This window comes from Pseudopodoces humilis, chromosome 30 (genome assembly GCF_049639895.1).
Source record: "Pseudopodoces humilis isolate 2021_Gansu_Grassland_sample_001 chromosome 30, ASM4963989v1, whole genome shotgun sequence".
In the NCBI taxonomy this organism is placed as follows: domain Eukaryota; kingdom Metazoa; phylum Chordata; class Aves; order Passeriformes; family Paridae; genus Pseudopodoces; species Pseudopodoces humilis.
Window position 1 is genome coordinate 957,335 of NC_142229.1, and position 286,880 is coordinate 1,244,214.

Below are 286,880 nucleotides of genomic sequence, written 5' to 3' on the forward strand. Positions count from 1 at the left end.
TGTCAGCGAGATGCAGTACTTTGCACAGAGTATATTTTCCAGCTCTGCATTATATTTTTATTTCAATTTATTTTAGCCAGAACATCCAGCATACATCTAAATAATACCTATGGTGGTTCAAATGAGTGGATTATGAATGTAATTAGGGGGGATATAAAGTGGGTTCACCCCCAGGATTGGTGGATTTTACTTCCCTGCTCCAGTCCCAGATACTTTCAAGTAAGTCCTGCAAGGATAACTCATGTTTCAGTTTTAATGTTGCCCATAAAACCCTATTGCAACGCAGGAGGGGAAAATGAATTTATTGCCATTTTTATGGTTTTACTCTAATTTTTAGGCTTTTTCTAGATCTTTCCCCCAAGTGTGTTATTGCACTGCATTTTATTTTTCCCCCCCTAAGAATACAGAAACTCCATATTAGCCCAGACCACTGATCTGCCCAGCCAGAGAATCTTCCCAAGCAGGAATGGAAAGGCCTGAGATAGAATATGGACTTATTTCTCTATAAAAGGGTTCTTGACCAGCACATAAAAATGCTCTGCAAGTCCTATTCCCTATAAAACACAGCTGCATTCTCAGCATGGTTCAGATATTTCCTGCATTTTTGTGTTTCTGAGACGTCAGACCACGTTTCCAACAGGAATTCCTTTTCATTGGTGGAAACTCTGATTTCCCAGAAGTGTGGGAGGGAGGAGCACAAGTTAAAAACAAAATAAATTTCTCTTCAGTAGTTTGAAGTTTTCTATGTTACAAATAATGTTCATCTTAGAACATTTTTGTGCTGTTTCCACTGTTAACACTGAACACCAACATCTGTAACATGAGTTTAATGTTTCTCCAAGAAAATAAAGTGGGACCAGGCATGTCTGAGCACAGCTCCTCATCTCTATAACTTGTTATCCTCATCCTGCTTAATTAATATGAATAATACATTTTAAAATAATACCTCTACTAATGGAGCGTGGGGGGAGCAGAGGAGCACTTCTCTAATTAGGGCTTGTGCATGACATTGGGAAAGGCTCTGGGTTCAATCACCTCCCCTTGCCGAGGGGTGAATTAGCATAGATTTAATGCCAGTGATAATTTCATGCCATGGGGAGATCAGCAGTTTAATGCATCTGGCAGCCAGACAGGGATTTTCTCCCTGTGCCAGCCCAGAATAAAGCCCTGTAATCCTTTTCCTTCAGCTCTCCCACCTATCCAGGCTCCGGCTTAAGGAAAGGCCAAGGCAGGCAGGATGTGCTGAGCCCCTCTGGCTCAGACTGAGGCGCTGCCCTGGCACATTTTGTGCTTCAATTCATTCAAAAGATGAATAAAAGCTGTCCTGGAGGGCCAAGTTTGCATTTCCACCACCTGAGAGCTGCAGGAGGCTCCAACACAGCGCAGGGTATTTCTCCATTTATTTCTCTAACCACCTTCTACAGCAAAAATCGAGGTGAAAAAAGAGAAACTGGGCCGGTTGTGATTGTGGGGTTTTACTTTGATGGTTTTGGGAGCACCACATTAGAGCTGGACCCTGGCCTGGCAGCTCCCACACAGAGATTGCCGAATTTTTAGGTGTCTTGGGTGTCTTGGGTGGCAATGCAAGATGTAACCAAAAGGATGTTTCTATTGCCAGCTGTTAAACCAGCTGTGGCAGTGCTCTTCATCTCCTCCAGACCCATCCTCCCTCCAGGGGAGCTCTTCTGGCAATGGCCCATTGAGCCTCACTGCAGGACTGAGAAAATTCCATCACCCCACCGGGAATGCTCCGCCCAGGGGAGGAGCCAAGCATTCCCAGCTGGATATAATCAGACAATCAGAATGATAGTAAAAGGTTCTAAAATCTTAGAAAATTCGGAGACTTAGAAAGAAAGTTAGGTTTGGAAAGCCCTGGGAAAAGTAGGCCCTGGGAAATGTTAGGCCTTGTGCTTGCTAAAGATCAGGTCAAACTGCACCTGTGTAATCAATATATGATAAATGATACAATTGTTAGATGTGATTAGATATAATTATTGTTTAAAGAACATGAGGAACTGTGTTAAGGGGCTGGGGGGGATCATGAGAAATTCATGCTTGGGTAAAAACAATGCTTACAATAGAATAATGTAAGTTTAATAATTAATATGTAAGTTGCATAACAATAGAGTATAAAACATGTTCAACTCAAAACCAAATGGGATCAGATTTGGCTATGTGTACCCCTGACACCCAGAGCTCTTCAATAAAGCACCTTTATATAATCATTCCATGATTATGTGTGTTCCTGAATGCTAACAAGAACACCACAGGCAGTTTTATCCAGAGGAGCCTTATCCAGAATTCCCAGAGGAGAGACCAGACCCATCTACACCACTGAAGATTTCCACACCCTTCTACAGGATCAGTGTTTCAACAGAACCACGTCACTCAATGCAGCCACCATTTAATGGGACTGCCAACAACACCCTGACCAACAGGCTGTATTTTGTATTCTGACTGTCAGTGGGTTGGGGTTTTTTTGGTTTGGTGTTTTGTTCGTTTTTTTGTGAGGTTTTGTTTTGGGTTTTTTGGTTGGTTTTTTTTTTTGGTACTACTGCATTTTTCTTTTAATTTCCTTAGTAAAGAGCTGTTATTCCTATTCCCATATCTTTGCCCGAGAGCACCTTGATTTCAAGATTATAATAACTCGGAAGGGAGAGGGGGTGGTTTATGTTTCTTTCCATTTCATGGGAGGTTTCTGCCTTCCTTAGCAGGTGCCTGTCCTTTAAAACCAAGGCACAAGGAGAGTTTAAAGCCAGCCTTTGGGGGAAAGGCATTTCCAGGGCAGTCCCAGGTTTTAGGGAGCACGGCTGCACTGGCAGGCTCAGTGTGAGCTCTTCTCTGCCATAAATCCACAGCAGAGCCTGGCAGGGTCACCCTGTCCCTGTCACCCAAGTGTGGGAATCTCCCAGTGCTGCTGGGCCAGCTCAGCACCCAGATTATGACACTGGAGGCCAATCTTCTGGCTCAGGTTTAAATTAAGCTCTGATCCTAATGAGTGTTGGACCAGATTTAAGCCAAGGGATGAACAAGGACTCTCAGTTCAGTTCTCTGTGTTCAGTGCTCTGGGTGGGGCTTTGTCCTAAACCAGTGATCCCAGTTCTGCCAGCATTCCCAAAAATCCAGCAATGCCTCCTTTTGCAAAGCTGAGCAGGGACACCTGGCCACATTTCCACTTGGATTTTCCTGAAATGAGAATTCCAACCTGAATTGGTTGGTTGGACCCAACTGCTGCTTGTGCTCAGGGTTCATCAGGAGCCTTGGGTTGTCCTGTCTATAAAAAAAACACTGTGTTATCTAAATAATCATTTCAGGAAATAAAGCATTCTGAGATGAAGCAGTGTCGGAGTTTTTTGATTTCTGTGACTGAGAAGAATGTGATAAGGAATGAAATTGCTGTAATTCTTTTCATGGGAGTTTGCAATTTTGTTGAAACAGTTGAAGTCATTAATTTGTGAGTCACTCAGAGCTGCCAACAGGATTTACCTGTGTTTGACAATCCCCACCTGAACTCCCAAAGGTAATGGTCCTGTGGGTTGTTTGTCTTGGAAAGACTTTTTTTTTTTTTGGTTGTAATTTTTACTATGTACACGTTTTTCCAGGAAATGTCTGGAAAACTCCCAGCAGCACTCCCCAGCCAGGCAGGAGCTGTGTGGGACTTGGATTTTATACTCCCCTGAGGAAGATTTGCTCCGCAGGTCCAGTCTCAGCTGAGTTATTAAACTAACGAAAAGCCACCTCTAAATGCCATTTTCACACAATTGTCCAATATTTCCCCCTGAGAATTGTCACTGCTAATTGGATCCATTTCTTTTCTGACCTTAAATCCTCATCCTCAGAAGAGTCTCCTGACAGCAGGTTTTCTGGTTTATGGGAATAGATTACTTTTTATCTGAAAAGTTTAATAGAGATTTAATCTCACCCCATCATCTCCCAGCTTGAACAGGGAGTTTTTCCACCAAATTTAGCACTCAAATAACGCCAAAACTCCACATTTGTTAAGAGCTTTGGTTCTTTAAGAGTAGTGTGTGTGGGGGGGAGGGGTTTTAGTCTCTTCAGAACTGTCCTTGTGTTTCTAGAGAGTGTTTTATACATTTAACATCTGAGATTTTATGTTGGGACTTCCCATATTTTACTTAACCTTGTTCAAAGCTACTGTCTTGACCTCAAATGTTAATTAATGTAATTTCTCTCAGCTTCTCATAACTTATAACCTCATGATAATGCTGACCAAGCTCAGAAGAAAGGGTGTGAGAATGGTTTGGGTTTACTGAAGTCAGTTCTAGGATTGGTTCTTGTTAATAAATAGTGAATTTGCATCACCCAAATACAAAGTGCAGCAGGATTAAGACCTGCAAAGACAATAAGCACCTAAGTCCATGAGATCAGAGCACCAAAATCCCAATTTTTGGGGAGTGGAGGCTCAGTTTGTTGGTGCTAATGTGTGAAGTAACAGTTAAACCTCAGCAGATTTACCTGACTCCAGCTCTTCTCATAGGAGTAAAAAGCAGGTGGAGGAAGGGGAGCTCTCCAAAACTCACAGGCAAGTTGTGAATGAATTCCTTGATAGAGAGAGGTGGATAGGGACATCTGCAGGCACAATAAAGCCTGATCCCCCCCCAGGTTTTAATAAAAATACTGTCTTTTAATAAAGCATTGAAGAATAAAGGCCTGTGGGGAGGTGCCTGGGAGCTGCTGTGAGCTCCCAGCACAGGAGCCACGCTTTGATTAAAACATCAGATGTTCCTCCGTGCTTGTTCAGCCTCATTCCTAAGTATCAAAAGAGCCTGTTCACACAAGGATTTGTTTGTTTACAAGGATAATTCTTGTTAACTGACAGTTTAAAGAGAATTACTGAGGCCTCCAACATTGATAGGCTGGTATTAAGGAGGGTGTTAAATCCTGGCCTTGGATTCAGTTAAAGTGTTCTTTTTCCCCTCCCTCCTATCCAGAAAATTTAATAATCCAGAGCTGATAATCATTACACAATCAGATGAGTGATGGAAATAAAATTCCCACTGAACAGGAGTGGCTGAAGGGGTGGCTGTAGAGGTCCCAGGGTGATTTCCTACAGGTGTTCCCAGCGCAGCAGCGCTGGCACAAATCTCTGGACTTCATATCCAGCACCCAAAATCATTTACAGAAGCTCTTCCACTCACCTTTAAAAAAATAAAAGTGGAATAAGGGACAACTTCAGCTGGAACGATCTTTAATGCCCCTGGAACCCTGGGAGTGTTCCAGGCCAGGCTGGATGGGGCTTGGAGCAGCCAGGGACAGTGGGAGGGGTCCCTGCCATGGCAGGGGTGGCACTAGGTGGGCTTTGAGGTCCCCTCCAACCCAAACCACTCCAGGATTCCATGAGTCTGCGTTTTTATGATTTAAAATAGTCCTGGCATTAAAAAAAACACCTGTGAAAGGAGGAGAAAGAGCTTTATTAACAACATGACTGAGGTCAGAGCAGAACAGAAACCAGCACAATGAGATGGGAAAGTGGGAGAAAATTCCCTAAGAGTAAGGAAAACAAAAGGAAAAACCCTAACCTCCAGCAGTAATGTAAAAAAAGTTAAAAATGGACTGTATCTGGTGAGTATTTTTGGTTTCTTTTTTGATGGAGCAGTTTTTAAGGGGAGATTTTTGCTACTGAATTACCCAGATCATGTTAATGCCATTTTTTCAACCTGAAAGCTACAGAAATTCAAACCCTCCCATTTCAACTCTGATCCATGTTTTAATACAGCAGAATTTATCAATATAAACATCTCCAGAGAATTGTTTGTTTTGAGTTCTGAACAACTTCCTTTTTTTGGTTTTTTTTTTTTTTGCCCAGCATTATTTTCAACTTCCAGCTTTTGGTCCTTCGACGAGGACGAAAATCCCTTTTGACACGCCTGGAAATGGAAATCGTATCTGACCATTCCTGCCAAGGATCTGGCTGTGGCACCTCCCTGCTGCCATCCAGCTGCTTGAAAAGGTCACTTTGGAGACTTCATCTGTGATGGAACAACATGCGAAGGAGAATTCCTCAGGGGAGCCCGTGACATTCATGGGAGATCGGAAACGCTGCATTAATAGGCTGGAGTTGGCTCTTCCTTGGCTTTATTTTAGGTATAAAGGACAGCAAAGTGCCCCTTAAAGCCACTGCTTCAGTAAGTTTGGGTTTAGCCTACAAAAAACCAGAGGGGGGAAAACGTTTGCTGAGGATTGATGGGAAGTTTTCATGATTTGGATTAAAGGTGAGTAAGAGACGTTTGCAGATCAGGGAGTACATTTGGAAATATCAAATTTTGCTCTGTGTTCCCCTTGGCTACCCAGGGCTATCACAAATTCCAATATTTTCAGTTCAGACAGGCCCTGCCTATGCATTTTTTGCTATTTGAGGAACATTTTTAGGAAATTCCAGATCTCAGTTTTATTTCCATGTAGTAAGAGGCCTCCTCCCCCTACACAACCAGTCCAAAACCTTGGATTTTTCAAGACAAACAATTTACAACATATTTTTTTTTCCTATTTCTTTAATTTTATTTCCTATTTCAATAACTTCTTTTCCTATCTCTATTGGTTTTTTTCCCTATTTCTATAATTAATTTATTTTTTTTCCTATTTACCTCCTTGTTTCCATTGCAGCATCGCTGCAGCCAGCTGGGATTAGCAGGCTCTGGAATAGCTCTGAGCTGGACTGTGATGTTGAATCCCATCTTTTAAAAGCTATTAAGATGTTAAAAAATTAATAATGGCCTCTCTTCCCACTGGCATCCCTTGAACTTTGTCTCTGCCTGTCAATCTTGGCTGGACTGTCTGTCAAAGGGATGGAAGGTATTAATTAGTCAACCAAAATCCCACTTTATCTGGGATTTTTCCTGGCTAATATGGAAAGAAAACCTCTGAATATTCTCATTCCTTTAAAAATGATGGCTGATATTCTCTGGCTGAGCAGAGCAAATAAAGGTTAAAAAGTTGTTTATTAGGTAAAATAATTGGGATTTTTAGAATCCAGGGAATACTGGCTAAAAACCCATGGATAAAGTTTGACAGCAGAAATCAAATCCATCTTGTTTTTCCCCCATTTTAAAGAGGTTTTTTTAATCATTGTATTTAAATTTTCCCTGGGACAGATTTTTTTCAAATAAAAAGCAAATTTTTTCATTACTTATAAATTTGCAAATGAAAGGTTTCAGCAATTTCAAACACTTATTTTTTTTGGCTGGCAATACTTGCCTAAATTTCTCATCTGACAAGAATGAGAGATTTCAAATTAGTGAAATGCAGTTTGTGCTTATTTTTTTAAAAAAATAATCCCTCTAAATGATAATTTTCAAATTGATAAGAGAGTTAATGGTGATCCATGAACTAGTTGCTGATGGATTCTTTTGTCAAGACCCTGAATATTGTGAATTAATTTCTCTGACTTTTCATTCTTGCCATGAATTTGAAGCAAAGCTCTCCCTTTGCAGTGTTGGGCTGCTATAAAGCACTTACCATTCCCTCAGTGCTGCTGCTGTAGGAAAATCCCCCTTTTTTTCCTGTTTCTCTAATTTTATTTCCTATTTCAATAATTTATCTTCCTATCTGTATTATTTATTTCCTATTTCTATATTTTTTTCCCTATTTATCTCCTTGGACAGAGCAAATAGCTACAGGCTGAAGGGGTGAGCGCTCATTTTGGCTGCTGAAGCACCAAACAAGACCTGATACTGATTATTTAAAATATTCCCAGCCCTCAGCAGTGGGAGGCTGCAGCCCAGGAGAAGCAGATGTGCCCTGAGGCACCTGGCAGAGGAATTGCTCCTGGTGGGATTTGCTTTCAAATGGCACCTGCTGAGAATCCAGCAGGCCTGGATTCCCCTCTGGAATTGTGTTTTGTTGGAAGCTGTGTCCCGAGAGCTGTGGGAGAAGCAGAGCTCTCCACAAAGCAGAAAACGTTCTCATCACCCCCTCTCCATCTTTGCCGCTCTGATGTGCTGAGGTTTTAATACAAGGAAAATCAAAACCCACCTCACTTGAACCAAAGGAAAGGTCAAACCTCCACACCTGAATCCAGGGAAAGGCCAAACCTCAAGGAAAGGCCAAATCCCACCACACCTGAACTCAAGGAAAATAAAAATCCCATCACACCTGAACTCAAGGAAAATAAAAATCCCATCACAGCTGAACTCAAGGAAAATAAAAATCCCATCACAGCTGAACTCAAGACCAAAACCCGGTACAGTTGAACTTGAGGAAAGGCCAAACCTCCACACCTGAAGCCAAGGAAAGGCCAAGCCTCCACACCTGAAGCCAAGGAAAGACCAAACCTCCACACCTGAACCCAGAGAAAGGCCAAACCTCCACACCTGAACCCAGGGAAAGGCCAAACCTCCACACCTGAAGCCAAGGAAAGGCCAAACCTCCACACCTGAAGCCAAGGAAAGGCCAAACCTCCACACCTGAAGCCAAGGAAAGGCCAAACCTCCACACCTGAAGCCAAGGAAAGGCCAAACCTCCACACCTGAAGCCAAAGTGTGCCAAGCCCCAGCACCCCTGAGCCTGTGCCTTCTGCTGCTCTCAGAATTTCTGCAGTTTAGCCACATTTGGAGTTTTCCCTGCTCCCACTGCCCTGAACTGCGCTTTGTGCGTGGCCTCTGTGACCTCACGGGGCAGCTCCACCTTGGGCAGGGTTTAATTGAGGTTTCTGTGCAATCCTGAGCTGTTAACAGTGAGGAATACTTGAAATTGCTGCCTGTTGAAGGCCTGGAGTTCATCCTTGTCCGAGCTCAGCCTGGCAGCTGATTTGGGCACAATCACACAGCAAAATCACCCATTTGGACCTTTCCCAGCATTTTGGGGCCAGTTTATCCACGATTTCCCTGTGCTCCTCAAAGGTAAGGCTGGAGGAGTAGATCCCCTCCCGGGGCCTGCGTGGTTTAAATCATCCAGGAGTCATCGCTCTGTGTGTGCTTTAATTTGTAGCTTTGCCTAAATTATGTGGAGTCCTTCAAAAGGGAAAAAAAAAAAATCAATTTGACTTTGGCAGCTGTCTCCACAATGGCTGCCAATCACCAGAGGATCTTGGCTATTTTTAAGTCTCCTGAAATCAGTCTGCATTAAGGCAATAGCTGGGCTTGGATTTAAGCCCAGGACTCTATCAATATAAAATGATTTGTTGTAAGTTTAAAGATGCTTCATCCCTATTCTCTCTCTTTTCATTTGCATTTTAAGCTTTCATCAAAACGTGGATCAACAATCCTAATGGAGCCTTTTTGTTCTCCATCCTACTTTTTCTCCAAAGAACACTGCGTGTTTTTAACCTCAGCCTGACATGAGGGGGTTTTTCCTTCTGTTCGAACAACAAGGCCCAGTTTGTTCACTGGAGGAGCCCAAACTGAGCCTTTCCTTGTGGCACTGGAATGTTTTCCAGTAAAGTTCTGAGGGACAGAAGGTGTGTGATTGAGGGAAGGAAGGGGTTGGAAGAAAAAGGGAGATGATCCTTCATCTAGCAGTGGGTGGAAACAATCATTAAATAAGAGATTTCATTTTCCCAGATTCAGAAGTGGTGAATGTGTATTAGACCAACCCTTCCTGGTCCTTTTCACCAGGGATAGAGTGACAGGACAATGGGGAATGACCTTCAAATGAAAGAGGAAAGGTTTGGGTGGGATATTGGGAAGGAATTCCTCCCTGTGAGGGTCCAGAGGGGCCAGGATGGAATTCCCAGGGAAGCTGTGGCTGTCCCTGGATCCCTGGAAGTGCCCAAGGCCAGGCTGGAGCAGCCTGGGATAATGGGAGCTGTCCCTGCCATGGCAGGGGTGGCACTGGGTGGGATTTAATGTCCTTCCAACCCAAACCATTCCAGAATTCCGTTGCCAGACCAACCCTGGATGGGTTCAGGACACTCCCCCGCAGCTGGGATGACATTTATTCATTCATTCATTTATTCATTTATTCATTTATTCATTCCACTGTTCTCCGTAGTCTGTTTGGAATCGTGCTCACAAGGGGAATAGTTGGGATTTTTTTTCCAACCATCAAGTTTCTCCTCCCTGATTTTGCCATTCACTTCTGTCATTCCAAACTTGCACAGGATGCTGGTGTCCGTGGCTTTGCTCGGAGAGGTTCCCCCAAAGGAAAACAGGAGAACCGCAGCCAGTTCTGAGCTGAAATCACTTTGTGATCGAGTAGAACCGTGCTAGATCCACGCTTCTTTTAATAACAATTTCAAAAATCAAGATAATGTTCATCACATCAGCTTCTCATTAACAGGAGCATCATTTCCCTGTGTGTTTTTTCCCAAATTTGCAAGGATTTCTACAGCAGCCCTCATTTTACAAGAGAAAGAATTTTACATTTACATTCTGGTCCTCAATTTTTTAATTTTTCTGAATATTTTCATGACATATGATTCTAAAAAACTTACAAAAAATAAATTTCAATTCTAAAAGAAATTTCAACTTGTTGCTTGGTCTGTGCTGAAAAGGCTGAACTGTTTCTTTGCAGCTTTGCTGTAAATATTTGTTAAAAATAGCATAAAAATAGCATCACTTGATGAGTTTGAGCTGACTCTGGTTCCTTACACGAAATTAAAGCAGAGCTGTTTGATGTTCTCTGTGGCTGAGGGAGTGGCTGATAAAGAAATATCAATTTTCTTGCCTGTCCTGCTTCTAAATATGCATCAGATGTTCTACAAATGAAACTGGTTGGTTGTTTTTCAGCTCCTTTGTGGGCATTTTGCAGCAGCATTAACACCTCGGGATAAAAAAAGGAAAGTTCATTTTCATTCCTTATTTAATTCCCTAAAATTTCATAATTTGTCTAATTTCTGTGCTTTTGGCATGAGAAGCTCCCTGGCTCTGTCACTATTTCCACTCGTGGCTCAGCATTTGGACCTCTTTGGTTTATCAGCAATGTAAGGAAAATCTTCCTGGAGGTTTTCCATCAAACCCATTTGGTGATGAAGGAGGGAACATCTTTTCCAGTGCTTTAAAACAGGAGCCATAAATTCTGGACTGAACTTCCAATGCCCTTATTAATAGAGAAGGGATTTTTTCAGCACGCCCCTGACCTGGGGAGGGAAAAGGGCTGGGAAGGGGAATGTTCTGAGTGCGGAGCTGGACGTGATTTAGAGGAGGAGTTTTTTGCTCCTTGATGCCAAGTGCCTTCATCCAGAGGTGTAATCCCAGTTCCTGTCACTCTCTGGGGCTGAGGGAAGGGAGTTAAACTTTGGCTTCACCAGGATGGTTCACTCGGGAATAAACTCCATAAAATCTGTTTTAGGGGGAAAATGATGGCAGTTTTCAAAGCTCCCTGTGAGTGTCCACTGTGCAAACGCTGCTCTTTGTCCCATCCTTACATAACCTTAGAAAAGTATCTTGGAATTAATAAAATGCAAATCAAAGGGGGAGGAAAAACAGGTCCCAAACAATCATTGTGGTAAAAATAGCCCCAAAAATCAGGGTGTTCATAAAACTGTCCAGTCTTGGTGCTGTGCAGAACCAATAAAATCAGTATAAACAGAACGTAACCTTGAGAGGAAATAAATCCATTCCAACGTCCTGAAGGAGAAATAATCCCTTGGGCTTGGTGCCAGGCAATGCAATGTTGGCTTCTAATTGCCTGGAGAGAATAAAGGAGCCAAATGTCCAAATCCAGCTGTTCCTGCAAGCCCAGGATGTTCCTGCTGACAGCCAGGGGCTGCCATCCCATTTATCAGGGAGTTACTCACCAACAACTGAGGTTGTCACATGTCTGGGCTTTATAGCTGAGGAAATCAGGAAAAAAAGACATTTGGGGATCAAGGACTTTTTCCTTTGCCAGCTGATTCGCCCCCTGGAATTCCAAGGGAGATTTTCTACTAGACCAGGTAGCTCAGATGAAGTTTTATCTGTAATCAAACGCTTCTTGCAGGGGATTGCTGGGTTCTTAGAGATGCTCCAGGGGTCCCTGAGTGACTCTGAGATCAGATATTTTGTGGCAAGGTCTCAAAGCCTTTGTGTCACCTGCTTAGAAAAGAAACCATCTGCTGCAAGGAAATTTAACTTCTAAAGATTACCTCAGTACTTCATTTTTCTATAAATACAAATCTCAACAGCCCACTTTACTCATCCACCCTGAGCAATGTAATTCCCATGAATTTGAAATACATTGATAAAGCATGAAATAGAAACTTTTCCTCCCCTCAAGGTGCTCAGAGTTGGGGTTTTTTGCTTTATTTCCCCAAATATGGGAAATTAACACCAAGGAAAGGATGAAGATTACAGCAGAGAGTGACTGAGTTTTATTTTCAAGCATTATTAGGGCATAAATACATTTAGATGGGTTAATACATTTTGTTATTCAGCTGAATCTCAGACAGGGGAATTACCAGGGAAAGACAAGATAGGAAGAGTTGGACTGGGGCACTGCACTGAAAATAGCTGGAAAGCAGCAGAGAATTCCCTGTATTGATTTTGGGATCATTTGAATTTCATCTCTGTAATGGGATTGACGATGTGAATGGGAAGGACAGGAGAAAGGGATCCAGAGGATGAGAATATTTAAATGCAGAGCAAGAACATCTTAGAGAGCAATTGAATCTTAATATGTGGCATTGCTTTTTGTTTGAGAGCCGAGCCTGTGCCTCACCTAAGAGCAACTCCTACTGAAACTCAAATCCTTGGAACCCATTTCTGCTCCTGTCCAGCTTTGCCAGCGCTGAGCAGGAAGATTAGGAATTCCTCAGGACAGCGAGGAGCTTGGATTAAATGAAATAGGGAGCAAGGGAGATTAAATGAAACAAGTCTGCAGATTTCCAAGGCAGTGATCTTTCTGTTCTGGCCTGGGGGATGAACTGCCCCTGACTGCAGGAGCCAGGAGCCCTCGGAATCAGCCCTTCCCTGAGTGCAGGACTTGCAGGAGTCGTCTCCGGATGTATTTTTCTGCCTATCCCATTATTTCCCGATGCTTTTGGGCTGGAGCAGCTCCCAGGATGAACAGGGAGGTTCCCCAGGGGCTTTTGTGTGGACCTGCAGGTCTGGGACCTCCCCGGAGCTTTGTCTTTATTAGTGCTGGGTTAAAGAGCTTTTCCTCATTCCAGCAGCGCTTTTTGTCTTACCACATTACAACACGATCATTACCTGGCCAATTAAGGGCTGTTCCAGGTTTTTATGGGAGTTCCCAGTAGTTCCCACTGCAGAGCTTTGCTCTGATTTAAGCCCTGGGCTGCAGGTGACACAAACATTTAACAGCAGGGCTAAAAGGACAGGGCAAAGGTGAGCAGGGAGGGAGATGCTCTGGAAGAATTGGAGTAGGAGGTCAGGGAGGAGACCAAAGGGTTGAAGCTCTCAATTTAAAATACTCTTTCAGGCTTTAAAAGCCTAATGGAGGTGAGGTTGCCTGCCAGGGTCACCAAAGGGTGTTTATTGCTAATTAAACACCAAACTGTGCAGGGCAGCTCGGGTTTGGATGTACCTGAAACTCAATTTTTTCCTTTTCCAGTGCTGTGTATAAAATTCCCCCAGTGTGATCTGCTGGAGCTGAGTCTCTGTTGTTGTTTCCAGTCTCTGTTGATGTTTCCAGTCTCTTTTTATGTTTCCAGTGGCAGGAGGAGACATTTTTCCCTTTGAAGGCAGCACCAGGTTGCAGCTCCAGCCCTGCTTGTTTACAGATCCATGAAAACCAGAGGGGATCACCGGGACCTGGAGATGCTTTTTAGGAATCAAATGTCCTCACACCAGGAATAACTCACTGCAGGAAAAATATCTGGAATTTGGAAAGCTTCTTTGAATATTTCCCCCTGCTCCTTCACTGTGGTTTTGTTCAGCTGTGCCTGGAGTTAATCTTTCTCTTCAGTAAATTATTCCCAAAAATACAGTTTTAGGGGCAGGGAAACATTCATCACCTGCAGGAATGTTCATTAAAAGCTCTCAAACCAAACTGAATGGCACTGTCCAGTCAGGCCTGGATTTGGTGACCTTGGATGTCATTTCCAGCCTCAGCAATTCCAGAATTCTGTGCACTTTGGTGGTTGGAATATGTATTTTTAAAAACAGGGAACAAATGGAATGGGAGCCTAGGAATTTCCAGATAAAAAAAACAAAACCAGTATTGCTTTCCCCTCACATTTCCCATTCTGATTTTGTTTTCCAAACAGGAGGGGTTTTTTGCAAGGAAAATTTTTTAAGAACATTTTAAAATTTTCCTTGTTTTTTCAGAGTTTGGCCATTCATGACCACTCCTGGTTTTGTTGTGTGTGTTTCTCACTGACACTGGAAGCCCTTTGGGGTGATCTGATCTTGTGGTGCATCCATTGCCTGCTGCAGTTTGGCTCTTTAGAGCTTCCAAACCCTTTAGACCTCCTCAAAAGCAAGATTTAAATGAAATTATTCAAGTAACGAGCCCAAGAGTATCAAAAATCAATTCTAGAGTCAGGAAAAACATGGCAAATTCTAGTGTTGGTGTCACAGCCTTAAAATATCCACATTTTTTAGCGTTTAGAATTCTTCTTTTAGGGACCATCCAACCTCACCTGGGAAAAAACAAAATAAATCTTGGTAAGTGCTTAAAAATAAATTTATAACATAATACTTGAGTTTAGGATTTGATTTGAGTCATTTTCTGAGGGATACTGGTGCTTAAACAAGAGCAAAGATCCTTTTTCAGAGCTCCCTCCAGGCTCCCAGGGCCGCGAGGCCACCGGGGTGCTCCTGCTCCCATTCTGCCACTCTGGAGTGTCGGCCCCAGGAGGATTTAAATCACAAGTATTTGGCCTTAAATAAGCTTTATTTCTGATTAATGTAATGCCATGGTTTTATGTCTTTTTTAGAGTCTTTAGCTTAAAGTAGGTGAGATTATGATAAATACTGGGGGTGTGGGGGAAGTGGATGAAATTAGAAATGGGCAGAGGGGAACAGGAGGGAAAGTGCCCAGATGAGCAAATTCAGGGGTTTGCAGCTCTGCTCTCACTCTTTGTTCATGGATTCAGTCTGCTTTGGGAAAAAAAATAGAAATATTCAAAGATTTCTTTTTTTTTTTTTTTGTAACTGAGGATTAGCAGGGAGAAAATAAAGAGTTTTTCACTGCTGGAAGAAGTGAGTGCTCTGTGAGCAATTCCCCATCTCTTCTAATATAATAATTTTTTTAATGTTAATTAGAGGGGGAAAAAAAGGTTGAGGAGAAATATTAAACTCAAAATTCCTCCCCATGACCCCCCAAAGAATAAAAAATCAAATTAAAACCCCCAAACCCAAATGCCTTTAAGACCCTTTCTTAATAAGATTATTTAAAACCTATTTTAGCAATGGGTGAGGTGAAACAATGATCAATTACTTTGCTTTAAACACTTCAACTTTGCCCAAAATGGGTTTTGGAGGTTCAGAATGGATTTGGTTGCCCATCTGCTTCCCAATCCCCAGGTTTCCTGAGAGTACTGAAAGCAGGAAATCCAAATACCTGCTTAGAGCAAACCTCCTCTCCAAAAATTTTGTAAAATGTCTGATTTGTGGCCACATTTCAGGAGTAAAAATGACCTTGAGGGAGGGCAGGATGTAGAACTCTCTGCCCAAAGAACGTGAACCTGGAAACTCCACTAAATGTGTCACCTGGAGGGGTAGGAAATGATCATCCAAGCAGATTTACAATAAACAAGTGCCCAGCAATTAAATATTATGGTTGTGCATTATTCCATTTATTGGCTCTAAATAACCAGGTGGGGGTTTTGGGGAAGAGGGCAGATGTTAGATCATCATCTAATTATTTGTATCTGAGACACTCTGGGACAAATTCTGTTCTCCTCTATCAAATAAATCCAGAAATGCTCTCTAAATATAGCAGATCCAATCAATCTGGGGAATTTGAACCAGCCCTGGCCTTTGCCTGTCCCTGAGCTGAATGGTTTGCCTGGGAACGCCTTTCCTGGGAGAAAAGGATTCTGTCTTTCAATTGTCCCTCTGTGATGCAGCTCCACAAACCAGGCCTAGTGCCCACTCTCATCACCCTGAAATACCTGGGTTTGCTGTCAGCTGCTCCCCTGGACTGAAATAAACTGAATTTAATTGAAATAAACTGAATTTAACTGAAATAAACTGAATTTAACTGAAATAAGATTAATTAAACCATAATAAACTGAAATAAACTGAATTTAATTGGTATAAATGGAATTTAACCGAAATAAACGGAATTTAACTGAAATAAGATTAATTAAACCGTAATAAACTGAAATAAACTGAATTTAACTGAAATAAGCTGAATTTAACTGAAATAAGCTGAATTTAGCCAAAATAAGCTGAATTAAACCATAATAAACTGAAATAAACTGAATTTAACTGAAATAAGCTGAATTAAACCATAATAAACTGAAATAAACTGAATTTAACTGAAATAAGCTGAATTTAACTGAAATAAGCTGAATTTAGCCAAAATAAGCTGAATTAAACCATAATAAACTGAAATAACCCCATCATCCTGTGAGATCTACAGGACAGGGACTGATGATTACAGAAATAGCTTTGTTCTCTCTGCTGGACCAATATTGACACGAATTTCAGCTTTCCAGAGGCTTCATTTGGATCTTAAGCCAGTCTTAAATCTAATCTCAACCGAGTGAGTCAGGTTTATAATAAGTGAGGGTCTGTTCTTGCACTGATTTGCAAGAGTTCTGGGAGTAAATGAGACAAAAGGGAATATTTTGAGGGGACACCTGGGAGATGGGAGGGGAATCAGGGCAGGGAAAGGCTCTTCCCAGCAGGTCTGGTCCTCCAGGAGGAGCAGAGGAATTCCTGGGCAGGTGGTTCCAAACAAGCTGTGCTGCCAGGAAGTGAATTAAAGGGAAGAGAAGGATTTTTTTGGGGAAGAAAAATTCATCAGATGCTCTTCAGCCCAAATATATAAAAATTAATTGTGCTGGGAAAGGCTTTTCCTGTGGAATTCTCAGCATCTCCCTTCGCTAGTCCTTGCTAAAGGCAGGAGAAAGTGTCACCTGTGGGATTCAGGGATCTGAGTTCGGTGGGGAGTGTAAAACACCTGAGAGACCCTAAAATGCTCATGGGAATGGTTCAGAAATTCCCAAAGTTTGCACAGTTTGAAGGCAGTTTCATAAATAAATAAAAATTAATGCAAATAAATAAAAATAAAGTGCTGGAGTGTCATAGATCCTCTCAAGAGACCTCAAATTCCACATGGAAAAGAGAAAAAGGGAAAAACAGAGAGGGGAAAAGAGAAAGTGAAGGGGAAAAGAAAAGGAAATTCTTGCACATGAAGCTCATGACAGTGGGAGGAGTTCTGGAGTCAGAAATTTATTGATATTCCTGAAGTCAGAGATTTATTTTAATACCTGGTGTTAGACATTTATTTATATTCTTGGAGTTAGATATTTATTTATATACCTGGAGTTAGATATTTATTTCTATTTCTGGAGTTAGATATTTATTTATATACCTGGAGTTAGATATTTATTTCTATTTCTGGAGTTAGATATTTATTTATATACCTGGAGTTAGACATTTATTTCTATTTCTGGAGTTATTTCTTTATATCACTGGAGTCAGATATTTATTTAAAAGACTAGAGAGGTCAGAATCAGTTCTGGAATGATTTGCATCCGTCGCCCCCTAATGAAAACAAATGCCTGGTGTTCGATGCAGGTGTGCATGAAACCCTTGATACATCAAACCTCACCCAGAGCAGGCGTGGGGAGGAGGAAAAATGGGAATTATTGATCAGACAATGGCTCCTGTGTGGCTGGCTCTGCAGCAGGGATGGAAACCCATCCATCCCGGGCTGTGCTCGGGGTTTTGGCTCCCAGGGAGCTCTGCCTGGGCTCCCTTTGTCAGCAGGAGCAGGGCAGGAGCTTTCACAAAGATTTTAAAATATATAAAAATATATATTTATATATTATTTTACATAAATTTATATAAAAATATTTAAAAAGGACTTTTCGCAGGTATTACAACAAATGTTACATGTATAATATTGGGAAGTTTTGCTTCCGAAAGTAATATTTCAAAATTAATTCTAAAATTAATATTAAATTAATTTAATATTAATATTTCAAAATTAATATTGTTTCTTTTATTTCTGTTATTGAGAAAACTAAGAAATAGTGGTGTAATACATTTATACATATACATATATATGTAATATATATATAATATATACATGATATAATATATATATTTTATATTTTATAATGTATATATATTATATACATTATATATATTTTATATCTTATCTGTTCTCTATATTCTATATATTCTATATATTCTATATATTCTATATATTCTATATATATATATTTATATTTTTTTTAGGCTGTAGCATGGTATTAAAATAAAGACTGCTTTTGTTCATATAACCCAGAGAATAAAAAAATAATCAGAAACTCCCCCTGCATTCGTAGATTATCTTATCCAGATGAAGACAGTGATGACCAGAGCTCTAAGGGGGGAATTTATTGAACCTCTGTTATTGGGGAGACTCAACAGTGCCAAGATTGATCTGTTGGGGAGGGGGGAGTTGAAGCCAAACAAAGGAAAATTTAAATTTAAAATCTAAATTTAAGAAGAATATTTGAATCATGCATAAGAATTTATGAATATGCAAAAGATTTGTGTTTTAAGGGACATCCATTGTTGCTCTTGGCTGAATGTTGAGGCACCCGGCCTCAGTATTTGTTCATTTTGCTTTATCTCTGTCTCTTAATTGTCTTTCTATTCGACTTTTTAAATTTTATATAAAAATAATGTGAACCTCATTTTTCACATCAATATTTACCGAGTCATGCATATCAATATTTACTGAGTCACACATATCAATATTTACTGATTCCTGCTAATCCAAGGGCCAGATGTGTGCTCTGCTGCCCTCTCCAGTCAGGGTGGTACTCACAGCTGCTGGTTATAATTCCAATTTTATTCAGAGGAGCTCCCCCAGCCAGCCCTTGAGCAGGGTGGGACAATCCAGATTGAGTTTAAATGACTTTTTATATAGGAGAAACCTCCTCAGCTGCTCCAGCTGCAGAGGAATCACCAGGACAGGATTTAGAATTCTTGCACCCCTGCGTGTTTACACCCCGGTGTTCCCACTGGTATTGGGTGCAGGAAGAGAGATTTGGATCCAATCGCTGCAAATCCGAGGATTTTTACACATCCCAAGGGTCAGGGAGGGCTGTCAGGACAGCTTTGGGCAGAATTGAGCCCATTTTTAATGTGGGAGTTCAGAAATCTCCAGATTTACCCAGACACCCACTGCAATAATATTCAGAGTTAAATTCTATGGAGAAAGCATCTTTTCCCCTTGGAAAATTGCATATAAACAATCAAAGTCTGCAACCGGGAATCATAAAAGGCTGTTTTTAATACTGGAAAAACAACAGGAAAAAACTAAGTTTGAGCTGTTTGCTCATCAGCTAATTGTGATTTAAAACTTTTGTTTTAATGCCTGCTTACACTAAAATCCCAGGAGGAGAAAGACTTCCTTAAATACAGGTTGCTATGGAATTTTTGTGTGAGGAACGAGCAAATTGAAGTGATGAAGGAGGCAGAAAATCCGTGTGAGACACGGGAGCAAACAGGCAACAAACAGAGACAGGAATAAAAATAGTCTGAGCTGCTCTTTGCACCAAACCTATCCCCAGGCCAACAAAATATCCCAGCTCTGGGAGGGAGAAAGTGCCTCTTCCTGCTGTCTGGAGCAAATTCATTGTGGCTGAATTAGAAAAACCAAGAGCTGACAGGAATAGGGGTGGGAAAAGAACATTTCCCAGAGGTTTTGCTCCCAAATCAAGGAATTGAATCACTTGGGAAGAGGTTGGCACACGGGTTGGTTGACATCAGTCAGAAAATAATTTGGGGTTTGTTCTGGAGTGCTCCCATGGAATAAGTTTGGGGTTTTATCCACAGGAATTACTCAGCTGCTTGATCCCAGACTCTTCAGACACAAGCGGTGCTTCAGAGGTTGTTGTATTTAATTAGTTTATAAATCTGCAATAGCTGGGGATGAACATTTCTTATCCAGCCTTGCAAGGACAGGCTGCTTTTCCCTCTGTTATGAGACAATATTCCAGAATAAACCAGAGATGGGAGCAGTAAGGATTAAAACCCTTCCAAAACAGATGTTCTAGAGCTCCTTCCACAGCCACAACCAGACTGTGGCACTGGGAGGGACACCCAGGCGCTGAATAAAGACCTTGATGAACTTTTCTGTAAGTTGTATTGATAACTAAAAATTAATTATTATCACCCCCAGCCCCATCCCTTAACCTGGAATAAAAACGTGCATTTACTGTTGCTTTTTTCCCCCACCATCCAGCTGCAAAATTACTCATTTCGGATATTTGTAATAGTGTGGAAGCGGAGACTCTTATTTGTTTGTTTTTGAGCTGGGTTTGAAAACTTGAGGCTGGAATTATTTTTTTTCCCCAGAAATGCTTCAGTTGGGAGAACTACCCATGGGCAGGCTGGCTCCTGAGTGACTTTTATTTAATTCTTTTGTGCTTGTTTATTAAACTGAACACATAAATACAATAATTCTTGCTGTTCCTCCCAAGGGAAGCTCATCTTATGTCTGGGAGGCCAGGCCAGGCCTATAAATAGAATAAAATCCTGTTCCTGCAGCTCTGAGCAGCACAAGCAGCGCATCCCACAGGTGATGGCAGCTCCACAGGGATCCTGGGCAGGGAATTCCCTGCTAGCCAAGGTGCCCGGGGTTAACTCAGCCTGGGGGGCGGCCAGGATTGATCATGAGCTGCTGTAAATTGGCTCAGGCAGCTTGAAAGGACTCAGCCTTACCTCCACCACGGGAGGATTAATCCTCTCTGTGCTCAGACCTGGATATCCTCAATTAACACGGACAAGTTCTTTATCAAAGGAGGGATATCAATTATTCACTAACGGGGTGTGTTTCCAAGAGGAGATGCTCACTAGTTTGAAATTGGGAGCTGGAGCAGCACAGACCCTTGACAGGTTTCATTTTTGCCCTCGCTGCCCCTCGGCCTGTCCCTATTTCCGTGCCCCATGGATTCAGAACGTGTCACAACGGAGGTGACACCTCTGATTGTGATGAGAAATAATCGCTGCTTCTCCTCAGGAAAAACGTTTCTCCCCCACGCTGAATCAAAGTTAAATCCACTCCAGTCCTGCCGTAAACAAAGGGAAGCGTTTATTTCAGGAAAGCTGAGACCAGAAGGTTCCCAGGATTCCCAGCCCATTCCTCAAGCCCAAAATTGGGCAAATAATGTGAAAAACAGACAGGAGCAGAGCTTGGTTTCTCTACAGAGGAAATTGTCTGAAAAGTATCACAGAATTCCAGCTTGGTTGGGGTTGGAGAGGACCTTAAATCCCAGCCAGTGCCACCCCTGCCATAGGCAGACCCAGCTCCCACTGGCCCAGGTTTCTCAACCCCCATCCAGCCTGGCCTTGGGCACTTCCAGGGATGTGGAATCCACAATTCTCCACACAAGGACTTGTTGTTACAAACTTTCCCTCTCACATTTCGCCCAGAATTTGTCAGGTGCGAACAAATTTTTGTGACAAGTGTTCCTTGAAGTGGAGACATCCCCGTGAAAAGCTGCAGCTCCAAAAATCAATATATTTTCAACAACAACAACAAAAAAAGACCGGAAAATTCAGAGTTAGTGCTGCTCCTGGGTCTTGTTCCTGACGGAGATACTCCCCTGTGGGATCGTGGGTTTGCCTGGCAGCAAAATGAACACAGAGCTCCAAAATTTTAAGGGTTTTTTTGTTTGGTTTGGTTTTTTGTTTTTGTTTTTGTTTTTGTTTTCAGGAACAGAGCAGTTTCTTGGTTTGCCTTGTTCCTCAGGCTCGGTGTATCCTTCTCTGCCCATCAGCTTTGTGGAGTTAAACTTCCATGAGTTCCACCTAAAACCTGTTTGCCTCCAAACCTCCTCCAGGCTGCTGAATTTAGGGGTTTTGTGCCTCTCAAGGCAGAGATTTTTGTTGCACATAAACAAACAGGAATATCCACGAATATACCAATAACTATTTATCTGAGGCTATTTTTGCCAATTGTTTCTTAAATCTTCCCAGGATTTTTATTTTTCCCAAAGGTACTTTTGGTGAAACTTGCTTCTCACGGCCAAATAATTCCTTTTAGTTTCAAGCAAATGCTTTATTTTCCAGGCAGGATCTGCTGAGGGATTCAGACTATTGATTCCTTTCAAACAGCCTCAGTCTGGAGCAGCTTTATCCTTTTTGTTCATTTTTTATGGGTAATGAAAAACACTTTAATATCATTATGCTCATCAGATAAGGCTTAAAAACTCACCGAGGTTCAAAAGAAAGTCCTAAATAGGTTGGGAGGCTCAGCTCTGGATGCTGTCTCGGGGGAGCCGTGGATTTTCCAGGCTCCTGCATCCTGACACATCCAGTGTTTATTTAATAATGCCAGGGAATGCTCCTGGGCTGTGTTTTGTGGTGCCAGGGGGAATTGGGTTGGAGGAGGAACATTCTGGTGTGAGTTACCCTGGGCTGGTTTCTGCTCCCGCCCATTCTGATCCCACCAAATAATACAGGAATTATTGAGTTCTTCTGATTTTCCTCTGCTTCCAGCGTGATGCCTTTTTGGGGCTCCCTAAAACCAGAGGCCAAACAAAATTCAGGGAATAAAAAGCAGTTCTGTTTATGGAAGGGCCTGCAGGTGCATTTCAGGCAGCCAAAACCCACCCAAAATGGACAGATAGTCACGGGTTTCCCACTTTTATAAGTTTGGTCCATTGGCACATTGGGGTTAATCTCCCAATTCCAGCTGCAGGGAATGAAGGGATTTCCCCCAAGTTTGCTGCCCCCAGCTCCCTTTTGTTTGCATCTCTGGGGCCTGAGGCAGTGAGGTGTCCTTGGCTGCCAGGCCTGGAGAGGAATTGCTGTGTCTGCCCAAAGTGGGGAAGCAGCAGCTGCCGCTGGGTGTGGAGTTTGGAGTTCCACACTGAAGAGCTGCAGGGTCACAAATACCTGGGAAATGGAAAAGCTGAAACCCTCAGGCATCAAGGAATGTTTTGTGTGTCTGTGGAGGTGCAAGTGCAGGTGGCATTCCAGGAGAATTCCTGGTTGGAGCAGGGAGAATGGACCCTGGGGAAATGCCATATTCCTTTCTAGGGGCATTAAATCCTCTGGTTTTTCCAGCCCCTGGCTCATCCACCTGGGTTAACCCATCAATCCAGCTGGGTTAACAAACTTCAGGCATTTGACAAACACTTTTATCAATTTTTTTTTCCATTGATGGGTACAAAAATGGGGAGAAATGCAAAAAAAGGAGATGCTTATTTTCAAATTGCCAGAAAATGCCCTAAAATAATGAACAATTTTAAATGTAAGATAGTTTAAAGCAATAAATTTTGATCTATAAGCTATTTATGTTGTGATCTGTTTTTTTCTATTGCTCATAAACAAAGTAATTTCTATAAAAAGAAAAGGAACATAAATTCATGTTTCTGCCTGGTCTGGGGGAAGTTTCCAATCACTAAAAATTGTATTTTTCCAGCTTTGGAACCTGACGGAAGCCACTGGATTTTCTTGCCCATAAACCCCTCTGCAGGAGCTCAGAAAGGCTCTTGGCTCTTTCTGTGTCACATTTATTGAGTGTGTGATGGGCAGGTGTGTTCTGCTGGAAAAGAGCATTCCCAATTGATCAATTGATCACATTGCCTTGTTAATAATTTATTTTGGGGAATTCAGTCGAGTTCTTGGCAGCGTTTGTTAGTACAGATGGGAAGTTCCTCACAGTCAGATGAAAGAAGTTAGGTGAAATATTGTGCTCAGATAACTGGAATAAATCCAGGATTGTCTGTAGGTTTTAATATTTAAAATTAGTTGTATCCATACCACAGGCAGGTTGGCACTTCCCAAAAAGTGTCAGCGCTTCCGTGACCCTTGGTGGTTCAATATTTAGGGAACAAAGAGTGCAGAGATCCCAAACGTGCCCCCAGTGCCTCTCCATTGGCATTTTCTCCATGTGTGACTTGCCTGGCAGTTCAGCACCATTCCATGGTCATGGAGCTGGGAAATCCAGGATTGGCTTCCCTTTCTCAGGTTATTGATGAAGCTTAGGAAAGGCTCCAAGGGCAGCAGGAACCAAAATCTTCTCTCCACAAAATCCTTCCTTGAGCTGCTCCCTTCCCTGCTTGTGGTGGCCACCCACCTACCTCACTCCAAGGGGAATTTCCCATGGAAAGCATCCCCTGGAGTTCCTCTGGAGGGAAATTGTGCAGATCCTGCTGTGTAATCATGGAGAGCAGAGGTGCTGGGATGTGGGAAATGGCTCAGCTACACCCTGCTCCTGAGGCCAGCCGTGTCCATGTGCCACTCCTGACATTTCTCACGGATGTGTGTGCTCATTGTCTCCCCAGAATTTCATCCAAGGGTTATTTCAGTGCCAGTGTCAGAGCAATTAAAAGTTTTTTCCCAGTGCCTCATTTACATCTCCATTAATTCAATATAAACTTGTGCTCGAGAATAAATTCTTTCTCCTTGCAGAAATCTTTTTCATATTTAAAGGTGATTATCATGTCTTGCTTCAGTCATTTTCCCTCTAAATTAATCAGCACCAATAATCTCAACGCTGCCTCGTGGTCAGGGTTCACGGTTCTCCTCTGCATTCCTTTGGTGCTGATAATGGAATTCTTTATTTCATATCACTTAATGAGATGGGCTTTTAGAGCTCTGATCTGGGCACATGCAAATTTGTGAGGATTTTCTGGGACACACCAGGCTCGGCACGCAAGGAAGGAGACAAAACTGCGAATTTTATTTTTTTAGGAAAACATCTGAAGTGGCTGCTGCCACTGGGGTGCCTCGCTCAGGAGAGGAAAGAGAATTTTGCACATCCCAGGTTTGTGCAAAGCTAAAAAGCTCCTGCTCTTGTTTTGATCATGGATTTCATCCTGGATTTTTTTAAGGCTGCCCCGACCCTTTATGGAGATGGAGTTGCCCCATTCTCAGTTATGAATGAGGAATTTTACCTCGAGGCTGAGTGAATTGTCAGCAGTGAACTATTGTTTGGGGCAGTGTTCTGCAGGAGATGAGGGAGTGAAAATGATCCCAGTGGTTCCAATATCGTGAATAATCTCATGGAATCATGGGATGGTTCAGTGGGAAGGGATATTAAAGATCATTTCTTTCCACCCCTGCCATGGCAGGGACAGCTCCTGCTGTCCCAGGCTGCTCCATCCTGGCCTTGGGCACTTCCAGGGATCCACAGCTGCTCTGGGAATTCCATCCCAGCCCCTCACCCCCTCCCAGGGAGGAATTCCTTCCCAAAATCCCACCCAACCCTTCCCTCTGGCAGTGGGAATCCATTCCCCTTGTCCTGGCACTGTATAAATTACTGATCTGGACATTCATTTATTCTCTGCTTGGGTTTCCTGGTGTGCCCACCCCAGGCCTTGTTTATGCCACAATTTCCAGCAAGATCGCAGATAACCGAGTGAAATTGAGATTTAATGGCAGCTGAGTGCCCAAATCCCCTGGGCACTATTAAAGCTGCCAGTTTGGATTTCTGATGATTTGTAATGACTCAACCCCACAGACCTGGAGAAGAGATGAGCTCCAGGACTCCACTGAGCTTGGGGAAAGGCCTTGAATTTGCAATTCCTGGAGTTTTTAAAGCAATGTGTGAACCCAGGTTTAACTGGGAACAGTTTTTGGTGCTGCTGGACACACTGGAGTCACTATAAAATCCATCCAGCTAAATGTAAATATTCCCTAGTCCGGCACACACAAGTGTAGGTGGCAGGGTTGGGGTTTTCCCTGTTTTGGTGGGACTTTTGTTTCTTTTTCTATATTTTTGATTAGTTAAGTTGCTCTCAGGAGCAACTGTATGTGGGAGCTGAGATGCAGCATTTTCCATTCCAGTGATAAATCTTAGGAGCCATCTGGGATTTATTTTTTTTCTTTTTTTGATTAAACAGTACTTGAGCAGCAGAAGTTGATTGATGAAAATCAAGGAGGGTGTGAATCAAAAACGATTCTCCCTTTTTTTCTTTTTTTTTTTTTTCCCATGAAGATTGAAATTCATTTTTGGAGAGTTCAATGGAGAATAATACGTGAGTTAGGCCGAAAAAAGAGAGTTTTTCCAGAAGTGAGCACACTTTGGGAGAGAGGAATGAAAAGAGGTGCCTGAAGCTGAAGATCCCTGTGTGCTCTGCCATTCAGAGAGAGGAACTGCAGGAATGGCCCTGGGAGAGGCGGCTGGAAATGGGAAAGAGAACAGCTTCATCTTGCTGTTGGACAGCGCTCTCCTCCACTGACACTTGGCAGAAAAAAGGCCTCAGATTTCAGTGCTCTGCTGCCAGGCAGCTGAGTCAGAGGAATCCGAGAGCTGGATGCTGAATCATGGCTTGGGATGGGAATTTCAGCTCAGAGGGAGCCATGAGGCAAAGCTTTCCCCGCCAGCAGGCTCTGAATTTCTCACATCCCCTTAATTCCTGATCTCGGTCTCTATCAGTCCCCACCACTCCTTAACCTCTGAGGGGTGGAGCTGGATGGGATTTAAGGCCCAAACCATTCCAGGATTCTCCAGTCCACCAGCAACACCAAAACTATTGCCCCAGCAGAGCTGTGAGCCTGTGAGGATGTGAAGCAAACGCAGCTGAGGCCAGGATGTGAGCATCCCTGGCTGCTCTTGTGCGCCCTGTCCTGATCCCTCTCCCAAAGATCTGCTGCACCAGGGAGCAGCTGGAGACCCCTCAGGAATTTTACCCGAATTTGAATGAAAAGAATGACATTTAATGTCATTAAATTGACCAGAGGATCAGAAAGCTGATTCCAGTTTTGAGTGGATGTTCTGAGGAAGGTTTAGATCAAAACCAGGACAGGGAAACTTTCACCTTCCTGCTCCACAGCGGCTGCTCCGTGTCTCAGACACGAGGAACAACTTGTTTGCAATAGAGGCACAGTTAAGAAAATCACCCTCATAAGGTTCAGGCAAAGCAGCTCGCTGATTTCTGAGGGGCTGGGATGAATGGCAGAGGAAAAACTTTATTTTTAGCTCTGCTATTTCTGGCTGCAGGTTATTGAGACAGTGTAAATGCAGCTCTTTGATTTGAGTATGACACCTCACTCAGGGTATGGGAGCTTTAGCAGATCAACACTTGGAGGACGGGGCAATTCCACCTGTGTTCTTGGAGCCCTGCAGCTGCAAGGCAGCACACGAAGAATTCTGCTGGATACAAATTGATTTAAATTCCCCAGGAGAACGAAAAAAATAAATTATAGGGGCTGGTCCCATCTGAGATAGGAGGAGTGTGAAAATGGAGTTGAGTGTCTCTCAGTCTCATCCCTACCAATTCCATTCATCTCAGCCAGGAGTGTCAGTAACCTTGGCAACTCCGTGTTTGTGTTTTGTTTTCTTCTCTGCTCCTGTGACAACTAAAATTCCCTTTTTTTATTATTGTATTTTGTGGTGATGTAAAGCCAGAGCCCAAATCACATCATGTAAAAAGAGGCAGAGGGAGGAAAAGGCTCGGGATGTTTTTTAATGCAAATTTTATGCATCTATAAGCTTAGGGGTAGCTGAGACAGCTGAGATGTCAACAAATCAAACTGTTTATTTTGTCAATAGATCTTGCTGTGTGGGGCTATTTAATTCCATCTAAATGCCACTGAAATAAAAATAAAGGGACAGAGATCTGGGGGAAGTTGCTGCCATCAAAAGCCGTCCTGGAGGAGAAGTGACCGGTGAGGGAGGTGAAGTTGAGGCCTTTAATGTGGAGGTTCCTCAGCTGAAAGCACTTCTCTCCCACCTGGGCTGCAAAGCTTTCCCCAGGCACGCGTCCAGTGGAAAGTTCAGGTGTCAGCTTTGTTCTTCAAACAACAGCAGAAGGTTCCAGGCCTCAGAAGTCGCCTCAGAAATGGAAAATTTGCTGAGAATGTCTCAGAGGTGAGTTCTGCGCAGTTTCTGTGGTGGGGAAGGAGTTTTTCCTGCTCTACCCACACATATCCTGAGGGTCTGGAGTGGCAGCTCCCTGCTGGCTGCACATCACAGACCCTTCTCTCTCCTTGGCTACTCCAGGCTGAGAGAAAAGTGCTGTGAACCTGCAGAGACCCCAGAAAATCACCCCCATAAAGTTCTGTGAACCTGCAGACCCCCCAAAAATCACCCCCATAAGGTTCTGTGAACCTGCAGATCTCCCAGAAATCACCCCCATAAGGTTCTGTGAACCTGTAGACCCCCCAAAAATCACCCCCATAAGGTTCTGTGAACCTGCAGATCTCCCAGAAATCACCCCCATAAAGTTCTGTGAACCTGCAGACCCCCCAAAAATCACCCCCATAAGGTTCTGTGAACCTGCAGATCTCCCAAAAATCACCCCCATAAGGTTCTGTGACCTTGCAGATCTCCCAAAAATCACCCCCATGAGGTTCTGTGAACTTGCAGACCCCCCAGAAAATCACCCTCATAAGGTTCAGGCACAGAAAACTACTGATTTCTGAGGGGTTGGGATGAGTGGCAGAGGAAAAATCTTATTTTTAGCTCTGCTATTTCTGTCTGCAGAAGTGTAAATGAACCTCTTTGATTTAAGTGTGAGGGGGTTTGTAGGACCAGCTCAATACAAGCCCTAAAACCAGCTCAATACCTGCACCAAGCACTTGTTCCATGGGCAATTAACTCCATTAAGGCCACATTTTAACTTTGGCTTCAGCCATCAGATAAATATTTTTCCTTTTTGAGAGCTGCAGATTCCAAGGGGGAATCACATCCATGAATTTTTAGCTGACTGGCAAAGATGGGGATTTCTTCTGGACACCCCAGAGTTTTGCAGTCTCACACAAAGACTGAAGAAACACGAGGAATTCTGTATGTACCCATTAATTTTCCAGGATTTTGGTGTTCCACAGCACGTGCCATGCTCAGCTTTTCCTCTGGCTGCTCCAGCTGCATTAGAAGCACTTGATCTGTGTTTTTTTAACCAAGTTGCTGCACTTGGAAGCTGCAGATCCTCTGCTGTGCTGTCCTATCACTGATCTATGATTTAACTTCCAAAGTTCTGCACTGCCAAAGGACTTTGATAGAAGGTCAAGCTTGTTGATTATGAAAAAGTAATTGAAATTTGTTTTATTGGGGCAGGGGAAGGAAGGGAAGATGATTTGTATGTATCTGATAATAGAAAACATTATGGTCATTTATTTCAGTTTCTGTAATTGAATTTCAAACCTTTCAAGTTGTGTGCACTGTGGATACATCCAGCCCAGAAACTTCCTGTCATTCCCTCATCCACTTTTGATCAATTTTAGTGATTGTATGGATTTGTCTTTGCAGAAGTTGATTCCCGGCCCGTAGTTAAGGAGCAGCAGCCGAAGGAGTCGCTTATTGACAAACATCTGAAGTGGGTCAGACTCTAATTGCTGCTGCCAGAGCCTACAGAGCTGCCTGAGGCATGGGGAAGTCATTCCCTGCCCCTGGAATGGGCTGGGCAGGGAAACTGGGGCTCCTGGAATTCCCAGTGCATCCTTCCCCCTGTAATAGGTGGGAGAAATCACTGTGTGTTCACTGGGGCTCAGCACACTTCCATCAGCAGGGCTTTGAAACATGGAAATGGTTCTGTTTGGGATCCAGGGGGATCTACAGGGCTGGCTTTGAAACATGGAAATGGCTCTGGGGTTTGGGATCCAGAGGGATCTGCAGGGCTGGCTCTGAAACATGGAAATGGCTCTGGGGTTTGGGATCCAGAGGGATCTGCAGGGCTGGCTCTGAAACGTGGAAATGGCTCTGGGGTTTGGGATCCAGAGGGATCTGCAGGGCTGGCTCTGAAACATGGAAATGGCTCTGTTTGGGGTTTGGGATCCAGAGGGATCTGCAGGGCTGGCTCTGAAACATGGAAATGGCTCTGTTTGGGGTTTGGGATCCAGAGGGATCTGCAGGGCTGGCTTTATTTTGCATTTCCCACTCCTCAGGGGAGGCAGGCAAAGCAGCACAGCAGGGCAGGAGGAGCTCACCTGGGGCCTGGTCAGGCAAAGATTTACTTGAGTGTGCTCTAAAACTTTGTGCATGTCCCAGACAGAGGAAGGGTGGGGCGAGGAAGGCAGGACATTGATGAGGGAACTCCTTGCTTTTCCAAAGATCCAGATGATCCCAGAGCTGACAGAGGCCACCTGCCTGCAGGGAAATTCAGGGCACCTCTCCCAAAGGCCCTTGGCTTTGGCAGAGCCACTGCCCTGCTCATCTCCGAGCAGCTCGAAATGTTGGAGTTGGCAATGTCTGACTGGTTTTCCCTCCCTTAAAACAAACCAATTATCCAGGCCTGACAAGAATAGAAACAGAAGGTGGTAATTTCTTGCACTCTTTAATTGCCTCCCAAAGAGGATAAAGCAGTTACTTAAAAAGACTCAGTCTTCATCTGCACTGTTGAAATAAAGCCTTCTGAGGATAACTTGAAAGGACAGATGAAGAGCCTTGGTTTGTTAAGGGGAGCCAGGCCTAAATGAGCTGCTGCCTTCAACAAACCTTGCCTATCATTAGGAATTCTCTCTGTCCTAGGAAACAGTGCAAATAGCATGGGAATTGACACAGGGCCTCCAAAAAGGAACAAGATTTGGGTAGCTGGGGGTTCAGAAGCCATTAAGAGTTCTTGCAGTAGCCAACAGTTCAATGGGTAGGGAGCAGGTGTGAGGTGTGGATTATCCTGCAGTTTTCTGTGGATTTCAGGTTGGGAATTTTGGGTGTCCAGGAATTCAGCCCTCGGATCTGTCCGTGTGAAATGGTGCCATTACCCAGGATTTACACTGGGAGCTGATTTCTTTGTATCATCTCCTTGCTCAGGAATATCCCTGTGCCCTGGGCAGGTTCATCCTGCACTGCACTGACATTACAGATCTCAGGGCATGTTCCAGTTGGGGGGACATCCATTGAGATGGAAAATCCATCCATTTGAGCCAGCAGGTTGTGTTTTGCTCTTGGTTTAGCCTTGTATGGCAGATTCCAGAGTAACTGGGAGTTTTTTACTGCTGGAAATACCACAAAAATCATTAAACAGTTCTTCAGTGCAAGGGCTGAGATGCCAGGTTCTGTCCTAGGGAACAGAGGGAATATCCTGCAAATATCTACGGTATGTGGCCAGGGGCAGGACAGGAGGGGGAGCTCCCAGTGCAGCGAGGAGCGGATCCCTCAGTGCTCTGAGGTTAGGAGGGAAATCAGTTTCCAACCTGTGCCTGTGATTGCCTAAAGCCACCCTTGGCCTGGATTTGAACCAAACCCCAGAAGGGAGGAAGGCTCCATTTGAACTGAACCCCAGAAGGGAGGAAGGCTCCATTTGAACTGAACCCCAGAAGGGAGGAAGGCTCCATTTGAACTGAACCCCAGAAGGGAGGAAGGCTCCATTTGAACTGAACCCCAGAAGGGAGGAAGGCTCCATTTGAACCGACCCCAGCAGGGTTAAGGCTCCATTTGAACTGAACCCCAGAAGGGAGGAAGGCTCCATTTGAACTGAACCCCAGAAGGGAGGAAGGCTCCATTTGAACTGAACCCCAGAAGGGAGGAAGGCTCCATTTGAACTGAACCCCAGAAGGGAGGAAGGCTCCATTTGAACTGAACCCCAGAAGGGAGGAAGGCTCCATTTGAACTGAACCCCAGAAGGGAGGAAGGCTCCATTTGAACCGACCCCAGCAGGGTTAAGGCTCCATTTGAACTGAACCCCAGAAGGGAGGAAGGCTCCATTTGAACTGAACCCCAGAAGGGAGGAAGGCTCCATTTGAACTGACCCCAGCAGGGTGGAAGGCTCTGTCTCTCCCTGCCAATCCCCAGAGGATGCAGCTGCTCCCAGCAAGGATTTGTAACAAATCCAGCCCCGAGGGCAGCAGCCTTTGCTTTCCTTCCTCTGATCATCGATGGCAATTTAGAGATTTCCCTTTCTTTCCACTCCTGCCATGCCCATTGCACCCTTTTCTGCCTTCTGCCATCTAAATCCAACTAAATCTTCTGAAAGGAGATTAAGAACTGGTAGATTTTAAACAGTGTAAGCCAAGGTGGATGCTCACATTCCAAGGGTTTCCCCCCCCCCCCCCCCCCGCAGTTCCTTGATTGACAAAGAAGTCCTGAGCTTAATCTGCTTCTTCAAAGGAAGACTGAAAACGCATCAAAAATGCAAATACCCTTGAGCAGGGCATTTTCTTGTTGATTCTAACCCTGACCAAATTCTGCTGTTGGATCACCACTCCCTGCTCTGCTCTTCCTGCCATTCCCTGCTTCACCTTCCTTTTCCTTGTTGCAAAATCCTGATTGACTTCGGGGGGATTTGTATCAGAGCAGCATGAACTGAGGTTTTTCCACCCTTTGGTGGAGTTCTGTTGGATCAATCTGTGCCCACTCCGTACGCCGGGAGTGAAGCAGCTCCGGGATGTCCCTCTGGAATTCCCGCGGGGCTGTGGGACGTTTGCAGCAGGGATGTGCTCTTTGCTCAGGCCTTTTGTGGAGAACATGAAGAACAAGGACAGAACGTGGCTGTGGTGCTGTTCAGCTCTGCTGTGTCCCTCTGTTCGCTGGCACTTTCTGAGGTGTTTAAAAGATAGAGACAATTCGATCCCCAGCTGATTGTTAATTAATGCAAATGCACGTGTCTGCCTTCAGTTCATCCTCCAGGATCCCTCCAGTTCCTTGTGTAACTTTCCTCTTGTATGTTTTCCAAACTTTATGACCTCCTAAGAGCCAGTGTTCTTTAAAAAGGGATTTAAATCACAATATTACCCTTGTGTTTCATTCTCTAAATGTTATTGTAAAAGAACCAGCAAAAATTGCAGTGGTATTAGGCAACTCCCAGGATTTCTTCTGGAGTGTTCAGACAAAGGGGATGTCACAGTGTGTGCAAAGACTCTCTGTCATTGTCCTATTGATTTGAGGTCCCCTGCCACGCTCAGTGCAGCTCAGGAGTGGGGGGTGACACTTCCAGAAGGGGCTGCTGATCTCAGGGCTTTATTTTGGGTTTGGCAGCCCAGCCTGGAATAATTTACAGGAGTGAGGTTTGAACTTGGAGCCGTCCTCACTTTGCTGTCCACGGTGTTTATTTGTGGGTGGCTGAAGCCAGGTAAGGTCAAAGCTTGATCTCTCCCCAAGATCCCTGTAGATAATTTAGACATTAATCAAGCTCTGTGCTCTCTTCTTCCCTTCCTGAGCATTCCTGACCTGGGAGCAGCATGAGGAAGCAAGTAAGGAAAAGTGGGAATGTCTTCAACAGCCCCACATTCCCACACTGCCAAGCTGGTTTATCCCTCTCCTGCCCCATCCCTCTGCTGAAAATTCACTCCTGGAGACAACAGAAAATTTCTTCTCTGATTTAAAAAATACAAAAATCCTTTCTGGAGATGTCTCAGGTTCCCTCACACATTTCTTGGGAGATTTTCCTTCAAAGTTTTGTCTGAGCAGGGCAAGAACATCTTCCCTTGTTCTCCCCTGTCTCAGATCAATATAACGACCTTCAGCAAAGCTGTAATTGCATTGGGCAGGGATGCATCAAACCTCAGAATATTTGATTTGTCCTCAACCTGAGGTGAGGACTCTGAGTGTATTTTTTTCTCCCCGGACCTCTGCAAGTGTAATTCTGTTTAAATCTGCGGGGATGGCTCTGAGATGGCTCTCATCAAGGAGGTGGGTTAATATCCCTCCTGTCCTTGGCTTTGCTGCAGACAGTGGCAACGAGGGGCCTAATTAGTGTGATTGGGTTGCTGCTTATGGAGGTTGCTCCAAGAGAAACTGGACTGACACCATGAAACTCATTAAACTCAGCTCTTCCAACAGCCTGGCTTTATGTGGGAGAGAAAAGAAATCCAGCAAGAGGGAAGTCAAAGTAGAATCCTCATCAGAGTAATTAGTGCAAGTCATTATTTCCTAGAAGCCTCAAAGGGGCGCATTTATTCTGAGGAGATGCTGAGGGTATGGCTGGATGGAGCTGCCTGGGGAGGGGAGGAAGGAGAGGGGGTTTTCCCCACATTCCCTGGAGGTGATGGGTGATCCTATTAACTCAGCACAGCTAATCCCCTTTCACGCTGCTCATTCCCTGCCATTATCTTTATCTGGCTGCTGATTTCCCTCATGGAATTCTTCTGCCATTCCAATGTTCAGTGAGTAGGGATTGAGAAAGTGAAAAATCCTGCCTGGACTGTGGCAGCGTTCCTGGAAGGAAAAGGAGCTGCTGGTAGGTCTGAGAAAGTGTCTCCAATAAAACCTGCTGCTGCTGGTGGCATCTCCTCGGAGTATCCGTGTTCCCGTCCCTGGAACCCATCGTGTTCTTTCCTGCTGGAGCTGGAATGTATCACCTCAGTCAATATTAGCAAACAGCTTTGCCAGCAAACTTCCTACACTTGGAATGATTGAAGGAGAAAAGGAGATCATGGCATAGAGTAGGGAAGTGATTTGCCAAAGTCCTGGAATGCATTCCTGGGCCCCCAATTGCAATTCCAGTGTTGGGGGCATGTGGGGGTCACCCCTTGGGTCACGTCTGACCTTTCAAATTGTGGGCACACCCTTCAGAACCTCCTGCTCTGGCCTCTGGCCAGAATTCCTCACGGATGGGCCTTTCATGAGCCAAATTTTCAACTGCCCAGAGCAGCTGTGGATGCCCCTGGACCCCTGGAATTGTCCAACACCAGGCTGGACGGGGTTTGGAGCACCCTGGCATTGTGGATGATGTCCCTGCCCATGGCAGGGGGTGGAATTACATGAACTTTTAGGTCCCTTGCCACCCAAACCATTCCATGATATTTGATTTCCATGATACCACTGGAAACCAGTTGGGAGTTGAGTTTTTGGGGAGGGAGGGGTTGGTTTGGGGTTTTGGCTGTGGTACATCTCGGGGGTTTTTAGTAGTAAAAGATAATTATTGTATCACTCTATATTACCCTGATTTGTCAACACAACAGAGGGCTCCGGTTTCATTGTGAAAAGATGATTATTTTTATTTCCGGATTTATTTTCCTTTGGACCATCCCCAGCAATGCAGTGCAAGCAACTGATGCCAAAGTGAGAGACACAAACAACTCAGTGATGCCCCGGGGATAACGCCTGGTTTAAAGCTCATTTGTCAGGCACTGTTTGTCTCTTCGAACCTCCCTTTGTTATGGAGAGCAGAGATCCAGCAAATTCGACGTGATTGCAGCTGGAAAAGATGGAAAGGTGTGTTCTGACCTGCAGACAGAATGTGTCAAACGAGACCTTTCAGCGCTGAGAGGCTCCGAGCCTTTAATGAAACCTGTCAGGTACAGATGAACAGTTAACCTGCCTTTCATTCTCCCAGCTTATTAAAATCATTAAAAGCCAGCAATAATTATGATCCTTTCTGACTGCTGTATTTATGTCAGCCCCGGGGGTCTCGTGCCTGCAGGAGGGTTCTGCTGGGATGGGAATCATTGCAAAAGGTCGCTGCTGCTCCTTCCCAACATCGCCAAACTGGAGGTTCCTCCTCTTTGCTGTCCTTTCCAAGTGCAGGATCTGACCTCTACAACACAAACAGGTGATTCCTGCTGATTTTTTTTATTTTTTTTTTTATTTTTCATTTATCAATTAGGAATTGAAAATGAAATCAGCTTGTATTCCAAAGCGAGCAGTTCCCGCTTCTCTGCCATGTGAGACGAGCCATGGATCTGCACAGGACTAAGGGAAGATGATGGGCTGCAGTATTAGGGAAGACCTAATCTTTTAAACCAATGCACCCTCACAGTGACATTCTGTTATTCATTCTCTGGTTTTTGGCCTGTGTGTATCTCCTCATGACTTTTCTCCACATTTTTTTAACAAGCGACATCCCTGAGAATTCCTGGCGTTGCTCTCCCTGTTCACACAGGTTGGGTGTGTTCACACGGAAGTTTCTGGAAGTCTTGGTGTCAGTGCTGTGGCTGTGAATTTTTGGGGCTTCACTGAGTTCCATTGATTATTGCCAACAGTGCTGCACTTTGGTGATCTATTCCAGAGGCCTCAGGTTTAATGTCTGAGCCAGGTTTGTACTGAAGGACATTTCTACAGTGGCAAAAGGATTTTTTTTAATACTTAGCACTTGAAACATTTTTCTACTCATGTCACTCATAGAACTGAGCGTGATGGATCTAATTTCTCAAAGCTGAAAAGACAGACTGTCATGGAAATCCATAGAAAGAAATCCATAGAAAGACTCCTGCTTGTTTTATATCAAATCCAGAAATCTCTTTTATTCCTGAGTTGCTGTTTGAGCTCCTCCTTGCCAGCCAGGGAGTCTGGAGTCAAAGAATTTAATATCAGATCTGGGGGTCTGACAGATTTTGGAGGGGAAGAGGGGAGCTGATTGTGTCTGGTTCCATATCAGGCATTGACAAAGCAATCAGTGGAATTCTTCTTCAGCACAGATTATGCTGTAAAAGCAAAAAAAAAAACCCAGCATTGATTTGGGTTTGTAATAAGATGACAAGTCTGTAATGATCAGCGGCTTCAGAGATTACAGAAATGTACTTTTCATTTCTCTGACATGATGTCAATACCTTTTCCAGCTGTTCTGAACACCCTGAGAGGTTTTATCTTAAAATCTGGGTTTGAGAAAGATAAGCGAGAGAAAAGGTTGATCTGCCATTGAAATGGTGTCACTCCTAAATTCTTTCGTGTTTGATAAAATATATTTTATGAAGTGCGATAAAGTACAAATGGGGTCAGGGAAGCACCTTTTGCTCCACTTTGGGCTGACCTAAGCCCTGTGTTTGGGCAATTTTCAGAACACAACACTCATGAGGTTTTGGGCTGGGAGGTGAGTTTTTCTCATCTTGTGCCTCGCCAGAATTTTTTGCCATCTTTTTGAGAAAAAATCACGGGTTATAATGGTCTTTCCTGACTTAAACAAATCCATGGTGAGGCTGATGTGACCTGGTCACAGCCAAATCCATCCCATGTGGGTAAAACAGGCTGAGGAGAGGCAGTGGGGCCTTTATATTCCTTTGATTACATCAATTATTGATAAGGCTTTTAGCAATGATCATCTGTAAGTGGTGTGTTACACCCCAGCATGTGTCAGGGGGATCTGTAGTAACCCAGCTGGAATTTTTAAACAGAGTAAGCACGTAAATGCTGGTGACACTTGCAGAATTAGATAATCTTTTGCCCTTTTTTTGGGGCTAGAATTGGGATTTGCATGATTTGTTCCCGTCTCCATTGTGCCGCTCACTAACGCAGACTGGCCCGTTTGTTCCCCTGGGTCTGCTGCTGGTTGGACTCTCTCAATTCCCCTGGCAATGGATTTACTCTGGATACACATCTCTGGAAGTGAACTCTGGGCTGGATTCCCCACCAGGATTCCCGCTGCAAACACTGGATCTGCTCTTTCGGCTCCTTTCTCCTGCCTGTGGGGCACACAAATCCTTCCTGTCCCTCTCTCTACATTCTGCTCCCAGGCCCAGTGAATTTGGGGAATTTAGCTGAAATTCATTTGTTTTGTGTTCATGTCACACGTTGTTTCTGCCACAGTTGCTCTCCTTCCCCCCTCAGCGAGCGGCACACGGAATAAAAGGAGCTTGTGTGAGATTTGGCTCAGCCGCCTCAGCTCTGCCTCTGTGCCAAACCCCTTAAAGCTGCAGCAGCCTGGCCTTGGCAGGGCTTTTCCTCTTCTTCTTCTTCTTCTTCTTCTCTTTTAGCTGCTCCTGGTCCTCTGGCAGGGGAGGAAATGAGGAGGCTCCGGGCAGGGTCACCCAGTGCTCCCAGTATGGGACCAGCACTGGGGAGGCCCTGGGGCAGGCAGGGGACAGCGTGGTGGAATTCCTCAAAGGGAAAATGAAAGAGGGGAAATTCAGGTGGGATATTGGGAGTGAATCCTTCCCTGTGAGGGTGAGAAGGGTCTGGGATGGAATTCTGAGAGGAGCTGTGGCTGTCCCTGGATCCCTGGGAGTGCCCAAGGGCAGCCAGAGCTCCTCTGGGAATCCCATCCCACCCTCACAATGCATTTACTGCACTTTGCCTTGTCTGTAGCTCAGTGGAAGCAGTGACTTCAGTGTTATCACCTGGGGTTGGAGATTAAATATTTTCATTAAGTCTGGAGCCTTTTCCACTCCTAAAAGCATTTCTGTAGCACTGTTTCCTGAGCACAATAATTTGGCTGTTGATGTTTATATAAAAATAAAGAAAATATCTCCCTTTTCTAGTGCTGTGAACTCTCATTGCCTTTTCCTTCCTGCAATGACAACAGGAGAATTGCCCTTAATTAAAATAATGCAAAGCAGTGAGAATTTTGGGGAAAAAAATATTCATGGTGGGGGAGGAGAAGCAGTAGGAGATGGAACTGAGTTTTTTGCATGAGCTGTAATGAAATACTTGGGACCAGGCCTGTTGACAGCACCCTTCCCTTCCCTTCCCTTCCCTTCCCTTCCCTTCCCTTCCCTTCCCTTCCCTTCCCTTCCCTTCCCTTCCCTTCCCTTCCCTTCCCTTCCCTTCCCTTCCCTTCCCTTCCCTTCCCTTCCCTTCCTTCCCCTTCCCTTCCCTTCCCGCACCTTCCCGCACCTTCCCTTCGCACCTTCCCTTCCCTTCCCTTCCTTCCTTCCCTTCCCTTCCCTTCCCTTCCCTTCCCTTCCCTTCCCTTCCCTTCCCTTCCCTTCCCTTCCCTTCCCTTCCCTTCCCTTCCCTTCCCTTCCCTTCCCTTCCCTTCCCTTCCCTTCCCTTCCCTTCCCTTCCCTTCCCTTCCCTTCCCTTCCCTTCCCTTCCCTTCCCTTCCCTTCCCTTCCCTTCCCTTCCCTTCCCTTCCCGCACCTTCCCGCACCTTCCCGCACCTTCCCGCACCTTCCCGCACCTTCCCGCACCTTCCCGCACCTTCCCGCACCTTCCCGCACCTTCCCGCACCTTCCCGCACCTTCCCGCACCTTCCCGCACCTTCCCTTCCCGCACCTTCCCGCACCTTCCCGCACCTTCCCGCACCTTCCCTTCCCGCACCTTCCCTTCCCGCACCTTCCCGCACCTTCCCGCACCTTCCCGCACCTTCCCGCACCTTCCCGCACCTTCCCGCACCTTCCCTTCCCTTCCCTTCCCTTCCCTTCCCTTCCCTTCCCTTCCCTTCCCTTCCCTTCCCTTCCCTTCCCTTCCCTTCCCTTCCCTTCCCTTCCCTTCCCTTCCCTTCCCTTCCCTTCCCTTCCCGCACCTTCCCTTCCCGCACCTTCCCTTCCCGCACCTTCCCTTCCCGCACCTTCCCTTCCCGCACCTTCCCTTCCCGCACCTTCCCTTCCCGCACCTTCCCGCACCTTCCCTTCCCTTCCCTTCCCGCACCTTCCCTTCCCGCACCTTCCCGCACCTTCCCGCAGCTTCCCACACCTTCCCACACCTTCCCACATCTTCCCTTCCCTGTTTCAGAAAATCCCAGAATAGTTTGGTTTGGAAGGGACCCTGAAGATCCCCCAGTTCGATCCCCTCATCCATATCCATCCCCCATATTCCCATTTTTTGTTGAGCTATAAGCACAGAATATAAAATCCTTGGGAAAATGCACGCCCAGTTTGGTGGATTTTTTTTTCCTTAAAAAGTCCATAGCATCGAGCTCCCTTTAATTAATTTTACAAGATGATAAATTGACAGCATTACAACATCAGAAAGCCCATCCAGCGGAACTTTTATGGGAATAATTTGTAAATCTGCTGCTCGTAAAATATTAAAGGAAAGCTGAGGTTAAATTTGGGTTTGCTGCGTATTGACAAGGAAAGTGAGTCTGGTGGAACCTGGGTTTGGGGACTCCGGAGGCACAAAGAGGGAGCTGAAGGGTGCAGGGAAATAGAAAGATTTTTATGGATTTCATGGATTTCATGGATTTCATGGAATCATGGAATGGTTTGCGTTGGGAGGGACCTCAAAGCCCACCCAGGGTCACCCCTGCCATGGGCACCTCCCAGGCTGCTCCAGCTTGGCCTTGGGCACTTCCAGGGATCCAGGGGCAGCCACAGCTGCTCTGGGAATTCCATCCCAGCCCTTCCCCAGCCTCCCAGCCAGGAATTCCTTCCCAAAATCCCATCCATCCCTGCCCTCTGACCATGGGAAGCCATTCCCCCTCTACTTTGCTTTTGGGTTGTGCCTTCTTGGGATTCTTCTTACTCCAACGTGTATTATAATAAATGATATTTTTACTCCTTTTTTCCTTACAGAGCATGCAAACATCCTGAAATTCTTAATTTATATATATATTTTAATTATTATTTTTAAATAGCACTGTGCATAAACTTTTCATTTGGTTCATTTGGGGAAAAATATGGCTGACCTAAATAGCAAAACTACCTTTGATCTTGCAGAGATTGAACTGTTAGCAGAAATTAATGACTGAAAAATGAACACGAGTGGCATCCCTCCAGAGAATAAAACACAGCTCTGAATCAAAGAATCCCAGTGCAGAAGAAGCCAACTCCTCACGAAGCTCATGCTTTTAAACAAAATTATCGGAATTTTAAAGAGGGCTCCACAGGAGGGGAATGACCAGGCTGTGCCAGAGTTTTACAAATGAAAATTCTCATTTTTGAGTTCCTCAGTTTAGGTTGTGGGTGAATTTGAAGTGGGTCAGCCCTTGGTGGCTCCATCTGAGCAGCTCCAGAGTGTTGGAAATTCTGGAATTTCTGAAATGAGAGGCATTTCATGCATCTTTGGAGGATGAGTCTGAGGCAGGAGAGGTGGGGAATCCAAACCTTCCCCACAGGCATTTGGAGGATGGGGTTTGGGTGAGGAAAATGGAAATGGAAAAATAAAAGCTTCCACAGGAAGACTGGAATGCACGGCCTCGTCTTCCAGGACTGACAAACCCTTGGTGTTGATGGAATTTGGTGTTTGCTCAGCACATTCGGAATTCTGAATTGTTACAATCCTCAGTGCTGAGTTACAAACTCAAATTTCTGCTTTTTGTGTGAAAATTTATGGTTTTTTTCTCAGAATCCTGGCATCTTTTCCCCTCTAGGACAAGTGGAAATGGCCTCAGGTTGTACCAAGGCAAGTTCAGGTTGGATTTTAGGGACAATTTCTTCACTGGAAGGGGCTGCCAAGGGCAGAGGTGGAGTCCCAGATCCTGGAGATGTTCAAAAATGAGTGAATGTGGCACTTGGTGATGGTTTAGTTTAGGTGGGATCTGGGCAAAGGTTGGACTTGATGCTCTTGGAGGTCTTTTCCAACCCTGTTGATTCCATGATTTTATAACACCAGTTCTCCATCTCTAGAAAAGGGCAATATTGGGGAGGGGAGTTCTCTTTTCTTTCTCTTTATTTGCATTCAAATTCCAGGTTCTTCAAGGTCTGTGCCCTGTGCCCTGGCCTTGGATTTCAGAGAGGTCCTCTAGGAGGTTCTTTAATGTAATTAGCAACGGTCAATCTGACTGAAGTCGTAGAATGTGTGTAATACTCTGCCCATGGAAGGCTTAATTAATTAAAATTCATTGAATGTGTCACAGAGCTTGCTCACTGAGGAGCATGCTGGAAACACCAAATATTATTTATTACTTCTGTTGTGAAAATGGGGATAATAACTTGAGTTTGTGATTCCAATTTACAGGATTTGTCTGTGAAAACTCAAAATCCCTGTGAGATAACTTGACCTCAATTTCCACTTATTGACAGCGTGTCTGGCTGCCTCACCCTCCTCAGGCACTGTGGTGTGAAATGGGAGATTCAATTAAAGAACCAAAATTAATGTTTCTTTCTGCACCCTCTTCCCGGCTGATGGCAGAACTGGAAGGATATTTTTTATCAGAATGTGGATTATCCAAAGGAAATTCCTCTTCCAGCTCTATGCTCCTTCCTTGTAGTGGTTTTAGTGGCACACAAAGTTCAGCTTTTATTTCTCCTAAATTTCTAACTGGAGTTTTCCAGCTGGAACTCCAGGATCTAAAGCCTGGCACTGCTGGGCTTTGCTGCCTTGTATTCCCCACGGGAAGGCAGTTCCAGCATCACCTGGACACTTGGGGATATATTTGTGATGGACTGGTGTTGGGGATGGAGTACAAAGCTGGTGTAGGGACTGAAGCCATTCCAGACTCCCTGAACAGGGAATTTGGCCCATGGGTTCATGTTCTGGTGTGGACGAGGAGAGATGGAGCCTGACCTTCGTGGTGGGACACTTGTGGGGCTCAGGGACACCTCCCTGTGCCAGGGGCCAGCAGGGCCAGCATTTTTGATGCCACAAAAGCTGAGGCAAAGCTCTCGGTACCTCTGCAGCCGCTCTGGAATCAACTCCTGCTTTGGCCCTGCCATGTTTCCTGATTAAAGCCCCGTGTCAGCACTGTGCAGCCAGCCAGCACAGACAGCTGGGTGTCAGCTAATTAAACGGTGATTAAATCAATAGCAGAGAAGTGGAGGGATGTAGGGGGAGGGATGTAGGGGGAGGGCTGGGCAGGTCTCCACTCGCGTGGCTCTGCAGGAGGCGAAGACTTCTCCCAAACTCATGATTTCCATCCTTTGTGACTGTGGCTTCCTGGAAACGTATTTGGGAGCTCTGCTGGTGGACACATCCTCCTGGAACAGGAGGGTTTTAGGGCGCAGGGTGCCAAAGGTGCTGTAGTTAAACCTGCCCTAATGGAAATGTGCCTGTCGGCAGGCTTCAGCCGCCTGCAGAGGTATCATTATCTCCAGCATGACAGGCCAAAAATACCTTAACAATACGCTTCCTTTCTCAAAAAAACAGCATTTCTTATGGAACATGTCAGTCTTGTGCTCCTGCCATTGCCATGTGACACTGCCTGCAGCTGCTTTGTCCCACGCTGTCCTGCCTGCTGGAAATGCGCCGGGAGCATTTGGGCTCTGGGAAGGGCGAGCTGCTGCAGGTGACTGCAGACATCCATTTACCTGCTCGGCACGGCACAGGAACGGCTCCGCACAGCTCTGGGCCCGGGAGAGAGGCACCAGGAATTGTTTGCATCTGTTCTTGCTGCTAATCCTATTACTAGCAACAGGATTAGTTCACAAACAAAGAGCTCTGCTCGTCTGCTCCCTGTGCCCTGCTCTGAAAATCAAACGGGGTTTGTTCTACGTGCGGCACCTCTCACACTCAGCACCTCCTCCAGCTCTTCCAACTGCTGGAATGCCCTGCACTGATACACAGATTTGTATGATTTCTGGGAGGGGGAAAATACGGATAGGAACGTAGCAATCTATCTTGGTTTTGAGGGTTTAAGTATTATTAAATAGATTTCAAAATAGAATTATTCCAATAGACTTGCGGGATGGGAAGAGGCAATAACTTGGGGTATTTTTAATGAGGGGACTGTCCCATGTGTCCTGCCTTGCTCTGAGGACAATGGTGTTGGGAGGAACCGGATTTCCTCATCAAGTTACTCACCTGGAAAGGGTTTCAGTGAGGCTCAGCTACTGCTGGAGACTGGGAGGTGCCCGAGGTTCTCTCTCTTCTCTGTAATCCCTGGGCACCTCTGCTAAATCCCATTTGCACCCAGTAATGGGATGGAAACACCGAACTTCCCTCAGCTCTTCCTCATCCTCTTGCCTCGCTGCAGGGCTGTGTTCGGAGGTGCTGGGGAAAGGAGCAGGGAGAACACGTGAGCTCTCCCCGGCAGGGGCTGGAGGCTAGCAGAGCCTCGTCTTTGCTTTTGTAATTATTTCTGCAAAGCCGTGCTGGCAGCTCCTCCCTGTAGAACCTCAGCATATGCCAGCAAAAGTTTCTGTGCTGGCGCTGCTCCCCGAGCTGCTCGGATGATGTGAGCTGTGTTGACAAAAGCAGTATTTTGTCAGTGCTGCTACATCTCCTGGATTCAATATTTCAGGACCAGACAGTGCCGTTCTTTTCCCTCCCTCACCTCCTTCCTTGCTGCTCTTCCTCTTTCCCTGGTGTCTCTCCTCATCGCTTTCTCCACTCAACAGAGGAAACGGAACCAAACCCAAATCCTCTGTGCACCAAGGCTGGCAGCGTCACCCAAATCACCACAGACCCTCAATTTCAGCTGCAGGGAAATATTTAATGAATTTATTCAGCCTGCCTGAGCCACACCTGTTACAGGCATTTCCCAGCTGGGGATCTTCGCTTCCCAAGACGGACTCAGCTGGCCCAGAGACAGCAGCTGATGCCACTTGACCTTTGCGGTGCAGCCGGCCCAGGCTGGGAGGGGGACACGAGGAGCAGAGGGATTTGTGGCAGGAGCTGGGTGGCAGATGGTGCCTGCAGACGGCTCCTGCCGTGCCCTCGGTGGCTGTGGCTTTCCCCTTTCAGCAGTGAAAGGCTTTGGATGTGTTTGGGCATTGCAGAGATGGGCTGGCACGGGGCTGCCTCAGCAGCAGCACAAACTCTGATGTTTAGTCTGAGGGTTTAAGAGTCCTTCTTTACTCCTGGTAAAGTAGAAACCTTTCCAGACCACATGATCAAATCTGTAAATTCTTGAATCGCCCCTTCTCCAACATCTTCATCTTCAGTGTGTGAGATTTATTTCATCTGATACTGCTGCGTGAATTCATCTGGTATTTTTCGTCTGGGCTCAGAATAAACCCAGAGCCTTCTGGCCGTGCCTCTATACAACTGGAAACAAATCTCTAAGCTTTTCTAAATGTCCATTAGTTCCATCATTTTTTGAAAAGGTTTTTGGGACAGGCTTAACCAAAACCCAAATCATTCTTAGCCTTAAGCCTCTGAGCAGGCTTAGAGGGCCCAGCTTGCACCTCTCTTCCTCTGAGAGAACCCAGGGGAGGGCTGACAGAGATTGGCATGTCCAGGTTGGTTTGTTCTCTTCAGTGCACCCACCTCAGCAATTCCCAGCTTTTCCCTACACCTGGAGCTCGAGCTGCCCCAGCCCTCCCCTCCCAGGAGCTGCAAATCTTTGTCTGAAATCTCTCTCCAGTGATTTATACTCACCTGACTTAGCATTTGTAGACCTGCCCGGTGACATCCTCAGTCCCAGACTAAACCCTGGCTTTGCCAAATTGTTCTTTACTGGGCTGCTCTCAATCTCCCCTTTCTACATCTCCTGAATTTTTCATGGCCTGTAAAGAAGGATTGTCTTCTGGAGTCAAAGGAGAAAGATGAATTAAAAATGAGGAGTGAGTGGAGTTGGGTTATAATAGGTCAAGTTGCTGCTTGGGGGATTTTATTTGTGTAGAAATGTGAAATACAGCAAAGAAATTTGGCTGAGACAGCCTGGAGGAGCCTGAATGTAAAGATCTCTAAACCCAAGTGCTGCACAGAGAGGAGGAGATCCCTCCCTGTGCGAAACATCAGGGGTAAATGTGGTTTTATCTGAAAATCAGGGCAGAATATGGCTCAGGATGAAATTTTCATTCCCAAACCAATCCAAAAAGAGGTTAAATGTTTATATTTTCCCTCCTGGCAGCTCTCAGTTACTGTCAATATGTGGCACCATCCATAGTGTGACACCCTGTGCCACAGGGATGCTCCTCCTGTTGCAAGATGGGTTTTTTTTCCTAATGTCAAAACATTCTTAGTTTGAGAAATCCCAATAGATGAAGGGGTTGGAAGATCCATATGTTTGGAGGACGTGGTGTGAAATGTAGTGGAAAGCTTTGTGTGCTTGGTATCCTCTCAAAGCAGATGGGGGCGAGCAAAGAGTTAACTTTGAGGCAAAAATTATTAAATGCTGCAGTTCCAATGTTCCTGAAATCTGAATGGTGTTAAATCCCACTGCCTTTGATGTCACACACCAGTGGAATTGGGAATTGAGGCCACTGGAGTTGCATGAAAAATCAGTGGCCAAGGCAGAGCTGTGGAGAGAGGGTGGGAACACCCAGACCTGTATTCTGCTGGCTCTGGTGTCCAGGTGATTTTGGGGCACTCAGGTCACTGAATCCCAGGGACAATCAGCTGGAGGCAGGAAGGTCCCTCTGTGATTCGCAGCCTCTGGGGAAGGAGTGAGTTTTGGGTCACCCCTGGAGCACCTCCTGTGGATTTTGGCTCCTCATCTCTCTAAAGTTCAGGCCTGTGACTCCCCGTCCACTGCGGATGCTCCTGGTTTTGTAGTTGGATGATGGAAATAATGATGCTGGACTTGTTTGTGAAGAGAGCTGAGATTCACAGTCTGAAATATTTCTCTGAACGAGACATAATTAATTTCTTTCTGTCATTACATGCAAAATTCTGCAACAGATGGACCAGTATCATTTGGCAAATAATTCACCTGACATTTCCCTCATCAATCATTAAACAATTGGTCCAGTTCTTCATTGTGGAACCAGCTTTAAATCCTGTTTTGTTCCATGTTTCCCAGCATGCCGATGGGATTGGGCTGGATCTTTGGGAATCAGGGTGGGACTGACTCGGGGGTCTGTGAGCAGATCACTCCCCTCCTGTCTGTCTCCACAGAATTCCAGATTGGATTGGGTTGGAAGGGACTGTAAAGCCCCTCTTCCATCCTCCCCCTGTCCCAGGCTGCTCCAGCCTGGCCTTGGGCACTCCCAGGGATCCAGGGGCTGCCCCAACTGCTCTGGCAATTCCATCCCAGCCTCTCCCCACCCTCACAGGGAGGAATTCCTCCACAATATCTCATCCATTCCTGCCTTCTTGTAGTTTGAAGCCATTCCCTGTGTCCTGTCACTCCAGACCCTTGTCCAAAGTCTCTTTCCACCTTTCCGGTCACCTTGGAGCTTTTCTTCTTCAGGCTGAACTGATGCCTTTTGGGAACTACCTAAAAACAGAGGCCAGACAAAATTCAGGGAATAAAAAGCAGTTCTGTTTATGGAAGGGCCTCCAGGTGCATTTCAGGCAGACAAAACCCACCCAAAAATGGACAGATAGTCACGGGTTTCCCACTTTTATAAGTTTGGTCCGTTGGCACATTGGGGTTAATCTCCCAATTCCAGCTGCAGGGAATGAAGGGATTTCCCCCAAGTTTGCTGCCCCCAGCTCCCTTTTGTTTGCATCTCTGGGGCCTGAGGCAGTGAGGTGTCCTTGGCTGCCAGGCCTGGAGAGGAATTGCTGTGTCTGCCCAAAGTGGGGAAGCAGCAGCTGCTGCTGGGTGTGGAGTTTGGAGTTCCACACTGAAGAGCTGCAGGGTCACAAATACCTGGGGAATGGAAAAGCTGAAACCCTCAGGCATCAGAACATTCCCAGCTCTGCCAGCCTGTCCTCCCAGCAGAGCTGCTCCATCCCTGTGACATCCTGGAGCCTCCTCTGGATCTCTCCAGCAGCTCCAGGTGCTCCCTGTGCTGGGGCAGCTCTGCAGGTGAGGCCTCACCTGAGCACAGAGGCTCAATCCCCTCCCTGACTTTGTGGAGAAGTTTCCCGATATTCCATCACTTTGTGGATATCCGAACTCCCTGCTGTCATTAGAGCCCTGCCCCAGGGCAGTGATTTGGTTCTGTGTGGCTGCAGGACAAAGGTTTGTCACGGCTGCCCTGGGTGAATCCTGTGCCTCATTAAACAGCAGAGGCCAATAAATCCTTTTTTTAATAGTCTCTTGAATTTTTAAATCTTGGATCTGCTAATGCCCAGGCTGGGGATGTATGGAAATGGATATTTCAAAACTGGGCCCTAACTTTAAGCAGGGTGATTTGGATAAATGATTTCACTTTTCTTCCACCTTTTAATTAAAAGCACCGTGGCGTGGGCTGTGTGCTCCAACACCTTCCTTTAATAAATGGCATTAGGTGCCATTAACTTCCAGGGGATTACTCCAGATTAACTCTCTCCTTCCTGGGATTTCCTCAGCTCCTTGCCATGTGAAAGCAGCAGCTTTTTTTTGCCTTTTCCCCCCTCTCTCTGTTGCATCAGTATGCGCTGCAAGCCCGGGGGCTTCTCCATCCTAAGCGGAGATAATGAGCCCAATATTAATTCCACTCCAGCTGCTCCAGGCATGTAAATGAAGCTTTCATGTGTCCAGCCAAGCAGCTTCGAGCCTCACCCGAGCAGAAGGAGCAGGCAGGGAGGTGAGGGGGAAAGGAGAGGCGAGGCTGGAATTCCGCTGTCCGGAATTACAATTTCCTACCTGAATCAATGCTGCTGTTACCTGCAGAATTAATTATTGTGGGGCCACTTCTCTTTCCCCACCCGCTGGGGTTGGCCACCATTGACCTTTTAACACCAAGACAGACTTGAGAAGTCCCTCCCAAATTTTTTTACCGTGTTGGCTTCAGTCTCCTGAAGCTGTGTCCACATCGTGCATGGATTATTAGTTCTGTCTGTGAGCAAAGCTAATTAATGCCGACCCTCTCCTGAGCTGGTGTGACCCTGTGAGTCCTGGCAGGAGCTGGCTCCTGCCTGATGTGACCCAACATCTCTTGCTGGTGTTTTTACAGCCATGCCCTAAGAAATCTCGTGCTCTGGGAGCTGTGTGGGATGGGAGGGAAATATTGACTCTGTGTATGGCCTCTTGTAATCCATTTCTGTTTCCCCAGCATGCAGGGGCTTCACGGGGCTCTAGAAAGGAAATAATTGGGTTTTGGATCAGGTTTTGTCTGCGTGATGGTGCAGTAAGGAGTTGTCTGTGGTTATAGCAGCAGAGGATGGGTGTGGTAGTTTGGCATTTAGGAAAAAAAGTGGGAAATACCCACTTTTTTTTTTTTTTTTTTTTTTTTTGGAATGTGTACCTCAGAGAGATCTGATTGTTGGGTGGGTGGAGGGGAAATGGATTCTGGAGGTTTTATTCTGGTTTACTATTCTTGTAGTTCTGTTAATAAAATTTCTTTATTCCTTTTAAGTTTTAAGCCTGTTTTGCCTTTCTCCCAATCCACATCACACAGCAAGAGATGAAAGTACTCTGGTGATTTTAGCTAGAGCTAAAAACCACCACAATGGGCAGCTCTGCACTGCTGAGGGCAGCAAACGCCATTCCCCACACCCTGCCATTCCCACTGCTCCCACACCCAGCGGTGGGAATGGCTCAGGATGGCTCCTCTTCAACCAGAGGGTGAAGAAGGAAGGCAGAGTTTCATTTGCTGTGTGGGGGAAATGGAAACAAGGTGCAGGACCCGCTGACAAACACCCGATCTCTGTGAGCTCAAGGGGTCCCCGATTCCAGGTTTGGGATCTCCAGGAGGGAAAAGGAGCCTGAGCTGCTTCTTTGGCTCTGTGAGAGGCTCAGAGATGGAGGATAGCACCTGAATCAAGGTCTGTGCTGGTGCAGCCCCAAGGAGCTGAACATCAGCAGGGTTTTATCAGGATCCTCTCAAATAAAAGCAAGCTTGAAGTCCATAAATCCCTGTTCCATAGAGTTAGGGCAGAAATAAGCAAGAAATCCAGAGGAGCTGTGGCTGCCCCTGGATGCCTGGAAGTGCCCAAGGCCAGGCTGGAGCAGCCTGGGACAGCGGGAGCTGTCCCTGCCATGGCAGGGGTGGCACTGGCTGGGATTTAAGGTCCCTTCCCACCCAAACCATTCCAGGATTCCCTGATTTTTCCTAATCTTTGCTGATGCTGGAACCCAGGTGCCCATTTTCTCCAGATCTCTCTTACTCAGTTATCAGGGTGATGGAGGGTTAGAGTTTGGGTAAGGGGTAGGGTTGGGGTTGGGGTTAGGGTTTGGGTTAGGGTTGGGGTCAGGATTAGGGTTTGGGTTAGGGTTGGGGTTGGGGTTAGGGTTTGGGTTAGGGTTGGGATCAGGATTAGGGTTTGGGTTAGGGTTGGGGTTGGGGTTAGGGTTTGGGTTAGGGTTTGGGTTAGGGTTTGGGTTACGGTTTGGGTTAGGGTTTGGCTTAGGGTTTGGCTTAGGGTTTGGCTTAGGGTTTGGGTGAAGCCCTCAGCACAAGCTGGGAATTGGGAATTGTGTATCCTGGCAATGGGGAATGTTTAGGTTGTGTGGAAAAGGGATTGTTTTGGGCTTTCAGAGCCCTGCTGAAGTTGTTGCGACCCCTCAGAGTCAGTGCCTCCTGTTAGCAAAGATGATGGTCACTGTGTTTACCTGAAAGGCATAATTAATCTGAAGTTAATTGAGTAATTCTGTATTTAATCTGTTATAACAGAGAACTCTATTGACTTCCTGAACCAATCAATTTTTCTCTCTCTCTCAGATTGTTTTGGGGTTTTGCTGGTGGTTTTTAAGCGCTGTCCAAACCCAGCTTGGCTTCACCTGCAGCAGATCCAGCAGCTCCCTGTATTCCCCTGGGAGAGGAGGGATGTACAATTCCTAAGGGATTTGTCAACCAGGATTAAAAAAACACATTGGAAAGGTCCTGTGGAACACCTTTTCACCCCCATTAAACACGCCGGGTACCCAAACAATTGCAATGGATTTTGTGTGCTCTGGCAAACATGAGCATCCCGCAATCATCCCAGCTCCCGGGCCCTGCCTTGGCTTTCCAAGTGGGAAAACTGACATTGTCACACCAACAAGAGAAGCTGGAGGCTAAGGAGAGGTGGGGTTCTCCCTGCTTGGCAGGAAGTGCAGCCTCTTCAATTAATTGTTGCCCTTAGAGCTTATTTAGCACCCTGCAAGCTCAAAATTAAATAAATTACTTTTATTTTTGCTTTTGCATGTGGTTTCTGCTAAATGGCTGCTTCAGGGGTCAGCAGTGCCGAGCCCTCAGAGTGTGGCATTGTTTGATTTTACCCAAAACAGGCACACACAGCAAAATCCTGAAAGGACAGGAATTCTTGGCTCAAATTTCTGTACAAGCCAGGCTGGGTACGGGCTGAGTCCTGGAGATGTGATTATCCAGCCAATTATCCAGTTTGGGATAACAGGGATTTCCTCCATGGAGGGGACAGGGATGGGCATCACTGGGACTCCCTTTTCTGGATAAAGCGGTTTATTTTTTAAATTAGTTTATCCCCATTTTCCTGTTCTCTTATATTTTTGTATGGCTTGGATTTCCTTTTTTTAGTGATTTAACAGCTGCTTTGGGTAATTTCCCTTTCTTTCCTTTTTTGTCCTACAATGTCTCTCTCCGCAGACCCTTTCTATATTTAATCCTGAAAGAGTGATACGAAATGTAACAGCCTGGAACCGCATTGTCCAAGCTATTTATCCTACCAGAAACACAAGGCTCCTTCCTGGAAGGGGGATGAACCCCCACTTGTCTTGGAGAGGGATCAGGAAGAGGATCTGGAGTGAAAATCTCAATCCCAGGGTGTTTCACCTGGGTCCTGAGCTGAAGAGGAGCTGCTCTGAGCATCTCCCCCCATCCAACAAGTGTTCCATTGTTATTTTCAAGTGCAATCTTTCTCCTACAAGAGGCTCCTTGGGTAACTCTGAGGAAGCAAAGCCTGATTTGGTGAGAAGCTGAGTGCCCTTGATGTCGATGGGTGTGAAGGATGCTCAGCCTCTGGAATGGGAGCTTTAACCTGTCAGGGAAGAGCTGGGATAATGAGAAGTGTCAGGGCAGGATTTCCTGGTGGTTCTCTTGGTGTTTCCTTCATGTGTCAGGTCTGTGCAAAACTTCTCAGCTCTTTTCACGTGGAGCTGGTGGTCAGTCCAGGGGTTTGCAGGAGGTCTCTGCCCTCTTGGCCATCGGGGTCCTGAATTGAGGGAAACTGGAAGATTCCTGTGAGCAGCAGCAGAAGGGGCAGGGTGACAAGGGGGGGAAATTTAAGAAAGCCTTTCTGAGTTCCTGAACAAATGGAAACCACAGGAAAGATTCACATGTGTGGCATTCCAGGCTGTGCAGAGAAAATCATTCCATCACACAGGGCTCTTCACTCGATTTTTCACAGAATTACAGTCAAAGGCCTGAGAAATTCATTGGTTCAATGTTCATTGGTCCCAAGTTACACAGATCTTAGTATTTGGTTTCCTATTGGTTATTGATCCCTCTGCCTTCTTTTGGTCCTCACTCTTGGTTCTTTTATTGATCCTTTCCCAGACCAGGTGTCCCTGACCCAGCAGGAAGGATGTTGGGACATTGATGTCTGTGAATGGTCGCTTATCCCTTGTGCTTCCTCGGGCAGCTCCCAGTCCGCTGAGATGTGACGCTCCTCAGGCCCAGGGAACAGAGCGTCTTGAAAAAAACCTTCCAATCCCTTCCCCCGGGTGAAGAAGGACAAAACACCTGGTAAAGTTTGTTAAAAAATTCAGAAGTTGTCTCGTTTCTGAAGCTGGGCTACAAGAGAGGTGAGCCATGGAGGGAATGTGAAGAGGCACCAGCCCAGCGCAGCAGATTTGTTGTGACACTCTGGGCACATCAATGCCTTGAAGGGCTGTCACATGGGACATTCCCCTTGCCTCTGCATGCCTTTAGCTCCCAAAGTCTCTGTGTCTCTGACAGGCAGAGGAACCTGCTGATGGTGTCCTGCATCCAGAGCAAAACACTGACAGGGCATGAACACAGCACATCCTGCATCCAGAACAAACCCAGCACAATCTGCATCCAGAACAAACCCAACACGTCCTGCATCCAGAACAAACCCAGCACATCCTGCATCCAGAACAAACCCAGCACAATCTGCATCCAGAACAAACCCAACACGTCCTGCATCCAGAACAAAACACTGACAGGGCACAAACACAGCGCATCCAGAACAAACCCAGCACATCCTGCATCCAGAACAAACCCAGCACATCCTGCATCCAGAACAAAACACTGACAGGGCATGAACACAGCACATCCTGCATCCAGAACAAACCCAGCACAATCTGCATCCAGAGCAAAACACTGACAGGGCATGAACACAACACATCCTGCATCCAGAACAAACCCAGCACATCCTGCATCCAGAACAAAACACTGACAGGGCACAAACACAGCACATCCCGCATCCAGAACAAACCCAGCACATCCCGCATCCAGAACAAACCCAGCACAATCTGCATCCAGAACAAACCCAACATGTCCTGCATCCAGAACAAAACACTGTCTTAGGTTTCAAGACGTAACCAAAAGGATGTTTCTGTTGCCAGCTGTTAAACCAGCTGTGGCAGTGCTCTTCATCTCCTCCAGACCCATCCTCCCTCCAGGGGAGCTCTTCTGGCAATGGCCCATTGAGCCTCACTGCAGGACTGAGAAAATTCCATCACCCCACCCGGAATGTTCTGCCCAGGGGAGGAGCCAAGCATTCCCAGCTGGATATAATCAGACAATCAGGCAGCTTTATCCAGGGGAGCCTTATCCAGAATTCCCAGAGGAGAGACCAGACCCATCTACACCACTGGAGATTTCCACACCCTTCTACAGGATCAGTGCTTCAACAGAACCACGTCTGCCACTCCAGGACTGCAACCACCATTTAATGGGACTGCCACCAACACCCTGACCAACAGGCTGGCAGGTTGTATTCTGACTCTGTCAGTGTTTCTGTATTGTTGCATTCATGTTAATTTTCCTAGTAAATTGTAGTTCTGACTTGGGATCTCCTACTGGTTTGCTTTCAAGCTAGTACACACCACAGGGCACAAACCCCCCCAGGAATCCAGAGGGGTTTGCTGCACTCGGGTTTTCATGCACCAGCCGAAGGCAGTGGTCATGAATTGTTGACAATTAAACACTTAGCACATGAAGAGCTGGAGATAAGAACTTGGACTCGAGCACTTTCATCAATAATTCACAGGACATTAGAGCCTCAATGTCAGAAGTTGTACCAGGCACACCCTGACAGGGTATTAATGAAGCTGCTCCAGCCATTACACGCAAATTGCTAATTTATTCATCATTTACCAGCCGTGGGGAGAGGGGGGAAAGGAAAACCCAAGATGTGAGTTCTGCAGCCCTTGGAACAAAGCTGCACAGGGGCTGTTCTGTCAGCGGCCGATTCCTGAGCTGTGGATCTGTTTCATCCTTGGAGAATGAGGCCAAATTAAAAGGGAAGTGAACGCAGCCCGGATAAATTGACTCCAAGCAGGCCTTATCACCAAACCATCCACTGGAGCTGAATGCTAACAGAGTGCGGCGCTCCCGCGGTCAGGAGGATGGGGAAAAACATATTCTCACTGCCCTAAAACCCCTCCCTGAGCTGGGGGTGGTTAATCCTGGGGTTTAGGTTCATGTGCCTCATACCACTGATCCCACTGAGAGGGAAGATGTGGGCTGGTGTCCTCACAAACAATTTGATGGGTGTAAACATCTCCTGATGTCCCTGTTAAATTTGAGCAGCAGGTTCCTCAGCGGGCCCAGCCTGGGTGTGAAACAGGCGGGGTCTGCACGAGCCTGAACTTCTCAGCTTTGGGGTAAAACCAGCAGCTTCAGGGGGAATGGGATTCGGGAAGGCTGCAGCTCCCTGGCACCGGTGGGGAAAGGAAGAGCCCAACGTGGGGTGGGATTTGGGATAAAAGGGAGGCTGCACCCTCCAAAACCCCGAGAGACAGAAAATCCCCCGGGCGTGAGCCCTGTGAACTCTCTCCCTTTATTCGAGTCAAGCTGAAGGACTCCTCTGTCTCCTTTGTGGAATAAACCCCTGGCGATGGTGGATTTTCCTGACACCTAAAAAAACATTCATGAGGAGTTAAAAAGCATTGATGAGGCACAGGTATTCCCAAACATATAGAACATAATATATAAAAATATGTAAAAATAGGTAAAATATGTAAAAATAGGTAAAATATGTAAAAATAGGTAAAAATAGAAATATATAAAAATAGAAATATATAAAAATAGAAATATATAAAAATAGAAATATATAAAAATATAAATATATAAGATACATAGACTATAAAAATGCATAGAATATATACATAATATTTGTGGATATATATAAAAAATAAAAATTATTAGATAATGTACATAAATAAATAAGCACATTCATATATAAAATAATGACAACTCAAAATCAGCCCTGTGCAGACCCATTTTCCTGGAAGAGAACCCACAGACCCCACGGCCCTTCCCAGGATGGATAATTTCTGTAGGTAACCCTTGTTGGGGTGGGAGGGAGCTCTGCCAGCTGGAGCAGGCTCAGCTGAGCACTCAGAACATTCCCGGTCTCTCCGGACAGGGATCTTCACCCCTCTCCCTGCTCCAAGGAAATGGAACCAAACCACAAAAAGCCTTTGAAACCTCCTCCTTTCCATGTGTTTTTTAGCTCAGAGTCCCTTATTAAGGCTGATTAAAGCTTCCCCGTCTCTTCTCCTTTGGCAAATGTTCAAGTGGGTTTGTTTTCTATTTCATCAGAAAATGAAAAAGAAAAAAGGAGGGGGTGGCGTTTGTGCTTTGGAGTGAAAGCTCCCCTGGTTCAGCTCAGCTCCTCAAGTTTTCTGCCTTGGAATTCATGAAATTTTCCATTAGAGCATCACGGGATTTTTAAGGCAGCAAAATCATGTCCACCTTTTGGAAGGAATGTGGAATTTTGAGGCTCGGTCCATGGTAGGAGGAGAGCTCATGGCTGTGCTGCTTCAGCTCTTGTAGGATCCAAGGATTTGGGAAAAGACATCCCTGGAAATGGGATCCTGTGGACGTTGCTCTGCTCACTCACAGAGCTGACAGAGCTTCAAATGGACCCATCCTGGAGAATCATCAATCCAAGATGGAATAAATAACTGCACACTTCAGCTTTTACATTTATTGGGAATAATAAATGGGAATTCCTGCTCCAGTTCTTCTGGCTGTGATGCAGATGGGGTTAACTGAGATATGGGAAAGGTATTTTCAACATCACTTATGATAATTAAGTTCTGAATCTTGTTTGAGGGAGTTGTGTGTGCTGCTGTCCAACCCAGAATAAAAATAGTGATTAATGATGATATTTTTCATATGCAAATGAATAGCTGATCTATAGGTAGCGACAAATTGTCATAACAGAACAAACCAAGCAAGGGTTTTTGTTCAGAAGTGAATATTTATGCAGTGTGGGTGCAGATGCAGTCTGGATGCAGATATAGGGGAGGACAGGTTGGTTTCTATGGATTGTTTTGGGATTATTATTTATTTTTTGGAATGGAGTTGAACTCTTGGCCCATCCCATGTCCCTGTCCCAGCTGGCCAGGGGTAACTCCATCTGGGATGGATTGCAGGGGCAAGCAGTGAGCCAGGAATGAGGAATTAGGATGGAAGGGGCTGGAATCTGACCTTGAGATTTTTGCAGGTTTCCTTTTTGGTACAAAACCCCAAACCTCTTTTTGGTACACAGTGGGGTCATCAGTGGCCCACAGACACCCCCAGGCTGGGGAATGCTGAGCAGGGAGGACTGGGCCACAGTGGGAAATATTTCAAATATTTGAAAATTAAATACCACCTGATGGTGGGCTCATGAGTTACTTTATAAAGCACTGCCACCATTTTGGCAACTGGAGTGGGATTTGGGCAGGGAGTTGTTCCCCAAATAACTGATGGGGGTGTTTAGTACGGGTGAGGGGGATGGAAATGGCACAAATATCCAAGTTTTAGGAGCTGTTAAAGCTGTTCAGAACAGTCCAGTGCTGCCCTCTGAGCAACCCAAGTGTGCCTGAGCCAGAAATGGTCCCTGTGGGATCCTGGAACTGCCCTGAGCCTTCCAATCCTCACAGCTCCTGGGTAAAGAGGCTCCCAGAACCAGCTCAGGGAGCTGCCCCTGTTCCACATCCCTCTGATCCCAGCCCTGCTGCGCTGGGAATGATCCCAGCCCTGCTGCGCTGGGAATGATCCCAGCCCTGCTGCGCTGGGAATGATCCCAGCCCTGCTGCGCTGGGAATGATCCCAGCCCTGCTGCGCTGGGAATGATCCCAGCCCTGGGCACTGGGAATGATCCCAGCCCTGGGCACTGGGAATGATCCCAGCCCTGGGCACTGGGAATGATCCCAGCCCTGGGCACTGGGAATGATCCCGGCCCTGCTGCACTGGGAATGATCCCAGCCCTGCTGCACTGGGAATGATCCCAGCCCTGGGCACTGGGAATGATCCCAGCCCTGGGCACTGGGAATGATCCCAGCCCTGCTGCACTGGGAATGATCCCAGCCCTGCTGCACTGGGAATGATCCCAGCCCTGCTGCACTGGGAATGATCCCGGCACTGGGAATGATCCCAGCCCTGGGCACTGGGAATGATCCCAGCCCTGCTGCGCTGGGAATGATCCCAGCCCTGGGCACTGGGAATGATCCCAGCCCTGCTGCACTGGGAATGATCCCAGCCCTGCTGCACTGGGAATGATCCCAGCCCTGCTGCACTGGGAATGATCCCAGCCCTGGGCACTGGGAATGATCCCAGCCCTGCTGCACTGGGAATGATCCCAGCCCTGGGTACTGGGAATGATCCCAGCCCTGCTGCACTGGGAATGATCCCAGCCCTGGGCACTGGGAATGATCCCAGCCCTGGACACCTGGCCGGACACAGGTGGAGATGACACACCTTGGTCCCAGCCTGGCTCTGCAGGATCCCCACGGGAGAGCAGCTCAGGAGGAAAAAAGGTGTTACTGACTCTGCAGCTTCACTTCTGCCTTGTTTATCAAAGTCAGTGTTTTTCTGACTAAAAGGCACTTAGATTTAAAAAGAAAAAAATTACATGCTACGAGGCAGGGGATTAACCCTGTTCCAGCCGCAGCAGGAGTGTTTACGTTTGGAGTTGCTGCCTGCACTCAAAACAAATACCTTTTGTGGGGATGATCGGTGTGATCACAGCCTCGACCCCGTACCAAGATTCTCACTTTTAACCTGCAAACATTCCTTTTCCTGCCCCCTCCTCCCCCGGGAATACAGGTAAAAAAAAAAAAAAAAAAAAAAGAAAAAAAAAAGAAGAACAGTTTAGAATTTGCCCAAGCCAAATACACAGGTCAGGTGGATTAGAGCAAGCTCAGGCTGGCAAATCCCAAAGGGAGCAGGTGTTTTGTTTAGCGCCTGTGTCCGAAAATCCCACACCATAAACATTCCACAGTCCGGGGGAGGCGGAGGGGTCTGGCAGGGGAGCACGGTGGGCAAGGCAATGCTGTGTCTTTAATTTTCTTTTCCGAGGGAAGCAAAGTCTGCAGAGCCATGACAGCCTCACTTGTTCAGCCTTTAATGCGCGTTGGGTTTTCTCCAGTGGAGGGCAGTCGGTGTTCCACAAACTCCAGCCTCGGCACCAGCCAGCTCCGGAGCATCATCGCTCTCTGGAAAGCCTCGGAATTAGACGAGAGCTGTCTCTCAGCACAGCTACAAAACACTTTAAACCCGAGCAGCTAAATGGATAAACCGAGCCTGCGGGGCTGCTGAAGCGGGCTCTGCCTTGGCACGGGAGGCCCTGTCTGCTCCGGGAGCCGGAGGAGGATGGATCGCTGTGCCCGGCGATGGCAAAAGGCAGCAGCATGAGGGATGCGAGGCTCCGGCAGAGCTTTGGTCCTTCCTCCCAGAGAAGTTGGTTCGCCTCCATCGCCCTCTCCGGCTTTTCTCGCCGATTGCCACTTAACGCCGCCGGTTCTCTGATGACTTCCACAATGGCTCTCAGAGCTTAGAGTCCCTCCCTACCCCCCACACTCCCCCCATCCTTCGTCCTGTCTTCCCCACCCCCAACCCCTTCCCTTATCCTTTCCCTTCCTCATCCCCAAAATTCTCGCTGGTCCTCTCCGGGGAACTTTGTGGGGCTCCCGGCAGGCACGCTGGATGGCGGCGGGGCGAGTGGCAGCCGGGCTGTGACATGAGGATGCTGATGGTTTAAAGCAAAGGAACCGGGCTCGAAAAAGAGAGAGAGGCGAGGGGAAAGGGATAAAAAAAAAAAAAAAAAAAAAAAAAAAAAAAAAAAAAAAAAAAAAAAAGAAGGAAGAGAGAGGAGAAAACAGCTGGAGGAAGGCGAAGGAGGACGTTATTGATGACAAAAGGATGGGTGAGTGAACTTTTGTGGTTTGTTTGCTGGCACAGCTGCAGCTGTGGGGTGGATTTTGCAGCTGGATTATTCGCCGGTGGTGGGGGGGGCACGGGAGGCAGCGGCGTTCCGCTGCCAGGTGACTCACTGCCTGCACTCGCCGCTGTATTTTTAGCCTTCGTCCCCCCCTCCAGGCGCACACACACACACCTTTCCTCCCGCAGTGGAGCCCTGGGGTGAATTCCTGCCCCGAGCCAGGGGCACAGCCGCTCCTGTGTGAGCCGCACCTGCGCGGGCTCCGGGAGCTGCGGCGGTGCCCGAATTCACCCCAAAATCCTGCCGCCTTCACCCCAAAGTCCTGCCGCCTTCACCCCAAAATCCTGCTGCCCTCACCCCAAAATCCTGCCTCCTTCACCCCAAATTCCTGCCGCCCTCACCTCCCGAGTCCCCGGCAGCAGCCGGGCTGCCAGGGAGGGTGGCGGTGGCACTTTGCAGGATGTGAGAGGCAGAGGGGAGGGAGGGGGGAGTTGTTTCTTGTATAGGTGGTTTTGAAGAGGCCCCTGGTACCTCTGCTACATTTCCAGCAGTCATTTGCCAGTCGGGGTTTTTTTCCGAGTGTGACAGGTTTATTCCCCTCCTTCCTTCCCCCCCTCCCCAGCCCCCGAGTCTGTAACAGGCAGAACATATTTCTAGCTGTCTGCTGCTGGCAAAGAGAACGGAGCAAAAAAATGAGGATTTAAATTACAAATCTACCCATTAAAGTGGAAGGCAGGGGCATTCTAGATCAGGAATTATTTTTGCAAATTGCCCCCCCGGTTTAAAATTGGATTAAAGTCCTGCAGCACTGGCTTGGTTTTGTGTGTGTGTGTGGCAAATAATAAAGTGATTATTTATCAAGGAGATATGAGCCCTTGAAATATTTCCTGTTGGAAGAATGCATTTTCATTCTCAGCAAGGCTGCAACTCTGGACAGAGGCAGCAGCCCTAAAATTATTCCAGGCGTGCAGATGGGTGTTGGGGGTTCTGACACCCCCTCCACGCCCTCTCATAATTATTCAGGATTCTATATATCCAATTATTACATATGTCCTCACACCCAGCACTGCTGCTGCATGACAAACATGACATCTTAAAGGCAAACCCTTAAAATCAATCAAGAGAGGGGAATTGAAAGAGAAATATCCCCCTTTAAACTTTCTGGGTTTGCTGCTATCTGGAAGTGTTGGGGTGGGTATTTTCACCATCTACTGGGTTAATTCAAATTAATAACTGTTTAGGTATTGACAGCCATATGTGGATAAGTTTAAATGAGCATGGGTTTAGGCAGTGACTCATTTGAAAGGACAACATCTCCTACCTTTCCCTGGCATGGGGGTCCCATGCCAGCATTCCTGGTACACTCCTCTGTATGGACAAACTTAGTTCCTCTGCATCTACTTCTGTATTTTAGGTACATAAACCCCCATGAGTTTTACTTAAAGCTACTCTTAAACCCGAATCACTCAGTGAAAAAAGTAAAACCTTTACTTAATGCCTCATTTTACATAAATACACATTACAGAGATGGATCAAACTCTGGGAGAAGTGGATTTCACTCTGTCTGGGGTAATCTGGGCAGGGGGGACTGGACTTGCGGTTGCTTTCCTTGAGGAGCACGTTGAGCAGCACGTAGGAGCAGAAGCTCTGGCTCATTTCCTCTCCAGCACTATGGAGCATCCAGCACAGTGACTTGACAAATATGTTTATTGTTCAAACCTCAGCACGGAGCGCTGAGGACACCCCAGCTCCCCGGAGAGCCAGGGGACAGGAGCACAGCCGGCAGGGAACAGGCTCCTGCTGGTCCTGGGGGACCACAAGCCCCACCGAGGGGCTCTGGTGGCAGTGGGGGCAGGAGAGATGGCCAGGCAGGCACTCCAAGGACGGCGATTTGCACCACAAAGAGCCGAGGCAGGAGGCGAACAGGTTGTCTCCCAAAGCCCCACTGGGCTCAGGCTGTCCCCGAGCCCCCGGTGTTGTGGTAATTTATCTGCGAGGTTTTCCAATGGCCCTTTTTCCTTTCGGATCTTGCAGGTTTCCATGTAATCAAGCAGCGGGGAGGCTCCAGGGTGCTGCTGGGGCTGCTTCCTCTGGCGCTGCTGGCGGGGCTGGCAGGTGCTCAGCGAGCCTGCCCCAAGAACTGCCGCTGCGATGGCAAGATCGTGTACTGCGAGTCGCACGCCTTCCGAGACATCCCCCACAACATCTCCGGCGGCTCCCAGGGCTTGTCCCTGCGCTACAACAGCATCCAGAAGCTGAAATCCCACCAGTTCGCGGGCCTCAATCAGCTGATATGGCTGTACCTCGACCACAATTACATCAGCTCCGTGGATGAGGACGCCTTCCAGGGGATCCGCCGGCTGAAGGAGCTGATCCTGAGCTCCAACAAAATCACCCACCTGCACAACAAGACCTTCCACCCCGTGCCCAACCTCCGCAACCTGGACCTGTCCTACAACAAGCTGCAGGTGCTGCAGGCGGAGCAGTTCAAGGGCCTCCGCAAGCTCCTGATCCTGCACCTGAGGTCCAACTCGCTGAAAACGGTGCCCATCCGCGTTTTCCAGGACTGCCGCAACCTCGACTTCCTGGATTTGGGCTACAACCGCCTGCGGAGCTTGTCCCGCAACGCCTTCGCCGGCCTTTTGAAGCTGACGGAGCTCCACTTGGAGCACAACCAGTTTTCTAAGATCAATTTTGCGCACTTCCCGCGGCTCTTCAACCTCCGCTCCATTTACTTGCAGTGGAATAGGATCCGCTCCATCAGCCAGGGGTTGACGTGGACATGGAGTTCCTTGCACAACTTGGATTTATCGGGCAATGACATCGCAGGGGTAGAGCCCGGCACCTTCCAGTGCCTGCCCAACCTGCAAAAGCTGAACCTGGATTCCAACAAACTCACCAACATCTCCCAGGAGACCATCAACACGTGGATCTCGCTCATCTCCATCACTCTGTCCGGGAATATGTGGGAATGTACTCGAAGCATTTGCCCCCTGTTTAATTGGCTTAAGAATTTCAAGGGAAATAAGGAGAGCACCATGATCTGTGCAGGCCCCAAACACATCCAGGGCGAGAAGGTGAGCGACGCTGTGGAAACCTATAATATCTGTGCCGAAATCCAGGTGGTGGCTACCGAAAGGTCCTACCAGGCCCCCCAAACCCCCCAGAGACCCCTGTTCATCCCCAAACCCACCGTTTCCAAACTGGAAAGCCACCAGCCAACATCCGCGATGCCAAGCCCTTCCGCAGACATCCCAACGCCCGCGGTGGAGCCGGAATACGAGCATGTGTCCTTCCACAAGATCATCGCGGGGAGCGTGGCCCTCTTCCTCTCCGTGGCCATGATCCTGCTGGTCATCTACGTGTCCTGGAAGCGTTATCCTGCCAGCATGAAGCAGCTCCAGCAGCACACGCTCATGAAGAGGCGCAGGAAAAAGGCCCGGGAGTCGGAGAGGCAAATGAACTCCCCTTTGCAGGAATATTACGTGGACTACAAGCCAACAAACTCTGAGACCATGGATGTATCCGTTAATGGATCTGGACCCTGCACCTACACCATCTCTGGCTCCAGGGAATGCGAGGTATGAACCATGATCCTCCTAAAACCATTTCAGCTGCTGGGAAGGAGAGGTAAATGTTTGAAGCTCTTGAGGTATCTCTAAATATTAGAAAGATTAATGAGATTTTGTTCTTTTTTTGGTTGTTTTTTTTCCTGCTTTGGGGTTTGCTCTGTAGAAGGTTCTCTCGCGTTAAATGACAACAGGCAGGGAAGGGATGGTGATTATTTTGAATAATTAAGACTTATTAAAAAAGCGATTAAGTTGGAGTCAACAACTGTGATAAAGGCATCTGGAGTGTTGTTCTCCTCCTGTTTGCACCCATTTGATGAGCTGTGGCTACAAGAGAATCCTATTTTTAATGGATTGGTAGATGCAGAGGAGCTTAAGAGCCTTTTCTGGTTTAAAACTAAATATGGAAACCTCTTTTCTCCAGACCTCACATCAAATCTTGAGGGGTTTATGGCCTATTTCATGTTATTGCCAAAGATTCCCTGCATTTTTGATCTGGTTCAGGAGCAAACCAGGGGACAACAGGACTGCAGCAGGATCTTGGAGTTGTTTTCCTGGAGCAGCAGGAGCACAGAGGCTCCTCTGGACTTGAGCCTTTGTCAAACAGCACATTTGCAAATGTCTGGGTTGGGAAAAGGGGATTCTTGGAGGGTTTAATTTCATTTCAGTGATCAGTGGAGGCTTAGACAGCCCTGCTGGAGTTGATTTCCACAATCTTCAGGCCGTGTCAGGATTTGACTCAGCAACATGGGAAACACAATCAGGAAAAGCTCTCAGCGCTTCTCTTCTGCTGTCCAGCTTTGCAAGGAAATTCCAAATTGTTTTGTTGCTCTCCTGCCAATGACTCCACTGCTGTGGATGCAGGGGATGGGTTTGCCTGGAATGCTGCTGCTTATTTAGAGCTGGCAAAGGAGGATTTGCACAATTCCACTGCAGTCCTGGTCACTTAATCCGGCTTATGATGTGGCACCAGGTGGACTTTGCTTCCTTGGTTGTGGATGTTCTACTGAGAGTGTTTCATGTGCCTCTTGGAGCTTATTCCCACCCCTTGGTGCAGGTTGGGATTGGCTGTGGGAATTCTGAGCCCAGGTGCTGTGGGAGGTGTGGTGAAGATGAGCAGAGTGGGATCTGCAGTTCTTGGATCTGGATTGTTCAAAACCCAACGTTTTCACTCTCTGACAATGGGGCGCCTTTTGAGAGGTTTCATATTTGCCACCTGAACTCCCCAGATGGTTTTGGACTGTGGAGCTAAGGGGAAGGAAGAAAAATGCAGTGGTTTGGGATTGCTTTCTTTGGAGCAGTGTTGTCTTCAGAACAGAACAGAAAACCTGCCATATCCTTGTCATTGCTCCAGGAAATGCAGAATGAAGGTGTGCGATTTGGTTTATTCACTGTTACCAGCATAAATAGAAAATGAGTGATGGTCAAATCATTTTGAATTTCCTCTGGCTGTCACAAAGAGCATTCATGTGTCCTCTTCATGCTCAGGTTTGACACCACTGAGGTTTCATTAGCCTGACTAAAATGTGGTTTCATTTGCTCCGTGGTGGTAAGCAGACAGATGAATGTGCTCGTGATAACCGAGTTTACCATCCAGGTAACGACACCATCCTCCCTAATGCGTTTTGGATCACACAAGACAGGGACGATGTTTGGGAGACTGGAATTGGGATAATTGGGATTACAGCAGGTAATTGCAAGGCTCAGGAGTCCTCCCAGGTGCAGCAACACGAGGTCAGTGTGGCGTAATTCCCCAGGTGGCCGTGGTTGTTACACCCAGCACTAAACACCAGGGGACCCCAGCTCACCTGGCTTCCAGGTGCTGTGGCTGCACCAGAACGGTTTCATTTGGCTTAAATTAAACTGATGACAACCTTGCAGGACTGAGGGGGGCGGTTTGTGGTGCCCCTGGGTGTAAATCAGACTGTGCAGGACGCCCCAGAGCTGTGTCTGACAGGTCACTCCGTGTTTGTGTCCTTATTGAGCAGCCAGTGGCTCTTTGCACACTGTTACAGACTAATAAATAATAGAGAATAATAAAGACTTCAGGAGATGGAAAGCAGATCATTGAAGGCACATGTAGCAACCCAAAGCCCCCACTGAAATCCTGTCTTCAGCTTGGATTTGACATTCTGCGTCTCCATAGCTACAAGGTTCCACTTGTAAAAGGAGAGATATTCACTGTACAGCACTTAAAAATGGTAAAAAAAACCCCTTGTAGAGTCTTCAGCAGTGGAAAGGGTTTGTGTTTGGTGAAAAAAATAGGAAATGGAACCCCTCTTTATTTCCTAATTTATCTGTACTTGTGGAAAACTATTATTTTGTGCAGGTGTGATGCAGCTCAGGCCCATCCTCCCCCGGGGCTGCCTGGCTCATTCCCTGTGCTCAACCTGAGGTTTCTCCCAAAAAAAGAAGCTGTCAGAGGGGAGAGGAGTGCCTGGATACCTGCGTGAGGGAGGCAGGCTCCAGGACTCTTTGCTGAACAGTTGATTGCTTTTACTTCTTTTAGCAACGTTTCCCAAAGCATTTTCTGCTTTCATGTGTTCACCCCCCGTGCCTGGGGGTGGCTGAAGGCCCAAAAAGGGGGTGGTTTTGGGAAAGGGTGATGGATCGGTTCCATTTGAACTGGGAAAGGAGAGGGCTGCCTGCTCAGATGCTGTTGTGGGTGGTGGGGTGGTTTTTGAGGTCAGATGAGCAGAGCTGGTACCTGCACAGGGATCATTTTGGGCGTGGAAGCATCCAGCTCATCCCATCCATAAACCACTCATTTTCCACCGCAGAATCTGCCTGGGAATAACATGCTGAGGTATCTCCACAGGTTCTTCTCTCCACAGCAGCTCCAGGGATGGTGTTGTTTTAATATTCCATGAGGTTTTGAGCATTCAGCAGAGTCCCACAGGTGAGAGCTGCCCTGGAGCAGGGCAGGTGCAGCTGTGCTTTGTAGGGCTGCTTTTCCCAGTCCCTGCTTCAGGAATTATTCCTTGTGCTGGGGAGAGAGAGCCAAAGGCAGGCTGGCTGCAAACGGGAGCGACTTTGGCAGCAGTGGGATTATAATCACTGACACCTGGCCTGTGCTCGTCTATTTAGTCTCTTGGCAAGGCTTGCTAAAATAACTGGATGCTCCTGATTTTGGCTCTGGCCATCCAGTTAGCAGAGTGCTGCTCCCTCAGCCTGGGATTCGCTTTGTGCCTCTCCCTCCCTCTCACTTTCCCATTTATTTGTACATTTGCTGGAGATCTGGAAGCTGTAAAAAGGGATTTCATAACGCCAGATATGGTATTCTGTATTTCATGCACATCACATTCACAGAATATCTGAGAATGGCTGGCTGGTGTGGGGAGAAGGAAAATGTTTCTGTCTCCTGGAAGGTCATTGCTGTCCCCTTTCCCAGGCTGGCAGGGACAAAACAAACAACAGGCAGGCAGGTGAACAGCTTTTCTGTGTGAACTGAGCGCTGTGAGGTCGCTTTTTACACCTTTCCTTCTCCATGTCTGGCCATACCCCGTGGATAAACAGCCACCTGTTCACACACAGGGACAGCTCTGCTGTCTTCTCCACAGGACTGGAAACGGGGCTGGTTGTCACTTGTGTTCACACATTTGAAATCAGACACACAGAATCACCTTCGGTCAAAATTCTGCTCCTTCCCCTCTTTCCGTTGGGAGGAAGTACACTGCTAAAGGAACTAAACCTTGGTGGGCTGCTGCAGACCTTCTTCTGAGCCTAATTTCAAGGGAAATGTTGCCATGCTGTGTTTATTATTTACTGAACATCATGGTGCTGCTTGGAACCAGAAGCAGAGAGGATAAACCAGAATAGTTTCCATCTCCAGAGAGGGTTCAGGGTGAGGTTCCAGTTCTGTAATGCAGCATTAAAAGAGGTGCCCTGGGGGCTCAGCCTGAGCTCAGAGTTGTGGCCCCATGGGAGAAATCCCTCGAGGACTGCCTGAATTTTGCATTTTTAAGAGCAGTGGTTGCATTTCCTTTGGTCATCAGCCTGAGGGGTTTGTGAGGAATGCTGAGCAAGGACCAGTGGCTGAGGAGTTCATCAGTGCTTGGGGAAATGGGAGTGATCCCACAGGTGGGACATCCCAAAGAGATGGGATCCTGGGAGGCAGGAGGGAGGAGAGTGGGAGCAGGAACTCTTCATCAGCCCTCTGAGCTCCCTGCAGGGCCAAAGCACCGGGGGTTTCTTTCCAGTGAATCTGGGACATGGGAGGATGAGCGCTGTTAACTGAGATCTTCTGCTTCCTTCTGTGCTGAGGCTCCTTCTCTCCTCTCCCACCCCTCTGTAGAACCTGAGTTTGTGCTGGGCTGTAAACTGAGGGTGAACCAGCCCCAGGAGAGTGTTCCAAGCCCTGGGGGTGTGGGGAGAGTCAGGAAAGGGGAGGGTGACCGTGCTGCTCCTCAGAGCTCTGCCCTTGGGAGCAGCAGCTCAGAGAAGGCACATTTTAGCAATCAGTGAATCATAAAACAGCTTGGAAGGAAGGGTTTAAGATCACCCAGTGCTACCCTCTGCCATGGGTGGGGACACCTTCCACGGCCCTGGGTTGTGCCAAGCCCTGTCCAACCTGGCCTTGGACATTGCAGGGATCCAGGGACAGTTTTTACCACTTGGAGCCTTTATTTGCCCTTGGCATTGCAAATATAACCCCGGCCTGAGGGGAGCTGTGCTGGAGAGGCACCAATGATGTACCAAGAAATGCACAGGGGCAAAATTTCCCTGAGCTCAGCACTTGTAAAGTGTGAGAGTTCCCAAAGATGTTCCCAAAATTGACTGGCCATGTTTCCGGCGGAGCTGAGCCAGCTGTGCCTCCTGCAGCAATTGAGGGCTGCAAATTTGGAAAGGAAATGCAGGAGGATGTGGAACACTTCTGACACTCTTACTCGGTGCTTCCTCTGGTGCCTGGCTGAGAGAGGAGCTCATCAGGAATTTGGGCTGGGGATACAGGTGCTGCTGAGACCTTGGAAGTGGATTGCCCTGGGAAAATGCAGAGCTCGGAGGCAAAGGGAGGAGCTGAAATCATCAAATTCTCCTGAGCTTGGGAATTTCCCTGAGCAGATTCCAGGCATTGCATTAGGTCTGTCCTGAGGCTGACAGCTCATTACCAGAGCTCTGTGACTGCACTGTGGATTCCCAGCCTTAGGCACAATGTCCAGCAGGGACCATCTTCCCTCTGCTTCCTCCTCACCTTTTTTCCTACTTCCCCAAACGTTGTCACTTTCCAGACCCCTCGTGGTTTAAGTTGTGCATGGTGAGGGTGCTGAGATGGAGAGGCTGCTGCACTGGAGAGCTTTGTGCAAGAGAGGACACTTGTTCTTCCCCTGGTATTCCTTGTGAGGGATTCCTGCACTCCTGGAATTGTGACAAGACACCCTTTTTCCTCTCCATCTCCCTTTTCCCTGCTCTCCCCCCTTCCCCTGCCTTTGCTTGCACCCTGAGATGTGCTGCCAGTGTTTTAAGGAGGAGAAAGGAATGGAATGTAGTGGAGTTCATGCCAGCAGGGACAGCACTCATGGAACTGGGGAAGGAATTGTTCAGTTGTGTTTCAATTTTAAACACGTGCAAAGTATGAGACATATGCTGGGAGGGGAAAACAATTTTATTAGGAAATGTCCTGCTGCTGGAAATATTCCTGACACTGTCCTGGATAGCAGGGCTGACCTGAGCCTGGATGTTGGGAATTTTCTCTGAAATCCAGTGGCTGCAGTGGCAGGGAGCAGGCTGGGAATAACCAGGGCTGTGTTCATGGTTTGCTCTGCTCCTGGACATTCCTTTGGACTATCATCTGTCCCCGGCAGAAGACACAGCTTTCAAATCCCTTGGGATTGTGGTTCAGGCCCCAGCTTTCCCTGGTATCATTGGAATTCCCAGGGATGTGTGCATCCCTCCATCCTGTTATCCATGGTGTAAATGCTGGGACATGAGAAATTCCACATGATCCGTGTTTACAGAGCCCCAGGAGTGCCATTGCCAGGCAGGTGTTCCAGCCCTGAACACGGATGGGCTGCGGCCACAAACATCTGACACAGCTCAGCTTTTATCACCTCTGTCCCCTGCACAGCCAAGTGAGCTCAGATCACCCCTGGATCTTCCCAGCTCCACCCAAAGATGAGTGGATCGATGCTGAGGGGTTTCCAGGGAGTTGTCAGCTCTGTCCTGCTGCAGAGCTCTGCTTTGTTGAAGCTGTGGTACACAGGGAAGGGATGACATGAGAGGCTGCTTGGCCTGGAGGATTTGTTTTTTAATTTACAAGGAAATAGGAATCTCCTCCAGGCACATGGATCACTTGTGGTGTTGTCATGGGCAGTGGACTGGGAATTCCTCCGGGGCCCCAGGCCAAGGAAGGGCCTGTTTGGCACTGAGTACAAGCTCCAAGGTGTCCAGGGAAAGCTCAGGCTCACTTTCCGTTGTCTTGCACTCTCATCCACCCAAACCCCATTTTTCCAGGCTTTTCCAATGCACCAAGAGTGTCTTTGATGGAGAGACTTGAGTTGCGTGGTTTTGCTGGTTTTCAGTCTGTCCTCATTAAAAATCAGCTTCTCCTCCCGTGAGAGCCTCTGAAATCCCCGCTGGTTCCTCACCGCTGCCAGCCTTCACCGCCACAGCCACTGGGGTTATCTTTGGGCCAGGATGGATGCTCCAGAAGGAACCAGCAAGGCCATCAAATTCCTGTCCCGGTTCAACCAGCATTTGTTAATGTTCTAAATCATCTTGGGCCTGAAATGTGCTGCTCCTTAAATTTAGAACGATGTGATTGCCTAAAGCCTCTCCATGTGTTAATTAAATCATCATAATTGTGGTTTCTGGAGACTGACAGGTTATAAATAGTTTTTCTTCTCCCCCTCCTGCAATAATTGGTGGGAATGACGGGCAAACCAGCCATTGTTTAACTGTGCCTGTGACACCGCTCTTCCCATTCCAACCCCTTTTCTCTGCCGACTTGATTGTCCTGAAATAATCAGCAGTGTCATCCTCAAAGGCTGCTTAATTGCCAGGCACTTCTCACATTACGGGACACGGAGAGAAGTGCTTTTCATCATTATCCCTTTAATTTAGCGGGATGGGAGGTCAGGAGCTCCGGAGGCCAGGGCAGAAGTTCTGTGTACACACTTGTGACAGGACGCCCTGAGTAAACACTGACGTATTTTAGTCGTCATTTTACCTCCATCCATCCTGCCTCCTCCCAGATTTTGTGGAAATAGAAGCCTTGGTGGTCTGGACACCGTTTTCCTCTGTTGCTGCCATGGAATCATGGAATGGGTTGGGTTGGGAGGGAGCTTAAATCCCATCCCATTAAATCGCATGGGCAGGGACAGCTCCCTCTGTCCCAGGTGCTCCAGCCTGGCTTTGGAAACTTCCAGGGATCCAGGGGCAGCCACAGCTGCTCTGGGAATTCCATCCCAGCCCCTCCCCACCCTCCCAGGGAGGAATTTCTCCCAACCCTTCAGTTCAAAGCCATTAGAGGCAGTTTAAATCACTCGGGCAGGCCCAGCTTTGCTGTGCAGTCACTAGAAAAAGGCAGAACAACCTGGTGGGATCACACCTGGCCTGGAAACAAATTCCAGTTACAGCTCAGAGGATGGGAAAGCAAATGGTCCAAACACTGAAGCTGACCAAGACTTTGTACCCATCTCTCTGCTCCCCTTCTGACCTTCCCCAGCTTCAGAGCAGCTCTGTCTGGAGTGTGGGGATGAGGCAGGAAAGATGGGAATGGGAACACCTCGGGCTGGCATCATGCACCATCCCACTTAGGCTCTGCTCCCCTTTAATGTGGGTCTGTTTACGGCTCTAATTTGCAGGAGAACCTCAGGCCAGAGCTTGGGCTGCTACTCTGGATCCTCCTCTTCCAATTATCCAAGGAAACCACACAGTTCCTTGAGCTCTGGAGTGCTGGCATGTGTCCTGCTGGTTGGCACAATCCAGGGCTCTGCAAGGTTCAAGGATTTACACTATTGTGGAATCAAAAAAGGTTGGAAATTGAAATGGAATTGCTTAGGTTGGAAAAACTCTATAAAAATCATCGATTCTGCTGCTGAGGCCACCACGGATCACGTCCTCAAGTGCAACATCCACACGGATTTTAAATCCCACTGGGAATGCAGACTCCACCACTGCACTTGTTCAATGCCTGAAGACCCTTTTGGGGAAGAAACTTCCCCCGATATCCAACCTCACCCTCCCTTGGTGCAACCTGAGGCCGTTTCCTTGAGTTGGAGGAAGTTTCTCCACAGGAAACTCAGCCCTTCTTTCCAGTACTGGAGGATGTCCCTCCTTGCTGGGAATTTGGCAAGCAGGAGGATCCAGGATGAGGCAGCAGCATCTGGGAGCTGTTGTGAACCCTCGCTGCAGTTTATTGTGAGCAGGCAAAGATCGCTTCATTGCAAACTGTTGCGCTTCAAAAGAAGAAAGCAAAGCAAAGTCACGTTGACTTTCACTAGAACCCGAGTATTGAAACCAGTCCTTGAACCTTTGAAAATCCCTCCTGGCTCGCTGTTCCTGCCCTCCCCTCCACTTACTGGGGTGCCCTGCCTTTCTCTGCTGCCTCTGTGGGGGCTCTGGAGCGGGGCTGGGGTTTGGCTGCTGCTGCAGCATGAAAGGGAAAAGCATCGTCTGGAGCCTCCAGGGCCTCCAGCCGCGCCTGTTTTGTTCCTGCCGTAAAAGCCACTCTGAAGAGCTCTGCTTTGTCTTGGGGAGGCATTAGCACAAGGCTGTTTAGTGCTTTTAAAACTCTATCCTATATTCAGATGCAACAGAGACTGACTTACAGCCACTCAGGTGCTGCCTCGTCCCCGGAGTGAAATCCAACGATTTCAATGGAAATTTCGCAGCCATTTCTTCCCCCAGAGTTATAATTTTCTTTCTCAGAGCTTCTAAATCACACGTTAGGCTGCTGGTTCTAAAAGCCACATCAATGTCACTTGTGAAGGCAAATGAAGGCAGAGCGTGGTTTCTCTGCAGTGGGAACACAAATTGTACAAATCAGGAAAGGAAGGAGCCCACTGGCGATTTTGAATTATGAGAAATTTTTATTTGAAAACAAAATCTATGGGTATTTCCTTCGGTGCTATTGCTTTGTTGAATATATTAAGGGTCCCAGTGTGTATAAATTCCTCAGCAATCTGAGGAATTGATTAACATCTCTCTATTTATGATTAGCTCCCAAATTTATTCTATTAATTTTTGAGAGTGAGGTCTGGATGCTGTTGTTTTGCTGTTAAAGGTGAGGGACTGGAATTAACGTTGCCTCAATGAGTTTTCCATGGAGGCGATAAGGAAAAGCAGGGAAAAAATGTCATATTTCCCCAATATTTTGCCCTGAGTCTCACAAATGTATGGGTGTAGTGAAGGTGACGTGGCAAGGCAGTGGCACTGGATGGGCTTTAAAGTCCTTCCCAACCCACACCATTCCAGGATTTTCTGATTTTACAAAAAAAAATTAAAAATTGAAGAGCGGCAGAGGCATTTACCCACCTGCTTTGCCACCTTGTCTATCAAGGGCCACCCAACCTGAGAAATTTCAGTTTCCAGCACCAGTAATTTCTCTGCACTAAAAGGTGCCTCCAGAGAGTCACTTGAGGACTCACAGAGCAAACTCCACTTCCCCGATAATTTGTTCCAAAGGTTAATAACCTCCACAGCACGAAATAACTCGTCCAGCTGCTAAAATCACTCCTTTCTCCAGCGTGGCATTAAGCTGGAGAAGTGGGATAAGTGGGTGGAGGATGAACCTGGGGTTTAGTGCGTGGCTCAGGAGAGCTGTGTGTGCTCCCCGGCCCTGTGGCCACAAACCCCTGTGGAGATTTTCACATGAAAACGGCCCCGTTCCTGCCCCTCAAAAAAATCCCATTTTAATGGAATCATCCCAGGAAAGCTGAGATTTATCCCAACTGCTGATAAGAAGTTCTCCTGCTCCTTTCATCCTGTTTTGTCTCAGTCCGTGACTCAGTCCTGCCCTGCTCCGTGTGGGAGCCATTCCCAGGTTTTCCCTTCATGGACTTGCTCTTCCAGCTCTCTCAGACCAAAAGAAGGAGCCTGTGGCATCTCCACATTTCTCTCCACGGAGCACTGGCCATAATCTTGTTGGCATAGCATTAAAAGTATGGATGTTTTTCCATGCTATGAAATTTAAGGCTAAATACCATTTAAATGCCATTTAAAGTGGTGTAATCCATGTTCCCATTAAGCTGGAAGTCACCAAAAGCCTCGTGCATGCAAAAATCACTATAAACTGAGTTCAAGATCATGTCACTACATTCTCAGATTGGTGGGAATTCTGGTGGCCAGGTAAGACAGGGTAGGGGCTGGCCTCAATTCGAACTTACAGCAGCAATTAATTAGTGGCTGTGTGTACATTTTGTAAGTGGTTTAAGAAGTACTGGTTAAACATTGATGAATTTTAAAGCAGGATAAGCACATAAATAAGAGGTCACATGTGATTTCTGATCATTTCTTGCAGCGTGTATCAATTTTTTATTAATTCTGGAGAGCTGTTTACAAACTGCCTGGCACCAGCTGCAGTCAGAAAGCAAATAAAGCCCTCAGAAAAGGAGGGAGAACCCAACAGAAATGCTTCCCTCCTCCAGGGGCATCAGAATGAGCCATTCAGGGAACAAAACTCGGCGTGGGGCTGTTCCCAGTGGATGCTGAGACAAAGTGGGGATTGTGGGACCTCTGGGCCAGTCCCAGCCCGGAAGCTGGAAGTTCAGAAAGGTCTCATTTGGGATGTTTTATGTTATTCCAGACATTTTAGACACAGGAGTGGCGTGGTTTGAGTTACCTTGAGGTCAGAACAGGCGTAAGGGGATGCCCATACACAAACACAGCCTTGCCTTGCTCTGAGCTGTAAAGTCACTCTTTGGAGCACCTTCAAACCGAGGAGATTTCCTTGATCCTGGAGACGAGAGGTGGGAGTGACAGCTTGGGCTGGCAGAGCCTCAGGCTGGTGCAAACCACACTGAAATCCGTGGATATATCATTATTCTTTGCACAAAACTGTGGCAGAGTTCACAAATCTGCGTGGGGGAGGCAAGTGTAGGAGCCAGGATTTCCGTGGGGGAAGAACTGGGGATGGGAGAACCTGGAGCCACTGCAAACCCATCAGTCCCAGGTGAAACAAACCCTCTGGGGCATTTCCTTCAGCAGCAGAAACAATGCAGGTGAAGGAGTTATCCCAAAATTCTCAGCTGAGAGTGGCTGAGCTCCAGAGGAGCTCCGGGGGCTGTGTCAGGAAGGATGTGCTGCTCCCAGATAACATCCACCGCTTGTCCTGTGAATTCCAGAGTCTTTATAAGCCTTTCAAAAAGAAGAATAGGAAAAAAAATCCTCTTTTCTCTCTGTTTCACTTCCCTGGATCAGTGTTGGTACACTGGGATCCTCCTGGGAGTCCTGCTCATGGCAAGGTGTCCCTGGGCATCAGCTCTGCCTTTGTTTCCAAGCTCTGCAATATTTCCCTTCTTCCAGGTGGGCATTTTCTCTTCCCTCTGCTTGTGCTGATTGCTGATTATGTGGATGTAAGGATTGCTTTGTTTCCTTTGGAAAGCCTTTGCTTGGGACCGTTTCATCCTCAGCTTGGAAGCAGAGAGCAGCAGGAACATCAAACAGAGCTCTCTGTGCCACCTGTCTCCCTGCCAATAGCCAATTCTCATCTTTCTATTTAATGTATTTCCATCCCTTCATCCATTTGATGCTTTATCTGAAGCTTTTCTATCCTCCCTCCCCGACTCTTTTATTGCCAGGTGTTTTTTCCCCTCCTCCGAGCCTCAGCTGATTTCTTCAGGGAAGGTCCTCATCAGGTTTCTCTGCAGGAAGGATCCTTATAAAGGTTCCTGCTCTGGTGCTGTCCATTTGTATCTCTTTGTGTCACCTCTTTGAAGTGATATTCCCCCCTTTGTGTTTCACGAGGCGATCTTAAATTTTTGAGAAAAATATCGCTTTATTCATAAAAGGTCTGATCATCGTTTCCCTCCCACTTTCTCTCCATGCCAGCTGTTTGGATTTATTGGAGGGTGGTGCACAGAGGCTCTGCTGAGTCTGAGCCCCTCTTCCAGAGGCTGTTTCAAGCTTTGGAATGTCCCTGCTCCAGTGACCTGGGCATCAGCAGAGCGTGGCTTTGTGTCACCGTGTCCTGGGCTCAGGATCCACCTCTGGCCTTGGAAAGTCCTCAAAGCGCATTCAGTGCGACACAATCCATGGCAGGGACAGCTCCACTGTCCTAGGCTGCTCCAGCCTGGCCTTGGGCACTTCCAGGGATCCAGGGGCAGCCACAGCTGCTCTGGGAATTCCATCCCAGCCCCTCCCCACCCTCACAGCCAGGAATTCCTTCCCAAAATCCCATCTAAATCTCCCCTTTCCCAGTGGGAGCCATTCCCTGTGTCCTGTCCCTCCATCCCTTGTTCCCAGCCCCTCTCCAGCTCTCCTGGAGCCCCTTCAGGCCCTGCAAGGGGCTCTGAGCTCTCCCATCTACAGAATCTCTCCTTTCCTTTCAAAGTCACCAGCCTGGAAGATTTCTCGGTCTTTCCACAACTTTTTCCATTTGTGCCATTAACCAGACAACCTCTGGCCTGTAAATTTGAGTTTTATAATCTTCTTTCTCACACAGAGAATCCCCTTGGAGCCAATAAACTTTGTAATGGCCTCAAACCACACATCAGCATCAGGATTTACCCAGTTTAAACTGTTTTTTCCTTAAGCCAAGCAGATAACCAGTACCTCCAGTCTGATTTCCATTTTGGAACTCTGTACAAAATTCACCAGAAAACTTGGTCCTCTGGAATATAATCTCATCCAGGAAATCTGGGAATGAGGAATTTGGGAGGGACACACTCTCCCCCTTCACTGGAGCTGCTTTAGAGCAGGCTCACCACTAAATTCTAGATTTTTGTACACGTGCAAGGGCAGAAATGGGACACGCACAATATTTATGGAAACGAAGCCTAGAAATGAAAATGGGGGTGGGCCATCTTCCATTCCAAAAGTGCAGGGAGACCTTGAAAAGCTCTTTCTGATGCTGGCAGGGAGGGTGTGACCCAGTTCTCCAGGCCTGTGGTGCTGAGCTGTGCGATGCCCTCGCGGAGCAGCTCCAGAACGTTCCCAAGCAGGGTGGGGAACCAGCCAGGAATGGGTTTAGTTTGGTGCTGCTGAGCTCCTGCAAGGTGCAAAACCAGGCCCAGGGTGGGATTGTCCTGGTGCCTGTGCAGGACTCAAAGATCCAGCTGGGTCCTTTCCAGCTCGGGCTGTTCCATGGTTCCCTGAGCTCCTGCTGGAAAAGGCTCGTCCCCTGTCCTGACTGGAGCCTGCCACTGAGGATGTGAATGCACAAAACCATTTATCAACAGAAATGGGGAGCCATTATCAATGGAAATGGAGCATCTCCAGCCCCCCAAAACCCTGCACAACCCAGGACACTCGGCTGGGGGAACATCTGAGTGCCAGGAGCCTCTGGAGCCTGGGCCAGATCTTGGCTCTGGTGTTGCTTTAAATCCACCTGCCCCATGCTCTGCAGTGTCCTGGCCTAGGTGAAAACACTTTAAAATGCTCAGGTCATTTCTTAAAGGATGGAAAAGGATAGATTTCCCATGTTTGTGTTGTACCCAGAGCACTCAGCTCCTCATCAATGGAATCCCCACAAAAATAAATAATCCCTGCAGGATTAACCCCTTCCCTTCCCTTCCCTTCCCTTCCCTTCCCTTCCCTTCCCTTCCCTTCCCTTCCCTTCCCTTCCCTTCCCTTCCCTTCCCTTCCCTTCCCTTCCCTTCCCTTCCCTTCCCTTCCCTTCCCTTCCCTTCCCTTCCCTTCCCTTCCCTTCCCTTCCTTCCCTTCCCTTCCCTTCCCTTCCCTTCCCTTCCCTTCCCTTCCCTTCCCTTCCCTTCCCTTCCCTTCCCTTCCCTTCCCTTCCCTTCCCTTCCCTTCCCTTCCCTTCCCTTCCCTTCCCGCACCTTCCCTTCCCGCACCTTCCCGCACCTTCCCTTCCCTTCCCGCACCTTCCCTTCCCGCACCTTCCCTTCCCGCACCTTCCCGCACCTTCCCTTCCCGCACCTTCCCTTCCCTTCCCGCACCTTCCCTTCCCTTCCCTTCCCGCACCTTCCCGCACCTTCCCGCACCTTCCCGCACCTTCCCGCACCTTCCCGCACCTTCCCTTCCCGCACCTTCCCTTCCCGCACCTTCCCTTCCCGCACCTTCCCGCACCTTCCCTTCCCTTCCCTTCCCTTCCCTTCCCTTCCCTTCCCTTCCCTTCCCTTCCCTTCCCTTCCCTTCCCTTCCCTTCCCTTCCCTTCCCTTCCCTTCCCTTCCCTTCCCTTCCCTTCCCTTCCCTTCCCTTCCCTTCCCTTCCCGCACCTTCCCGCACCTTCCCGCACCTTCCCGCACCTTCCCGCACCTTCCCGCACCTTCCCGCACCTTCCCTTCCCTTCCCGCACCTTCCCGCACCTTCCCGCACCTTCCCTTCCCTTCCCTTCCCGCACCTTCCCGCACCTTCCCGCACCTTCCCGCACCTTCCCGCACCTTCCCTTCCCTTCCCGCACCTTCCCGCACCTTCCCTTCCCTTCCCTTCCCGCACCTTCCCTTCCCGCACCTTCCCGCACCTTCCCTTCCCTTCCCGCACCTTCCCTTCCCTTCCCGCACCTTCCCTTCCCGCACCTTCCCTTCCCGCACCTTCCCGCACCTTCCCGCACCTTCCCGCACCTTCCCGCACCTTCCCGCACCTTCCCTTCCCTTCCCTTCCCGCACCTTCCCTTCCCGCACCTTCCCGCACCTTCCCTTCCCTTCCCGCACCTTCCCTTCCCGCACCTTCCCTTCCCGCACCTTCCCGCACCTTCCCGCACCTTCCCTTTATAATTTAATTGACCAAATCTCATTTTCTCATTAGTGCTTCATAAAAAGATTTCAAGACAATCTCAAAATAAAGCCAATGTTTATATGAATTATTTTTTAAAAAGATATTAACATGTTCCCATGAGTGTTTCAGTAGGAAGTTGAATTTGGTTTTTAGGATGCTTTAAGATTTGCTTGAAAACTGGGAATTTACAGGGCTTGGGGTAAGGGTTTGGGTTTTGGTAAGGTTGGATTATGGAATCCCGGAGTGATTTGGCTTTGAGGATAATCCCATTCCACCCTCCTGGGCTGTCTCTCCCTCCTGGATGTGCTGTGTGAGGAAAACCAGCAAAAACTCCGAGTGCCACCTGAACTTCAGCTTCCCTGAGGAGTTTATTCCCCTGGAAACACGTAAATAAACAATCACATTTCTCCTCTGGCTGGGCCAGCTGGCGGTGGGGGGGAACACGAGCGCGGAATTCTCCGCATGGAATTCTGGCCAGCCTCATCTCTAAACTCTCCCCTGCCTGGTGTTACTGGTGGATCTCTCGTTGCACAAGGGGAATTAAGCAAAGAGCGTTTTTTTGGTCAGTAGAGAAAACTCCTTCTGTTTATTCTGCCTGTTGTTATTTTCCTGTTGTAAAACGCCGAAGCAGATTGCAGCTGGAATAAACCATCTGCTGCCTGTCACAGCTCCTGGATATCCCACACGTGGGGGAAATTGCTTATCGATCCAGCCAAGTGTGAACAAGTAAGGGAGCCATGGAAATATTTGTGTGTCCAATGGACACTCTCAGGGCTGCACGCGAGTCCTGCCCGGAGGCCATCAACTTCTAGGAGAAAAAAAATCAGTTTAAAAAAAAAAATAATTTATTTCTATAGGAAATATATAGTTTTAGTGAAAAAATTATTGGAGAAAGACAGACAATGCGCTTAAAAACAGGAATATGGGCATTTTGGTGACTTTCTGTGCTCTGTGTGGTGGCTCCTGCACAGACTGGAAGTTATTTCCATCAGCTGAATCACCCAGAGAGCCTCGGTGATGTTCCATGTACATTTATTTAACCAGTCATTTGCACACCCTGCATTTCATTTTAACACCTGAAACCTGCTGGGATGGGGTCCAGGACAGCCTGGAAATTGTTTTCCTGCAGGGATCCCAACACCTCAGTCTGGAAATGCTCCTGTGGGACTGAAATCTGGAGAATTCCAGGACTTTTGGGGAGGAGAGTTGGAGCACTGGGCGGACTGGAGGAGATGGATTGGTTGGGTGAGCATTGCAAGCTCTCAAGAGAATAAAAAAAGAGAATAAAAAAGGTGTAGAGTTGTAAAAGTCACAGGTAGCAGAGAACCTGTGGATGGCTGCCTGGAATTCCTGAGGGAATCTTGTTCTGGGCTGGGCAGGTGGAGCTCTGCTTTTAGCTGTGGCTGAGCTGCTCTCACAGAGATTTATGCTGCGTTCTCCAATATTTGTTATTTTAGAAACTCTCTCCTCTCCATGTCATCATCCTGCCATTCCCTGAAAGGGACAGGGAAGAAGTTCTCCCTTCCACACACGCAGCAATGGAATTTTGTCCTGGATTTCAAATGCTGTGAATCACTGCTGCTGGAATTGCTCATATATCAATATATTTCTACATTTGAACCAAGTTTGCAAATTTAAAAAATGCCAAACAAGGATCAGGATCGTAATTTGTTTGGCTGAGGCACAGAACTCACTGCAGCAAGGAGGGATTGCCCAAGTGTCTTCCTGCATTTTCCATCAGCATTTCTGGAAGAGCAGAATCTTTATTTTCCCCTTATCGACGAGCTTATTTTGCATGGTTCCCTTTCTCCTCCAGAATCTCCTTCTCACTGCCTAGGGGATGTTTTCCTGGTTGAATTGGGTCCAGGGGGAAGTTCCAGTGGGAGGAACCTCCTTGGAGGTGCTCTGGGTTTGTCCTGTTTAATTCTGGGAGCAGCTGTGGCTCGGGGGTGTGGGCAGAGCCAGCTCCGGTACAGTGAAATAAATCCGCGTGGTTGTGCGGGACTCTGCAGTCATTTCACTCCTAAAATGATAAGTAATTAAACAGCTAATTAATTTGGTGTTATAGTCTCTGCTAGGGATTACTGAGCCTTGCTGGATGTGTGTGGAGAAGGAGGGGAAGCAAGTTTTTAGTGGAATAGTTCAGGATTTTTGGGGTGGGCTCGGTTCGGGTCTCCGCTCTCCCTGTGCTATCCCTGCCCTCGTGTCCCCGTTCCCAGCTGGGGTGGGAGCTCTGGTTTTCCTCCAAATTTTGGGCTTTTTTGAGGGCTAAGAGGGAGTGCAAGGCCGTGTGCTGCACCTCCCCAAAATGGGGCACCATGACGAGAGGGGTTACAGGAATAAATGGATTTATAAATGAATTTCTGTGTCATTCTCCCCAGATCCCTGATTTTTACAGCTGGGATCTGCTCACAAATGGACCTGAGTGATCAAAGCAATTGGCCAATGTAAAGGAGCGGTTTTGACTCTGAACTTCACCCTGGTGGCTGTGACCTGCTGCTTCAAATGAACTGAATAGAAATCACTTTATAAATGAATTATTTAATAAATCGATTTATTCCTGCATGGGATGGCCTGGATTGCAGAGGACTTCAGAGGCAATCCAGCTCCAGCCCAGGCAGGGGCAGGGACAGCTCCCAGCAGAGCAGGGGGCTCAGAACCCCAACCTGAGCCCACCCTGGGTGGGTTTGGGGCTGTTCCCTCGTGGGACAGAGCCCAGCCACTCTCACACACACTGAAAAAACCCACCCTGGGAGACCTTTGTGGAGTCCCAGAAGACTCCAGACACAGGAGATTACCAGCACTGACTCAACACAGCGTGAAATATTTGATTTTCATTTCCACGCTGCACTGGATGTGGGGATGGACACAAATAAAGCATCAGGAACTGCAGCTGTGGCATCAATCTGATTCTGGCTTCAGAAACACAGGCCACGAGCCCCAAAAACCACGCTGGGTGCTTCTAACAAACCCTGAAAAATAAAATGCATATAATATATTTTATAGATAATACAAACATATATATATATCTATATATTATAATATATGCATCTATATATTATAATAGAAACATACATGTATATATAATATAAACATATACATATCTATATATTACAATAGAAATATACATGTATCTAGATATTATATGTATCTATATATTATAAATATTTGTGTATCTATATATTATAATATAAACATATATGTATCTATGTATTATAATATTAATATTTATGTATCTATATATTATAATATGTACTTATATTATAATATATTGATACATGTATATTTCTATTATAATAGAAACATATGTATCTATATATTATAATATAAATATACATGTAGCTATATATTATAATATATGTATTTATATATTATTATATGAATATATACATATCTATATATTATAAATATACATGTATCAATATATTATAATATATGCGTTTATATATTATAATATAAACATATATATTATAATATGAATATATACATATATTATAATATAAATATTTATGCATCTATATATTATAAATATACATGTAGCTATATATTATAATATATATATACATGGATACATATAATACATATAATTTATGTCTATATAATGTGTAAAATACATTTAATGTGCCCTTATTAAACATTTCCCTGGTGCACAGAGAGCTCCTCACGTGTGGCAAAGGCTCCTGTGAGATGCAGACCCCTGGATGCTCCTGGAGATCTTCCAGAGGCAGGAGCTCCCCAGGTTTGCCCTTTGCAGAGGAGCCTCACAAGGATTTTTGGGGCATTTTGCAGAAAAAGGACGTGCTCAACATCCTCTTTCATGGATCATTTACCTGCAGCCCAGAACTATTAAAAAATGCAAATGTTGGAAGTTTTAAATGCAAGCCAGGATTGTGATGAATCTCCTCATGAAAAACCATCCTCCTTTCTTTTAGCATAAAAATGCAGCTGGGTTTGGGGCATTGATGTCCTCTGGGCTGCCTGACAGCTCCAAGGCCCAGCGCTCTGCCTTCCCCAGAATCACAGAGCTGGGTTGGAAGAGACCTTTAAAATCATCGAGTCCAACCCAAAAGGAAGAAAAGATGGTCAGGAGGTAGATGTCAACAGAACTGCACAAGTGCTAAAGCTGGCTCACAGTACAACTCAAGTGAGTTAGAAAACACTGGAAAATGTGCTTTAAAACCCCAGTGCTCTGTTTTCTATCCTCTGCTTTCCTTTAAAATAACCTCTGCCGCAGATAGGGCACACTCAGGATTGATTGCTTTGTTTTTGTCCCCACTGAGGGTGGGTGTCACAGGACTGTCACAGTACAGCTGTGACAAAAAACTGACTGGACAAGGTAAATCTGACCATAACACAAATCCAGTTCAGCTGGGCTTGCTCATGTCTGAACACATCCCTGGATAAGTTCTGGGGGAGCCAGCCCCATCCCAGCTGAGAGGAAAGCACAGGAACGGCCGGGACATCGGGCAGGGAGAGAGATCTCAGCCAGTGGTGTCCAGCCTGGGAGGTCTGAATTGGGGATTTAAGTGAGTTCTGGATAATAAACGAGGCTGTTTGTCTCATGAGCACCTGGAGCATGAGTTGGGGGCTTTGTCTCCCCACCCACGGCTGGCACGTTACAGGTGGGCTGCTCTGGGAGGGAGAATCCTCAGGAGGATCCCATCCTGCCCTCCTGGCTGGGGAACTGTGGACATCATTTTCTGAACCTGAGAGAGGTCCAGGCTCTCAGGGGCTGAGCTGTTCCCAAGGGAAAGTCTTTTGGGAACTTTTTCTCCCTCGAGGACTGCTGTGTAAATAAGGTTTTGGTTCCTCAAAACAATGGCACATGTTCTGAGAGTGTTTTTCTCTTGTCCCTCAAAACAATGGCACATGTTCTGAGAGTGTTTTTCTCTTGTCCCACCAAAGGGATAAGGGAGGTGTTGTTCCTTACACCAATCAGGCCAACCTGTGTTGGAACACCTTATAAAAAGGACTGAAAACCCCAAAATAAAGGCTTTTGCCTCCTGAAATAAACCTTGGATGCTGTGTGGGATTGAACCCTCGCTCTCTACTTGGTGTCCCCTAGTGACAGGGGACAGCCAGCGGCAGGGCTCAGCTCTGGCCTCCACACACCCCTGTGGATGGGATTCCTCACATCAAACCACTCCATTAAAAGCCCTTCTAACAGTTCTCAGAATGCTTGCTTTCTGAGCCTCAGAAGCAGATAGCAAAGCTTTGAAGATCAATGTTTTGGGGGGGTTTTGGGTTTTTTTCCCTCCTTTCTGCAGTAGTGAAGCACTAAGCTGATCAGGTTTGGGCAAGCATAGCTGGACCCAGTGGCTTTTGGCTCTTCTGGCCTAATTAATATTGATATAAAGTACCTACACGGCTTCAGGAGTTTCTTATCTGGTGTTCAGAGGTGCTGAGCAACACTCTGAAGCCCACTGAAGCTTCTGATTTTCTGTCAAACCAAGAACCTGACCGATCTCACCTGGTAAACTTCAGCTGCTGCCACCCGTGTGTGTCCGTCCTGCCTCGGTTTCAAAGCAGGCTCTTCTAAACCGTCAATAAATCCTCTCCTTTTAATCTGCCCAGCAGCGAGGAGCTCTCGGTGCTTCCTCCCAGGCCCTAATTTGTGCATTTTCCTCCCTGACGAGATCAGTGGGTATCACAATTCCGCTGATCTGAAAGGGTGTGGGTGATCCTGCTCCGCGTTATGCTAAAAAGAATTTAAACCTGAATGCTCTGCTTAGTTAATGATAATGCCTGAGCACATTACATCTTCCAGGAGCTGTACAAACATTAACTAATTAGTACCCCCACTAATACATAATAGGCCGGCACGGGCTGTAATTATGCATTGCTATCAGAGCTGGAGGAATTATTCATTGAGAAGAATTTATCCGAGACATTTTGCTTTTTCTTTTTTTCTTTTCCCCCCTCTTTCCTGTCATGAATCTGTTTGCAAAATATTCCCAGGTGTGGTTGTAGCTGCTCCCACCCCAGCCCCAGCGGGAGGAAAAGGTGTCCTCGGGATTCTGTGCCATCAGTTCCTCCTTTTGTTTGATCCCAGAATCCCTGAGTGGGTTGGGAGGGACCTTCAAGCTCATCCAGTTCCAAACCCCAGCGTTTAGGGGCTGTTTATTTTGGGATTATTATTTATTTGGGACTATTATTTATTTGGGACTATTACTTATTTTGGGACTATTATTCATTTGTGACTATTATTTATTTTGGGACTATTATTCATTTGTGACTATTATTTATTTTGGGACTATTATTTATTTTGGACTATTACTTATTCAGGGACTTATTATCTCCAGGCTCAGGTGAGCCAGGCCCCCAGAGCATCCCCTCCACATCCCCTCTGCCCTGAGTGTGAATTTATGGCTGAATGCTCTTGGAGGGCTTTTCCAACCTCAATAATCCTGTGAAATTGTTATCAAGGGAAGGGATAAAGTGGTGGGAAGGGGAATGGATGCAGGAAAAAGGAATTAAAAAATCCCATGATCGAGTAAATCCATTCTGAGTGGTTGTATTGGAATTTAATTTAATGAAAACTTGTATATATCTCTCCAGATAATACATATATACATGCATCTATATATAGAGAAAGCTATAAATGTATTTATATCAGGAGGGAAGTGCACTCTGTCACTGTTTCTTCTGCAAATGTCTCTGTATTCAGATTTGCTGTTTAATTGTTGCTGCTTTCCCAGCACTTTTGGGAGCATGAGGGAGATTGGAAGTGTTTAATCTTGGAAAAGAGATGACTGAGATGAGGCGTGATTAAAGAATTCTCAATAATGGCTGATTTCAACAAGAGTTATTTGGAGCTTCTCTGTCTCGCTGCTCAGAAATTAGGAGATAGTGAAACTGAAAGATGGGAGGCAAAAAAAAAAAAAAAATCAGGCAGAAATACTTTTCTTCATTAGAAAAATAAATCTGGGGGAGTCGCAGTCATGAGATGTCCACGGGCTGAGATTTCCTGGCTTTAAAGAGAAATGGGCAGGAACAACTAAAAATGGATCAGGTGGTGCTTTCAAGATATGTACAGATATTTTAGAAAACATGTAGAGATATTTTATGGGATATGTGCAGATATTTTATGAAATGTCTGTGTATTTTAAGAACTCTTCCCAGATTGCAGTGGACCATGGCAGGGGTTGGAAGAAGAAAGTTCCTTCCAACCCAAATCACTCCATGAAGCGATGATTTATGATATAAAATTTCATTCTTTGAGTTTAAGCCAGCCTCAGATCATGAGGAAAAAGATGATTTTCTCATCTGGTAAATTATTTTTACTCTTCTTGCTCCTTTTAGTCTCTTTTGGTTGCTCTGCCCACACTGGTCAGAGGGAGCTGAAAGTCCCCGGATCCGGAACATTCCTTTGGGTGAAACGAGGCTCTCCCTTTACAGAAAACACCCCTAGAAGTACATCCCTTATGGAACTCCTCTCCTGTCTGCCATATTCACACTTTTTGTTAACAGTTGCTCGGATTTTGGTCTGCTGCTCAAAGCCACACTCTAAAAATTCCCCCCGTCGTCTCCTGGGGCGGCCGCAGATGGAGCAGAAGGCTGAGGGGAAGAGCTACAGGGAAGTCTCTCGTTGCCTCCCCTGGCATTTTTTGATCCTCTCTCTCAAAGAAGAGGAGGTGAAAATACAAATATGGGCTAAAAGCAGCCTGTTAGTCTGGGAAAGCTCTGGGATCACTGTGGTGGGCACAGCATCCTTCAGGTAACCACAGCAACCGGGGGGGGGGTCGTGTTCTTCACAGGGACGACTCAGAAAATGCCATTTTTTTGTCAAAAGCGGGGGATTTATAAATACCTGCCGGGAATGTGCTCCCCAGGATCGGTCCTTGTCGTGGTTTTAATGGTGTTCCAGTGAAAAAAGGGCTGTTAATAGCTTTTACTGAGGAAATAAAAGGAGGAGAACTCATGTCTCAGGTGAGAATTTGTCTGATCCGACCGCAGGATCTGTGTTTGGCCTGTCCAGGTGTGCTTGGCTGGAGGACCTTCAAAGAATTTATAAGAAAAAAAGGCATTAATTAGTCCTGAAGGTGGCTTTTGTGCATGAAGTAAAAGGGTCTGGAGAGTGATGCTGGGACAGAAATCCAGTGCCCTTCCCCAAGCCCAAGGAACCACATCTGGAATCCCCCTGCCCATGGCAGGGCTGGAACTGGATGAGCTTTAAGGCTCCTTCCAAGCCAAACCATTCTGTGATTTCATGATTTTATGATTTTTTGATGTTATGATTCTTTGATTCCAATCCCAACATTCAGAGCCAGGGCATCTTTTGGTCAATTTCTTTGGGGGTTGGGGGTAGAAAATTTGTTGTTCAGCTGCCCAAAGAGTGAGATTTGACTACAAAACCAAGCACTGAGACAGAGAAATCAGCCCATGGGGCTTTGGGGACACGAGGTGATGCCAGGGGAGCTGTGGTGGGAATGGAGGGTCCTGGGGTGAGGGGAGTGGGGTTCACTGAGGGACATTCCCTGGAGGTTCTGGGTGGGCCAGGGTTGGTCCTGCCTTGGGGCTGGGGCTGCTCTTGATGCCTGAGGGTTTCAGCTTTTCCATTCCCCAGGTATTTGTGACCCTGCAACTCTTCAGTGTGGAACTCCAAACTCCACACCCAGCGGCAGCTGCTGCTTCCCCACTTTGGGCAGACACAGCAATTCCTCTCCAGGCCTGGCAGCCAAGGACACCTCACTGCCTCAGGCCCCAGAGATGCAAACAAAAGGGAGCTGGGGGCAGCAAACTTGGGGGAAATCCCTTCATTCCCTGCAGCTGGAATTGGGAGATTAACCCCAATGTGCCAATGGACCAAACTTATAAAAGTGGGAAACCCGTGACTATCTGTCCATTTTGGGTGGGTTTTGTCTGCCTGAAATGCACCTGCAGGCCCTTCCATAAACAGAACTGCTTTTTATTCCCTGAATTTTGTCTGGCCTCTGTTTTTAGGTAGTTCCAAAAAAGGCATCACTCTCCTGCATCCCAGCCCCAGCTGCTCTGGCTCCGTGTCCCTGGAGATGATGTTCCTAAATGCCTGTTTCCCTGACAACCAAAGCCTAACAAATGATTGGTCAATTGATAAATATTTTTAGGATGGAGCACAGTTTATAACCTGCTGCCAGATTTCCCGGGGAATGGGATATGGGAGATCTGAGCCCCAGCTTTGGCACAGACTCTCCAGGCCTGGCTAAACCTAAATTCTCTTTGTGGTGATTTCGTGCTCCTTGGAGCCATCAAACCCAAGTGGCCACTAATTAATCACAAATAAAACCCAGCCCAATTCTGATGTACACAGGGATGCACAGGCATGCCTGGCTCCTTTCCCCCACTTGCAGGAGCAGCCCCAAAATGATCCCAGGGATGTCACAAAGGGCTGCTCCTGACAAAGCTAAATTAAAGGAATGGATGCTGTTTCATTTTCCCTGGCAGGGAGATGAGAGGGATCGTGCTCATTCCTCTTTGTAGATATGGAAATTCCCCGTTATACACATCTGGCATGGGCACTAATGAGAGCTCCTCAAAAAGCTGGGCTTTTGAAGAAAATTCATGGCAGTGCCCTGAATTATGGGGGAAAAAAGGAGAACATCATATCCAGGCATCTTTTTTCCTACCCTGTCCTACTGAAATATTAAGTTAATGTCTCTAAATAGCTGGAATTTGGGATGTCTGTAATTCCTGGGTTTGGGGATTCATTTGAGTCTGGTTCTCTTCAAATTGTTTAACCCTTGCATTAAAAACATCAAGTGAACAGTAACAAAATTCATTTTTCTCTCCTTATTTCCTTCCCCTAGCTGGTTTTGATTACTGAGCTTGTAAATTACTTGGGAGCAGAGAAATTTTCTTTTGTGGGAGCGGCACAAAGGGGGTGATCTTGCTCAGTGATTCACAGCTGCTTAGATAAACTTGTTTTGGAGTAATCTTTACCTATTTCATGCTTTTTTGAGTGGATTTTTTTATTTGTTGGCTTGTTTGTGAGACTCTGATGAACTGAAGTACAGAAAAATAAGCGATGAATCAGAGTGGTGGCTCAGGAACAGGTCCTGGTTGCTTTTGATGGGATGAGAGCCAGAAAAATGAGATTTGTTGGCCCAAAATTGCAGCAGTTTTAGGGTAGAACAGGGAATTGAGGTCGGGGATTGTTCCCAAACAAGTGGGACTTTTTGTCAGGCACCTGGGCAAGAAAGAATCTCCAAAAACTTGGCACACAAGGGGAAGGAATGGGCAGGAGGAAGAGCTGTGATTCCACATTCCTTTGGACAGGTACTTCCATCATTCCAACAGACACCAGGAAAGGTGGAATCCTCTCCCCTGAGAGCCTGGGGCTGCTGGGGTTATCCTGGCATTCCCAGGTTTGGGTTTTACCCCTGGGATAGAATCCAGCAGAGGTGAGAGAACGCTCTCACCTGATGTCCAGGAACTCCCACTGTGCTGGAAAAGGAGACACAGCTTCCCTTATTTTGAGAGTCTGGTGATGTAAAAGCTGCTTTTTTTGTGTTTTCTCAGCACTTTGGGGCCTGTGGGTCACACCTGCGTTTGTGTTTGGCTGATTCACACTTGGACTTGGTGACCTGGGAGGTCTTTTCCAGTACTGATGATTTTATGGGTAGTTTTGCCTGTACATTTGAGGCAGAGATTTCCATGGATTGATGTCTCCAATAATCCCAACATCAGCAGCAAGTTGAACTGACACCAAGGCTGGATCCCTGCTGTCTCTCCTCAGGCTGCAGCTCAGATTTCACTTTCCAGCGCTCCTGGAGGAGGTTGTTTACCTTCCTCACCCACCTGGCTCCCCCCTTTCATGCCAGGATTGTGCGGAGCAGCTCCTTTCCCTTCGAAAGCTTCACCTGGGTGCGTTTCCCAGGGATGAATGGAAATCAGGCACCCAGGAAGTTTTACTGTTGGTTTGCCAGGAACCAAGATTCCATTTGAAGTGAGCAGAGGAACAGTAATAGAGCAGCAGGGAATTCCGTGAAGGGAATTTATGTGGAAGGAAATCGATTTCCTGCCTGTCCTCGACTCAGAGAGAATTCGTGCTGGTTTTGAAGCAGCAGCCAATACTTGTGGGGTGAGTTCAGCTGTATTTACCTCTTTTAGGTGAAGAGACACAAAAGTTTCCTTTATTTCCCTGAAATCTGCTCTGAAAGTGGCGCTGGAGCAGCCCATGGCTGGGGACATAAATCATCATTTGCATGGAGAGTCCCAGAGTGCCAAGGCCAAAACTCTGGAGCTGCTCTGGTGATAAACGAGGTACATTTGGGGAGCTGGAGGAGCAAGTGAACATGTCCACCTCCCAAAATGTGTCCTGGATACAATTCCTCATTGCTGACTGGAGCTATTGGCTGGAGCATCATTTCTGCATGTTCCTGTGCCTGTTGGAGCTCACATTCCATTGATTTCATTGCAGATTCTGTTTTATTCTGTCGTTCTGCTATCAGGCAAATATCACTAAAAAGATGAACATTTACAAACTCAGAGCACAAACCAGCACAAAAGCATCTGTCTTAAGTGGGAGAGAGTCGAATAATGTGCGTGACAACAACAAAAGAGATTGTCTGGCTGAGAGTGGGGCTGACTCTCATTTGCTGTGTGGGAAATTATGGCAGATATTGTATTAACATTGCAGGGCTCTGCCTCAGATCGAATCATGGAACACAAAAATAACCCTGGGGTTGTTACCAGCCGCAGAACTTGGGCGACTTGAGCACACAGAGCAGGGCAGGGGGAATGGCTTCAACCTGAAAGAGAGTGGATGGAATATCGGGAAGGAATTCTCTTGCAGGGGTGGTGGGATGGAATTCCCAGAGAAGCTATGGCCCCTGGATCCCTGGAAGTGTCCAAGGGCAGGTTGGACAGGGGTTGGAGAAGCCTGGGCAAGTGGGAGGTGTCCAGGGGTTGGAACTGGTCCTCTCCAACCCAAACCATTCCATGATTCTCAGGCACCTCGAGTGCTGTGTCCAGTCCTGGAGCCCCAATTTAGGAAGGACATGGAGGGGCTGGAGCGTGTCCAGAGAAGGGCAGTGAGGCTGGGGAGGGGTCTGGAGCACAAGTCCTGTGAGGGGCAGCTGAGGGAGCTGGGGATGTTCATCCTGGGGGAGGCTCAGGGGACACCTCATCACTCCACAACACCTGGAAGTGTTTGTAGCCAGGTAGGGGTTGGTGTTTTCTCCCAGCTGACCAGTGACAAGAGGACACAGCCTTAAGTGGCACAAGGGGAAGTCTAGGTTGGACATCAGGAAAAAATTCTTCCCAGAAAGAGCAATTGGGCACTGGAATCTGCTGCCCAGGGAGGTGGTGGAGTCACCATCCCTGGAGAGCTTAACAAAGCACTCAGTGCCATGGTTTTGTTATGGAGGAGGTGTTGGGTCATAGGTTGGACTTGATGTCCTCAAAGGGCTTTTCCAGCCTGGTTCATTCTGTGATTCTGTGATTTTGGAAGTTGGAGTGGGAGTTGGGGGAACCGCTCCTCAAATGTGGGAGTGGCCATGGGCAGGAGGGAGATGAGGGGTTCCCCCTGCACAGCCATTAATTATTTATGTTCCAGTGCTTGTCATTAACTGTCGCTCTTGACTCAGGTTTCTCTTTAATCCAGATCAAAAACCCAAGCTCAGAACCTGCTCTGAGGGAATTTATTTAGACTTAAAAAGAACGTGAAGCTACACAACAATTTTTTAGCAGTAACTTCGTGCTTTTCCCTTCTCCTGTCTTTTCCTTCACCAGAATTTGTGGTCCCTCTCACAGCTCTGGGTTCAAGACTTGACCCGAGGGCCCTGTCATTGCTCTGTCCCTAAAGACCACCCTGAAGCCACTCAAACCCCTCTGGCAGAGGACACATTCCTTGTTTTCCTTGCTCTGTGTGCAGTCCTCTAGACGGGACAAAAAGAGCCGTGAAATTCACGTTCTGTCAGGAAGATAATGATGAACATCTTGTTTCCCCAGCTCAGAGCTCTACAGGGCAATGGATAAGATGAATAAAATAAATAAATAAGATATTATCTGAGCCGCTGCTCCTCTGTGGCAGCAGGGACTGCAGCCAAAGCTTCACCTCAGTCAAGTGCAGAGGCCAAAATCCTTGAGGATTTGGGGAGAGAGGCTGCAGGATTCAGGCCTCAGATATTTTAATTCTCTCAGTTGCTAATTAAACAATCCGGAGCGCAGATTTGGTGGGTAAGGGTGGCTGTGAGGGATTAAATCCCTTTATGTCCTTTGTGGTCCCATTTCTTTTCCATCTTGGGGTCCTGCACATGGTAGTTTTTGATATCAGTTTGGTTCTAAGCTTGAACCAAATTACCTTATATTAATTACATCAGCCACCTCTAAAAAAACAAACAAGCCAAGGGAAAAAAAAGAACCCAAAGCACCCCAAACCTACCGGAGAATTTGGAGATGTCCCAGAGACAGAAACAGAGCCAGTTACATCTTTATCTCAACCCTCCTAATCCTTGGGAACCTGCACAGGCACCACCCTGTCCCTCAGAGCTCCGGGCTTAAAACAGACAAATCACTCCACAAGGTTTAACCTGGAGAAGAGGTTAAAATATAAAATATTAATATATAAATAAATATAAATATAAATATACATATACATATACATATAAACATAAACATAAACATAAACATAAACGTAAACGTAAATATAAATATAAATATAAATATAAATATAAATATAAATATAAATATAAATATAAATATAAATGTGGGTATAAATAAATATAAATATATAGATAGATATATACATAATAATCTAATAATATTATAAATATAAACATATATATAGATAAATATATAGATAATATAATAATATAATAATAAAATAATATATAATAATATAATAATACAATAATATAATATAAAATATAAAATATAAAATATAAAATATAAAATATAAAATATAAAACAAAAATATAATTTGTTATAAATGAATCATTTATTATAGGCACCATTGACATAGTTATTATTTTATGTTTTGGTTTATCAGCATTGCAGGGCTCTCGGTGGACACCACAGCAGTCCAGGGTCTTTGCAAGCAGGAAGGTGGAGTGGAATTCCACGAGGGAAAAGGCAGAAGGTGTTGGGAAGATCGTTTTCTGCCAGTGCAGGCTCTGGATTTAGTTCCCTCTCCCAGCCTGGGGGAGGAGAGCTGTTAAAAGAACATGAATTGTAAATTCCTGCCGAGAACAGAATTCCTTTTCTCTTTAAGAAACAGGAGCAGGAAAAACCCGAAAAGGCCCCTCTGTAAATCTGAGCTAATGGGGAAGCTGCATCCCAGGAGCTGCAGATGTGCAGCTCCAGCCTGGGGATGGCGTTGGGAACACCATCACCGTCATTCCTGCCAGAGCTTTCCCTGCTCACAGCTCTGCTCTGATGGAGATGGGGAAAAGAAACCTCAGACAGGTTTGGGAGAAATCTGTTTAGTGCCATCCTCCAGCTCCATGGGCTGAGCTTTCCATATGTTCTGACTCAGGCAGGCTCTGGAAATGGGAAGAGGCTGTGAGAGAGGATTTATCACAGTTAATTGGGAATATCCAAGATCACAAAACCCTGGAAATTTTGGGGGTTTGCTCTTGGATGTTCTTTAGGTCCAATATAATTTGGTTTTTTTTCACCAAACTGCCTCTTTTGTGTCGCTGAGTGTTCAGGAGGAGGTATCGCTGCCCTGAAAGTGATTTATTTAATGCCATTTAACGGATTGCAAAGGAATTATTTTTTTTCCACGCGGTCTTGAGGTCCTTTTGAAGCCTGAAGTGAATTAAATCAGCTCTCAGAAATACCTTTCCCTCTTCACCCCCAGAGAAACCCATCTGAGCAGCGGCAGAGCAGGTTTCTATTCCGGCTTCTGCCTCCCAGGAAGAAAAAGATCTGATGTTCAGCCGTGCTCCCTGGAAAGATCTGCAGAGCGGGTGTCCCGTGGTGCCAGTGTGCTGCAGGATCAAAAGAATTTTCCACATGGATCAAAGCATGAGGAAGTCTTGACCGCACGGTGCAGATTTAGGCTTTCAGCCCTCCTTAATTAATGATGGAGATAAAAGATGGGATGGGAGATCCAGTTAAGCGAGAGGAAGTAATTAGTCAGAGAAATCAGGGAGTGTCCTGACCAGGAAGGGACCCACAGGGATCATCGAGGCCAGGTCCTGGCTCCAGTTAAACCGAAGGCACTGACAAAAAGGTGTTGCCACAGCTGGAATTCTGGTTTAGGAAGGAGACTTCTCTTCCCAGAGCAGCTGAAAAAGAAGTTAGGAAATTTTGGAATTCTGATGGCACTCAGAATGAAATGTGGTGACTCAGGGAATGTCTTCCAGCACTTGGAGATATCCAGTGGGAGAGGAAAAGTGAGTGTATTTTGGGACTTACCATCCCATCTCCTCCCCTCTCCTTTGGAATAAGAGCCTCTAATTCCAGTAACTGGAATTCCCATCCACATTTCTGGAGTCAGGGCAACACCACAGGTCATGGAATCATCATCAGATCCCAGGTTTGGGTTGGAAAAGGACCTTAAATCTCACCCAGTGCCACCCCTGCCATGGCAGGGACACCTGCCCTTATCTCAGGCTGCTCTAGCCTGGCCTTGGGCACTTCCAGGGGTCCAGGGGCAGCCACAACTCCTCTGGGAATTCCATCCCAGCTCCTCACACCACTCTTCCAGCCAGGAATTCCTCCCCAGTATCCCATCCATCCCTGCCCTCAGGCAGTGGGAGCCATTCCCTGGGTCCTGTCCCTCCATCCCTTGTCCCCAGCCCCTCTCCAGCTCTCCTGGAGCCCCTTCAGGCCCTGCAAGGGGCTCCGAGCTCTCCCTGGATCCTTCCCTTCTCCAGCCTGCACCACCCAACCTTTGGAAGCCGCAGGGATGGGCACAGAGCACGCAGCCCTGGGCTTTTGGACTTGTGGAAAACCTGAACCCATCCCAGGATTGCTCTGCAGTCCCGTTCAGAGCTGGGAAATCAGGACAGGGAGTGCAGAAGGCAAAGCTGCCATTTCCTGTAGGCCTTTGAGCGCGACATCCGCGATGCCTCGTGAAGGAAGAGCGATCCCAACTGTTGTGATTAATTTGTTCTGTTTCGTAACTGCTCGTGCTTCCAGTAAAACCCAATTGCCAGCAGAGCCGAGCAGAGGGAGCAGGAGGAGGAGAGGAGGCAAAGCAGCTCCGAGGAGCTGGAATTTGCATAATCAGGAGAAGCGGAATAAAACGCTTTGCAGTGACTCGTTTGCATGCTGCCAGCCCAGGGAGGTGGTGCTGGGGAGGGATGGGGAGGATCCCCAAAAATCTGCCCCCAAAATCAGTTGGGATCCTGTTCCCAGCAGGATCCATCAGCCAGGGGGAAAAACTGGAAGTGTCCTAAAGATGGGTTTGTTTTTACCACTTTACAGCTGAGGAGGGAGGGAAGAGCAGCTCTGAAAGACAGTAACTCTCAAATAATAAAATTATTTGGGACTTTTGCAACTCTTACTGATGAGAAGCTCTGTCACTGAGCAGAAATGTGGGAGATGCTCCCATCCCTGGCTTTTTTAAGGAAAGAGGCATTTTTCCAGCTGGCTCATTAGTGGTTAATGACTTACCCACACCCAGTGGCATCAAAATTCCAGCTGGAGTGATGTAGCCCTTGGCAAAACAACAATTTGAAGGAGATCCCATTTAAGCATCTCAGAGTTTGAAGGGCTGCAGAGGGAAGCAGAACCAAGTGCATTTCAAATTTGTCTCTGGACACGGAAGAGGATCGAGGTTTCACAAGGAGCTGTCCTGGAATTCACTAACAGGGATATCCAGAGGGAAAATGCCCCGGGAGATTCCTGGCCTGGTTCCATTTATAGGACAGGAGGCAGTGGAGCAAATACTTGCATTTAGCCAATATATTTATATATAAAATACAGGGGAAAAAATTACAAAAAAAGATACATTTATATATTTATATATTCATATATAAATATATATCTATATAAACATAATATCTATAAATATTAAATAATATTTTTGTATAAATACAATATATATAAATATATAAATATATATACATGTTAAAATATATTTATATAGAAATACAATATATGATATATAAATATATATGAAATTATATTTCTATATAAATACAATATATAATATTAATATATATATACACATATGAAATTATATTTATGCCACCTAGATTTGAAATGATATTGATTACAGCATGTATCCTACATATTAAATTGCATACTCTATGTTTAATATGCAGAATTTCAGGGGCAGGATTGCTGTGGGAGCTGTGGAAAGTGCAGGTTATGGATAAACCATCTCTTCCAGTGGACAAATGGAAGTTGTTAAACTGGAAATTCCCTCCAGGACAGCTTCCCTGGCATTCCACAGGTGCTGGACGGGATTTTGTGCCACTCTGGTGTGGCTCAGGCTCTTGGGAATTGCTGCTGATTCCTCAGAGGCACAGAAAGAAGCTGAGGAGATAATTCCCTGTGAATGATCAGGGAATGGGATTGCAGGTATCTTTTTGACTTCTTCCAAACCTTTCATCAAAGAGGATTTTTCTTTTTTTTTTTTCTTCCTCTCGTTAAGTTATTTAAATAAATTACCTGGAGCTTTTTAGGCAGGGCTTGAAGTTGTGTCTGGCTTCAGAGAGAGGCAGTGCCTGGAGGGAAATAATCTGATTATTGAAGTTAATTCTTTCCACTCCATTGCCCCAGTTTGTTCCCAGTTCCACCAGAGCTGGAGCCAGTTGTCCCCTGGGGAGGGCTGGGAATGATCCCTTTTGATCCCCCTGCAGCAGGAGGGGGAATGTCTGTGGGTAAAACCAGCCGTGGCTTCCCCAAAGAATAAAAATAAAATAAATAAAAATGAAAAAAAGGGGAGCTGTGGAGTTGTTCTGTGTGACTGGAGCTCAGGCATGGATTTAGAATGAGGGAATTTGCTCGTTTCCAGTCCAGCACACAAAGCCATTCCTAGTCAGCAATAAATTAAATATGAGGCTTTGCTGTACCTTGGTCTGTCACCGAGGCTCAGTGCTGGGAACAGCTCCCGCTCCTGGCCTAGGGAATATTTAACAAATTCCATATGGTAATTGTGTTCAATCTTTTATATAACAACACGGACGGGGTATAAAGTCCAGACAGCTCCATAAAGGCTTTGAATGCTCTGATTTGCTTCAAAAATGAGAATGTGTCGGGTCCTTCTCACGATCTGGTGACTCCCAGGCAAACTGAAACCGTTCCCTCTCAGTTTTTGCATAGTTCTCCCATTGCTCCTGGAGGAAAAATTCCAGAATCCCTCTCCACCCTCAGCAGCATTGAACTTTCTAGAACAGACTGTGCCAAAGGGCTGGTGGGCAAGCCAGAGACTGGGAAAAAAAACTGCATTTGGCTTGGTCTGGGCACAATCTTCCTCTTCTCTGCCAGTAAATCAAAGAGCTTTTGTCAATAATTGTGCAGCATAGTGGAATAAAACAAGTGCATTTTTGCAGTTTTAGTTGTTTATGAGAATGCTGGGGTAAAGAAAAGGCTTAATTTGGGTCCCAGATCCAAAATGGGAGAAGTGAACCCGTTGTTTTCACTGCGGGTTGCAGAACAAGAATGAGCAGCTTTGGATTGGAAGAGTGTCCAGCTGGGATTGTGGCTTCCCTCTGGTCTGTGCTCCCCTCCCTCGCTCCTGCAGCCCACTTGGACAAGGGACAGGGTGGGAGGAAACACCCTCGAGCTGTGCCAGGCGAGCTCGCGCTCGGATTTTAGAGCAAGAAAGGATTGGAAAGCGTTGGAAGTGGTGTGCTATAATTTCTATTGTCCCCTGTCTCTCTGTTACCACCCAGCAGCAGCCAGGGAGACAGGGGAGATAGTTCAGCTTATCAAAGAAGAACCTAAAAACTAGGCTCCTTCCTTAGCTGAGATGGCAGTTATAGCTTTATTTCTTGGGATCCTACAGAGTGAGGTATCAGGAGGGAAAGAGGAAGAGGTAATAAATAAAATAATATAAAAATAAATAAAATATTATAATATATATAGATAAGATATGTAATATCTATATATGTGTATAATATTATATATATATTTTATATATCTTATCTATATATATCTTATATATAGATATATCTACATATCTACGTATCTATATCTAGATATAACAAATAAGATATAGATATAATAGATAAGATATTATATTATAAAGGTAAGATAAGATATTAGATAAGATATAAGGTAAGATATAAGATAAGATATAAGATAAGGTAAGATATTATAATATATTATAATATACATAATAAATAAGCCTCTCTTTTTGAAGGCAGGGGAAAGGGTGGGTTACACTTACACAACCAATAAGGAGAACTGGGGAAAAAGAGATAAGGGAAAGAAACTTACAATTCTACATTTTCGGGGGTACATTTTTTTGGGTCATACCATTTTTCCTAACTGCATCACAACAGTGGTGGAGTGCCCATCCCTGGAATTGCTTGGAAAGCTCCTGGACGTGGCACTTGGGGACATGTATGGATGCTAACCATGAAGCAGGGAGCACAGTGCCTGTGGAAAGCAGGCCGCATAACTGTCTCAGTCTCACCTGAGAAAGTGGCCTGGGAAATCATAAAGAGGAATTAAAACAATCCTCAGAGATAGAAGACAGCCTTGCAGGTGCTGTTTGTCAGTTTCTTGTTTTCTTGCAAGAGAAGGTCGAGGAGTGTTGTACCCCACTGACCAATGATGGTGATGTGTTAGTTCACTGACCAATAAGAGTTTTACTTTTCTGGACTTTTGTGTATCAGTCTATAAAAGAAGATCTGAGGTAATAAACCATAAGAAAAGAGAGGAAGAACTCTCCTGTTCAACTCACAAGAGAGTCTGTGTCGTTCTTCTCGCCGTTCCCAATAGAGCGACAACGTGGTTTAGCGGTGACCGTGCAGGATGTGATGATCTCAGAGGATTTTCTAATTTGAGTTCCGTGATTGTGTGCTGGGATCACCGCTCCTCAGTGAGCTCTGGGGCAGCTGGAGCCGGGATTCCATCGAGTCCCACCCCGGCACCTCAATTTTTATCTCATTCTGTTCCCAGTCGTGCCATGGAGCCTGAAACCCCCAGCACCGCAATCCCGGGGCTGCCGAAGCTCTGGCACACAGCTCACGAGTGCTGCACCTGCAGAGCCACTGATGGAAATAATTATGGAAATAGTTATTAATAAATAAATAAAAACTGCTGGGGGGAGGCCCAGAGCGCTCTGCAGGGAGGGCCTTGATTGTTTTCTTTCCTTATGAAGAAGAGTCCAAGACACAGCCAGGAAACGGCCCAAATTCCACTGCTGTCCACTTACAACCAGAAACACTCCCAGAATTTTTAAAGAGTTGGCTTCAGCTCCTTGCACTTAAGGAAATGACTGGATCTGTCTGGGACAAACCCTGAGCAGTTTCCTGAATGGCCAATCCATTATCCAGCAAAGGGCTTAATTTTGTACTGTGGGGTTTGGCTGTTCAGGTCAATCCCACCCTTGGGACAAGGTGTGAAGACAAAGCATGAAAACAACAAATGTATTATTAATACTAATATTATTATTAATACTACTATTATTATTAATAATAATTATTTTATAATTATATTAATAATTATATTAATATTTATATTAATAATTAAATAATAATAATTACACAACAGTAACACAACAAATATAATACTTATTAAATTTTATTTTATACTTATTACTTATTTAATTATTAATTACTTAGTCTTAATACTTATTAAATTTTATTACTATTAACAAATGTATAATATAATATAATATAACATAACATAACATAATAAAATATAATGATATAGAAATAATTTATAAATAAATATAACAAAATTAAATTAATTAATTAATGAAATAAAATGTAATAATATACAATAATGATAACAGGAATCTGGATTTCCATGGCTGGGTTTGTCCCCTTGTCCCTTTGTACATCTGTAGCATCACAAATTCTTCAGGAGCATCAGCAGCAACGTGCCTGGTGTGGAAGGAGAAGGAGAATTGCCAGCTTCAGCCCAAAGAACTGGGGGAAATTGCTGTATTTTGAAAGTGTATTGGAAAATTCATTGTGGATTCTCAGAAAGTCAGGGAGGAGATACAGATGTCCAACAGCAGTTGGAAATGCTGAGCAGCATTGGAGTTACCTCCGTTATTAAGGATACCTGTGCTTTGGGATTCACACCTGCCCTGCTCCAGAGTTCTGTGCTCCTCTCTGGTGTTCAGAGCTCATTTTCTCAGCTCAGATCCAGCCCTTGAAGTCACCATCCAAGAGCTCAGAGCCAGTCCTCTCCTGGATTTTCTGGGCAAGGGTTCACTCCAGGGCATGCCAGGCAGTTTATGTCCCAGCAAATGACACTGCCAGAAGAGGAACCCACACATCCCCTGGAAACACAGATTTTTATCAGTCAGTCAGCTGGGGATGAAAAGCCTGGAGTTCCTCCTGATGAGTGTGCCGGGAGTTCTTCTAAATGTACAGCTGGACTGGTGTGGAGTGGAACCACAGAATTCCAGAGTGGTTGGGTTGGGGGGATCTGAAATCCCATCCAGTCCCACCCCACCTCCTGCTGGAGAACCTTCCAGTGCACCCAGACTCCAGGGGCGTTGATTTTATTTGTTAAATAAATGTTTGCAGGGCTCTGAGTCAGGACTCCTTGATGGATATGGGATAATACAACAATAATTTGTACTCACCGTGGCACTGGCAACAAAAATAAAATAAAACACCTGAACAAAGCCAAGCCCCAAAGGAATAAATGGTTCTGGGCTCTCAAAAATAACATCCCAACATAGTCTGAGGACAAGCACTGAACTGCTCACTTATTATAGAGCATTAGTCACTCCAGCACACCTCCAACCTCGCTTTTTGTTCTTTTCATTTCTTCTGCACAGGCTTATTTTTAGAGGGCTGCACTCAGATTCATGCGCAGCAACACAGCCTAAAATATCAGCCTTTAAATTAATTTTATTTCCCCCCAGCCCCCCTTCTCCAGCAAAACAACTAAAATTACACTGCCTGGCGGATCCCAAGCTCTGCCTCTCCCCACCCTCTGCTTTTCAGGGAGGAGAAGTCTCTGCAGTCCATGTGCAGCAGCTCAGCCGAGCCAATTCCACCTCATGGCGCTCGAAGAGTCTCTGTGGCTCTCATTTCTACTGAGCTCCCAGATTTGGGAATAATCCCTCTGGATGAATGGCTGGAAACTTGAGGAGGATTGGAAGGGGTTCAGTCCCAGAGTTTAAGGCTGGCTGAGATCTCTTCTGGTGGCCCCAACAGGGAATTCTGGGCATCTTTTCCAATATCCACCAGATTCTGGAGATCTCTGGGCCTTCTCTGCTGGTGCAGCTCTTTGAAAACTCTCCTGAGCTCCCTGCAGTTGAAATATGTAATGAAATGTGATATTTATCAGTTGCCCATCATGCTAATTTAAATTCTAACCTGGGAAAAGGCAGGAAAAGGCTCAGGACAAGACCAGCAGCTCGCTGTCAGAAATGGGCACTGATCGCTCTCCTAATATCAATTCAGACTGCAGCACTCTGAGTTCCCAGCAGAAGATCCATTCTCTTGAGCTCTGGGCAGATAAGGAGGCACAATCCTGTTCTTCCTCAATTTGTGTGCTGGAAGCACTTCATGTTCCCAACCAGACAGCAAACCCAAGAGTTTAACCCCAAATTTCTGCAAGAACCTGTTTAGGAGAGACTCTGTTTGTCCTGGGAATGTTTCTCTGTGTCAGCTCACTCTGCACTTCAATATAAAACTGTAAAATCGTTTTTCAGGCTGTGGCTGCAACACAAACCTGTCCTGGGGCAGAGCCAGGGGATTTGGGGTGTGGAAGAGCACCCAGAGAGTCACCAAAGGGTTAATGGGTCCCTGGGATATCACTGAAACTCCTGCAGTCTCTGTTTGGATGCAATAACAGGTCAAAAACAGTTTCCTGCTCACTTTTAGACATTGTCTGGGGAAAGTTATGGCCTGATCCAAGGGAATTCTTTGTTCTTCTCCCCTGTTCTAATGCAGGATTATTTATCCTGGATCATATCCCACTATCCCATATACCTTTCCCTCCCACCATCATTCCTCGTCTCAGCTTCAATGATTGATGATTTAGTACCAATTAATCATTGATGATTTAATATCTTGCTTGGCTAATTGGCATTATCCTGGTGTTCCATCCTTCACCAACAATTGATTTGACTGACCCTGAGGAGCATTTCAGGCAGGTGAAAGTGAGCAGGCAGGTGACAGGAAGGGACCTGCACTGGAAGGTTTGCTGGGCACTCGGAGCCATGTGGGAGTGTTGGGATGAGATCCCTGGGGCATTCCAGGCTCTGATCCCATGGACAGCTCTGATCAGAGCCTCAGGCCAGGAAGAAGTCACCTCCTGATGTTCATTTCGAGAAGGAACCAGCCCCTGCAGCTGCCCACACATCTCCTGTCCAAGCCAGCACCTCCTGCCCTGGCCCGTTTCCCTCGGGTTCAGTGGCCAGGTGACAATCCTTATGAGCTTCCCTCTGCCATTCCCTGCTCCGTGCCATGACTTCCATCCCCTCGATTAAACCCAGCGCTGATGGCTTTCTGTGCACCCACTCTCAAGGAATAAATCTCTTAAAAAAATCCCTAAAAAATTGAAGTTAACTCCTTCCCTTTCCCAGCCTGGTTCACTGCTGAGACCGAGGGGTCAAGGCAGAATTCCCTACTTTAATTTTTCCCATTGTGGAGCTAAGAGTAGATCTCTGTATTATCTCTATACCTGATCTATCTCCAGCAAATTCTCTGTGTCAGGATGTTTTTAGGTTTTCCTCCAGAATAACTCTGGTGTTATGTAGCATCACTCTATGAGTTTACTTGAAAGAAGTTGATTTATATCCTTTGTTTATCAATTTATCCTCCCTTTCTGGCTCCATCATAATTTTCCACGGTACTGAGAGTGCAGCCCAGCACCTCTGAGCACTGGAGATGCTCTGGAGGGGCTGGGAGTTGCTTTAATTCCTTCCCGAGGTGTCTGGGTGCTGTGGGGCTGGCTGTGAACGTGGGAGGCTGTGCCAGACTCGGCCCCATTTGCAATAATTAACTAGGTCACTGTCGGAGAAGGCAGAGAGAATTTGAAAAGTTTTTTGGGTGTTGAAAGGATGTAAAGGGAAGGAGGTGGAACCAGCTGTCCGCTCTCCTCTCTGGCACAACCGAGGCAGGATCCAGGCGGCTCCCGAGCTCCATCCCAGCCCTGATTGCCAGGAAATTGCATGGAAAGGGATTTTGGCTGCTGTGGTCCCAGACAGAGCAGAGGCCCCGGGCTGTCAGGGGAGGGAGCGCTGCTCCAGCATCCCTGCATCCCGCACATTCCACCCTCTCCCCACTCCCAGGGGCTCCGGTTCTCCAGGGAAGCTGGAGACAGGGTTATTGTCAGCTCTGACAGTGTTCCCTGGAATCAGGGTGGGATGCAGCCAGCAGAGTGTTCCGAGTGCCATCCCTCCTCCTCGGCATGAACGGGTGATGGAATTCAGGGATCTGGCGGGTCTGAGCCCCTCACCTGCTGTGGGTGATTATATTCCTTCAGAAATCCTGCTCCTCAGGGATCTGGGGTGTCTGAGCCCCTCACCTGCCATGGGTGATTATATTCCTTCAGGGATCCCTTCTCCTCAGGGATCTGGAGTGTCTGAGCCCCTCACCTGCCATGGGTGATTATATTCCTTCAGGGATCCCTTCTCCTCAGGGATCTGGAGTGTCTGAGCCCCTCACCTGCCATGGGTGATTATATTCCTTCAGGGATCCCTTCTCCTCAGGGATCTGGAGTGTCTGAGCCCCTCACCTGCCATGGGTGATTATATTCCTTCAGGGATCCCTTCTCCTCAGGGATCTGGAGTGTCTGAGCCCCTCACCTGCCATGGGTGATTATATTCCTTCAGGGATCCCTTCTCCTCAGGGATCTGGAGTGTCTGAGCCCCTCACCTGCCGTAGGTGATTATATTCCTTCAGGGATCCCTTCTCCTCAGGGATCTGGAGTGTCTGAGCCCCTCACCTGCCATGGGTGATTATATTCCTTCAGGGATCCCTTCTCCTCAGGGATCTGGAGTGTCTGGGCCCCTCACCTCATGTGGGTGATTATATTCCTTCAGCGATCCAGTTCCTTGGGGATCTGGAGTGTCTGAGCCTCTCACCTGCCGTGGATGATTATATTCCTTCAGGGATCCCTTCTCCTCAGGGATCTGGAGTGTCTGAGCCCCTCACCTGCAGTGGGTGATTATATTCCTTCAGAAATCCTCCTGAAGTGGGGATAATAACGATGATTTTGGCCATGAAGTGCTGTGACAGTGACACTGATGGGCCGTCCTTGTGCCTTGGAGCAGGGAGAGAACTCGCACCCCTCTCTGGTGAAGGCACAGATGGGCAGCTGAACTTCGGGAGGAGACATTTCCTCACCCTAGGCTCAGCTGGTGGAAGGTGCAGGTGTTGGATGTGCCAGGGACTGGAATGGGACAGCACCAAGGATACGGTGATTCAGGATCATGGTGCAGAGGGAAAAGAGCCCCCAATTAAAGAGAATCCTCCAATTAAAGCCCAGCCTGGGATGTGAAACCCTGTTCATGCTCCCCAGGAATATCAGATGCCACTGGGCTCCAGCATGTGTTTCTTTTTTTTTATTTATTTTTTAAATTTTTTTCCCTGGCTTTTTTTCCCCTCTCCCAAAGCCTGCTGCCTGGTAACGGCAGTATTTTTGGGACTGATTCTTTTGCTAATTGCTCACCAGAAATAGCACCTAAGTTTGGCAGAGCTTTCAGGAGAAGAATGAAGGCTTTTCGGGGTGGGGGAGAAAACTCAGATATGCATAAAACTTGCACAAAACCCTGGTTTATTCATCTTGCTGAAAATTCCCTGCTCAGACAGGGAATGTACAGTCTGATGCTGACAAGTGAGAAAGGGCCCGGAAAAGCCGGGATGCTCTAGGGAGGTTAAAGTCCCAGCAAACCTCTTTCCAGCCTTAAAAAGGAACTGGAATCCAGAGGAGTTCGTGGTGGGTGTGTCCCACCTGGGAAGCTCCCAGGGATGTTGGTGCTCCTGCCGGGATGTTGAGGGATAGAAGGGAGGCAGCAAAAAGGGATGGGAGGTTTGGAATCTCCCCCCTGTTTAAAAAACCCCCTGCTGTGCAGGGGTGAGCGGGCCCAAGGAGAGCCTGGCCTGGGCAGTGGGGCTTGCTTTATCCAGCAGGGACTCAGGACAAGGGAAATGTGGGATTCCTGTGCTCTCTGGACATTCTGCAGGTCCACCAGCTCCTGCTGGAACTGGGGATGTTCCTCACATCCTCATCCTGGCTGACAGCATGTCCTGGCTTGGGAGGAGACACTGGTGCTGCAGAGCTCCTGTGGGGAAGGGTCCCTTTTTTTGTGGAAGGAATTCCTGCCTGGGAGTGTGGGGAGGGCTGGGATGGAATTCCCAGAGAAGCTGTTGCTGCCCCTGGATCCCTGGAAGTGCCCCAGGCCAGGCTGGAGCACCCTATGGGAGCTGTCCCTGCCATGGCAGGGGTGGCACTGCCTGGGATTTAAGTCCATTCCAACCCAAACCATTCCAGGATCCCATAATTCTATAAATTATTAACCTGTTTCTTTCTGGTTTGTGTGAAAAACAAAAGCAATCATCATTCAGGGATCAAATTCCAGAGTTTTTTCCTGGTGCTGGGGAGCAGCTTTTCCTGCTTTTCCTCACCGACTGCTGTAGTTCAACGAGCTGCATCATGAAGATGTTGGTGCTTTCAGCCCTCCCAGTCCTTCCAGGCCATGGGAAGCAAAGGCAGTGCTGGAACCCCTGGAACGCTAGAGGTGGACACAGCAGCACCTGTTGTTGGGAAGCTCCTGGAAATAAATGGGATTAAACCTCCAGGCTTTTGTGTGAGCCCATCACTCAGCAGGGGATGCTATAATTATTTTGTACTGGAGGCTGATATAAAATATCGCCATTTTTATTTTTTCTGACTCACATATTTTTTATGGCAACTGCAGAAAAAAGAAAGCAGATAATGCCCAGAGAGGGGAAGCTGGAAATGAACCAGCTCAAAGCTGGAGCAGCTGAAAATGAACATTTAAAGTACAAATCAGGAAGAAAAGGAATAACTGGAGTTCTTTTTGTGTCATGTTGTGCCTGAGAACAAACCAAATACCACAGAACTTGTCCAAGGGTCCCCTAATTAATGTGGCACAATTCAGTCCTGAAGCCTTTTCTCATGTTAATTTTTTTCTCCTTAAAGTATTTTTTTCATCTCTGGGTGGTTTTTTCCAAGGAAACTGGGATTATCCCAAGTGCCTCTCTTAGCATGGCATGTTCCTGTTGGCAGCTGTTGGATGGTGCTAATCCACCTCAGCGGCTGCTTTATTATTTCAGGCTGCTTTGAGGGTTAAATTTCCTCATTCATCTGCTTTTGTTGTTATTTGTTCGACAGTTAGAGCCTCCAGAGAACAAGAACTCCTGGAATTATATCCTGGACACAACTGGAGAGTCCCTGTTCGGGCCTTGAGATCAGGCCATAAAAACAAACATTCCCAGGGAATTTCACCCTCTTTGCCCAACAATCTCCTGTCTCTCCAACAAAGCCCCTGTCCCTGAGGAGGCTCATGCAGAGCCCCCATGGCCTTTGCAGGAGGTTTGCAACACCTGCCCAAGATCCAGGTAATTATCCCAAAATCCCTGTGTGTCAGGACACTGAGGGAAAGCCTAAATCGACTCCGCAGAGCTGTCAAGCGTTGGAATCTGTCTCTTTATGATACTGGTATCCCCAGCCTCCTGGTTTATGTTATATATTAAGTTCTGCATCTTTAAGATTGGCTCTGAGAGTGAAGAAGAAGAAGAAGAAGCCACAGTTTGTGTTGAAAGAAAACATCACTCCCCCACATCCCACTCCTGGACTGTGATGCCTGCAGAACGGACAGACAGTAGGACAGAGCTTCTATCTGGCTTTTAGTTAGTTTTAGCTGAGGCAGAAGAGTTCCCTAGCCCTTTTTTCCCTTTTTTCTTGGGGGAAACCTGCTCTGGACTGAAAAACACCCAGCCAAACCCTGGGAGCTCATGCCTGTGTCCCACTGGGGCCTGGGCCTCGGCACTATCCAGAACCAGAGGGACTGATAAGAACCTGAGCAGGCCGAGCTACACCACATGAAAAGGACTTTTCTTCCTGGATTTGCCATCCCATCCAACAGTGAGAGGCTCTCTCCCAAATTTGCCCTAAACTAAGACAGAATCTTTGTGGCATTCCCGGCCATCTGGGCCTCTGTAAATCTCCCACACAGCGCAATTCTCCATTGGGAAACTCTGATTACTGCTCGGCCCTCCCTGATGAGACACCAGCAAACAGCTCTGAGCAACCCCTGGGGAAGGTTAAGTGCAGGATCCTTGGGAACATAAACAGAACAAAGCCACTTCCCCCAGTGATAATTTAATCTCCCTTGATTGCTGATTGATTGCATGGACACCCTAAAAATGTGGCACCTTCACAGCCCCTCCCAGCCCTCACTTTAATTTGCACTCTCCCAAATTTCAAACACGTTCTCAAGGTGACTCCATGGAATCTTTATTTTTTTTTTTTTTTTTCCCTTTCCCTCTTCACACATGAGAAGCAGAGGAGTGATGGGAGGCCTGAAATGCAGCAAGTGCTAAACAGATTGGGATTTCTTTTTTGAAGCCATAATAGGGAAATGTTATTAGTGGGAAAATGAATTGCTTGACGTTGGCACTTTCTGGCAGCACAGAGGAGCTTTGGGGGGGAAGATTCTTTGCAAGGTATTAATGTCACCTAATCAGCTTCTGCAAGGAGACAGGGATGGCGTAAATCCTCCCAGCACCTTCCAGCTGGGGAGTTCAGAGTGCTTTTCACACAGAAAAGTTTCGGGAAGTCTTTTGAAAAGCCAAGATTTCTTAGGGGAATCCTGAGGTTTTAGGGAGCAGCTGGAGGATGTTGTTCCTCTTCAAGGCAGGATTTGGGGTTATGTTGGATTTTCGGGCTGTTCTGAGGTCCTGAGCGAGCCCAGTGGGTTTGGGGTGATGAAACCGAGCAAGGTGTGATGGGATTTTCATGGAAATGAGTCAGGGAATCCTGTCCTGGGGGTTATCCTGAGAAATGGGGGGAAATGGATGTTGTGACCCATGGAAAGTGGCTGCCTGGGGAGGCTGGCATGCCCTGATCTCTATTATTCAGAGATAATAGAGAAACAACGTTCATAAAAATGGTAAAAATACTAATTTCAGACTGATAGTTGATTATAGCAAATACTAATTTAATACAAAAAATAGGAATTCGGGGAGCAAAATGAAGCAAATTAAGGACAATGAGCAAAATTAATTTGGGGAGCTGTGTCTTGGGTGAGGATGCTGAATAAAAGAAATAAACAGCCCTTGAACAGGGTTTTAGTGCAAGTCAAGGCAGTTTTAGGCCACAACAGAAAACCCCAATTTCCTGAGGCCACCCTGTGATCCTGTCACAGACCTGGGACAGGGGCGGTGTCCTTGGAGGGGCCAGAAAAGGAGGGAGGGTTTTGCACTTGTAGGACTCTCATATCCTCAGGCAACTCCTTTTTGCTCCTGCCTGGAATTGTTGGAGCCCAGGGAGTCTGGGGAGTCGTTTCCATGATCTCCTGAGCGATGTTTCCATGGGAGACAGATCCTGCACAGGTGAGGGAGCGGGGGAAATCGCAGCCAGATGGGATTGGGATGGAATGCAAATATCTCCATAACATCAAAAATTGGAGTGTTTGAGCACCTGGGAGATGATGGGAAAATAATAACCCATTTTCCAGGGAAAACAACTTGATTTGCTCGGAGGCTGTATCTGACTGGAACAGGAATTGGAAAACTCAGCCTTGGAAAACTCAGTTCTATCTCCAGCCCATCAATGCTGCTCAGCTCATTGCAGTTCCCATTTTCCAGTTCAGAAATGGTGCTGCAGCCCTCAGGTTCCTTCATGTGGCACCTGAAGTGTAAAATTGTCATAATTTCTGTTTATTTTTGGAGTCACAGGTCACAGCCTGCCCCTTCTCCCTGAAAAACCTCATGGAAAGATGTTAAAATTCCAACTCCAACGAAATTCTTGCTGTAAATATCAGTAGGTCTGAAGGATTTTGCTCTCCTTCCTATAAGAGCAAGATAAATACAAATTTTGACTTAGAAAAGGGAACATTTTCTTCCCTGTCTCAGGAGGTTTGATGTGAGCATTATGCTGCAGAGAGAGGATTTCCCATGGAATGCTGGCCCAGAGCATTCCTGGGTCACCAGGTGCTTCTGGTGGCTGACAGATTCCTTTTCCCTTTTCCCTTTTCCCTTTTCCCTTTTCCCTTTTCCCTTTTCCCTTTTCCCTTTTCCCTTTTCCCTTTTCCCTTTTCCCTTTTCCCTTTTCCCTCTTCCCTTTTCCCTTTTCCCTCTTCCCTTTTCCCTTTTCCCTCTTCCCTCTTCCCTTTTCCCTTTTCCCTTTTCCCTTTTCCCTTTTCCCTTTTCCCTTTTCTGAGCTGCTGAGGCTCTGAGCTGGTACTGATGGAAAACCAGCAGGTGGAGCTTGGAATAGCAGAGCTGGGAGGAGCTCCTCAACTCAGAGACCTCCTGAAGCACTGTTCAGGGAGGAAAAGAATAATAGAATAAGTATAAATATTATTAATTATAATATTATAAATTAAGAGGATATTATTTGTCTGAGCAGCATCTTCATTTGTTTGATTCCATCTCATTTTGAGAAGCAGCTCAGGAATTCCATGCAGTTGTGCTGGTGGGAATATCCCAAACTTTAATGCCTGTCTCGAGGTGGGAAAATGGGAATTGCTGGGCTCTGCCAGGAGCCGCTCACACAGATTTTAAGGGATTTGCAGGGAGCATTCCCAGAGGTACTTTGGAAAACTTGCCTTGGAAATGAGCAGTTGGAATTATGGAAGCAGCAAACCCCAGGACTCATTTTATCCAAGCCTTCAGACACGGAAAGGGGAACCCACTGCCTGTAAAACAGAGCTATAATTTTGTTTTTGGCCTTTGCTATCGAGCACCAGATCAGAGGGAAGCTGACACAGAGTTCCTCCCCAGAATCCTCCTGCTGATAGCATCGGCTTGATAAACCCAAGCTGTTGTTTCCATACAATAAATACAATTTTAGACAAAGACCTGGCCTGGGAGCTTGGATTATTTCAGCATTATCTCCTGTCCAGCATCTCCAGCAGTGACCTCTGCTTTGCTCTGATTTTATGATTTTAAGGCTTAAAATGTCACTCCCTGACATTGCCCTGACTGTCCTTCACATTCCCTGGGGAAATCCCACAGGCTGCCAGCCCGCTCCCAGGGGAAGCACTTGGAAGATTATGCAGATTCTCTCCATTTCTTAGTTCCATTTAATATTTCCTCCAGCCTAAATCCAACAAATCCAGGTATTTTCTGGCTTCTGGGAAGTGGTGAGAGCTGTGGATCCTGCAGAGTTTCAAACCAAAGCAAAGCAGCTCCAAGCTCCAGGACCTCAAAACCCAAGTCCTTCCCTCCTTTTCCCGTGGTTTGATCCTCTCCCCATCCTCTGGGAGCCACGAAGGTGCTCCCCCATTTCTCTCCTTATTTAATCACTTTTTGGTCCAGTGGCCAGTGAATTCTGCTGGGTTTAGCAGAATTTAACACAATTTAACACAATTCCTTCACAGAGAGGAATTGTGTGATCCAGAGTGATTTTCTGGATTAAATTCCCCCAGTGAGTTTTCTGGGATGGGATTTGACCCCTGTGGCTGCTGTGAAGGACCCCACTCCTTTCCTGGGTCTCCCTTCCAAGGGGGTTCATTTATTTACTCATTACAAGTGGATGTTAATGAGGTACCTCTGGATTTTCAGGCTGTAGTCCAAAATTTTCAGCTCAAGCCATGGCAGAAATTCCCAGTGGGAATTTGTCTTGTTTCTGTTTCTTTTGGCCCTAATTCAGGAGGTTCATGCTCAGCTCCCGTGGTTGAATGTGGGCTGTGGAGATTCATCCAAGGGATGAAAGAATGAGCTGTTCCTTTCAGGAATAATGAGAAAATCTGGGAAATACCAGCTCCTTTTTATGGCTGCAAAATTCCATCTATGTTCTGATGTAGGAACTGAAAAATTCAAGGGAGAATAATCCAAAATAGATGGAATTTTTCAGGGAGCAGGCAGAAGGATTGAAAGAGCTGAGCATTAAAGAGCCAAACAGCAGCAAGGGGAGATAATTTTGAGTCATTATGCACCGGATTTTCCAAAGAGAAAAGTATCTGCTGGATAACAACCACTGAAAGCAAAGGGGACTTGTGTATTTTAAATCTTATAATTCCACCCTGGATTTTCAAAGGAGTTTAGCATGTGGAATGCTGATGACAGCCTAGCAGAAAATGAAACGAGGTGGGGGAAAATTATTTTTCCTCTGCTGAAAGTTTTGATGAGAATGAAAAGCATTTTGAATTCAAATTTCGATTTGCTTAAAGTTAGGGAAACATGGCAAGGAGCAGGGGTTTCTAGGAAGAGGAATAATTCTGTAGAAAAAGGTTTGGAAGAGCAAAGTCGATCAGATCAGGAGCCAACTTTTCCCTCAGGAGCTCAGGTACCTCGAGGGTGTGTTTGTCTGGCTCTGGAGCAAAAGGACATTTCCAGGCAGGAGTCTTCAGTTAGAAAATCCCTGGAACAGGTCACACCTGGAATTTCTAGGTCTGGGATCAAGTTTCCTATATTGTGTGATATCTGTGGCTTGGTTTTTCTTCAGGAGTCTGGATAAAGTGAGAGTCAGGCTTTAAAACTTAGATTATGTCTTATTTTAGCACCTTGAGGTTCTGTGGCGTCTCCCACAGAACAGACAGGGAATGGGCAGCTCAGGGCTGTGGGACAGAACTTCCATGGGCTGCACAATTCCCAGACCCAGGGAGAGGGACTGGGACAAGGGATGGAGGGACAGGACACAGGGAATGGCTCCCACTGCCAGAGGGCAGGGATGGATGGGATATTGGGAAGGAATGAGGGAGGGGAGGGGCTGGGATGGAATTCCCAGAGAAGCTGTGGCTGCCCCTGGATCCCTGTAAGTGCTGGGCCAGACTGGGATAATCAGGGATAGTGGGAGGTGTCCCTGCCATGGCAGGGGTGTCCCTGGCTAATTTTTACCAACCCTTCCAAACCTTTCTGTGCTTCCAAGAATTCCCCAGACTGGGAAACCTGTGTGTCCCTGACCCCCCTGACCCCCTGGTCCCCCTGGCTGTGGCGTGTGACCCTTTGCTCTCTGCTTCCGTCTCCCTTCCCACCCCAGAGGAGCGAGAGGAAATCCAGCTTGTCCTCTTTGCCCTCTGTTCTGTGCCGTGCCTGCAGCTCCAGAGCCACGGAGCAGAACGTTCAGCCAGTAAACACCAGTGAAAAGGATCCTTTTCATTTGCAGTTCTATTAGTGGAAGGCACGGTTAACAATTCCAATCCAGGGAGAAGGATAATTGCAGGAGCTGATTGCCAGCCATCCTCCGATGTTGACTCACAGGGCAAAACGAGGGAGAGTGAGAAAGAGAAGCTAAAATTATAGCCAAGTCCCTGAGGAATATTAATGTAATAGTTATAACATGATCCCTCTCACATTTTAGCAAGGAATGTTAATAACAAGGAGGGCAAAGCTCTGATAATTTTTGCAGTATTCCTCTTTCCTTGGAATAATTGGGACGCAACGCTCGCTTTGCAAACTTAGGTGGGAACATTTTTACAATGTTTTTGTTATTCAGGTGTAGGTTGAACTCTTCTGGGCTGAGGATGTGAATTGTGGGATGTTAATCTTGTTTGCTGAAATATTGACGTGCCGAGCCCTGCAGACACTGCACAGCAAGGGATCCCTCCCTGTGGGAACACTCTGTTATGGAATCCCTGGGATGGAGTGGAGCAGCTCATTAGCCATGCAAAACGGGGCTGTTTGTGCATTCCTGCAAATGAGATCTAAAACAGGTCCCCATTTCCCTGGGGTGATTGCCACGTTCACCCCACCAGGCTGCAGGGGACAGAGATCCACTGAAAGTTTTAAAAAACCTGCTGGGTTAGAAAAAACTGCTTGAAGGGGGTGGTGTCAGCTTTCCCTCACCAATTAATTAATTCATTAATTTCATAATTAAGCCATTCAGGCTGACTGGGGCACCCAGAAAACAAAGGTGCCTCCCCTTCCATCAGCACAGAAAACCTTCCCTGCATAAATAACTGAATTAACGCTGACTCCTCCTTTTTGCCACTCTGGGATTTCATGCCTGGCTGCTGCTCCTTTGGATATTTTAAACTTTTTTTAAATTTGGATTTGAAAACTCTCTTTGGTACTATTTGCTTCCTCAGGAGTTATGTACACAGGATAAGCTGCTCACTCTTTTGCGGTGGCATAAATAGACTGAGGATTTAAAATCTCGTGCTGAAGGAGGTTTTTTTTCAAGCCTACCACTCACTTCTGGCCGTATTGCCGTATTCATCCCAATTTTCCAAACCCCTCTGGAGATTGCTGCACAAAGCTGGACATCTCAACCGTGTAATTCTGGGTCTCCAAACAGGTGTAAGGGTTGAGGAGGAACTCAGGATTTATATTTCACACCCCTCTTTCTCCTCAGATAAACCCATTGCCTGTTTCTGCCTGTGCCACTTCAATTTCTCCCTGTTTTTTTCAGGAAGCTGCTGTGTAAAATCCTGACAAAATAACCCAATATTGGCTTTTCTTGTCCAGTGCTTTCACCATTCTGAAGGAAAATCCCTCTGCGGGACCTTGCAGGGTCTCGGGGATTTGTTTTATTTATGGGAGCAATTTGTCTCTAACGAGAGTTCTGCCTTGCAGTTCGGGAAGGAGCCAAATGAGCCCAAGGACCTGGATATCTGCAGTGAGTCAAGAATTGATTTCAAATATTCTTTCAACATCCAAGAACGTTTATTTTTGCAGGAGGATGAGTCAATATCAGCGGATGTGCAGGGAAGGGGAAGAGAAAGGGGAAAAAAAAGAGTGGGCCCAAATGGCTGAATGGATAATGGACTTTCTGCCTGAGTGATAATGACTTTGAGCCTGCCCTGATCCCAGTGGCCAGAACTGATTCCCAGCAGCAGCCAGCACAAGGACTGGCTTTTAGGGAAGTTCAGCAATATTCACCCCAAATTCTAGCTCTGTCAGCAGCACACAAGCCCAGTTTTGGGCTTTAACCTCACCTCTTCCACACCTGCAGACCCAACAAACCCTCCAAACCTGCCCTTCCCTCCTCTCTTCTGCTCCTTGGTGAAATTCAGCCGCCCCGCTGAAGTCTGAAGGATTTAATTTGGAATGGAGAATTGTGGTGTGGGCAGAGCGCTGGTCACTGAGTGAGTTCCTCACCATGCACAAACATCCCCCAGGGCTCAGTTTGAAGTTTATGCTTAAATACCTGGCAGAGTGAGGCAGCCAGGTCAAGCAGATGCTGGAATCAGGCGCCTTTTGGGACTCCTGGTGCTCATCCAGGCGAAAGGAAACGTTTTGCAGGGCAAGCGGTGAAACCCCGAGAGTCCTGTCAGGGTTCAGGAGGTTCATCTGCCTTGTTCTCTCTGTTAGAAAAGGGCATTGCTCCATTGTGCATTCCTCTAATTCACGCCTTTCCAGCCAGAGGAATGGGAATGGGGCTTGGGTGGAGCTGGGGAGATGGACAGAGGTGATCTGCTGTCCATAGGGCCAGAGGTTCAAGGGAAAAGTCGGGAAAGGTCCTGCTTGGTGCTGTCAGAATTCAGGAGTTGCCAATCCTCTCTATCAGATATTACTGGTCAAACACAGCACCTGCTCCTGCCTGATCCCTGGTGGATTCTCCTCCTTCCATCTTGCCACGGAAACAGTGGAATCAGGGACACTCAGCACCATTTTGGAGTGTTGCAGCACTTTCACCTTTGCAAGGTGGGATGCTTTTAAAACACACCCTCCTTATGGCATAAAAATGCCATTTTTGTCCAGTCCTGGACAGAAACCAAGAGAGACAAAAACCTCCTCAGGTGATCTCAGAGTTTTGGAGCCTGGATTTCAGCTCAGCCTCCTTTTGTCCTGACATCCAGGTGAGGGCGTGGAACTCTCAGTACTGAGCTGGCACTTTGAGTGCCTGAATTAATTTCAGACACCTCCTAATTCCAAAGAAGCGATCATTTTGCAGAGAATTTCAATGATTGTGACAATTTGGTGAAAGGAATTAGGAATCCCGCCCAAAATTTAACAAGTTGGTGAGCTCCTCCCTGTTTGGTTTTGCTTCCAACATGGACTGAGGACTTTGTAAACAGAAAAAGAAACGTAAGGAAGAATAGTCTCTAAATCTGAGAATAAAAGGGGAAAAGGGATTTATGGGAGGGGGATTACAGAAGTTACTTTGGAAATAACCAAAAATGAAAGTGAGGGGAAGGGGTGGAATCCCCTGCAAAGAGAAGCAGAGACAAGACAGAGGCGTCGTGCTCAAGAGCTTCATCAAAGTCAATGGCCAATTAAAACATTGGAACAAATGAGGATAAAATAGTGGATCTTGGAATTGCTCCAAAGGCAGACAGAGGAGCCTGATGTTTTCCATAATTGATTTCAAGGCTCGGATGGGGAATTCTGTGAATTAGAGAAACATCAATTGTGCCGTTTTCTTAATAATTTAGACGAGCTGTTCCTTTGATAACGACGTTCCCAGCAGCTGTGGCAACAACTCTGAGGGCAAACAAAGGCTGAGGGAGAGGCAAGCACTTGACACCAGGAGGGAAAGGCTGCACTCCTTGTAGGAGTGTTGGGAGGAAATCAAAGGAAATTCAAGGATTTGGAGTCCATTATTTGGTCATTTGTATGCAGATGGTTCCTCAATTATCTTATGGCTTCCTGGACCTGCAGGACATACACGCAGGGATTCAGGATCCAGTGGATATTGCCAGTGATATCCACCTTTTCCTGATGAATCTCAAAGAGTTTCACAACAAAAGCAATGCTGTTTTCTCTGTTATAAAAAAAAAAACAAAAAAAAACATTGAGGCATGGATTGATTTGATTTTAGCCATGAACATCAAATGTCCCTCCTTGGCCAAATAACACCTACTCCTAATTTGTGGAGCTGCTTTAATTTGTCTCTTAAAGTAGCACAAAAATGACTGGTTTCCTCATAAAGTGATAAATTCAGATGACAACACCCTAAGAATACACGAGCAGGCGATACCAAGGACGTGGTTAATTGAAACATTGGTGACAGAAGTTGAATATTTCAAATACTTAGTCCCAAAATAGCCATTTTCAGAGCTGTATTTATTAAAGGTACAGGTTTAAGGCTTAAATCTTTATCCCCCTCTTTGCTGTAATTCAGGAGTAGCTGACACATGACGGTGTCAAAAAAGGATGTCAAAAGCACAGACAGTTATAGATATCCCCAAATTCCAAATGTTTTGGAATCAGGTGTCTCATTTCTGGAAGAGTTGGAAACATTAGGGCCAATCGTGAAATGACTGATTTTCAGAAATCTTGCTGAACAAAAGTTCAGAATTTGAAGTTTGGGGTGAGTCACTTGGGGGTTTTGTTTTCATTCTTTCTTTTTCAATAAAAAAAAGAAGCTCTAAGAAACAAAGCTAAAAAAAAAAAAAAATTGAGTTTTTACCAGACAACATTGCAGAATATGAAACCCATCCATACTGAATAAATATGTGGCCAGCAGTTCTAATTGTCCAGGATTTTCCAATAAATTATTTCACAAGTTAACAAAAAAAACCCCAAAAAAACACCCCAAATCCTTTGGATATCACCCCCTGCAACCCAGCTCAATATCGAGCAGCTCGTTGCTATAGCTGCAGCTCAGGAAAATGCATTTTTTTCTCCCAGATTTATAAATTGAGATTGCAATGGTGGAGCTCTGGGGAGCACCACACAAAATCCAGCGGCCCCCAGCTGGTGACAAATGCCAGCCCTGGGGACCTCGGAGCGCTGGCACAGGGACAACGTCGCTCTGCTCATCCCTGATGTGCCTCGGGCTGGCTTCTCCCCAGGTGCTGTCCCCATGGGGACCCTGGAGCACTTCCATCACCTCAAACCCTCGGGAACACCGTTGTCTTGCTGGAGGAGCATCCAGCACACCCAAACCCGAGTTTCTGGTGGGGTTTTTTGGAGGTTTGTGGAGGGTTTTTGTTGCTCTGTATTATGAACGGCAGAAGTACAGCACGCACTCTCAAGCTGGGTTGCACAAGAGAGCAAGTTTTATTATTCTGGATATTTTATAGACAGCTCAGAGAAGGTCTGAAAGGTAGAACTCTCACTGGTCATGAAACCAACACATCACCATCACTGGACAGTCGGAAACAACACCCCTTGACTTACAAATGAACAAACAACACCTGCAGACGTTGTTTTCCTTCTCCAAGGACTGTTTGGTTCCTCCTGATGATTCCTCAGGCCAGAGTGAGAACCTTGTGTGCCTTAGTTTCACACAGGTGCAACCTAATGCCTGAATCCTAAAAATCTTTTATTTGACCATTGTCAGTTCCCATAGGTTTTAAATTTTCCCCCCACTTCTTGTGCTGGCTTCAGTTTTAGTCATGCCAGGAACATTGGAGGAGGTCATGGATCAGCAATGCCACTGCCAGGCTTTGAGGATCAGGGGGACTCAGTTTTAAAGCACATTATTTCAATTTTTTGGTACAAATAGAGCCCTTCCCTCACCTGTGAATGGAAGGTTGTGTTGGACAATAACACAAAAAGCAGCAATAACTCATCAGGATCAGCTCCATGTTCTCCCAGGAGGATGAGTCCTGGATAATCTGATCTGCCAGGAGTGCAGAGCAGCTCCAGTGCAGCCACTCGTTGCAGAAACTTTGGGAATTCTGGATGCTCAGGCTGAAATTTCCAGAAACCCTTTGCTGTTCCAGCAGGTTTGTTCCTATGGAAGCAAAGGGGTAAATGGTAGAAAAGCCCCAAATGTGTTTTTTTTTTACCAAATGGTAAAATTTAGATGATGGAAATGGCTTAAATGGTTGAAATCTGTTGAAAGCCTTTCCAAAGTGTTTTTTGCTCTGGAGTTGTCTCAGGAGAACTGGGACAGGGATTTTAAAGGTACACAAGCTGGGGGTACAATTTCCTCACTATTTCAAATGCAGATTCCCTTCCTCACACCCCATTTTTTACATCCTTGGTCCTTTGCTTCAACAGGAGCTCCCAGAGAAGTTTGTTTTTCCAAGGAATCCAGCTCAGCCACAGGATCACAGTTTATTTCTGGTGTTTTGCCCTTCCCCAAGCCAGGAACGATGCCGAGGTTGGAGCAGGAAGGACAAGCAGGAGGCACAGGCAGAAGGAGCCATCATTCCCTTTAATCCCCATCAGACTCCACTGATCCCTCTTGTTTTCTCCATTCCTTTTCCCCACTTTTTAAAAAATTAATGAGCCATAAGGACAAGGCTGATAATGAGCTGTTTATTGGCAGGATCATGGGTTGAGGGTGGAATCTGTTGGTGTTGTTAGAGAAAAACATTTCTATTCTGGAGCATCATAAAATGCTGGGTTTCAACACCACCTTTTGTGTGGTCAGGGATGGATTTATTAACAGGCTGTGCTCCTGGACCTTGTCTGAATCTTCTTAACAACAGGTTGATTTCTTTAGGCTCAGGCTTGGTTCAGTTTCAGCCCTGCCTTGTGCTTTATTTTTGGGGAAGCTCAGAAAAAGCTGGTGTGTGTTGTTCCCAGGAGCTGGCAATTTTTGATTTAACTCTTCACCGACTCCTGATTTTTGTTGGGGATTAATTTCTGTTTATAATAAACACGTCATCACTTAAGTGGATGAAAGAGTTACTGCTGGAATTAAGCTCCAGGAATCGAGGGTGAGGGGGAGAATAACCTCAGCTGAGCTCAGAAATGACAAATTAAGAACCAGTATTAGCAAAGAGAACTCTTAACGTCTGCGTGGCAGCTCTTATTGAAATTGTGATGCAAATCTGATGGTAGAATCCAGCATAATGTTATTTATGTAAAGAAACAGAGCTCACTTTCATCTGCACAGGAAGGGTGGAATTGTTTTCCTCGATTGTTTCTGAATTTCTCTGTGCCCGGCTCGTGCTGATGTCGCAGTTTGCAGGGGGACCACTCGAGCCAGCTCTTTGCTCACCTGTCACACCCCTGACGTGAGATTTACACCACTGCTGCCTGTCAGCCCCTCGGCTGGCAGAATAAACAACTGGCAAAACCCAGAGAAGTTGCAGAATAAAGACATTTCCTTCCGTAAAGGTGAAATTCTGCAAGATTTAAAGGATGGAACATTTCAGACTGGGAGACTCGGTGACAGATGCCCATGGGAGGCTTTGGGGCAGCTCCTCCTTTCGTGCAGGCAGTGATGGGTTTGTGCCACATCCTCAGAGTTCCAGGAGGATTTTTCAAAAGCATATTTGAACAAAATAATGGTGTGCCTTGCAGTGTGTTAATTTAATGCCAGCCTTGTCATTTCTGCTGTGAGTGGAAGCTGTTGGTGTTATCTGCTGGGTACTGGCTGGCTCCAGAGGAAGGGAGAGCAGAATCTTTAATATCCCTCAGCTCTGCTCTCCCAAACTCCAAACCTGCTGTAACTGCCGTGGTGACACAGAAAGGAGCTGCTTTCATTAGCCTCTCGTATTTTCATAACGGAGTGCTGCTGATTCACGAGCATAATTACATTGTTCTCACAGCCTTTTGTGTGGCAGGGAGAGAACAGAGAGCAGAGCTGCTCCTGGAAACGCCTGGAATAACCTCCCAGCTCCAGGGGCTGCTCTGAATTGTCCTCCTGTCCCTGGGGACAAGAGGGCACCTCCCAGAGCACACAGCACTGGCTGATTCCATCTCCCCTCCAATAAAAACTTCTTCCCTGCAGCACCCACCTCAGCTCTCTGGTTCCAGAGGGAGCAGAGCGTGGGCTGGTCCACGCTGGGAGCAGCTCGGTGCCTCTTCCAAGGCCGAGCAGACAAAGTCACTCAGCACCAGATTTAGGGGCCAGCAAGTGCAAATCCTGCATTTGTTTAAATTCTGCCAGGCTGCAAGTTACCTCCAGCTGCACTCACATCCTGGGAGTAGCAGAGGTTGGAGGGATGTGACTCAAAGACAGCTGATCAGAACTAATTTTGGAGGCTGTTGGCTCTCCTCCGTGGTTGTCCCAGCAAAGGGGATGCAGAGCAGAGATGTGAGAACTGCTGGAGGCAAAAGCAGAAAAGAGATAAAAAGTAAAGAAAAAGCTTAAAGGAGTTACCAGATGGAGGCAATGCCAAGACCACACACTCTTGACCCCCTGATACCCAGCTTTCCATATTTACCTTGGAATGAGCAGCTTTTATTCCTCCACTTCCGTGTGGGATGGATGCTGGATTGGTCTGAAACAGCCCCTGCTTCAGAACCCCAAATGGTGTAAACTGCTTGAATTCCATGAAAAGCAACCTAGGAGTCTAAAGAATATCTGAAAGAATAGTTAGAAATAAAGTAACAAAACCTCCATTGTTTGATCCATGAGTAAAATAAGAGAAAGTGCTTTTATGAGTGTGGCAGTGAATAAATCCAAGCTCCCAATGCACTGCTCCATGGATGCTCTGATTGTTTGCACAGTGCTTGTTTCTAACTTCCAAAGAAAACCAAAATACTCCATCCCCAAAAACCCATGCTGAAACTCCTGAGCTGAAAACATATCCTGTTGAAGGTGTCAAAATAGAATGGGGTTATCCATCCAGTCTTGCTGCTGGAACTTTTATTTGAGTTATATGTGGTTTCAAAGAAGCCTCAGGGCTTTAAAATCCACCTGCCCAGGTATTTAATGTGTTTATAGACCCAGAACTTTTTCCCCAGGGGTACATGTTGATATCTCTAGGATCTGGATATAATTCCATGGATGAGACAAGCCCTGTTGGTTTTTTTTTAAATTTTTCCTGACCGTGCATCCTGTCTGTAATTCTTCTCCTACAGGTGGGATGAATTCCATCCCATGGTAGCTGTTACTTTCCCTTTTATCCTTAACTACTGGTGGTTAGTGGGATATCTGCATTTTCTCCCCCTTTTTCACATTAAGCCACTAAAAGGTTTCACTTTAGCCTGTCTGAAATTAATGTTGCATTGAGAATAAATTGTCCTGTTCTGGGGTTGATTGAGGTGACAGATCCTGCAGGATAATTGCCACTGCTGTGGAGCTGCTCCCAGCAGGAACAATCAACATTTCCCAGCAGCAGGAGGGAACTTTGGGAATCACAAAATCATGGGGAAGGTTTGGCTGGGAAGGGACCTCCAAGGCCAGCCAGTTCCACCCCTCTGGAGCAGCCTGGAACAGAGGGAGGTGTCCCAAAGCACGGATGGCTTTAAGGTCTGTTCCCTTAAGCCAAACCATTCCATGGTTCTGTGATTTCAGGAAGGACCTGAAATCCCACCCAGTGCCACCACGGGCAGGGACACCTCCCGCTGTCCCAGGCTGCTCCAGCCTGGCCTTGGGCACTCCCAGGGATCCAGGGGCAGCCACAGCTCCTCTGGGAATTCCATCCCAGCCCCTCACACCCTCCCAGGGAGGAATTTCTCCCTGAAATCCCATCTCCCCCTGCCCTCTGGCAGCTCAAAGCCATCCCACATCTGCAGCCACTCCACACCCAGAGGGCTCCTGTTCCTTATCCCCTGTCCCCCCACACTTCTGCCATCTCCTCTCTCCCGAGGGAAAAGAGCACATTCCACTCTTGCAGAAGCAGATTTTCCCTGAATTTTCCAGGAGCTGTGGATGGAAGGAATTGCCCATTAATTGAACCCAGCTCTCCAGCAGCTCAGAGCCTTTCCTTGCTCTACACCCCCTTTTCGGATGAGTAGCAGTGTGAAGGAGAGTCACAGCAATATCCAAGATGACTTAAATCAAAATGTCAATGTATTTTAATGATATGCTGAGGAATAGTCATGAAATTCTGTGGTTTATGTAACGCAGATAATCACTTTTCTGTCAAAACTATTGACACACATCCATTCTGGCTGATCAGCATCGTGTCAAAACTCCTGATGGGCTTTTTGAATCCCAGGCTTTGAACCTCCTAGAAAACAGTAAGTCAGAACCAAGTCACTCAGTACCAAAGTTGAGATTTTTGGGCTCATTTGGCAGCGTTTGCCTGCCATCCCCAGCGGGTTTTTGATGTGCAGACACGCAAAATTTGGGTGTGTGCTGCTCACGGCCGAGCACTGCCTGGTGTTGGAACAGCTCAAAGCAAATCTCCACGGTCAGTGTTGTCTTTTCTGTTTGTTTTTGCATCCTGTTTCTGGGCAAACAGGGCTGTGCAGAGCTGCCTGCCATCCCTCTTTGTTGAATAATTCTCAGTGTCTGCTGCTTCCAGAAACCTTTGAAGTCCAGGCTGCACTGAGGGGAACGAGTGGTTTCGTGTTGCTCCCAACAACTGCTCCAGCAAAGGCTGATTTTGGAGCCAAATTATGATCCCTCAAAAGTGCAGCTGGGAGTTAAGCAGCTCTTTGCCTCTGAACAGGCCCCTTAAAATGCTTGATGCAATTTTAAATTCATTGCATTTTTTTTTTCCTGGTGCACCAAGAGGGGAAGCCAAGCTCGACTGAAAGTCATTAGGAAGGGCCAAGGTTAATGCTTGGCCTTTCCTAAGTTATCACAACTAATCAGGGGTTAGAGGCTGCCTGAATTGGGGCCACAGGGATTGTGCAGCTCTAAGGAGAACCTGGAGTGCAAAAAAAAAAGTCTTTTCATGTTGCCTGGTGCCTTTTAAGAGAGTTTAACCCTCTCCCAGTCTCGCAGACACAAGGGGTGAACAGAGCGAGGCCTGCTGGGACCTCCCTGTTAGGCCTGGCTAGAGATAAGAATGAAACCTTTAAACAGTGGCTTAAAAATAGGTATTTTTTTCTCTTCCCTGCCTCATCTGTTATCTCAGAAAGATGCTTTGATGACTCTTCATTGCCTTCCTGACAGAGCAGTGATGTTCAGGCAGGTCTAACATGATATATTCCCCTCTTCCATCATGTTTTTTTGCACAAGTGAGGCAAAAAAACACTCAAAAGTGAGGCAAAAAGACTCAAAAGTGAGGCAAAAAGACTCAAAAGTGAGGCAAAAACAGGGGATGATTTGCATCTTTTGATCATTTGTGTGCTGGTCCCTGGAGGAAAACGAAGACCTGGTGCTACTCAGTGAATTGAAGGGTGAGATTTTCCCACTCGTGCTTGTTCAGATTCCATCAGGACATTTAAAAAAACAATTGCATTTTTGTTGCTAGGTTTTCTTTTTTAACATGTGAAAAAGAACAAAATACTCACATCCAAGGATTCAGAAAATGACCTTCCAGAAGAAACTGAGCCTGTCTGGACTCTGGCAGCATTTCCAATGCTGGTCAAACACTTCTCTCTCTGGCATTAACACTGATACAAATTACTCTTTCTATCACTATTTTATATTTTTTTTTCTCTTTTCTTTTACTTTCAGAAGGTAACTTAGCTTTCAGATGTGCTCAGCAGCAATGACCAAAGGTCCAGGAGAATCCAAATGAAGCTCAGTGGCCCCCAGGCTGAGCTGGGCTGCTGGTGGCCAGCACAACCCTGGGAGCTGGAGAGGAGCATCCAGAGCACTCAGCAACATCTGGCAGGGCATAATTGCCTTGACCAGAATTAGACACGATGGCCAGTGAGCCTCTCCAAAAACCCGGCTTCCTGAGGGGCTGTGAGAGCAAACAGGGGCAGCTCTGCCGGCTCAGCCCCGGTTTTTGGCCGCTTTTAGCAGAGACTGCACAAAGGGCCAGAACCTGCGCTAAAAGCTGAGCCTGGTGCTCCAAACTGCCCTGCCTGTGTCTGCCAGGGAGCTCTGGGAATCCCAGGAGGGTGGAAACACGGGCAGGCAGTGGTTTCCAGTGCTCTGGAGCAGGGCACGGGGGTCGCTGGCGTGGCTCGCCCTCATTAGCGGCAGCTGCCGCTGCCAGAGGCCGGGGCACGAGGCCTCTCTTGGAAATGCTGGGTCTTAACATGGCAATCACATAAATAATTCAAGTGTTGGCACTGCTGGACCTCAGCTAAATGTTAACAGCAGAGTTCAGCCCTGGAACTGAGCTCCCTCAGCCCTGGAATTGAGGGTTTTGGCCCCAGAATTGAGGATTTCAGGCCTTGAATTGAGGATTTCAGGTCTTGAATTGAGACCCTCAGCCCTGGAGTTGAGGGTTTCAGCTCCAAAATTGAGGATTTCAGCCCCAAAACTGAGGATTTCAGCCCCATAATTGAGACACTCAACCCTGGAATTTAGGATTTAAGCCCTGGCATTGAGCCCCTCAGCCCTGGCATTGAGCCCCTCAGCCCTGGAATTGAGGATTTCAGCCCTGGAATTGAGTCCCTCAGTCCTGGCATTGACTATTTCAGCCCTGGAACTCAGTATTTAATTTCTGGAGCTAAGAATCTCAGCCCTAGAATTGAGCCCCTCAAACCTGGAATTGAGTATTTCAGCTCTGAAACTGAATATTTCAACCCTAGCATTGAACCCTGGAACTGAGCCCCTCTTTAACCCATCCCAATTCTGTGCTCTGTTGAGATATCCAAATGCAGATCCCTGGCATTTTTAGACACACATTGCACAGGCCATATTTTCCCCCAAAGCCCTGAAAATCTGCAGAAATCAGATGTGCAAATCAGATTTTCTTCCTGCTTTGTCACTCCTGCTCAACTGGTGGTACCAGGGTCCTGGTGGGGGAAAGATATTGGGTAGTTATCACTCAATATTCAGTGATAAGCAAAGATTTATGTTATAATCTTAGATATTCCAAATAATTTCCCAGGTAGCAGCAAATTTCTCACAGCTGGGTCAGCTCAGGGATGAGGTTGAGCTGAAACATGCAAATATTTTGCAGCTCTGCCTGTGCTGGGGTTACCTTTTGGAATTTGTCTGTCCAAACAGTGATTCTGCACATTGAAGATGCTTTTGCTCCGTGGCATTTAAGCTTCTGAGGTAAAGGGGATAAGAATCCAACTGCTTATCCCTGCAGTGCCTTGTCAAAGCACAAGTTGTGCATCTGGCTGATCACAAGCTTTTTCATTCGCTCTAAAAAAACTGCAGTGCTTTCCCTCAAGTTTTCACACAGCAGTGGCTGATGTTCTTCAGCATCTTTCAGCTTCAACTCCTATTTGTTCAGCGAAGGCCAAAATCTGTGCATGCAACTGCTGGAAAATGTCCTTTCCTGTTGGATCCATCCTTAATTCTGCCCTGCTGCACCTGCCCCGATTTCTGTGTGCCTGAGGGGGAGAAATGTGGTTTCCCTGCGGATTTTCTGACAGCCAGGGGTTGCTGCAGGGGTTTGCAGCTCCCCCCTCGGGTTCCTCCCTCCTCCAGGGTGGCAGTGATGCCTCTCAAACCATCTGAGTGAAATCTGTGGTGATTCAGCAACTGCTGCACGTGGAGTTGAGCTGTACTCCGGGTTGGGAATTACTCCATCCCTCCTACTCCTGAACCTGAGCTGCAGGTAGTTCAGAAAATAACCATTAGTGCTCATATTCATCTCTGCATGCATTTATCTCTTGTAAAAACCTTTCATGAGGGGCCAAGTGGTTTTTTCCCCAAGACTTTGTTCTCCAGAACAAATCACCATAATGCCCCAAACATGCTGCAGACACAAATGGGATTGATATGAAAGAGTTCAGTGAGCAGCACTTTGAATGGGGTCCATAATGGGCTTTTTAATTAAATGAATATAGTCATTTCATCGAGGCAGTTCTCATTAGTGGGCCAATATTGAGCTGACCATTTCCTTCTAATTGCATTGTGTTTTTCTGTTAGAGGCTCTGGTTTGGGGTTGATTTGAATAGATTGATATGTGATTGTGTCTTGACACCTGGTGCACGTAGAAAAGGTGAAATGGCTCTGCTTTCTAAATGAAGCTGTTAAATATTCCGTGGAACACAGGAGAGTTGTTTACTGTAGCCTGGCTTGGCTGGGCATGTCCACATTGCCCTGCTGCAGTGTTTATATAACTCCAGATATTTACATTTCTTTGCCCAGCAGAGTGAATTTATTAAATCCATTGTGTTCCCACTCGAAAGATGAGACCTGCTCTCTGGTGCATGTGAGAGATTTCAAGGGACTGTGGGTTTCCTACCAGAGCTCAAAAAAAAATTTTCCTTCTTTCCACATATTTTATATAGGAGTTATATTTTATCCTTTACCAATTTAACAGAATCATAATTCTGTCCTCAGAAAATTGTATTTCCTTCTTTTCCAGAGTCCTTCTGTCCTATTTTTTAATACTCAAAGTATAATACTGATTGTCCTTGGATGAAACCTGTGAAACAGCCAAGGAGTGACCTGGAAAGGAGGGTGAACTCTTGGGAGGCTGGGAATGTTCGAGGAACTCTGATTTCAGACCCCCAAGGTCAAATATAATCCTGAGTTTCCTCCTGCAGGCCCTGCCCTTTCACAAGGAAAGTAAATAATTCTGTCCCATTCCACCTTCTCTGGTGTTCCTGCTTTAATGGGGAAGCTCACTTCGGAAATTCTGTGTGAGCAGTGAATAGAAAGTTCTTGCAGAAGCTTGAATTTCTTATTTTTTTCACCCAAAGATAGGTGTGTTATCTACTCGCCAGGGTCAAGCTTACTGTAATCCTCTGCTCCAAGATCCCGTCTGAGCAAAACTCTTTTACCAAAGTTAATGGAACATTTTGTGAGGGATTTAATCCTGTTTGAGAAGGAGGGCTCTGATCCCAGGCACCAAATCGCTCCAGGAGCTCGGAGCAGTTCTTTGAACGCTGGTTACATCTGGATTTCAGCGGTTTTGCTGTCACAAGTCAAACACAATCAGCCTCCAGTGGGTGCGTGGTTCAAACAGTTAAAGCTCTGTTGTAACCGCACAGCTGCACAAGTGCTTTTATAGGAAGAGCTAAAAATGTCAAAGCACAATTTAAAAATGTTAATTAAGTTTCAATCTTTGTGGACAACATTGTTAATCACTGTAAGTGAGTAAAGCAGCAACCCTTGGGTGTTCTCACTGTCACTTCCTATTGAACAACAGTTCATTCCCACTCCTGTCACTTCAACTTACTCCCATCTGTCCATTAAAAATCACTTTATATTGGTTCAGTGGTCTGAACCATCTGGGACGGGCTGGGCAGGGCTGGCAGGGGCTCCTTGCCCTGACTGTGCTCAGGAGAGGAATTCCGCTGTTCCCTGGCAGCAGGAGAAGCGGGGAGGAATTCCACACCTCCTCCTGCACAGGTTTGCCAGCCTGCCCTCGGAAGGATCCTGTCCTTGTCCAGGTGGTCTCGGAGCCGGGAGAGGGGGGAGGAGGAGAGGAGAGTTTTGGCTTTACTTTTTCCCAGCTATTTCCATGTTCCTGATCCCCGTGCTGCACTTCCCGTGCTGCTGAGGGTGCCTCAGCCTCTCTCCACACAGGACATGGTGACACGAGCTGGATCATTTTCCCATCCCTTCATGGATGTGGATCCTTTTCCCATTCCATCATGGATGTGGATCCTTTTCCCATTCCATCATGGATGTGGATCCTTTTCCCATTCCATCATGGATGTGGATCCTTTTCCCATTCCATCATGGATGTGGATCATTTTCCCATCCCTTCCTGCTCCCTCAGGGATGGGGATCATTTTCCCATCTCTTCCCATTCCATCATGGATGTGGATCATTTTCCCATCCCTTCATGGATGTGGATCATTTTCCCATCCCTTCATGGATGTGGATCCTTTTCACATCCCTTCACGGATGTGGATCCTTTTCCCATCCCTTCATGGATGTGGATCATTTTCTCATCCCTTCATGGATGTGGATCATTTTCCCATCCCTTCATGGATGTGGATCATTTTCCCATCCCTTCACGGATGTGGATCCTTTTCCCATCCCTTCATGGATGTGGATCATTTTCTCATCCCTTCATGGATGTGGATCATTTTCCCATCCCTTCATGGATGTGGATCATTTTCCCATCCCTCCGTGGATGTGGATCATTTTCCCATCCCTTCATGGATGTGGATCATTTTCCCATCCCTTCCTGCTCCCTCAGGGATGGGGATCACCTTTCCTTCCCCAGCAATCCCGCACTGGCCATGGCTGTTCCTTCTCAGGCCTTGGGAGTGATGTTTAAAGCAGAGTAGAGCTTTGCACTGGGCTAATGAGTCTTGGATTACTTGGAATTTATTTCTCTCCACTGCTTCCATCCCCTCCCCGAGCCCTGAGCTGGGCCTGGATCAGTTTTTGACCCAGACTGAAGCATCCACTCAGTTTACGCACAGGAGTTTTGCCTTCTGACACTCCCCCTTTGATTATTTCCATTTCTCTGAGGCTGCATTCTTCCTCTCAGCTGTCAAGCCCTTGCAGAGGGTTTTATCCCACTAACTGTAATAACATTTCTTTTTCTCCCTTTATTGAAGTTGCTGCTTGAATCGTGCTTGCTTTGTTCTCCCCAAATAAAGGAGGATGCTAACAAGGCTTTCCAGGGTGCAGACATGTCCTAAATGCATTTTGGAGATGAGCTTTTAAGCTGTCTGAAGTAGAAGCAGAAACTCTTGGGGGGAACACTGTGTTTAAGAAAATAAAACCAAAATAAACAAACAACCCCCCCCAAAAATAAAAAAAAACAACAAACAAATGAACAAAAAAACAACCAAGAAACCAAAACCAAATAAACAAACAGAAAATCCCACACAAAAACCCCAGAAAAACTTCATGACCTTGGATTGTCCTTTAGTACATCAGGATTTGTTTTCTTTGTGTATTAAAAGGGGAAGTTGGAAGAATTCCTGCCAGGAATTTCCAGCCTCCAGGAGGGCCAGAATTGCCTTTGCAGAGGTTCTGCCCCACCTGAGCAGGGTTTGTTCCTCTCTAAAACTCACTGCAAGAGGGTTTGGATCCGGATTTGGATCCAGATTTGGATCCAGATCCGGATCCAGATTTGGATGCAGATTTAGATCCAGATTTAGATCCAGATTTGGATCCAGATTTGGATGCAGATTTAGATCCAGATTTAGATCCAGATTTGGATCCAGATTTGGATGCAGATTTAGATCCAAATTTAGATCCAGATTTGGATGCAGATTTGGATCCAGATTTGGATGCAGATTTAGATCCAGATTTGGATCCAGATTTGGATCCAGATTTGGATGCAGATTTAGATCCAAATTTAGATCCAGCAGGACCAAAGCTGCACTGAACCCTGGAATCTGCTGCTCCCCTGGGATGCCCAGGAAATTCTTTATAAAAACACCTTCTTGCAACTTTTTATTTTCTTCTTCTGAGGGCAAATTGTTGAAATCTGTCTGGACAGGGGGCCTTTAATTAACAATTTTTTGCCTGGATCTACTGCCTTCCACATCTGGGAGCTCCGAGGTGAATCAGCTTTAATTAAATGTTCTCCACACCTCCAGAAGAGGCCAAAGCATCCTGGTGCAGATATTGAATATGGGATTTCCAAAATCCCACTAGGTTGATCTCCTCTGCCTGGAGTTGGCAATTCTCAGTGGTCTGAATGTTGTTTGTCAATCTTGCTCTAAATTAAACTGTTGCCTCGTGTCATGCTCAGGCAATGGGCAGGGAGGGAGCTCAAAAATCCCAGTTCTGATCCTTCTCACCCACTTTTTCCTTCTCTTTACACAACCATTATTCAGTGAATTGAAAGAAAAGAAAACACAGACTCAGGGAGAGCAAACAAGGAATTCCTCTCTGCTTCTGAAAGTGCAGAATTAAGAAAAAATACAAAATGCAGAGCTGGGGAATTCTGAGCCAGAAGTCAAAGGCTTCATGCAGATGCTTACAACAAAGTTAAAGGATCTTTCATAGGAATCAAATGGAACAATTCCTTTGTGATGTTTCTGTTCACCAGTGAGGGTGGGAAGAGGGTTCCCTTCAAGCCATGGCCTTTCCTATCTCTCTATAAAGGTCCCTGGGTGGGAAATAAATGAGATTTTTGGCCTAAGCAGAATTTTGAATCACAGTAGGTGCTTAAGAAAGTGGTGTTTCATCCATTTGGAGCTTTCAGGGTTTGGAATTACCCTGTAGCAGGCAGCGGGTGTAGCAGGAAAATAAAGCTGTTTGCTTTGTACTTCTGATTGGGTGGAAATAGAAATACTGTGGTGCTGAGAGCACTTCAAATCACATTGAAATGAAGTTATTTGGTATGAAATACTGAAATTATAGAGAATGAAACCTTAAACGTTTTGTTAAGGTGCTTAAAAGCCATAAAGGAAATGGGGTGAGGAATTAAAATCAAGAGATGAGGCACCAGATAATGTGGGAGTGGAGGTGGAGCTGCTCCAGGAGGATCTGCTCAGAGCGAGATGTTCTCCATGACCCCCTTGACCAGAAACACTGAAAACACAACAAAAATAGGACTGGGGGCAAGCTGAGCTCTCCTGGGGAGTTCTAAATCCACAGGGAGCAGCGGAGGAGCCCAATCTGCATCTGGGGGAATTCAATTGCAAAGAAGCCCTAGGGCAAAGAAGAAATTGCAGAATTTACGTGAGGAGTCCCCTTTATAAAGGAAAGAGTGAAAATAGGTTCCAAAAAATGCACACAGGCACCTAATGAAGCTTTTTTAATTACTTTCAAAATGATCTGAGGTAATTTCTGATCTCCTACTAGAAGCATGTGAGAGCTGGACAATCCCAATTGCATCGTGCCCTCGGAAATGGTGTTAAAATACGCAATTACAGACACCAAAACTCCTTTGTAAACTTGTCTGGGTGTCTCAAACATTATTCCTGAGGTGGTTTATTAAATTTTGCGTCACTCCTTTCTTGCCAGAGTAAATAACTCCCCAAGATTTTGGAAGGAAGCTGAACTCAATCACAAAATTGAGTCTTTCTGAGGTGTTTGATGAATTTACTACACCTACCCTTAGATACCTGGTCCCTTTTTCTTCCCTCCAGTGCTCAGGCCCTTTCTGCAGCTCCTGTCAGCATTCCCAGCTGAACAGAATAATTTCCCCTCCTCGGCTGACAGCAGCTGTCATTAGGAAAATTGCAGGGCCAACTTTGACAGGATTCACACAATGGGGGAACTTGAGCTTCTCACAGGCTCCGAGAAAGCCCAGGCTCTTCAGCACATCTTGTCAGTCGGAACATGAGCTCATCTCCTCCCCGGGAGGAGCTGGCAGATGAGAAGATTATTTCTGACAGAGCTGAAACAGCCCCGATGACATCCTCCAGCAATAAAATCTCTGCCAGGGGCTGGGGGGGAGAGGGGAAAAGGGTCTAATAAAAAAAATGTTAAAAAAAAAGACAGGTGAGCGCTTAAATCAAAGGATTCTATCCTCGTTTAGAATTCGCTCCTCTTCCCTGGGTTAAATATTCACAGCTGTTAATGATCCAGGGATTGGATTGTTAATGATCCAGAGCCCTTTTCCTGCAGGATGTTCCCCAGGTTTGAAGGCTCCTTGGATCTGGATCCTTTCGTGCCCCTCAGCAGGAGGTGTTTGGACATTAAGGATTCGTGGCAGAGGCAGGAATGTGTTATCCTGGAACTGCCTGGCATTCTGGAATTCTCTGGCATCCTGGGATGGTCTGGGGCTGTGAGCATCCCTCGGGAAGGGGAGCCTTTCCTCCGGCCCTGTGTGACTGCAGGGCTTGGCTGGTGCTCAGGGGGTTTCCCCCTTTGGAGGTGAACATCACCAAACTCTCCCTCCCGGATTTATCCGCTGGGTTTGCCAAAATGTGTTTGTGTCTGGCAGCAGGGGCAGCGAGAAGGACCAAACCCCACAGATTTCTGCAGTCCCTAATCTCAGATTCCCCAACCTCAGGTACAAATGGGGTGAATCAAGCAAGAGGCACAAAGGGTCTCATGTCCCTGTCAGTATTTAAAGTTTATCTTTCCTGTGGTATCGGGTCTCTTTTCACCCCATCTTTAGCCCTGCTTCCCTTTCAGAGCTGGTTTTTCTCACCCTTTACTCTTTAAGAGCACACTGGGGATAAAATGTCCCACTTTTCCTGACTGTGTTCCTGCTGGGGAAGAACCTTTTGGAAACATGGCAGGGATTTGTGCCCTGTCTGGAGTGTAGCAATTCCCTTTCTAAGAAATCCAGAGCTCTCTCTCCTTGTTTTACTGCCATGCCTGGATCATCCTCCTCAAAGTCAACAGTGACACAAGAAATCATTAAGGGATGTGAAAACTGAGGGTGCTGCAGCTTGGATTCTGGATTTGTTATTTCAGAGCTTCTAGGAAAAAACAGATTATAAAGGTTCCAAGCTATGTAAGTCCAGAGTGTCCAATCACTGTCCTTTGGGCTCCAGAGCTCATTCTGAGATCCCCAAATGCTGAAGGAGAAAAGGCTGTTAAATGTTTTAACATTTTGTTGGGATTTGAGGCTCAGCAGCCATCAAGGAGCAGCATGTGCAGCTCCTGAAATCCTGAAATGCTTTTGCAACTCACAGAATCCTGGAATGGTTTGGGTTGGAAGGATCTTAAATCCCATCCAGTGCCACCCCTGCCGTGGCAGGGACATCTCCTGCTGTCCCAGGCTGCTCCAAGCCCCAGTGTCCAGCCTGGCCTTGGACACTTCCAGGGATCTGTCACCAGCCTAAGAAACAAAAAAAAATAATCTCATTTTATTGCTCAAGGGTCAAACTTTGGTTCTTCTTTTTTTGCCATGAAAGCAAAGCATGCTGCTTCCCTTTGGCCCTGCTGAAGCAAAGGGATCCTGGGATGGGTGGGAAGGGATCCCAAAGCCCAGCAGTGCCACCACCACAGGGACAGCTGCCACTGCCCCATCCAGCCTGGCCTGGACACCGCCATCCACGGCAGCTCTGGAGCTTCTCCGTTCCTCCCCTGGCCGTGCTCCCGCCTTTCCTCTCCCCTTCCCCCGGCGGGATGAAGGCTGATGGATCCGGGGTGCAGCCAGGGCAGGACCCTCCTGTCCCCTGGGATGAAGGGAAAACCATCAGCAGAACCGGTTCCAGCAGTGTCAGATCCACGGCCCGCAGACCCCAGCAGCTCCAGGAACGTTCTCCCTGCCCTTAATTACTGACAGAACCCTGCTCTTATCAGGAACCGCTGATCTGAAGGTGGCAGGCTGTGTTTTACACCACATACTTGAAATAAAATTATTAAAAATATCCCAATCCCAGCTCCTCAAAGCCATCTCTGCCAAGTGGGAATGAGCACACATGTTCTAGGGAACAGTTTTCTGTCACAATGTGCAATTTCATTAAAACTTCAAGCATTTCATGGAAACATTTCTCTGCTGGCAGAGCAAACTTTATAATTCCAAACATCTTGTTCAAGGGTTCCCACTTCATTCTGAGAATATCCTGATATTTGGTGGTGTGGAGATGGAATAATTTTGTTTTACCATTTACAGTGAATTCATTCAGTGTTTATATTAAATGAACACATCGCTCTGATTATGTGGGGGTTTATTTGTGAAAGTTTACCCCATAAAACAGATTTGGTTTGTGTTTGGTTGAAAAGGATGACAAAGCACCTCATTCCAGCCGGCCCTTGAAACACACACCCACAGCCTGCAGGGAATTCCAGCCCTTGTGCTGCTTTTTCACAATTTTTGGGGATGCAGGTGGGGATTTTGGGGCAGTCTGGGCTGTGCTGGATACACAAAACCCACGGAATTAGAGGAATTAAAGGCTTACACAGACAGGAGAAAGCAGAGTCAACATCTGTGTCTCACTCCAGCTTGGCAGCAGTGAGAGCCTGGGGTCCTTCTAAAACAGGAATTGGTGCAACAGAACCAGTCTGAGTATTTATTTTAGACCAGTTAGAACCAGTATCAGCCTGGTGGGATTATGTGGGAGATGCTGGTTGGGGCTGGGCAAGGGTGGGAGAGCTGGGAATGTTCACCTGGAGAAGGGAAGGATCTGGGGAGAGCTCAGAGCCCCTTGCAGGGCCTGAAGGGGCTCCAGGAGAGCTGGAGAGGGATTTGGGACAAGGGATGGAGGGACAGGACACAGGGAATGGCTCCCACTGGAAAAGTGGAGTTTGGGGTGGGATATTGGGAAGGAATTCCTGGCTGGGAGGGTGGGGAGGGGCTGGGATGGAATTCCCAGAGCAGCTGTGGCTACCCCTGGATCCCTGGAAGTGCCCAAGGCCAGGCTGGAGTCACCTGGGCCAGTGGAAGTGTCCTTGCCATGGCAGGGTGGCACTGGATGGGCTTTGAGGTTTTTCCAACCCAAACCATTCTACATTTCTATTCCAGTTCTGTTTGTCATCCTCCAAAAATGCTCTTAATGTATCCAATCTTTTTCTCAACTATATTCAGGGGTTTTTTTTTAAAGAATAATTCATATTCAGTGCAGAATGGTTATAAAGTGCAAAACTCATCAATTATTCAGGTTATTTATGCAGATTTTAAAGTCACAGACATTATGTGTCTTTCTCTCTTTTAAGAGAAATTGAAAAGAGATTTAAGAGGAGAAGAACGTTTTCCTGAGCTGAGGTTGAAGTTCAGCTCTTTGGGATTGTTCTGTGTGTTTGAGTTGTTTGGGTTTGCTGTGTGTTTTCCAACCCCCTTTAGAGAAGTCAATAACGAGGTGACTCAAACAATCAGACAGAGCTGGAACAGCACCAAAACCCACAGGATTTGGATAATCTGAGTATTCCTGGTGTCTGACCCAGTGGGCAGAGCACAAAACAGGGACACAGCAGCCACCAGCTGAATTCCCAGCTTGGATTTTCCCTGAAATTATTTCATCCCTTCCTCTTTATTTCCTTAGAAATGGCCAATATTACTATTATTATTATTATTATTATTATTATTATTACTATTATTATTACTATTATTACTATTATTATTACTATTATTATCATCATTATTATTATTACTATTATTGCTGTTATTACATTATTACATTATTAGTATATAATAGGTAATATATTTATATAAGAATATAATAACAATAGTAATGATAGTAATAATAATAATAATAATAATAATAATAATAATAATAATAGTAGTAGTAGTAGTAGTAGTATAGTAAAGATCATTTCCCATCATAAAGGTGTTAATTGAGTTAATTTAACAGCATTCAACCAGTTGATGCTGATATTTGGATTCAATATTGATGAGAGCCAAACCATTCCCTCCTGCCAGGCTCTGCTTCCCGCTCTGTGTCCAGAGATCAGCCCTGTCCGGGGTCCTGCTGGGAAACCTTTTACATTTCAGCCCCTCAGGTGAGAAACCCCAGATGCAGAGGCACAGAACCCCTTTTTCGGTGTTTTTTAGGTGCCCATCATGGGGCAGAGCGGGAAGAACCAGAGCCTGGCAAAGAATAAACCAGTGGCAGAGACAGGAAACCCTTCCCTTCTCCCAGAGTTCCAAACTGGCAGCTGGAAGGAGCAATTCCCGTGGCTGTGAGTGCTGAGGGTGCTCAGTGCTCGCAGGGGCTGTTCATTATCCAACTGCTCCAGCCTTGAAGTGATTAAGATCCCGCTCTGTATCGAGCAAGTGTTGGAGCAACTGGAATTGCTCTGCCTTGGATAATTGTGTTTGTTTCTCCCCGTTAAATTTACAGGCTCTTTTATGCCTTCTCCCCATGTGCTCGCGGTTTTCCGGGGCAATTTGCAAAATAACCCTGATTGCTCTTTCAAGCCCCTTTTCAGCATGCTGTCGGCAGAAAAACCCAATAAAAACCAACTCCAAAATGGCATTTGGAGCTGACAGTTCATGGTGCTGCTCTCCCACATCCATGTGGCTCCTGTCCTCTGCAGTCAGATCATTAGCTTGGAAAAATCTCTTTATCTCGACAGTTTGTTTGTGTCAGTGTGTGCCCAAAAGGTGCCTGAGTCACTTTATAGAGTGGTCATTTGCTAAATAATGCAAAAACGCTCACATTTATTTGTAAATAGCACCCAATGCCTGTCCGATACGTCTGTGGAGGTCGAGGCAGCAATGACTGCACATTTCAGCGTCCCTGCCCCTCCCAAGGGAAAATTCCCAGCGGGAAAGCCTGCTCAGGATGCTGGAGGTGCCGCTGTGCCCCTCGGCCCTGGGAATGATGGACAGCTCTGCTTAGGCTGGACTGGGCTTGGTTTAATCTCCCTGCACACCCATCGTTCACTCTGGGCTCTGCAGCATCCGAGGGATCCCAGAGTTTCCTTCTGGCAGCCTGGGAATTGCCTGCCCTCGCTATGATGATGGTCCAAGGACGTTTGGGGGCAGAGGGGAGGTAGGGGAGGAGGTCAGGAAATTAAAATGTGGCAGGAAAATAAAATAGAGGCAGAGTTTTCTATGACTTAGAGCTTCGGTGAGGGCAGAAAGGAGCTCCACCACCCGTCATGGCCAGGGCTGGGCACTGGATTCTTTAAAATCAGCCTCCAGTGCTTCCCTGGAGGGGTTTTACCCCATCCCAGAAAGTGCCCAAGGCCAGCTTGGAGCAATCTAGTCAAGGGAAAGCTGCCCTGCCCATGGCAGGGGTGGAACTGGATGATATTAAGGTGCCATCCAACCTGAACCATTCCATGATTCCATGACTTAATTGTAATATTTACAGGTTTCTTCTGGTTTTTTTTTTTTATTCTGTGTGTATGTTTTTTTTATTCTGTGTGTAATGTTTTTTTATTCTGTGTATGCTGTGGGGATTTTTGCTTGTTGATTTTAAACCAGATCACATCTGGTGACCCACAGATGCCACTTTCCCCTTTTCTGCCGTCTTTCTCCTATCCTTCCCCTCTCCAGCCCAAACCTTCCTTTTGGTTTATTCTTCTCCCTTTTTTTAGCAAACAGACTCCGGATATTCCCATTTTTGCTTCTGCTGGGCTGGCAGGATAAGCCCAGCTCTGCAGCAGTTTGCAGGAGCAACACGAACACGGTGACAAGAAATCAATCTGGCTAATAAAATTAGCTGAGTTTCGCTTACTCTTTCGCACAACTGGAGACCGACTCATCCCCATGAAGGCAGTTTTACGGCCTGATTTTTTAATGGAGTGTAAACCAGCATTAATCGTGTGGGGAGGGGCAGAGATTGGGAGCATAAATCCCCTAAACCTCCGCCGGGTCCCTGCACATCAAGCACAGGGAGATTAGGGAAGGGAAAAGGAATTTTGCCCTGCGCTTGTCAGTCAGCTCAGAGAGCAGCTGCTGTAGTTGATGCCTTAAGATTTCAGCCTCTGTGGTTTTCAGATCCTGTACTGCTTTTTTTTTTCAGTTTTTCAGAACTCTAAACTCCACAGAAAGTGTGGAGCTACTGTCTACACATTTTGGTCACACAAAACAATCCCTCCAGGCCTGAAATTCAAGGACATTCCACTGCCTCAGGCCCCTAAAAGTAAAAACAAAAGTGAGCTATGGGGGGAGCAAACTGAGGGTAAATGACTTCATTACCTGAAGCTGTAATTGGAGGAATAACCCCTGATATTTAAATGGACCAAACTTTTAACTGTGTGACCATTGTCCATTCTGGGTGCAGCCCCTTTGTCTGCTCTTAGTGCACCTGAAGGCCCTTCACTAAATATATTCTATTCTTTTAACTCAGGCCTCTGTTTCTAGGTAAGCTCGACAAAAGCATGATATTCAGTAAAAACATCCTGGGGGAGCAGAGTTCATGTCTGAAACTGCTGCCTCAGAACGTTGGTGTGATCACACTCGCTGTCCACAGGTGACTTTTCCAACCCTGCTGATCCCGGGACATTTAGGGGTGCTTGTGTTAATTGTACCTCCTGTAATCCTTGGCCTGCTGGGTTTTTTTTATATTTTTTAACGCACTGGGCCTGGCTTGAATATCCAAATAAAGTCATCTCTTCATGATTTTCACAGAGTTGAGGGTTTGAGAGGATTCAGAGGTGGGCAGAGGTTGCAGCTGTGGCTGCCCCTGGATCCCTGGAAGTGCCCAAAGCCAGGCTGGGATAATCAGGGACAGCAGGAGGTGTCCCTGCTGTGGCAGGGGTGACACTGGATCACCTTTCAGGTCTTTTCCATCCCAAACCAGTGAGGGATTCCAAGACTGCAGTGAGAGCAGGGAATGTGGTGCTGGGTAAGAGCTCCCTGTCCTGCGAGCCAGGCTCGTGCAGATGAGGAGGGAGAGGTGATTTCTGCCTGTTTTATTGGCTGCTGAAAAGATCCGCAAAGAACAAAAGCATTACCGGGCTCCTTTTCCTCCTCGGTGCTGGCAACTCGCCCTTTACCTGGAGGGGCATAAAGCTGGAGGATTTATTGCTCCTGGTGTGATTTATGGGATGCAGGCAGCGGGGTGACGGCCTCACTTTACTGCTGACATTGAGAAATCCTCCTGGGCACTCAAACCAGCACTAAAAACTCTCCCCCCTGCCATAAAGTGATCCTGAGGCTCAATCCCACCTCGGCTGGACAGCGCTGCTGGGTTTGTATGGACAAGAAGGCAGAAGAAAAAGATGTTTTTGTGAGTTTTCCATCACTTCTCAGATCTCAGACGGGCAAGTGCTTGGACAGCTTCTGTGGTTGGTGTGTGCTTCTGATCTGTGTCTGCCAAATTGTGCTTTTTACAGCTTCCCCTCTGTGCCCTGCCCAGTTTTTCCAGTTGCTGTCACGTCTCAGTGTGGAGGCTGGTGGTTGAACAATTCTTTTTATTCTCCCTCACACATCCTTGGAGATTTTGTGCAAGTTTTTATGAGTTTTGTGTTTATTTTCTCTCTCCCAGAGCACGTGGCTCCAGGTTTGTTTAGGCTGACTCTCCCTTCTGGGGTGGGTAAAAAATACTCCATTCCAAAATAAATCCAAGACTTTGGGCCTGTGTAAACCCATTTTTCTCCTTAAAAACCTGTTTTATTTCAGGAGCTCTGCTTCATCTCCTGTCTGCCCACTCTGCTTCTGCCTGGTCAGTGTCTTGCATTAAACCCTTCCCTCCCTGGGCTCCCCTTTCCAGGGGAATTTACTGGACACAAGGAAATAACGTGGGAGGAAGAAAATTCTGATTTTCTTCTTTTTTAGAGTTTAGCTGCCAGGGCTGCCAGCATCCCACTGAGCCAGGCATGGAGTGGGTGCATTCTGGGGCCAGTCAAGTGTTTTCCACTTGACTGGGTATTATTTTCCACTATAATCTGGGCATTTTTGTTAATTTTTGAAGTGTCCTGATGTCACAGAAAGCTCAGGTTGCAAACCACTGCTCTGAGGCAATGAAATGATGACTCGAATGAGTTCTGGGCAAATCTTTGAAGGGTTTGGGGTGAGAAAAATTTGGCTAAAACCCAATTAAATGTCAGAAGGGATAAAGCACTGGGGATGGCTATTTTAAATATGCTCTGTTTTGCCTGTGGCTGTTAGGAACTGCTGTCACTTGTTGGCCAATATAATGTGGGTTTTTTTAATGGTTAAATGCTGCCTTTGTCCGTGGGGACAGGAATGAACTCCTTAAATCAAGAGGGTAATTAATTTTCCTGACAAGCTCTGCAAGTTCTCAATTGAGATTTTAGCCCTCGCAGAGATGGGATTTGACAGTTTGCATTTGCCTTCTCCCACCACCCCCTGCAAAGCCAGGACTTGCTGAGTCGGACTGAACAAATCCCCGGAACACCCCGGAATGAGATTGGGCTTTAATGCATAATAAAAACTTTGGAAACTACTCCTTCAAATGCTTCCAGAGGTTGGAAACGCATCTATAAATATCTCCTTTATGCATAAAGTTCCCAAATCTTATTGGAAAAGGTAATTTATTCCAGAGCCTGACATTAAGCTCCGGAGCCAAGGAAATTTTAGGATGGTTTAGATGTGGCAATGTTTGCAGCTGGAAGCAGTGGGAGAGATGGAAGCCCTGGACAGGAGCTGTGGTTTTGGCCTTTTGCTCCTCCTCTCTGCTCCCTGGGTGCCTTTGGAACTTCATGTTTGTTCTTTCTCCTGCAAGAAATCCTAAAGCAGTGCTGGTGGTGGGCTCCTTGCTGATTGATCCCTCTGGGATAAATCCCACCCAACAGAGCTGCAGTCCTCAGGTGTGTCTGAGGGCTTTTCGGGCTGAGTATTTCTGATTTTTCTGATTTTTTTATGTGCAGTTCCCAGAATCATTCACTGACAAACAAGTTCGTGTGAAAATTGAGATGAAGGAATATGAAAGTTTTGTTTCTAGTTCTGTTTTAACTTCTAGGGAATTCCTTATATTCTGTGTGCCCAGCAGAGCCAGGCTGGGAGAGCTGGGAAGGTTCACCTGGAGAAGGGAAGGATCCAGGCAGAGCTCAGAGCCCCTTGCAGGGCCTGAAGGGGCTCCAGGAGAGCTGGAGAGGGATTTAGGACAAGGGATGGAGGGACAGGACACGGGGAATGGCTTCCCGTTGGGAAGGGGGAGATTTAGATGGGATTTTGGGAAGGAATTCCTGGCTGTGAGGGTGGGGAGGGGCTGGGATGGAATTCCCAGAGCAGCTGTGGCTGCCCCTGGATCCCTGGAAGTGCCCAAGGCCAGGCTGGAGCAGCCTGGGACAGTGGAGCAGTCCCTGCCATGGCAGGGGTGGCACTGGGTGGGATTTGAGGTCCCTTCCCATCCAGCCCATTCCAAGATTCTGGAATCCAAGTGTAGCTGAAGGAATGCGATGCCTGAGCCGTGGGTTTGCTCAGGAACATTTTCTTGAGATCTCTTGGAGAGAAGTTGAGCTCTGAGGGAGGATGGGATGTGCTGGGTGAGGCAAATGAGGGGTAATTGTTAATTACCCCCACTTGCCATTGCTCCTGTATTCCAGGCCTGGCAAACGAGGGCTAATTGTTAAGTTAATTATCCCCACCTGCCATTGCTCCTGCATTCCAGGCCTGTGCCCCAGCACCGAGGGCACACGAGGACCAGGCTGGGATGGCTTTTGGAATTTGCCAGGTGAGTTTTAATGGCCTTTTAGCGCAGTAAATGTCAGTGAGAGAGCAAACCATGACTTGGTAAAGTAAATATGGACTAGAAACGTGTGACTTCTCCCCTCCAGTGCCACCCTCTGATAGCTCAGATTTATCAGTGCCTTTATTGTCACTTTTCATTCCCTTTGCTGCCTCCCCCACACCCTGCTCAGTAACTCTGCACTCAAAGTGACTCAGGTTCAGTTAATATTAATTTTAATATTAATATCACCATTTTACTGCCTGGCACGCTTTCCTTATGGAGACAACAATCCTTCCTTTTCCTTATTACTCTTCTGTCCCTTTTTATTCTACACTTGTGGCTCTTTAATCTTCGATTTTTAAGGAAATAAATTGCATGTGACAATCCATACGTGGTGAATTTAGAAGGAAAGAGCTCTGTTTTCAGTGAGGGATTCTAGAATTTATAATCCCAGAATCCCAGAACAGTTTGGGTTGGGGGAAACCTCAAAACAGACAACAGGCACCAGCAGAGCCCCCACCCAGTAAATTTTAGAGATGAAATTGGATTATTTCGAAAGAGGAGCTGAGTTTTGGGAGTGGGCAGGATGCGTCAGTCCCCGTGCTCCCAGGAGGGGCCTGGGGGCTCATGTGCCTGTCAGCAATGGGCGAGTGGAGCTGCTGTGGATCACACGGATCTGATTCCAGGCGTTTCACACCTCCAGAGCGCCAGGAGCTGCTGCCTGCAGGGCTGGGGGTGTTGAGCTCCCTCCCTCTGGAATTTCACTGCTCTTGCTGCTGTGAATGGTGGTGATAGCAAGGATCAGGGAATCCTGGAATGGTTTGGGTTGGAAGGACCTGAAATCCCACCCAGTGCTGTGGCAGGATCAGCTCCTGCCGTCCCAGGGTGCTCCAGCCTGGCCTTGGGCACTTCCAGGGATCATGGGGCAGCCACAGCTCCTCTGGGCCAATACCACGGTCCTGTGGATTGAGGGGCTGCTGGAATTCCAACAAAAAGAGATTCAGACAAAGAGAATTAAGTCTCAGTGATATTAATTGATATTTTTTTCCCTCTCAGTTGCTCCCTTGTTGAGTTTCCTCCCTTGGGGCACAAGGTGCACCCCGTTGGCTGGAGGTTCAGTTCCAGTCAGATCCAGTTGTGGCTCCTCTCTCAGGTCAGCCAGGATGATTCTTGCAATGGCAGTGGTTGAGATGAGGTGCAGAGTGTGATTTTCTTGTCCTGCAGATGAATTCTGACCACATCAAATGATGACTCTATCTTTGTGTTAGTTCCAGACCCCAGCCCACGTCACTTTGCCACTTTTTCAGGGGGTAAAAACATAATTTATAATTAACCAACCAGTGTAGACACCTGCTGGAATTCCACATCCTTTAGCAGAAAAGTCCTGTCTGTAGTTTGCTATTGTTCAGGCTGCAGATAAATCAGTATAATTTGCCTAGATTTACAAGGGATTTGTGGATATCAGGGTGTTATGTACATAAAATTGGAATCTGTGCTGGTGTTCTCAGTTTCTGCGTTCTGTGCTCCTGGAAATATTAAAAATCTTTTGTCTAAAAGGGCTGAAACAAGCCCAGAGCTCTTTTTCTGGAAGTAACAGGTGTTGTCTTGGTTTCCTGTTAGAAGCAAATTAAATTTGAAACAGCAGAGTTTCCCTGGGAGAGAAATTCCATTTTCTGGGGGCAGCTCTCGCAATGGCTGGAATGTACTTCCATGCATTCCCTGGCCTGGTTTTCACCTCCTGGATCACATTTGTGTCAGGAATGTCTGCTCTGGGTCAAGGAATCAGCTCTGTGCTCTGTCCACGTCATATCCACGGATCCTGATGGTGAGGGGAGGGTGAGAAACAGAGCCAAAGGAGCAGGGCAGGGTTTCTGCTGGAAGTGCTGAGCTGGATTCCTGGGAATGACGGATGGAAACACATTTCACCTGCAGGAAGGCTTCACTCTGCCACACTGCTGACTCAAAGTGCTGTGTTACAAAGTGAGGCCAACAACAATCAGCTTATTCATAAGTTAAATATTCTCTGGAGCCATAAATCTCTGTGGGTTAAAGCACCCAAGTTCCTCAGACAAGACAGGTTTGAAATTCTTCTTGGCACCAGTGGATGGAGTTTGATGGAAAGGTCACTTGTCAGGATTGGGGATTGTTCTGAAGTGAGCAGGTGTTTTATCACAGAGCTTTTCTGTGCACTCCTGATTTACATTGAGAGGCAAAGTGGGAATGGGCAGGCTGGGAGGGGAGGAGCAATGAAAACAAAGTGTTGAGAGAATTGGGTAGGAAAGAAGAGACAGGGGATGGGGCAGAGTCAAGGAAGCTGCATCAGCTCTGCTAAACTCCGAGTTAAACTCAATGCTGTTCCCTCTGTCAGCGCAGGCCTCGGTGCTCAGGGACCCAGAGGAAAACCCAGGGGTGAGACTGAGGGTCTGTCCTGTCCTGTCCCCAGCCTCCAGCACCTCACCTGTCCATCAGGGCTGGCTCAGGAGCTCCATCGGGCTCAGGAACTCCACTGGCCTCAGGAGCTCCATCGGCCTCAGCAGCTCCATCAGGCTCAGGAGCTCCATCAGGCTCTGGAGCTCCATCAGGCTCAGGAGCTCCATCGGCCTCTGGAGCTCCATCAGGCTCTGGAGCTCCACCGGCCTCAGGAGCTCCATCGGCCTCAGGAGCTCCATCAGGCTCTGGAGCTCCATCGGCCTCAGGAGCTCCATCAGGCTCTGGAGCTCCACTGACCTCAGGAGCTCCATCAGGCTCTGGAGCTCCATCAGGCTCTGGAGTTCCATCAGGCTCAGGAGCTCCATCAGGCTCTGGAGCTCCACCGGCCTCAGCAGCTCCATCAGGCTCTGGAGCTCCATCAGGCTCTGGAGCTCCATCAGGCTCTGGAGCTCCACCGGCCTCAGGAGCTCCACCAGCCTCAGCAGCTTCCAGCTGTGCCCCCCACATTAACAGGGATCCCAGATTTCCTGGAATCTCCACACCCAGCAGACTTTGAGGGCCAGCATTCCCCTGTTGCCTGTTTACAAGGCCTGTTTAAAGCCTGTTGCCCCTTTACAAGGAATCTCTGCTCTCTGTGTGAGAGACACCCCAAAATCCTGGGTGCAAATCTTCTCTCAGGTGTGCATCGAGCAAATCGAGGCCTGCACTGATGCCTGAGGGTTTCAGCTTTTCCATTTCCCAGGTATTTGTGACCCTGCAACTCTTCAGTGTGGAACTCCAAACTCCACACCCAGCGGCAGCTGCTGCTTCCCCACTTTGGGCAGACACAGCAATTCCTCTCCAGGCCTGGCAGCCAAGGACACCTCACTGCCTCAGGCCCCAGAGATGCAAACAAAAGGGAGCTGGGGGCAGCAAACTTGGGGGAAATCCCTTCATTCCCTGCAGCTGGAATTGGGAGATTAACCCCAATGTGCCAATGGACCAAACTTATAAAAGTGGGAAACCCGTGACTATCTGTCCATTTTGGGTGGGTTTTGTCTGCCTGAAATGCACCTGCAGGCCCTTCCATAAACAGAACTGCTTTTTATTCCCTGAATTTTGCCTGGCCTCTGGTTTTAGGGAGCCCCAAAAGGCATCAGGATGAGCCCTGCTGATCCCACAGTTCCCATTCCCCTCCCCTCCTGAAGTTTTCCTCCGAGCACAGCAGCAGCAGAACCTTCTTCCCGACTGATATCTCCAGCTCTTCTCCACAAGTATCCTCCAAAACTATTCCCACTCCTGTGGATTGTTACTATTCCCCAGTGGCAGATTCCCTCTGCAGAGTTTTTAATGTAAAGAATTGGATGATTAAATATTTGACAAGTGCACACAGCACTGAAATACTAATAAATTGCATTATCTCTGGGGGCAGAGGGTTATTTTTTTGTCATTTTAACAGCAGAATAATGATGCTTTTGGAAGGTTGCGGTTTTGCTGCCTGTAAGAGCAAGCGAGTCTTCCTTTCTTTTCAATAAGATTTTAATATAATTTGCAACCATTGTTAACCTGTCATATTCCTCCCTACCCCCCTAAAAAATCCAGTCCTTTAAAAACTCAGTGGCTGCATATGAACCTCATGCTTTAAAACTTGATTTTCTGTCACTGAGCAGAGGTGAATTCCAGATTCATTATGGCAAGAAAAAGACATCTTTAAATTGCTACTGAAGGAATCTCTGGTCCCATTCTTTAGTTTCTGATAGGAATCAGCTCATCTTGAGTTCAAAACATGAATCTCCTCTCTGCACCCCTGTCTGCCCTGGTCAGGGTTTTGGTGCTCCAAAATTGGCCCTGCTGATTATTCCAGATTCCCAGCCCAAGGGGTGTTCCCAGGAGCAGGAAATCTTTGGATGATTTAGGAACTTTATCCCTCCTGCAAATGCCTCCACCCTGTATTTTTTCCCTTGGCTAATCAGTTTGGGATGGGGAGGCAATATTTAAACGAGCAGAAAATCATTAAATGATTTACAAAACACTGGAACCCCGCGACGAGACCGTGAGGCTTCTTTTGGAGTAGAAAATGATTTAATTATTCCTCGCCCTTCCAAACATTCGTCTTGGTAAAAATTAAAATTATTTTGCCAGGCAGAAAATTGGGCCCCGTGTTAATATTTGCTGTAAATGAACAAATGGCAGAGCATCAGTGGGTTCCTCTGCTGGACTGAAAAAAATGAAATATATTCTGGGGTCTCTTTAATGCACAGCAGTTTTTCAAGGCTAATCAGGACATTCTCTAAGCCAGCTTGGGCTTTATATTTTAATTTAGGCACGACTGTGTCTGTGTCTAGGGGAATTATTCCCCTTTTCCTTCCTCTTTTGGCACTGGAGTTGTTGCAGTATCTGCAGCAGTGTCAGGGAGGTGCTGCCACGCTGGTTGATGTCACCAGAGGGGTGACACTGTGTGCTGTCCCCTGTTTTCCACCACCTGGGCACTGGGGTGGCTTTTCCTGGGTTGTTTCCCTGGGATTTGGTGCTACAGGGATGTGAAATCCGTGCTCCTTCACCAGAATTTTTGTATTCAGAAGAAACAGAGAACAATAACAAACCTCCAGCTCCCCAAAAACCAAACACCAGGTGGTTGTGCATGAAGGGTTAATGGGTTTTGGTGGATTTTTTTAATCATAAATTGTCTAAAATTCAGTGGAATCTGATCAGAATCTGACAGGTGATTTCTGCCCTAAACCTGTGGGACTTCACTTTGCTGCCAGGCATGGCACAGGCAGCGAGAGGAATGTGCAGCATTCCCTAAGGCCAGGATTTATCTGCCAGGGGCTGAAATAAATAATTGGAAACCTTTTGCACCTTGTTTGATTTCCATTTTTCCCCTGCCCAATCCGGTGGTGTGGCACTGTCCCCGTGGTGGCCCCGAGTTCAGGCTGAGGACACTGGGATAATCAGCTGGCTCACAGACTCCTTTGTGTGTGTTTTAAAAGCCAGAAGGAACCTCCAGAAAATCCACTTTAGGCTCCTCTCTCCCTGAAATATTTCCCATGTTAACCCTGGATGGAGCCCTGAGCCAGTTCTGGCTTCTCACACCCCAGGGTCCAATCAGTTATTCCTTGTTTTTCCAGAAAGAGGTAAAACCACGGGCTAAAGGTTAAATTAGGGACACTCCACCAAAAATAGCGTGTCCATGGAGTATTTCCATTGTATTTTCCCCCTGCCACCCAGGAGGGGGATGGGGTTTCCAGCTGCCTGCACTGCTCTAATCCCCCCATTCCGGGTAATCCCTGGGAATGCTCAGGGAGGGAGCAGCTCTCAGTCCCTCTGGAACGTGACAGACCCGGAGCATCCAGAGGGGAAAGCAAAATGGGATTAAAGTGTGCGCTCCCATATGGCCTCCAGACCCTGGGCTGGAATCCCTGTAAGGAGATCCAGCTGCTTCCAGGGAGGAACCTTCAAACACTTTCTGCTCCTCCTGACCCCGCTGCTGTTGAAAATTTTATAATAAATTACAAATAAATGTATTTGCGCCACAGTAAAATCTGCTAATCTCGAGTTTTCAGGCTGAACCTGATGGTGCTCAAAGGAAAAGATGGAGACAGACCCTTCCCATGAAAAAGGGAGGGAAATTGTAACCTTTGCAAGGTTTTAAACTGGGAATTTAAACTGCAACACTCGCCCAGATGCAATTTAAATTTCTGATTTAACACCCCATCCTTGGAAGTGTTGGGAGGACCTGGAGCAGCCTGGGACTGTCCCTGCCCATGGCAGGGGTGGCACTGGGTGGGATTTAAGGTCCCTTTCCACCTGGAACATTCCAGGATTCTGTGATTCCAGGTATTTACCTGGGGGAAGTGGCCCCAGCCCAGCCTGGGGTCTGAGGGATAAATCCAGTGGGAGCTGAAGCACAGACCCAGAACCACCTGAACCTGAACCTGCTGCTGCCAACTCCAGTGCTCCCTCTTCCCAGCCTTTAATTACAATCACTTCGGGTTTTAATCAGGAATTAAAAATCAGGGATTTAATTAGGCAGTTGCTTAATTAGTGATCTGATCTATAACAATGACATTAATTAAACTTACCCACCAGGGGGATTTAATGAGTGCCACACCTGCCCTTCACCATTCACCTCACTGGACACTACAGGGCCAAACCTCGGGGGATTCTCTCATTTTCCCAAATCCCTCATTTCCTGGGATACCCGCGGAATTCTGCCCACTCAGGCCCAGGCAGAGAGGGCTGGAGCTCTAGGGAAAGATTTGGGGATTTTTAGCTTTGAGCTTTAGCTTTGAACGCTCATGTGGCTGCACAACTGCCCTCCCTGCTGGCCTCGAGCAGACAAAGCCACAGGTGTGACCCAAAACCCCACAGGTGTGACCCAAAAACCCACAGGTGTGACCCAAGAACTCACAGGTGTGACCCAGAAACCCACAGGTGTGACCCAAAAACTCCACAGGTGTGACCCAAAAACTCCACAGGTGTGACCCAACCTGCTCCAGCCTGGCCTTGGACACTTCCAGAGATCCAAGGGGCAGCCACAGCTGCTCTGGGAATTCCATCCCAGCCCCTCCCCACCCTCAGAGACAGGAATTCCTTCCCAATATCCCATCCAAATCTCCCCTTTTCCAATTTGAAGCCATTCCCTGTGTCCTGTCCCTCCATCCTGTGTCCCCAGCCCCTCTCCAGCTCTCCTGGAGCCCCTCCAGGGGCCTGGGAGGGACTCTGAGCTTTCCCTGGATCCTTCCCTTCTCCAGGCTGGACATTCCCAAATCCCTCAACCGCAGGTTTCCCTGTGCCTGGACCTTTCTTCACCTTTGAATTGGGCACTGGCCTCTCCCTCCTCGGGGTGTGCTGACCCTCAGGATGACCTTGCCAGGTTTTAGGGCGGCAGCGGGAGCAGCTCCTCTGTCAGGGTTTTATGGGATCCCATCCCAGAGCCGTGCCCTGGGGAGTCAGAGCCTTTCTGAGGCGCTCAGGTGAGCTTTACCTTCTCTCCCAGCAGGAGAGAGAGCTGCTCTGAGCTGGGGCTGAAGGTTTGGGGCTGAGAGGAGCAGCTCTGTCTCTCTGTTCCCTCTGTTCCCACACACAACAATATTATTTGTTGTCCTGAAGACCTGGGGGGGTGTGAATCGCTGCTTTTGTCGTGCAGTGAAGTCAGGGGTGACACTTGGAGCTGACACCCTGGCCCACCAGCTGGGAAATCAGGGAGCTGAGCTAAATCAGATACGGCAGATTGGAGATTGAGGACGGGAAGAGTCCTGACCCTGCCGAATTAAACGCAGTGTGCTGGACTCAGAGGAGGCGCCACTCCTGAACTACTTCTCTTACCTGAGAGTTTTATTCACTGCTTTTGCTGTTTCTGTGGTGATCAGAGATCACCAAGCCTGGCTACTTGGAATATTTACCCATGTTCTCTACTCCTATTATTTCCAGGCACCTTGACCTGAGCCTGACTGTTCTGACCTCAGGCACCCCAAGCTGGTGATTATGTGCCAGCAGCTAAGGGCCTGGGGAAGCAGAAAATCCAAATCTGAACCAGAAATTACTCTGAGGCCAGGCTGGAGCAACCTGGTCTGGTACAAAGTGTCCCTTCCCATGGCAGGGGGTGGGATTGGGTGAGATTTAAGGTCCCTTCCAACCCAAAGCATTCCACGATTCCAGCGACAAGCTTGGGAGAGCAGCTGAGTGTTGCAGATTTGCCCTTTTTCTCCATCTCTCTGGGTCTGAGCTCCGGAGTAGCCACCCCGTGGGGATGAATTCCACGTGTCCATGTCCTTCCCGAAGTTCCTGGGTTGTTTATTTTGTTCCCTTGTCAGAACGATCACAGCGAGTGCCTCTGCCGGGGCTCTGACAGCGACGGCAGCACTGATAACAGACTATTTTAAGCTGCTCCTAACAAGAGCCTGTGAAACTGCAAGGTTGTGTGAAAGAGAGCAAGGGAGCTTCACGGAGCTGTGCAGTGAATTATTAACTGCTGCTTCTGGCCCAACATGACAAATAAAATTCCACTGCACAAAGATGCTCCGTTGTGTCAGGCACTGATCTGGGGAGATGTCGAACAAATGGCTCCTGGATAAGCTCACAATCTTTCTTAATTTGTCTGCCTGATCAGTGAACTTGAATAGAGGAAGAGCCACCAAACAGAATTAGCATTTGCCTTCTGTCATTAGCTGTGCTTTCTTAATAAAAGACTTGGAAGCCCTGCTGATAGAAATGGATGAAACAGACACATGCAAATTTCAGATGTATTTATTTCACTTCCCTGATAACATCGCCGGAGCACCGTGAATCAGCTCCAGACGTGCAGAGCAGATCCTCCTCTCCCTGCTGGTGGGGTTTGGCTCATCTGGGGCTGTGTTTGGGTTGAAATTGAGATCTCTCTCTCTCTCTGGCACTGCCATGAGTCCCTCATTTGCCTGGCAAGCGCTCCTTGCTTTTGTCCACTCACAGCAATTAGTTGGAATGATCTGGGACAGGAAAGGGAGAGCAATTGGGAGCTGCAGGAGCTTAGTTTGAATTCTGCAAGGTTTGAGCCCTGGCTGGGGACCAGAACCCAGAGAGAGGGAAGAGGAGGGACCAGGTCAGCCAAACAGCTTTGCTGCTCCCTGGGGTAGACAGTAAATCCCAAGGATCCTCCAGGAATCTGCCCTGGCCTTGAGGAGGATGAGCAATGAACGTTCATTCCTGCTGCAGGTTGGCTCCTGGAGCCCTGAGATTTTTGGCAGCAGGAAAGTGGCAGCACCTTTAATATTTTTACAGTGTTTATAGTTAGAGGATTTATGCTGAGTTTATTTATTTAGTTACAGTCCCTGAAGGGTGGGGGTTGGAAGGACCTTAAATCCCACCCAGTGCCATGGCAGGGACCCCTCCCACTGTCCCAGGTGCTCCAAGCCCTGTCCAACCTGACCTGGGGAAACTTTGCTGCCCTTGGTAGCTTTTAACACTTTAATGTGACAAACACCTCTGCCAATGGCGTGTAACCCCACTTTTCCCCTGTGCTGCTAATGGTGCCACAGCCTGACAGGCCTGTTTGGAGCAGCCACACAAAGAAAATCTCCAGAAACCCCAAATTTGGAGGCATTTTATCCCCCAGAGACACGAGGCTCATCACCAACGCTCCGCGTGCAGACAGCGCCGGAGTTTCTTGCTCCAGACGCGGGAGGCACGGGGATTTTTCATACTCGTTTGGTAGATGAGAGGCTGGCAGGAGGAAGAAGATTAATTACTTTACAGGGAGCAGTTCAGTCCTTGAGTTTGCAGTGGTAGACGGGGCTGGGATCAGCCGTAAAGGCTGGTGTTCCATCACCGTCACATCCCATTGTTCCTGTGCTCCGAGGGAGAGAACGCAATTCCCGGCTCTGGAGCATCTGCATTGTTTGTAAAGAGTGGAATGAATTAAAAGCAGAGCGTGCCTTTGGCTTTTCATGTTCAGACTGCCACAGATTTCTTAATTATGGTGACTTGAAATCTGCTTTAAACTGTATTCTCCTCTGCTTTAGAGTATCAGGATAAAACTACAGCTTTAGACAGGACCCAGCTTTGGACCTGACTCAGCTTTAGACAGGTCTCAGCCTTAGACCTGACTCAGCTTTAGGCCTGACTCAGCTTTAGACAGGTCCCAGCTCTAGAGAGGTCTCAGCCTTAGACCTGACTCAACTTTAGGCAGGTCTCAGCTTTAGATGGGTCTCAGCCTTAGACCTAACTCAGCTTTAGACATGTCCCAGCTTTAGAGAGGTCCCAGCTTTAGACAGGTCTCAGATTTAGACCTGACTCAACTTTAGACAGGTCCCAGCCTTAGACAGGTCTCAGATTTAGACAGGTCTCAGCCTTAGACCTGACTCAGCTTTAGACAGGTCCCAGCTTTAGAGAGGTCTCAGCCTTAGACCTGACTCAGCTTTAGACAGGTCCCAGCTTTAGAGAGGTCCCAGCTTTAGACAGGTATCAGATTTAGACCTGACTCAACTTTAGACAGGTCCCAGCTTTAGACAGGTCTCAGATTTAGACAGGTCTCAGCCTTAGACCTGACTCAGCTTTAGACAGGTCCCAGCTTTAGAGAGGTCTCAGCTTTAGACCTGACTCATCTTTAGACCTGACTCAGCTTTAGAGAGGTCCCAGCTTTAGAAAGGTCTCATCTTTAGACCTGACTCAGCTTAGACTTGACTCAGCTTTAGACAGGTCCCAGCTTTTCTCCAATGCTAGAAATGAGAGGTTTCACTCTTTGTGGTTTCTCTCAGTCCTGACTGATCCAAAGCTGCTCCACCTCCCAAAATCCCAAATCTGCCTAAAGGATCAGCTCAAGACATTGCAGTTCCTGCCCAGACGGGTGAATTCCTGCTGGAGGCATCCAAAGGTTGGTGCTTCCCAAAGATCCCTCCTTGTCTGGCTGCTCCCAGTCCATCCATCCTGGGTATTTATATTCCCTGCTATTCCTGGCTGATTTTACATAATCTCACGGAGCCTTTTTCTTTTCCTGTGAAAGGAGATTACTCTGGGTAGCAACAACTGACGCCAGCACAGATCAAATGCCTGAAAATAGTTCCCAGAAATGTCGGGAATGATGCTTGGAGGGAGCATGGAGAAAGTTCTTCTGCACTTGCCACTGCTCTTTAACTCTGGGTAATCTCCCCCAAAGGAGTTTTGGTTTAAGACTCGATGATTTGGGATTGTTTTCCCATTGTTTTCAAACACTGTGGGGCTCTCACACTGCGGAAGATCTCTGAGAAATAACCTGGGTGTCACGTGCCTGTGTGAGAGAATTTCACATGAGATAGGAACAAGAAAGGATGGCTGAAGAGTGGAATTTTTATATGAAATGATGAATTTGGGTGGTTTCTCACCTTTCTGAAGCTCAGAGTTCCACTGCTAAGCCCAGACATGTAAACTGTGTGCTCATTCTTGAACAGCCCAACCAGCAAGTTGGCCTTCAGAACCGTATAAATCATCATAATCAGATGAAATGAGTGGAGGAAGGTGGTGGGTTTGTGTTCTGGACAAATGCAGCCCTGAAATTCATGATGTAAATGAAGTTCTCTGTGCTTTTTAAGCCATGGAATGGCTGGGCAGTCCTGCAGGATCAAACCTGGAGGAATTAACAGGATTACAGGTCCATAGATATATTTATATGTTTGTATTTGTATTTATATATCTATAATTGTATTTTTATTTATATATTTGTTTTTATTTTTATTTTTACTTTTTTAATTTTTATTTTTAATTTTATTTTTACTTTTATTTTTATTTTTACTTTTAATTTTAATTTTATTTTTATTTTTATATATTCATTCTCCAGGACAGGTTTTAGCCTCTCTAAAACCAATGGAATTCTCTGTTATTCCATCAATTTCCCTGGGAGAACTGACAGAGAATCTGAAGGGATTAAAGCACAAACCTGTCCAACCAAAAGGGATCCAACAAGAGCACAAAAAAGCACCTTGGATCAGGAATTTTGATTTACTTTGGATGGGGAATTTTCAGGGCATGTTTGCACTGTAGAAAAATGGCAGTGAAGAGATTTTAGGGCTGTATTTCATGGTGTTCATCCCAATTTTTACCTGGAAGCTGCTGGATGCTTTCCCTGCTAGTGAGGGCCAGAGGAAAAGGGACTTTGTGGTGCCCACAATGGAATTTTTTATTTTCATTGCACTGGGGCTGGATTAATACAAGAGGTGACAGGAGATGTGGCCTTGAGGGAAGTATTTATGTGGGAAAATGTAAAGCATTTCTCGTGTTTTGGTTTCTTTCTGCACGGAGTGAAATGAACGTGTGGCCCCAGCGAGGTCCTTTGTGGAGCAATGATGGTCACTGGCACTCAGAGCTGGGTTGGAGTTGTTATTCTGCCCATATGCCACCCCAAAATTGATATTCTGCGTTATGTAACCACCTCCAAATTAACTTGGGGGAATATTTGTCTTGTAAAGAAGCAGCTCGTCCGTGGATGGCAGAAACAAATGTGTTTCCTCAATTTTCCTTGTTCAAAAGGGGAAAAAAAAATCCCCCACACTCCTCCCTCTGCCCAAGAGCTGAGATCAGATTTAATTTAGAGCAAATACTTGAACTTTAATTATGAGCATTCATCCAGGACATTGCAGAGTGGGTCCTAATAATTAAGAGAAAATAATTAAAAATTAATAAAGGAAATACGGAAGACATTGTAGCGCCTGTTTTTCCTATGCAATTAATAAATCTGCTTTGAATGACCTGAAAGGGGGGAATAATTATCTCAGCCAGGTAATTGCTGAGTGAAAGAGGGAAAGACCGTGGATGTGTTTACCTGGATTTTAGGAAAGGAAGGGTTTCCATGGCTCTCCTGGAGCGTGTCTAGGTGGGTGAGAGGTCAAAGGGTGCCTTGGTTGTGTCACCAGACAAAACTTCTTTTTCCTTCCTGTCTGGTGGCTCCCCTTGATTTGTTCAAAATCCTGCAAAACACACAGAATTCACTGCAGCAGTGATCCCAGGAGCTCCCAGTGCTGTGCCAAACTCCCAGATTGCAGGGATAATTACGGAGAATTATATTGTTTCAAGAGAGGGACGTCAAAGAGTCCTTAAAATGATCAATGATGACTTTTAAGATTAAACCCTGGCTCTTTCCATCATTTCTGGGAGACGTTTTAAGGACATTATCTTTCTGTCTGATTGTACACCCCTGCAGTCAAGGTGTGACCTGGGGGTGGCCCAGGTGCTGGAGGCAGCTGTCACCTGGTGCCTCTTACAGGTGTTGAGGGCTACTCAGAGTTACTCCAATTCCTCAGAGCTACTCAAACTACTCAGAGTTACCCAAATTACTCAAATTTCCCTTACTCAGAGTTACCCAAGCTTTCTTTTTTTAGCAGAAATGTGTCACCATCCCGCCTGGTTCTTTGGGAGCTCAGGCAAATATTGGTGTTGTCCTTGGCTGGAGCCAAGCTGGAGCTCTCAGAACATCCTTTTGACCCAGTGCAAGTCCATGAAAGTTAGGATTTCTAAAAAAAAAATCAATGGAAAATGGGATTTTTCAGTGCAGACTCTGCAGCTGTCGCCACACTGAGCCAATTCAGCCCTAGCTGCTCTATTCCTGAATTTCCAACAGACACGGAATTCAAGAGTTCAGTACCCAAAACAATGTGACAACAGTGAAATCATCTTTATTTGTCTATAAAACAGAAAACCAAATGGAAAATTATTCCCTGTCCATGGCAGGGGGTTGGATCCAGATGAGCTTGAAGGTCCTTTCCAACCCAAACCATTCTGGATTTTAATTCCAAAGCCAGGCCCAGGTGTTGTGTGTCCAGTGTGGAAAGCAAAGCCATTTTTCTGTGCCTCCCATCTGCTGCAGGGAGCTACATCAGAACCTTTCCTTCTGCCAGATATTGAATTAATTAAATTCAGTTGGACATTGGATATTGGGGGCTACTGAATTAATTAAATTAATTCAATCATTTGTGTGGATGTCCTGGGGGGGCCCTGTGGTGAATCCTGGCTGTGGGAGAGGATCCGCTGCTCAGTTCCCCACTCCAGAGGAACTCCAGGAATGTCCTGATGCCTCAGCTTCTCCTCCCCTTCCTCTGCCACCTCCAAAAGGTCTGGAAAGCAAATTCCACAAGAATTGGGAGCTTTGACCACTTGAAAGTCTCTATTTTTATAAATATATATATGATATATTCTTCCAAATGGGATAGGTAGGCATGGAAAAAACCTGCTACAAAATTCCCTGAGCTTTTTGCCTTTTATTTAGTGGAGTATGACCCTAAATCTGTAGTTTTTCATGGCAAATTAATCTGGATCCTCAGCCGTGCCCCTGGCTGAGCACAAAGCTTTGTTGTTCTTGCTTGTGCCGTTCTGGGGGAGTTGCTGTTTGTTTTGATGTGGAAAATTCTGGCAAATTGTTTGCATCTCCAAGTGGGGGTGGCGTTTTTTTAAACACAATAAAAAGGAAATCTTTGCCACACAGCACCTTCAGCTGTGGAGCTGCCTGGGAGATGAGTGTTGTTATTCCTAATTAATGTATTGAGAAACAACATGAAGTGGCTTGTCTGTGATTGTTCATTAAGTCACTGGCAAAGGCCTGGAATAAAATCAGGAGATATTGAATTTGCATCCGTTGCCCTTCCAACAGCTCGTTCTGTTTATTCATTTCTTTCTTTTTAAGGGGGTCTTTGGAGTATCCGTAAAAATCGGTTCCTTTGGGGCTTGGTGGCACTGACATTGTGGCACCTGAGATAAAAATACACCTGTACATGAATATCTGCAGATTTGGGGAGGTAAATCTGCCTAAGTCACCCAGGGGATCCAAGACCTGCTGTTCCTTGAGCTCTTCCCTTCATTTCCAGCCAGAGGAAATCAGGGCCTCGCTCCATCTCAGTCCCAGGTCAGGGAAGGTTAAAAGGGAAAATCTCTTGGCAGATCAATATTTGTTAATGCCAAGAATGATTTCCTTAAAATATCCAGCTGTCCTCTTCATGTTTGCTGGAGGTTTTGGAGAAACAAGTGGAATGGGATGAGCTGGGATAGAAAAGTCTCCTGGCCTGGAGTTAGCAGGGAGCCACTGGAACATATGTGCAGGGAAGTGATTCTGTAAAAGAATCAGGAAATGGCTTAATAAGTGAGGGATCCCACAGATTCCTTGGAATATTATCTGTATTTGTGTTTTACAGCTTTAAAGGTGGGACAGAGCCTGTCTTTGAGTGGCTGCAGCATCGTGGGGTCCCTCCCGAGGGACTGGAGCCTGGAATTCCTGCTGGGTTCTTGTTGCTTTTTTGCAAGTGCAGCTTTCAGGGCTTGGATCTTTCCTCATTTCTCCAGGTTCTGGCAGTGCTCTCAATCCCAAAGGAGCTGCTTGTTCTCCGAGTCCCTGGGATGCATCCCAAGGTTTGGGAAGTACTTGGAAACGCTCAGATAAAAGGCAGCACGTGGCCATTGTTAATTAGGGGATGTCGAGTTCTGCACAGGGTTTATTATCTGGAAAGGAATTCCTGGTTGGGAGGGTGTGAGGGGCTGGGATGGAATTCCCAGAGCAGCTGTGGCTGCCCCTGGATCCCTGGAAGTGTCCAAGGCCAGGCTGGAGCAGCCTGGGACAGTGGGAGCTGTCCCTGCCATGGCAGGGGTGGCACTTAAGTCCCTTCCAACCCAAACCATTCCAGGATTTTATTATTGCTGCAGGATCAAGAGGAAGCCTGTTTTTCATGGCCAGTCTCAAACAAGAAGCACCAAAGTTCGGCATTTGAGCAATAAAATCAGAATTTTTTTGTGCTTTTCCTATGCAGGTGCTCAAACCCTGATCCCAAGGGGGTGGGCAGACATTCCATTCAGGAATGCTCCATGCCTGGAGAGGTGCTGGGGCTCCTCATTAGTCTTGTTCTATAATTTTGTTAATTCAGCTTTGGTTTAATGCTGAGCAGCCGCCCTTACTCAGAGCCAGGGCACGAATTACTCCGAGCCGGATCAAGAGTTACTCCGTGGAGCAGCTCCCAGCAGTTTGGATTTTCAAAGGAGGCAGGAAGGAAGAAAAGGGAAAGAGAAAGGGGAAAAAATAGAACAGAATTTTGCCTCTGTCCTTTTCCAGCTGACTGGAACGGGCTGCAGCAGTCCCAAGGCGTGACACAGCATCCATTAATTCTGGGAGCAGCACTCCACACATGGCTAATGATCCACGGCCTGGATTCATTTCCTTTGGCTCCAGCAGCTCCGTTCTGGGCACTGGAATGATGGATTTGTCTTGATCCCGAGGCTTCCATCTGAAAGTCAAAGCTCGTGGTGGAAGAATCCTTTAACTCCATTGGCTCCTCCAGGAGAATTCCTGACACCCACGGGCAGGGAAAGGGGCTCAGGAGGGACAAGCCAGTGGAAATCTTTACCTGGGTGCAGGTAAAATTCCCAGTTTTGTTCAGTAGGAGTCCTGGAAAGGGGACAAAGGAGATGAAGGAAGTGACAATTTCCATGGACTGTCGCAGTGTTTGTGTTCAAGTTTCCACTTGGCCTGTTCAGAACTGACCCGGAGCATTAATGGGGGAGAATTCAAATCAAAGTCAGATTCTGTGGGATAAAATAACTTCAGGAGGGCTCGTGTAGGAGCCCAAGCTTTAAATTCAATATTACATTAAGCTGGAGCTGCCTGTGTGAATGCCAAGTGCCTTGTTTGTTTGGAATACATTTATCCTGCAGTTCCTTATTTTTTATTTCCTCCCTTTCAGTGGTGCCTGTGCCCAGAGCTGACACTTGGAATGGTTAAATCGGAAATATCTGCACCTTCACCCTGTATCACAACCAGGGAGTATCCCAGGATCTCCTGGAGATCCCAGATGATTGCTCTCATTATCCATTCGGTGCCATTGATGGGTTTATTAATTTGAAATCCAACCAATCCCAGAGCACAAAAAATTAAATACAAAAGCTCTGGGAGTGTTGATTCTTTTTTCACCCTTTCTCTCCTTCCCTCCTTTCCCCCCTTTTTCTTCCTCCTTCTTTTCTTCCTTTTTCCCCTTCCCTCTCTTTCCCACCCTTTTTTCTTCTTCCCTCTCTTTTCCCACCCTTTTTCACTTCTCTTTCCCACCCTTTTTTTTTCTTCCCCCTCTTTTCCCATCCTTTTTTTTTCCCCCCCTCTTTTCCCACCCTTTCTTCTTCCTCCCTCTCTTTCCCCCTCCTCCTTCTTCTCCCTTTCCCATATTTTTTTTCCCTCTGGATCACCTGGACCAGCTGCTCTGCCTGGGAGGAGAATTGATAACTCCAGCTATCAGTTGGATATCAATAATTTTGGAGTCATCAATTCCCTTCCCTGCCCAGCAGTGCCTGCTCCACGCTCCAAGGAAGGAGCCTGGATCCTTCACGGATCCATTGGCAGATCCATTTTTCCCCCCCAGAAGGAAAAAGGGCATTTTTTAGGGAGAGGAAAGTGTTGGATTCCCCAGGAAGGGGCTGGAAGATGCTCTGCCCGTGGGAAGGTTTCTCCTCCTTCCATTTTTGGAATTTTTGATTGGTTTTTTTCCCATTTTTCTCTCGTATTCTTGGAAAAACCAAGAAGCATCTTTGGCTGGGGGAGCTGAGCTGCAAAACTCAGCTGAGCTCTTAAAACCGTGGGGGTTTTTTGAGACAGAAAGGAACAGATTCCGATTATTCCCAACCCCACAGGATCCAGATCCCCCAAGCTGTTGTTTTTGTTCTGCCAAGACCTGATTATCATGTTTTTAATGCCACTCTTATACTTCTTTTCCATATTTCTTTTTAAAAAAAAACCCCAAAACATGCAATTTCTTTTTCACGAAACAGAGGTAATGACTAAACACCCCCGGTTTGACTTAATTTGACCTTGGTAGAATGAAAATTTTAAATTCTTCTGCAAGTATTTGGATGTGACAAGTCCCTGAAGGGCTCCTCCTGAGTTCCAGCTGTCTTTTGTTGAGACACGAAAGAAGTTTAAGAGGAATAATTTGGATTATCTGAAGTGCTGAGTTCCACTCTGGGTCACTCCCTGTGTAAATATTTGCATGAAAACTCTTTCTGAACATCTGCAACCTCACAGTTTTAAGGGGTTCCATTTCCACAGAAAAGGTTCTGTGAATATAAAAAAATTAAATAAATAAAGGGGGGGTGTATATGGGGATAGAGGACATTAAATCATTGGAGCATTAAAAAAAATATTCTATTCCAAGGGAATTATTTGGTCTGAAATGGAAAAGCAAATCCAATGCTTAATTTCCTGCTCCTATTGGTGCATCAACCCCCTTTGCAGCTGTTTATTTCCCAAGAATAAAAATGAATGATGTCTTTGAATACCAGATGGGGACATAAAGCATCCTATTAATTAGAAAAGTCACTATTAATTGAATAATACAAATGATTAATAATTGTCCAGCTTTCCAAATTAGAATTCCTATTCCAGCTCATTGATTTTGTTTTGTGGTGGGGTTTGTTTGTTTTTTTCTTAAGTGCCCACCTCAAATCATTAAAATTAAAATTAACATTGTCATTATTAACTTGTAGCTATTAGAGCTTCTGCTAATGCTTGTTTTTTATATTCCCTGAAAATACTTCAGGCAGCGTTGCTGTCTAGACATTATCATTTTCTATTCCATCCCAAATTGTTCCCAGTGTGATTTCGGGTTGGAACATCACGCTGGAAGAAATACCATGAAATGAAACAGAAATTTATCTGCAGCATCTTGTCAGAGTAGAATTCACTCAGCTGGCACAGATAGGGTGGATTTGCCTATAAATTACATTTTTCTTCTTACTTTTTGTGACCATAAAGCTCGGAAGTGTCCAGCACTGGTCAAATTCTTCATCCCTCTGCACCTAAATGCAGGGAACTTCCAGCTCTGTTGTTTTTAAAGCCACAAAAGGCAGGGAAGGCTTGGATTGGGTGGGTGTTGTCTCCTGAGGAAGCCTCAAATCCCAAATTCCTGCAGTTTTCAGCCCATATTTGGAGGGTTTGGAAGGGTTTGACCAGGCTGGGCAGGGTTTGGATATTTATTTGGATATTTGGGATAGTGGGAGGTGTCCCTACCCATGGCAGAAGTGGAGCTGGATGGGATTTAAGGTCCTTCCAACCCAAACCATTCCAGGACTGAGGTTGCAAAAGAGCTCCAAGATCATCAAGTCTGACTCTCAATAATAATTTTAACACCAGAGCCTTGATTCTTCCTGAAGGGTTGGATGGGAGGAAAGAAGAACTGAGGAAGCAGCTGATGGTTTTTCCTGGTTTTAGACTGCAAATAAACTCCTCCTAAATCCATCAGTGGAGAGGAATTTGTACTTCCAGAGGCTGATTTAAGCTTTGACTGATTTCCTGATTCTCTGCAGTGTTTATGTCTTCTTTAGCTTAATCCTCATCCCAGCTAATGGAGAAGTTTGGGGTGACAAAGCAGAATTTGCAGAGTTTAAGACACCTGGATTTAAATGCACTGAGCTCCTCACCCAGAGCGTCCTGCAAACATTGAGGCAGCCTTGGGAATTTGGGAAGGACAAGCAGGATCCAGAGTCTGCAGCTCTTGAAATGGAAGCTGGCCTTAAAACCCTGTAAAAACACAGAAATAAATTTCCCTGATTTATTTAAAGTGCGAAGAGGTCAGAATTTAAGTGTCTCTTTAACCAGAAAAACAAACAAGCAAACAAGCAGGGCCCAATTTCAGGTGGATTTAACATGCCGGTGGACAAGGGAATTTTTAATAGCTAATCTTCCCCTGCCAGCTCATGGGAAATATCAATCTATTAGGCAGGATTCGAGTGCTGAATTTTTAATGCACTTTTAGTGATTAAAGTGTTCTTTTCCTCCACTGCTTGAAAGAGATCACAGTGGCTTTAAAGAGCAGTTTAAAGTCAGAACAACAATGGGGAATTAATAACGGGAGCTGTCCATATTTCTCTCCAGGAGGGAAGGGCTGGGCCTGTTTGCATCCAAACCTTGCATTCAGAGCACTGGGGACAAGAGAAAATCCTCATTTTGGGAGCAGCAAACGAGCCAGAGCTCCTGGAGAAGGATCCTGTGACTTTGCTGGCTTGGAGGGAGTGGTTGGGACCTGAGAGGGGTGGCCTGGAGAATGGGATGGGCACAGCTTTAATGAGGATTACTGGGGCTGGTGGACATGGATATGGGGTTTTGGTGTCACTGAGGGGAAAGTGGGCACAGCTTTAATGAAGATTATTGGGGCTGATGGACATGGATATGGGGTTCTGGTGTCACTGAGGGGAAAATGGGGATGGGCACAGCTTTAATGAGGATTATTGGGGCTGGTGGACATGGATATGGGGTTCTGGTGTCACTGAGGGGAAAATGGGGATGGGCACAGCTTTAATGAGGATTATTGGGGCTGGTGGACATGGATATGGGGTTTTGGTGTCACTGAGGGGAAAGTGGGCACAGCTTTAATGAGGATTATTGGGGCTGATGGATATGGAAGGATGGGGTTCTGGTGTCACTGAGGGGAAAATGAGAATGTTCTGGCCCACTGATGGCAGGGAAAATGGAATTTGCAGGGAGAGAGGCCCAAATCCTTCCAGGAGCTGATTCCTGATGGCTATTGCAGCTAAAGCAGGAAGGTCTAACAGGGGTAACTGTGCTGGATCTTTCCACTGGTGCATCCTTTACCTTCTTGTTAAGGGGAAAAATCCCCACTTGGCCCAAAACCCCTTTGCAAACCAGAGCCTGGCTCTTCAAGCCCACGTTTCTTATAAAAATAAGGAAAATGACCCCGAGTCCCACCCGTTCCACTTGACTTACGCAAGCACAGACGCAGTTGCTGCGTTCCTGTGCCCCAGTCCTGCCCCAGAGCATTTTCCAGCCTGCATTATGCACAGCTGCCTGCAGCCCCACTCCAAAACCTCTGCATGACACAGCCAAATTCACATTTCAAAAGTGCTTTCAGAGCCCCTGCTCAGAGCAGCCCCATCCACCCTAAATTTGTGTTTTAAAGAAGCTTCAGAGTTGGTGCTGGAATTTTCTTCCTCGCACTTAATTCTGGTTTTGGGCTTGCTAATGGATGTGTCATTGTAGTGCTGGCTGGCCCAGGGCAGTAATGAGTTACTGGATTTAATTGTGGGATTTTTGGGGCTGTTCTGGATTAATAAATAAATAAACAGGAGCCTGAGAGTTCTGCAGTAAGGGGGAGAAGCTTCAGGCAGGCACAGAGCCCTGGGGTCGCAGCTGAGAGGCTCCAGGAGCTGTGCCAAACCTCTCCTGCTGTACTGATCACGTAGGAAAGGCCCAGGAAGCGAATTGGGAGAGGGGAATTTGGTCAGTGAAACATTTCTGAAGCCTCTGCACCTGGGGATCTTGCAGTAATCATCTGTTCCTCAGTGCTGGCCCCCAGGGCAGGAACGTGCAGTCCTTGGTTTGGGGTTTTAACTAAGCAGGAAAACCTCTGGAATTAAACTCTGGCAGATTCCCACAGTTTGTTTTATTCCATGTCTGCAAGACTTTCATCCTTTTTCCCCAAACCACTTCTCAGAGCTTTTCCTGACAGCACAGAGGCAAAAAATGATGTTTTGCAAGATATTAACCATTAACATCCTTTGATTTTTTTTTTTTCTGAACTACTTAAATCCTCATGTCTAAGATTTGCTCTGAGATATTTGGAGAGAGATATTTGATTTTTCTCTGGCTCTCTGCTGCCTGGGGAGGATGGGAATGCAATGCTCACTCCCACACTCACTGCAAGCTCTCATTGGGTTGGTTTAGACCAGAATTGAGGAATATTTGGGGAGCAGACGTGGTGCACAGAGCCTGGATTTAGTCAGCAGGAATTCCACAACTGTTTTAGAATATTACCAGGTATTTATCCCAAAAAAATCCCACTTTAACCACAGCTCCCAGCCCAGTCACTGAGCTCAGGAGAGGTGGGAAGAGCTGTGGCTTGAGAGGGAAAGGTGAAAATCCCTTGCTTTAAATGGAATTCTGGGATGAACAGCTGTCTCAAGGATGTGCTGCAGGACACAGAGAAAAGCTCCTGAATTTTTGCACTGCCCTGATCAATTCGGGACAGCCGAAACTCCCAAGAGCTGGAATTTTGAAGTCAGATTTGAACAAGTATTTCAAGGCCTGTAGCAGCAGCGATTTAATTGGAACCTCTCATCCCAGAGTTTTTCAGGTGGAATATGGCGCACAGGTCTGGCCCATGGGGGTTTGTGTCGTTTCACTCAAGCTGAGTCATTCTGATGCCAAAGGAAACCAGAGCAGCTCCTCTTTCCCTCCCTGGCCTGTGCAGGGCTGCGCTAAACCCTCGTGGGTTTACGAGGGTAAACACCTGCAGCCCACCAGAATAAAACCTCCAGGGAGAACACTGTGCACGTGGAGGAGGAGATGGAAATAGGAGCTGCTCTTTCAAAAATCAGTTTTCACTGAATCCTGGGGTGGTTTGGGTGGGAAGGATCTGAAATCCCACCTAGTGCCACCCCTGCCATGGCACTGGAGGAGCTCTAAGGTCATTTCCACCCCAAATCATTCCGTGGTTGATTCCTACCCCTACACTGGGATATGTTAAACCAGAGGGGATTTTGTTGATTTTTAACCTAGCTCAGTTTACAGATGGGATTATCCAGAAGGGAATAGCAGAGAGGCTGTGGCTGCCCTGGATCCCCAGGAGTGCCCAAGGCAGGTTGGATCACCCTGGGACAGTGGGAGCTGTCCCTGGCCATGGCAGGGGTGGCACTGGGCAGGATTTCAGGTCCTTCCCGTCCAAACTACCCCAGGATTCAGTAAAAACTGATTTTTGAAAGTAACTCTGGCACACAACACATTCTTTTATTGAGATTTGTCTTTTGGATTGGCAGCTGGCAGGTCCCTAAAAATGAATTTTTTAGTTCTATACTTACACCAGTATTCCTTGAAAATGTCATTGCTGCCTGGGATTGGTGGCTGTTCCATTCATTTTCTTCATTACAGAGGGATTTTCATTCCCAAAATTGACCAAATCACTCTTGTCTCTTTGACAAGACTTCATTTTTCTCCTGCTTTGTACCTACTGGCTCATATTTCCCCAGCTGGCAGATTTTGAACCTTTATTTATCCCATCTCTTCTCCAGCCTCTCACCATCTTATTCCATATGTTTATTATCTTTTCCATCCCCAAGCTGTGAATAATTTTGAGGGAGATCAGGCAGCTGCCTGGGAATCAGCTGGTTGGCAGCAGCCTGGTGCTGGAGAAGTCCCTGGGTTAACTCACAATTGCTGCTGAAGGATTTTGGAGAGCACAGAAAATCATCCTTTCCCAGCAGTGCCAATCCCAAACTTGTCAGAATTACCAGCTGCTATTGGATTGACTGAGAAATAGTGAATTAAAAGAAAAAAGATCACAATGTTCTGTGTATTTATTTGCTTTTTATTGGTTTTTAAAGCCAGGACGAGCTGAATTTTACATGTTTAATGGAATTCCGGATTCTTATTTAATTAAAGACTTAAAATTAGGAATATTGTCTGTTTAATCCTGGGAGTTTTTTAGTGAATGGATCAGATTTGCTTTCTGAGGGTGCTTTAGAAAATTAAGGTCCTGAATGGAGGGTCAGTTGGAACAAACCCCAATCCCACCCTTGTTATATTCCTGCTTTCTCCCTCAGCTCTGACTCCTTTACTTCTGTGGTCCCCACACTCTGCCTGAACCATTGAGGTGATCTCAAATCTCCTTTGCTGCATCCAAATTCCTGTTAAAAGTCAGATTATTGCTGCTCTCCTGAGGGAATTGGAGCACGTTGCCCATCCACACATTTTGGGGAGGAGATGCTCCATAGCAAGCAAGGCAGGACTCCAAATTACAGTTCCTGGCATTTCTCTTTGAGGAACTGAGAAATTGTTCAAAAAAAAAAAAAAAAAATCCCAAGGAAAGCATGAATTCCATGCAGTTTATTCCTTCAGCTTTTCCAAGGGAAGCTGCACAGGCATGGAAATATTTGTGTCTGATTTTTGCCTGCTCACCCAACGGTTCAAACAGGCAGCAGCCAAAGCAAAGCTCTCTCTGTCTCCAAATAATCCCCAAAATATTTTGATGGAAGAAGAGCATGAAGGGTTATCATTAGCTGGGTTTAATATCAGGGAATTATAAAAATCACGCGTGAATCCACAAACAGAGAGTCTTTCCTGTCGGATGGTGCTGGATCAGAGGCGCTGGATTCCTGCAGGCTGCTGGGATGTTCCTGCCGTGGATTGACAACTTGTTTTTCCCAAGGCACTCACAGGCTGCAGGCACCCATTGTATAAAATCCTGTTAATTTTTAGCTTGGTGCTGTTTGTGTTGCCACAGAACATGACATTTTCTGGGCATTTTTTCACGGCAACATTAGGATTGAACAGGATGAAAGTCATAGAATTGAAGAGAGGTTTCTTTTGGAAGCAACCTCTGGAGGTAATTTCAGAGCTCAGGGTTCCACAGGGCCTTGTCCAGTACAAGGCTGAAGGATGAAGATTCCCCAAACTTTCTGGGCCGTATTTTGGTCTTTAACTACTCACTTGGTTGATTTTTTTGTAGATTTTTAAAATAAGAGCAATCAGAATTTCTCTCCTTGCAGCTTGTGCCTGTTGCTTCTGTGTCCCAGATTCCTGAGGTGAGTCTGGCTCCATATTCCCAGATTTTTGCAGGGAACAAAAAAGGTTGGACTTCCTCCTCTTCCCCCTGAACAAACCTGAGACCCTTTTCCCTTTCCTCAGCCTTTTCCTGCTTGCCATGTATGTTGGATATCAAAAACAAATTCTTCAGTGGTAGAGTGGTTAAATGTTGGGCCAGGATCTCCAGGGAAGTCATGGAGCCACTGGAGATGTTCCAAACAGGAACAGAAAGGGCACTTTTAGACTTTTTAGGCATGGTGGGGTTCAGCCAATGATCTTGGGGGTACTTTCCAACATTAATGATTCCATAATTCCATATCCAGTGGGGAGGGAGGCCCAGTTCTGCCTGATGATTCCCTGGGCCAGGGCTGGGAGCCTTGGATGGGGATTAATTACTGTCCTCTCCCCACGGGCCGTGTCCCACCTCGGTAACAAATCCCCCACTAAAGGACCTGCTTGGCAGAGCTGCTCCAGGATGGGAATCTGGACTTCCACATCACACAGAGATAAGAGAATCTTTCTCAGGGTATCTAGAATCACAAAATTAAGGTTGGAAAAGACCTCCAAGACCATCAAGTTCAGTCTTTGATCCATCACCACCACACCTGGTTTAACGGTGTCACAAGCCCAGCAGAAAATTTTCTGACCATGCAGGAGACCCAACATCTCTGCAGTTCCTCAGTGCCTGGAGCTGTGGCAGGGGGATTCCCTTTCTCAGGGAAAGACTGGAGGTCAGGGAAAGGTTCTTCCCCAGAGGGTGCTGGACCTGCCCAGGCTGCCCAGGGAATGGTCCTGGCCCCAAGGATGTCGCAGCTCCAGGAGCGCTTGGACACTGATCCAGGGATGCCCGGGGTCTCTAAAATCCCTTCCAACCCAAACCATTCTGGGAATCTGTGGAAGATGGCCAGGCATTCCCTAACCAAGGCCAATCCTGTCCAACTCTGCAGAGCACCACAGAGATTCCAACAATCCCAGGATCCAAACTGCATTCCCTGTGAGCTGGCTGTGAGAACCAGCATCGCCTCTCCCTGTGCTGAAGGCAGCAAAGATCCAGCCCCACAGGAGCCCCTTCTCACATGGAATATGTCTGGGAAGCTCCCAAATCCAGTAACTGCTCAGGATTTGCTTTGCACTCGCACCTCTGGCAGTTTGAAGCTGCTGGAGAAACATCAAAGATAAACACAGAAACCTAAAGCTTGATTAAGCGCATGAAAAGCTGCTGTTAAATTGGGCCTCTGGCTTTCCTTGTGAATCCTTTTTATTTTCCCACTTGCCTTTTCTTTCATTTCTTTTTCGTTTTTCGCTTCAGCAGGAAGCTCATTTGTGCAGGGAATGTGACCTGGGGATGATCATAAGGAATGCAAAGGGCTCCTTCATGCCCTCAGACCTCTCTGTGGACTTCTTACGAGTCTGTTGAGGATAAATATTACTCCAGACACTTTTGTCAAGGAAATTTAGCTCAGATCCTTAACCCAGGATCAGCTCAACAAGTATGCTGAGGTCTCAGGAGCTTGGATCTCTTACACACTTCGGATATGATGGATGTTATCTTTATTTACAAGGGTGAAAAATGAAAAAGCCCTCAGTGAAATGAAGGGTTTCCTGCGAATGTATCTGAGACAAAAATTACAATTAAATAGGTGGAAAATTACCTGAGCCAGCTTGTGCTGGGATATAATTCAGAAACAAGTGTTAGGAGCATGAGGCAATGGGAAAGGATCAGGAGACTCCAAAGGGAGTCCGTGTACAAAGGATCAAATTCACCTCTGGAGCAGCTCCAAGGAATCTCATCTCTCTCAGGGCAGCAGATGCACTGCCAGGGTTATGCAAAAGGTGTTTATCTAATCTTTGCACTCACAAATTATTATTTATATGGGAGGAATGCTGAGGTGTCCTGGGATCGGGGCCCTGTTGTGTGGAGTGATGTACCTGCTGTGGCCCTGCTCTGAGCAAACCGGAGATAAGGAATGGTATCAGCCAGGGAAGTGATGGATCCTGCAAGAAACAAGTGGATAAAGCCTGGTTTAGCATTTTAATTTGATGTGGGCATGGCTTCAGCTCACTGGAGCCTGTCCCTGTGCCCTGGGACAGAACCCAGTGTCCTGGGCGCTGTCCCTGTGTCCCGGAGCCTGTCCCTGTGCCCTGGGTGCTGTCCCTGTGTCCTGGGGCCTGTCCCTGGGTGCTGTCTCTGTGTCCTGGGGCCTGTCCCTGTGCCCTGGGTGCTGTCCCTGTGTCCTGGGGCCTGTTCCTGTGTCCTGGGGCCTGTTCCTGTGTCCTGGGGCCTGTCCCTGTGTCCTGGGTGCTGTCCCTGTGTCCTGGGTGCTGTCCCTGTGTCCTGGGGCTTGTCCCTGTGTCCTGGAGCCTGTCCCTGGGTGCTGTCTCCTGAGGTGCCTAAAGGAGGCAATGATAGGGAGAGGAGCCAGATTTGGGGTTTAATGAGCACAACTGATGCACAGCCCTGGTTCCAGAAGCCCCTGATCCCTTCAATAAAAAGGAAAATGTTCCGGCTGCTGGATCCTTCCAGAGCAGTGCGAGCTGTTATTTCCAGAGCTGAGTGGGAGGTTTTGGGATGGCAGAGAGGGAGGGCAGTGCTCCAAGCAAAAGCTTTTCCCTTCACTAATGGCAGTGTGATGGACGGGAGAGTGGGCCTGGAATGGGATTTTGCTGTGGATCGTGGTGGGGAAAATTGTTTGCCAAGTGTTCAGGAACTGCCTGTAAGAGCTGCACGGAATTCTGTGATACTGAGCAAGAGAGAACAAAACACAGCTGGGATCATCCCATGGATCTCAGCGTGAGCAGTGAAGGGGAAAGGCAAAGGAGGAACTTCAGCTCTTCCCAAGTTCAAGCACAAACAGGTGCAGGCCTTCCAGGAAGAAATCCATGGAAGCAGCAAATGATGCCCCAGGATGTGCTCTGGAGCTGCCATTTTGTACAGAACAGTGGGGTTTGCTGGGGGAAAGGCACAAACATGGAATAATTCTCATTATTTTCCCTCATTGCCTAAAGAATTTGTGGCTGCCCCTGGATCCCTGGAAGTGTCCAAGGCCAGGCTTGGAGCAGCCTGGGACAGCCTGGGATGTGGACATGGCAGGGATGCACTGGATGGGATTTAAGGTCCCTTCCCACCCAAACCATTCTGGGATTCTCTTGTGATTCTCTGATCCATTAAAACCCAGTTTCAGGAGGCTTTCTGTGACATTCCTTCCATATCCCGTGAGGGGATGTGTGGGAGCAGTACCAGCCTCTTCCTGGAAACTTCTCTAGTGTTCCTGTCTGTGAAGTGTCCTGCAAAGCCAGAGCTGCTGAGGCTGGAGGAACCTCTGGAGATGTTCTTCTCCAGCTCTCCAGCTCAGGGCAGGGTCACCTCTGGCTGGGGATGGAAATTCTTCAAGGACAGAGACTCAACAGCCTCTCTGTGCAGCCCCAGTGCTTGAGCACCCTCACTGGAGAGAGCTTCTCGTGGTGTTCAGTGAAATGTTCCCTGTTTCAGTGAAATGTTCCCTGTTTCAGCTCATGCCTTGTGGCCCTGGCCTGAGGAGGAGCTGGGGCAGAGCCAGAGGGTCACTCAGCACCAGCAGGGACACGTTGGATCCCTCACACTTTGGGCTTGTCGTTAATCACATCCCATAAAACTCCCCAGACAGCACACCCTGGAAGGTCACCCGGAGTAAATCACAGCCCTGATGCACAGCAGAGCTGAGGAGTTACGGCTCAAGGTCACTCACATAAATCCCAGCCTGGCTCCGATGGGGTTTGAAGGAATTTGGGAATGTTTAAAAGCCACCCCATGCATAAACTGTTCTTTGTTTGTGCATCTTGAATAATTAATAAACCCCCCGCAGGAAGGCTGGAGATTCGTAAACTCAATAGACACAAATTCATAGCCAGGCCTGCAGGGGACTTCTTCCCAAAACCTGGAGCGAGGTGAGATGACTTCCTATATCCCAGTGCTAAAACAAGTTTATTTTTCACACCTCTTTAGCACGGCTTTAATTACCCCGAGCCCAGAGGAGTCCTGGTTTTACACTTTCCCATTTCTCCTCTGTTGGGAGAGGAAAAGATTAGCAGGATTAAACCTGTTGAAGGCACAGCCTTATTGAGGTGGTGCTGTTTGGTTGTTGCTGATTGAGTTTTAATTCAAGATAAATTAGTAATCAATTTAATTAGAGGAGCACAGCAGGGTGTGGGGGTTGAGCTGAGGGGCTGCGTGGGCCCGTTTGAAAACAATCCATGATTTAAACAGGCTCTGGTCCACACTGAAAACACCTGGCTGGGGGGAAGGAAGAGCTTTCATCCCCAAATTCCTGCTGCAGAAGCCTGAAATCCTGTTTGCCCTAAAACATTTATGGTTCTTAGGCTGCCTCATTTCTGTCTGTCCCTTCCAAAGCTTCTTAAATAAAGTGTTAAACTGAGCCATTTGAATGGACTGACCTGAAAGTTGTATCCCAGAAGCTGGGCTATGTTTAAGCCACATTTTCTAAATTTTTGGCCAACAGAACCCTCATGTTACAGTTATTTCTGCAGCAGAATTGCAGAGATATTTCATTATGGACCAGATTTGTTGTTTACTTCGAGCCTGTTGACTTTCTCAAACCCCTCCCAAGGTTGATGTAGGTTCAGTGTTTTAATTAAGCAGCAGAATTGAAGAATAAACTTCTCTGACAGTTGTTTTTATAGAGAAAACAAAGATTAGGATGAGTAAAGTATTATTTCTGATATATATATATATATATATATATAGAGGGGAAAAAATTTTAAAAGTAAGAATCCATTAATTAAGGGCTTCAAAATTGATACTGCTTTGAATCAAAGATATTTCCATCCTGTCTGTTAATGGCAGTGGCACTGGATCAATTGATAGAACATAAAGCTTTTGTTTATAATGCTCCAATTTCTTCCCATCCGGAATTGTTCATAATACAGAGTTTATTTTTAAACTCCAACTTTCAAAGGAGCCTGACAGTTGTCAGTCTCAGCTAAATTAAAATTATCCTGACACCTCATGATTTCCACCCTGCACATCCCTCATTATCTCAATGAATTGAGGGCTCACTTACAGGAGTTTTAAAGATGACGAAAGCGAGGTGCAGCTTGGAGAGAAACTTCCAAGCTTCCAGGTTCTTGGAGGCTTGTAGTTACATAAATCCCAACACTTCCCAAGGGAATAACTTGGAAATTCCTGGGATCATAAGGGTGAGGGATCCAAATCAAAGCTTTGGGCACAAAAACCCAACTTTGGTCCCTCAGCTCAGGTGGGTGATGGGGAGACTGAGCTGCTCCTCTCATGGAAATGCCATTTTAACACCCTTTAAATGCATTTGGGTTTGCCAGCATAAATTCATGCCTTTGAAATGGCAAAGGAAAACTGTGTGAGTGTGGATGAGGAGAAACTTCTGTTAACATTAGGAACTGGGAAAGAAAGCTATTAATAGATCCAGCCAGCGATGCTAAACAGAGGGATAAATGTGAATTCAAGCTACTGCTTTTCAGTGGAAGGAGCCAGCATGGAAAACAAACCTCAGATTTGCAGCGGGACACTGTTCAGATTAGCCCAAATGAGCAGGAGGTGGGGAAGGAAATCCTTTTTGTGCATTCAAATAAGCATCAGAGACAGCCTGACCTCCGGCACGACCCCAAAACCCCATGGAATAGGAGGTGGGAATGCTGAGCCAAGGGAATTGGGGCTCTGGGGATGGAAGGGGTGCAGTGGGTGCTCTCCTAGGCGAGCCCTGCACTGCCGTGCAGAGCAGCCCCATGTTGATTAACTGCGTTGCATAATTTATGCTCCTCCTTATTTAATCACTCTGGAGTTGCGGTGCTCGCTGGCAGTTGCTAGATTGCTTTATTAAATTTAGGCTGTGTTGAAGGAAATTTATTTTTGTGTATTCCTCCTTCATAATTTTTTTTTTTTCCTTAAATGCTGTCACATAAATTAGGGTGTTATCGATGAATCTGCATGAGGAGCTTTGCTGTTTAGTTCTGGGGCCAGAATGCCCTAAATCATGTATGACACCTGTATTATAACTTACTTCTCACTATTCTTCTCCATGATGGATTTACTTCCCTGGCTTCCTTCTCATTTCTATCAGACAAAGGCATTCAAACTGGGAAGCAAGGGAGGAAAAAAAATGGAAATCTGGAGTTTGTCTCTTTACTCAGGAAGGTGAAATAGCAAGACGTGAAAAAGATCTGTTCAATCACATCATGGCATCAAATACTGACATCTTTTTATTTCCCATTCCCAGAGGAGTGGTAGGGCCAGGGGAAGAGAAAGGTGCTTTTTGTGGGAGCTGGTTAGAGGGGACTAAGTCCAGAAGAGGATTAAATATTATAATGGAATGGGTTGGAAATGAAAGAAAATTAAATTTCCACCTAATTCCACCCTGTGCCGTGGGCTGGGACACCTCCCACTATCCCTGGTGGCTCCAAGCCCTGTCCAACCTGGCCTTGGACACTCCCAGGGATCCAGGGGCAGCCACAGCTTCTCTGGGAATTCCATCCCAGCCTCTCCCAGCCCTCCCAGGGAGGAATTCCTTCCCAATATCCCACCAACCCCAGCCCTCTGGCAGTGGGACACCATTCCCTGTGTCCAGGCCCTTATCCAAAGGGGCTTCCTGCAAGAAGGAGGAAACTCAGATAATTAAATTAAGAACTCAGAAAATATAAATTCTTCCCTCTCTTTTTAGTTATTCCATTATGTAATTTACTCCCAAAACTTCATGAATACAGTGAGGTCAAGAAGATGAATTTTGGAGAAATGGTGTCACTGATAAAACTTCCTTTGGATGAAGGGCATCTTCCCAGACTTCCCTGCTGCTCTGTAAATCACAGTTTCTCTTTTGCAAAGTTTCAGCTGATACCATTTCTTGTTACACAGACTTTACGTGGCACATTAAGTGGTTTAAACAGTAAGAAATTGCCAGATGTGCATTTGTGACTGCAGAAATCAAAGCTGAAACACCCCAAAACCACCACTCTTAGGTCCAGACACATCGGAACATCTGAAACGTCAACCTGTGTTTGATTTTTGAGGACAAACAACTCTTTAAAAGCCCAGTATTCACTAGAAAGTAGCATTTTTCTTCATAAAATACACATCAATCCTGATTTAGATGCAAGCAGAAAATATTTCCCTCAAAAGTCCTCACCAGAAGCAAAATATTTCCAGAATTGGTGTCTATTCATCAATAAGTGCTGATGTGGACATAATACAGGGTTGGATTGAATTTCCTCCTTGTTATTTGTCTGCAGGTCCTTGATTTATGAATTTATCCACACATGTGTGGAGCCATCCTTCAGCTGCTTGAAAACTACCCCATGGAAGTGTTTTTAATGGAAAATTGTTTTCCCCGTTATTCATCTCATTGCTGGGATCTGCTTCCAGTGGTAAAATTAGATTTCCTCCAATAATTCTTTTCAGGCAGCTGTCAACATCCTCCTGATTCTGCTTTTCTCTGCCAAATTTACATTCTTCCTTAGCAAAATAAATCTCCCACGGGTTACAGGATTTTTTTTTTTATCTCCAAAGCTATCCCTTGGATATACATGAGTGCATGGCTGTATCGCTGTAAATCCTCCAAAAGGGGGAAAAAAGCAGTGGAAATTAGAGCTTTTTAATGAGAAAATTAACTCTACACTGGTTACTTAAGGCTTTTTTTTTCCCATCTGTTTTATTAAGTATCCGAAGTGGAACAGGCCTAATCTTCCCAGATTAAAGTTCCACAAATTTGAGGAGTGGAGTACATGCAAGTATTCTTTTGTAGTCTTACTAAAATACTGTAATCCTCAGAAAAAGGGGGAATTAGACTTGTAATAAGGAGATTCTGTGTCCTGCTGTTGTTTAGGATGCCCAAAGGAGCTGTGGCTGCCTCTGGATCCCTGGAAGTGTCCCAGGCCGGGTTGGATGGGGCTTGGAGCAGCCTGGGACAGTGGGAGCTGTCCCTGCCATGGCAGGGGTGGCACCAGGTGGGATTTCAGGTCCTTTCCAACCCAGACCATTCTGGAATTCTGTGATTTATGACAAAACTCTTCCTGTGAACTCCCCAAAATCTGGGGGTTGGAGTCAGGACTTCCCAGACCTGGTGAGGAATCTGCTGTGATCTTGGGTGAGGGAAAACCGATGTACAAACCTTATGGATGGTCTGTTTGGGATGGTTATTGCAGAGAATCAGAATCCCAGAATGGATTTGGATGGAAAGAGACCTTAAAGTCCATCGAGTGCCACCCCCTTCCACTGTCCCAGGCTGCTCCAAGCCCCATCCAACTCGGCCTTGGAATGACGGTGTAGCTGTGCCACATGGGGAGGGCTGAGGAGGGATGGGATGGGATGGGATGGGATGGGATGGGATGGGATGGGATGGGATGGGATGGGATGGGATGGGATGGGATGGGATGGGATGGGATGGGATGGGATGGGATGGGATCCAGGCTCTGATATCACACTGAAATTCCACGCTGATGTTTTCCACTATTCCTTGTAAGACATGACTTCTAAAGTCCAGTTCTTGCACAGTGATTTTGGGATAAGCAATCCAAGTGTTCACTTTTCTGTTCCCTCCTTCTGTCCTGGTGCTTCAGCAGAGCCTGACCCCATGCAGGGGTACAGAGGTGTCAGGATTTGGGCGGGATTAGGGCTTTTTCTGGGAAGAAGCCTCTGGGAAGCTCTGTAATCTGGTTATTGCCCCTCTGACTACCAGAACACGCTGGGCTGTTTTTTTCCTGCCAGAACTGCAAACAGCTCCCTGTTCCTCATCCCTCCCTCCCCTCCGTGCCCACTCCTTACATAAACCCCGCTCCAAACACACTCCCGACAAGATTGCCTCCCAAATTACAGCGGCAGCGTCACGGAAAGTTTCATTTCTGACTTGTGCTAATTCCAGGAGGAACAAAGAGTGTCAGATCCCACTGCGCTCCCCCAGCAGAGCGTTCTGTGCTCAGGGTCTGCGTGCAGCGGGCACGGCGCCGCTCTGGGAGCAGCAGCAGTGACAGGTACACGGTGACACTTTAATAGTGCCTGATAAATCACTGTCACCCACTCCCAGGGGCACTGGGAGCCAGAGGGAACAGATTTCTCTGCTGTCCTGTTCTCTCTGCTCGTTTCCTGCCTGGCACTGCCCTGCTTGTTCAGGGTTATGCCCACCCAGCTCAGGATGTGGGGCTGTGGTGCTTCCCTGATGCTCCAGGCATGGATTGGCCACTAATAATCCATTTCACTAATAATCCAGCAAAGGACAAGCAGGAATTTGGAAAATGTCAGGGCTTTCACACTTTCCTTGTGATCTCCAAATCCCTGAGGCTGGGAAAGTCCTCCAAGGTCATTGAATCCAACCTGTGACCCGTCCCCACCTTGCCAACCCAGAGCACTGAGTGTCACATCCTCTTGTTGCTTGGGCACCTCCAGGGATGGGGATTTTACAAGGGCTGGGATCTTCCAGGGGCCCTGACTGGCACTGAAATATCCCCACTGAGGGATATATTTCCTCTTCTTCTGCAAGCAGGAAGCGTTTCCTCCTCTTCTGTCTCGCTGCTGCTCAGGCTGCTTTGGCTCTGCTGTGGCTGGGCGAGCTGGCCCATGGCACTGGGAGCCAGCAGAATCCCAAGGGAATGTCAGGCACCGTGGGAATCTCTGTTTACTGTCAGGGGAAGGTGGCACATCTGTTATCCCAGTGATCCAGCTGGCAATCCACTAACAAGGATCATGGAATCACAGAATATTCCGAGTTGGAAGGGACCCACAACTCCAGCTCTTGAGTGAATGGCCCATCCAGGGATCAATCCATGGGAAAATGGAGCCAGTGAAATCCATTGGGATGCACTGGACTTGTGGATTTGGGAGTTGTGCTTCCCTCTTTAATACATTTTCCTGTGAAGAAAAAATGAAGCAGAACCACCTCAAACCCTCCCAGGTTCTGAATTTAAAGCATCTGTTCTTCTGAGATTGTCTCAAGGTGCTTTCTAAATATTTGGAATTAGGATACAAGAAAAATTGAATTCTCCTGAAGAGTTTGCAAATCTGAACGGTCCCGATAAGAAGAGGATTAAAGGAAAGTTGTTTGAACAAACCAAGATGGAATGATGAAGGTCTTTTTGGCACAGCAACTGTGCTGCCAGGAGAATAGAATCCAGATCTCTGGAATTAATTAATATTAATTCATTATTTGTGTAATATAAATCATGTAATTACCATGTGCAATTTCCGTTTCAAACTCGGTTAATTTATCATTTTATGTCCTTGTAAACTATGGTTGAATCCAGCAGCTCATTTTTATCTTTGTGTTAATTAAATCTTCTCTAACGTAACTCTAGGCTGGTTTTCTACTCAGCATGGACAGTCAGGCATTCAGGTATTGTCCGTGCTACCAAAATGGGATATCAGGGACTCAATCCATGGATTCCTGGCTGTCCAAATGGTTCCTCCAGTAGAACTGGGAGTATCCATGAAGCCATAGCACATCCCTCTGTGCACGTGAATTCATCCATTTCCTTCATCTCCCAACTTCCCAGTTTTGCTCCAGCCTCTGCTACACAGAATGGGGCCTGTTAAGAGTTGGGATCGCTTTTCCCTGCTCACTCTTCCCTCCGAGGGTGGCTGGTTGCTCCCAAAGGAGGCTGAAGTGACAAAGGTGGGTTTTTCCTGTGGCAGATTCCCAGGACAAGGGCTCTGTCCCGGTGTCACAGGGATGTGGAGGCCACAGGGAGCACCTGGTGTCCCCACTGAGCCTCACCTGCAGGGCGCAGCTCTGTGTCAGCTCGGGGAGTGGGTTTGGATGGGATTTTGGGGAGAAATTCCTCCCTGGGAGGGTGGGGAGGGGCTGGGATGGAATCCCCAGAGCAACTGTGGCTGCCCTTGGATCTCTGGAAGTGCCCAAGGCCAGGCTGGACGGGAGTTGCAGTCACCAGGAATAGTGGGAGGTGTCCCAGCCCATGGCAAGGGTGGCTTTAAGGTCCCTCCAACCCAAACCATTCCATTATTTTTTTATTTTTTTATTTTAAACATGTGTTTTTTAATCATTTTCTTTCCCCCAGTTTTCTCTACAAATGCTCCTGGTGGGATTCTTGGGATGTTCTGTGCAGGAGCAGAAGCTGGACGTTGATAATCCTTGTGGGTCTCTTCCAGTTCAGGATATTCCACGAGTCCTTCCTTTCCTCCTGCCATGAAATACATCCCCTGTGACCTTATGGAGCTCTGAGCTTGGGTTTGAGCTCTGTGAAAATAAGAGCAGCTGATAATTTATTTCATTCCAAACTCACATTTTTAATTAGCTGTCTACTACGAGCGATATTTCATCACCCCAACCATTGACGGGGAGACAGTCAAAGCTGTATTTTTAGTTCTTGTGCTCTGCTTTTCCTTCCAGATGCTCATCCTCTCTTTTTTTCCTAATGTAAAACTATTAATTAATGAGAGACAATCATTCACATGGTGCCACTGGCTGTCAGGAACTAACAAATGCCAGTTAAAAAAGCAAAATAACAGCACTGGGAGCACGGAGAGGTGGCAGCAGGAGAAGGGAGATGAGAGGAGTTAATTGCTGGACTTCCAAACATCCAGAGAAAGGAGGCGTTAGGAAAGTTTACAGGAGGGAGTTAATGATGTACAACAAATTAATTCCAAAGGCTAAAGCTGGAAGGGAAACCCTAATGATGAAAGAAGGCAGGATGAGGACGGGGAAAAGGGATGGCGGGGCACTGGTGGGGACAGGACAGAACTGCTGGGGGACCTCGTTTGGAGCCTTGGAAGGGAGCTCTGGATCTTCTGCTCCAGCAGAGCACAGGAGGCTGTGAAACACCACAGCAAGGGGGACTGGAGCCTCCCCTGGGCCTGCTGAGCTGTGCTCAGAGGTTCTGCTGTCAGAGCTGCTGCTGGTGACAGGGTGAGCGTGTCTGGGTGTCCCTGCGGACAGGAGGGCAGCGGGGTCATGTCAGAGGGGACAGTGGTGACAGCTTGTCCTGGCTCCTTCCTGCAGCTCCTCTCCCAGCAGGAGGCCAGAGAGAAATATGAACTGGGGAGAAATAAACACTGGGGCTAAGCAGGGCCAGGGCTCAGGCTCCGAGGGGCTGTGGGAGGAAATCACTGTCCTGCAAACCTCCGCAGGTCTGGCACAGAGAGGGAGAGACTCTGCTTTGGGCGTCAGAACCCTCAGCTGGGGCTGTCCTGCCTCTCTTGATGAGGTCACCTCAGGGTTTCAGCTTTTCCATTCCCCAGGTATTTGTGACCCTGCAGCTCTTCAGTGTGGAACTCCAAACTCCACACCCAGCGGCAGCTGCTGCTTCCCCACTTTGGGCAGACACAGCAATTCCTCTCCAGGCCTGGCAGCCAAGGACACCTCACTGCCTCAGGCCCCAGAGATGCAAACAAAAGGGAGCTGGGGGCAGCAAACTTGGGGGAAATCCCTTCATTCCCTGCAGCTGGAATTGGGAGATTAACCCCAATGTGCCAATGGACCAAACTTATAAAAGTGGGAAACCCGTGACTATCTGTCCATTTTGGGTGGGTTTTGTCTGCCTGAAATGCACCTGCAGGCCCTTCCATAAACAGAACTGCTTTTTATTCCCTGAATTTTGTTTGGCCTCTGGTTTTAGGTAGTTCCCAAAAGGCATCAGGGGACACTTGATGCCTCAGCCTGACCTGAGACACCCCCTCCTCCTGCCCTGGCCTCCTGACTGCTCCAGAGCTGCAGCAATCGAGCCCACGAGAAGTTCCCTGGCACTGGGCTCTCTCTCTTTGAAAAGAGACATCTGAGCACTGCAATGCCTTTTTCATCTCACAGCACGATAATGCTCTCCATCAGTCTGCTCCAACCTTCCCGGTACTAAAGAGCATAAAAAAATGGCCCTTGATTTCCTCAGTGAGCTCTGGACCAAGCCTCTGCTTTTTACAGATTTTTCGATGTGAGGAGGGGAAAATGAGGTGAATATTCACAAACTCTGAGCCAGAGTTACATTAGGGCCCTGAGGAATTTGCTATCTGGGTTTTGGGATCACATGAGCTGGGAGGTCAGCTATTAATAGGTTCTAAGAGCTGGGCTGGTGATCATTAGGTGCTTTGAATAAATTACAAGGCGTTTGTTTCAAGTGGGTGTCATCTTCAAGGGGTCGGTAATTAAAGCTGTTTCTGGGTTAATGTTTTATCTGTTCGTCCAGCCGTGGAATCAATTCATAGCAAAGATTCCTTTTTAACACACTTGCACTACACATCCCTGAGGTTTTGATAAGCACCTTCCAAGGATGTCAGAACAAACATTAAAATTTGAATTTTGGTTGTTCAAAGCACTGGGATCTTTGTGGTGGATATAGGACTGACCCCAAACATCAGGATCTTTGTGGTGGACATTGGACTGACCCCAAACATCAGGATCTTTGTGGTGGATATTGGACTCACCCCAAACATCAGGATCTTTGTGGTGGATATAGGACTGACCCCAAACATCAGGATCTTTGTGGTGGACATTGGACTGACCCCAAACATCAGGATCTTTGTGGTGGATATAGGACTGACCCCAAACATCAGGATCTTTGTGGTGGATATTGGACTCACCCCAAACATCAGGATCTTTGTGGTAGACAGTGGAGTGACCCAGATCAAACACTAACACCACAACACTGCAGGCCATTCATGATTCCCAGGGTGGGAAGCAGAATGATTGAAGGAACCCTGTGACATTCCCCATGAAAATACCTTTTCCCTTTCTTTTGCTGAGCTAGAAATGTTCTTTCCTTCTCTTTTGAGGTAGGAATGCTCTTTCCTTGCTTGTTGATGCAGCTGGGAGGATCAATAAGTTTGTCTCTTTTCTCATGTCTCTGCTTGTCCTCAATTATATTTGATTGGAGTTTGAGCAGGGAGTGTTCAGTTCCAGCACTTGGTAGTACTCTGGCAGAAACCTGCATAATTTGGGGCAATTTACTGAATCTTTTTGTGCATCAGGTACCTATTTTTAAGCAAAGATAATGAGAGTTTTGTTCTACCTGTCTGTGATGTCTCCTAATCTGCGTTCCTGACCTTGCCTGGGGCCCACACTTCTGTAACGTTCAGGCTGCAATGTAAACAATTCTGTTCCTACTGTATTTCTGTTTACCCGTGTGGCTTAGGGGGATTTTTTTTTATATTGGAAACCCTTTACCTGTGTTTGTTCAGACAGAAATTATCTATTCCATGGCGTGCAGGGCAGCCTCTCTTCTCTTTCTTTCCTGGCCTAAATAAAAGGCGAGACAGGCAGAAGCACCAAAGCATTTCTACAGCTGCCTCTCACCTTGAAATCACAGGGGAAACCCATAAATTCCAAATATTAGATTTAAGGTTTTGAAGATTCTTGACAGAAATACTACCAAAGGAGAGGGACCCTTGGGATTTACACCACACTTGGATTTAATTATTCTTGGGGAAGCATTGTGTCCTGCCAAGGCGTTTGTCCTTTGCTGTCAGGGCTGCAAGCGCCAATTCCACTTTTCCGGAGAGGACCCATAATGGTCTGAAAATAAGCAAGTGAAACCAGTTGTGGCTGGGATTATTGTAATTCTTGGTGTCATGGAAAGCTCATCCTGTTCAGGGTGCTCCAAATGCTCATCCAGAATTGCACATGGTCTTTCCCAGGCAGTATTTCCTTTGGGTTTGTATCGGTGTCAGCAGGAAAAATGGGATTGTGTTTGTGAGGGCACAGAGATCTTCGCGGGAAGGTCAGGAGGTGACACAGGGGGACAGAGGAGGTGACACAGGGGGCAGAGGAGGTGACACAGGAGGACAGAGGAGGTGACACAGGCGGAGAGAGGGCAACGGTTTCTTGCTCCTCTTCAGTGGAAACCTCATTTGCTGCCTTGGAACACCTTGTGGGTTTGCACAGGATTTTCAGTTAGAGAATCATGGAATGGTGTGGGTGGGAGGGGACCTTCAAGTTTGTGTAATTCCAACCTCCTGCCATGGGCAGGGACACCTCCCACTGTCCCAGGCTGCTCCAGCCTGGCCTTGGGCACTACCAGGGATCCAGGGGCAGCCACAACTCCTCTGGGAATTCCATCCCAGCCCCTCACCACGCTTCCAGGGAGGAATTCCTTCCCAATATCCCATTTAACCCTGCCCTCTGGCAGTGGGAAGCCATTCCCTGTGTCCCATCCGTTACTCCAGAAAAACCTTAGGAGACAAATTCCAGGTGATGCTGTGGCCGCCCTTCCTGCGGCCACCCCGGCCCCGTGGTGCTTCTGGAAGATTCCAGTCCAGGGTCACATCCCAATTGGAAAAGCTCCTGATGTTTCATCCCAGGGGCAGCTCCATCCCAGGGAAACGTGCTCTGGATAGAACCAGGAATGCCCCAAATGCCCTGGGAACATTCAGAGTGCGAAGGACTTGTATGTGCCTGCTCTGAGCCTCTCAGAGGCACTGGGGGAATTGGGAGGTTCAGCTCCCATTAATTTTTATGAAAATGTAGCACCCAAATGCCCCTGGGTAGTTTTGAAAAATCTTCTCTTTTAGTGGGAGGCATAAAAGCAAGCGTTTGGAATTAGTTGAATTGTGTGAGTAGTTCGTTAGTGTTGGAGATGATAAAAAATGCTCTTCCAGACAATTAATCATCTCCTGAGCTGCTCCAGAGGTGACATCTCCTTCCTGCCTCAGAGCACTTTGTTGTTGGACTGGAGCTGGGGAGTTTATGCTCCTTTTTAACTCCTTAGCCCACTTCATATATCTCAGGAAGTTCTCAGGAACCATAAAAACGTCTCACGGTCATTTAAGCTGTGCCACTTTATCAATATTGGTATTTAGGATGAAGGGAACAACTCTTAATTGTTTTCCTGTGCTCTGCCACATGGACTACGGCTCTCATTAGCTCTGCTGAGGAGCTCGTGGAGCAGGGGCAGGAATTTCCTCCAGGAAGTTTATTCCTGTTAAAAGTGACTGATGTTTTCTAGGCATCAGAATTTCAGGGGACCTCACTGGTGGGAGGCGTGCTCCTGGTGCTCAGATTTTTCTGTGCAGAAAGGTTTATAAAAGCCTGGCTTTTCTCTCTGCACAAACAACATCTGAGGCAGGACGGCCTTTTGGAATTGGGATGGGATACACTCAGAGTCAGGGAATCATTAGAGCTGGAAAAGGCCTCCAAGACCATCAAGTCCAGCCTTTGACCAAATCCCACCTCGGGGGAAAGTTGCACTCTGTGAAGTGCCTGCTCCTTTTTTAACACTTCCAGGGGTGGTGAGTCCAAACATCCCTAGGGAGCCTGTTCCTGGTGTCACAACCGTTTTCTGTGGAGCATTCCCACTTCCAGGCTGATAACTGAAGCTGAAAAATACCTTGGATAGGATAATTCCGCGGTTTTTTTGGAAAGGTCCTCCTCAAGCTGGAAAGATCCATGGAAATGGACCAAGGTCCATGGACCATTCCCCACTTTCAGGTTGATAACTGAATTTGAAAAATACCTTGGATAGGATAATTCCGTATTTTTTTGGAAAGGTCCTCCTCAAGCTGGCATGGAGGTGACTCCCATTATCCTGCTCATCACTGGGAGCGTGTAACAGAGAGATTCCCAACCACCCCAACTCCTCTCCGTCCGTTCTCGTTGCACTCCATAAAGAAACTTTCCCAGCCCCTGTTTTGCATCCTGGGGGTATCAGTTCCCTTCTGTCTCCAGGATCACTTACCTGGGGTGGGCTGATGGGAGCCAACAGCTCGTGCAGAGCCCCGCAGGATGTGTGGCGTACACCTGCCTCGCTAATTACCACATGCCAGCTTTAATTGCATGACTGCAGCAATGGGATCACACCACTTCCCCTGACATGTTGTGACTGCAACAGCCCACGTTGATTCCCTAGCTACCTGTTGCCCCAAAATGAAATATTTGTCTTATCTGACACAAATTATAATTATCCCAAGGAACCTGGAGGTTCTTCTTCCTCCCCTCCCCCTTTTTTTTGTCTTCCTAATTATCACTGTGGCTCCCAATGGAAGTGGTTGGTATAGCTGCTCATTAGCCAAATACCTTCTTTAGCAATTACCAGAAATTTAGGAAGCCAATTTGGAAAAAACACCGCAGAGTTTTGCCTTTGGAAAATCCTCAGGTTCAGCTCTGTTGGTGTAAATGTAAGAAGCTGCATTCCCTTGAAGAAGAGACAAATTTAGCGCTCATTTAAAACCCAGACACCAAATTTTATTGATTGATATCGAAGCTATAAATTGAGCCTGACTTTAGCAGGCCTGAGCCTACCCAGCACCAGGAGCTTCCATGGAGAGACTTACAAGATTTACACTGGCCCAGGATCCTGATTGAAATCCTGTGACCTTTCATTATTTTGTGGTGAAGTAATTTCAGCTCAGCCCTGACAAGCCCAGACGGTCAAACCCAGCCTCCAACCCCCATCAAAACACCAGGGAACAGATTTCTTGTGGAATTTTTGTGGAGCTCTTGAGGCTCTGCTTCATGTTCATATCTTGGGTGAAACGTCTCAAAACCTTTAACTCAGTGAAAATTGTGGCAACCTTGCCATTTCACAGCATCAGACACTGAAATATTAAGAACAGAGCAGAATATTTGGAGATGATAATCCCAGCCGTGCTCAGCTCTGGAAGTGGCTCAGGTTGAGATGTTGTTTCCCACAGGAATGAAGGACTACAGATGGATTTGGGGAGTTTTTCTCCACCTTTTCAAAGGGTCAGAAGGTTCCCAGCTGGCACAGGCCCTGGGCACCTGAGGGGAGTAAAGATCCAACAAAAAGCCTGGCTTTGGCTCTGTACAGGAGAGCGGAACTTTGCTGTGTCCAGGTGTCTCCAGGTGCTGGTTTCCATCAGGAACTTGCCAGAATTAGGATTTCCCGTCCCACACCAGACCACAAGAGCTAACGAGGGGCCAGTCAGTGCAATTCCAGCCCTGGAGGAGAAGAGGGAATGCAGACTTTGGAAAACAAAGTGTTGTAGGAGTTAAGCCGAGGGCAGGAGGCGCTGGCTGAGTTCCCAGCTTTGTCACCGTTTTCTGGGTGACCTTGGCCAAGTCACATCATCTTTACCTGAGAGCTGTGTGTGGGAGTAATGATGTCTCCCTGGGCAAAAAGGCGCCTTTCCTGCTGCATTCCGATGCTCCGGTGTCTGGGATCACAGGTGTTTCTAGAAACTCGGGACATTACAGTATAGATTGTCCCATCCTACGTGTGTCTGGAGCACTGGGGCTCTATAAATACAGATATAATCACCCCAAAGCCTGCTGGATCCCTTCCTCCGCGCTGCAATCCTGACAGATGTGTTCTCAGCAAGATTCCCCCATATTCCATAGCCGAGCGGAGTCCGGATGCCAGGGAAACAAAAGAAGATTAATTAGGCTGTCATTGTGTGAAATTGGGTTTGGGGATGGCGGGCACACTCCGCAGCCTGCACAGAGCTGGGCCATTTTTTTAATTAGGGGAACTGAGAGGGGGAAAGGAGCCAGGTCGGGAGGGGCAGGGGCGGTGCCCAGGGGACCCTGGGGTTTGTTTGGTGACACGGACTCTCGGGGAAGGGCTGGGTGATGCCCTGAAGCGCTCCCTGCAGAGCAGATAGCTCCAGGAGCCTCCTTGCCAGCACAAGCAGGTGCAGCAGGGCTGGATGTGCCCCAGGGAAGGGCAGGTGGTGTTCACAGCACCTCTGAGCACGGGGCTGTGGGGCCAAACCTGCTCCGAATTCCGGCTGCTGCTGCCGGGGGTGCATCCCAAGAGCCGGGGCTGGCTGGGTTCTGTCCAGGCTCTCTGACCCCTCTGGAGCATCTCCCTTGGCAGCTCCATAGATTCCCCAACAGCAGCTTTTTTCTTTTTTTCCCCCCTTTGTCCCTTTTCTCCCCAGCCTGAATTTGGGTTTGTTTATCTGGAGGCTGAGTTGTGCTTGCAGGCAGATGAATTTTTGGTGTCAATTCGTTACAGCAAGGCAGCACCTCCGTTCCAGCTCGCCTCTAACAGCAGCAGCAGCCACCTGCAGCAGGGCAGGGAGCTGCCAGGGGGCAATTGGAGACCTGCTGGATCCTCCTGAACATCCAGGAGTAAACGTGGCACTCACAGCCTCTCTAATTTAGCTCTGCTCCGTTACATCCCTCTCACAAACGAGCACCTGTTGTGTTCTTGCCTCCCTTTATAGAGGAGGGAGGGGAGTGTTTCAGTCCAGGTGAAAATATCCCAACTCCCTCTCCTGGTTTTGCACTTTCTGCTGGAGAAGGGAATGTTTTTGTGTGCCTTCCATTGCTGGGGGCAGAGTGAAGTCATTTTCTCTTGGAGATGAGAGCTTTGAGGCGAGACAGGAATGCTTGGAGGGGCTTTCTCCCCTTCCTTGCCAAACCAAAGCCAGGTCCCAGGTGAAGCACAGGGGAAGAGCAGCACCTGGGCATGGGCAGAGCTGCCCAACATGGTCTTTGCTCTCTGCTGTATCCCAGTGTATCCCAGCTCCCCCCATTGCAGCCCATCATGGAATCATGGAATGGCTTGGATTGAAAGGGACCTTAAATCCCACTGATTTAAGGCCACCATGGGCAGGGACAGCTCCCACTGTCCCAGGCCGCTCCAAGCCCTGTCCAGCCTGGCCTGGGACACTTCCAGGGGCAGCCACAGCTGCTCTGGACAATCAGCCCCTGCTCAGGTGTGATTTCCTGATTTAAGGAGTTGCACTGGGGCCGTATCCAGGTGCCTCAGGAATCCTCCGTTCTCCCTGTTCCCACAGAACACACCGGCTGTTGATGCTGCTGCCCCAGAGGGAAAGAAACATTCCCTAAATCCCTCTGTCTCCTCTCCATCAGATGTGGAGCTTTTCCCTGCTCCCTGGTGCCCAGTGCCGGGCTCCACTGCAGCTCCAGCTGCACTGGGATTGTCCCAGGGACAACCTTTGGGGCCGGCAGCTGAAGTCTCCCTGAACCCCAGAGGTTTTGCAGGTACTCCAGAGTGTCGAGGCAGCCCTCTAATCCAGGATCTAACAGCTTCCTCTTGGAATCAGAGGGAGTTTGGGAAACTTTGCTTAGCCTGTCCGGGGCAGTTTGTCATTCCAAGTGTCACCGGGGTCCTGGGAGCAAGTCTTGGAAATTAAAACACAGAACAAAGCTCCAATTACCCAAATCTCTGCTACGAGGCAAGAGATCATTCCCTGGTTATTGCTAATTAACCTTTGCAGAGTGATTACCGTGACGGCCAGAAATGTGTGTTCTGTGACCTCAGACGAAGCAAAGGAACGCTGGGAGGGTCAAAGATCTTGGTTTGGAGCGACAGGACCAGGAGAAACGGCCTCAAGTTGCACCAGGGAAAGCTTGACTTGGACAAAAGGAGAAAAAAAATCACAGAAAGGGGCTGTAAACCACTGGAACAGGCTGCCCATGGGAGTGGTGGAGCGTTCAAAAACCTGTGGATGTCCTTGGGGACACGATTTTGTGGTGACAATGGTGGTGCTGGGCTCTGTTGGACTCAATGACTTTGAAGTTCTTCTCCAATCCAAGGATTCTGGGATTCCCTGATTCTGACGTTTGCTGGTTGAGCAGTGCTCGCCCGAGCCTTTCCCAAAGATACACACATTTACAATCCCAAACTCCCAGCTGGGATTTCTCACCTGTGCTGCCCCCTCTCCAAATATTCCTTCCAGGGGTTTGCAGCTCAGAGAAAACCTCTGCTGTTCACTTGGAATCTATTTATTCTCTGTCTCATCCTTTATTGTCCCTGTGAAGAGACTCTCATGAATACTTCAGGAAAACATTCATAAATAGATCCTTAATTATTTAAACCCATTTTCCCCTTTCCTTCCTTAAGGGTGTTGCCTTTCATCTACCCAAGCTGAATTTATTGCAGTGCTTAATAACTTTAATTTCAATTAAGTTTTGTGTGTACACGACTCCAGACCTTGTATCCAGCTGTTTGCCAGCAGCTGATTGAGTTGGGAATTTTATAAATTGGGATTTTTCAGTTGTAGATGGTCATGTTCTCACTTCCACCCTGGGAAAGGGAAGGCTCCAGGGTGATCTTAGAGCTCCTTGCAGGGCCTAAAGGGGCTCCAGGAGAGCTGGAGAGGGACTGGGGACAAGGGGTGGAGGGACAGGACACAGGGAATGGCTCCCACTGGAAAAGGGGAGATTGGGATGGGATATTGGGAAGAAATTCCTCCCTGGAAGGGTGTGAGGGGCTGGGACGGAATTCCCAGAGCAGCTGTGGCTACCCCTGGATTCCTGGAAGTGCCCAAGGCCAGGCTGGAGCACCCTGGGACAGTGGGAGCTGTCCCTGCCATGGCAGGGGTGGCACTGGCTGGGATTTGAGGTCCCTTCCAACCCAAACCATTCCAGGATTTTGTGATTCCGTTAATTATTCAGTGGTCAGGCCTCAACACAGCTGCAGGCAAGGAGGCAATCATGGATTCATGGAATTGTTAAGGTTGGAGAAGGTCTCTGGGGTCACACCCGAGCCCCGTGTCCAGCACTGACCCTGTCCCCACGTGTCACCCCCACACCAGGTGTGTATGAGGTCACCCCTCTCCCCACTGGAATCCCTGGAGGTGCAATAAGGGCCTGAAATCTTCGGACAAATTGGGCTTTATGGAGGTGACGTTGGGTGGGAGTTGAAGAGAAGGAGAATTTCTCCTCAAAAACATCAAAACAAAACAGGCACAGTTGGTGTCGATTAAATCAGATTATTCCCTCTCCATAGTAACCAGCCTGAGCTCCCCATTTCCCTTCCCACTGCTCCTGCCTGGGAGCATTTCCTGGAGGCCGGGATGCGTTGCACAGGTGACCTGGCCGTGCCTGTGTGTGACAGCAGCTGCTCAGGGCCTCCCCTGGCTCCTGCCCGCAGCACAAACAGCCCAAAACTCCCCAAAACTCCCCAAAACCCCCCAAAACCCCAGCACAAACCCCACAGCCAGGGCTGCTGCCAAGGCAGGATAATTCACCTTGTTCCATCCAGATTCCCATGGCACACCCAGACTGGGAGAAGCAGCACTCCTGGGAGCCTGGAGGGGTGACAGGGACATTTCTGTGCCTGTCCCTCAGGGCTGAGCACGTGGGGCTGGGCAGGGAAGCGCTGTGGGCAGCTCTGTGGGGTCAGGACACGGCCCAGGCCCCCTCGTCAGGCCTGCAAACCCCAATTAACAACAGGGCTCGTCGGGCCAGGTGCTACAGACCCACCTGGAGAACATCAGGAACACCAGGATAAACCTGGAGAACGTGAGGAGCACCAGGACAAACCTGGAGAATGTCAGGAACACCAGGATGAACCTGGAGAACGTCAGGAACACCAGGATAAACCTGGAGAACATGAGGAACACCAGGATGAAACTGGAGAACATCAGGAACACCAGGATGAACCTGGAGAATGTGAGGAGCACCAAGATAAACCTGGAGAATGTCAGGAACACCAGGATGAACCTGGAGAACGTCAGGAACACCAAGATAAACCTGGAGAACGTCAGGAACACCAGGATAAACCTGGAGAACGTCAGGAACACCAGGATAAACCTGGAGAATGTCAGGAACACCAGGATAAACCTGGAGAACATGAGGAACACCAGGATGAAACTGGAGAACATCAGGAACACCAGGATAAACCTGGAGAACATCAGAATCACCAGGATAAACCTGGAGAACATCGGGGAGCCTCAGGTGCACCTTTTTGAGTGTTCTCCATCCTTCCTTGGAGCGTTCACCTGCCTAGTTCAGAAAAATCAGGGCTTTTGTCCAAAAAACCCTCTTGAGCCTTTAGAATTTCTGTCCTACCCTGAGTTTTCCAAGCATTCAGGAATTTGAATGCCCCCTCCCAGCTGTGGGGTCGCCTCCTTCACAAAAACCAACCCCAGAAATCTCCAAACCCCCAAACAACCTCAGCTGCTTTCGTGCTCGTGGGAACTCAAAATTTAAACCGGGCTTGGAGAGCTTAAGGCAGGCCTGACAACCTGCTCCAAGTTTTGAAGAGAAACTTTGTGAATCCTTATCCCAATTTTGTCCCCCCAGTAAATAAATTGTTTTAAAGCTGAAATTTTAAAATCACTCAGGCTTTCAGTGACTGCCTCGGATTTTTTTTTTCTCCCCAGCCATAAAGCCAAATTATACAGGGTATATCCCATGTAATTCCTTTTCTGGCTCTATCTTATCTCCAGCTCTTAGCTGATGTGATTGAAAAACTCTGCCATTCCGTGACATAAATCCCAATAAAGCCCCAAAGGCCAGCCAGGAGCAGGTCCAGTCGCTTTAGAGCGATGCTCTCTCTTTATATCTAAATATTTTTATGTCTTGATTTATTTTTTTAATTAATTCTTTTTAATTAAAGGAAAGAAAAAACTCCAATTGCACCTCCTGATTCTGTGCTGAAACAACAGTGTGGGAAGCGGGAAGGAGAGAAAAGCATTTGGATGCGTTTGGATCTGGAGCTGTTGTATTTTGCAGCGACCTAAAACACCCAAATTTTTCTGTTTATTTGTCACTTTCTTATTTTATTTGTCAGTTTTTTTATTTTATCCGTGTGGTTGAGCTGTGAGTCTCGTGTGACTGAGAGCAAACCACCCTCCCGGGCCAGCCTAGAAAAGAACATTGTCTTACACTTTAAATTCTTCTCACACTTTAAATTCATGGCTCAAATGACTGAATTCCCAAACTTTTCTCCCTGTTTTCAGCACAGCAGCAAAAGACAAAGAAAAAGTTCCTTGGTTTCTGGGCAAAGCTCTGAAAATGGGTGGAAATATGGGAATTTTTTGGTTCATCTGCTGTCCGAGCTGTGTTTCTGCTTCAGTTTAGAGAGATATTGGGAAGGAATTCCTCCCTGTGAGGGTGTGAGGGGCTGGGATGGAATTCCCAGAGCAGCTGGGGCTGCCCCTGGATCCCTGGAAGTGTCCAAGACCAGGCTGGAGCACCTGGAATAGTGCCAGCTGTCCCTGTGGGTGGGAAGGAGCAGTGGGATGAAATTATAGAGGGACACAGCAGGGATGGAAGTGATCATTATTTGTTTATTCAGGGTTTTAACACCCCCAAACCACATTTCAGACTGAATTCCACCCCAGTGACCTGCAGGAGCTCAGGTAGGACTCTGAGAGCTGCACAGGTTCTCCCTCTGAGGCTGAAATGCTCCTTGAAAGCTGCTCAGAGCAACAGAGGGATTCTCCAGGATGGAGAAATTCTGGATACAGATTTGTGCTTAAGGTCTGCAGAATTATTGAGATTGGAAGAGACCTTCAAGATCTCCCAGCCACCCCAGCAGCTCCATCTCCACCCCTAAACCTTGTCCCCAAGTGCCACATCCAGATTCCTCCTGAGCACTCCCAGAGATGCTGACTCCACCAATTCCCCGGGACAAATTCATCCAAAGCCTGACCCCCTCCTCCAGTGGAAAACGCATTCCCAAAATCCAACCTGAGCCTCCCCTGGAACACCCTGAGGCCGTTTCCTCTCATCCTGTCTGAGATTGAGACTGACTCGAGACCGACCCCACCTCACCCCAACCTCCTCTCAGGCAGCCCTAGCTTCACCCAGACTCCACAAATAACCAAACCTTCCCCAGCTTGTTTATTACAGATGTTTTGGAGGCAGAATTGGCTTGGCCTGAGCAGGATAGAATTTTCGCTGGCATGACAAGTTAAGATTAGAGCTGGCACGCCGTGGGCAAGGATTTAGTGCTTCATCTCTTTGTATTCACCTCAGTCAATAAGGCAGGAAATTTATTTACTGTCCAGAGTCAGTTTAGTGCCTGTCTGGAGCATTGTTTTAGCAGCTGGAAATGGCAATACATCCATGGATCTGGTTTGGAATGAATGACTTTCGATACCCCAGGAGAAGGATGAGCAAACCTGTTTGTGCTGTATTGACAGAGAGATGAATTTCCCCTCCAAGTTGAATCCCATGGATTTGATGATTTTTCTTGAGAAAGTTTTCAGTATGATTGTTGTTTCCACTGGTTTTCCTGGAAGATGGAATTGAAAAGAGTTTCATTTTTTTTGGCCTGAGACAGATCTTGGGGTCATTAACAGCCAAAATGGAACTGGCACTTGAGGGGAAAGTGGAAGAGCTGTGGGAAATCTGTTTGGGGGGAAAGGGGAGGAGAGGACGGACATTTGGATATTTGGTTTCTCCAGGCAAGAGGAGAAAAAGGCCCTGCTGTCTCCTAGCACAGGATTTTCCACACTGACCTGGGAAAATTCTGGCTTCAATCCCACTCCATCACAGGGTGTGGAATTCCATGTTGGGCTGGGAAGAGACGTGAAAAGAGAAAATCCTTGGGTCTGTCCCTTCTTTCCTTTATCTCAGGTGATTTTACCCCTGGAGAACCCATGCCTGGAATTCGTCCATCCATGAGCTTCCCCTGGCCTGCGCATTCCAGGCCCAGGTTGAAGCCCACAGTGAAGTGGAGAAGGCTCCACACTGCCCAAATCTTAATTGAAGAGATTTGGACCTTGCAGCGCTCTTTAGGATATCCATAATATATTATGTATTAATATATTAATGAATACATTAAAGAATTATATTTTAACTCATAAACTTAAAAATAAATAGGTTAATTAAGGACGTGTAATGGGCCATTTAGAGCAGAAAATGGGTGTCACTGAGAGCCTCGTCTGGGTGTTAAATTACACATGTCCTGGGGGCTCAGGAAATGGTCAGTCTGAGGGGAGAACCTGCAGCCTCTGAAGTCAGTCCTCGAGGGTGTTCCCTGGGATCACACAGGCAGGAAGGAGTCCAAATGTTGGAACGCTTGGGGCTGCACCGGGGTGCAGAAGGGCTGGGAGCAGCCAGGTGGAATCAGCCTGCAAAGCTTTAGGTGTGAGCATGGCCCGGGTGTGAAAATCAGACCCTGGGTGTGAAAATCAGCCCCTGGGTGTGAAAATTAGCCCCTGGGTGTGAGCACAGCCTGGGTGTGAACACAGCGTGAGTGTGAACACCATCCCCTGGGTGCAAGCATGGCCTGGGTGTGAGCACCATCCCCTGGGTGTGAGCACCATCCCCTGGGTGTGAGCACCAGCCCCTGGATGTGAGCACCATCCCCTGGGTGTGAGCACCATCCCCTGGGTGTGAACACGGCCTGGGTGTGAGCAGCCCCAGGGTGTGAGCACCAGCCCCAGGGTGTGAGCACCAGCCCCAGGGTGTGAGCACCATCCCCTGGGTGTGAACATGGCCTGGGTGTGAACATGGCCTGGGTGTGAACATCAGCCTCTGGGTGTGAGCACCATCTCCTGGGTGTGAACACTAGCCCCTGGGTGTGAACAACAGCCCCTGGGTGTGAAAATCAGCCCCTGGGTGTGAAAATCAGCCCCTGGGAGTGAGCAGAGCCTGGGTGTGAAAATCAGTCTGGGTGTGAGCACAGCCTGGGTGTGAGCACTATCCACTGGGTGTGAACACCATCTCCTGGGTGTGAGCACAGCCTAGGTATGAGCATGGCCTGGGTGTGAGCACCATCTCCTGGGTGTGAACATCAGCCCCTGGGTGTGAACACCATCCCCTGGGTGTGAACATGGCCTGGGTGTGAGCACCATCCCCTGGGTGTGAGCACCAGCCCCTGGGTGTGAGCACCATCCCCTGGGTGTGAGCACCAGCCCCTGGGTGTGAGCACCAGCCCCAGGGTGTGAGCACCATCCCCTGGGTGTGAGCACCAGCCCCTGGGTGTGAACATGGCCTGGGTGTGAGCACCATCCCCTGGGTGTGAACATGGCCTGGGTGTGAGCACCATCCCCTGGGTGTGAGCACCATCTCCTGGGTGTGAGCACCATCCCCTGGGTATGAACATGGCCTGGGTGTGAGCACCATCCCCTGGGTGTGAGCACCATCCCCTGGGTGTGAGCACCATCCCCTGGGTATGAACATGGCCTGGGTGTGAGCACCATCCCCTGGGTGTGAGCACCATCCCCTGGGTGTGAGCACCAGCCCCTGGGTGTGAGCACCATCTCCTGGGTGTGAGCACCAGCCCCTGGGTGTGAGCACCATCTCCTGGGTGTGAACACCAGTCCCTGGGTCCTGCAGCCAGTCACAGCCAGCAGTGCTGGCCCATGAGAGCGTGGCTCACATTCCATTTGATTTTCCAAAACGTCTTTCCCAATCATTATCCTCGGAGGCAGCCACAGTTCATTTTGCCTGCTTTATTCCATGCTTTATGTGGGAGGGAGCAGCTCCCAGCTGGGAATTCTCCAGGGCTCCTCTCTTCCAGATGACGTTGGGCACCTTTAGCCCTTTGCCCACGGAACGTGCTGGATTTGCAGAGACTTTTATCCCTGCCAGAAAAGAGGGAAAACTGCAGTGACCTTAGGAAAAGCATCCCGGGGCTGAGATGAGAAGGTGCAATTGCAGAAACAGTGGGAGAGGAGGGTGAGCTGCCGTGCTGGATGGAAACAGCTCTGTCCCCACTCCTGTGCTCCCCAGAAATCCTGGCCTCACTCATTAGGGAAAAACCAGCCCAAGCACATCTTGAGCCCTCCCAACATGGTCAGCAGGGAAATTTTGGCTCCACACCAAGATAACTGGGATTGTTCTCTTCCACCAGGTGTAAATTCCCCTCTCATAACGATGCTTTACATCTTATTTTGTGTATTTTGCAGTTCCTCGTCCTGTAATCACAACCTGGTGTTTTTCTGTTGCATTTATGCATGGAATTATTGGAGATTACAATTCTGCGCTGTGTATTTATGTGTGGCACACTGTGGTTCCCCCTTTGTGTAACCCAGAGCGCTGCAGCTGTGGCTGTGCTGTCCATCACAGCTGGATTAGATTCCCACAACGAACTGAGCAATCACTCATCTTCCTTCCATGGGATTGTATGAGCAAAAAAATTCCTGATCCAACTGGAAAAGGAGAAGGAAAACTGGTTCATTTACCTGGTATTGCTTTCATACATTCATTTTTTTTCTCTGTGAGGCCAGAGCAGGCTGTGTTGTTAGAGCAAATAATCTCCATCTCATTAAGTGCCTCACGACACTAAAATAAGGTAAAAAAAGTTCATTGGAACAGTGATTCCCCACATCTGTGTGGGTTTTCTCCCAAACAATTCTTTCCCAAAGGCAATAAGGATCTGCAAGGAGTTTTTCTTCCCCTTTATTGGATATTCACTTATTTTCTGTGCTTGCCTAAACTCACAGGACAAATTAATGGGGGGAAAAAAAAAAAGTTATTTTGTGATTAAACTGCAGAATATGTACTCATTGTTCTTGAGGAAGGAATTCCTCCCTGGGAGGGTGGGAAGGGGCTGGGATGTAATTCCCAGAGAAGCTGTGGCTGCCCCTGGATCCCTGGGAGTGTCCAAGACCAGGCTGGACAGGGTTTGGAGCAGCCTGGGAGAGTGAAAAGTGTCCCTGCCATGGCAGGGGGTGGGAACGGGGCTCTGCTGTCCCTCCCATCCCAAACCAGTCTCGGATTTTGTGATTTTTACCAGTCCAGACTGAAATGTGGCCTGGATCCCCAGGACTCCCAAAGCAGCATAATCCCAGGGTCTTTGACAGAGTTCTGTGAGTTTCAGGCATTTGAGAAAGTCTTGGCATTTTTTTATTTTTTGTTAGTAAGCACATCCCTCCTTAGTAAGCCAAAAGTGGGGAAAAAATAATCAGCAATTCCTCTTTCTGCTCCAGTGAAGCTCCTGATTCCCTGGGAAGTTTGAGAGACTTTTTCCTTTGCTTAAAAAAAATTAAAAAAAAAAATAAAATTAATTGGAAATGACAAGAGGAAAATGATCCAGCTGAATGCTTTGATAAGCAATCAAGGCTTAATAGATTAGAAAATATAATTAATTACTTAATTATACTCAAAGTGGTTGTTGTTGGGAGATTGTTCAGTGAAAAGCCATTGTTGGGTGGGAGGATGTGCCCGTGGAATGAATGTCAGGCTGCAGGAAGCCTCTGCTGCTGGCAGGGGCTCGTGGGGAGCAGACAAGTTGTTCCATGCTCCCATAACACAAATTCCAAAGGTTTACAAGCAGGAGCTGCCCCCGGAGGGTGCTGGCACTGCCCAGGGAATGGGCACGGCCCCGAGGCTGCCAGATGCTCTCAGGACAGGGGGGGAGTGTTGGGGGGCTCTGTGCAGAGCCAGGAGTGGGACTCTGATCCCTGGGGGTCCTTTCCCCAGGATATTCCAGGATTCCAAGCGGTCACTGGTTCTTTGCCCCCACGGCTGCTGATGTGACCCAGTGACCACAACACCCCTGCCAGGCTCTCAGTGCTGGACAGAGCCTGTGGCACAGCTCAGTCTGCAGCTCAGGGACGTTTCTCATTCCAGTGGCTGCAGAAAAAACCCGAAATGATGTCAGGGAGAAACCCCAAACCGGCCCCGCTGTCCCCTCTCTGCCTCTCTCTGGCTGGAAGGGGAGTAAGAAGAATAAATATCTGGAACGGTGTATTTTTAGAATCTCCAAGATCAGTGCGTGTTTTCAAACTGTCTGGGTTGTTGCTATTCTAGAAATGTTCTTTTCCAATGAGCTGGAACAGGCTGGACTGAGCTGGAATAGGCTGGAATGATCTAGAATAGGCTGGACTGAGCTAGAACAGGCTGGAATGAGCCGGAACAGGCTGGACTGAGCTAGAACAGGCTGGAATGAGCCGGAACAGGCTGGACTGAGCTAGAACAGGCTGGAATGATCTGGAACAGGCTGGACTGAGCTAGAACAGGCTGGAATGAGCCGGAACAGGCTGGACTGAGCTAGAACAGGCTGGAATGATCTGGAATAGGCTGGACTGAGCTGGAATAGGCTGGAATGATCTGGAATAGGCTAGAATCAGCTGGAACAGGCTGGAATCAGCCAGAACAGGCTGGACTGAGCTGGAATAGGCTGGAATGATCTGGAATGATCTGGAATAGGCTGGAATAAGCTGAAACAGGCTGGAATGATCTGGAACAGGCTGGAACAAGCTAGAACAGGCTGGAATGAGCTGAAATAGGCTGGAATGATCTGGAATAGGCTGGAACAGGCTGGACTGAGCTAGAACAGGCTGGAATGATCTGGAATAGGCTGGAATCAGCTGGAACAGGCTGGAATCAGCTGTTTGGCAATGTCCCAGTGGCTGCTGTGACACTTGGCAATGCTCCCCAGGTCCAAGGGGCTCACGCTGCTTTCCTTAATTGCACTTGGGTTTTGTTCTCCTGCTTCCTGCCTTTGCTGCCTCTGGAATTGTGTTCTTGGCTCCTCAATCTGAGAGGAGAAATGCTGTCCTGGGGAGCTGGGCCAGGCAGGAGCAGCGGGTTTTGCATTTGGTGCCTCTGGAGCATCCCTGCTCTGACAGTTGGTAAAACAGGCACCAAAATCTGGTGAATCCACGGAAGAGATGCAGGAACTTTGATGCAATTCCTGAAAATAAAAAAAAAATACAGAACTAGTGGGAAAAAAAACCCCAAAGATACAGAACAGTTGAAGAGAGTTTCTGTTTTTATCCAGCTGTTTATCCACTCCAGAATCTCCCTGGGAAGGGTTAAAGGAAAAGCTTCACATAGCTCTGGTTTTGGAATAAAATCACGAATCAGCAAATCCCACCTCGAGGCTTTTAGAGAGGTTTGAGGTGTAGGAAACTCCATGGATGAGACCACCCTGAGCTGGAGACAGGAGCTCCATCTGTGTTGTTATTCCCTAGAGAACAACTTCTCATTGATAAAAGGATGTTGTGGCTTCTTATCTTGGATTTTGGGCTGTGTGATGTGGCCCTGACATCTGGAACATGTTCTGGTCATTTCTGTTGTGCCTGATCCTCAGAACAGCTCCTTGTGCTGCCCACAGACAGCTCCAGATTTAAGCAGAAATCACTAAATCCTTCAATGGTTTGGAGCACAGATTCAAAACGGCCTTGAATTTTCAAGTAATCCCCCCCCAAATTTCACCCTGCTCGTTTTAATTTCACAGGAGCCCTGAAGAAAGGATAATTCTGATATTCCAAAAATGCACTGCACACTTTTCTGTCCTGGTCCAATTTCCCTGGAAGAGCCTGTGAGCTCCTAATGGTGGCAGTAACTTTTCCATAGGTTGAAATAGGTGACTGGTTTGGGTTTATTTCCTGAAAAACACATTTCCCATCTAGACAGTAAATGAACTAAAGGCAGCTATAAGGAACTGTTTACTTACCAGCTTTAGCTACAGAGGAGGAGAAATTCCTTGGAATTGCGCTATAAAACTTCAGGAGCACCAAATTAGTCGTGTTTTGCCTCATTGACACGGATTATTTTCCAGCCAAAGTTTTCCTTGGGGAGCTTCCCTTGCCTGGCTCAGGAATCCGGGGCTCCAGATTCAATCTCCACCCAGGTGGGCTGCAAGAAGGTCCAACCTGGGCAATTCCTTCCCCCTCCCCATTGCTGGGTAGGGAATAGAGGACTGGGTTTTCCCAGCTGTTGCCACCTGGAGGAGGCAGCAGAAATCTCAGTGAATCCTTGGATTCCACAAGCTGCCAGGGATGTTCAGGCTGGGAATTTGGGGTGTCTGTGCAGGACCAAGGGTTGGATCAGTGATCCCTGGGGATCCCTCCCAGCTCAGGTTATTCCATGGTTTTATGAGGGTCAATGTCCCAGCACAAGAAGTCTGCGCACGCAGATTCCAGCTGTCGTTTGTGTCATAGAGTCACAGCAGAGCCCTCAAGAAGAACATCTGGAGGGATATACACACATAGACACGCACTTCATTATCTTCCTTTTGTATTGATACCCAGGCAAAAGGAGGAAAAACATCCCTCAAAGCTCACGCCCTCATTTGTCAGCCCCAAACCATCTGGTGGAGGCTCTGCTGGAGCCATGGTTGAACACCCTCCCCTCCAACCTGCAGCTGTTTGCTTTCTGATAGATAAATATGTGCTTAAATAACGTGTCCTACCTAAGCCTGTCTTATTTATTTTATATTTTTTTATGCTCCCTTTGACAACCAAATGTTTCCATCATGCCCAATAAACCTCTTGGAGCCTGCCCTGTTCCTGCTTTCCGTGCACATTAAGGCTGTGTTTCCTCAGCCTCACCTTCCGCAGGCAGCGCTGCAGCTGCTCATTATTCCCAGCACTTACTGCAAGAGACTCATTTCCAGCAGATCATTTTTTTCCCCTTTACAAGTCCATAAAACTGTTCTTGTTCCTGCCCACAAAGCCCCCGGTGGATCAGGGCTGTCAGGGAGTGCTGGAGGCTTTGTTCTGCTCTCAAAGGGCGCCGGGGCTGTCGATGGCACGATCCCTTTTTTCCATGGGATGGGAATGGCTGCATCCCATTGTGCCTGGGTTGTAGGAAAGGTTTGAAGCTGTACTCGCTCCAGCCCTGCAGCACAAAGAGGGACAGGGGAATCGTGTCAGCCATTGTCCAGCCGGGCACCAGCACTTGGCAGGACTTTGTCACTCCCTGTCCCTCGTCCTGCCACGGTGCCGTCGTTGTAATACAGAGATGAAGGTTCCAAGGCTCTTCCTCAGGCTGGTCCCTGCAGGTCTTGGGCCTTCTGGTGGCTTTTGTGTTTTGGTGCAAGTCCGTGTGTTTTATTCCAGGGTGAAGGATAAGGAGGGGAGCCCCACAATTACAGGGAAATTGATGGATACTTAAATAGAACCATGGAATTGTTGAGGGTGAAAAGGCCTCTAAGATCAGATCCAGTTGTCACCACGGTCCCCACCAAACCACGGTCCCAAGTGCCACAGCCACACGGTGTTTGAACAATTCCAGGGACAGGGGCTCCACCACACCCTGGACAACCTCTTCCAATGCTTTACAGCCCTTTCCATGAGGAAATTCCTGCTGCTGTCCACCCTGAGCCTCCCCTGAGGAGCCTGAGACCGTTCCCTCTCCTCCTGTCCCTGTTTCCTGGGATAAGATCCCAAATCCCCCTGGCTGTCCCCTCCTGTCAAGGAGTTGTACAGAGCCAGAAATTCCCCCTGAGCCTCCTTTTCTCCAGGCTGATCCCCTTTCCAGCTCCCTCAGCCCCTCCTGGGGCTCCAGCCCCTTCCCAGCTCCATTCCCTTCCCCAGCTCCATTCCCTTCCCCAGTTTTTGTTTATATGAGTGGGAGAACCCTCATGGAATGGTTTGGGTAGAAGGGACCTTTAAGGTTATCCAATGCCACCCCTGCCACGGCAGGGATACTCCCGCTGTCCCAGGGTGCTCCAAGCCCTGTCCAGCCTGGCCTTGGACACCTTGAAGTACTGTTGATTTGATGAAGGATAAAACCAGTTGAATTTGATGGAGATAAAATAAAATTTTCAGTGTTGGGCTGCCAAAACAATTTAATAATTTATTTTTCCTGAACTGGAGGAGTTTCTCTATTGTATTTTATGGGCCTTTTGATTTACAACACTGGGACAAGAATTTGAGTTCTGAGAGTTCTAAAGTCCCTTCTGGTGACCCCCAGAAGGTCTTTTGTCACTGTGGTCACTGTGGGCCACCCCACACAACAGAGCCTGACATCCAAGGACTCCATTAACATCAGCCCCAGCCAAAAATCCAGTAGGAAACTCATGGGTTAGGGAAACACACAAATATTAAATACAGGAAAGATTGATTCCCATTGTAACATCTCTCTCGCTCTGGGGGAGCATCAAGGCCGGTTCTGCTGCTGCTGAGAGCTGCTGGAGCCCGTTTGGTGTCAGAGCTTGCAGGGTGGATGGGTGGACGTCGTGTGCTCACCACCAGCTCCTGTGCTCCACAGATCTGCTCCTCCTGGGCTGTCTCCACTCCCAAACACACACGGAGCCGCCGTGGCCACGTGACGAGGGGAGTCATTTGGGGATAAAAGCTCTGTATTCATGTATTTAGCTCGTGGAGAAATCTGTCCCTCAATCTGTGCGAGATCTTTTTCTTGTTTGCTATTTTCCTTTCTCCCACCCTTCATCTGTCACTCCTGTCTGGAGTACAAGCTCTGCAGGGCAAGGGCTCGCTGAGCGCACGAGCGCCGGGTACCAAGAGCAGCTCCAGCTCTTGTCGAGGCCTCTGGGCACAGCAAACGGCACATTTTGGATGATGAGAGGTTTGTTTATCTTTAGATTTCTTCTCCCGGTGTTTCGCCCTCGTGCAGGCAGGGAGCAGGTCAGGATTGCACCTGGATCTTACTGAAGCAGGCAGTGGGCGTTTGTTCCAGGTGCAGAGCCAGGAAAGGGAAAGAAATTCCTCCCTGTGATGGAGAGGACAGGCTGGGATGGAATTCCCAGAGAAGCTGGGATCCCTGGGAGTGTCCAAGGCCAGGCTGGACCAGACTTGGAGCAGCCTCGTCTAGAAAAGTTGTGCCTGCCCATGTCAGAGATGAGCTTTGAGATCCCTTCCAACCCAAACCCTCTGGGATTCTGGGATTATCCCACACAGAGGCTGTTAACAGCTGCAGCCCCATGTTCCACCATGGAAAAGCTGCACTCTGAGAAAGCAGAATTCTCTGTTGGCTGATCCCTTTGGACACGCTGGCACTGCCTTGCCCAGACAGAACCAGCTTAGAAAATCCCGGAGTGGCTGGAGCCCCTTTGGGTTGTGCCTGGCTGGGCAAGAGGCTGTTCAGAGGAGCTGCCTCTCCCTGGCGTGAGCAGCAGATACTCCCAAACCCGTCTCCCAGGGCGGATTTGACTTTTCTGAAAGATTTTCTGAACCTTTTCCTTTCCACCCATCGCCACGGCTGTGCCTGAGCCCCAGGAGCGGCCCGAGAGGGCAGCGGCTGGGTTTGCTGATGAGCGTTCCTGGTGTGGGGCTGGGTTTGTTTGGCTCTGCCGGAGCCCCGAGCCCGCAGAGTGTGAGCAGCGAGCTCAGCGCTCTCAGGTGCTCTGCAGCCCTCTCCTGGCTGCATCCAAGAGCGCTCAACTTCTTCCTTCTCTCCCTCTGGAGGGAATCTCTCTCCCTGTTTCCTCCGCAGAAACGAGTAATTCCTCGGGCTGTGCTCAGCTCCCACTCGTGATCGGCTTGGAAATGAACTCTGAATTTGATTTATCAACAGCTCTGATGCTAATTCACCAATGAAGTCATGGTGCTCTGAGACTAAATATTAGCGCTAATGAGAAAACATCGCTTCCACGTTTTGTAACTCCGGCTTTCCACTCATACGGACAGCTCCTAAAGTTGTGTGTAATTAATTCATGTAGTCATTAACTGGGCAAGCACTTCCACAGGAATCAGCCTACCTGGATTAGCGATCACCAGCAAATGTGAAACCAGTGAGCCCTTGCCTGCTTCTCCTTCCTGAGTTCCAGACGTTCCTGCTCAGCAGCTCAGGGTGAGGAGAGGCTGCCCCAGCTCAGGTGAAACAACAGCAGCAGTAGCATCTCTCTCCTTTTCTCTCCACTCGTTCCTTCCTTTGACACCCGTTTTCTGTAAAGAACAACCCCTTGAGACGACTGAAAAAACCCAAATTTTCTGCTCCCTTAGGCCAGCGTTGAACATTGAATTTCAAATGATGGCAGAGCAGGACTTTGTCCTCTTAGAGTTTGGTGGGGGTGCAGGGGCTGGATATTGTTTGTATTATTAATATTGCCACTATATGGTATTATTATACCATAATATTAACTTAATAATTAATAATTTAAAATTCCATTTATTAATAATTATTAATTTCATTTAATAATGGCATATTAAATTGAATTGGTGCCAATTACAAATGTGGTTCTAAGCTTTTTTTTTTAATCAAAATGGGTTGAGACACACCTGACTACTCTCAAAACCTTTAAGGCATAGCATAAATAGATAACAGTGAAGGAAAAATTCCCATTTCTTTTATCCCTTCTCACACTGGTGTGGGTTTAATCACCAGTCATGATGTGTCTTGTTTATACCTTCTCATGTCTTCAGGACAGAATATTGTACAATTTGAGTCATGTAGCCCCTGCTTTTGGAAACACTGTTTTGTTCTCTTGATGTACAGGATCAATGCACAACTTGAAACAGTATTTAAAAACCTTTGGAGAAGCCATCAATTCCTGGAGAGCTCTTTTGCAGCCCATCAATTCTGGGCAGATCTAATGAAAAGCAGTGTTTGAATATGAGACAGAGACTTATTCCACTTATTCTGCAGTGCCTTCATCTGTCACTGTGGCAGCAACATTATCAGATGTTCCTATTAAATCCTGGATTTATTTGTTGGGAGTAATGGAGGGAGCAGGTTGCCATCTTTGGGATCACTGCATGGAAGAGCAACTGCACCTTTTCCTTTATTGCCATAATTCTTTTTTTGAAGAGCAATGCGCCCCATTCCCCACATGATGCTCTGGCCCCAGACGTGAGGATGCTCCAGGCTCTGGGATACCAATGGAAGGTCCAGCTCCATGGAATTTTGGGGCTGAAATGGCAGGAATTCAGCAAGCTGGGAGTGTTGGAGGTCAGGAGAATACTCTGGGGGAGTCGTTATGGGATTCTTGACACCTTCTCTGCTCTTTCTTTGTACTCCCTTGGGCTGGAGGCACCTTTGGCTTGGCCTGAGACGTTGGGTTCAAACTCACTTCAGTCCAAACTCTGCCATGAGTGGGGAGCACAAATTCCTGGGGAAAAATAAAAGAGCTTTTAGTGTCTAAATAAAAGCTGAGTTGACTTCAATTTTGGAAGGTCTGTGCATCTGGGCCCCCCAAATATATGGAGAGACTCCCAAGGAGATTCTTTTACCTGGGGATAAGGAACTCATTTGAGTTTTTGAGGGACTCATTGCTGTCCCCAAGCTTTATTTGACCCCCAGGCTTCCATTCCTATCCATAGGGAACGATCCCAAGAGCACTCAAAGCAATTATTAATGTCTTTCTAATTAGAATATCTAGATAGTTTGTTTATTTGATTTGCCCTCCGCAGCAGAAAATCAAAAGTTCCCATGCATCTCATGCCGAGTTTTTCATCAGTGGGGCTTTTTGTCAGGAGCCAGAGATGCCATAAAAAACAGATCAAGCCATTTAAAAGACATATTTTGCCCAAGGAACAATAACAAGGCTGTGAAGGCTTTTTCTTCTTTCTGGGAGTTTCCTTTAGGGAAACCTTTTCATTTCCTGATTGAAAGATCAAATCTGCCCATGGAGGGAGCAGTGGGGTGTGGATGATTTTTCTCCTGATCTCTAGAAAAACACACTCAGTTAAAGAGTCCGTGGAGAGGTTCTGCTTTAAAGGGGAAGGCATTTGTGTGATTGGAGAGAGGGATTAGGAATTTATCTGTAGGGAAGGTGAGGAAAGCTTCAAATCCAGTTTACAGTGTCATTGGAACTGTCAGGGTGACATTACAGGGCTTTAAAACCTGGAATGCACTCAGCAAGGATGACCCAATAAATCAAAAAGTTCTCTCCTTGGTGTACCCAGTCTGGCCTGCAGATGGTTTAAAAGTTGGTGAATGTTTTCATCTCAAATTAGAAATTAATAGCTGTATTTTAATTCAGTTTGTATTAAATTGACCAATTTTACAAAGTATTATACAATCCCATGGATTCCTAAATTGCCTATTACCAAGATGTGCAATTTCTTAGGTTAATATGCCTCTAATCACATCTAACACAACGATGTTTGTTTAATTCCTGTAGTTATTAATTATCAGTTGGCTTTTTATGAACTACAAATAGACCTTTAATAGGGCCTGGAGAAGGAACTGGGGGCTGCAGCATTTTTGTCCCGTGTCTCCTGTCTGTCGTTTCTCTACATTTTCTATACCAAGACCTCTCTTCTGTCAGTCCATGCCAATTTTGGGATCCCATTCCCACAGAAATACAAGAATTGAACAAGATTAATGATAATTCTGTAGAACTTAGGCTCTAAATTTCCACTGACACCAACTTTTTTCACTAGGACGGGGTCTGAGACATGTCAAAAACAGCCTTTTAACTCCAGTTTAGGTTTTTATAAGGAAAAGGTTTCCATTCCATACATTGAAGAAGCCATCCTATGCACAACCCCATCATTCTGCAAAACGTTTCAGTCTTGGTTCCAAAGAGTTTGATTTGGACTGGCAGGATCCAAGTCTAAGTGAGTGGAGCTCAGGGTGGGATATGGAATTGCAGAATCATGGAATGGTTTAAAACCATCTTGTTCCAACCCCTGCCATGGGCAGGGACACCTTCCCCTATCCCAAGGTGCTCCAAGCCCTGTCCAGCCTGGCCTTGGACACTTCCAGAGATCCAGGGGTGGCCACAGCTTCCCTGGGCAGCAGTGGATTCAGGATGCTCATAGGATCCATTTGTAGAATTATTACTGTGGGAATAAGAGTAAGGCAAGGGAAATCAGCCTGCAGAGAAGGGAATCCAAAGAAAAGCTGGGCTTTATTTAGGACAAGCTTAACTCCGTACAACACTTGGGTTTATGTTCCAGTTTGTTTGTGTGTACAAGCACTCAGGAGTTCAGGAACTGCCCCATCCCCGTGGAACTGATCAGGAACTGCCCCATCCCTGTGGAACTGATCAGGAACTGCCCCATCCCCGTGGAACTGATCAGGAACTGCCCCATCCCCGTGGAACTGACCTGAAACTGCCCCATCCCTGTGGAACTGACCAGGAACTGCCCCATCCCTGTGGAACTGATCAGGAACTGCCCCATCGCTGTGGAACAGGTCAGGAATTGCCCCATCCCCGTGGAACTGATCAGGAACTGTCCCATCCCTGTGGAACTGATCAGGAACTGCCCCATCCCTGTGGAACTGACCAGGAACTGCCCCATCCCTGTGGAACACCAGCCCTTGGAGAATGTTCAGCAGGCTGTCCTGGGTTTCCTGGAGAGAACTGACAGATTGTTGGTGTTTCTTCTGGAACTCCTGATTTGGGGGCAGTGGCTCAATGCCCATGGGACCTTTTCTCCAGCCTGAGGCTGCCGCCTCCTCCCTCGATCCCAGCTGCAAAGACCACGGATGTGATTTGGGAGGAGAGAGGAGGCCCAGCCACAGATTCTGTCTGTAGTGGGAAGTAAATTGGAAATGAAATTGCAGGAGATTGACTGTGGGAATTGCACCTCCAATCCCAGCTACCCAAGGGCTCCTGCTCCACCCTTTGTGCCTAACGGAGGCACCAACCCATGGAGCTCCCATGGGATCTGCAGCTCTCAGAAATCCTGGACTAATTAAGGAGTTTGAAGACCTTCACCTAAAACTGTGAAATTGCAGCTGGCAGATTTCCTGAGCTGCTCAGATGTCACAGGGACTATCTCAGTGACAGCAGAGCTCACAAACCGTCCTCAGAGCCCAAGCACCTAAATGTTCCAATAAATGAGATTTTGATTTTTTTTTTTCTAATCAATATGAGAATTACCTGAGGAAACACAGGCTGCAGAACAGAAGGCCTGTTCCAAAAAGCAGACAGGCACTTTTGTGTTTGTTCCAAGTGGAAGCTGAGCGCACAGACCTGCTCATATTTCAGCACTAAGCTCAGCGCCTGCGTTTGTCCCTCAGAATGGGTTTGAAGGGAATGTTTGATGGGGCATTTTCCTGAACAGGGATATTTTTCTGCGCTGCCTCCAAAGAGATGTTCCGGGGCTGTTGCCTGTGATTTTTCAGCGGCGTGAAATGCGCTGGAATTGTTTATCCCAGCTCTGTCTGCCTAATGTGCCCAATCAATCTGTCTCTGAGGTGAAGCCGCGTGCTCCGCTAATCGCCGCGCTACCACAGAACATCTTGCTTATTTTTACTCTAAATTATGATCGGCTTGGAAATGAACTCTGAATTTGATTTATCAACAGCTCTGATGCTAATTCACCAATGAAGTCATGGTGCTCTGAGACTAAATATTAGCGCTAATGAGAAAACATCGCTTCCACGTTTTGTGACTCCGGCTTTCCACTCATACGGACAGCTCCTAAAGTTGTGTGTAATTAATTCATGTAGTCATTAACTGGGCAAGCACTTCCACAGGAATCAGCTTACCTGGATTAGCGATCACCAGCAAATGTGAAACCAGACCGTGTTCAACAAGCAGAGAATATTCATGCTGTGTTTTTATTGTTTAAAAAGAGAAATGTGTCCCCTGCAGGGCAGGGCTGGTTGTCCCCTGGCAGCCCCCAGCAGGAGGGATGGAGCAGGTGCTGAGTTCTCAAACCAGAGTGTTCCTCCTGCTTGGAAACAGAGGCACCAGAACTGAAGGGTTTGAACTGCAGTGTCTAAACATTGCCTGGATAAAGCCAAGGTGTCCAGACAGAAGCAGCTGAGACTCAGAAATGCATCATTTTCCCTGCCAGGATCTAGGTTTTAGGCTCTTCAGGAGCAGTCATTTGTCTGAGTCTCCTGTCACAGAGTGAGCCTTTGCACCATCTCCTTTCAGGGATAAAACAAACTCCACTCCATCCAAACTTCTCCCCAGAGGCTGCTGGGCTCGCCAGCCCTTCCATAGATTACATCCCTGTCTCCTGTTGGGAATTCTGGCAGTGAGTCACCCAGACATCCACAGCCATTCCTGAGTCGCCAAGAGACTTTCCTGCTCTGCAGGATGATGGATGGTGAGGGATCCATCTTCCAAAAATGAGCGTGAAGAACAAACTCAACGTATTTCCAGCACAGAGCAGATCTGTTCCTAAAACCTGGGTGGCCAAACTTTGATTGAACAAGCACCAGGGAATTGTTTCAAGCTGAGATGGGTGATTCCATCTGGTGATTCTGAGTTCATCTCTGCCTGATCCCAGAGGAGTTTGCACTGCAATGAGGCCGCTGCGGTCAGCACAGAGGGAAATACTGGAGCAGTTGGGCACAGAACTTGGTATTCCCTCCTGGAATTGCTTGGTAGGGAGGTGTCACATCCTAGAGATCATGTTGGGCTGGATTCCAGCTTGTCTGAGGTGTCCTGTTGGGAGGCAGAGCAAGGAATTAAGAATGTGTGAGAGTGTTTAACACAGGAGAGGTGAGAGAGAGAGAAAAGCACTCTGGAAATGAGGTCACACGGTGTTCACTCAGACCCCAGTCCAAATCCTTGAAAGCTCCCTGAATCCAGGAGGAATATGGTGAGGTTACATCCCGACTGCTGCACTCTCCAAGTTCCAGAATAAGGATTTTTATTGATGTTTGGCTAAAAACCTAGGTTTTGATGGCTGCACCTACAAAAAAACAGAAGTCCAGGCTGAATTCTAAACTCTGGCTATTTTTAATCCAACTTTCTTGTGTGATAATCACAGCTAATTAACTCCCAGACATTTTCAACTTAAGTAAAACCGACAGAATTCAATGCAGTGCCAAAAAAATATAAAAGACAAATAAATAATCCAGGTTGCAATGTGGGTACCTGCATTTGCATTTTTGGATGCCTGAGGGTGGAGCTGAACATCAGTGGTGGCTGTCAGAGGAAAAGTGGGCAGGGCATGCTGGAAAACACCTTTTTCACGCAGGCCAGAATCTCTCTGGATTTCAGGTAACACCTTTTCACACAGACGAGAATATCCCTGAATTTTGGGTAACACGTTTTTAATGCAAGCCAGAATCTCCCTGAATTTTGGGTAACACCTTTTCACACAGGCCAGAATCTCCCTGAATTTTGGGTAACACCTTTTCACACAGGCCAGAATCTTCCTGAATTTCGGGTAACACCTTTTTAATGCAAGCCAGAATCTCCCTGAATTTCAGGTAGCACCTTTTCACACAGGCCAGAATCTCCCTGAATTTCAGGTAACACCTTTTCACACGTATCATAATCTCCCTGAATTTTGGGTTACACCTTTTCACACAGGCCAGAATCTCCTTGAATTTCGGGTAACACCTTTTCACACAGGCCAGAATCTCCCTGAATTTTGGGTTACACCTTTTCACACAGGCCAGAATCTCCCTGAATTTTGGGTTACACCTTTTCACACAGGCCAGAATCTCCTTGAATTTTGGGTTACACCTTTTCACACAGGCCAGAATCTCCCTGAATTTTGGGCAGCTCCAGCTACTCCAGCTGGTTTTGAGGGGAGCACCTGTGCTCCAGCAAAGCTGCTGAGCTGGGAACCTCTCCAGTGTCACTTGGACTTCGACAGGGAGGATTTGCATTCCTTAAATTCCCACCGCTGAATCTTTTGTCCTCCACCCTTAGCTGGGGATTTATGTAAATTGTGCTTGTAACAGGAGCTTTGTTTGAAGTGTGTGGCTGCTTGGATGCAACATTTATTACGTTTAGAGTGGAGATCTGTGGGGTGGGGCTTGAGAAGTCAATACTGGGAAACTAATCCAGGCCTAGAGCCCAAACCCCGCTGAACACTCCCAGCTCTCACAGGGGAGGAACTCCAGGCTTCGCTGAATTAACTTTACAATTTTGGGTAGAACAATAAAATCATCATGGAATGGTTTGGGTGGGAAGGGGCCTTAAATCCCACCCAGTGCCACCATGGGCAGGGACAGCTCCCACTGTCCCAGGCTGCTCCAGCCTGGCCTTGGGCACTTCCAGGGATCCAGGGACAGCCACAGCTCCTCCAGGAATTCCATCCCAGCTCCTCACACCCTCCCTGGGAAGGATGGACAGTGTGGCAGAGAGTTCTACCTGGTGCCACACATGGGTTAAACCCAAGATGTTTGTGTTGTGTGGGTGACTTTGGAGCTCCTTCTCACGCTGATCCATGTTGTCCTGCTGCAAAAAGTTTAAGTACTTTGGGTAAGAATTGGGGATTGCTGGTTTTAGAAATTAAAATGGAAATGAAAAGAGAAAAATTAGATAGAAAATTGTCAGAAAATGCTGTGGAGAGACACAGTAGCTCAGAGGAGCTGTGACTGCCCCTGGATCCCTGGAAGTGTCCTAGGCCAGGGCTTGGAGCAGCCTGGGACAGTGGGAGGTGTCCCTGCCATGGCAGGGGTGGCACTGGATGATTTAAGGTCCCTTCCCACCCAAACCATTCCATGATTGCACATTAAATCCCTCCAGGGATGGGGACTCCACCACCACCCCATTCCAGGGCCTGAGGACACAATTCCAGGGCTATATTTATTTGTCTGGATATTTTTTTATTTATTTGACTGGAATTTATTCTCCTGCTTTTTTTTTTTGCTTTTTTTTGTTTGTCTATTGGAGGCCAAAGCAGCTGAAGGCCCAGCTTAGGTCACAGCTGGGTTGTTTCAGTCCCCACACAAACAGCCTTCACCTCAGAGAGCTCCAGACTCCAAGGACAAGCAGGGGCAGGACTGAAGCTTCTCATTTTCCAGCTCATAAAATGACTTGTGCAAGGTCACATCCGAGTGTCTCAGGTATTAGTTCCATAGCAGGAGTGAAAAAAAAAGAGGAAATTACCTCAGAACCTAGAGCAAAAAACACTTCTAAAATTAATTCTCTGCAATTTCGATGATTTTGAATGTGTTTTGTTGATCTCTGAATCTGTAAAAATAGAGTAGTAACAGCTTTGTGTAGAGTGAGTATCACCAGTGTTTTCCATGTTTTTACTGGATGAGTGCTGCCACAGTTGTCCCCACATTTGCAGCAGTTTCCACAGCCAAGGCTGTGTCCTGGAAAAGCTTTCTGGGGGCTCAGGTGTCACCTCCAGTGTAAATAAAAACTGAGCCCTTGTGTCTTCCTGCAAATGCAAAGTTATTTCCCAGGGAAGGACTCTTTGTGGGACAGCCCTGGCATCCTCCCTTTGACCAGAAAGGTTTGAATTGCTCTTGTGGTTGTTTTTTTGGTTCCAGAGGCATCCCAAGGGCTGTCAGGGGTGGAAGGGGCTGGTGGCATCTCTGCCTTCAGTCTTTACTGGAGGACAAAGCTTCTCACATCCATTTGACACAATTATTTCTTTAATTCCCCTTAGTGAAATCCAGGCCCCAAAAGAGGGAGAGGAAGAGCAGCATGAGGGCCAGGACTGAGAACCCCTTGCTGGGCCTCATTATCCTAAAAATGCTCTGCAAATTAACCTGCAGCATCCTAATTTTATTTAACCTGCAAATTAACCTGTTACAACTCTTGTTTTATTTGTAACGGTGATAAAGAATACCCACCCTCCCTCCACCCTTACTGCTGTGATTTGTATGTGCACAGGAAGTGAAAATTAGTGAGAGATTCTATAAAGTCACTGGAAAAGGGCTGGAAAACCCCGTGTTTATCGCTTTTTAGGGATGTTGTGGCAATCCTGGTCCCTTTGACTCCCATTTGGAGCTTGCAGCCAGGCCTCAGGTGTTTAATGGGCTGTGTGTTATTGCTGCTGTGCCAGGACCTCCATCCCTCAGCTCTCCAGAACACAAACAGTCCTTGGCTTTTATGAAATCATAAATGCCTGAAAGCTGAGGCCAAACTCAGCCCTGACAGGGACTGGCACAGATATTGCTCTATCCAGGGGAGATCTGGGTTCTTGTGAAACCACAAGTGAGCACAGTTGTCCCATCAAATTCTGCCCAGCAGCTTATCCTCCACATCCCTGCCACTCAGCTGGCATGTCAGATCATATTTTCAGCTGAACTCCAGCTCTTGGAAGGATTTTGGGATCTCTCCAGCGTTCTGCAGGGGATCCACATCGAGAGGAACTCTGACCCTGCAAAACTTCCCAATTAGCCTTAATGCCTTTGCTTTTTCCATGCTTTTTTGGGATGAAGTGCACCAAGCAATGAAAATTTGGGAGAAATTAGCTCTGTGGTCTTCACTTAAAGTTCAGCCTGGAAAATCAAAAGGCATTTGTTCCAAGATTGGATTATGTGTAGGATATCTCCAGCTATAATGAGCTCAGGTTTGCTGGCAGCGTTAGAATCAACTCTCGCCTCTCTCTCTCCTGCCGCATGTGTTTTTCTCCCTCAGAGCATATTTCTTTCAACTTGATCAGCTCATCTCTTGCAGATGATAAAATTATCTGCAAAGATTTGTATCTGATGTTGTGCCATAAATCATATTTAGTCGTAGGATTAACATTTGCAAGCGTAGAATATTTATGGAAGGGGGGATAAAAAAATAAAAAAATGCAGGTGGGGGCCTGGCAGTTTCTGAGGATTTACATAAGGAAGAGCTGGGATTCAGGATGGATCTGGCAGGGTTTGGAAATACATTTGTGCAAGGTGTGGATGTGCTCAGCTCTGGTGAGCAGCAGTGGAGCTGCTTTGACAGTGTTTGGCTTGGGGGAGTTGGAAGATAAAGAACGGCAGGAATCGTGACCTTGGGTGAGCAGCTTTGTCCTGGAAGCAATAAACAGATGTTCCAGCTGTGCTGGCACCAAGGAATAAACCCCTGTTCCAGCTGTGCTGGCTCCACCCCCGCTGCCAGCTGGCTCTGCCTTTGACATTCCCAGGCTGGTCTGGGCACTCCAGAAACCCTCAGAGCCTTTCCCAGCATTGGAAAAAAGGGAAAGTTTCTGGAAGCTGCTGGGTTTACAAACTCCTTGGTTTGTTTTTCAGACTGGGTCATTCCAAAGAGTCAGAATCGAGCAGTTTGAACATCTGCCCACAAACTGGGGAAAGGGAGAGAGGGAGTGAGAGCAGCTCCCTCTGCTCCAGCTCCAGCACTGCCAGGCGGGAAGGAGATCCATCCGGGAGTGGGGACACGGATCATGGAATCCTGGAACGGTTTGGGTGGGAGGGAGCTAAAAATCATCCCATTCCACCCCCTGACAAGACAGAGACACCTTCCACTATCCTAGGTGGCTCCAACCTGGCCTCGGGCACTTCCAGGGATCCAAGGGTAGCCACAGCTGCTCTGGGAATTCCATCCCAGCCCCTCACACCCTCACAGGGAGGAATTCCTTCCCAATATCCCACCTAACTGTGCCCTCTGGCAGTGTAAAACCACTGTCCATAGAAAAAGTCCCTCTCCCTCCTTTTCATCAGCCCCTTGAGGCACTGGAAGGAGCTCTAAGATCTCCCTGGAGCATTTCCTCCTCCAGGCTGAGCACCCGCAGCTCTGCCAGCCTGGCAGTGCTGCTCCAGAGGGACTCAAACGTGCTGCAGGGAGCCGGGAACTCTCGGGGGTTTCTCCTGTGGGCTGATCCCGGGGGATTGAGGCTGTGTTGGGATTGCTGGTGATGCTGCATGAACACGAGGCTCAGCCCGGTGCTGACAGTTGCTGTTCTTTGGTCCCGTTCTTGGTGCAGGTCCCTCACCACATGAAGACTTTACCCTACTACAGCTACGACCAGCCCGTCATCGGCTACTGCCAGGCCCACAAGCCCCTCCACGTGAACAAGGGCTACGAGACGGTGTCCCGGGAGCAGGTGGAGACCTCCAACCTGGACCTGGGCCGCGACCACAGCTTCATCGCCACCATCGCGCGCTCCGCCGCCCCCGCCATCTACATCGAGAGAATACCCAACTAACGCGGGGCGCCTCCGGGGGACAGCTCTGGGAGGGACCTTTCGTCTGGGAAGAGACCAGGCAAGGCGCTCCAACCCCACCATTCCAGATGTTCTGAGGGCAGGGGATGGCCGCGGCCTCCGGGAACGCCGGCGTGCAGAAGGCGCGCGGAGAACTTCAGGATTTTCTTTGCTTTAAACTTTCAAACAAATTCCTCAGTGTAAATATTAAAGAGAGAGATTGTCGAGTTCTTATTAAAAAGAACAACAGCAACAACAACAACAACAACAAATAGATTTCACTCTAGCTACATAAAGGGATGGATTAAGAGTTTTGTTTGTATATTTGATTTTTCTACATTGCACGGTTCCAGGGAAGGAGAACCACAGGTAAAAATAAACGGGGTGGGGAGGGCAAGGCTCTGGGGAGGGTCAGCCATGTTCCCTTATTAAGTGTTTATTACAAAGATCCATTGACTATTTTTGTTCTTTTTAAACCAACAAAATATAGCTCTATATTTTCTTTTTTCCTTTCGGGGGTTGGTTTTTATGGTTGGGTTTTTGGTTTTTTTTTTTGGTTGTTTTTTAAGTGGTCGAACATTAATATTTCAACCTTCAGACATGGGCATTAAAGCTTATGTTGAACCAAAAGGACCTTGGCAATTGATGCAGCAGAAACAAAGAAACTCGGGTGCATGTACATTTAAGACACAGGCTGTACACTATGGAAGGGGCTTTTGATTTTTTATCTTCATTGTGCTTCATTGTTGACACTCTAGTTCCTTTTCGGGCTCTAAAAAAAAGGGGAAAATACTGCAACGGAGTCACGACTCAGATTTCTAAGCCAGTGGTGCTTGTTAAGCAAAATTCATGGACGTTTGGGAACCAAAATGGAAGTGAAGTGCTTGAAATGGATCAGAAGGAAAATATTTTAAAGAGCATTTAGTGCAACTCACTGGCTGACACAATTTCTAAAACACAGCAGAATGTGTAACGTTGTTTTTTGGTTTGGGTTTTGGTTTTGGTTTGTTTTTTTTTTAATTAATTATTATGATCAGTTAGTTTTTGTGTAGTTTTTATCAATAAAATGACAACGACAAACAAACAAAAAAAAAAGTGGTGGAAAAAAAATAAACATATTATTTTGTGGTTGGGACACCACAGCCAAGCTACTGTTTGAATGATTTCTCTGGGTGTGTGACACGGGGATCCCGTGGAGACAGGGGATGGTGCTGGGCCCTGTTTCTCCCATCTTGGAAGGAAATCAGGGAATTGTTCTGAATTTTAAAAACCTGAGTCTGGAGAAGCTCAATTTATTTGGTTTGTCTAAAAAAAAGAGGTGGTTTGGGGGTTGTGAGAGGGGAAGAGAAGGAAAACAACATTTATCTAAAAGTTGGGATTTTAATCAGAAATTAGTTTTTTCATTTGCAAACCTGAGCTGGAGCTAAACCAACTCAGATTAGAACACAAGGGATGAGCTTTTACCTGGAGGGGGAATAACACATGGACAAAGTTTAGGACAGATTGAATTTGATTATTATTTCAGGTATTTATTTGGGTGTGTTATGTGAAATACATGAGGCTTAATGAATTCCTGCAAGGGCTGAGTGCTGTCTCATAGATACAATATCATATTGTCTCCTGTGTTTCTCACCTGGAAAACTGATTTATTTTCCCCTGAAAGGCAAGGAAGGATGGGGATGGATGTGCTGGGCTAGGCAGGGAAACAGAGTGAACTTGATGCATGGATTTAAATGCATTTACAATTAAGTGTTGGGCAGGAAATTAAAAGAAAACGGAGTGGAAATCCAGGTGAGGAATTTCCAGATCAGATCTCCTGAGATCTGTCAGCCTTGGCAGTGCCATGGATGGAGGGAAAAGGCTGCTCCAAACGCGAGTTCCCTTCAAACGGAGTTCAAAACACTGACCCATGCAGCTGAAAATGGAAGAGCTCCCAGCCACTCCTGGCGGCTCCAGGTCAGCAGGAGGATGCATTCCAATAAACATCCAAAGGAGAACAGCATTCCCGTGCTCCTGAAAGATGAGAATGGAAATATTTTTATTGTAAGGATCATTAAAAGCAATTGTAAAATCCTGGTATAATTTTTGAGAGGATTGTTCTGCATCTGCCAGGACCGGGGAAGGAAATGTCACCCAGAAATGTTTCTGGTCTCGGTGTCTTTTTTCCTTAACCCCCCCACCTGCTGGGCATGTGGATATTGGAGAATATATTGTTTATTTTTTAATTTCATTTATAATCATCTTGAATGCAACTTCCCCTTGTGCTCTGGGAAAAGCCACTGAAAGAGAAGGTAAAATTAAACAAACTCCCCCTTTTTTATTTCCGTATTTCAAAATAACCTAATTTTAGCATTGATTTGGAGGATGTTTGTATCTGACATTAGATTACAGATTTTCTTGGCAATTAGTGGGAATTGTGGGAACAAAATAAACTCCTGCGGGCACAGTGTCTGGGTAAATTCATGTTTTTCTGCCTGAAGTGTTGCTGGGTTTCCTCTATTTATACCCTGATGCCGGTTTGGGTAAGAAGCCCATAACTTCTGTTTGTATCCTTAAAAATTAAGGAGAAAATGCTCCAAGAATGAGTTCAAGGCATGAAGCTAAACCTTCCTCAAGTGCTAAAGGTCTGGAAGAGCCAAAAAATCGTGTCCTGGATTTCTTTTGATCAAATCAGAAGCCATCGGGCTGAGCTCAGGTGGTCAGATCAAAAGGGCTCTTTACAAGCTGATGTGGGGCTTCAGATTTTACAAAAATCCAAATTTTAACTCTCCTGCCTGAAATTAAAAACAAAGAAATTTATAAAAAAGTTGCTCTCTGGCCATAATGCCAAAAGCCAAGATTGATGTGTTTTGTTATGAGCTTTGTATTTTTTGTGCTCTTTTTAAAGTCTCAGTTCCTGGATTCACGTGATTCTGTTGCACCTTCAGCTTCAGACCATGCCCAAACTCTCCTCAGAGTTCTACTCCACAAAGCTCTGCTGAGGGAAGTGGCTGCTCTGCAAGGGAGAATGGAGAAACTCAACAGATCTCCAGGTAAGACCTAAAAATTAAAAATTAAACTTTGATGGTGTTCCCAGGGATTCCTCTCCCAGCAAACAGCAAAAGGGGAGTTAATGAAGGGACCTCACTGGTGAATCGTGGCTTTGGTGGCATCTTGGAGGTCACAGAACCCCCAGAGAAGCTGCTGAGCTTCAAATCAAAGCTGTAAACTTCATGTTTTGCAAAAAAAAACCAACAAAAAACCAACAACTGATGGGTCTAAATAACAGATTCTCAAAGATTTGGGGGAAAATCAGACGCTGCTTTTCTCCCTCACTCATAGTCACCTTGCAAATGTCCATGGGGCACAGAAATTCCCCTGTCCTGGGAGTGCTGAGGTGGGATCTGCATCCCAGAGCCTGTCCCAGCACTTCTCCTGCTCCAAGTTATTTCCAAGGCTGGCAATATTTTGCTGTGAGATTTAAAAATCTTTTGGAATAAGCTGCCCTTTTCAGTAATGAATTGCAAGTGTTCCAAAGATTGATAAACACAATTTCATCCTGACTCCCCACTGGAAAAAGTCCCTGAAGGAATTTGGCACGTTGGCCATGGCAAATCTAGTGCTTTTATAGATATTTTCAAGCTGCGTGAAGATTTAAGGCTCTAATGTAGTGTGTATTGAAAGTTATTAATTTTTAGGTGGTTTTGGCTCCTTTAAATGTCACTTGTCACTTTTTTAAAGCTGTAGAAAGGAAGGGGGGTTAGAGGGGCTGCGAGTCCATCAAGCTGGAACCTTGCCTTAAATTAAGAAAAATAAATTACCTGTCTGATATTAATGCCTTCCTCATAAGAGTGAGCGCAATAAAGAAGGCTCAGAGTGACTTGGAGTTTGGGCTTGTTGGAGGGCAGGAATTAAAATCTTTCCTTGATCCCCAGAAAATGGAGGAAAGCGGATTTCAGGGACACACCACCCATTCCTCAGGGCAAGAGCAGGAAACGTTCTGATCCCCAGAGATCCTGCTCATCGCTGGGAAGATGAGAGTTGATTATCTTGATTTTAAGAAGTGTCATTCTGAGTATGACAAATATAAGAATAAATTAAAAATAAGAATAAACCAGCCCCTTTTGTGGGAGAAGCTGTGGCTGCTCCATCCCTGGAGGTATCCGAGGATAGGTTGGATGGGGTTTGAAGCAACCTGAGACAGTGGCAGATGTACCTGCAGGACATTGGAAATGGATTTTTCCAGTCCCTTCCAGCCCCAACAATTCTACGATTCTCTGATTAAAAACCCCCAGCTGCCCCATTCTTTAAAAGACTTAAACAGAAAATCTCAGTAAAGAAATTTGAACTCAGAGCAGAGCTGGGTTCCAAGTGGAGTAAAACATGAAATTTCCCTCCTTTGCTCTGTGCAGTCACTCCAGCAGCACTTGGTGCTCATCCCTGGCCTTGGGGCCCTACTGCTGGGATTTAATAAAGCGTGGGCAGCTCAGAGTAAACCAGGCCCAGCAGGGAATGCTGCCAGTCCTCACTGGGGCCAGGGGACACATCCCAGCCCTGCCACTGTTGCGGTGTGTGTTCATTTTAATAGTTAATTTATGGTTGTGCAGTTAAGGGTTTGTTCCTATGTTTCCTCGGAGTTGGTTTGCCCCTAGGTTGTAGCCCCACCCCCCCATGCTGCCTATCATTGTGGCCCAACCCCTTATTCCAGAACCTTCCCTGCCTGTCACTGCAACCCCGCCCTTTCTTCCAGACCCTTCCCTGTCAATCCCCAGTTGGGCCAATCCCTGATTGCCCCACCCCTCTGTCACTCCTTTAACCCTCCATGTCCCATTGGCCCATGTGACCTGTTTTCTCCTCCCCTTTATCCTTATTGGTCCATATACTGTAAACCCCGCCTCCTGCTCCTCCCATATTGGTCCCTGATTGGTTAAAAGTTTGTACCTGCCCCCCTGACCCTCTCTATATTTAAACCAGAGCATGGTGCTACTCAGGGCTTTTTGTCCCTGACTCCCAGGGGGTAAACTGGGTCCTGGAAGTTGTGCAGAGCATCTCCTCCTCATCCTTTGCCCCTTCCTTGTGCTGGCAGCTACACCGTGCTGTACAGCAGCAGCAGCTCTAAGGTTCAGCTCCTGCTGCTGAATTCAGGGGCTGTTCCCCACACTTGGTGTGGTCACCCAGCCTGGGACTCCAGCACTGCGTCACACCACGGCCGTGCGCTGGGACAGACCCCAGGCTGGTAAGAGCAAACCGCGTCGTGTGGGAATTGATAATGGTCAAATAAAGAGATTTATAGGTGTCAGGCATTAGCTTGAGCCTGTGGGAAAGTCAAGCGCACAACTTTCTCACTCTGGCCTGAGAAATCATAGGGAGGAGTCCAAACAGTTCTTGGAGAAGGAAAGCAGTCTTTTGAGGTGGTGTTTGTTCCTTGTTTACTTGTAAGAAATGGTCAATGGATGTTGTTCCTAATTGTCCAGTTATGGTGATGTGTTGTTTTGATAACCAATGAAAGTTTCACTTTTCCAGACCTTCTCGGAGCTGTCAATAAAAGAAGCTCTAGAAGAATAAAACTGGCTTCTTTTACAACCAAAGCTGGAGTCTGCGTCGTCACTTGGCCGTTCCTAACACAGTGTCCGAGGCAGGGCTCTGCCGCAGAGCTCCCGGTGCTCCCCAGCACTCCCAGAGCCCCGGGGAGCTGCAGATGGGTGTGAGCATCACCTGCTGCCTCCCAGGGCAGGAGGGCTCCAGTGCCTCTTGGACACCGGGAATTCTTTGGGATTGGTCAGCCTGGAGAAGAGAAACTGTGGGGTCACCTCACTGCACCTTCCAGGAGAGATGGTTTGTGAGAGGTGGAGGGACAGGACACAGGGAATGGTTTCCTATGGCCAGAGGGCAGGGTGGGGTGGGATATTGGGAAGGAATTCCTCCCTGGGAAGGTGGGGAGGGGCTGGGATGGAATTCCCAGAGGAGTTGTGGCTGCTCCTGGATCCCTGGGAATGCCCAAGGCCAGGCTGGAGCACCCTGGGACAGTGGGAGCTGTCCCTGCCACGGCAAGGGTGGCACTGGGTGGGCTTTAAGGTCCTTCCAACTCAAACTCCAGGATTCTGTGATTCCATTAATTATTTACGTGAATTTAACAATTAACTGAGCAATATCTTTAGATAATTTAATGTTTATCAAAGTTGTAGGACTGAGCTACAGGTAAGAGAAGTTCTCTAAATAACTATAATTAAACTGCCAAATTTGTTTGTGCTTCTTTTAGTAATTTCCGTGTATTTTTTTTCTTCCAGGATTTATCCAGAGCTGGGCAGGAAAGGAAGAGAGTCATTCCAATCTTGGCAGCAGCATCTGCAAGGCAGCCTTGAGTAGTCAGGAGTGACCTCCTCTCAGCCAGGTGTGATGCAGGTGATCAGCTGCCCCTGGCCAGGGAGGAGATCCCGTCCCTGTGCCATTCCAGTGGATTCTGAGAAAAAAAGGTGGAGCAGTGGCATTGCAGGAGCTCAGGGGTCCTGCTGCCTCACCTGTGTGGAGCCCTTGCTTTCCTGGGAGCCTTCTGGAATACATTTAGCTTTTCCATTCCTCCCTGGCTCTAAGTGGGAGCTTTTCAAGGCCCAGCCTTGACAGAACCAGGGGGCACAGTCTGAAGCTGCGCCAAGGGAAATTTAGTCCAGATGTTAGGAAAAAGATTTTTACAGAAAGGGTGTTAAAGTACTGGAATGGTCTGCCCAGGGAGGTGGGGGAGTCACCATCCCTGGATGTGTGGATAAAAAGCCGGGATGTGGCACTGGGTGCCGTGGATGAGTTGAGGCGTTAGGGCTGGGTTGGACTGGATATTAAAGGTCTCTTCCAAGCCGGTGATTCTGGGATTAAACCCGGCTCTTTGCAAGCTTGCTCTCAGTGAGAGCTGCTGGTGCCAGTAAGACAGGAATCGGTGACAAAGTCAAACCAGGCCTCTGTGCCTGCCCCCCCTCCCCTGCTACCCCCCAGTGATGTTTTGTGTATTAAAAAGGCAGAGGAAAATCAAGTTGATAAGGCACAAACTCCAGCAGCTCGTGACTTTCAATCAGCACCTCGGGCTCCCCAGCGCTCTGGAGGGCTCTCGTTGCTAAAAGGGCGTGCTCAGAACAGCGGGATCCAGGGCATCTTGAGAGGCTGATGAGGGAGGGAAAAGAAAGCATTTTCCTCCCAAATCCTCCTGGGATTTAGGGTTGAAAGAGAGGGCAGGTTGGCAGATACAGTGATGTCAGTGTTCTGCTGGGATAGAAAATGTGATCGCAATAATTTAGAGTAAAATACATCATAAAATCTTGTCATAAAATCATAGAATGGCCTGGGTTAGAAAATCCCTTTTAAATTCCTTGTGTTGGACAAAGGGAGCAACACTCCTATAAACTTGTTGATGATATTCAAGTTGTAATTTATAAACAGTCTCCTCAAACATTGTGGTATTTGCAATGTATTTATATCATATTATGTAAGATAAATGGCTGGCAAACATTCATAAAGTATTTATTGGACATGCCACTGTTTATTCAATGATTTATAAATCAATGCTGGGAAATGGGAAGTGGTGGCAGAGTTTCAGATAAATTAGTTGCAAAATATTTGCTGTGCATCAATAATTCTGATATTAATTAGTTTAGGCCTTATCTGCAAGTGCCTTGGGAATGACTTACAGTTCACTTTCTCTCCAGCCCCAGGCTCAAGGGGCTGGAATTCCTGCTTGGGCTGGAATTCCTGCTTGGGCTGGAATTCCTGCTCAGGTTGGGGCCAGGCCTGTGTGTTCACAGTCCTGGTTCTGTCCAGAGCTGGATCTGTCCCTGGTTTGTGCATCTTCCTTGAAGACTCATTGAAGCAGGATTGGGATTGGCAGGATATCCCTGAGTGTCTCCAGGAATTAGCTGTTCCCTCCCTCTGCTCTCCCTGCGAGATGAAATCATGGAATCCTGGAATGGTTTGAGTGGGAAGGACCTGAAATCCCACCCAGTGACACTCCTGCCATGGCAGGGACACCTCCACTGTCCCTGGTTATCCCAGCTTGGCCTTGGACACTTCCAGGGATCCAGGGACAGCCCCAGCTGCTCTGGGAATTCCATCCCAGCCCCTCCCCACCCTCCAAGCCAGGAATTCCTTCCCAATATCTCATCCATCCCTGCCCTCTGGCCATAGGAAACAGTTCCCTGTGTCCTGGCACTCCAGGCCCTTGGAAATATTCTCTCTCCGTGTTTCCTGCAGCTCCATCAGGTCCTTGAAGGCCACAATGAGGTCACCCCTGAGGTCACCCACTCCAGGTGAACAATCCCAACCTTCCCAGCCTTTCCTCCATCCCTCTGATTCTCCTGGGGCCTCCTCCAGGCTCTGTCCAACCTGTCCATGATTCAGAGGAGCTGGAAACGCCGAGCGTGAACCCTCAGAGTGAATCTCACAGAGGTGCTGAGCCCTCTGGAAAGCTGGGAATGGTTTAACCCCATCCTGTGCTTTCCAGGGCACCTTGGAGGTCTTAGAAAACATTCTGTACAAACTGGATTATCCACACACGTTTAAAAGGAAGTTTAAAATTGCCTTACCAAAGGGGTTTTATATTGATTAAAAAGAAACACCCCAAATTTGCAGCAGCTTAAGACCCAAGTGAGAGGTTCCAGGCTTGGTTTGGTGGTTGAATCCCTTCATCTGGAGCTCATCACAAGCTCCTTGCTCTTCTTGGGGGGCTCTGGTCGCCTCCTTCCCCTTCTAAAATCAACGAAAATGAGGAGATGGGAATTTTTAAGGAGCTGACATTGCCCCTGGTGAGATGCAAATGCCTCCTGGTTTATATTTCTCTATGCAAATAAGCTTTGAAGTAGTGCTTGAATTTCATTCTGGTCCAGTGGATCAGCGTGAGGGCTCTTGGTGCTTAAACTCATTCAAGTTCAAACTGGAGCTGGGTTTAGAGCTGTGGAAATGAAAATAACTTGCACTAGTTTGGTATTGTAAAGTGGCCATCCCTCTCTGTTTATTGTTTTTACACAGGTTTCTTAAGGGGTAAGAAGTTATTAAAGTTATTTAAAGTGGGTTTAGTTTTTATTTAATGGGTGATAGAAACATTCAGAGATGTGGTAATGCCCTGGTGAAGATGGATAAATAAATTAAAATCCATCAGCTACTATCAAGAAGAGGATACCAAACTAGAAAGCAGCACACCTGGACACTCACTCCAGGATCTTTGGGTTGGGGTCAGGGAACTGATGTTTTATTCCCATTTAATAAAGATTTTAGTTAATAATTGAATCTAAATGAAATGGCTTTGAAAAAGGGAATTTTGGGTAGCTCTGTTTTACTTTAGGGAATTTCTGGGTGGGATTTGTGTAGCCCTGGTTGTTTTGTGGGAATTTTCAGCTGGCATTTGAGTGTGGGAATTTTTGGGTGGAATTTGTTTAGCTCTGGTTTACTCTTGAGAATTTTCAGGTGGGATTTGTGTATCCCTGTTTTACTCTTGGGAATTTTCAGGTGGAATTGTGTAGGTGTCTTTTGTCTGCAGGAATTTCCAGGCCAGATTTTTGTAGCCCCATTTTACTGTGAGAAATTTCCAGGTAGGGTTTGGTCATCCCATTTTACTCCAGGGAATTTTCATGTGGGATTTGTGTAAGCCCTGGGATGAGAATTTTGGGGTGAGAATTTTGGGATGGAATTTGTGTAGCCCTGCCTTGTTGGGAATTTTCGAGTGGGATTTTTGCAGCCCTCCTTTACTTGTGGGAATTTTGGGGTGGGATTTGTGTAGCCCTTGTTTACTCTCAGGAATTTTCAGGAGGGTTTTTTGCAGCCCAGGTTGGTTTGTGGGAATTTTTGGGGTGGGATTTTTGCAGGCCTTCTTTGCTTGTAGGAATTTTGGGGTGGGATTTGTGTAGCCCTTGTTTACTCTCAGGAATTTTCAGGAGGAAATTGTGTAGCCGTGGTTTGTTTGTGGGAATTTTTGGGGTGGGATTTGTGTAGCCCTGCCTTGTTGGGAATTGTCAGGTGGGATTTTTGTAGCCCTGCTTTGCTTGTAGGAATTTTGGGGTGGAATTTGTGTAGCTCTTGTTTACTCTCAGGAATTTTCAGGAGTTTTTTTTGCAGCCCAGGTTGGTTTGTGGGAATTTTCTGGGTGGGATTTTTGCAGCCCAGGTTTGTTTGTGGGAATTTTCTGGGTGGGATTCTTGTGGCCCACGTTTCTTTGTGGGAATTTTGGGGTGGAATTTGTGTAGCTCTTGTTTACTCTCAGGAATTTTCAGGAGGGTTTTTTGCAGCCCAGGTTGGTTTGTGGGAATTTTTGGGGTGGGATTTTTGCAGCCCAGGTTTGTTTGTAGGAATTTTTGGGGTGGGATTCTTGCAGCCCAGGTTTGTTTCTGGGAATTTTTGGGGTGGGTTTTTTGCAGCCCAGGTTTGTTTCTGGGAATTTTTGGGGTGGGATTCTTGCAGCCCAGGTTTGTTTCTGGGAATTTTTGGGGTGGGATTCTTGCAGCCCAGGTTTGTTTCTGGGAATTTTTGGGGTGGGATCCTTGCAGCCCAGGTTTGTTTGTGGGAATTTTTGGGGTGGGATTCTTGCAGCCCAGGTTTGTTTCTGGGAATTTTTGGGGTGGGATTCTTGCAGCCCAGGTTTGTTTGTGGGAATTTTTGGGGTGGGATTCTTGCAGCCCAGGTTTGTTTCTGGGAATTTTTGGGGTGGGATTCTTGCAGCCCAGGTTTGTTTCTGGGAATTTTTGGGGTGGGATTCTTGCAGCCCAGGTTTGTTTGTGGGAATTTTTGGGGTGGGATTCTTGCAGCCCAGGTTTGTTTCTGGGAATTTTTGGGGTGGGATTCTTGCAGCCCAGGTTTGTTTGTGGGAATTTTTGGGGTGGGATTCTTGCAGCCCAGGTTTGTTTCTGGGAATTTTTGGGGTGGGATTTTTGCATCCCTGCTTTGTTGGGAATATTGGGGTGGGATTTGTGTCAAACCTTCTGGCCTCAGTGGAAACCCCACCCTGGGGGCTGCTGTGATCTCTGGGCCTTTTCAGCCTCCTGTTGCAATAACCACAGAGAGCAAACCTCCCCTGATAGGCCTGGGCAGCACCCGCAGGAAATGTCAGGTATTTCAGGCAAGGAAATGAGTTCAAAAGCTGAAAAAGCTTCAGGAAACCCTGCAGGGAACCATCCCTTCCTCCTCAGCATCCCTGAGCTCAGCCCTGAGATGATGATGAGTGTATTACACCGAAAAACAGGGAATTTGTCGTGCCCAGCACCTGCTCTGTGCCACACCTGCCCTTCCCCTCATGTCAAACCTTGTATTTTTAAAAGAGCAGCTTGTCTGGGCAGGGCCTGGCTGTTTTAGCAGCTTTTTGGTGGAGCTCTGCGTGCTCTGCCAGGCTTTGATAAATAATGCAAATGACAGACAGGTCGATAGAGGTGTAGATGAAGTAAAACAAGCCTGGTCTGCAGCATCAGAAGGCTCAGAGTTAAATTAATTGATGGAGATGATAAAGGGCTGCTTGTTAAAGCTGCACAGGACCTGGTGCTGGGAACACCTCGTTAAGGTTGGAGCTGCTCAGCTCTCGAGCCCCACGTTCAGGGAATTTCTGTCTGTGTCCATCAGGCAGAAAATCAGTTTATAGCTGCAGAAGTGCAGGAAAATACAGGCACAGGTCTGAATTTAGCAACCAGACACAGTGTGGGAATTTAGGGAGGAAAGCTGCTGGCAGTAAAGGAAAAACCTCTCATTGGCATCATGTCCAGAGGGCCTTTACACCAATTTTTTATTTTGGGATAAGGTTAAAAGAGGGATGTGAGTTTTCACCCCAGCAGGAACCTTATCATTGCATCATTAAAGCTGGAATGGGCCTCCAAGTCCAGCCTTTGAACAAATCCCACCCTGCCCATGAATCCTGTCATGAAGTGCCAGCTCTGCTTGTTTTTTGAAGCCTTCAGGGTGGGTTTTAAAAGCTGACCCTCCACTTTTATGTGACGCTTCTTCTCATTTTTTGTGCACAGAGTGGATTTTGGGCAGCAGCCAGGGCAGAGCTGGCCAGGCTGGGCAGGAGCAGCGTGGCTGAATGCAAAGCTGTATTTTTTAGCAGCTTTTTGATGTGCCAGGTAAGGAAAACCCTGCTGCAAGGAGCAGCTGGTGATCCATAGGTGTGGTGATTCCACAGGGAGCGAAGCTGGGAGCAGGTGGATCCTGAACCTGCGCCTTGCCCGTGGCTGAAAACACTTTGTTTTCACAGAGGTGGATTGGAAGGGGTGGAAAGGCCCAGAGCAGCTGGGATTTGTGCTATAAACTCCGCTTATCCTCCCCTTTTTTCTTCCAGAAGCTAAATCCGTCAAATTTTAAGTGTTTTCCCTCCAAGTTCTGCCTCTTCAGTGCTCGCTGCCTCAGTTTCCCTGAAATTAAAGGATGTGGGGGCATCCATGGAAAGCAGCAGCAGCTTTTCCCTCTCGTTTGCATGACCAGCACACGGAATTCCTGCAGATTTTCAGCCCTGCTTTGTTCTGGGGAATTCTGGGGGTGGATTTGTTTAGCCCTGGTTCATTTGTGGGAATTTTCAGGTGGGATTTTGGTGACCCTGGTTTACGCTGGGAGTTTTTTGGGTGGGATTTGTGTAGCCCTGGCCTCACTCTTCAAACTGCAGAAAACCCTTTGAGAAAACTGGTTGGCAACACCAGCAATTGGAGAGTGTTGTTAAACCCCAATAATTTATATTTCTTCTATAATAAATGCCTTATTCAGGGGTTCTCCAGTGTCCCATGAGCAATTTGAGAGGGAGGGGGACCCTAGGAGAGCTCAATATTTGGATTTTTTGGTGAATCCCAGCTCTGTAACCATCCCAGGGCTGGAATCCTGGCTAGGAATACTTATATTGGAATATTAGTGGTTGTTTTAGCGTAAATAGCAGCACAGTGGAATCCTTCCCTGCAAAAACTTCTCTATTCCTATGAAAAAAATGGAAATACTGTAAAAGCCTTCGTGTCAGGATTATTGGAGGGTTGTTTAGACCAAAACTTTTTGGTGTATTCTCTGAAGCAATTGATTTTGGGGCCAGAGCAGGAGTGAAGTTATTCAATTAAAAAGGCCTAAAATGAAGATTTTTGAACCAGCGAGAAGTTTTGGAAAAGACAACAAGTCCATTTAAACGAGGAAAACGAAAAACATGTTGGGTTTGGGGGGATTTTCTTTTTAGGAAGAGCTTGATGAATGTCAGCTTTTAAAACCCATAAAAAGCAACAGTTAAGAAAAATATGGTTTGGGGTTGTTCTTTGGGGTTGGGTTTTTTTTGCTTTTGTATAGATTTGGACCTTGTCTGTGGAACTGAGTTTTTTTTCAAGTCAAGTTTCCAACCTTCTAAAAGCCATCAATATTTCAGAAGCACAAGAAAGTTGGTTTACAAACTGTTGGTTTATATTAAATAATATATCTATACTGGTGAAGAAAATAAAAAATCAATGGGTACTGCAAGTTTAGCTCTGAAAGAATCCTAAAGAAATGTCAGCATCTCTTTTCTGAGCTTTTTCCATTGTGCCCATCAAATGTTTGTAATTATTTTTAATATTGGCTTTTACTTTGTGGTAAACTTTATGCTGAGCATTCTTGGGGGAGCCTAAACTCGTTTATTTTATCCTCAAGGGTGAGTTTACAGAGATCTTGAAACGTTTCTCTGAGAAATGGTAGTGAAATGTTGGGCAGTGAAATGTCCTGCCCTGTTCATGAGAAAATCCCAGTTTTTCCCTCTCTCTGCTGGTTCTGGGGGTTGTGATGCTCAAACTTCCTGCCTCAAGTGGCCAAAAGGTTAAGAAATAAACCCAAATAAACTAAAACTCATTTTGGCCCAAGCAGTTTGATGAGAGAACTGGGAAGATTTTGGGGGCATGTGGTGATTATTTCCTTTTTTGATACTATGTTACAGTACCTGACCTGTTTAAGGTGCTTTTACCCTTAAGAAAAATAGAGATTATAGCAGAAAGAATGGCCAACATTGAGCATATCATTGAATCATCTATTCAGTTCAGAAATACTCTTAAACATCCTCTGGCCTTTGGGGTTTTGAGAGCACCTGTAACAATTCCCACTGATTATCCGAGGGTCCCTTCCAGCTTGGGATATTCTAGGATTTTATGGTAATAGATACGCTTTTTAAAATACAACCAGTTTATAAACAAGCGAGGATTACCTCCTGTGTGTCTGTAGTCAGCATTACAGCACATCCCGGTTTTATGTGGAATTTTATGTGGAGTTTTATGTGGAATCCAATCCTGGGTTGCAGTGGAGGTGCTGGCGCTGCACTGGGAGAGAGCTCTCAGTAAAACACTCGGAGCCTGTAAAAACCCAAGCGCTGCTTGTGGGGAGCAAGAACATCCCAGTCTTGTTCCAGGAGGGAACAGATCCAGTGGGATCCCTAAAAGTGACAGCTCCCAGAATTTAATACAGCCACATCCCCTGGTGCCACATTGAATCCATTTCTTCTGCAATTAGTTTGATTAGTACAAGTTTCTGAACCTGCCCAGCCCTGGCTGTCCAGCTGGTGGAGTCCCCATCCCTGGAAGTGACCAAAACCCTCTGGATGTGGCACCTGGGGACAGGGGTTGGTGGTGACCATGGTGACTCGGTGATCCTCGAGATCTTTTCCACCCTCAACCGTTCTGTTTCCTTCAGCAGCTTCCCAGTTTATTGCCCCGAATTCCCTGTTTGTGCTTCCAGTGAATCCAAATGGACTGGGGGAAGGTCAGGAATGGGAAGGAGCAGCTGCTTTTGGGGGAAGGTGGGAAACAGCAGCTCCATGAGCTGCCAGGATTAGTTAAATCTCCATCTTCACACCCACAACCACCTTCCTGCCCTGGGAATTTGGAGCAGAATTGCTGGAGTGGAGATGCTTTGCTGCCCTTCTGTGCCTGATGCCAGCATGGAAAATGGAGCTGACATAAACTGGGGGTATCCAAATGATTTGTAAGTGTCTGGGCTAATGAATGAGTTAGAGCTCTGTCAATATTTGCAGCCAGGGCTGTGGAATTAGCGTGGGTAATGCATGCAGGAGATGTAATTTTCAATTTACTTATCAGTGTAAACATTCATTTAAAGCTGAAGGTAAGCCTGGTTTACAGAACTTTGCTTGCTGGGAAAGCAGGGAAATTTATAATTTACATTTTCCAAGGGAAGGCTGCTCACAGATACCCAAAGCAGGGGTTTTTTGGTGTTAGTTTGCTGTGCAAAATTCAGTTCTTCCCCAAACAGCCAGATTCTTGCATCCCATGGAAGATGACTCGATGCGTTATTCCAGGTGTATTTTTCCATGTTCATTGTGTGGTTTTTTTCCCTGAGAACACAAGGAAGTCTTTCCCAAAAGAAATCTTCTTGTCTCTCTCAGTTTTTTCCCGTTATTGTTGAGCAGATCATAATCTCATCCACGGTGGATGCGGGACTGAAAAATTCCAACGAATTCTCATTTACCAGTGTTGCCAAGGGAAGGAATTCTCTCCAAAGATCCAGCTTTAATATAAAAGAGGAATAGCTGATACTACCATGTTCAGATCCAAAAACTGGTAATGGAGCCCTGCTGATGTTTAATATCAGCTGGATTCCGTGGGCCTTGTGTAGGATAATTTTTGGAGGTTGGATTTGTGGCTCTGTGATGAGGAGCTGGAATAATTACATCCCTAAAAAATCTACTGCCCTGGAGCTGCGTGTCAGGAAAATCCCCCTCTGATAGATTTCTTTTCAAGCGTAATCAAATTGAAGGAATTTGGTATTTTTGGGATATGATTAAGATGTAACCGAATGTGGCAGAGGAGCTGGGTTTATCCCAGAGTTATTGATGCAGCACAGCACAAGGGTTTGCACACAGCTGCTTAAATCAACAATTTTGTTTTATATCTCAGTTAACATTCTCCCAGGGAAAGGAAACAATTGATCCCATCAAACCTCGTTCTTGTCTGACACCACTTTTTGAAGTGTTTCAGGTCGGGGCTGGCAGGGGGAGGTGAATTATCTCCTGTCTGCACAGAGCAGGCACCACCCACCACTTCTTGTTCCTTGCTGAGTTCCCCGTGGCTGTTGTTCTGTGGAAATAACTGGAATGCTGGTGTTCTGCTGAATCTCAGCCCCAGTGGAATTGTACTACAGGCCATCACACCAAAACCTGCTGGAAGTTTCTCCCCCAGCCTCTCCTGGCAGGTGGAATCGATGGAGATGGTGCAGCAGCAGGAATGGGATGAAGGCTCTGACATCTGTGGGGGGAAAGAAACCCCACAGACACAGGGGAGGGAGGGAAATAACCTTAATTTTGAGAGTTTGGCATTAACTGGGAGGGCTTGAGGAGGAGAGCAGGCCCCTTGTGCCGGTGACAGCAGGAGAGCCGGGGGACAAAGCCCGTGCTGGGACCAGCTGTGCACCCAGGCACTTGAGGAGGTGAAGAGGCGTCCCTGGAACATCTGTGCAGCACAGAAACCACGGTGGGAAGGAGCTGCCAGGGAAGCCAGGCTCAGGCTGCGCTCGGGGATAAACAACTGCTCCTGTCTGAGCCCTTTTTCTGTGCATTGCTCAGCACCAGGGAGCGGGGAAGGAGCTGAGTGCCAGCTGGGAGAGCTTCTGGCACGTCTGGGAGAGCGACAGGGCTGCAGCAGAGATCCCTCACAGCCCGTGTGGCACCGAGGTTCTTGCCACAGGCTTTGCAGCAGGTTTGGGGAAACGTTCTGGAAATGTGCTCTGCCCTGTGCCTGCTGCTCGTCCAACGTGAGAAATCCATTTCCTTCCACAGCCCCTTCCAAACAGCCAGGGATGGCTCCCCTTTGCTCCTCCATCAAAGCTGGAAGAGGTCACTAGTTCCCACCATCAGATGTGAGGCAATTCCTTGATCTTCAAATCCTTTCCCTCGGATTAACTCCTGTAAAGGTGGCTGAGAGGTTCCCAGCTTGATTTTAGGAGCAGAGCAGGGTCTTGCTCCCTGCTGCTGTTTGATCAGCAAGTCCCCAGCTATTTTTCCTGAGTTTTGGGGCTACAGGTGGCTGAGTCTTTGTAGTTTTAACAGCACCTTTTGTGCAAGGACACTGAACCTCCTCAGGGCTTTGATGTCCCCACAGCCAGAGCTCTGTAACTCAGCACTGAGGTGACATCCTGGTAAAACGGAGCCCTTCAGGTGCTCTGGGAACACTGAGTCTCGGCTGCTCACACCCTTGCCGTCCAGGACAAACCAAACTCACCACGTTTGTTTGGAGCACAGAGGGACGAGCTGGTGGCTCAGGTGCTGCTGCCTGTGGGGCAGGGCTGCTTGGGAGGCTGCAGGTGCCTCTCCCACATCCAATTCTGTAAAAGTCTCTGGGGTATCAAATGCAAAAGTGTCCAGTTCTTTTCCCCAGGATCGGGATTGACGAGCAGAGAGACGGTTTTTGCATTCAGATTTCGGATGTTTATTTTACCTCATCTGTATTATGTTCTTACAGACATTTTTACTACACACTCACCTAACAAGCTACAAATGGCAACCTCGGGCTGTGTCCACAAGGCCTTTTAAGCATAAACTATCCAATTATCAACTGCCAACTAATTTATTTTTACTTTTAACCCAATAACCAGTTCCACACTGGTACCTTTCCATCCAATCACCCAACACCACCCAAAATCATGAAGAAGAAGGAAGAAAGGCAAAGACAAACCAGCACCCAAGAACTTCCATCTTCTCTCTTATCCACTACTCTATCTCAAATTCTATATTTTTCACCTAGTGACTTAACATCATTCTATCTAATTCACACATTCACCTTCTCCGCTCAGTTTTAGAAGCCTTCTCCATGGTGTTAAGTCAAACCCAGTGTTCTCCTGAGTGCCCGAGCCGGTCGGCACAGATGAAGGGACATTTTCTGTGCCTGGGACTCCAGCACAATTCCCCTTCGCTCCCTGCTGGCACTCCGTGATCCTGTCACAAGGCCATTAACACCTCCAATGCTTTATTTATTCTGGCATTTCCGCAGGCTCAGCACGGGATGGGCCAGCCGGGGTTTGTTGTTTTCTTTCCTTTCTCTACCTGGTTTCGGTATTTACACGTGGGTTTCATCCTTTCATTTTATCCCCTGTGTCTGACAGAGAGGCGGGAGTGGAAAACCTTTTTTGTCACCCTCCAGTTCTCACCTGTGCAGGTGCCACGTGTGGAGGGAAAGAGTCCATGGAAAAGCCCCGCGGCGTGGAGCTGCTTCTGGAGGAGGGAAGCTGTGCTCATCAGATCGCTGCCGTGGCATTTGATTCCTCCTGGGTTTTCACAGTGACTTCCTCCATTTGCTCCTGCTGGATGAGTCAGGAATGCAGAGCCCTGAGCTGCTGCAGTGTCCCTGCTCTGTCCTGCCTCGCTGCATCAGCCGCTCCCTGCCCGGCTCCTGCCTTCCCTCCCCGACAATTTGGAATTCGCATTCCGTAAATTCACGGGCTGAGAGGCGCGGGGCTCTCCCAGAAAAAAAAAAAAAACAAAAACAAAAAAAAAAAGAGCTTATTGTGCTATTATCCCAATGAAAAAGCGCCCAATTCATGTCTCAGGAACCCTTCCACCTTTCCCTGAGAGCTCCAGGTGCCCATTCTGAGGATTTCTGAGCCACCCAGGTGGGCTTGGGAAGGGCTGTGCTCTGTCCCTCTTCACTGCTGTGCCTGCAGGGGCAGGTGGCTTTCTCCAGGAGGGAAAGGGTCCCATGGTGTTTTCCAGGGGGAAAAAGTCCTGTGTCTGGAGGGGCAGGTTGTTGTTTCCCAGGAGGGGAAGGGTCCCATGTTGTTTTCCAGGAGGGAAAGGATCCTGTCATTTTTTCCAAGAGGGAAAGGGTCCCGTGTTGTTCCCCAGGAGAGAAAGGATTCCATGTTGTTTTCCAGGAGGGAAAGGGTCCCGTGATTTTTTTCCAACAGGGAAAAGGTCCCGTATTGTTCCACAGGAGGGAAAGGATTCCATGTTGTTTTCCAGGAGGGAAAGGGTCCTGTGTCTGGAGGGGCAGGTTGTTGTTTCCCAGGAGGGGAAGGGTCCTGTAATTTTTTTTCCAAGAGGGAAAGGGTCCTGTGATTTTTCCCAAGAGGGAAAAGATCCCATGTTGTTCCCCAGGAGGGAAAGGATTCCGTGTTGTTCCCCAGGAGGGAAAGGATTCCATGTTGTTTTCCAGGAGGGGAAGGGTCCCATGTTGTTCCCCAGGAGGGAAAGGATTCCGTGTTGTTCCCCAGGAGGGAAAGGATTCCATGTTGTTTTCCAGGAGGGGAAGGGTCCCGTGTTGTTCCCTAGGTGGGGAAAGGGTCCCATGCCAGCTCCAGCTGGTCCTGGCTGTGGAAGGCGCACCAGACTGACTGGGATCAGCAACACAACCCTTGTGCTCCTTCCAGCTGGGAGGAATTTAGGGATTCATCCATCTGTGACAGAGCAGAGGATGAACATTTTCCTCACCCTAACCAAATTTTCCAACTGGGGAGACCAGCCACCGTGTCTGGGATCAGGTCTTTTATCAGGGAGGGGATTCTGCTCTTTTCTGACTCCTGGAGAAGTTTTGAAGATTCCTCAGCACTTCAGAGAGAAAACCTTGCTGTTTTCTCCTGTTTTAATTGTATGGGCAGGAGCAGAATAAGAAATCCGCTCTTTCGGATCTGTCAATTTTCAGAAGCTGTTAAGCCGTTCCGGTTTAATTTTGGTTAAGAGCCGTTCCATTATGGATGCAGGGAGAAAGCCATCCCTGATGACCCTTGGGACATGCCAAAGTGCTTTAAGATCAGTTTGGGCAGTCAGAGATGTGTGAGTAATAAAACGTCTGCTCTGGGAAGGGCCTTTGCCCACCCTTGGCAGGGGAACCTGGCAAGAAGCTCTTCCACGGCTCTGCTGCTCCTTCCCATCCCTCTGCCTCCTTCAGGAGCCCTCTCCATCTTTTCCTTTCCATCTTTCCTCTGATTTTTTCCCTTTCTTTCCCAGCAAACCTCCGAAGTTAAGGCACCACAAGATGCAACATGACATAATCAATAGAGAAACTTTCCCAGCTTGCCAAGGCTTGGGATTTTTTTTTTTTTTCTTTTTAATTTTTTTTTTTGAAGTGTCTTGCTATCTGTCAGCATGTGCTAATTGAGCCTACACACCCATATGGCACCTGCTTCCTGGAGGGAAGCGTTTCCATAGCCCTGGAGAGCACAGAGAGTGCCTGGGAGGGAAGCATTTTCCTGGGAATGTTGTATTCCTGGTATTCCTGGAAAACAAACTGGGGATGGTACCCACAGGGCTCAGCCACAGGGCCTTTGGTGTCATTGCTGTGCTGCTCAGGACGCTGGCACTGGGTGAGTTGTGCTAGGCTTGGCTTAAATTTAGAACTGTGGAAGGTTTTAGCGCTGAGGAGGGTGAGAAATATGATGTGATGGGGGTTCTAATGAGCCCAGATGGGGCAGCAGCTCTGTTAAACCCGAGGAACGGTGGCTGTGATGCCCAGATCTCACGGGGGAATGGCTCAGAGACAGATGCACCCACTCCAGCTGAGTTCAGCACCCGGAATTTCACACTCCCAACCTCCCCGAGGCTGCCTCACCAAAACCTCAGCCAGGGTTCAAGAGCCCTCAGGCGCTGGGGAGGGCTGGGCTCCACCTTGGAATTCAGGAGGCATCTGCCACCGTGGGGAAGGGAGGTGCTCCCTCCCATCCACAGATGGGCAGACAGAAGGAGAAGGGGCTGCCTGAGCCATGCGTGGAGAGAGAGGGGGGAAAAAACCCCAAACAGCCATGAGTTTTGCTCTGAGAGGGAAACAAAACACACTCGGTGACGTTCTCAGGGGCTGGGGCTCCCTCAGCCTGGTCACCAGCTCGGCAGATGTGCCAGGAGGCCTGGGAGGTGTGAAATTCCTACAAGTGTGTGCAGATGGGCACTTCGGGGAACTCGTGGAGCTGTGGGCAGGCAGCCAAAGGTTTGGGATCAGTGGGGTTGGCACAGGCACCTCCTTAACCCCCTGGTCAGCCCCCAAAATGCAAGAGCAGCACCCAAAGAGGAGGAACTGGGCTGTTTCTGGTAGAAAAAGCACTGGGGTTCAGGGTTGAGTTGCTGTGCCACGGCCTGTGGTGCCGTATAAACCGCAGTTCCAGGGCTTTGGGATTTTGGGGGTGTGCAGGGAAGTTAAACAGCTCAGTTGGGTACCCAGAGTCTTCAGATCTGGCTTTTTAGGAATGTTGATGACACAACCACGCAGATTTGACTCTGAAATCAGTGGGTTGCTCTCAAAAGGAGAGATGAGCCTGTGTCTAGGCGTTTTCTCCTTCCTTTTTGTGTCCTGAGCATTCCTTGGTGCTCACTGAGTGGCACAGGAATCATAACAGGAATTGTGTGGATCAAACTGTGCCTTCCATCCTCCCCATCCCTCAGGGCTGTTTTGCTGCAGAAATGGCACTGATTAAACTCTGAATGGCACTGATTGAACTCTGTGTGACTCTGTGCTCGTGTTTGATGCCAAACCTGGACAGAGGAGAGATTGTCCCCCAAAAAGCTCTGGGGTTTTGTTGGTTAAGCACGATGGAATCGCTGTGTGCACCCAGACCCCACATCTGTCTGAGCTTTGATGTTGGGACCTAAAAACACCTGCAGCAAGCAGGTGAAATGAAATCCCCACTCCCACACAGCAGAGCTCTGTGACCAGCCTGAGAGCAGCTAAAGCCCCACAGGCTAAGGCTCGATAAAGTGATTTTATGATCACTCAAAATCCATTTACTTTTCCCATGTCCCTTTTCTGGTTTTGCCTGCCCGCTGTCTGTAAGGGCGAGCTCTGCACTTGTAGCTCTTGTTCAAAATGAATTTATGGTGGTTTTCAGTGCCTCACAACTGTTATTGAGTGGTTGGTTGGGATTTTTAGGGGAGGTTTCCTACAGAAACTGGGGTTTGCTGGAATCCAATACTTACCAGAGAATTTGTACCACTCCCTGCAGAAACAGAGGCCAAAAAACACAGCTGATAAGAAGTCCCAGCACATTTGTGTGTGAACGAGAGGCTGATGACATTCACCCACCTCCCTGCATTGGATTGTCACAAGAATTATCATCTGAGAATCTCTTGATCCTCGTGTTTGGGTTCTGAGGGGCTCTGTCGCTCCTGTGACACCAACGTGATCACCCTCAGTCGCTTGGCGGGGAGGCTGGAAACGTCCCCGTGCACATTTATGGGGTTGGGACAAAACATTTTGTTTCCCTCCAGGGCCTGATCCTGCTAAAGGCACTGGGCACTGGAGCTGCCTCGTGGAGCTTTGGGGCATCCAGGAATATTGGGGTCAGTGACACCTTAGGATTTCAGCTGACAAAGCAGGCCTTATTTCACGCTGGTGACCCCAAAACTGAGCTCAATTCCATCTGGAATTTGTTGGCTTTAAGCATTCCAGCTTTTTCCCATTTTATGCAGCATGATGGCACCTTCCAGCTGCTGCAGTGCCAGTTTTAACCTGGATAAATCCCCACGGAGGCTCTGATCCAAGGAGAGATTTGGGTTATGGGGCTGAGAACTGGGCTGAGCACGTAACTCCTTAAATTTAACACTTGTGGGTGTGCATCCTGCAAGGGCTGCCCACCCTGGGATTTCCTTTGGAGCTGGAGTGGGGATTCATCGGAGCTGCCGTGGGCTCGGGGTGAGAATCCTTCAGTGCCAGAGGGGCTGAGCACTGCTGAGCCTCCAGGAGCATTTCCTACCCCTGACAGGGCACATCTCGCTGTGGAAGGGCCACAGTTTTTGGGATGTGAGGCAGCTGGAGCACAGGGATGGCAGGAAAACAAATAAATACACCCCAACCCGGGAAAGTTGGCTTTGCAGGCTGGAGTTTGTTTGGGAAGGGAAGCGCCGGTGACCAGATGTGTGTGGGAGCAGGGAGGAGGTGCTGTGGGTTTGCAGAGCTGGTGGCAAACACAGAGTGGGCATAAATTGGATTGGAGCAGCTTGGCCGGCTCCACACAGCAGTGGGTGTTGGCGGATCCAGCCTGGCAGGGCTGCTCTGGGAATATCCCGGGATTTGGGATGGAGGCACTGGGACTGCAGGGAGTTCAACAGTGTCTGTGCTTCAGCTGGGGCCTGTCTGCTTACACAACAGGCTGAGGGGCTGGCATTGCAGCAGAGATGTTTTCCTGCCTGTTTTTCCGTGTGGGTGGAACTTGGTAGACAGGAATCCTCAGGTGGGGAAGGGGAATGAGTGCCTGGGGCAGAGGGAATGTGCTAAACTCGGCACTAATACGGAACCGAGGTCTCAGCCTGGCTATAAATTGCCACCTTGCAAAGCAATTTTGGCTTTTGCTGTGTTCTCACTTGTGATAAATTTGCTGGGAACTGGAGGTGTTTCGCCTCGGATGCCTTGAGCTGTTCCCTGAGTCTTTCCCAGGGCTTGGAGAGGGAATTTGTCTGTCTCCTGTGCACACACTGCACATCCTCAGAGACCCAGGGAGGTGTTTTCCTTAGGAAAACCTGCTGGTGCAGAGGGTTTATCTCTCAGGAGCAAAGCTTGCAGGAAGTGGGGTGTTTATGGCTTGGAAGCTGCGCTTGGTGAGGGGTGGAGTGTGAGGCAGGAGGTGAAAGCTGAAGCTGTTGGTGTTCATTGCCCTGGCCTGGGGAAGAGCCCAGTGCCCTGCCCCATTCCCAGATCCCAGAAAACCAGCCAGACCCACTGATGGAAAAAGGCAGCTCTGGAATGGCACCAGTTAGCTGCCAATTGGGGTTTTCTGGTGGAATTTACAAACAGGGCCTTTGACTTCCCAAAAATGCACGGTGAGAGCTGGGAACCTCCCCTGCTCTTTATTCCTCCCGATTTAAAAGATTGGGAAGTGTTTCTTGTTTGTTCTGCTGGGATGGTTCAGCCTGGAGGGTTGGGGTGACCGAGCTGTGACCTTCCAGTGCCTGAAGGAACCCACAGGGAACACGGAGAGAGAGGATTTCCAAAGGATGGAGGGACAGGACACAGGGAACGGCTTCAAACTGACTGAGAGCAGGGTTTGGATGGGATATTGGGATGAAATTCCTCCCTGCAGGGGTGGTGAACGGCTGGGATGGAATTCCCAGAGAATTGTGGCTGTGCCATCCCTGGAAGTGCCCAAGGCCAGGTTGGACAGGGCTTGGAGCACCCTGGGACAGTGGGAGGTGTCCCTGCCCATGGCAGCGTGGAACTGGATGGGCTTTCAGGTCCTTCCAACACAACCCATTCCATAATCCCATAAATCTCTTCTTCTGGAGTGGCCACGTGGTGATGGCAGTGCAGAGCTTCTTCCCTTCTTCACCCGAGCCTTTGGGATCCTGTTTCCAGTTACAGATTTCCATGATTTCTGCTGGAAGTCAGTATTCCATCCAGCCCTCCCATCCTGGTGGTCAGAGGTCCCACCTGCAGCTCCAACAATCCTGGGCATGGCGGTGACTTCACTCCTGTCACCTCCAGCTCCAGGAATGCTGCAGCCAGAAGGAAGAATAAATCTATTAATGCACAGGAAGGGAAATTGGTGCCTGCTAACAGCAGCTAAATTTAACTGAGGGAACCAAATCCTCTTTGGGGTTGAGCTGGGTGACGTCAGTGTCTGCTATAAATTCGGGATTGATTCTGCTGCGTTTAGGGCTGTACAAAGTCCGAGTGGTTTTGGAGTCCCTGTGTGCGAGGGAGTAAATGAAATAATGGGTAAAATGCTTGGGTTTTGTTGGCCTCCTGTCTGCTCCTGGAAATGGAGAGGGGAAGTCCTGATCTGTGTCAGGATGAACTTTGTGTCTGGAGGACTTTGAAATGTGCTGGGATGAGCTTTGTGTTTGGAGACCTTGTAGTTACTGACTGCCTGCAAACGTCTTCGATTTGAGAACGAATTTCTGCTCCATTTCTTCATTTAGAGCTGGTGCAGAGCCCCCTGTTCCTCAGACACGTCTCAGCAGTGACCTTTTCCAGCAGCGCTCGTTCCCTGAGCGCCGCTCGTGTTGCGTGTCCTCTCCGTGTCCATGGCGATGGAGAGACCCCGGAGCTGTATCAGGCAGCGAGGAGATGCTGATCAAATTCCACTTTCCATATGGTCACTTATGCTTACTTTTCCCACAGGATTTAAACATGCAGACCACGGACAAATCCTGTTCCTCCTCTCTGTGTATTTCCAGTAGCTGCCCTCACTGGGCTGTGTGTTCTGAACTTGGTTTTAAATCTCCCTTCTCCTCCCAGTCCTGGGGGCTCATTTTGCCAAATTTCTCCGTGTGTTGCACTTTGCATTTTGTCAGAAGCATTTGGTGCTGAGCTCTGCTGAGAACCTGGGCTTTGTCTGCTCTCACATCGCTCGTGCAGCTCTGGAAGCAGCTGATGCCTGAGGGTTTCAGCTTTTCCATTTCCCAGGTATTTGTGACCCTGCAGCTCTTCAGTGTGGAACTCCAAACTCCACACCCAGCGGCAGCTGCTGCTTCCCCACTTTGGGCAGACACAGCAATTCCTCTCCAGGCCTGGCAGCCAAGGACACCTCACTGCCTCAGGCCCCAGAGATGCAAACAAAAGGGAGCTGGGGGCAGCAAACTTGGGGGAAATCCCTTCATTCCCTGCAGCTGGAATTGGGAGATTAACCCCAATGTGCCAATGGACCAAACTTATAAAAGTGGGAAACCCGTGACTATCTGTCCATTTTGGGTGGGTTTTGTCTGCCTGAAATGCACCTGCAGGCCCTTCCATAAACAGAACTGCTTTTTATTCCCTGAATTTTGTCTGGCCTCTGGTTTTAGGTAGCCCCAAAAGGCATCACAGCTACTGGAGAAAATACGTTCCTCATACTCCAGCAGCCTTAAAACCCCCTTAGCTCCAAGGATGAACTCATCTCTCCAGGAGCTCAGGGAAGCTGTTGTGGGGTTGGTTTTGATACAGCAGTAAAAGACTCTTTCCTCTCTTGACAAGATCATTTTCGGTCTTTGCTTTCCCACACTTCCACATTGTCACAGGACCAGCAAGATGATGCTGATATGTAATTTAATTTACTTTTTTTTCTTTCAGTTTGTATTTTAAAGGTGGTAGGAGCTGCAGCAGCCTTGGAACTTAATTCATTTGGAATTCACTTGGAAGTTCCTGAGCAACTTCAGGTAAAATTAGCAAACATTGAAATTAATTTATCCCAGTTACTCTGGCTAAAGATCCATTTCAGTGTTGGTTTATGATTGTGCAGAGCTAAGGAGGACACGAATAGACAAGATTTCAAATTTTTGGCACATTTTGGAGGTTTCTGTGTAGCTCGTGATGCTGAAATTGCTCTGTTTGAGACTCTTTGAGCCATGGGGGTCTGAGGATTTGAGCTGAGCCGGGGGAAGGAGTGACGTGAGCGTGACGGAGGTGCCCAGTGGGAGCCTCTCTCTTAAGGCTGGGCAGGCAGAGAGGGGCAGGAGATGGGAAAAGAGAGAGCAGGAACATGTCCTGGAGCTGTCCAATGCATTGCAGATATTCCCTGCTCCTCTCACTGACCCACCAGCCTCTCCAAAATCGCTTTGGCCTCTTCTCCTCTGAGGGTGAAGACCTTTACCCTGAGGGGGAGGGGGTTGGACAACCTTTATGGAAAAGATAATCCAGGTTTTTAAAGCACTTTCTCTCTTAATCTACAAGTTTTCTACTAGTGTGTCTAAAAACCAAACCCCAGACTTCAGCCTCTCAAAGAAATAACTTGGGATTTGCAGCACAGCTCAGAATCAATTTTTAGATGCCTTTAAAATCCCCCCCAGACTCCTCTCTACCCTTTGTGTGATACATGTGATTTGTAGATCGAGGACCACCCTTAGTTTAGTTTGATTTAAATGCTGGAATGATTTAAAGAACAATTTTGATTTAAAGGCTGGAGTTTTCAGGGAAGATCCTTTGGCCAAGTGGCATTTTACTTACCCACACTTTATAAATGCACAGAGTAAATATTGCAGATGCATTTTCAAAACCGTCTCTGAGTTTATTAAACGCTCACGTTTTGTCAAACCCAAGGGGAATTCAGACAGTTTTGATTGTTTGACCCTTGAACCCTCCTGTGCAACATCCTCTTGTGTAAATATGGGCAAACATCACATCCATAGCCGTAGTTAGACACAAATAAATTGAGTTCTGTGACTCTTTGACCTCCTGTAAGTTGAATTCCGACAGCCCCGTGTCACCTCCTCAGCTGCCTCTGTGGCTGCTCTGGCTCCCTTGTGCTCTGCAGCAATTTTGGGGCTGGGCACAGCCATCCTGCAGTTGGAAATGTTGCACCTGGCTGATTCCTATCAGCAGCCGGGTTAATCCTCAATCCCTGCTCCTCCTGGAATCCTTACAGCTTCGCTGCACCTAATAAGGTGTAGATAATGAAGGATCTGTTGATATGGATAGTTATATCCCCTCTCATGCTCTTCCACCCTTCCCCAAACCCTTGGGGTCCCTCAGGCTTGTGGCTGATGCGACAACGACGCCTGAACGGAGCCCTTGGCACACAAGAAGTTAACCCCAAGCTGTGCTGCTGCTGCTGCTGCAGATGGTTTCACTCTTGGACAGGGCTGGGAGAGAGCAGGATTTCATCCCCTCCTGAGCTCAGCGTGGAGACAGCTTCTGTCAGAGCCTGGGCAGCAGAGGCAGCAGCAGATGGGGTGAGTGGGACTCCTGGTTGTGAATGAACCCTTCTGCCTCCTCGTTTTCAGCACGGCTGACCACGGGCAGAGAAATAAATGCCTCACTCTGGCCAAGACAGAAGTTAAGCCTCTGAGTAGGATCCTCTTGGAGAAATCTGTATTTATGCAGTGGTACAGAATTTTTATCTCCCCTCTTGCCTCTTTCTTCCCTTCCTATTCTGATATCTCAGATTTTTCAACCCGTCTCTGTCGTGCATCTGATCTCAGAGTTGTGCTGCAGACAGGAGCAGATTTCCACGCCAGGGATCAGTGCCTGGGGTTGTAATCCCTGCGTGTCAACCTGGGCTCCTTGTCACTTCCAGAGCAGCAGCTCTTGATCCTCCTCATCCAGAGCCTCACAGAAGTTCCCAGGAACCGAGTGTCTGCCAGCATTAGCATTCCACAGAGCTGCTGCCACATGAAAAGGGGAAAATGACCTCTTGCCTTCCCCAGAACCCTGAAAAGAAGGGATTGTTCCCGGGGCAGTAACACCAGTCCCAACATGGCAAAGCTGTGCCTTGCTGGAGGAAATTAATTCATCTTGATGTGCGAGCCCTTCAGCAGAGCTCCTCTCTCTCGCTGTGCGAGCTGCTCGGAATTCTCAGCCTCTACAAGTTTGATGCTCCCGTGACCTGATTTCCAGAACCGCTGCCCATTTGCGATGCGGCTGGAGCTTCACAGAGGTTTGGGGAAGGCTGTGCCTCCGAGGCCGTGTTCAGGCTCTGTAAATCCTGCCTGACCTTTTCCCAGTGACAAGGCCTTGGGCTCTGGCAGAGCCTGAAAGGAAGCACCAGGCGGAGAGCAGGGACTAGAGGGAAACGAAGCCTGCACTTGGCTTTTAGTGGCTTTTAGGAGCTTGGATGAATCATTTGCAGGTATAAGGATGGGGAGAGTGAATGAGTAAGTTTGTGTTAGAGATGGGGATAATGTTCAGTCAGATTGAAGTCCACAGAAGTAGTTGATGAGTCACTGTGAGATGCTTTTTGCTACATCCCAATCCAGCATCTTGGGCTTCTTTCACAAGATCTACTTATTTCTGCTTTGTTGGAGGTCATGTTTATGGGTTGTGCCTACTTTTAGTCTCCATTTTCACTATTTATATGGCAAAGTTTGGCCTTTTCTTCAGGTTGTGGAGTCCTAATTCAGTTGCAGTGGGTCTTGTACTAAAAGTCACTGCAGCCCTTGCAATAGAGTAGCCACTTTTATCCTCCAATATTTCTTTCCCCCACACATCTTTGTGAGCACTAATTTCGATCTCAGGGAGGTTAAGTTTTTTCTTGGACCTTTTCCTTAACCTCCTGACCTGCCTGACAAAACTGGGTGCTGTGCTGCTGTTCCAGGCACAATAAATGAAACAGAGCCATGGGCCAGAAGAAGGGAGCTTTTCCTCCCGCTATGGCAGAGTGTTCAAAGCCACCCACGCAAGGAGATGTGACGGTCTGACTTGGATGAAAGGGCCTGGAAAAGGGGCCTTGAAGAGGCCACTACAGAGAGAACCTGAAAGTCGAGGTTCTGAGGGTTGTCACAGCTCGGAAGTCGCCGCTTCAGAGGCGAGAGCACAACACACCCATGAGTAGGTTCTGTGTGGCTTTGTGCTCCTCCTCAGCCCCATTCCAATAAACTGTGGAGAGCCACAACAAGGAGAACCTGCCTGACCTTGGAGGGCAGGAGATGCACACGGAGGATGCGGTAATGAGGCTGACCCTGCTGTCAGACCACGGGCGGGATGAGCCCTTGGGGCCAGTGAATAAGGACGGGGTAGTGCCAGAGCAAAGGTTGGGGAGGCTGTTGTGGCTTTGGAGGACTTCTTTTTGTCTTCATCCAAAGTTCACAGGGAGCTGAAAGCTCTTTGATGCCACCGAGGGTGAGTGTTGGATCTGAGGCATTGGCAGCCACTTGTTGAAACACTTGGACAAATCATCCTCAACTCAACACAATGCAGAAGTCACTTAAAGCTGCATCAGGCTGGGATTTCAGCTCAAAAATAAGACCAGCAGCATCCTCAAGATGAATTAAAGGAGAATTAGTCAGTCACAGGACAGTGGCGTTAATCTAAGGATTAATTGTCTTGGAATTGCCTCCAACTGATCACTGCAGCAGCACCCAAAGAGGCCACGGTGAAGCCTTAACGAGGGGGAAAAGGAGGGAGATGGGAGGTGTTTGTCTCCTGGAACGGGTCACCTTGGTGTGGCTCATCTTTGTGGAGACACAGCCATTCTGCATTAATTTTATATTTAATGTTTGTGCAGCCAGTTGTGATTTAGCTCAGCTTTTACTTCTTGCTGATGGGTTCCTTGAAGCTCAGAGCTGACCTTTAGTATTTTTTATGAGGTTGTCATGTCCCAGCCACAACCAGAGGAGGAGAGAGCCTTTGGAGGGAACGCTGAGATCAGCCCCAGCACTTGACCAAGGGTGGTGTCAGCAGCAAGGAATATTTTATGAAAACACTTCTCCCGACCTCTGCTAACAGGAGCTGTGTTTTGTGCCAGAATTGCCAGTAAAATGACTTTTCCAACCTGAGAGCCAGCAGCCCTTCCCAGTGATATCTTTGGGATATAAACAACACACAGTGGACTCTGAAATGGGTAAGACTGATGGTCCCTGTGGATGCTTTGCATTTCTCCTGGATTTACAGCACTCAGGGCACGTGTTCACACCTGGAACCTCTCGATTTACAGCGCTCAGGGCACGTGTTCACACCTGGAAACTCTCAATTTACAGCACTCAGGGCACGTGTTCACACCTGGAAACTCTCAATTTACAGCACTCAGGGCACGTGTTCACACCTGGAAACTCTCGATTTACAGCGCTCAGGGCACGTGTTCACACCTGGAACCTCTCGATTTACAGCGCTCAGGGCACGTGTTCACACCTGGAACCTCTCGATTTACAGCACTCAGGGCACGTGTTCACACCTGGAAACTCTCAATTTACAGCACTCAGGGCACGTGTTCACACCTGGAACCTCTCGATTTACAGCGCTCAGGGCACGTGTTCACACCTGGAAACTGTCGATTTACAGCGCTCAGGGCACGTGTTCACACCTGGAACCTCTCAATTTACAGCACTCAGGGCACGTGTTCACACCTGGAAACTCTCGAATTAGAGCACTCAGGGCACGTGTTCACACCTGGAACCTCTCGATTTACAGCACTCAGGGCACGTGTTCACACCTGGAACCTCTCGATTTACAGCGCTCAGGGCATGTGTTCACACCTGGAAACTGTCGATTTACAGCACTCAGGGCACGTGTTCACACCTGGAAACTCTCAATTTACAGCACTCAGGGCACATGTTCACACCTGGAAACTCTCAATTTACAGCACTCAGGGCACGTGTTCACACCTGGAAACTCTCGAATTAGAGCACTCAGGGCACGTGTTCACACCTGGAAACTCTCGATTTACAGCGCTCAGGGCACGTGTTCACACCTGGAAACTCTCGATTTACAGGAGTGGGGGGTCTCAGTTCTAGATCCATCTTCATCCCAGCCGCTGATGTCATGCCCTCTGGGAGATGGCAGAGGAATGGCCACAGGTCATTGGGAGTATCTAAATCTTAAAATCTTGCCTGGGAATTTAAGATGGTCAAAATCTTATGGAATTTTTACCTGAAAGAGTGGGAACAGGAATGCAAAGGTGTTTCAGGAAATAAAGGGTTAGGAGCCACGAAGGTAAAAGGCAATGAAACACAGTAACATTTTTCAGATTGATTAAAATTCTTCTGTTTTTGGTGGTGATGTTGCCTGGAAGGGGGTGTTTAAAAGGCAAGTTTCAGTTTATTTAGGCTTTTGCTCCCATTTTTCCTTTACACTCTCAACTTTCAGAGGTGTCCATGATTCCATGATGGTGAAATCTGTCAAATGCAGCTGTGGATAAACAATCTGGCTATAAAACAGGAGATGCTCTCGGTAAAATGTTACGGAAAACATGGAGAGGGTTTGGAAGGAGAAGCCCAGTGGGTTGCAAAATCCTGCTTTTAGTCTAACTAACGCCTGGTTAAATTTATGGTTTAACAAAGTGATGGAGTTGCTGCGGATTTGCATTAATACAACAGCACAAATTGATCCATTATCAGCTTTTCCTTGTGGAAGTGGCACTTAAGGAAAATGACACGGGTGCAGTTTTATGGAAATTGTCTGAACTGGCTTAAATTCAGCCCACAGGTAGGAATGATGATTTGGCACTTATTCCTCTTTCAAACTTAAAAGCATCTGCAGGGCCTCGTGCAGTGGTCTTTTAAAACTCATCAGCAGGTTATAAAAACAAAAAAGAAAAAAAGGAAGTTTTGGGGTTATTTTTCCCCCGTGTTATGCAGTGGTGGAGCTCGTTGCCACAGGGTGTTTGGGAGGGCAAAAATTGAAGTTATTTCGGAGAGAAAATAAGATGCACTTCCAAAAGAACAGCCTCAAGGGACAATAAACACAGCTGATAATGTAAGATCTTCTGGTTTGGAAAAGCTACACTGTGCTGTTTCTATGGAAATTGGAAAGAAGGGATCCATAGTCGTGTTTCCCACATGTTTTTCCCTAAACATCCACCAAGAAAGAGGAGTGACCTTGAGGTCACCTTCAGCCTGGCCCAGCACAGCCACTCTCCCACTTTGCAGGCAGGGAAAGGTTGAGTGAAAAAGAGGAGAAAAATAGGAAAAAAATAGGAGAGAAATAGAAAAAAATAGGAGAAATATGGAAATTTTGCTCTGCCTGAGCCAGACTCACATTTAGATAACGCTCCATGTTTTTCAGACAAGGAGAAGGGGAAGAGGAAATAAATTAATGGGGTTTTTTTTCACATTATCTGAAGGAAACTTGGTGTGTTTGTTAACTCAGAGTTTAATTTTGCCTGGGTGAGAGGCTGAAGTGTCTTGGAGCTGAAATGTTCCCATTTGGGGACTGGAGGTGACTGATGGCACCTCTTCTCCAAAACCTTCCCTCAAACCCTATTTTTGCAATCTACTTACAATGAGTTGGGAGGGCGAGAACAGGCTGTGTGGGTTTGGGGTTTTTTTGTTATTTGCCTTTTTGTCCCGTATTTTTATTTTTTTAATTTTTTTTTTGGAGAAGGCACAGTGACAGAAACATTTCCAAATGACATTCCTCCCTCAACCTTCATCCTGGAGCTCCCTCAGCCTTGAGAGGGTAGGAGGATCAGAGGATGAGCACAACCATCACCCAACTTCAGAAAAACACGAGCTGAGGTGGAGATTTACTCTCAGGAAGACTGATCTCCCAAAATCCAGAGTTTCTGGTGTCATTCCCTCCTATATCCATCAGCTTCTCACTGTTGATGAACCAAATTCCTTATTTTTATGCTTAATGATACCCATGATAACAATTTTGACAACTTTGTGATCTTAAAAATGAGAGAGGAAAGATCCTCAAATGCAAGGTTTGTGCATTTTACGAAAAGAACAACTGTTTCTCCAAGATTCCTCCAGCACTGACAGGTTTCCAGGAACAATTCCATGAAATGCCATTTATTCCAAGCAGACAGATCCTTGCAGGAGTGTTTTGATGAGTTCCAAGGAGGAGCAATCTCCAAGTGCTCTCCATTTTTTAAACCAAATCCCATTTGTGCCCTCAGGTGCTGTCACCCAGAGCAAGGTGACACCTGCAGAAGAGGAAACGTTCCTGTTTGCAGAGAATTCAGCTCACAAAATCTCTGCGGCAAAATTGAGAAATAACAGTGCCAAAAATGTGGGGGGTTTGAGCTCAAACAGCAAAATATCAGTGGAAAGAGATTATTCCATAGCTTTTGTGAGGTGGGGGTATGGAAGGAGGAACTGGTTGGGAATTTCTTTAAATATTCTCCTTTTTTTCCTTTCTTTTTTTTCCTTCTTTCTTTTTTTTTAATTTTTCGTTTCTTCTTTCCTTATTTGAATTTTTGGGTTTTTTTGTGGTTCTCACTAAAAAAATCCTATCCCTGCTGTGAATTCCTTGATTTCAGCAGAGCAGCTCCACATCCTGCCTGAGCTGGGACCACCTTTCTCCCATTCCTGAGCCCTGTAACAAATTCTTCCTTGAGCTGAGCGAGAATTCTTTCTGAATTCCAGAATTTCTGCCTGTTGAAGAGCAAGTGAATTTTCCAACAGGTGGGCTCAGATGGGAAGCAGATCCCTGCCAATGGAGTCAGGTGGATGAAACATTCCTTGCCTGGGATAAAAGCAGCTTGGGAGGTTTGAACATCCTTGGGAGCGTTCTGTTTCCCAGCTCAGCGCTGCAATCTGTTCAAAACAAGCTAATTTTAGGGCTGGGCTGGTGGAAAGGAGCCATTTCCTTCATCTTAATCCCACATTTCCCACGTGTGTGGCGTGCGGAAGTTTGGGATTGACCTGTCAGAGATTTCACGGGATGGGAAATAAATGGATTGAGATGATTTTGGGGGTTGTTGGGTTTGATGGGGACCGGGTGGGTTAAAATCACGGAGAAGAAGGATTGGGATGGTATTGTGGAGTCCAGAAGTGCAGTGGATGTGGGAATAACCGGGTGACTTGACGGGAATGGGTTTATCATTCCTGAAAGGATCATTTTCCTCAGCTGGATTCAGCTGGAGCAGATCGAGCTCCCTGAGCTGGGTGTTCGCCTGTCCCAGGGCGTGTTGGGAACCTCCACAACTTCACTGTGTGCTCTGGGTAGGGATTTCTGCTGGAAACGTGGGAGATGGAGCGTTTATTCCAGGTGGGAATGTCAGGGAAAATGAGCCTTGGAACTGATCCTGGAGCAGGGCTGGGATCCCAGGTCCAGCCTGTCACTGAACAGGAACAATTTAAAGAGGAAAGAAAAGCCCCCCAAAACACACAAAGGTTGTTTCTGCCTCCTCTGCATCTCCACCGTGGCCAAAACCGATTCCCATCCCAGTTTCCATGGAAGGGGCGTCCTGTCAAAGCACATTTGGCAGCTGCTCCTGCTCCATTAAATAACATCAGGCTGGAAATACAAATACAAAAGAAGGGAAAACAGCTCCATTTGCATCCAATTGCAAATTCCACTGATACAGAATTGAAACCTTTTGTGCTGAGAGTCAGAAATCTCCTCTGACAAGTTGATGGAAGAAGCTATGAATAGTAAACCAAGAATTTCAGAATTTGTTGCGATTTGGAGCTGTGTTTTTCCTGAGCAGATGCCTTTGCTGCCTATTTCTGTGTTGCCTTTTTTTTTCCCCTCTAACTGCTCTACCAGTGATTTTTGCAGATGAATCTGGGAATTGCAGCATGACCTGAGCTGGATGGTTTGGAAGCTCTTGGGTACTTCCAATTTTTTCCATAATCACTGGGATATGAAGATGTTTAGCACTTGTGAAAACCTGGTTTAAGAGCTATTCCCTGGTGTGGTGACTCCTGAGGTTCCCTGAAAATTTCCAGGAGCAGGTGAGCCAGCAAAGGTCAAATCAATTGGGTAGAAAACAAACAGGCTGATAAATTCTTTGGAGGTGCCACTGCCCTTCAAAAAATCACTTGTTTTACCCTGCAGGCAACAGAAAAATATCAGAAATAATTGAAAATGGGGAAATTGACAGCAGCAAAAAAAAGGTTTTGCTTTAATCCATGGAGCCGGTTCTGTGGGAATGTTGTTTATCCTCAACCAGTGGAAGTCCATAAGATATTGAAGGTTTATGAAATATTGTATTCCAGACCGGTACAAACTGGAGGAAGGAATGGCTGAACGCTCTCACTTGTGTTATGTGGTTATTCCATAATTATTTCTGGACTAAAAAGAAGGATTAGTCAATTGTTGAGGATCAAATCCACTTCAAAATAGCAAAAGGTTGTGAATTTCATGAATTACGAAACGTTTTTATGCCTTACTTATACCCCAGTTTAAAATAAGTTGGGAACTGATTCAGCTTGAGGAGATCCAATCCCAAGGGTTTTTGGGAAGCTCAGCTTTCCAAAAGGATCTTACTTGAAAAAAGGATCCCTGTTTTGAGGGTAGAACTAGAGAAATTTTTAAAAAAATTAGTTTAATTAAAGCATTGCAGGTGGCACCCTCTGGAGCCTTTGGTTCCTGGGATCTCCAGGAAAGTTCGCTGGGAAGTTAAATGAACTTTTTGGGGAACATTTAATTAAGGGGCTATTTCTGGTTGATGCCCCATTTTGGAGCATCAGCCTATCCAGAGTCTGGATCCACATCACTTCCAAAGTCCTGGAGCGTTGGATCCCCTTCAAAAAGCCTTCTTTTGGGTGTGTGGGCTGGGATTCAGCCTCTTCTCCAGTCCTTAGGCAAAGATGAGTCTTCCTTTGCATATTTCATGCCGCGTTCATCCGTTGCCTGTCAGGATTCTCGGGGAACTTGGCTCCTTCACCGGGGAGTTTGAATCATGACTTTTTGCCTTCGTTGTGCTGCAGGGGAAGAGCAGATTGGAGGCAGAGAAATCGGATTTATTTGGCTCTTCCAGAGGTGCTGCTGGCTGTGCTGGTCAGAGCCCAGCTCTGCTGGTGGGTCAGGTGTTGATTTTCCAAAGTGATTTTATTACTGAGCACAATTTCTGCTCTAAATTGAGGTGAGCAGTTTTCTTTTCTGAGCCGTGACCCTGCAGTAGAAACTGAACCCCAAATGGCCCTGCAGAGGCAGCAGCAGATTTCAACGAGGGGATTTTGTGTCCTGCAGGTCACCCAGAGGTGTCAGGGGTTGTCAGGGCTTTGTCTCTCCCTGTTCCCAGGTGGAAGGTTGGGATTTGGGGCACCTAGGTGGAGTCCTCACCGTGGATCTGAACCCAGGGTCAAAAATTCCACTGATTTAGATTAAACACATGGCACAAAGAAGTTTTTCTTTGGATTAACCTGCAGTCCTGCAGGTCCTCAGCAGCAACGTGTGACAAATGGATTCCTGGAGCCTGTGGAAGCTGCCGGGCTGGGGCCATCCAGACAATTCCCAGGAACACCTGGGACTGTCCGTGGCACCGAGGTCTCCTCAGGGTCCGCTGCTTGTTATCCATCACCCTTTGTGTGGCGATGAATGAAGCTGCTCCAGCCCTCTGGCATTTCAAGCCATGCCTCCTCTCTCTTCTTTTCTCCTTCTTTCTCTTCCTTTCTCTTCCTTTCTCTCTTTTCTCTCCCTGTCTCTCCCTTTCTCTCCCTCTTTCTCTCCCTTTCTCTTCCTTTATCTTCCTTTCTCTCCCTTTTCTCTTTCTTTCTTTCTTTCTTTCTTTCTTTTTCTTTTTCTTTCTTTCTTTCTTTCTTTCTTTCTTTCTTTCTCTCTCTCTCTCTCTCTCTTTCTCTCTTTCTTTCTCTCTTTCTCTTTCTTTCTCTTTCTTTCTCTCTTTCTTTCTCTCTTTCTCTCTCTTTCTCTCTTTCTTTCTCTCTTTCTTTTTCTCTATTTCTCTTTCTTTCTCTTTTTCTTTCTCTTTCTCTCCCTTTCTCTTCCTTTCTCTCCCTTTCTCCTCCTTTCTCTTTCTCTCCCTTTTTCTCACTCTTCTTTATCTTCCTTTCTTTCCCTTTTCTCTTTCTTTCGCTTTCTTTTTCTTTCTCTTTTTCTTTCTCTTTCTTTCTCTCCCTTTCTCTTTCTTTTTCTTTCTTTCTCTTTTTCTTTCTCTTTCTCTCTCTCCCTTTCTCTTCCTTTCTCTTTCTCTCCCTTTTTCTTTCTCTTCTTTCTCTTCCTTTCTCTCCCTTTCTCTCCCTTTCTCTCCATTTCTCCCTTTCTCTCCCTGCCCTGTTTTCCCCAGGTTTTCTCCTTCCCCGTGCTGGTGTCGCAGCAGGGGCTGAGCCAGGATTTGGATCATCCCCAAACTTAAAGACAAAGCTGAGTCTCTCCCGGTGATTTGCATGAAACTCTTCTTTCCCATCCCATTAGAGAAAGACTCATTTCTTCTGTAAAAATAACACTGAGGGCATCCCGCTGCTTCCCCCCAACCCTTTGTTATTCTTTTGTGGGATTGTGATCCGATGCTGTTCCTAATAGTGGCTGAACCCACAAGGATATCAAACATTTCATCTTAGTTAAAAGCAGCAAAATTCTCTGAGAATTTTCCCCCCTCTGTGTACACATTAAACTGCATCAGATCAAAACTTCCTTTAAATGTTTGGTATCGTGGAGATGTTTTTCCCTTTCATCCCAGCTGAGGCTTTTGTTATTCCAGGCACTGAATAAATCTGTTCCTGCCCTTAGGAACTTAATTGAATTTTTGCTTTTTGTTGTAAATATGCAAACAGGATTTTTCCCGTACTAAAAGTGGAAAATGAAGTAGGAACAGATGAAATTTGTCACGTTTTAAGCAGAAGTTGGGGCACCTGCTCCAGCACAATGCCAGCCCAGTGTCCTGGAGAGAGGAGAACTGTGGAGGAGAGGAGGTCATGGCAAGGTTTTCTCTTCTGGGGATTTATCAAAGGAGATTTGAAATATGGAGTTTTATTTCAGCCCGTGCTGTTTCCTGTACAGACATCTCCTAAATGGGTCATTGTATTTTATCAGCAAAACACATTGTTGGCATTGTCCAAACACTTCTCAACAATCAATATTATCTTTTCTGAGGGGAAATAATAACATTTTGTGCATGTCTGGAGCCCAAGTGATTTCCAGTGCTTATCTCCACTTTGTTTTTTCTCCTCCTGCAGTAAATTCATTCACTCTTTACTGGGATACAAATTGATCCATAAACATTTCATTACCGGCAAACGCTGCTCCTTCCATCGAGTATTTTATTTCTCTCATTTTAATTGCATCCAAAGCTGAGCATGGGGCTGGCAGATAATGAAACCAAAGCTGCCATTAACAGAAATGTGAAACTGTATTTCCTCCCTATTTTTGAAGTAGTTTTTCTGCTTATCGTGGCAATCTGCTGCTCCACTTCTCAACCCGACAAATCTTGTGTCATTTTTTCCTGCTGAACAGCCCGGGTCGGCCACAGGAGGAGGAGGAATTCCAGCCAGAGGAACTGAGTTTTGTGGATTTCCCTCTGGCAGCCAAGGAAAGGGAGTTTGATCTCCCACTCTTGGGCACGTGCCGTCAGTACAGAAGTTTGTATGAAGAGGAATGATCGCTGCCACTCCTGCCAGAGCTCCCAAAAAAACCCATCCACTGTGGCTTGGGAAGGAGAGGGCACTCCTCAATCCTAGGGTGGGTTTGCTGCAGGAATTCCGAGGCAGAGAAATTTTTTCTTATTAAACAGAACTTAAGGAGTGTTTGGACAATAGTCTCAGGCACAGGGCAGGATTTTTGGGGTGTCCTGTGCAAGGCCAGGACTCCACGATCCTGAGGGGTCTCTTTCCAGCTCAGCATATTCCATGGCTCTGTGGAAGTTTAACTTGAGCATCCATCCAGTTCCAAGGGGCTGGAAACCCATCCCGACGGCTCTGGCTGCTCCAGGGAGGAGCCCAGCAGGGGCTGCAGCTTTGTGGTTGTGATTGTGGGGCCCACCTTGGCTCTGAACATGCTGGGGCAACACAACAGAGGCGCCACGTTAGTGTTGGAAGGGAGGAATCGGGGAAAAATGGAATGGCTTGGGTGGGAAAGAAGCCCAGAAATGATCTCATTCCACCCCCTGCCATGGGCAGGGACAGCTTTTACTGCCCCAGGGTGCTCCAGCCTGGCCTTGGACACTTCCAGGGATGGGCAGCCCCAGGAGAGGCTGGGCCGCGCTCAGCCTGCCCTGGAGCCGCTCTGCTTTAGGAGGAACACTGAGAAGGAACCCACAGGGCCCAGGCAGGGCCTGGACACTGCTGGAGGAAGAGGAACAAGCAGGAAAAGTTTCTCTGGGCAGTCCCAGGAGGTCGTGGTGGAGCAGAGGACTGGGAGCAGCGCTGGGGCAGGAGTCTGGAGTGATCCATGAGAGCTGGGTTTAGTTAAAGGCTCTGTGGATCAGAACAGAGCTCTGTGCGAAGAGAACGGCCCTGGAGCTGTGGAAGTGCCGCAGCCTCGAGACAGAAATGAGTAACTGCCTTGGGGAAGCTTTTTCCGAGGCTGGAGAGGGGGAGAGTGCTGCATTCAGCCTGAGCAAATGGTGACAAATGGCCCTGCAAGTAACTCCTGTATTAGGCACGACGTTATTGTTAAGCACATGTTTGGATCAGCAAATTCCTCCTGTGTTTGGGAGCTAAAGGACAACGTGAATCCCTCTGAGCTGCACTTTCCAGTGCTGGCATTAAACTCTGCTGCTGCTCTTGCAGGAGCTGGCATTGTCCACAGAAGAAATCAGAATTTGCATTATGGAACAGCGATGTCTGTTTTGATTAAGAACAACACTCTCCCCTGCTATCCTGTTTCATGAATATTTAAGTTAATTAAGCCCAGCAAAGATTTCATTTCAGCTTAATGACTTCTAAATGTGACTTCTTATGTCTGTGGAAATGAGTGAGATACGACAGGCACAGCTCTTAATACACCTAATTATGGAATTGATGCATTTCAAGGATATGGGGCGGTGGGGATTTGTCCTTAGGAAATGTGGCACCCCTGAGCCTGTGGTGTGAGCTGGGGTGGCCTGGCTGGGGGCCAAAGGGGCTCCCACAACTGGAAAAGGGAGAGAAAATACAGGAAAAGTCTCACGGGTCAAGACAGGGCTGTGACAAAAGCGTGGGACAAGCTTTGAGTGACATCACTGCAGTGCTGAGTTATTTTGGGGCACAAAAAACCAGAGGGTATCAGCTCATCCATAGGAAACCTGGACAGGGAAGAGATCAGAGATGCTCTCGAGATTTCTTACATTTCAGTAATTTGGAACAGAGGGGTTGCGGGGAGTGATTCTGGTTTGTAGCAAAGAGGTGGAATTTGATTTGATTTTTTTTTTGTCAGGTAATTAAACATCCAGCCCAACTTCCCAAACTGGTGGTTTTGGGATGAGTGAATTGGAATTCTGCATCAGAACTGGAGAAATGGTTGGATATGCTTGGAAAATTAATCTATTTAAGCTTGGGTGTAAGGGGGCCTTATTTTAAAAAAGCACCTAGACAGAATTATTGTCTGCTTTGGAAAATCTGACTCCCATTTTCTCAGGCATCACTGAACCTCAGTCCCAGGTAATTCAGAGCAGCTGATATTACTGGTAATGGTGGTTAAATACAGAGTTTATCCTAATGCTGACGCTGGCATCAAAAGAGCCATCTCTAAAATCACCCCTCTCAGGAGTAATTCCGGAATCCCATTAGTGACTGGGCAACCTTTGTGCTCAGTCCTGAAAATGAGAGGATTATCTCCCCCAAAAAGGTCACACCCAGGCGGATCTGGGGTTTGTGGCTGGTGGCAGAGAGCCTTGGGAAAGTGTGGGGAGGAGAATTCAGAGCAGTTCCACGTGTCCCGTGGCTCTTCAGCCACTCCTGACAAATTCCTGCCCTGTTCTTTCCAGGAAAAAACCTGAGTAACGCCTGGGGAAAAGATCCCTCATTTCCTTCATTCCTTGGCCACTGTTTGAGTGGAAGGCTCGGACATTCTGTATTTAGAAAGACAGGTTTGAAAAGAATGGCCTGGAGTGACAAATCTTTGTTGTTCTTTGGTGGTTCTGTGGGACGGGCAGGGAACTCCCAGGAATCCCTGGAGCCTGTCCTTTCCTGGAGGAGCACGTTCAGAAGGATGCCCCAGCAAACTCATCCCACCCAAATCTGATGAATGGGCGCCACCCAAATCTGATGAATGAGGCCGGGAATGAATTGTTGAGCATTCCCAGGTTCTAGCACTATTTGATTGGGTTTTTTTTTTTCCATCCTAATCCTTACACGTGTGGGGGGAGCGGATTGAGATTCTGCCTTAAACTGATGGGTCTTGACTCAATTTAAATCCAGCTAAGAGTGTTAAATTGACATCTAAGTAGGTGAGTCAAGTGCTAAGTCTCTTTCAGAACAAGCTGTAGGTGTGTTGTGATTCCAATTTATTTCTTTATAACTCCACTAATGGGATAAAGCGTACGAGGGGGATGGAAATGCTGGGATGACAAACACCGAGGGGATGGGATGTGGTTTGAAGTGGAGGCTGCATGGAAATGACAAGTGAAATCAAGCAGATTAAAAGGATCTTCTCACCTGATGGAAGGTGCTCTCCAGGGGGCTGCGCTGAAAGAAATCAAGAGGGGGGCTCGGCCTCTGAGTTAGTCTTGATTTTTATTCTCGGAGTTAGTCTTCATTTTTATTCTCTGACTTAGTCTTCATTTTGATTCTCTCCTCATTCCTGCTACCAGTTCTTCTGTGTGCTTTTGGGAATAGGAATCATTTCCTTTTCTTTTGCTCCTTTAGCCTCCAGTGAAGTGAACTCTGTTCCTGTGGACACCAAGAATTCCCTCCCCACTGAAAGAGAGATCCTCTTTCTGAGGATGGAGCTTTGCTTAGAGAAGTACCAATGTTGATATAAACCAGTGAATTAACAAAGTTTGGTATCAAATATGACAATGGCTTGGCGGGGTACACTTGGGTGCACTCTGTAGAGGGAAGTGTCAGAGAGAATCTGGGGGAACCCAACAAGGACCCCCTGAACCCCTTCCCAAGGGAGTTCTGGTGCAGCTGGATCCAGGCTTACTCCTAGGTTTGGTCAGAGTTTTGTGTCCAAAGATTTAGATGGACACAATCAATCTATTCTGTCAGCCAAGATGTTGAAGTTAATCTTTGAATTAACTGTTAGTCCCAGCTGCTGATCCCTTCCCAAGAATCTTTCCTGGTAAGGAATCACTCAACCTTTGAGGAATAACTGAATGTTACTCTTGACCTTCAAGAAGTAACCTTGAAGATTACTCTCAACATTTGAGGAGTAATTTTGAGTTACTCTCATCCTTCAAGGAGTAACTTTGAGAGTTACTCTTATCCTTCAAGGAGTAACTCCGAGAGCTGGTCTGGACCTTTGAGAAGTAACTTTGAAAATTACTCTCAACGTTTGAGGAGTAATTTCAAGAGTTACTCTCCACTTTTCGGGAGTAACTCTCAAAATTACCCTCATCCTTCAAGGAGTAACTTTGAGAGTTGCTCTTATCCTTCAAGGAGTAACTTTGAGAGTTACTCTTATCCTTCAAGGAGTAACTCCGAGAGCTGATCTGGACCTTTGAGAAGTAACTCTGAAGGAAACTCTCGAACTTTCAGGAGTAACTTTCACAGTTACTCTCAACCCTTTGGGAGTAACTTTGGGAGCTACTCTCAGCCTTGGAGGAGTAACTCTGGGAGGTCCACGAACCCTGGACTCAGCGCTATTTATGGCGTAGGATGGTTGACTCCCCGTCCTATTTGCAGCTGTATTTTGGGTTGGCCCCTGCCCAACATCCCCTCAGCTGCTGAACATCACTCTGCCCTCAGATGTTGAGAGAGATTTATGACTTGAACTCTTTTCTTGTGGTCTCTGGGCCAGATGGAGCTGTCATGACCACCCTTCCCAGCAGGAAAAGGGGGAGCACAGATGGTTCCCAGGCAGAACCTGTTCCACTTCCCCAGGCGTTCAGAGAACGAGGCAAAAATATAAACCTTGTGTTGTCTGCTCCCAAAAAGCACCATTCTGTGATGAAATGAGGGATTTGAAGCCTAAATATTTGCCTTGGCACTAAGCAGTACCACCTGGTGTTGTCTTTTGCCATGACAAAGGGTCTGAGGGACCTTTGGGATTTACTGATGTGTGTAAAATAATTGGAGGCCCAAATATCATTTTTAGAGCTGGTGGCAAAACGTAGATAACCCCCCAAAACTGTTCTTTGGATAAAACAGATTTGTATTTCTTTGGGGACGGATGGATTAGGAGCTGAGTCTTGCGAAGCGTTCTCAGTATCAAAATTAGAACTTGATATTTTGCCCCTAAAATAAATGAACCTTTTCAAGAGGCTGACTTTTAACCAACTGCTGCTTCTTCAAAATTCTTTATGGTCTCGAAGTCGGATGTGCAAAATCCTGTCAGGTGTCCCAGTGAATAGATGAAAAACTTCCTTTATTTTTATAGTAAGGCATCTCTTTTTGGCTTAAAAGTATGAGGCAGATGAAAAATGGAAATATTAGAAGCCTTTGTATGGAGAAGTGTCTAATGAGGCAGCTTTATCTGCAGCAATGAGGAGATTTGTCTGTGAAAGGAGGTTGAAAAAGCCTTAAATATGTCGTTAGTGCTAATCTGGGGTGTTTGATCTGGCCAAGGATCTTAATCTTCAGATATTTCACAAGCACTGAGACAGATTGATGCCTCAGTTTGTCTTGCCTTAACTTTGGCTGTTCTGCTGCTGCTGTGCTGATCCCCAAGTTCAATGAACCCATTGAAGCTGTGTTCCAGAAATTCAGCAGAAAATGGCTTTAAGTTCCTTCAGATTCTGAGTTAATCTTAGAGGAACTCCTTGGATTGTAACAAAACAAACGAGGGCTCTAAGAATCCTTTTCATTTTTGAAATTCAGTTTATCGCAGTGGGGAGCGTGATGTCTGAGAGTTTATAGATTTGCTCTTGAGGTTGTCATGTTTTTAATTGCATTTTGTAAAATGTTTTCTGTAATAGTGGGTGGGGGGAAGGTGAGGGAAGGAGATGGGGGAGAGGTGTGGGAAGGAAATGAGGGAAAGGTGAAGGAAGGAAATGAGGGAAAGGTGATGGAAGGAAATGAGGGAGAGGTGAGGGAAGGAGATGGGGGAGAGGTGAGGGAAGGAGAAGGGGGAGAGGTGAGGGAAGGAAATGAGGGAGAGGTGAGGGAAGGAAATGAGGGAAAGGTGAGGGAAGGAAATGAGGGAGAGGTGAGGGAAGGAGATGAGGGAAAGGTGAGGGAAGGAAATGAGGGAAAGGTGAGGGAAGGAAATGAGGGAGAGGTGAGGGAAGGAAATGAGGGAAAGGTGAGGGAAGGAAATGAGGGAGAGGTGAGGGAAGGAAATGAGGGAGAGGTGAGGGAAGGAAATGAGGGAGAGGTGAGGGAAGGAAATGAGGGAAAGGTGAGGGAAGGAAATGAGGGAGAGGTGAGGGAAGGAGATGAGGGAAAGGTGAGGGAAGGAAATGAGGGAAAGGTGAGGGAAGGAGATGGGGAAAGGTGAGGGAAGGAAATGAGGGAAAGGTGAGGGAAGGAGATGGGGAAAGGTGAGGGGAGGAGATGGAGAAAGGTGAGGGAAGGAGGTTTTTAGCATTTTTCTGTGACATTTAGGCAGAGGGGATGCCTTGTTTACTCGTTTGACAAAAGCAGGGACTGTCAGAGTTATATTTAATGGCTTTTAAAGTCATTGTATCACAGCCTGCTCCCCAAGTCTGAGATATTTGCTCCATGCCAGAGAAAATGCACGTTCCCTGCAGCAAGACACTGTGCAAACTCATCAGCTTTGCTATTTAGATTATTGCCTTCCGCCGTGAATCCTTTACAAGGAGCCGTGTACTATCAGCAGCCCTTGTTCTCTTCGTTAGCACTGTCAAAGCAGAGTGGATGGGCATAATTACCGAGGAGTTCTGGGCTGCTGAAGTGGATAATGAAAAGTGCCACTGACACAGTCTTTGCATGCCATTAAAAAAAATTAAGGTAATGATTCAACAGGCAGAGTTTCACCTGTGCTGTTGGTAGAGCTCTTCGTTCCGCGGTCCTCCCAAAAATGTGTCGTGCTGCCTTCATTGTTCCAACATCCCAGCAGAAATGCCCTGTACTCTTTATTTACGGGTTTATCTCAGCAGCTGAATGATGAGGATTCCCCTTGCCATCGATTCTTGGAGGTTTTTGAAGTAAGAAGGTTGGTTTTGAAAGTTTTGTTGGGTTGTTTGGGTGCAGGGGGATGTTATGACACGAAACTGGGTGGGTATTAAACCCTTTGGATGCTCACACCTTGTGTGACTTTGGCTCAAGTTGTGTCATGAATCATGGAATTGTTGAGGGTGGAAAAAACCTTTAGGATCATCAGGTTAAACCAGCACCACCACACTCGCCACCAAGCCCTGTCCTCTCAAGCCCTGAACACTTCCAGGGGTGAGGACTTCACCACATCCCCTGACTGCCCTTTCCATGGGGAAATTCCTGCTGCTGTCCACCTGAGCCTCCCCTGGCCCAGCCTAAGGCTGTTCCCTCTCCTCCTGTCCCTGTTCCCTGGGATAAGATCCCAAATCCCCTCGGCTGTCAGGGACTTGTGCAGAGACAGAAATTCCCCCTGAGCCTCCTTTTCTCCAGGCTGAGCCCCTTTCCAGCTCCTTCAGTCTCTCCTGGGGCTCCAGCCCCTTCTCCAGCTCCATTTCCATCTCTTGACACATCCCAGCCCCTCCACATCTTTCACAATCCTTAAACAATATCCTGGAGTTTACTGACTGTCACCTGCTGGTGCCCAGGGTGTTTTAAAGCCAATCCCATTCATCTCAGGCTAAAGGCCATTCCTCAGCCACTCCATAAAGCCCTTAACAGCCTGGCCCTGCTGCACTTCCCGGGAAGATGCGACATGCTGGATACCTGCTTGCAATTTCCCCCGTTAATCCCCTTCATTTTCCCCGGGTTATTTCAGCATCCAGCTACTCCCTGCTTTATGCAGGAAAACCGTTTATTTTTTAATGGAGCTCAACATTTCCAGCTCAGGCAGCAGCCAGTGGATAACTTCCACTTGTGGAACATTAAAAATCATAAGGAGGAGATTTTGGAAGTGATTTGGTGCAGAGTTAATGACACCTCTGCTGTTGACTTCTGCGGGGATGGATGCAATAAAAAAATCACAAAGACCAGCAAGAAGACATCAAGGATTGCCTCAGGATTGCCTTTAGATAGTGAAAAACCTTCCCTCATATTCATCAGTTTAATTTACATCGAGAACTCAATTTATAGACTAGGTGAGACTTTTTTTTCCCTGTGCCTTTAAAAGCTCCCCAGAATTCTTCATTAAATCCTACAAGGAGGTTCAAAACACTTAAAAATGCATGATTAATTTCTCTGCTGTTCTGTAGGGCTTTTACTGAATTGTTCAGCCTTGACTAGGATGTCCTGAGAGAATTGTGACAGAATTACTCAGAAAATTTCATATTCAGGGAGATTTTATGCTGCAGATCTTCTTGCTCTGAAACACAGCTCTGAGAATGATGATAAGGATGGGAAATTGTACAGGGAGGTTTGCTCTGCAAACATCTCTTCCCTGCTAATGTGAATTAATGCAGTTGGTAATAGTTGATGAAGATCCATTGCAATCTAGGAAAGCCTGAAAATGAGGAAGGGTGTGGATTAATAGGACCGAAATTTGGCAGTCCAGGATCCTTGTAAAAGATCCATCGATTCAGCTACTCCAGCTCAGCGCGGTTGAAGTCAGTCCCTTTCATAAACCGACGCAGTGGTGGTGTGAAAGAACACACTGGGGATGTCAGAGAGAGCTGATATTTAATAAAATACCTTATTTTTGGCACTCTGTGAAGCTTCCCTGCACTGTTGCTCCCCAGTGTTTGCCTGGGGACTCCAGGCTGGCAGGAGGGCCCGGGGCTGAGCGGGGCTCTCCGCTCTGGAGGAGAAGGGATGAGCGGCTCCAGCGGGCACTGCCAGCAGGACGTGCCAAGCCCTGGCAGCCAGTTTGCTTTGGGAACAGGACGGTTTTCTCCCTCCCTAATGAGAAAGCCATACATAATATCATGCACGATGACAAGGGCCAAATCCACCCCTGCAGTCAGGGCTGATAAGATGAAAGGCTGCAGCAGGGAAGAGCTGTTGTACATGGAGTTCACGTCCGGAGCCAAGCGCAGCGTCTGTAAAAGATGATGTCTCGTTCATGCAAAGCAGTTTGAGGCTCTGCTATTGAATTTTCATATGGAAAAACACCGTGGTCAGGCTTGAATTCCCCAAGGAGACCTGGAACTCGGGGTTGGGATGGGGCAGCTGTTACAGGGGAGCAGAAAAACTGCAGAGGGGAAAGAATTCCGCTCGTGCCTCCCCTGGAGCTGGGGCCTGTCCCCTTCGTGTGTCACTTGTACTGCAGAAATTGAGGCTTTGATAAACACCCCCAGGCCTTCAGCAGCACTGAGGGATTTATCGGCCTCCTGTGCCGCTCTGGCTGCAAATCCTGTGCTGGAACATCTGGAGCTGACACACCAGGCTCTGCTCAGCGCAGCTGCTTTAGTCCTTATCAGGGAATTCTGCACGAGTTGCACTCGAGCTCTTGTTGTAGCAAAAGTAACTTCTTTCTGCGAGTGCAGATCGGGATGTGAGGGTATTATCAGGACCAGAAAACATCTTTAACTGCCTCTCGCTGCAAAGTTTCCCATAAGCCTCTTTCTCTCAGCATGTGCAGGGAGTAAAATCCGCAAGGAAGCTGGAGGCATTTTTCCTGCAGCTTCAAGTCTCGGGCCGTGCTTGGAGCATTTCAGAGTGAATTTCTTGGCCACTTGAAAGGCCCAGCCTGCTCCCACTGTTCCCTTTGTGCTCGGGAGAAGAACGGGAGCAGAAATAGGTTAGGGAGTAAATGAGAGTGGTGGTGGAGACGTGGAGCTGCCTTGATGTATTTGCTGCGGACGTTGAAAAGATGTTCCCTGTGTAAAACACGGTGCAGGACGAGCTGGGAGCATGGCGAGTGTGAGCTGCTCTGACATCTGCTTCAAACCATGATGTCAAAGCAGCTCCACCGTGCCTGAAAGCTCCTGAAGTGGAAAGTTCCTGTTAGGTTTGGTGATTTGGAACAGCACTCGCAGGGAGACGGGGATGGTACAAGCCCTCAAGGCTTTACCTGAACATGCCTGTGCTTTTCTTTTGCTTATTGAATTTTGGGGTTGTTTCTTGACAGCCTCAGCATCTGCAGTAATTGGCTTCCTCGGCTCAGATCAAACAGTTTAGAAAAAGGGCTCTTAAACAGAAGATATCTGCATAAAGCAGCGTGGAAAGCAGCAGCTGGCTTTAAAGAGCCTTTCTGTTCTTTGTGCTAAAAGTTTGTAGCGGATTGTGCACCCTGGTAAAGGAGCAGCTCGAATGCTCAGTGTGAGCTTTGCTCTGCAAACTTCATTTATTTGGGGTTTTGTTGGAGGGTTTCGCTGCACGAGGCTTTAGAAAAGGTTATCTTGGTTTCTGTACAGGAAATTCTGGCTTGGATTGGAACACTGGGCCCAAAGAGATGGCGACACGACTGTGAGCAGACCCAAATCTCCCAGATCTTTCCAAAGGGTTGGAGATCATCCTGTGCCACAGAGGGGCTGCAGGTGCTCGGTATCTCTGCAAACCAGGCTGCTGCGCTGGGATTTCCATCAAGTGCCAAATCTGCAAGGGATTTTTATTTTGGGGTGTTTTTTTTTTGTGTGAACAACCTGTCCTTTGCTCGTGGCTCCTTGGCTCTGTCCCCTGGATCCTGGAGCGCTCCCGATAACTCGTGTTTTTCCCTTGCTCCAGTGGAGCAAACAGCTCAGTGGAGGCTCCAGGAGTGTCTTCTCCAAGTGCTGTAGCTCAGAGCGATGTCACTTGAATGGCTCTTAAAATTAGGTCTGTCTGGGAGAGAATCATTTAAATTCCACCGTTAAAACTCCTGGTGATTGAGAACAAACAAAACTGCTGTGGAGGCTTCAGGAACTCGCTAATGGCTGGAAAGAAGAGGGTCAGGATCTGGTTGGGAATCGTTTAAAATCCTTCCCTCCCCATTACTCACTCTTTAAGTGACACCTTGATAGTTGCACGAGAGTAGTTAAACATGAATTGTTAATACCACCAGCTTTTGTAGGGAAGGCTCTTTTTGCTCCCAAATGAAGCTGTTTTATTTTTGTGCTGGTTCCCACCAGTTGTCGAAGCCATTAAATATCCTTAATTGCCTGGAAATGGATTCACATAATAGAGTCCTGGTAATTCAGAGATCTGGGAGCTGGGGCCTTGGTGTTTCAGTCAGGGCTCCCTCGGGAATGACGAGCCTGAAATCACCCAGTGCCTCTCGTTCCCTGGCTTTTGATGGATCAGCAGCAGAGGTTCTGCAGTCTGGCTGCCATCACCCTCAGAGGAGCAGCTGGAGAGCTCACCAGCTGTGTTTCTGTGTGTGCTGAAAAAAAAACCACCTTGGGACTTCCAGGATCCCAGGCAGAGCAGTTCCACAGCTGCTGGAAACCTGGAACTGTGGTGCTATCACGATTTGGGCTGAGACACCTCAGCAGGGGTGCCCGTGAGGGGGGCAGTGCCCTGAAAATGTCAGCAGTGGGGATAAATTGTGATGTTCCAGGTGTGCTTTACATCTTTTTTATGAGTTTTTAGTTTTCTGAGTCCATTGAAAAGTGATTCTGAGACTGAGATTGCTCTACAAAGCTGATTTCCAAGTTTGCTTGCTCTGTGTCTTCTTCCAGCCGTAGTATAAACCCAGCACCAATATTTGCTGCCTTCTTAAGCTTGATTTTTGTGTCCAAACTCCAGGATCTCGCCCTGCTGCTTCCAGCTCTGGGATTGGGAACTTGCAAAGGGAAACCACTTTGTGTTAATAAGCAGAAAACAAACCAAAAGCTATCAAAAGTTACCATTTTCCTCGGAGAACAAACTCACAACGTGATGAGGTTCCTCTTCAAAGTGTACATTGTTCACTGATGGTCCCTGGAGTGTTTTGGGAGCTGCTTTGGAGCTGTAAAACCTCTGGATTCTGCCTAAGAGCAAATGCTGGAGGGCCCCTGAGCTGGCTGGGGGTGTTGGGGTGTGGGGCAGCCTCTCTGCAGAAAATCCTTTCTTTGAATTGGCACTTCACCCAAAAATCTTCCAACAGTGAGCTGCTCATAAAAATCAAAACAGAATTAAAATAACAACTTTTCATCAGCATCCTCCTCTCCCTGCCATGACTTCAGCCCCTTTCCCACCTGGAGCAGCCCCAACCACGAGGCCAGAGAGGAAGGAGCAGCATCTCTGCCGAGTTTCCAGCAGGATCAAACGCAGGGATGCTGCTGGGATAAAGTGGAAAATCCTGTGCTGCTCCAGCCCCCTGCCCAGCTGGCAGCAGCTCCAGCCCTGCACGGGTAAAACCCTGCTGGCAGCGTTGGCATTCCAGGGCCTTTCTCCAGACTGGGCCCAACACTCTGACATTCCTTGGTTTGTGCTGAATTTCAGGTTTGATTCCAGGACCTGTTTTAAAGCAGCAGCAGCCCAGCGTGGATTCGTGTTGGGCCAACACTTCACCCGAAATATCCCTCGGAATGCTCAGTTCAGAACAATTAGACAGCAGGAACAGACCTGATAATTTATTTTTTCAGCCCTTGCAGTGGAGAGAAGCTGTTTGGGGTTATTTTAAGCTTTTGTCTGTGCACAGGGCAGCCCTGCTGAGCGTCTCTGATGCTGGAAACCCACAGAGCAGATTCTGGGGCTCAGGACACTTGGTCACCTTGGAAAGAAATGCCTTTCCCTTTGGGAGCTTGCAATCTGCATCCATAGAATGATATTCTAATCTGAAAATAATTGGAAGGAGATACTCTTGACATTGGAAGTCGGGGAGAATAAAAAGGAGTTTGGGTTAATGTGACAGAGCACTTTTATTGCCTGCGAGCGGGTGGAAACAATAAAGAACTTCAGGGACTTTAATCTTGTTTGTCAAGTAATTTATCACAGTTGTTTTCAGAAATCTCAGAGATAATCAGCATCCGTGGCAAATGGAACTGGATTAAACATGAGCTGCTGGGTTGTTCTGTTCAGCTGGGTCTTGTAGCGCAACGTGTCAGGATTTTCCTGGGACACGACTGCAGAGAAATGTCACAAACACCGGAGAGGGGGCTGGGAAGATTGAATTCCATCTGGGAATTCCAGGGACAACAGGTCTGCCTTGCTCTTCTGGGCAGCTGAACCCTGGAATGAGCTCCTGCCTGGGTGGGGAGTGAGGGTTGTTGTTGTTGTCCAGTGTTTGTGGCTGGAGGTGATCCCAATTCAGGGGTCCTTGCAGAGCAATTCCTGCCTTTCCGCAGGGATTCCATGATTTGAGAGACCATTCCATTGTGTTCAGAGACCTTCTGGCTCTCCTCAGCTCCAGGGACAGCCGGGGGGATTTGGGATCTTATCCCAGGGAACAGGGACAGGAGGAGAGGGAACGGCCTCAGGCTGGGCCAGGGGAGCTCAGGGTGGACAGCAGCAGGAATTTCCCCATGGAAAGGGTTGGAAAGGGTTGCCCAGGGAAGTTTGGAGGGTCCATCCCTGGAGGAGTCCCAGGAAGGCCTGGAGGTGGCACTCTGGACTGAGGACAAGGTGGGGATCCGGCACAGCTCGGCCTCCATGATCCCAGAGATCCTTTCCAACCTCAGAGATTCTGGGATTAAACACTGCTCAGGAAATTCCTGATTGTGCTTGAATTTTTTGCCTAGAATTTGTTGGGGTTTTTTGTTTGGTTTTTTTTTCTGGAAATTGTTGCCCTTCTCACTAACCCAAGGAGGATTTGGGGAACTGCACTTTGAAGTTTTTGGAGCAAAACCTTCCATGGTTTGTCAGTGGGAGTCCCCATCCCTGGGGGATTTAGCAGCCATGGGAATGTGGCACTCAGGGACACAGCTCGGGGTGGCCTTGGCAGTGCTGGGGGATATTTGGACTTTCCAGAGGGCTTTTCCAACCCCAACTCCATGACCAAACAGGAATTTGGGATGTGGACGGCAGAAGTGCCACCCCCTGGTGCCTGTGGGGCTCCCAGGTGGGATTTGTGGCACCACAACCCCTCCCAAGAGCGCGTGGCACCGGGGCTGAACACCTGGGTTAGAAACAAACACTCCTTTTGTGTTTGTTTTTGTGTTTGTTTGGACAAACACTGTCCAAAGTGGCCGGGATGGCTTTAAAGCAGCACCTGAGGGACGGGCTGCTCTCCCTGGGCCGGCTGTTGGATTTGGGGGAAGCAGCTGTGCTTGGCCGGAGCTGGAGATCCGTCTCTGTTAGAGCTCAGCTCAGGGTGCCTTTGGCTCCTGCAGCAGCTGTATTTTATCACTTTAAAACGCTGGGTAATGCTGCATCAATAAATCCTGAATTAAGGAAATCTGCAAAGGAGCAACAGCCTTATCTTAATTAAGTAAAATCTATGGCTCCTGCCACAGCCCGGACCAGGAGCCAGTCAACCTTGGAACAGGAACTTTTTCCTGCTCTTTGATACTCCTTTTGGGGTCTTTTTTTAGTGTAGGATTTGGGTTTGGGGACAGAAAAGCACATGGCCTAGAAGTACAAGTGGCTGGGACAGAAGGGGAGAGATATAAAGGTACTTGATAAAGAGATTTTCATGTGGTCTCTCCACTTTTAGCCCCTTTGAAGTAGAAATTGTCCCTCAAGATCTAACCCTGTGCCTTCCATTCTCCTCCCAGGCCAGGGCTGGCAGCCTGAAGCTAAAACAGATCAGCTCCTGGGCTGGGCTGCCAAGTTTCCCAAAGAACTTTGAGTGGCTTGGGTGAAATGGACCTGTTTGCCTACAGATTCTTTTTCCTTTGAGTCTTGGTTTTGTTTTCCTGACCCAAAAAATTCCCCAGCTGCCCGATACTGTGTGAAGCAGTAATGGATACCCTGGAAAGGAGGGATAAAACCCTCGAGTGCTCTGGCCTTTGCTGTGTCCCTTGGGATCCCCAGACTGCTTCTAACATCTCTCCAAAGAGATGTGATTTCAGATAATTTATCCTTTGTTTTTCCCTTTTCCTGCTGTCTCTGTTGCGCTGCCGTGCATCCACAGCTGGGTTTCATTTGGAGAGGAGTGGGAATGGCTTCTTCTATCCATAGATAATCAGGAAATTCAGTTTTTTCCAGCTGAAGGGCAGTGAATAAACTCAAGCTATCCCTCACCATCCCCACACGGGATCAGAACTTTCCAGGGAGAGGCTGCGTGGCCCAGGAGCTCCGTATTCCCTCACTCCTGGATTTGCAGCAGCTCCTTGGCCCGGCCCTGTTTCTCCTTAACTTCTCGATTTATTTGGGAAGGTTCAGCGAGCCTGGGCTGAGCTGGGGAGGTGACCACGCTGCTACATCAGCTGCAGAGCCGGATTTCAGCGCTGACCACTTAAAGGCCGCTCAGATCCCGTGGATTCCTTCCTTGCTGGGAGGCAGCGGGAGCGTGGCAGCTGCCTCTTGTTCCACTTGGTGGATTTAACTTATTTGAGGTGAATTCCTGGCATTCTCCCAGGTCAGCTGCTGCTGTGTCCCTGGACTCGCTCCAGGCTCCGTGGGTGGGGAGATTGAAAGCCAGCAGAAGCGCTGGGAGGTTCTGGTGGATTCGGAGTGGGGACACACTCCTCTGTGCCTGTGAGGTGGGAGAAGTCCTTCCCTGCTCCCAGGTGTGCCTCACCTGCAGGAATGGTGGAAGAGGAACTCTTTGGTTCTGTTTCCAGCTTCCAAAAGATGGGATGTGTCACCACGGAGCTTCAGCTCCTCTGTCCAGGCTCTGCTCCAGCTCCTCCCCTGGGAATTGCTGCCCGGTGACACAGCAGAGGCACCAGGGAGCAGGAATGCTCAGATCTAGGGGAAGTTCTGGGGTCAGAGTGCTCACTGGAGAGAAGGTCCTTGGAGCCAGGGAATGCAGAACACGAGGCCTTAGGAGTTTGAAGCCCCAAGCTGGTGGAAGGAAATGGACGAGAGACAAAAAATGTTTTACTTCCACGTTGTAGTTGAATTTTTAAAAAACATTATTATTAGCAAAAATACTTTTGTGGCGTGTGTAATAATGAATTTTAGAGTTCTAAAAAAGAGCAGATTGGGATCTCCTGACCAGAGCAGGGAGAAGAGTCTCCAGGGAAAGATGGGATCAGCTCCTGCCATTATCCAGCTCCTTCTCACACCCACAGCAGCCAGTTCCCAGCAGAGCTCACACTGGGAGTCAGCTGATGCTGGTCAGAGCAGGATCAGGATGAGGCTCCCTGATCTTTACAAAACAGTCGGGTTTGGTGGTGGAAGAGTGCTCCTTCCTCCTCCTCCTCCTCCTCCTCCTCCTCCTCCTCCTCCCCACGACAGTCAGCCTCGATTGCTCGTTGCTGCTTCCCGCAGTGAGGAGGACAGAGGGTTCCACATTGTTTGGAGGCCACCACAGATAAGCTGTGATGAAAATTCTTTGTTACCGGTGATTTCCAGCTCGATTCTTTTCCTTTTAAATGTTTATTCAGTCAAGAAGAAAGGAACCGTGGGGCTTTTTCATTTTAATTTACAAACCTCACTGGCTCTCTGCTGTTGCCATTTAAAAGGGAGTTATGGCCAGAAAAATGATGCGATGAAAAATAAATGACCTGGGGAGCGCCATAAATTTCACCTGCTCCCTCCAAGACTCCCCGATCGAATTTGCTTTGCTCACAGACCCAAAAGATGCCTGTGCAGACTGCCAGGGCTGTGAAATCCATTGGAAACCGTTCTTCCAGGCTTTCTCTGGAGCTGTGCTGTGCCCGGGCTCCTGCGGGCAGGGCCGGCAGGGCTGTGGCAGTGGGACATGAGCATTTCCATCCTCTCCATCCTTTTTCCGGCAGCAACAGCATCAGACACGTCTGAAAAGGGCACAGGAGGCTTCTCAAAAAGAGACTGAGTGGTACCTTTTGATGGATGTCAGCTTGAATAGCTGGAAGTGTTTTTGTCCTGCTTTTCCATCTTCATTGGGTTTCACTCCCAGCAGCCCAGGCTTAATTCTACCCACAAAAAGGTGAATTGAAAGCTGCCCATGAGGCTGTCCCACAGGTTTTGTGTTCCTGAGAACAGAAACAGGTTCAGTTAAACAGATTCAGTGCCTTGCAAGCCCCAGTGGATCCGAAAGAGCTGCCAAAGTGCTCAAAGTGAGCAGGAGCTGGGAATGCAGCCGGGACAGCCCAAAGCCTGGTGTGAGTGCTGAACCAGAGCTGGAATTGTCTGCTCCAGTCCTTCCCTTCTCCTGCCCAGCCCCAGCTCCACGGGGATGTGTCCCTGTGATTCCTTTTCCTGCTGTTTTACACAGGGTGGAGTTCCTGGCTGGAATCCTGCGGCCACTGTCCTGGTGACCACACTGGGGCAGCCGGACAGAGCCACCTGTCCACTGCTTCTGGGCCATGGAGGGACACAGAGCCTGTGCAGGAGGTTTTTCCTCTTTTGGGGAGGATTTGACCTTTTTTTTATTTTTTATTTTTTTAAATTTTTTTATTACTCAGACTTGGTTTTTCCAATGGCAGAGTTAAAGGGAAGAAGTGGTGAAGGAGAATTCATGGAGAAGCGTGGGGGTGATGGAGCTGTGGGCAAAAATATCGATGACCTGAATCACCCTGGAGCCCTGGAGTGGTTTTGGTGGGAAAGGACCTCAAATCCCATCCAGTCCCACCCCCTGCCATGGGCAGGGACAGCTCCCCCTGTCCCAGGCTGCTCCAGCCTGGCCTTGGGCACTTCCAGGGATCCAGGGGCAGCCTCAGCTCCTCTGGGAATTCCATCCCAGCCCCTCAGGACCCTCACAGGGAGGAATTCCTTCCCAATATCCCATCCAGCCCTGCCCTCTGGCAGTGGAAGCCATTCCCTGTGTCCTGTCCCTCCATCCCTTGCCCCCAGTGCCTCTCCAGCTCTTTAGGCCCTGGAATGTTCTGGAAGCTCTCCCTGGATCCTTCCCTTCTCCAGGTGAACACCCCCAGCCTGGCTCCAGAGGGGCTCCAGCCCTCAGAACACCTCTGTGGCCTCCTCTGGACCTGCTCTAACAGATCCCCATGCTTTGGATGTTTGGAGCCCCAAATAAATAGTCCAAGGGTACGTTTTTTTCCCAGCTAAGAGGGACATGCCCCCAAAACCGGGCATTGCTGCTTTCACTGAGCTCAGTGGTCACTGCTTCACCCCCTTCAATAAACAAAAGCCTCCCCTGTGCTGCCCCTTCTGTGCCCTCAAACATCTTCCCATTTGGGGTGGATTTACTGGTTGTTCTTCATTCCAGAAAGAACCTGGTTGTGGTTTCCAGCTGGGAGGTCCAGAGCGAGCGGGAGAGGGGCAGACTCAGGGACACAAAACCCACCCATGGGACAGGAGAAGCCAAATTATTTTTCCAGAGCAGACCTGGAAGGGTCTCATGAGCTGCCAGAGGCCACGAGCTCGGCTGGAGGGGACCAGAACCCCTTCACTTTTATTTTTCATTCTATTTTGGAGTGTGAGGACAACCCGGATCGCCCAGCCTACCCACTCCCCCTCATCCCCACAACGCACCAATATCAACAATCAGGTCAGAGCACCTTAAATGTTTGGGAGAAGTTTTTTTTTTGTCCCTTTCCTGAGCCTGTCTGCTCGCATTACACCGAGGAACAGGAACGCTCCCTCTCTGCTCATGCGTTAAGGATGGATCACTCTATTTTCTTCCCAAATAACAGAGGAAAGGGAAGCAGCTGTGACAACTTAAGCATTGAAGAATCATAAATCATCCTCTCTTTCCCTTGTCCCCCCACATATCATGAAAAATAAATGTGGAGCCCTTCTGGAGATGATTTTACACTTTTCATTTAGAGCTGGGAGGTTTAAAACTGCGGGGTTTTGGACACGGCCGCACGGCTTTGGAATTGGGGTTTTTAATAAATAATCAGTGCGATTAAAATGGCAAGGGGGTAATGCTGGAGAAGCCTTAGAAATGAAATAGTGCCACAGTCCTGGTGTTCTACAGGAAAGTCCACGGGAATCCCCTCAGTTTCTGATGGAAGTGGTGATAATATGATTTCAGCTGATAAACATATCAGGTTTTACAAGAACTGGTGTTATTTAATAGTTGGGGGCAAAAATAACTTTTTTTTGTTTAACTGGTTCTGCACTTGGATTGTGGATGTTCTGGGTTAATTAATATTGAAGCCACATTACCTGAAAGCTCCTATATTCCATATTTCTCCTAATTTCTGCTGTTTTCCTTCATCCTGTGAACCATGGGATGACCCTAAGGGATATCCTTGGCCACGGGAATTTTTTTAATATTGATTTCAGAGCCTGCTCCTGCACCAGCCTCTCCTCGGGGCTCAGCTCCCATTAATCTGCATGGCTGCCTTTCCTGGGCAAGGCCATTTACTTTTATTTGCTCTTTATTTTCCTTGGGGAAAACCCATTCCTGGCGTGTCCCAGGAAAACCTCCTGGAGTCTTTCTTGCTGCTTCGAACACGAGATGCTCAGCTCAGAGATCACCTGGTCTGAGCCTCCACAGGATTTCAGCCTTTACCCCGCCCAAATTTCAAGATATTTGAGCAATAAATGTTAATTCTTTTCTTTTGGTCTCTTTAGGGACTGTCAGAGCGCGTGGGCTCCTCACTGGATCCATCCTTCTTCCCCAGACCTTGGAATTTAACCCTCTTATCATTTGCCTTATCACTGCAGAACACGAGGAAAGCACCTTTTGTACTTTGTTTTGAAGAGGTTTTTAACCTTCCCTCTCTAAGGTTAATCAGGCCCATTAGCAGAAGTTAATTGAAGTAATTAGGTCGGTTAGCAGACTCTCCTTGGCCTTTGCTGGAGCCGGAATGTGAAGCCCACTGTAAATACCTGAGATTGATGGCAGCCTTGTGCCATTGTTTATCCCTTGTTTTCGGGAGAGGTGATCGGAGATTGATGCTCTCTCGGATGATTTTATCATAAATATTGTAAATCGCCCCAGCCTGTCCTTTGCTGCCTGACTTGGTGCATTAAACTTTTATCCTCCCCATCCCAGCCTCTCTCGCTGCCCTGAAGGATCTGGCGGTGAAAACAGCAGGATTTGTTTCTCCCCTGGGGGAATTCCATTGTGCCGGGGCCAGGGAAGATGTTTAAAGATCTTCTGTGCCATTGCTTCTGTTTAGTGGCGCAGCTCGTCCTGAGCCGTTCCGACATCCCCTTCTCCCGAGCTGTTATGTTTTGGCTACCAGCTATTTTCTCATTCCTCAGCCCCTGACATCACTGACAGCCACGCTGGATACACTTCAGCTCCAATCTCGTCTCGCATCAGGGGAAAAAGTTGGTTTTTCTTTCCTGCTTTTTCTTCTTTTGACCATACAGCTGCGACTTCCCACCTGCTGTTGCCGTCTCCAGCGGAGCAGGAGGACAGGGAATCTTCCCTCTCCGCCTCTTCCCTCGCGTCTTCTCTCTCATGGCTCTTTTCCTGGTGACACCTGGAAATTCCTCCCACCTCTGGGATGTTTTTGAGCTGAAAGAGAGTAGATTTGGAGGGATATTGAGATGAAATCCTTTCTTGGGAGGGTGGTGAGGGGCTGGGATGGAATTCCCAGAGGAGCTGGGGCTGCCCCTGGATCCCTGGAAGCGCCCAAGGCCAGGCTGGAGCACCTGGAACATTCCCTGCCCATGGCAAGGTGTGAAATGGGATAAACTTTAATGCCCCTTCCCAAAAATTCCATGATTCCCTCTCCCTTCCTCAATAACTCCTGGATAATGGCACTGATGGGATTATTCCAGAGTTTATTTTCTGCTGAGGGGGGAAATTCTGCCCTCAGCTGCCTCCCAGTGCCCCCAGTCTGGGTTTGCTGGGTCAGGACACCAGCACCGCACTGGGGAACCTCTTTGCCACCTGCAGTGTGTCACAGCTTTATTTTACATATAAATATAAATATCCTGATATATCCATTTATCTCTCCTTCTATATAAATTTATCTCTCCTTCTATATAAGTATATACCTCTTTATATATAAATATATATGTCTTTATATATAAATATATATAAATATATATATACCTCCATATATATATAACTCCTTACATAAATATATACATCCTAATATATAAATATATGCCTCCTTCTAGATAAATATATACCTCCTTCTAGATAAATATTTTTCTCCTTATATAAAAAATATGTATCACCTTATGCATAAATATATATCACAAATAAATATGTGTATCCTTATGTATAAATATAAATATCCTTATTTGTAACTATATATTCTTATATATAAATAAAAATATTCTATATAAATATAAATATTCTTCTATATAAATATAAATATAAATATTCTTCTATATAAATATATATTCTTACCTATAAGTATAAATATCTTTATAGGTAAGTGCTGCTTTAACACCACAATGTCGAAGAGCGCAGCTCGTGGCCCCCTGAATATATTAATTTTGATTTTTTTTCCTATTTTTCCATCATTTTCATTTAATCCTCAATAAATACTGGAGGAATTTATGGATATGGAATTTGCACCTCACTTCCAGCAGAGTTTGTCCTTAACACTCACGTTGGTGTTTTCAGGCATTCACTCCTTGATTCCCTAAAAAAATTCCTCTTTTTTAGTGCCTGAACAGGGAATTTCTCCCCATTTCCTTGTCCCGTCCACAAAAGTGTCACTTTGGGGTGGGAGGGGATTTCAAAACCTCTGAAAATTTGGTGGAAGATGTGGAAAATACCTGGAGTTAAAGCTCTGGAGATTCCCAGAAGTGAAGTGGGAAAAGATGTCAAGGAACAAAAAAGGAACAGACTTGGAATAATCTCTCCTAAAGGAGAACGTGCAGGGGGACATAAGGAAATGCACAAATACAGGACTAAAAAAATATCCTAAAATGTGCTACAGAGTTAACAAATGTCCTACAAATATCCAGGAAAAAAGATCCTAAAAATGTGCTACAGGGTTAACAAATATCCTACAAAAATCCAGTAAAAAATATCCTACAAATACACTACAAGGTTAACAAATATCCTATAAATATCCAGTAGCAAATATACTACAAATACACTACAGGGATAACAAATATCCACCAGAAATATCCTACAGATACTCTACTGGGTTAACAAATATTTTATAAATATCCCATAAGAAATATCCAATAAATATCCTACAAAGTGAACAGATATCCTACAAAAATCCAGTAAAAAAGATCCTAAAAATATCCTACAAGGATAACAAATATCCTACAAGTATAAAAAAATAACCTAAAAAAATCCAGTAAAAAAGATCCTAAAAATATCCTACAAGGATAAAAAATATCCTACAAAGATAAAAAATATCCTACAAATATCCTAAAGGGTTAACAAATATCCTACAAATTTAACAAGTATCCTACAAATACACTACAAGGATAACAAATATCCTGCAAATATCCAGTAACCCTTGTAGGATAAATGTTCTTGTTAAGTAAATTATTAAAATTATCTTCGGTATAAATCATTAATTTCTTCTGTGCAGCTGCTGTGAGATTTTTAATTTATATTTAAAGTCTTACCCAAGTCAAGCCTAAGCCAGTTTTTTCTGCTTTTTCTCTTTTTCAGACAATGCTTTTTTAACGCAGAAATTTACAAAATCTTCCAAACTTCTGGAAGTTTTCAGCGCTGACCAAATTTTCCAAATTATTTGCTCCTGTTCTGAGGAACTTCTGGGATTTTGGAGTTACAGTAGTTGTAAAACCAGGGATACAGGGATATTTTTTTACTGGATATTTGTAGCATGAGAGGGAGAGAAAACTCATGATGAAAATCAGTGGCAATTATCCTACAAGGATATCCCACAGGAATATTTGGGGTTGGCTTTAATTGGGATTTTTCCTCTCCCTCTCATCCATTTCTGGCTTCCTGGAAGGTTCAGCAGTGTCCCGATGGTTTTTGTGGAATGGCACAAGGACAGGGTTGGGGCAGGGTTGAGGTTTGGGCTTTGCCGGGCTCTAATTCCAAACAAATCCCAGTGGGGATGAATCCTGCCTTGTGTCCCAATGGAGAATCCATGGGGTGGAAAACCCCCAGGGAATCCTGCCTTGTGTCCCAATGGAGAATCCATGGGGTGGAAAACCCCCAGGGAATCCTGCCTTGTATCCCAATGGAGAATCCATGGGGTGGAAAACCCCCAGGGAATCCTGCCTTGTGTCCCAATGGAGAATCCATGGGGTGGAAAACCCCCAGGGAATCCTGCCTTGTGTCCCAATGGAATATCCATGGGGTGGAAAACCCCTAGGGAATCCTGCCTTGTGTCCCAATGGAGCATCCATGGGGTGGAAAACCCCCAGGGAATCCTGCCTTGTGTCCCAATGGAGAATCCATGGGGTGGAAAACCCCCAGGGAATCCTGCCTTGTGTCCCAATGGATCATCCATGGGGTGGAAAACCCCCAGGGATGAAAGGCTGGAGGTGCACAAACCTTTCCTCTGTGAAAAGCCTCAATTCCCGATAAATCTCTCATTTGTTCCCATTAATCCCTGCCTTGGAGCCTCTCCTGTACTGCTCCTGCCCCAGGACACCTTTATCCTGGAATCTCTTTATCCTCAAATCTCTTTATCCTGGGATCTCTTTATCCTGAGAGATTCCGTGCCAGGGATGGACAAATATCATCAAATATGATTTTTTTGAGAACCCTCACGGTTTTCCTCACAAGTCTGGGCCAGCCTGGATCTTGGGAATGGGACATGAAAGGCTCTCAAAAGAGGAGTAATTGGGGGATTTGATGGGTAGAGGAGTTCAGAGAGGCTGTTGCTCCCCGATTTTGAAATTTTGGCACCTCCTGCAGGTTTTCCCTTTGCTGCAGCTGGAGTTATTAAAAGCCCAGGGTTAACAAGGGATTCTCTGCTTGCTTCCTTTATTTATTATTCATTTATTTGTATTAAACAGTGCAGGGCTCACAGTGCCCCTGAATGCAAAGCGAGTGGTGCCATTCCCACCTTTACTTGCAGGAAAACTGAAAATAAACGAGGGTGGGGAGAAGACCTCGCTCAAGGTCATGTGGAAGAGAGAGCTAAATCCAAGAATTTGAGTCATCTCGGAATCCTTGAATGGTTTGGGTGGGAAGGGGCTTAAATCCCATCCAGTGCCATGGGCAGGGACACCTCCCATTATCCCAGGCTGCTCCAGCCTGGCCTTGGGCACTTCCAGGAATCCAGGAGCAGCCACAGCTTCCCTGGGAATTCCATCCCAGCCCCTCTCCACCCTCACAGGGAAAAATTCCTTCCCAATATCCCACCTAAACCCAAACTTTTCCAGTTTAAGCCATTCTCCGTTATCCTATTGCTCCATTCCCCTGTAAAAAATCCAGGCTGGACCCTTCCAGTGAATCCTATTTTATCTCCAGAGGAAACTCAACTTGATAAAAGATGTGGAGCTGAAATGCTCCCATCAGAACCTCTGCAGCCATAAAAGAGGTGAAACTTCCCCCAAAAACTTTTGGAGCGTTCAGTGCAAGTACCAGGAGCCAAATCCAAGAGGAATAATAACAGAGTCAAGGATAAAGGGACAAAGTGAATCAATCCAATCATTATGCAGGGATAATATTTCTTACTGTCCAAAGAGAATATTAAGCTGCTGCCTAGGAAGAGGGGAAAAAAAAAGAATAAGCAGAAAAAGTTATTAAGGAATGATAATGGATGGAAGGGAATATTATGTTGATTCTCCCAACAGTTATGAATGAATAAAGATACAGTGGCTGTGATAAAAAATCACATTTCCCCGGAGAGAATGGAAAAAAACCCAGCCACTGCCAAATCCTGATCATTCTTTCAAATGCTGAGCACCGAAATAACCCCACCTTTTCAAGTTTGCTGCTGATAAGTCCTAATCGGACCCTTTGAGTCATAAAAACATTCCCAGATTTCGATCTGCTTGGAGAGGAGCAATAAATCACCAGGATGGGGCAGGCGGCTCCTCCGGCAGCAGTCCCGGAATCACTCGCTTGGCACTTAAAAATAAAAGTGAGAACGGCAGACCTGCCGTGTGTTCAGTGGTTATAATACCTCAAATATTTATCACGCATCAAATGTTGCTGTGTCACAACAGTCACAGAACGGTGGGAGCAGCTCCCTGCAAAGCGAATTTAGGGAGCGATTCCTGCTGCTGCCTTTGTTTGCCACGGGCTTTTCCAGCCCTTCTGTTGGCAGTGTCCGGCTGGATGGGGCTGACAGAGGCAGGACAGGGATCTTGGCTCCGTCAGTGGGATCAGAGTGATCCAGGATGACGTTGATGGGAGCTGGAATGGCAGCCCTGGACCACGATGTTCCCGGGCCAGCGCGTAGCAGAATGAGTGCTCAAGCTGTGAGCTCTCCGTTCCTCACACCAATGACTGCCAGTGACCCCACATTTCACCTCTCAGGCCGCTGTTTGCCATGAAATTCCTGCTTTGGGGATCTTTTGGTGAAGAAGTTTGGGGCAGTTTCCAGGCCCGAGCTCTCAGGGATGGATTTTGGTGCTGGATGTCTAAATTGGGATTTCACCCTCGCGGTTATCTGGCACATGCAGAGGGTTGTTCTTGCTTTCAAGAATGAAGTAATCCTAAAGGTTAAGCCTGTGGGGTGTTCTCAGCCCTGCAAGAATTAATATGATGACATTTAATTGCTATTAGGAAAAAAAAAAAATCTCATTTTTACCTTCCCACACCCCCGCCCTCCCCTCCTTTTTTCCCTTGGAAAAGCGCGTGAGGCGTTTGTTTTGTAGCAGTGGTTGTTTAAAATAAATCCACAGCTCCCACCACTGTCCCTGTCACTGCCTGGGCTAACACAGACGGGTTGGGGCTGTCCCTGCTGCCCCACCTGGCACATCCTGGCTTTTTAATGGCCACTCCACCAACTTTTCCATGGGGAACGCTGTCCCAGGAATGGCGTCCCCGGCAGATGCCGGTGGGAAATCTCCACTGGGGATCTCAGAGTTTGCAGTTTTTTCCTTAATCTGTTTTTTTTTTCCCACCAGATTTGCCTTGTGCTGGACCCTGGGGTCGGCCTGGTGGAGGAAAAGTCGATAGGGAAGCATGGATTTGTTGTGTTTCCTCAAGTACAGGGTGGGATATAACCCATGGCTGGGTTGGGGTCCCAACACTGGCATCATTCTACTCCTCCAGTCAGGGCTGGCTCTCCTCTCCCTGTTAATTTGTTGGACAAAAATTACTTCTGACATATTTGGCATCTGAAAAATATCTTTATTGTATTTATTTACCGAATTAATGCAAGAAATGAGAGAATAATCCAGGTTTGGGGCTTGGTCCAGTGAAATCTTTTCCCCTTGGCTCCGTTGGACTTTGGAACAGGATTTTTCTCTTTTTTCTCATTTTTTCATCCCTTTTTTTGCTTTCTTTCCACTGAAACCAAGTCCAAGTGGCGATTCCAGTTCTGAAGCCAGAAAGCACCACCTGATGATCCAGGTGAGGCCAGTGCTTGTGCAAACTGGGCTTCTCCTGTTCCTCTTCTCCAAAAAATATTCCAGGAATGACTCGTGGCCACCTCAGCTGGATGGGAATGTTTTACTCAGTTTGTCACAATTGATAAATGTGTGGGTTTTTAAGCAGTTTTTACACTGGAAGTTTTTTTTCCTCCCTGGAAATTTTGTTTCATCCCACAAACGAGCAGAAAATAAAGCACTGAAGTGTCCCTGCCCATCACCCAAACCCTGTTATCTGCACTTGTTTTCCAAGGCACGCTAGTAAAGATGCAGGAAGGAGTTTTTAATTTCCATATTTTGTGGATTTACTCTTCAGGTGCCTCCAAATAATGGGAGGCATTATTTCTTGGGAATGTGTTTGCTTGGGAATGTGTGGAATCAAAGGCAAACTGGAGCACTTAGCAGAGGCAAAAAGGAATTTTCTGTTCCAGGTATTTTTGATGGTCAAAGAGTTTCACCCACCTCCCCCCACACCAGGGGTTCTTTCATTCCAGGCTATTCCCAATACACCTAAAAAATGGCAACTCTGACAAATCCACTTTTATGGGAGGCTTGTGCTTAACAGATTTTTTTTTTTTCCCTGTATTATTTTTCCCTTCTAAAAGCAGAGCATTATTTAAAGTGTCAGCCCACAAATCTCCCATAAATAATGAGCTGGGGAGCAGGGAAGGCCACGGGCTCTAGCTGCCATGAGAATTCCAGCATTTACTCAACTCCCAAAGTCCTAAACCGGCTCTTTTCCCCAAAACATTTGCAACCAAACTGCTCCCTGCAGCACTCGTGGATTCAGTGGCAGAAATTGTTAGGAGTGCTGTAATATAATTTGTAAATGATGTTGATTTACTCGTTCCAAAGGCTTTTGAAGGAAATAGATTGTGTTCATTTTCTCCAACAAGCTGCACATTCAGAACAACCATTGGAACACTCCGATTAAATATATATGCAATTAAACTAATGATGTTTTAGAACATCCTAAATAACAACACAGCACAAGGACAGCTGTCCACAGCCTCTGTTTAGGTTTACATTTCTGCTGCACGGTTTGCTGGTTTAATTTTTTATAAATATTGGTGGAAATTATCCTTTTTGCTGCGTCTCTGAGAGCAGCAGCTCCCCCAGCTCAGAACTGGCCGTGAGAGGAGGAAAGGTTGGCAATAAAAGAAAATAAAAACTGTTCAGGTGTCAAGTTGGGGTGAATCTTGATGCTTTCAGGTGGTGTAGAGACACTCCAGGGTGAGGAGAATCAGGCCCTGGAATATCCAGTGTAATTATGCAGATTGAGGTTAGAGAAAGGGCTTTCAATTGGGGATGCTCAACGAGATTTGAACAAAGCCAGGTCATGGATCTGGGTGGGTCGGTTCTACCAAAGACTTCTCATGGGCTGAGGAAATGAAACGTGCCAGGACCTTTGCTGAGGTGTTTCCCAATGTTCACCTTCATGGAATCATGGAATCCTGGAACCGTGGAATCGCGGAATCATGAGATCCTGGAACGGTTTGGATTGGAAGGACCTTAAATCCCATCCAGTACCACCCCTGCCGTGGCAGGAACACCTCCCACTGTCCCAGGGTTCTCCAAGCCCTGTCCATGCTGGCTTTGGACACTTCCAGGGATGGGATCCTTGTTTCCCATCAAGCATTTCCCAGGAAGGGATTTTTCCCCACACTGCCCAATTCTTTCCCCGCACCGAGTTCCTGATTAATTTTGTCTCCTCAGTAAATAAATCTCCAAGTGAAACTCGCTTTCAGGTAATGATTCCTGAACTCACATCAACACCTTTCTCACCTCTTCATTTCAATAATTGCTGCCTCTGTTTGCCACCAGCCCTTGCAGCCCGTGCAGGAATCACTGAATTCACCTCGTTAGGAGAGGAGACCCCTCATTAACCGCGAGTATTAAATGAAACAGCTGAGCTGGTAACCAAACCAACACAGGCACGGCCGCCTCTCCCCGGGATTGGGGACTTTGTCGTCTCCTTCATGGATTAATTATATGGTCCATTATACTGAAATGAGGGGTTTGATATCGAGACCGGTTTTGTTCTGGAGTTTTTCTACTCTGCAGCTGCTTTAATGCTCTTTATCTTCCTGGGAACGAGCGGGAAATTACAGATTTCTTAACCTGAAGGGCGAATTTAGAGGAGTTTTGGTTGTCTCTTATTTAAAATGAGTTCCAGGAGAAATGTCCAACCTGCGCAGGGGGTTCCCTGCCGTGATCCCTCCCACGTTTTTTGGACACAAAAAACGGGAACAGACCCCAGCCCACGCTGCCCCACATCCCCAGGCACGATCCCTGCCCTTGGAAGGAATTTCACCTCTTTGGGCTCCACTCTCCTCCAGCCCTGTGGGTTTACAACCACAATCCACCAGTAACTCCTGATTTCAGACCCCGTTTTAAGCCTCTGCAACTGGGCTAAACTGGGAAAAAAAAAAACTCTTTTGCTCGTGCCAAAACTGCTCTGGGAACCAAACCAAAATGTTGTAAAAGGAAAAAAAAAAATGGGATTGCTTACAAATCTACCCAAACCAAACAAAATTGATGGGATCAAAGGTGTTCTGCAGCTTCAGGACAGCCAAGCTTGGGCTGTGTCTCTGCTGGGATGGGGACAAAGCTGTGGCACGTCCAGGACACCCAGGCTGGGAGATGAGATCCCTCAGGGTGTTTGGGATGGTTCTGTTTCCCCTCCCTCCACCTGAGGGTGGCGAAACCACATCCACAAGCTCAAGGAATTCTTGGATATCAATGCTGGAGATTCCTGCCTGGTGTCAGGGAATGAGCAGAGGGGATTTTCAGGCTAAAACACTCAGAATAAATTAATTAATGGACTAAAGTAACAGTAACGAGCTGTGCAAGTACCTCGATAAACTGAGCTCTGCTCCAGCACCAAAGGAAAATTCCGGTTTTGATGAGGGTGGTGACACTTCAAATGACACTTCAAAGACAGGAATAAGGACCAAGCGCTTGGAAATGAGGGATGTGTTTATCTGCAGCAGCTGCCAAACTGGGGGAACGGGAAAATTCAATTTGTCCCATAATTATCTTTTATACAAACAGGCAGTGGCCCTCCAGCCAGGCAGCTCCTAAAAAAGCCTCTAATTATTGCATATAATAACTCCCAACATTAATCTTGGCTGTTGCTTGTACAAAAATTATAAATTACTGCACCAAATCCTATTACTGAAAATATTAAAAGTTACTCAGCATTTATTGGAAGTTTGATTTTTTTTTTTTTTTTTGCCTTGTAACTTTGCATTAATTTTCTCTATATTTCACAACTCCAGCCATCGCTGCAAGAGAGGTTTGAGAGTTAAAAAAATTCATTGCTGTGAGATTGGACTCATATGGAAAAAGGAAATGTCTTGAAGTTAGGAATATTGGGAATATTTCCTGGATTTGGCCAACTCCAGGAATTCCTTCTTGCCCAAGGGGTGTTCCTCAAGAGTTGCTTAGTCTAGAAATCAGCGGAATACTCAAAGTTGTGTTTTTCAGCCCCCAAGCCATCCAAGTCTTCCCTTCCTCCACGAATTCTGGCTGGGGGATTTAATTCTGAAGAATTCTGGGGAATTTAAAGCTGGTGATGCTTTTGGGAGCTCTGCTGGACTGGACTGGGAAAGAGGAAGAATTATCACAGGGATGAAAATATGAAATATGATATGAATATGATGAAAATATCATCGAAATCCAACTAAAATTTTCAGTTATTATTGGTCTGACATCCACGGCTGGAATTTTCAAGGCTTCTGTTCCAAACCTGATGGATCAAGGCTTAACTGAGCTTTCACCACTTTTTATTACTGCCAGATCTCAAGGTGCTTTGAACACCGTGGCTTTTTGGGACTCTGATGTGCAGGAGGACCCGACCATTTTACATGCCTGAAAACTCATGGAATTATGGAATCCTGGAATGGTTTGGGTGGGAAAGAGCCTTAAATTCCACCCCTGCCATGGGCAGGGACGGCTCCCACTGTCCCAGGCTGCTCCAACCCGGCCTTGGGCACTTCCAGGGATCCAGGGGCGGCCTCAGCTCCTCTGGGAATTCCATCCCAGCCCCTCACCACCCTCCCAAGGAGGAATTTATTCCCAATATCCTGCCTATTTTGAAGCAGGATCAGAGACATGCCAGGTAGCAGCTGAACCAAAAAAAAACCCAAAAAATTTTCAGAGCTTCTCCCAGTAACCAAGGAATATTTTTTTTTTTCTTCTTTTTTTCCCTTTTGCTGCTGGTGCTGAAAAGCAGGAGAAAAGTTTGGGGATGAAGTCACTTAAGTCATGAAGAATTTAAAGTGTAAGACAATGTTCTTTTTTAGGCTGTGCTGCTACAGAAACAGAGTTTGGAAATTTTTCTCCAAGGTATTTATAGAATTCTCTCTGTTCTCCCCTAAATAATCTCAGACTTTTTTTTTTCCCCTGTCTAATTCTCAAGTTTTGAATGTTTCTTTGGGTGTTTTTTTGACATTTTATTTTTTTTGGGGGGGGGGGTAGAAAGGATTCATTTGAATGTTTTTCCACTTAATTTGGAGGATGAAGCCAAGACATGAAGCCTTCAAGCAGCAGAGTTGGGTTGAACCTGGGGACACAACTGAGGAACCCCAATTCTTTTGGAGCTGGGAATTGGGTGTCCCATAATAACCATCCTCTACTGCATTCTCCCTGCCCCTTGGATCTGGGGCTGTTTTTCCAGCAGGTATTTGCAGTGTTTGATCCCATTTTTCCAGCTGGGAATGTGGAGGGAGCACTGTGTTGTCCAGAGGCTTTTCCAGGCTCAGAACATCTCCTGTCCAACCAGGACTGGGACAGCTCTGCCAGCTTTCCCTCTGCCCCCAGGGAGGCTTTTCCTCCCCAAAACCATCCCAGAAAAGCGAAGGATTCAGGAATCTCCCAAACCAGGGGAATTTTGCACCAGGAAGTTGCATTATCCCAGTGGTGTGGAGCTCAGCAAGGGCTGATTTCCATTCTGCACAGCCGCCTCAGAGCCCAGCCTGGTTTTGCTTTTAAAAAGCCTGATGATGGTTCCATTTAGAGATTTTTTTCCCCCCTCCCTGGATTGTCAATCATTAATTTATCACTCTGTCAATCATTAATTCATCACTCTGTCAATGCATAAGGAATTCCTGTCAGAACTGAACTAACAATGTCTGGTTTTCCCAGCTCTCAGGACTGATCTTAATCTCCGAGTGGAATCTTTCAGCTGCTTCAAAGCACCACATTTCCTCCTCTATTTAATCATAATCCTCTGCTTTAGGCAGGGGATTTTGCTCCTCAGATTGATTTTAGGGTAAATATGGTTTGTTCTTCCCAATGCCAGGTTTTGATCCTGCACTGGATGGAACTGCTGAATTCCCCACGCTCAGCCCAGGTTATCTGAAATAACAACCCTGCCTGTGGATTTCTGCAGCCCAGAGCTCGGTGTGAGGCCACGAATCCTACAGAAATCATTAATTAAATAGTCCCTGGAATCATTAATGAAATAATCTCTGAACCTGTTGTTGTAACTGCAGGAGAGTCATTTTGACAGGAGAAGGGAATCCTTGATATCCCTGAAAAGCAGAAAGCTGGTGTTGCCTTAGGACAGCTTGCACTTACATTTGTTTATATTTGTTTTGCTGCATCACAGAGTTCTCTGCTCTGGACTCAACCCCGGAAAATCAAGAGGAAAATTAATTCCCTTTGCATTCTGTGCTTATAAAGGATAAGGATGGTCCAGGGTGTCCCAAAGGAGGAGGATCAGGGTGTCCCAGAGGCTGAGAGAGCTCCAGAGTGTCTCAAGGATGAGGGAGTTCCAGGGTATCCAAGAGGATGAGGAAGCTTCAGGAACATCCCAGAGGATGAGGAAGCTCCAGGACGTCCCAGAGGCTGAGGAAGCTCCAGAGTGTCCCAAGGATGAGGAAGTTCCAGGGAATCCAAGAGGATGAGGAAGCTGCAGGATGTCTCATCCCCTTGGCAGAGCCACATTTTCCCTTCCCTGGAGTTGATCTCTCTCCACGAGGACAAAATCCTCCGCGCTGCCTCGGGAGCATTTAACACCATTTCTGCTTTTCCAGGAATGACTCCATAAAGAGCAGCGAAGAGGGAGGGTCACAAGTTTAAACTTTATTTGGAGCTATAACTCTTTCCCTGCAATCCCATATAACTCTTTCCCTGCAATCCCATATAACTCTTTCCCTGCAATCCCATATAACTTTATTGGTTTGGGTCAGTCCCTTCCCTGGACGTGGGAGCTGGATGCATCCGCACGCTCCTCCTTTGGTTTTTTTGGCTCACAAAAAAAATAATTTTTATTACGTCTTCCCCAGAATTCGGGACCGGGATAAATCCCTTCTGTCTCACTCTGTGTCTGTGACCACTCCAGGAGGCTCTGGGGTCCCATGAGGGGACTCGGCCTCCCTTGGCTTGATGGAAGGAAGGGAAGCGGCTCCGTGGGTGTTGTGCTCTCAAGGCAAAACAGGGCCCTGGGTGTTTGTTGTGACAGAGGGAGGGAGGAAGATCTGAAATTCCGGGATTTTTCATCCTTTCTCCTTGCAGGAGTACACTGGAGTGATGGAAACAAAGCCCAGGCAGGATCATGGCAGTGAGCTCCCCTCCAGGATGTCCTTGAGGAGTCCTGGAATCACAAAAGGATTTGGGCTGGAAGGACCTTAAATCCCATCAGTGCCACCCCTGACATGGCAGGTGACACCTCCCACTGTCCCAGGCTGCTCCAGCCTGGCCTTGGAAACTTCCAGGGATCCAGGGGCAGTCCCAGCTCCTCTCAGAATTCCATCCCAGCCCCTCACACCCTCCCAGGGAACAATTCCTTCCCAGTATCCCACCCCACCCTGCCCTCTGGCACTTTGAAGCCATGAAGATGCTGTGGCTGGTGCCAGCAGGTGCGGCCACCTCTGAACTCCCCCTTTTTTGGTTCCCCCCAGGTGTGTCCCCCTGGCACCCAGCTACTGTTTTTGTTAGGAATTCTCCCATTTCAGGGACACAAGAGTGTCCAGAGAGGATCACCGGACCCACAGCTCCGCTCTTCTCATTGCCAGAGTTGTTCCTTCGAGGCACTTTCTGAGAGCAGGAAACCATCCCAGGGAATGAGCTGGAGCTGTGTCTGGAACAGTTTGGGAATGTTCAGCAATCTCATCCGGTTTGATGCCAGCTTTTACAGGACTCCCCTCTCCAATCAACCTCATTAAGTGTGGAATTCTTCCGCCGCTGCTTCAGGAGCTCCAAACTCTCCGCAGGCCGTGGTTCGTGCAGTAGCAAATTTTCAGTGCAGTTCCCAGCACTGAAGCCAACCCAACAATGGTCTCTTTGATACTGATATTCCTGGAGGGAAAAGGAAAGAAAAGAAGCCCTTCAAGAAACGCACTGGCCTCTTTCTCCCCCAGTCCCCTGCCCTCTCATCTCCAAAGGAATTTCTTGATTGTTCTCTCCAACACCGTTACAAACTTAGCTTCAAGGGAAGGGAAAAGGGCTTTTTTTTTTTTTTGGCTTTTTCTCTCTCTGCTCCCCTGAGTGCTCCTGTTTTGAGTCCTTCGGCCTGATCTCTGTTCAGCAGGGCTCCTTTGCTGACCACAAAGGCGGCAAAGAAAAGCTTTGAGCAGAAGTTACTCGCGAACTTTTTTTCTTTTTTTCCCCATCTTCTCAGAAAATTTCCTAATGGTTTGGGAACATCGGGAGTTCAAGGTTGCTTTCCTGCGGCTTCCACTGTTTCTCGAAGGCCTTGAAATCATCTTTGAAATTCCACAGCTGTATCCACACAGCCCTGGGAATAATTCCGAGCCATTTACTTCCAAAGGTGAGTCCACCCAGGGAAGGCAGCACAAGGAAGGGGTGTGGGGTGAGTGTAACAGGTCTCTGATTGTTTCTTTCTTCACTTAAGGAGCCTTAGAGGTCACCTGGGGTGTTGTTTTCCACCCAAAAAGTGCCTGTTTATCACCACACCAGGTTTATGTGGGCAGCTCAGGCAGAGTTCACCAGTTGTGATCTGGAATTGTTGAAGGGAAAAATGGAGTCAATGCTGTTGATTTCTCAAGAGAATGTTTTCCCATCCCAGCTCCACTTCTCTTCAGTCTCTCTCCCATCATTTCCGCCCCATCTCCTTTTCCCCTCTCACAAAGCAGCTGGGGCCAAAATGTCAGACACGGCGCTTTGGTTTTCCCAAAAATCAAACAAAAAGAGAGTTCTGACACCTCGGTCCTCTCAACAGCCCCAGAGGAGGCATCAGTGCCTAAAGAATGGAAATTAATAAACCCGTGTGGGCTAGGTCAGTTTGTTCCAGCTGGGAATCTCACCCTGAGTTTGTGAATTCCCAGGTTTAGGGCAGATTCAGGGTTTGGCATTCTGGGGTTGAGCCTCAGGTCAGCCCAGCGCTCTCTCTTGGGTTTTTGTGGGATTTCTGCGAGGAGGAAGGATCATGTGCGTCATGCAGAGAGGGAATAACAAAACAGATCTGGAGCAGCTGAGCTCCCCCAGCAGGGAAGAACCTCCAGGAGGATTTTGTGACATAAAAACACCAAATAAACACGAGTGGCGCTGAGAATACAGCTCTGCTTTGCTGGGAGGGCAGAGCCTGTCTCCTGTACGAGTTCCTCAGACAGAGAGTAAATGCCAGGCTTGTTCCTGTATTTCCCAGCTGACTGACTCTATAAAGAAGATTATCCTCAGTTCCCCTCCTCCTGCCTCAGTTTGTTCCATCCCTGGAAGTGTCCAAGGCCGGCTTGGATGGGCTTGGAGCAGCCTGGGCTGGTGGGAGGTGTCCCTGCCCATGGGACTGGGTGGGCTTTGGGGTCTCCCCCAACCCAAACCTTTCTGGGACTCTGATTTCAGATCTTCCACTGTACAGACCACATATCTAAAATGCTGGGTGTCTCTCTGGCTTCTGGGAGGTGCTGAGGAGCGAGGAAAGAGCAATGGCTCCGTGTTGGGGCCCGTGTTTGGGATTTGGGTCGGGAGCTGGCAGGAAGGGTCACCTGAGGCCCGAGCAGTGGGTCCGGCCTCCTCCTCAGAGCAGAGCTCACCTCAAAGTCAGGTCGCTTTGTCAGAGGCAAAACTCTCAAAAATCTTTGTCTTTTTAAAGATTAAAACTCCCCACAAAGGAGGCAGATGGGGTAAAGTCAAGGCAGAGCCTGTTCTAAAGCTTTGTGAAAAGTCTTTGTGATTTGGGCTGTGTTACCTGCATGTCCTGAAGGTTTGTAGAATCCTGGAGTGGTTTGGGTGGAAAAGACCTTAAATCCCACCCAGTGCTAGCCCTGCCACGGGCAGGGACAGCTCCCACTGTCTCAGGGTGCTCCAAGCCCTGGCCTGGGACACATTTCCTCACTTTAACCCAGTTACACCCTAACAGCAATAAAATGAGATATTTTACTCCGTTCTTTGGCTTTGCAGAGGTGTCGCTGTGACAACAACCCATCCCGTAATATTGCAATATTCATATTACAGATGATGGAAAATGTTCTTTCCATTCCCCTCTCTCTTCTTTATTTGCTTTCTAGCCTTGCCCTGTGCTTCCTGTCCTGCTCAGGGGTGTTCTGCTCTCAGCCCCCTGTTCCTGCTGCTGGATTGGGGTCAGGAGGTGTCCCCAGGAGTGATTGACTGCCAAGGTGCAGCAGCAGATAAACCCTCCCCAAAACCACTTGTGAGAACGGAGACAAGGATTTATATTTAGAAATCCATTTAGGTCTCCCCGTCTTGCTTAAAATGGAATTGATAATAATAATAATACCTGGCTGGGCCGTGCACTTAATGAAAAGCAGTGAATGGGAAAGTTAACAAATGTAAAAGTTGAATTTTTTATGGGAGCTTTGCTTTTCCAGTAAGCTTTTAAAGCCCTATTCTCATTGGAAGCAATCTACTGATACATTTAACAAATGTCAAGATGAAATGCTTCAGCAGAGATCAAAAGGAGCGAGGTTTTATTGTGCTGCTCTTGCAGCACTGATAGCCTGGCTTGAACTTTCATGCTAAGGATCAATAGCTTTATTTGATCAAATATGGGGAGCTATCAAAGCCATCGGGCTCTACCTAAAGGACACTTCAGATTGAGCTGCCTCCCTCGAGAGCACTCGGGCTCTTCACTGAGGGCTTTGATATTTGCTCGTGTCCCTGCTTGTTTGGAAATTGGGTTTTAATTAATTTTTAAGGGAAAAAAAACCACAAAAACCCCACGCTTGGGTTGTTGTGTGTTCCTGAGTACTCTCCACACTCCGTGGGGATCAAAGCCACCACGTGCCACCAAGGGGCCAGTGCTGGGTTTGAAATCTGGTGGCTTTAGAAGACTTCAAATCCCAAGGAATTCCCTAAAAGTGATGCAGCTTGGCTGGGAAATTCAAAGGGCCTCGGAGGGGAGAACACCACCACTCCTCGTGCTGATGGCTGAGGAGGAGGAGAAGGGGCAGAGACGCCTCTCCCAAGCTGGAAATTCAACAATTTGGCCCCAAAACTCTACAATCTTTCCCCAAACCTCCCCCCAGTCCTCCCCTCCCTCCATCCCACCTCCACCATAAATGATTAAGAGCTTTTTCTGATGAATAAACACCAGCTTTTGGAATAAACATTTGTGTTTATCAACAGAAGATCTATCTGGTGGTGTTAGAAGATTTAAATCCCAAAGAATTCCCAAGAAGTGATGGAGCGGGAGGTTCAAAGGCCCCCAGAGGGGAGGACAAAACACCCCTCGTGCCAGTGGAGGAGAGGAAGGGGCAGAGGTGCCTCTCCCGAGCTGAAAACTCCACAATTTTCCCCCAAAACGCAACAATTTTCCCCCAGAATTCCACAATTTTCCCCTAAATGTTCCCCCAGTCCTCCCCTCCCTCCATCCCACCTCCCACATAAATGATTAGGAGCTTCTCCTGGTGAACTTGAAACAAACATTCGTGTTTATCGGCACAATAAATCTGGTGACTTTAGAAGACTTAAATCCCAAGGGATTTCCTAAAAGTGCTGCAGTGAGGCTGGGAAGTCCAAGGGGCTGTGGGAACAACAAGAACCCCCTGAACCGGTGGCTGTGGATGAGAAGAGGCAGAGACGCCTCTCCCGAGCTGGAAACTCAACCATTTCCCCCCAAAACTCCCCCGAGCGTTCCCCTCCCTCCATCCCACCCCCGCCATCAGTGATTAAGAGCTTCTGGCTGGTGAACTTGGAACAAACATTTGTGTTTATCAGCAGAGCTGCCGAAAGAGGAAAGCGGTGGGAGCAGGTGGAGGTGGTGGGGGGAGAGGGAAAGAATTGGAAGGACACGGGGAGGAGAAGTAAAAAACACCAGAGCTGAGCTTCCCCCCACACTCGAGAGCAGCTTGGCTAAAGGAGCATTTCAGCTCCAATAAAAGGAATGGCAGAGGCTGCAGGAAGTGGAGAGGGCTGGGATGTGGTGGCAGGTCCTGGTGGGTGGAGAGGGGGTTCGGTAAAGCCCTCGGAGCATCTGTTCTCCTCTGACAGCAGGCCCTGAGCCTTAAGGCTGATTCCTGTGACAAAAAAAAAAGTGCTTTAACTTCTCTTTAACTGGGTTTAACTGAGTTTGGGAGCTCACCTGTGCCCAGGTGAGGATTTGTGTGGAGGAAGGAGCAGGGATGGATGACAAGAACTTGTCCTGCCAGCAGAGATGAAACCCCAGAGCCTCCCTAGTGAGGCTGAGAGTGAGGTTTAGCCCTGAATCCCAGCTCAGAGAGGTGCCAGCACCCCTAGAAGTGACACTACAGAAATGTGGCTTTTCTCCTTCCTCCTGTCCCACCTTTGCTGCTTTCTCAGCTTAATTCCAGCACAAGAGGGTCAGGAGGGAGGCTGGGAGCAGCCTGGAGAGGAAAACTCTGCTGTGCCGGTGGTGCTGGGTGGCACAAGAGGCTGAGGATTTCAGGGAACATTTCAACAGTGCATTAAATCAGCCTGCAGTGAACCGGGTTTTATTTCACTCATCCCAGCAGAGCTCGTTCGGTTTTGTCCCAAACAAATCAACAGCCAAAGAAATGGCTTAGAATCATGAATAATTCAGGTGGGATAAGAGCTCTGAGAGCCAGCCTTGGGGCATGGGATATTGGGGTATTGGGATATTGGGAAGGAATTCCCCCCAGGGAGGGTGGGGAGGGGCTGGGATGGAATTCCCAGAGGAGTTGTGGCTGCCCCTAGATCCCTGGAAGTGCCCAAGGCCAGGCTGGAGCACCCTGGGACAGTGGGAGCTGTCCTTGCCACGGCAGGGGTGGCACTGGGTGGGATTTGAGGTCCTTTCCCACCCAAACCATTCCAGGATTCCATAAATATCCCCTGTCCTGCGCAGGGGTGTGAACCTGCTCAGAGGGATCTGGGATTTGGGGACATTTGTGTGACTGTGGCACTGACTGGACATCGGGAATTGAGTCTGACTGTCCCCTCAAATCTTCAGCCTGGAGCACAACAATCCACTGGCAACAACAAAAATGCACAGGATTGTTCTGGGCCAGCCACCCTGAGAGCAGGAATCGTTATTTCCTTAACCAGATTTACTAATTGTGGGGGTAATTAAAGCCTCTGAGCGATGGCTGCTGCCTTTCTCCAGCCTCTTTAGATTTCGGGGGGGATTCCTGCTGCTGATCTGTTTGGGTGTTTTCCCTCCTTTTAGCTGCAGTGGAATCCGTATCCCTGCCTTTGCAGACACATCCCAGTCTTCCCTAATTAAATCCCCTGGGAGAGCAAACGATTCCGCAGGTGATTGTTTTAGAATTAGCAACTGTTGAAGAGAATCCTCATTTTATCTGGAAAGACCACGGGAAACATGATCACACTGAATGGAGAAGGGCACAACAGAGCACCAGAGGTGGAATTCGCTGTCTTAAGCGTCAGCACGCGCTCCAGGTCCCATTCAGAGCCTCAAAACTGGAGCTAAATTGCTCAGAGGAGTTGTCTTGGATCTCTCTATGGGGATAAATTTCATCTCCCAGCAATGCCCGTCCTGACTGAAATAAATTGCTGGAGGGAGCTGCTGTGCCTGGAAGGAAATGTTCTGCAAGGAGGATGCAGAGATTCCTCTCCTGGCGGATTCAGTTCCATTCAGACCCTCCCAAGCACTGCAGGAAAAACGCTCTTGGTTTGCATATTCCAGCCCCAAAAGAGCTGAGCAGTCAGAGCTGTGCTGGGAAGTGATGGAAAACCCAGCTCTGGGCGTTTGTTGCTGCCTGCATCGCATTCCAGGACGCTGGAAATTAAACACCTCAGCTTAGTGGTCTCCCCTGACCATTAAAAGTCTCCTGCTCTCCGTTTGCTCTTTGTCATCGGGACATTTTGTCTTTTATCTCTTGGAGGTGTCGTGAAAAATAAATTGTTTGTGAAAATCTCCAAAAGAGAGAGCTGAGAGCCATAAAAAACCCCCGTGGAGGAGCTTTAATTGGATCTGGGGGGAAGGTTTGGGGGAAATGTGCTGGAAATAAGGGGCAGGAGCTCTCAGAGAACAACCAAGGACCTGACAAAGTGGTGGATGGGTGTTGGGTGAGGGAGGGCAACCTGCCCCGGGCATCGTGGATCTGACCCTGGTGAGGAGAAGGAAAGGAGGGAAGAGGGAAATAATCAGGGAAAATAGAATTGCTCTGTTTTGAGCTCAGGGAGTCCTGAAACTGTGGCTGCCCCGTCCCTGGAAATCCCCAAGGCCAGGTTGGATAGGGTTTGGAACACCCTGGGATAGGGGAAGGTGTGCAAGGGCTGGAATTAAATGACCTTTAAAGTCCTTTCCCACCCAATTCCATGATTCTGTGACAGAGCCGGGCTGTACTTCCCAGCTTTCAGTTGTTTGTCTCCAAAACTGAATTTTCATCAGCAAAATTACCCCTTGGAGGATGTACTCTGCCTCAACAACATTTCTGATGGTGTGACCTGTGCTTTCCTCCGTGCCAGGCCCACTGTTGGCTCCTGGAAGGGTTTTTATGGGGTTGGAGT

General features: G+C 47.1%; 1 protein-coding gene and 2 long non-coding RNA genes across 5 annotated transcripts; 2 read left to right on the forward strand and 1 right to left on the reverse strand.

Annotated features, from left to right (window-relative positions):
• Positions 1-5,413: 5,413 nt before the first annotated feature.
• LOC148182413 (uncharacterized) lies at positions 5,414-7,912 on the reverse strand. The gene is made up of 2 exons (XR_015774734.1): positions 7,477-7,912; positions 5,414-6,163 (listed from the first exon to the last, which is right to left on the reverse strand). It is a non-coding gene; the product is annotated as an uncharacterized LOC148182413 (long non-coding RNA).
• A 49,792-nt stretch (positions 7,913-57,704) lies between these two features.
• LRRTM4 (leucine rich repeat transmembrane neuronal 4) lies at positions 57,705-209,166 on the forward strand. 2 transcript variants are annotated; one of them, XM_088068400.1, is made up of 3 exons: positions 57,705-58,416; positions 60,466-62,012; positions 208,535-209,166. In XM_088068400.1, the coding sequence occupies exons 1-3, from the start codon at positions 58,413-58,415 to the stop codon at positions 208,754-208,756; spliced, it is 1,773 nt and encodes a 590-aa protein (XP_087924526.1). In that variant the 5' UTR covers positions 57,705-58,412; the 3' UTR covers positions 208,757-209,166. The 2 variants fall into 2 exon arrangements, with proteins under 2 accessions (XP_087924526.1, XP_087924527.1); XM_088068401.1 differs by having other exon boundaries at positions 60,466-62,061; positions 208,535-208,670.
• Positions 209,167-213,754: 4,588 nt separating this feature from the next.
• On the forward strand, positions 213,755-221,033 carry LOC148182414 (uncharacterized). Of its 2 annotated transcripts, none has more exons than XR_015774735.1 (4): positions 213,755-213,968; positions 214,256-214,567; positions 215,020-215,134; positions 220,708-221,033. It is a non-coding gene; the product is annotated as an uncharacterized LOC148182414 (long non-coding RNA). The 2 variants fall into 2 exon arrangements; XR_015774736.1 differs by having other exon boundaries at positions 215,020-215,123.
• The last annotated feature ends 65,847 nt before the right edge of the window (positions 221,034-286,880 follow it).

Excerpts from the sequence above, each read along its gene's own strand:
- LRRTM4 (XM_088068400.1), top strand. Across the intron at positions 62,013-208,534 it reads CTGGCTCCAGGGAATGCGAG|GTCCCTCACCACATGAAGAC; the intron begins GTATGAACCATG and ends TTCTTGGTGCAG.